Source organism: Schistocerca serialis, chromosome 4 (assembly GCF_023864345.2).
Source record: "Schistocerca serialis cubense isolate TAMUIC-IGC-003099 chromosome 4, iqSchSeri2.2, whole genome shotgun sequence".
NCBI lineage: Eukaryota > Metazoa > Arthropoda > Insecta > Orthoptera > Acrididae > Schistocerca > Schistocerca serialis.
In genome coordinates, this window is record NC_064641.1 from 675082385 (window position 1) to 675370245 (window position 287861).

At 40.1% G+C, this 287861-nt stretch overlaps 2 protein-coding genes across 2 annotated transcripts; one reads left to right on the plus strand and one right to left on the minus strand.

Moving 5' to 3' along the window:
- Positions 1–30799: 30799 nt before the first annotated feature.
- On the minus strand, positions 30800–83042 carry LOC126473154 (uncharacterized). The gene is made up of 3 exons (XM_050100015.1): positions 82700–83042; positions 52365–52554; positions 30800–32968 (listed from the first exon to the last, which is right to left on the minus strand). The coding sequence occupies exons 1-3, from the start codon at positions 82968–82970 to the stop codon at positions 32875–32877; spliced, it is 555 nt and encodes a 184-aa protein (XP_049955972.1). The 5' UTR covers positions 82971–83042; the 3' UTR covers positions 30800–32874.
- Positions 83043–83894: 852 nt separating this feature from the next.
- Positions 83895–242295, plus strand: LOC126473155 (unconventional myosin ID). Its single transcript, XM_050100016.1, has 18 exons — positions 83895–84054; positions 143921–144027; positions 145681–145876; positions 145958–146177; positions 149185–149400; positions 160278–160481; positions 160663–160864; positions 163595–163764; positions 166089–166198; positions 166354–166504; positions 174340–174584; positions 174915–175077; positions 175161–175327; positions 195429–195594; positions 195689–195844; positions 212541–212681; positions 240285–240427; positions 241545–242295. Exons 1-18 carry the CDS (start codon positions 83966–83968, stop codon positions 241747–241749), a joined length of 3051 nt encoding a protein of 1016 aa, XP_049955973.1. The 5' UTR covers positions 83895–83965; the 3' UTR covers positions 241750–242295.
- Positions 242296–287861: the final 45566 nt, after the last annotated feature.

Sequence of the window (287861 nt, forward strand, 5' to 3'; positions counted from 1 at the left end):
ATGGGTTCATTCAGGGTGTAATGCATGTGACACAGCTGAAAACAATATTTGCGACTACTGCCATTAAACAGGGGAGAAATGTGTTCAGAGACAAGTTGACACCATAATCCAATAATTTTGATTTACCAGTAAAAGGATTTTCTGTCTTTAGAAACTTTAATAAGTTGTAAAATTTAAGTTTTTCAATTCTAAATAAATTCTGAATTTCGAATTTCTTAATTTGATTTAATTTTACAGAGTTTTTGTCATTTTATGTGCTATGCTGTATCATAAGATATATTGCGCGGTATTACCCCACCCCTCGGAGTAATACCATGCACCGAGCGAGGTGGCGCAGTGGTTAGACACTGGACTCGCATTCGGGAGGACGACGGTTCAATTTCGCGTCCGGCCATCCTGATTTAGGTTTTCCGTGATTTCCCTAAATCGCTCCAGGCAAATGCCGGGATGGTTCCTTTCAAAGGGCACGGCCGACTTCCTTCCCCATCTTTCCCTAATGTGATGAGACCGATGACCTCGCTGTCTGGTCTCCTTCCCCAAAACAACCAACCAATACCGTGCAACGTAACGTAACACTTTTGTAAAATAGCTGTAGGAACGTAAATCGATTTAATACAGCAAATATGAACCCATAAACGTGTGGGGCATTGGTTTCTTGCCCAAAAAAAGGTGTTCAGCATTTCAATTGAGTTCGAAAAATACGAAATATTTGAAAAATGGCTTACGTGCACGGTATTTCCCCGCTCTCCCCTACACGTCACTACAAACTTCACGTCCTGTATACCTGCAGAAAACACATCAAACATCACTAACTTGCACACATTGTTAATATCATTTGGAAATGGTCATCTTACCAGATCGCTATTCAAATGGGAACTGCCCGATTATTCCATGTAGCACTGTTTAAATAGTTCCAGACCTTTACTACTGGAGGCATTTTTCCTGCATGGTGGTGGTGTATCTAGGTGTGTGCGTCGTAAATAAAGGATACACAACATGCAGCGACATCTGTGAGACGACCTTGTCAACAGAAACTTGTTGAGGTAAGTAAAATTGAGGCTGCATTTACATGTTGTGCCAACAGGTGGCATTACTTCAATACTTGAGCCAAGCTCGTAACAGCATTTTGCAAAATCGGACAAAATTGGGTCTTTTCGGGATGTCGAAACAAGGAGGTCCATAACAGTGATGGTCCCAGTATATTGAGACGGATGGCAATCCTACACGTGCCAGTGGTGCGCAATATTTAATTTTCAGCAATGTAGATGATACTTACTTATGCAACTTTCAGTGACTATAAACAATTTATCAAAGGAACATTCTAAAAATGTGGTTTGTTAAAAATAAACTTGAAAAGAAAAGAAACTTTTGTTATGAGATTAGTATTAAGTTGATATACGTATCGTAAACATACTGAATAATTTGTCGTAAATCATGTTATTCTTTACATCTTCTTGTTAAGCTGTATACAAAATGATATGTAACACATGTTTTCCTTTGTAATACTGACGGAAAATGTGATTAGCGTAGCAGTCAATTGCAAACCCAATGATCCTTTTTGCAGAAGTGTAATTTATGTTTTTCGGTGTATGTAATGTTCCATTGAGCTGATTTGAAAAATAGTGGCACCGAGTTGTTGTGGTATTGGTGTAGCTATGCCATGAAAGGCTTTGTGCACATCTGCATTATCCTTCTCTATTGTTTTCTCTCTCCGTCATTCTCTGTCTCTGTCCTTTTGAGAATAGACTCATGGAATGGGGGGAAAATTAGTACTGAGCTCACTAGGCACATGTGGCTCTATAGTACAGATGTGCTATTTAAAATTTTGCCCATTATTTTTATGATAGATACGATGTACTTGTTTTACTTTGTAAATCTTTAGATACTATGTGTTAATTAGAAATATGATATGTGCTGTAACCCGATTTATTTTCTGTTATGATGTATTTATTCTGAGTTAATGCCATTTGGGAAAGGTGGCAGAGAGTAAACAGTTGTGTAGGAGCACTGTCTTTGGATGTGAATGTGACGTCTAGAATAGTAGAACAGGAGCAGACACAAGCTCAGGGGATTACTGTTGCCCACAGAGTGGGAAACTGCCCCTAAAAGGTGGAGGAATCAGCGATGATCAACTACATGAGAAGGCAGAAGGCAATGGAAACCACTGCATTAAAGACGCACAATGTGTGTCCACAGGACATGTGGCCTGTAATTGATTTGTCATGTTGATCTCTCCACTGGCAAAAGAATCCAGTGTATCCCCCATTCAAATCTGGGAGGGGACTGTGAAGGGGAAGGTGATCATGACAAAAAGATTGAATAACCAAAGAGAAGATAATGTTTACAAGTCAGGGAATGGAATGTCAGAAGTTTGAATGTGGTGGGACAGCTAGGAAATCTGAAAAGGGAAGTGCTATGGCTCAATCTACATGTAGTGGAGGTTTGTGAAGTGAAATAGGAAGACAAGGATTTCTGGTCAAACAAGTATAGGGGGAGTAGGATTCATTACGAGTACAAAGGTAGGGCAGAGTGAGTTACATCAAGAGTTCAGTGACAGTGTTGTTTTCATCAGAAATGACAGCACACCACCACCACCACCACCAACAACAACAACAACAACAACAACAACAATAGTTCAGGTATATATGCCAACATTGCAAGCAGAGAATGAAAGGATAGAGAAAGTATGTGAGGTTATTGAATGGGTAATTCAGTATGTGAAGGGAGATGAAAATCTAATATTCAGGAGGGGGGGATTTGCAATGTGTTTGTAGTGAAGTGAGCAGAAGAAATGGTTATGGGTGATATGGGCTTGGTAGTATGAATGAGATAGGAGAAAGACTAATTGAGTTCTTCAATAAATATCAGCTAGTAATAGTGAATACTCTGTTCAAGAATCACAAGAGGAGGAGCTACACTTGGAAAACGCCAGTAGATTCAGGAAGATCATGGTCAGGCAGAGATTCTCAAATCAGACACTGGATTGTAAAGTGTAGCCAGGAGGATATAAAGACTCAGATCACAATTTAGTAATGATGAATAGTAGGCTGAAGTTTAAGTGGTTAGTCAGAAGGAACCAATATGCAAAGAAGTACTAAGGAATGAAGAGGTGCACTTTAAGTTCTCTGAGGCTGTAGACTGATAGCTTAGTAAACAGTTCAGTTGAAGAGGAATGGGCATCTCTAGTAAGGTCAATCACAGAAGTAAAAAGTTGGTACAAGGAAGGTAACTGCAAAGAAACCATGGGTAGCAGGAGAAATACTTCAGTTGACTGATGAAAGAAAGAAGAAAAATATTCTCAGGGAAATTCAGGAACACAGAAATACAAGTCACTTAGGAATGAAATAAATGGGAAGTGCAGGAAAGCTAATGTGAAACGACTGCATGAAAAATGTGAAGAAGTCAAAAAAGAAATGGTGGTCAGAAGGACTGACTCAGCATGTAGAAAAGAGAAAACAACCTTCAGTGAAACTAAAAGCAATGGCACTAACATTAAGAGTGCAATGGGAATTCCACTGTTAAATGCAGAGGAAAGAGTGGATAGGTGAAAAAGAGCACATTGAAGGTCTCTGTGAGGGGGAAGACTTGTCTGATGATGTGAGAGAAGAAAAAAACAGGAGTCGGTATAGACGAGATAGGGTATCGAGTATTAGAATCAGAATTTAAAAGATTTCTGGAAGATTTAAAATGAAATAAGTCGTAAGGAATAGATAACATCCCGTCTGAATTTCTAAAATCATTGGGGAAAGTGACAACAGAATGACTATTCACATTGGTGTGTAGAATGTTTGAATCTGGCGACATACCATCTGACTTTTGGCAAAACATCATCCACACAATCCCAAAGATCGCAAAAGCCGACAAGTGTGAACATTATTGCACAATCAGCTTAGCAGCTCATGCATCCAAGTTGCTGACAACAATAATACACAGAAAAATGAAAAAGAAAACTGAGGATCTGTTGTATGACAATCATTTTGGCTTTAGGAAAGATAAGGCACCAAGCAGTTCTGATGGTATGCATGATAATGGAAGCGAGACTGAAGAAAAATGGAGATATGTTCATAGGAACTGTCAACTTGGAAAATGTGTTTGACAATGTAAAGTAGTGCAAGGTGTTCAAAATTTGGAAAAATGGCGGTGATGTATAGGGAGACAAGTGTAATATACAAAATGGACAAGAGTCACAAGGGAACAATAAGACTGAAAGATCAAGAACAAAGTGCTCAGATTAAAAAGAATGTAAGGTGGGAACGTAGTTTTTCACCCCTACTGTCCAACTATACGAGGGGCGTTTGAAAAGGCCGTTCAAAGTCCGAGAGATGGCACCACTGGCGCTTATTGAGATCATGTTTAGTTAGCAGCACCTTTGGAAAGAACACACAAGTTTCAGCCATATTGGTCTATTTCTTTGTGTTTGGCATTCGTCTGAATCAAGAAAGTTGAGTGATTGTCAAAAAATGGACGAAAAAGAATTTCGTGTGGTAATTAAACATTACTTTATGAAAGGCAAAACGCCTCAGGAGGCTAAAGAGAAGCTTGAGAAACATTACAGTGATTTTGCACCTTCGATTAGGACAGTTTATAAGTGGTTTCCAAATTTTCGGAATGGCCATATGAGCACAAGTGTTGCTGAACTTTCTGGATGCCCTGTGGAGGTTATGACTCCAGACATCATTGATAAAATCCATGATATGATGATGGATGACAGAGGAGTTAAGGTGCGTGAGATTGCTAGTGCTGTGGGCATCTCAAATGAGTGGGTACATAATATTTTGCATAAACATTCGGACATGAGAAAGCTATCTGCAAGATGGGTTCTGTGATTGCTCATGCTTGACCAAAAACGGAATCGTGTGAAGTGTTGCAAGGATGGTTTGCAGTTGTTCAGAAAGAATCTGCAGGACTTTAAGTGTCGTTTCATCACTGTGGATGAAACATGGGTACATTACTATACCCCTGAGATCAAACAACAATCGAAACAATGGGTTACCAAGGGAGAATCTGCACCATAAAAGGCGAAGACCATTCCTTTGGCCAGAAAGGTTATGGCAACTGTCTTTTGGGATTCGCAAGGGATAATCCCCATCAACTATCTGGAAAAGAGTAAAACTCATACAGGTGCATATTATTCATTGTTATTGGACCATTTGAAAACCGAGCTGCCAGAAAAACGCCAGCAATTGGACCACAAAAAAGTCCTTTTCCATCAAGTCAATGCACCAGCACACACCTCAGCAGTTGTGGTTGCAAAATTATTGGAAATAGGATTCCAACTCGTTTCACATCCCCCTTATTCTCCAGACTTGGCTCCCTCGGACTACTATTTGTTCCCCAATTTGAAGAAATGGCTGGTGGGGCAAAGGTTTTAGTCAAACAGGAGGTGATTGCAGCAACTAGTAGCTATTTTGCAGACTCGGATGATTCCTATTATTCAGAAGGGATCAACAAGTTAGAACAGTGCTGGACGAAGTGTATAAGTCTAAAAGGAGACTATGTCAAAAAACAAAAAAAGTGTGCTCCAAACACATAAGTAGTTTTTATTTTTGCATGGACTTTTCAAATGCCCCCTCATACATTGGAAAAGGAATGACAAAAATAAAAGAAAGGTTCAGGACTGGAATTAAAATTCAAGGTGAAAGGATATTGATGATAAGATTTGCTGATGATACAGCTCTCCTCACTGACAGTGAAGAATTACAGAACTGTTGAATGGAATGAATAATCTAATGAGTACAGAGTATTGTTTGGGGGTAAATCAATGAATGACAAAAGTAATGAGAAATAGCAGAAATGAGAACAGCAAGAAACTTAGCAGCAGAATTGGTGATGAAGTACATGAAGTTAAGGAATTCTGCTGCCTAGCCAGCAGAATAACCCATGATGGACAGACCAAGGAAGACATTAAAAAGCAGACCAGCACCGGGAAAAGGGCATTCTTGGCCAAGAGAAGTCTACTAGTATCAAATGGAGACCATAATTTGAGGAAGAAATTTCTGAGAATGTACATTTGAAGTGCACCATTACATGTTAGAGAAAGATGGGCTATGGGAAAACCTGAACAGAAAAGAAGCATTTGAGATGTAGTGCTAAATAAGAATGTTGAAAAATAGATAGATGGATAAGATAAGAAATGAGGAGGTTCTCCGCATAATCAGAGAGGAAAGGAATATGGAAAAAAAACTGACAAGGAGAAGGGACAAGATGGTAAGACATCCATTAAGACATCAGGAAATAACTTCCACGGAACTCGAGGGAGCTGTAGAGAGTAAAAACTGTGGAGGAAGACAGAGATTGGAATACACCCAGCAAATAATTGTGATGTTGGTTGCAAGTGCGCTACTCTGAGATGAAAGGGTTGGCACAGGAGAGGAATTCATGGTGGATTGCATGAAATCAGCCAGAAGAATGATGATAAACCAACATGGCTTCCGACAAAAAAATACAGGTGCCCAGGTAGGTACCATGTTCTTTGAATTCTGGAGTGCATTTGATGCAGCTCTGCACTGTCACTTTATGAATACAATAAGAATGTATGGAATATCAGACCAACTGTGTGTTTGGATTGAAGAACTTTTAGCAAACAGAACACAGCATGTCAATCTGAACAACTAGAAGTCTTCAGACATAAATGTAACTTCAGGCATGATTAAGGGGAGTGTTATAGGACAATTACTTTTCACAATGTATATGACCTAGCAGGTAATGTCGGAAATGAGGCTTTCTGTGGCTGATGCTGTTGTGTATGCAGAAGTCACGACACTAGAAAATTGTAGCAAAATGCAGGAAGTCGTTTGGAGAATTGATGCTTGATGTAGGGAGTAGCAATTGACCCTCAACATAAACAAATGTAATTCATTGTGGATACACAGATAGAAACACACTTTACTATATAATTACAAAATTGCAGATTATTACTGGAAGCAGTTACTTCCATAAAATATCTAAGAGTATGCCTAGGAAGCGATTTGATGTGGAACGACCACATAAAATTAATCACAAGTGAGGCAGATGCCAGACTGAGAAATGTAATTCAGCAATAAAGGCAGCAGTAGTTTACAAAACTATTATTTGACTAATGCTTAAATATTGCTCACCAGTATGGGGACTCTACCAGATAGGACTGATAGAGGAAATAGAGAAGCTCCAAAGAAGAGCAACATGTTTCATTACAATTTAATTTAGTAAGTGGGAAAGTGCCATTGAGGTGCTCAGACAACTCCTGCAGCAGATACTGCAAGAGAGGCATTCTGCATCACAGTATGGTCTACTGTCAAAGTGCTGAGAGCATATGTTTCTACAAGGATCAACTAATATATTGCTTCCTGCTACATGTGGAAAAACCATCAACATACACTTAGAGAGATTAGAGTTCACCTGTAGGCTTACCAGCAATTATTCTTCCTACAAACCATGTATCTGGAACAGGATAAGGGGAAAGTGACACTGGTACAAAGAACCCTTTGCCCCGCACACCGTAAGGTGGCTTGTGGAGTATAAATGTACATGTAGACATCATTGCAATGACTTAGATGCAAGGCCTACTACCTACTTGGGTCTTGTCAAAGGCATCTCCTATCACGTCAAAGGCAGGGCTTCATGTGAAAACACCTATGTGATTTACAAACTAAGCTGTAACTGCCATGTTGCCTTCTGCACAGGCATGACTACTAACAAGCTGTCTGTCCACTACCAAACTATGGGCAAGAGACAGCTCGATTACCCAGTTGCTGAACATGCTGCTGGACAGGATGTGCTTCACTTCAAGGATTGCTTCATTGTCTGCGTCATCTGCATCTTCCATACCAACACCAGGAACTCTGAACTGCGCAATTGGGAACTCACCATAAACACATCCTTTGTTCCTCTAATCCCCTGGTCTTAACCTTCACTAGTCCATTTCCTTTACCTATCTAATCCCTTCCCTTCTCCCACTCCAGCACTACTAACACCTTCTGTTTCACCAACACGGCTACAAATCTTTCGCCCTTCTCCACGCCTCTCTCTCCCTCTGACTTTCCCTCCCCCTTCCCCCACCCCTCCCCCACTTCCAACACACTCCTGACTCTGCACCTAGCAAGGCTGTCCTGTCCCTATCACATTCCGGCATGCTCCCACAAGCAGCACATCATATTCTCCCCCCATCATACCCTGTTGCAAGTCTTTGTGAAACATTTGCAATTTGTTACAAAGAAAAAACAAATAAACAAAGAATAAGTGGGCAAAAATGCTCAAAATCCGCAACTATAACATGAAGAATTACAAATGAGAATAAGTTAACTTACAATATAAGTAACAGAAAGCCACCCTGCCCCTTCCAGCATCACTGTTTTCCTGACAAACATTGAGGCCCCTTCTCTTCCAATTATACCCTGTGTATATAAACTTCAGTGCCAAATAAATATTTTTCTCCCTTAACAGAGCCGACTTATCCACAGTTTAAACAATTGTTATTAAAAACCTTTTTATATATTTATAATCTTATTTGGGCTAATATAACAATGAAAACAATCAATTTTTGACCAAATAAGGTAATTGGACAGATTGGTGAGATTACCTTATACTCTTTTTTGTATGTACAGTGGGCTTTCCTCCTCCAGGTGGTGTAAAATCCAAGTTCCTGCTTGAGGGTAGATTCACACTTTACAAAATACACAGTCAAAACATTAAAAAAAACTTTTAAAATGATGACACTCACATAGGCTGTCAAATGGAACATAACAGTTCAACATTTTTTGGGAAGTGACTTACACCATAAGTGAACCTTTTCTCACCACACTCTACATCTACATGGATACTCTGCAAATCAGACTTAAGTGACTGGCAGAGGGTTTATCGAACCACCTTCACAATAATTCTCTATTACTCTACTCTTGAACAGAGTGTGTAACAAGCAAACACCTATAGCTTTCCGTGCAAGATCCGATTTCCCTTATTTTACTATGATGATGGCTTCTCCCTACGTAGGTTGACATCAACAAAATATTTTTGCATTTGGAGGAGAAAGTTGGTAACTGAAATTTTGCGAGAAGATTCTGCCGCTGCGAAAAATGCCCTGTTGTCCATCCCAAATCCTGTATCATGACGTGACTCTCTCTCTCTCTCTCTCTCCTATTACAAGATAACACAAAATGTGCTGCTCTTCATTGAACTTTCTCGATGTACTCCATTAATCCTGTCTGGTAAGGATCCCAGACTACGCAGCAGTACTCCATCAAGCGTAGTGTAGGCAGTCTCTTTAGTAGACCTGTTATATTTTGTAAATGTTCTACCAGCAAAACACTCCTTGGTTTGTCTTCCCTACAACATTTTCTATGTATTTTTTCTGGTTTAAATTGTTTGTAACTGTAATTCCTAGGTATTTAGTTGAATTTATGGCCTTTAGATAAGACCGATTTATCATGTAAATGGAGTGCACTCGTGAATTACCCCACACTTTTTATTATTTAGGGTCAATTGCCAATTTTTGCACCATTCAGATATCTCTTCTAAATCATTTTGCAGTTGTGTTTTGATCTTCTGATGAGTTTACTAGACGATAAACAACAGCATCATCAGCAAACAATCTAAGACAGCTGCTCAGATTGTCTCCTAAATCGCTTATACAGTGAAGGAACAGCAGAGGGCCTGTAACACTACCTTGGGGAATGCCAGAAATCCCTTCTGTGGTTGTGTATGATTATTAAGTATGGAACCACTGCATCAGCATTCTCTGAAAGGAACCTAATTGGTACACAGTCTGGACCAGAAGGCTTGATGACTTTCCGTAAATTACTATGAACCGTGACCTCACTCAGAGGAAATCACGAATCCAGTCACATAACTGAGATGATATTCCATATGCAAGCAATTTCACTAGAAGCCACTTGTGTGGTACAGTGTCAAAAGGCTTTTGGAGATCTAGAAATATGGAATTAATCCGTTGTCAATACCAGTCAACACTTTGTTTGTGTAAAGAGCTAGTTGTGTTTCACAAGAATGATGTTTTCTAAGCCCGTGTTGACTGTGTGTCAATAGACCATTCTCTTCGAGGTAATTCATAATGTTTGAACACAATAAATGTTCCAAAATCCTGCTGCATATTGACGTTAGTGATATGGGCCTGTAATTTAGTGGAATCCTACTCCCTTTCTTGAATATTGGTGTGACATGTGCAACTTTCCAGTCTTTTGGGTACGGATCTGTCATCGAGCAAGTGGTTGTGTATGATTATTAAGTATGGAACCACTGCATCAGCATTCTCTGAAAGGAACCTAATTGATACACAGTCTGGACCAGAAGACTTGTTTTTATTAAGAGATTTAAGTTGCTTCACTACTCCTTGTTTTAGTGGTGTTTGAGTCTTTCTATCTTCTTATTCCTTATTTTATTATTTGAAATGAACCGTGGACCTTGCCATTGGTGGGGAGGCTTGCGTACCTCAGCGAGATGTGCCATAAGCGCAACCACAACAGAGGGGTATCTGTTGAGAGGCCAGACAAATGTGTGGTTCCTGAAGAGGGGTAGCACCATTTTCAGTAGTTGCAGAGGCAACAGTCTGGATGACTGATTGATCTGGCCTTGTAACATTTACCACAACAGCCTTGCTGTGCTGCTACTGCGAACGGCTGAAAGCAAGCGGAAACTACAGCCACAATTTTTCCCTAAGGCCTGCAGCTTTATCGTATGGTAAAACGATAATTGTGTTCTCTTGGGTGAAATATTCTGGAGGTAAAAAAGTCCCCTATTTGAATCTCCGGATGGGGACTACTCAGATGGACGTCATCATCAGCAGAAACAAAACTGGCGTTCTATGGATCGGAGCGTGGAATATCAGATTCCTTAATTGGGCATGTAGGTTAGAAAATTTAAGAAGGCAAATGAAGAGGTTAAAGTTAGATATAGTGAGAATTAGTGAAGTTTGGTGGCAGGAGGAACAAGACTTCTGGTCAGGTGAATACAGGATTATAAATACAAAATCAAATAGGGGTAACGCAGGAGTAGGTTCAATAATGAATAAAAAAATTAGGAGTGTGGGTGAGCTACTATGAAGAGCATAGTGAACGCATTATTTTAGCCAACATAGACATGAAGCCCACACCACCCACAGTAGTACAAGTTTATATGCCAACTAGCTCTGCAGGTGACAAATAGATTGAAGAAATGTATGATGAGATAAAAGAAATTATTCAGATAGTGATGGGAGACGAAAATTTAAGTCATGGGTGACTGAAATTCTGGAATTTGATAGTAGGAAAAGGAACAGAAGGAAAAGTAGTAGCTGAATATGGAACGGGGTTAAGGAATGAAAGAGGAAGCCACCTGGTAGAATTTTGCACTGAGCATAACTTAATCATAGCCAACACTTGGTTCAAGAATCATGAAAGAAGGTTGTATACATGGAAGAGGCCTGGAGACACTGAAGGGTTTCAGATAGATTGTATACTGGCATGACAGAGATTTAGGAGCCAGGTTTTAAATTGTAAATGGACTGTGTCTTGAAAGGAGGATATAAGATAAACATTAACAAAAGCAAAATGAGGATAATGGAATGTAGTTGAATTAAATCAGGTGATGCTGAGGGAAATAGAATAGGAAATGAGACACTCAAAGTTGTAGATGAGTTTTGCTATCTGGGCAGCAGAATAACTGATGATGGTCGAAGTAGAGAGGATATAAATTATAGACTGGCAACGGCAAGAAAAGAATTTCTAAAGAAGAGAAATTTGTTAACATCGAGTATAGATTTAAGTGTCAGAAAGTCTTTTCTGAAAGTATTTGTATAGAGTGTAACCATGTATGGAAGTGAAACATGTACGATAAATAGTTTAGACAATAAGAGAATAGAAGCTTTCGAAATGTGGTGCTACAGAAAAATCCTGAAAATTAGATGAGTAGATCATGTAATGAGGAGGTACTGAACAGAATTGGGGAGAATAGGAATTCGTGTCACAACTTGACTAGAAGAAAGGATCGGTTGGTAGGACATGTTTTGAGGCATCAAGGGATCGCCAATTTAGTATTGGAGGGCAGCGTGGAGGGTAAAAATCATAGAGGGAGACCAAGAGATGAATACACTAAGCTGATTCAGAAGGATGTAAGTTGCAGTAGGTACTTGCAGATGAAGAGGCTTGCACAGGATAGAGTAGCATGGAGAGCTGCACCAAACCAGTCCCTGGACTGAAGACCACAACAACACAGCATTATTTGCTTTGTTTCTGTGAAACATTTCAAACATTCTGCAATGACTTGGCCTTAGTGTAATGGACCCAGTCGGGCTGCAGCATCTGGACAATATGAAAGGATGCCACACTAGGTGAAAGACAGGGTGAAGGCTCTGATGCTACCAGATGAAATAAATTCATTAAAATGAACCTGCATTGTGGAGATACTCAATCTCTAATTGAGACACTATAAGGAAGTTCTAAGACTAGAGAAAGTGGAGCAATAAAAATAAATAAATATATACCGTATTTACTCGAATCTAAGCCGCACTTTTTTTCCGGTTTTTGTAATCCAAAAAACCGCCTGCGGCTTAGAATCTAGTGCAAAGCAAGCGGAAGTTCTGAAATATGTTGGTAGTATGCCGTCGAATATATGTAGCGCTACACAGGCATGCTTTGTAGGCACAAAGATAAATACTGGCGCCAAAACCTCTACGTCAGTAAATAAATTTAAAAAAAAGGTGGAAGGCGAGCTTTTTTCTCCGCCCTGAGTTTCGACCACTGCATTTTCATACATTATCCAACGAAGTAAATACAAATTCTGTATTGTTCATCTTCGAATGTAGCAGAATTTCAATGTACTACGAAAATCCGACTGGCAAGACTGTTTGGGATGTTTGTCAATATGGCCAACTCTACGTTCTGAATTTTTTCCTACCTGTGAGAAGAGATGGTTGTTAATAGGAACCTGACGAAATGTGAATCACATGCAGTATTCTCTTCACCATTAGAAAGAATACGAATATAAACATGTTGCCATGTATTCTTTCGTGTTTGCTGCTATCTCATTTAAATCCTGTCTGCCTAATAAACTACGAAACTAGAGTGAGACAACAGCAAACGCGGAAAAATATACATATCGTGTCATGTTTATATTCGTATTATTCTTATGCCTAATAGTGATACAGTCAGAAATGAAGCACGGCAATTGACTAGATTTTTAAATCTAAGATGACTAATTTCTGTGCAGAATTTGATGTACTAAAGAAGTTACCGCAAAGATTTTCAAACGGAGAAAAATTTTCGCCTAACTCTCGTTCAGAACATGTTCTATCATACGCAGTCTATTATTTGGTTCTTGTTGATCATTACAAAGAAAGCAGCAGTGTAAGTAACAACAAATAGCAGTCTCTTGCCATTGTTTCGCTAATGAGACGATTCCTCTTTTTTTAATTGTAAGCGGCAGCGCGCGCAAAAGCAAGCCGCGAGCGGCGACATGCCGTAAACATGCACTATCAGAATGTGACAAACAATGCACAACACAGTACAGTAATGCATTTTCAGCTTAGAGTGACGTAAACACCTATAACAAAGAAAACGGCACTTATCAGATCAAAGCAAAATAAGAAATCGATTCAAACCAGATGATGCACGTGAAAAAGGAAGGGTACCCGTATAAATACGGACGGTGCGCCTGACGCATAGCAATGGCTACCTGGTAAACCTTAACTGCTAAGCTTACGACTCGAACCAAACTACTGTAGCTGTATCGTCATTCATTCGACCTAAATTGTGTCTCGTATTACAATGGACCAACTTTGATTTGGAGGTGCGGCCTAAAACTTTTCTCTCCCCTTGAATTTCGAGTCTCAAATTTCACGTGCGGCTTAGATTCGGGATTTTTTTCCTTTATTTCGAGTCTCATTTTTCAGGTGCGGCTTAGATTCGAGTAAATACGGTGAATAAATAAAAATCATCTGGACTTCTTGTACCATATCATCCATTATTTAGTTGTCTGTGGAGCATAAATGTAGATGAATATGAAGACTTCAATAAAGAAAAAACCTCCCATTAATTTTTTGACACGGTCAGTATCACTAAAGACCCCCAGGAAGACCCTACTGAACAATTTATGAGGTGTGTTCAAAAAGTAAGGTGACTTTATATTTTTATCAAAAAAATATTTATTTATGCATCAATATTCTTGTTGTCCCCTTCAAAGTAATCCCCCTCAGATACCCTACACTTGTGCCAACAATTCTTCCAACCCTCGAAGCACTTCTCAAAAGCACTTTTTGGTACAGCCTTGAGTACTTCCAGGGATGCAGTTTTTATTTCCTCAATCGTTAAAAATCTTTGTGGCTAAGGCATGACTGTTATTTTGTTTTTGGCCAAAAAGTCTCTCACAAGCAATGATGAATGAGCAGGTGCATTGTCGTGACGCAAAAGCCACGAATTATTCTTCCACAATCCTGGACTTTTTTGTGTATTGCTTCCCGCAAGTGGTGCATAAGGTCAATGCAATACTCCTTATTGATCTTACGACCCTGAGGCAAAAAATCGTGATGCACTACGCCATGGTAACTGAAAAAAAGTGAGCAAAACTTCGATCAAATGTAAAACTTGGCGTGTTCTTTTTGATCTTGGCTCTCCTGGATGTTTCCATTGCGATGACTGGGCTTTAGTTTCGGCATCATAACCACAAACCCATGTTTTGTCACCAGTTATGACCCTTTTGAGCAAATCAGGATCATAACTGATGTCATTCAAGAGCTCCTGAGCAATGCTCATGTGACGGTTCTTCTGATCAAAATTGAGAAGTTTTGGAACAAATTTTGCTGACACACGTCTCATGCCCAAAACATCCGAAAAAATTGCATGACATGAGCCAACTGATATGCCAACATCCTCAGTAATTTCTCTTATGGTAATTCAACGATTTTTCAAAGCAATTTTCTTTACAGCTTCGATGTTATCATCTGTTGTTGACGTACTGGGGCGTCCAGAGCGAGGTTTGTCATTGGCATCTTCTTGGACATCTTAGAAGCGCTTACATCACTTGTAAACATTTTTTTTACTTAGAGCAGACTCACCGTTTGCCACTGTCAACATTTCAAGTGTTTTAGAGCACTTGATTCCATTTTTCACACAAAATTTGATAGAAATTCTTTGCTCCATTTTTTATAATAATTGAAAATCACCACGCACACCAAACACATATAATCTTCCTATCTGTCTAAAACAAATGAAGTATGCTGTACACTTGAAACTGCGAACACACTGATAGTTGAATGTATGATACTTACATAATTTGAAAAGCTACCTTACATTTTGAACAGCCCTTGTATATTCCAACTTTTTTCACATGTTTTGTTTTACTTCTGTATAATATTTAAGGGTAATAACAGAGAATAACATTTTATTTCACTAATTTAATGCTATGCATCTTGATATTTGATGCTATGGATTTGATATTTGAACCATTTTCTGAGCAACATTATCAACATTAGTCCAGACACTAAAATTACTGTTGCGACTCACTCTTACATTCATTCCCTCAGCAAGCAAAAATCACTGTTTACAAATAAAAAATCTCTCCACCATAAAACTGAAATAAAAATTTTGTACTACTAACTACTCATGTGTACCATCCCTGGAATTGCTGATACACAGAGCTGACAGTTGCCCACCACTGTGATACTGATTTATTAGATTAAATTAGATTTACTTTCATTCCAATTGATCCGTAGTGAGGAGGTCCTCCTGGATGTGGAACATGTCAGAAAAACAACAATACATGACAAATATTTACAACTAAAACAAATAAACTAATGTACCATTCCACAGGTCCCAAGTGGAATGATCGTCATTTTTAATGAACACTAAGAGTCATTTTACAAATACTAATGCACTGAATTTAAAATAAAAAACGTTTTTTATTTATTTATAAGGTAATAAACATGTAATACAACTACTGTAATACTTATTTACAATGAACACATTACTGCACTGAAATGGTGCAGAAGTTAGATTATACTTACACACACACACACACACACACACACACACACACACACACACAAATTTTCAGTGAACACATTACTGCACTGAAATTGTGCAGAAGTTATGTTGTACTTATATACAAATCAGTTGGTTTTACTAAGAAATTCATCAATGGAGTAGAAGGAGTTGGCCACCAATAAATCCTTTAGGCTTCTCTTAAACTGAATTTCATTGGTTGTTAAGCTTTTTATGGCTGCTGGCAAGTTATTGAAAATGTGTGTTCCTGAATAATGCACACCTTTTTGTACAAGACTAAGTGACTTTAAATTCTTGTGAAGATTATTCTTATTTCTAGTATTGATTCCATGAATTGAGCTGTTGGTTTGAAAAAGTGATATATTTTTAATGACAAATTTCATTAAGGAATAAATATACTGGGAAGCTGTAGTTAGTATCTCTAGTTCCCTAAACAGGCTTCTGCAGGATGTTCTTGAGTTCACACCACATATAATTCTTACTGCACGTTTTTGTGCCCGGAAAACTTTAGCTTGGCTTGATGAATTACCCCAAAAAATAATCCCATATGACATTATGGAATGAAAGTAAGCATAGTATGCCAGCTTTTTCATTTTTATATCCCCTACGTCTGACAAAATTCGCATTGCAAACAGAGATTTGTTAAGACGCTTCAGCAGTTCTGTGGTGTGCTCCTCCCAATTGAATTTATTATCAAGCTGTAATCCCAAGAATTTAACACTGTCCACTTCTTCTATCTTCTTGTCATCATATGTTAGACATATACTCTTGGGACACCCCTTACAAGTTCTGAACTGCATGTAGTGTGTTTTTTCAAAGTTTAGTGACAAAGAATTGGCTAGGAACCAGTGATTAATGTCCACAAATATTTTATTGGCTGATCTTTCTAAGACTACTCTTGATTTGCTATTTATTGCAATGTTTGTATCATCGGCAAACAAAACAAACTTGGCATCTGGTAATGTTACTGATGAAAGGTCATTGATATACACAAGAAAAAGTAAGGGCCCCAAAATGGAACCTTGTGGGACCCCACATGTAACTAGTTCCCAGTTGGATGATGCCTGATAGACATGTATCAAGCTCTTTCCTAATAACACCCTTTGTTTCCTGCCAGAGATATAAGATTTGAACCATTTTGCAGCATTTCCTGTTACACTATAATATTCTAGTTTACTTAAAAGGATATTGTGATTTACACAGTCAAATGCCTTTGATAGATCACAAAATATACCAGTTGCCTGCAATTTTTTGTCTAATGAATTAAGCACATTCTCACTGTAAGTGAAGATAGCCTTCTCAATATCAGAACCTTTTAGAAATCCAAACTGTGACTTTGACAGTATGTTATTTGAGATAAGATGGTTATAAAGACGACAGTACATTACTTTTTCGAAAATTTTTGAGAATGCTGGTAACAGTGAAATTGGACGGAAATTTGATGCTATTTCTTTATCTCCCTTCTTAAACAGTGGCTTAACTTCAGCATATTTCAGCCATTCAGGAAATATTCCACTGATAAACGACTGGTTACACAGATAGCTTAATATGTTACTTAGCTCAGAATCACATTCTTTAATTAACTTTGTTGATATTTCATCATACCCACTAGATGTTTTTGATTTTAAAGATTTTATGATGGACATTATTTCTGTTGGGGTAGTGAGGGTCAAATTCATATTATGGAAATTACTTGAAATGTCTGGTCTAAGGTAATCCATAGCAGCATCTACCGAACCTGACAACCCCATCTTTTCAGTAACAGTTATAAAATGTTTGTTAAAAAGTTCTGCAACACTATACACATCTGTCACCAATGTATCATTTACTCTTAATGCTATTTGTTCCTCTTCATGTCTGGTCCTACCGGTCTCCTCCTTCACTATATCCCATATTGTCTTTATTTTGTTATGTGATATGACTATCTTTTCCTTGTAATATATTTGCTTTGACATCCATATTACAGTCTTTAATATTTTGCAGTATTTCTTATAATGTGCTATAGCATCAACATTGGAAATGTTTCGGATTGACAGATACAGTTTTCTTTTTGTTTTACAAGATACCCTTATTCCTCGAGTAAGCCATGGCTTCTTTGTAGATTTTCCTCTAACCTTGGTAAGTTTTGGGGGAAAGCAGTGTTCAAATAAGGTAAGCACTTTATTAGCAAAAATGTTATATTTTTCATTCATGCCATGAGCACTGTAAACATCAGTCCAGTGAATGTCTCTGAGGAGTGTCCTAAAATAATCAATTTTTGGCTTACTGATTACCCTCTTGAGCTCAGATTTAACAGATTTTATATCCTGTTCAGTATTAACATTTAACAGAAGGAACTGCATGTCATGGTCTGAGAGGCCATTGGCTATTGGTTTTGTAATATAATTTTGTTCATTGGACTTTTCTATAAAGATATTATCAATGGCTGTTTGTGAGCAAGTGGCTATCCTAGTGGGGAACTTTACTGTGGGAATTAAGTTGAATGATAGTGTTACTAACTCAAATAAGTTCTTATTCGGAGAGTCTTTAAGGAAATCTACATTGAAATCACCAGCAACCACTATTTCTTTGTTTTTGGTTATTAAATGGGCCAGTACAGCTTCAAGGTGGTTTACAAACAGATTAAAGTTACCTGCAGGTGCTCGATATACACTTAATATTATGAAAGATTTTTTGTGAAAATCTAATTCTGTTGCACATGCTTCCATATGCTGTTCTAGGCAAAATTTATGAATGTCTATGTTCTTAAATTTATGACAGTTCCTGATGAATGTGGCAACTCCTCCTTTCTCCATTTCTGATCTACAAAAGTGAGATGCTAACCTAAACCCTGTAACACTTAAAAGTTCTATACCAGTGGTCACATGATGTTCAGAGAGGCAGATTATGTCAGCTGGGTTTGAAGACTCTAATTCATCTATGCATATAGTTAATTCATTAATTTTATTTCTCAGTCCTCGAATATTTTGATGCAATAAAGATAGCTGACATTTCACATTGTCTGAGTTAAAATTGGGTGGAGTTAAAATATCTGCTGACAGTTGAAAATTCTTAACCAATGGCTGTTTATGCTGATGTAATAAGCTGGAATTATGTTTTTTGATTTCTTTTTCAAACTGAAGGTTTGTCTCAGTTCTAACCTCTCTTAAAATTTGCTTTCTTTCTGTCCTCGCTACCCTAAAAAAGGGTCTTTTCTGAATCCTATAACCACTGGTATTTTACCACTCATGACAGTGCCTCCCCCCTTTAACTTTCCTGCTATTTCCCCAGCCAATTTACCCTTCCCCTTCCTGTTGAGGTGAAGGCCATGCCTAGTATAATCCCACCTACTGAGAGAATCAACATGAACCACACCAATGTGTGACCCCGCACCCGACATGAGCAGCCGTTCCAGCTCCAAATTAACTCTCTTGACAGAAGAGTTCAAATGAGGTCGGTCATGGCGCCCAAGAACAGATACAAACTCAACACTAGTATGCTTCGATGCTGATGCAATCTTCGCCAGGTCACACTCTATACTGTACCCAGGATTTCTGTCAATACTGTTACCTGCCCCACCCACTATAACCACGGTGTCTTCCTTAGTGAAATCTTTGCAAAGTGATCCTAAATCCTCTGTCACCTGCTCCAGACCAGCACTAGGTTTAAAAAAATTGGTGACCTGGTATTCTGATCCTAGTTCATCCTGCAAGAGTTGGCCAACACCTCTTCCATGGGAACTACCTAACAACAACACTTTCTTTCTCTTTTCTGATTTCCCTACATTCTTACTTTTCAATCTGCTGCTGAAAGTTTGTTGTGCCCTGTCTACACCTGCAACTGCTTATGCTTATGCTTATGTAGACTTTCTTGAAATTGATTACAAATCAGTGCAGCTGCTGTTAAAAAGCAAAATGCATTTGCAACACAGTCCATACGACTACACTTCATAGCAAGATGTAATGACACAATGGACTGCAAATTCTAATTTAAATTTGGAAACTTAACATTGTGACATTTGGTGAGAGAGAATGAGCATACTTGTAATGATTTAATCATTATGAAAACTGTACAGAAACATGGCAAACAAACACAATGTAAAAATATAATTGATGCCATGTCATAGGAACTGTGATCATTTAAAACTCATTTAAGGGGTACGGAATCGGATTTTGGGTTAAAAAATCGAATTTTTTTTATTGGCGTATTATATTCTGCCATGTTTCCTCTTTAAAATGACGTATCATACATAGCTCTACTACAATTATAACTATTTTATTTTTATATATTTGTGAGATCGGGTATTGCGCTTTAGTTATACACGTCTCTCGTGGCTGACCATGAACTTTTTGGCAGTACCTTTAAAGTGACATGAATTCAAATATCCCGGTTTCCAGCGACTATTTATACACTAGTTGCCCGAAAATGTTTCTCTCTGGTTTCCTCAAGTTACTCTTTGACTTTGTGGCGGGACTGTTTTGTAAACAGTGTGATATAAGAAAGTAGTTGTTGTTGAGTTATTTCGTATTTAGTGCTTCATTTTTCGCAGTGAAAATGCCTAGAGCTAAAGCAAAAGTATTTAAAAAGCGTGTGAACTGGCAAAAGAAAAGAAATAATGATTCATTAGCAAAGCAAAGCAGTTCATCATCATCACTGTTGGAAAATGTGAATACACTTATTACTGATTTGCCGAACGAACTTACACCAAATGAAAACAGTGCTTCTCATAAAAAACTAAGAGATTTGGAAGAGAAATATAATTTACTTGATAGAGGGAATGAAGTTTTTGAACTCATTGATACGAATATATTGTGTGAAGCTCTTGAAAACAGTTTGTGCTGCAAAAAATGTCATGGAAACGTTTCTCTGAAAGTAGAATCCCATGTTGGCCTGGCTGCCCAGTTTAATTTAATATGCAGTGTTTGTAAATACAGCTGTAAGTTTCCAAGTTCGGTTTCAGTAACTGTAAATAATGGATACAAGAAAACTGAACTTTATAGTGTAAATATTAGGTTAGTTTATGGATTGCGAGCAATTGGTAAGGGCAAAGCAGCTGGTGATATGCTATGTGGTGTTCTAAATCTTCCAAGTGCACCTTCAAAGTTTGAAGCTTACAATTATGTACTAGGATCTGCAGTTGAAGATGTAGCACAGAAGTCAATGCAGGTTGCTGTGGAAGAAGCAGTGGAAGAAAATGACGGCAGTCGTGACCTCACAGTGGCGTTTGATGGCACGTGGCAGAAAAGGGGCCACACCTCCAACAATGGTGTTGTAACAGCAACTAGTGTTGATACTGGCAAGGTTATTGATGTTGCAATAATGTCTAAATACTGTAGGTGCACAGGCAGGCTGAAAAATGAACACAGTGATGACTGTATTGCTAATTATTATGGTAGTAGTGGTGGCATGGAGGTTGCTGGGGTGAAGAAAATTTTTCATCGCTCTTCACAGTGGTATAATGTTCGCTATGTCAAATATCTGGGAGATGGTGACTCTAAAGCATTCAAAGAAGTTTTGGAAAGCAAACCATATGGGAACAGTGTAAATATAAGCAAACTTGAATGTATAGGACATGTGCAGAAGAGAATGGGTGCCAGGCTGAGAAGGTTAAAATCAGTTATGAAAGGGAAAAAACTAGATGATGGGAAAACCTTGGATGGCAGAGGAAGATTGACTGATTCCATAATAGACCACATTCAGAACTGCTATGGCCTTGCAATCAGGCAAAATACAGGCAATCTTGAAGAAATGAGGAGAGCTATATGGGCTTTATATTTCCACACCGCATCCACGGATGAGCATCCACAACATGGTTTGTGCCCCAAAGGTGAAAACAGCTGGTGTAAATACAATAGGGGACTAACAACAGGAGAGAAATACATTCACCACCACAGTCTACCATCAGCCATCATGGCAGAAATAAAGCCCATTTTCAGAGATCTGGCTGACAGAAGTCTTCTGATGAAATGTCTTCACGGAAAAACGCAGAACCCCAACGAGTGCTTGAATAGTGTGATATGGCATCGTCTCCCAAAAACAGTGTTTGTCAGAATTAATACACTACATTTTGGTGTGTATGATGCTGTGGCAACCTTCAATCTTGGAAATATAACTAAATGCCAGGTCCTTCAAAAGTTGGGTATGTGTGTTGGTTCCCGTACGGTACGTGCTATGTTCTTTTTAGATCAGCACAGACTAAGGCATGCTGATAATATAATCAAGACATTAGTGAAAAAAGCAAGACAGGTGCAGAGGGGTGCCAAAAGAAGACTTGAAGATGATTATGAAGACTGTGAAGGGGGTATTAGGTACGGATCAGGAATGTTTTAATCTTCTTTCTCCGTTTCCCGTAAGTTTACTTTTTACTTCATCTAGGAACATTATCTCAGGTACTGGTCAACCTAGAAGTCTGAAATTTTTATGACGTAGTGACATAGGTCCCTATTACATACTGAAACAACGATTTTTTAATTACTTGATTTACAAAAGACTTAGGGGTGATAGTCTAGTAAAAAGCGATGGAAAAAATTTACTTAAAAATAAATGTACAATATCTCTGTAAGAAAATACTTTGACAATAAACTGTTGTTTCAGTATTGTTGTAACATATGAATGCACATACAGTAAAATTTTTACCTCTCTGTCTCCAGTAGTTTGTGAGAAAATGTTCTCTATAGTAGGCATATATTAACATTGCGGGGATAGGTGATTCCGTATCCCCTTAAATGAACATATGCATACACAAAGTAAAACTGCACTAGATACACATGAATATCAATACATATCCCTGAAATTACTGGTACTGGCATAAAATGGAGATGTTGCACAGAGCAAACAAGGAATGATATCTTGATGTACTTGAAATTAATACTGCCAAATGAAAAGAATCAGACAGAAATCTTAATGAACAGAATGTATTTTCCCCTAATGCTTATTTTAATATTTAAATGATTAATGGAAAATCTCATATAAAGATGTGAAACAAATACTAACAAAGAGATAGAGGGGCTGCCCAGTACTTACCTCAGCTCAGTACAGCCGATAGATACACAAAAAACAGAACCGAAAATGTTCCTGATGAAGGAACATTTGTTCCGAAAGCTAGGAACGTAAATTTTCGGTTCTGTTTTTTGTGTATCTATCGGCTGTACTGAGCTGAGGTAAGTACTGGCCAGCCCCTCTATCTCTTTGTTAGTATTTTAATATTTATGATGACAAGTTCCATCACTTGTACAATGCCTGATATTTTTCTTCATTCTGAAAAGGACTTTTTATGAAAAGAGTAGATTGCTATTCACAATGTAGAGGATGCATTATGTCGCAGACAGGCACAATGAAAAAGAGTACTAAATATTGAAGCTTTATCGGCCAAAAGGTATCCTTCAGAAATTAAAGGATACACACATTCACATAAGCACAACTCACACACATGGCCACTGTATCCGGCTGCTGTGACCTGACAGTGTACTGGTTCTGCACCCGACATGAGCATCAAGGTGGGTAGCAGGGGTATGGTGGCGGTGTGGGGTAAGGAGGGGGCGGAATAGCAGGGCAGAATGGGGGAACTTGTGCTGCCTGTGAGAGTGTGCATGGACGTAGTGGGGAAAAATTATGGCTGCTAAGTGCAGAGACTAAAGGCTGTGGAGGGCGGCGGGATAGGGAGCAGAGAGGGGAGAGGAGAGAAGAGGAAAAGATTAGAGGGTGTGTTGACAATTGGGACTAACAAAGAGGCCTGTGGGGTATGTTGTAGGGTGAGTTCCCACCTTTGCAATTCAAAAAAACCTGGTGTTGGTAGGAAGGGTCCAGATGATACATACTGTGAAGCAATCACTTAAGTGAAGCACATCTTGACTAGAAGCATGTTCAGAAACTGGATGGTCCAGCTGTCTCTTGGCCACAATTTGGCAGTGGCCATTCATGCAGACAAGCGGCTTATTGCCCATGTAGAAAGTAGCACAATATTTACAGCTTAGTTTGTAGATGACATGGCTGCTTTCACATGAAGCTCTGCCTTTGATGGGATACAAGGGGTCTGTGACAGGACTGGAACAACTGGAGGTAGGAGGATGTGTGGGACAGACCTTCCATCTGTGTCTATTGCAGAGATATGGACCCTGAGGCAAAGGGTTTGGAAGAGTAGTGGTGTAGGGACAGACATGGAGGACTGCAACAAATCTAGATGCAAGGCCTGTCCCATGCATCCTCCCACCACCACCTGCTCCATTCCTGTTGCAGGCATCTCATACCCAATCAAATGCTGGGCTTCATGTGAAAGCAGCCATGTGATCTTCAAAGTAATCTGAAACCACTGTGCTGCTTCCTATGTGAGCATGACAACAAAAGAGCTGTCTGTAAGTTCAATTAAAAAAACTAAACTCCTCCCGATCAGGCCATGAAGGCCCAATGGTACCGACCGGCTGCTGTGGCATCCTCAGCCCATAGGTGTCACTGGATGCGGATATGGAGGGGCATGTGGTCAGCTCTCCCAGCCGTATGTCAGTTTCCGAGACTGGAGGCGGTACTCCTCAATCAAGTAGCTCCTCAGTTTGCCTCACAAGGGCTGAGTGCATCCCGCTTGCCAACAGCACTCGGCAAACCGGATGGTCACCCATCCAAGTGCTAGCCCAGCACGACAGTGCTTAACTTCGGTGACCCGACAGGAACCAGTGTTACCACAGCGGCAAGGCCAGTGCCAAATTGTGGCCAAGAGACAGATGGATCATCCAATTGCTGGACATGCTGCCAAACATGATGCACTTCAGTTCAGTGACTGCTTCACAGTCTCTGCCAGGACCCCTTGTAGCAACACCAGCATTTTTCTATTGCACAGGTGGAGACTCTCCCTACAACATATCCTTCGTTCCTGCAACTCCTGGCCTCAACCTTTGTTTGTCTGTCCTCCATCTACCTATCCCATTCCCTGACCTCACTCCAGCACTGTACATGCCTTCGTTCTGCCAATGCACCCACCAGTCTTTTTCCCCGTCTCTACATCTCTCCTCTTCCTTTTCTGTTCCACATTTTCGTTGCCAGCTCCAAACCTCTCCCCTCTTTCTCCCTCTCTCAACAGCATCCTGACTCTGCACCTAATAGGCCTTCCTCTCTCCACCAAGCCATGCATGCTCTCACAGGCAGGACACCTTCCCCCATTCCCCACCCCATGCAACTTGCTACCACCACCATCCACCCCAGATACGTGCTGCTCACATCAGACGCAGGTCCAGTTCAGTCAGGCCACAGCGGCCAGAGACAGTGCCTAAGTGTGTGCGAGTTGTTTGTGCTTGTGTGAATGTAAACGTGCTTGCTATTTCTGATGATCTTTTGGCCAAAATCTTAAATGTTTAGTAGTTTTTACATTGTGCCTGTGTGCAACACACCACTTCATCCGTGTAGTGAGTAGAAATCTATCCTTTTCCTAATATTGTAGTTATTCGGTTCCGGACTTTCAATTTTTTGATCATGGATGAGTTTTATCATTTTGGTTGGTCGTGATGGAAGGTGATCAGTGTAAACTGCAAGTTATGACACACACAACACACTATTGCATCGCTCATCACTCAACTTTCTATGGTAGGTGGCACAGTCTAGTGGCCACTTTAATTTCTCACACTATCGTCACTCTACATCTTCATTGTTTGTTAAAGGTTGTAGTTATTTTTGTAACTGTATTCCTTTTTTCTCCTTTTCTTAACTTAAAGAGCCCTTAGTGTATTTGTATTTATTAACATGAAGGCAAATTATTAAAGTTGTATGAAAACAGATGGGGGTTCAAGCTAATTTTGCGATGACTCTTAAAGTATAGAAACAAGAATGAAAATGTACAATGCATAATATACTGTGGGTCTGTATTTTATTGTGATGTGGGTCATATGTACTGAAATGTATTACATAACATGTATTTTAATAATTAATTTGCATTAATTATTTTTGTTTTATTTTAAAATTCACACACTTGTATTTTACATTGGTTTTATTCCACTGTTGACAAACTGCACTTAGTGGCACCAGGTACGTGTGGGTTCATAATACATTGTTGTTATTTGTGCAACCTTTGATGGCGGTGTTTGTAATTTCTCTTATTGTTGTTGCCTTTTTTCCTGTTCCAACTCAGACTTGAAGATGATTTGCAGCACAGAAGGAAACTGGTAGTTGGGAATAAAAAGTTGTGAGTCAGATGGTGTTTGTTTAATATAATGTAAAAGCACGGTACCTGAATTCAACATTAGTGAAAGGATTGTGTAACAAGATCACAAAACAACACAAAGTGTGCTAGATTATAACTAATCTCAATTCAAATGAGTACTTGGCAGACTTAAGGTGTATTCTGACTGTCCACCTGTTTTGCTGCATCTTCCTTATCGACACATGATTTTTAGACATGCCTCGTTAAGGGGGATGTAATGGATTTTTGTCCAAAAAATCGATTTTTCAAAAGTATTATTTTCCTGATCTACACAGTTTAATCTATGTTATGATAGCAGCTTTAGAAATCCCTTTAAATTTTTAAACTGATTAACTCTGCACTGGTGGCCACTCCCACCTTTACCGACATTTGGGAAACTGCTTGCTTCAGCGGAATTTTTGTCAGTGAGAAGCATGGAGGTAGAATAAGGGGAGATGGCGCTACAGACTTGCGCTGCACATTGTTTTGAAGCCAGTAGGCGGGGCCTGCCGCCATCTTGGATCCCCCAAAACATTAGCAGACGAGTGTTTACAAATGCTTCTTGTTCGTTATTTATGTCGTGTGCACGTGATATTTGTTTTATATAGTAAATGTTACTTGGTTTTAGTGAACAACACAGCATAAGGAACGCAACTTCAAACGTTTTTCTGGTCTTAAATGCGTATTCAATACAGTAATACGTAAAAATATTACACTTCTTGCCTCAGTACTGTAATTCCTTTTTGTTTATACACTTAGAATAACCGAGAAGCGACGTATGTGCTATGAAAAGCGTGCTTTTGTAATTCATTTCTATTCACTTTCATTGTGTTTGTGTCGATAATTGATAAAGCCAGAGCTCCAAAAACAATGATTGATAGTTTAGAGGCACCGATTTGTATTCGTTGCATTTTCAAGTCAAATGCAAATTTTAAATGTTCACGTTTGCAAGAAACTTACCTTATTTCCTTTGGTGTCCCATAGATGTATGCAGGGATGATATAAACAAGCCAGCTGTCATGTCAACAAAGTGAAAAATACGTTAAATTACGAAGGAACAGAACTGAATTTAAGATTGTCAGGCCCATTGCAATTTCCACATCTGCTTTCTTTTTAAATTGTACCTACCAAATGACATTCAGTGTGGCAAAGAACAGAAATTTACTTTGTAATACAACAACACAGTGGTTAATGTAATGATCTAAGCCTGGACTTCGATAGGGGACTTTGCTTTAACAAATATGTAACCATTTAAGTACTTATAATTTAACCACTGTAACAGGTGTTCCACACATTTTACTGAAGATTTAATTAACTACATGTAGTTACATTAGTTTTATATTAAATTATTGCATTTTAAAACATTAGTCCCCATTGCCAGGATATTTCTTGCCAGGACTTTTCAGTTACTTCAGAATAACCACACAGTGAAAACCAAGTATAATGCTCACTTCCAGGCAGCTCTTCGCCTTGGATTGATAGGAAATCTAAAGTTAAATCACCGAAATAAAACCATACTGTAAAACTTTACAGTGCATCAGAATTTCAAGTATATATAAGAAAATAGCGCTTAAATAAGTCCACTTACGAATGAAATGTGATTTGTTTAAACTTTAGACTGCAATCAGAACGATTAGTACACCCGTGAGCGACGCAAGCCGGCATTTTTTTATCAAAACACTTCACGACTACACGGAATCAAACCACCAGAAGCGAATGTTTTGGGGTAGCTAACATGGCGGACCTTCTCTTGGGTCGGCTTCAAGTTTGTGACGTCATGACAACTCGTCTTATTTTTACCTCCATGGTGAGAAGGCTATTTTCTTTTGATATCTTTGGCTAACATCTATATCTCTGGCTGACATCTGTATCTTTGCACTGCCTGAAAACTTTATTGCTTGTGGTTTATTTATGTTTTGACAATACTAACAACATAAGTAGGTGTAAGGTTGAATTCCCAAACCTTTACATGGAAGTCAAGATTTATGCATAATGGGTGGTGGAAAAACTATGTTTAGGAAATGGAGGTTTCATGGAAATCTGTTTACCAACAAAAAAGAGGAAGCAGCTCAAAACAAAGAACATAAGCTCTCAGCTTCAACAGGTGTATGAATGATGTTGATATGGATTCCACTGGATTCAGACTTATTGATCTAGAGCTTCTCTGCCAGGCTATAAAGTTTTCATGTTCATGTGTTAGCTGTAAAAATACAGAATGCATTATTGTTGTTGAAGAAAGAAGAGTGGGAATAGATTATTTTAAATTAATTTGTAATTCATGTGGTTATGAATTTTCATTTTCCTCCTAAAAAAAAAACTGACACTGTTACCTATGAAAGCAATTTTAGGTTAGCATATGCTCCGAGATGCCTTGGACAGGGCAGGGAAGGAGATAATTTATTGTGTGGTTTTCTGAACGTGCCTCCACCTTGTGCGAGGTTTGAAAAAATAAATAAAGAAATCTCTGATGCTGTATGTGATACTGCCAAAGTTTCTGTGAAGAAAGCAGTGGAGGCATTGGTCGGAGAAAAAAAAAGATCCTGGGGTAGATATTCGTGACAGTGAACCTCCTACAAATGTTCCTGACCTGTGTGTGTCTGTAGAAGGGACCTGAATGAAAAGGGGTCACACAGCTCTGCATGGAGCTGCATCTGTTATTGGTATTGACTCAGGTAAAGTTATTGGTATTGGCTCAGGTAAAGTTCTAGATGTAAAAATTATGTCTAAATACTGGCACCAACGTGCAACAAGGAAAATGTCCAACAATGAAGACAGTGAGAAACTGTGGCAAGAAAAGCATGCAGTAGCATGCCCTAAAAATTATAGTGGCTCAAGTGGGGGCATGGAGGCTGCCCAATAGAGGCTTTGTGGTAGGCTTCGTCGCTTGCTGAAAGAGATGAAAGATGAAGTACTTGATGATGACAGGTTTACCCTGAAAGCAATTGATTCTCTTCAGTTATTTTATGGGAGAACTATCAGGAAAACCATACGTAATTTAGAGGTAATGAGGTGTGCTGTTTGGGCAATTTTTTCTCCACTAACTATCCACTGACCAAACACCAATGCACAATCTGTGTCCAAAAGACGATTGGTGTAAGTGCAACAATAGAAATGAGACATATTCACATAAACACTCATTACCAGAACCTGTTATAAATGCAGTTATGCCCAAATTCAGGCTCCTTGCAAACCCTGACTTACTGACAAAGTGTCTTCATGGAAAGACACAAAATGCAAATGATAGCCTCAATAATTTAGTTTAGATTACATGCTCAAAAAGGACATTCTGTGGACTTGAAGTACTCAAAATAGGTGTCTAGGCTGCAGTTTTATGTTGCAGTAATGAAAATGACAGAATTGAAGTACTGAAGAGAGTTGGTATAGATCCTGGTGTGATTACAACAAAAGTATTTTACACCGTCGACGAGAGCAGGGTCAAGAAAGCTAACAAATCAGTGTCTTACCTGCAAATACAGGCCAGGCATATTCGAAGAGGAGAGAAGAGAAACCTGGGGGATGAGGAATATCAGTATGGAGAATTTTAAAATTGAGGTAAGCTTATTACATGTAGAAGCATGAAAGAAAATCTTTGAACCTCATTTTCTCTGTTTTACATTTTTTACATTATCAGAAGCCTTTTCTCAAAAAGTATATGCGCTAATGCTATGAAATTTCCAGGAACTGTTTACAACATGTTGCTGTCTCCCTGGAACTAAAAAATGCGAGATCCTGCAATTATATTCTGATTTTTAGACGACTGACGTAGAAAAAAAAGCTAATTTTGGATGTGCAAAATTGAAAATTCTGTACAATTTGTACCATAAATTAATAACTGTAGTTCAGTGGCCTTATAACCTTCTCAGGACACTACAATAAAATTTTCAGATTAATTGCATGACTAGAATTTGAGTTATGGCTTTTTATAAAAAAGACAACAAAAAGAATTAAAAATTCAGATTTCTGGCAAAATATTAATCCTGTGTGTTTCATTATATTTTTCTGTCAAAACACAGCTCTTTTGCATTACACATGCAAAATTTTAGACTTATACGGCTGTAATGATTTTTTAAATAAATGTTTACATTTTCCGTTACATCCCCCCTTAATAATGTAACTCAAATGATTTCTACTGGCAATACTGCAGTACAATTCTGTAATAGTTCATGACATTCCATGGAGAGACAGAGCATATAAATAAAACTCTTGCTCCATTTTGTAGTAAATTAAATGTGGTTTTATAAAATATAATTATATCAAACGTACACCTCAAAAGTTTGAAAATACATGTTTTTATGTCAATGATTTATTATTTCCTGTGCTTCAAAAATGCTGCCAATCATGCACAGATAATCCTAAACAGTGTAGTTATTTTTATTTCAAAACTGTTAATGGTTAATTTTCCCATAGAAAAATAAGAACAATGTACCAGCGTAGGACCCGTAATGTGCTATATGGATGAAATGCTTCTGGGTACCTGTCTACAGCTTCATGGTAGACTCAGTCCTTACAATATTAGCACTAGTATTTAATTGAATCATATGACCAAAATTTTGACGTTCGGTGATCTTGTGCATAAACTACAAGCACTCAGAATATTTATAAGATTTCAATTAATTTCAACAGCAACCAAAATTCATCAGAAGAAAGATAAGACTTTGTAAGATATGCTTTATTACGTATAAATCATCATATGAAATGTATTTCCATTAAAAACACTCTGTAGAAAATGTAATCTTTCACCATGCACAAAAACAATATTTGTGATTCATTAATGTATAAATCTAAAACAATCAAACAAAAATATTAATTACCACTCAACCACATCAACTGATTATAACACACAATATTATTTTGCAAACACACTGAGATCAATTATTTTTTGATACAAAAAAAGCACCCTCTTTAAATTTAGATAAGTATGTAGCCTGAAAATACTTTTTGAAACTATTTACAATTAAGTCTTGTAGCATCTTAGAATTTCTTTATATTGTTGTCCATTCAGCAACATGCCAAACCAATAACATCACAAACTTATATGATTCATACAATGAGTTGATAAGTTATCCACCAGGTACTGTTTTCTCCATAATGAGCATGAATAATAAATTATACGGCATACAATCACCCATGAAAATTATAAAATAATCAAATGATTATACACTTAATCAACATGCACCAAATATTAAAAGATGTACTAACAACACTTTTAAACAATGGTTATGTCGAATTTATTGCAATTTCACTAGTTACAAGGGAGTTAGAGAGCCAGATCTATCTCTTCACAAAATTTCATAAAAATATGAATATGATGATGATTCAGTGATATATAAAACATCTTAAAGTTACATAACAATGCATAAATATAATCAATTTCATCTTTGGGGCTGCTGATCAAGAGTATCACATTTCAAACAGTACACTAAATGTCTTGTAATTAAATATTTTTGTGTACTTCTTACAGCAAGTTAAGTACCAAAGACAGTTCTTCATCCAGCAACTATCAGTGACATGTCTGGAACATATTTTATGACTAATGTCAATCGTCAGCAGTTGTGCTTTAGGACTGCACATTTTTGTTTGTGTTTATCTGCGGCCTTCTCTTATGTCAATCTATTTATTAGACAATTTTGTCTTAAATTTTGTCTATTTTCATGAATTATTATAACTTTCTATGTACCTTGTAAATTAAGTAAAGCAGAGTCAAATAAAAGACTATTTGTATAACACATGATCTATTTGTATAACACATGATCTTCTAACTTCTTTTCTGACTGCCAGATACATAATTATGACATTATGGTGCCACATATTTATTAGATGATTATGCTGAAAATAAGTTCAGCAACTTAAAAGATTTTTGTTTAGACTTATAAAATATTAGTCATCAGTTCTATGATGATGAACTTTATGGCAGTCCTTTGAAAGCCAAGAACAATAGTTGCGAGTAAGTGTGATCCACAAAACACATGTGCAAGATGATTACTGCAGTCTTTCATTATGTATCGGTAATGATATACAGCTTTCTGAAATACATGTATCACAAAGCGTACAAACAGCCACATAAAATGAAATATAATGCTATTCCTCCTTGAGGAAAGTTAATAAATATGTTCTGAAAATTTTTGGCACAGTTTACACTCCTTCAAGAACTTTTCTTGCATTATTTACTTTTTTCTTTTTTTTTTTTTTAAAAAAAAAGGGGAGTAAGAAAAGAAACAAAACATCGACCCTAAGAAACACCAGAGATTAAAAAAAGATAGCAACTATTCTTATAGAATTTCTATCATCATATAATACACAACACAACAAATACGTTCAAAGAATTGTAAAGCTAATCAAAGGAGAAACATTGAGAAAGATACATCAATTCACAAATGCTTCCTCTAATATTTTATGGCCATTTTGAAAGTGTGGCCACGACACAGCATGTTTTCAATGAAGTTTTAAAATACATGTTCCTTCAGAATACTGAATGCATAAAATACATTAAAATATGTTCCAAAAAAATATGAAATCAATTTGAAAACTAGTGTTAATAGCACTGCTGAATAACAAAACAAAAAATCTTTGTTCTTGAAAACAAACTGTAACAATAAGACAAATTTAAGTTTCAAATTTAATCAAATCACCTTCTTCCAGTTTGTTTAAAGCATGGGTTTTGTATGTTTTATGAAGTAGATTAAGATGTGCCATGAAAAGGAGAGTTCCCTTGCATTACATTGTCTTCCAATTTCAGTTGTCTGATGAGATAAAACAGTTTTTATTGACACTTCACTGGTAAAGCAAAAGCAAAATTGTGAAAAATATGATGCCATTTGCAACAGCAGCAATATAGCAAGAGTGCCAACGCCTTCCTGAAGTTTTCCTGGAATATAAACACGTTACTGAAAAAATGCGTTATCTTAACATTCAATTATCACAATTCTATTTCAATTAAAACACTAATAAGCAAAGATAATAAGGCAAATGAATAAGAACATGTATCAATTATTTTGTATCAATGTCAAACTGTTCAAAATTAACTGGGAATAATTAGTTACCTGCAGGGACCACATTCACTAACATATCAATGCAACAATGTCCAATATTAATTGCAAACAACTAGTTACCTGCAGGGATCACATTCACTATATTATTTTATGATCAAGAAGATTTAAAAGGATTCACAACTAAAATACTAAGGTATCATTAAAGAGAAATGATCTCAATTTCCATTCAGTATTATTTCTACTGCCTGTCAGAACCCCCAATTTCTTGGTAAAACAGTCCAAGATTTTCTACAGCATAAGAATTCATTTCTTTCTGACATGACAAGCACTGGGTGAAGAATTCTGTTGGACATGTAAGGACAGAGCTCCAAGAGATGTTCAAACAGATGGGGTGATCACACACTGGTGTGATTAATGTGTAGTTTCACTCATCAAATGGTTGCATGACTGATTTTCTCAGCGTAAACTTAGCATTGTCTGTTCATGCCAAGGATTTCCAACAATTTTTCATTAAACCTTTTTTGGGATAAATGCTTAATTGAAAAAAGAAAAACCACACAGAATGGCACCTTGGACATTAGAAAAGTTAACAATCAAAATAAATGTCCTTTTCATCAAATAATACAAAGCCTGTTAAACAAGAAAAATGAGCTTCTCATATCACTGCAGGAAACGGAAAAATCTGAAGCTATTTGTAGTGACGTGTTTAGCACAACAGACCAGCATTTGAACAGATGCACCTGTGTGGATGTAAGTATCACATTATTGTGCAAGTAATACATGGAGACTATATTCACAAAAGTGGGGTGAAATATCAAACAACAGACCTAAATGAGTACAACAATGAACAACTCATTGACTGCTGCATTTCAGTAGACTTGGGAACATACAAGATACTAGTTCCGAAAGCGTGCAAGCGCCCAATAAAAAAGGTTTTGCACTTTACCTGACAATTAGAGGGCGAATAAGATGTAGGATTTCTGCCTTCAGTTTGTTCCCCACAGTAAAACAGTCGACAAGAACAGCATGACATAGTGCGACACAAACTGGTAATTTATTTCTGAAATCATCTTCCTTTCATGAAATGATGCAAGTCCCAATATAAATGATTTGTCTTTCTATGACAGAAAAACAATGCATCCCCACGAACCAGGTTTAGCTGAGAATGGAAAACCAGTTTCACAGGATCATAAATGATGACAAAACTTATTCGACTAACAATGGGCAGAAGTTTATCATGAACTTCTAGTAAAAGATACTCAATTCTTTCCTGAAAATCAACAGCATGGATGTGGAAAAGCAATGGGAAACTACGACATCAAAAATCCATTTGGATATCCCATGGCAGTATCTTATAATGTAGAGGAAGCTGTGGCTGCAGAGACAAGGCTTGGCCTTTTGAAAGTAGTAGTATTTACGGGGGAAAAAAATCTAAAGTGAGACCAGGACAATTAACATGAAGCACATTGAAAAATTACAAGCTCTAGAGATGGACTTTAGGAGAAGATCGGCAAGAATCTCCAGGAAAGAAAAGATAAGGAACACCTGGAGGAATATTTTGAGAATATAGTTTAAGAACGTTTATTGTTTGTATTGTAATTTCCAAGTAAATTATTATGTTGGAGATAAGCCTCTGTAATGAGGAAAAGCTCAAAATAATAATAAAATAAAAATCTAAAGTAACAGAAAATGCCTAACCTACCTTAAACCCAATGAAATATTTCTTTCTGTCCACCTTCAGGCGAGTGGACAACTACTGAAGAGCCGAGGTGCATTCACAGTATTTGTGCCGAATCTTGCGTATGTGAAATGTGCTGGTGTCTTTCGGCGCATGCATCAGGTGATGATCTGTTCCACTAAGACTGCATAATTTTAATTACAGGATTCTGATTTTTATCCCGCTGAAAGCCATTGTCACGAATTATACAGTTTTTGTCAAGATGTATTTCCACTGATTCTTTGATTACTGAATCCCAAAAATTGGAAATTGGAGCTACAGTTTTTGTGCTATTGTATTCCACTGAGTGTCCCAAGGAAATACAGTGTTCTGCTACTGCTGATTTTAACGGTGGCAGAATATCAACAGGATCCAGCTACACATCCAAAAATTATTATAGAAGAATCTTGTAATGCATTTCAATCATTTGAACTTAGCAGAGGAAAATTTACCAGAGCATCACTTGGTGCAAAGATCAGCAGAAGGTGGAATTACAGAGTGCCTGTTGGAACAAACAGGCCAAGTCACTGACCACGATATGCTTACCATTTCAATGTCTCATCAGTGGTGTTTGACAGAGCTGTGTATTACATTTCTGAAGATCTTTGAAGAAATAACAAAAGTAAGTTCTGGTCAGCTCTGCATATCCAAAGTTGCATGTTGCGACACTAAATAAGATTTATTCGAGTCCAAAGAATATACAATGTGCCATACATGTGAGCCTTGCTGACAGCTGAATTGGAAAGTCGTTTTAGCTCCTTAAATAAAGACTCAAATTAATAGGGTGTAGCCTTTGTAGACCTGAGCTGAGCTACAGCTCAGGATACTTGAACACAGGATTCTGCAAAAGATCTACGATGCAGTTCACGATAACAATGGTTTCTGGTGATCTAGAACAAATGCTGGGTTGGACCACTTCATGCAAGGAGCTGATATTTTACGATTAGCAAAAAGTAAAAGAATAGCTCAGCTTGGACATTTCCTTAGAATGGATGACTACAAATATTTCTGAAGAAAACAGAGAGGAAGACCACGAAAGTGGTGTATAGACGATGTGGAAGAATATGTGTCCTCTGAGTCTTTCGTAGCGACACGTCTGAATACAATCTTCTTGGTTTTCAAGTCTTGTCAATTCAAATAAAATACTCGAGCTTTCGATGTCTATCTTTGTCATCATCGCCAGCAGTAAAAACCACTGGCCTCTGCGGCTAGTATTGTTTTCTGCTTATATAGGTGCAATTACAACCTCTGATACTATTCAGAGAGCGCTGAATGACGCACGCACGGAATGTGAGTTGAACAAGTCTTAGCAGCTCTGAACTGCTGCGGTACCAAGTGGTGTCAAGTGACACAACGGGCTGGTGCCACATTTGAAACTGTAGCTCCCGCCTCCCTACAAGCATCTAGTATCCATCTTAGCTTTCTTTCGATACCCGGTGTCCACCCTCATGCCCTATTAAGTGTGTACCACTTGTCTCTGTTAAAATTATTGCTTTTTATTTCAATATCAGGTGCCTCCTTTATAACAGAATCCCAATATGTTAGTGCATGAACCAAGACTCTTGTCTTTTCAAACTGTATTTTGTGTTCATTTTCCAGACAATCAGTTATGGCCGATTTGTCAAGCTCCCTCTGATTAATATGTCACTTGTGTTCAGTACAATCCTCTGCAACTTTGCGAACAGTTTGATCTATATAGATACTGCCGTATTCACAAGGAACACCACACACACTGGGCACACGAAGAACAATGTCGCCTTTAACAGAGCGCAGTCTATCTCGTATCTTGGGGATGGGCCGGAACACTGGTCTCAGTCCAATGTCTCTGCACTACACATCCTAACTTGCTGCTCGTTGCCCCACAGTATGGCATGAAAGCAGCTGGATTGGCATCTTCTGCTGATTAACGAGGCATCCTTTGTCAGTGGCACCTGAAAGAGTTCTTAATGTCTTTGTTGCTCCAACCGTTCTCTCTGAATGCATCTCAAATGCTGTAATTCAGACTGTACGTGGTCACCATCAGAAATAATCTTTGCTCTGTGTACAAGTGTGTTCAGAACAAATTTTTTGTGCACCAAAAGGTGAATACTATTAGCATTCACATATTGACCAGTTTTTTTAAAATTTATAATATGTGAAGTTGAGAACTTAAATATCAATCTGCCAAAGCAGAGGTGGCAAATGAAAATAATAATAGTATGACAGTCAAGAAACAAATGCAATCACAAGTGAGAATGACTATTATCTGAAAACAGTTCGAACCAATCGTGATCCTAAAAGAAGTCCATTTTATAAAATGTTAATAATTTATTGAAAATCTGGTATGTGCCAGGTAGTGACCTACTATTTAGTATGCAACTAGATAATAAAATTGGCCTGATTGTGGATAGTTTCCTGATATCAGTTACCTGCACTGGACAGGAGTGGTTAGGTACTCCATTAATTACGCTTTATTGTGTGACACAGCAGTGCACCCTGCTTGCTTTGAGTAGGATCTCTGGGTATATGCAGGTCTGAGAGGGTTCTATTGAGTATGAGTGGATGTTGAAATGGTGAAGTCGACATGCTGTGCCCTATGTTGAATAACAAGTGTACACACTGCTTGGATATTTGCAGGTTTGTAATTGACAATGGCTCCATAGTGCCCACTATCCTACAAAAGTGCCTTTTGACAAGTTTCACTCAGGATTCAGCAACTGATACTTCTTAGATTATTTGTTAGCACTTGCAGTTTTTCCTAAATTATTTGCCATTAATTGGTATTTTTAATCTTTGAATACTTTTATTGTTGACTCTACTAACAAGCAATGGGTGTGCTATCTAATTCCCAAGTGGATGCTATAATAAAACAGAATAAGAAGGGAAGCACAAGCACCTCACAAAAACCCAAGACCATGAGCAAAAGAGCAAAGTTTGGGTCAATTTTTATGTACTATATTATTCCTGGATTGATTCAGTGCTTGAAATGCACACACATGATATCATAAAAGTCATCATTGGGCAATAGGAATTTGGTTAGGCACTTAAGACAAGCATGTATCAATATAGAAGGAGCCCATGTTAAAAACAGATAAAACAGACACGGGTAACATGTATAAATGCTATCTTAGATTTCATTTGCCTCCCCCTTCCCCCTTTCTAATTTTTCTCCTACCTCCCCCATGGTCTCGTTGCATATCATTAGAGACATGCATTTGTCTACAAATAATAATGACAGTAATTATTAATGATTTACTCTTTTTGCAGTTTTGTATCTATGCCACTGTACGTGCATGACTGTATAACGACAGCCAGTGTATAATACGTAGCATAAGACGTGCAGCTATTACAAACTTCATTGAACTAACCCACGAGGCTGTCATCACGGGAGCAACTTTCAGAGTAGTAGATGCCAAAGAACTTGTATCTCACCCTAAAACAGTTGCTTGAGCACTTCCCAACACTGCAGAAACTGCAAGAATGACTGTCCTTCCTTAAATTACTGCAGCAATCAGATAAGGCAGGTGTTCAGCCAGCACAGATACGTCAACAGATGATTTTAGAAAACCACATTACATTACAGTATTAGTTCATTACGTTAGTGAGTTGTGGTCCCTTGTGAACAGAGTAAAGAGTTTCTACACCAGCTCAAGACAGGAGAAGCTATATTACAAGAGCTGCTTCTACAATTTCCCTTTCTGAGAATAGCCAAAGAAGACTTTTTGAAGCTAGTTTGGGGTGACTGACCAGGGGTCTAATATAGCAAGTGCCTTAAAAGAGTACGTAGGTCATATATTGCCCATATACTATGGACAAGTCTGATGCCACACATTTCATGCAGATTATTTGCTGGCAGAAAATTATTATAACTTGATTGAACAAACAACGATTTGCACAAATTTACTGCCATACATGAAATGTGCAGGACTGACATCAAAATTAAATAAGTTGCTGCAGCAGGAATGAAGTATGTTGGAATTAAAAAAGTAACCAGAGTGAGGCAGTCTTGTCTCAATTTGAACAGATTATAAAGACAGTGTAGCAAACCAACAATATTCTAAAAATAGATGGAATGGATAAGGACCTTCTCAGAATTCTTAGAACATTTTCTAAAATCTCTTCATCATGAAATAGACAAATTGCAACAGGAGAAATGTCCAATACCATATTGCCTCCTAAGTTACCCAAGAATAATTAAACACTTGTCTGGCACTCTCAGTGGTATGGAAGAGTATGAAATAATGACAAAACTGGCAATGAGGGCTTTGCAGTACACACATCAGAAAATTAATCTTGAAATTAATCGGAAGATCACTATGTTCCTCATTATTCATTTCAGAAATATGAGCATGCTTTCCTCTCCAGCAAAGATGGAAGAAGTACGATCACCTACTAGAGATCTCTGCAGGAGAACTCACAAAATGCAAATGAAAAGCATCATCTGGATGAGGGAAGGAGCAGAGATTCAAGAGGCTCAGAAATGATTACAAGGCTTGGCATCACGATGTTAATGATGCACAAAGTTATGGTGATGTGTCTCTGTATCAAGTAATTACAGACTTTCAACAAAGACTGACTACTTGACTGGTGGAAATAAAAATCCCCAACATTCTCACAACTATCACAAATAGCAAAATATATTTTTGTTCTTGCTCCTATTAGTGGTGAATATGAGAGGACATTTAGTATGGCAGTTAACACTATTTACAAAAGAATATCAGAAATAAACTGTCAACATGTTGATAATCTTTTGTTCCTTAACAATTATTATAAACATCCAGAGAACTGATTTCATGCTAATGATAAATTTTAATTTAACAAATGCATCAATAGAAAAAAAATATTAAATGCACACTGTTACATCACAGCTTTCTTGGTATTGGTTACACCTATACATATAACAAAAATTGCAAAAATGCAGGGTTGTTTTGATTTAAAAATATGCCCTATGTAAACACATATGAATTTGTTTATCTTTACTCTCTGTACATCATGCTGAAATTTGCTCATATTTGCTTTAGGGTATTTTTATTTATTTGTTCATAATTCATAAATATTACATATGTTTCTAATGTCATTTTAAATGACTTGCAACCTATCTTGTGACTAGAGGGAAATTAGCACAATCACAAAATAATATGGGTCTGAGTCGGGTATCGGGTGTGAAATCGAGCAGATATGGACTGGTATACGCTTTCGGGTACAAACTCAACTATGCTGGCCAAAGACCCAACTGAAATCTCCCAGTACCCCACCATACATACCTGTTGCAAATATCTACAAGATATTCGTTTCATTTTTAGGCTATATTACTTTTTGCCCAACTTCACTTATAAATTTTCTTCTTTCATCAGTTAAATTCAATATCTTGAGCGTTACCCACATATTTCTATTGGGACTTGAATTTTCTATTCACTGCTATCTTAACCAAAAGATGCTCCATAGATGCAGAAAAAAAAAAAAAAAAACAGATTTTCATCTCTCAGAGGTACCCATTCATCTTCTATTGTCTGCTTTCCCCCCCTTTTCAGTCAATTCCTGCCTAATGATACATTCAAAACTCTCAACAATCTCTGGCCCTTTCAATATGTCCAGATCCCACCTCCTTAATTTCCTATCTTTCCGCAATTCCTTCAGTTTTAATCTGCACCTTCACAATCGATAAATTATGGTCAAAGCTCACAACTGGAAATATTTGCATTTTAAAATCTGATATAAAAATCTCTCTCTTACTGTAATACAATCCATCTGAAATCTTGCAGTAAACAGGTCTCTTCAATCTATAGAACCTTCTTTCAGGATTCTCACATCAAGTACTAGTAATGGTTATATTGTGCCCTTTGCAAAATTCTACCAGGCATCTTTCCTTTCACTCTGTTTTCCCAGTCTGTTTTCATGTACTATTTTTCCTTCTATTGATTTCTAATGCACATTGTAATTAAATGTTCATCTACCTTAATAATCTGAATAATTTCTGTTACCTCATCCCTTCACCATCTCCAGAGCTAGAAGGCACACAATCTCGTGCTAAGGCGTTGGCATTGTGCCTACCTTGGCTATGGTAATGCATTCACTACACAGTGCATAGTTGTTGTTGTTGTTGTTGTTGTGGTCTTCGGTCCTGAGACTGGTTTGATGCAGCTCTCCATGCTAATCTATCCTGTGCAAGCTTCTTCATCTCCCGGTACCTACTGCAACCTAAATCCTTCTGAATCTGCTTGGTGTATTCATCTCTTGGTCTCCATCTACGATTTTTACCCTCCACGCTGCCCTCCAATGCTAAATTTGTGATCCCTTGATGCCTCAGAACATGTCCTATCAATCGATCCCTACGTCTAGTCAAGTTGTGCCACAAACTTCTCCTCTCCCCAATCCTATTCAATACCTCCTCATTAGTTACGTGATCTACCCATCTAATCTTCAGCATTCTCCTGTAGCACCACATTTCGAAAACTTCTATTCTCTTCCTTTCCAAACTATTTATCGTCCATGTTTCACCTCCATACATGGTTACGCTTCATACAAATACTTTCAGAAATGACTTCCTCACACTTAAATCTATACTCGATGTTAACAAATTTCTCTTCTTCAGAAACGCTTTCCTTGCCATTGCCAGTCTACATTTTATATCCTCTCTACTTTGACCATCTTCAGTTATTTTGCTCCCCAAATAGCAAAACTCCATTACTACTTTAAGTGTCTCATTTCCTAATCTAATTCCCTCAGCATCACCCGACTTAATTCGACTACATTCCATTATCTTCGTTTTGCTTTTGTTGATGTTCATCTTATATCCTCCTTTCAAGACGCTATCCATTCCGTTCAACTGCTCTTCCAAGTCCTTTGCTGTCTCTGACAGAATTACAATGTCATCAGCAAACCTCAAGGTTTTTATTTCTTCTCCATGGATTTTAATACCTACTCCGAATTTTTCTTTTGTTTCCTTCACTGCTTGCTCAATATACAGATTGAATAACATCAGGGAGAGGCTACAACCCTGTCTCACTCCCTTCCCAACCACTGCTTCCCTTTCATGCCCCTCAACTCTTATAACTGCCATTTGGTTTCTGTACAAATTGTAAATAGCCTTTTGTTCCCTGTATTTTACCCCTGCCACCTTCAGAATCTGAAAGAGAGTATTCCAGTCAACATTGTCAAAAGCTTTCTCTAAGTCTACAAATGCTAGAAACGTAGGTTTGCCTTTTCTTAATTTAGCTTCCAAGATAAGTCGTAGGGTCAGTATTGCCTCACGTCTTCCAATATTTCTACGGAATCCAAACTGATCTTCCCAGAGGTCAGCTTCTACTAGTTTTTCCATTCATCTGTAAAGAATTTGTGTTAGTATTTTGCAGCCGTGACTTGCATAGTAGCTTACTCAATTTCTATTTTCTTATTTATTGTTAGACCTACTCCTGCATTCCACTGTTATCTCACTGAAATGCAGCAACTCTTCTATCTACGATGCTACTTCAGCTAAAGTACTGAAACCTTACGTTAATTTGATATTGTCCTCCTAAATTGCCTTTGCAATAAGTCAAGCTACATTTCATCAATGTCTGAAATATGCAATAGTAATACTCTTTGTCAAGGTGTTGATAAACAAGTGACCTCTAATTATAGCCCTATCTCCCTCTTCCCCAAGTTTACAAAAAATCTGAAGAAGGTAACTTCATCCACATCTGACCCCCCCCCCCCCCCCCCTCCACCAACATCGCAGAGTAAATGAAGCCTTCTAGCAGGGAGGTTCGTAATACTAAAAGTGAGAAGGCTGAAACGTAATAGACATCAATTGGACAACCTTTAATGAAAAAGGAAAGAGCTATAATCAGGTGAGTGTCTCAAGGGGATCTGCAAACGATGAATACCCTCCGCAGCCATATCACAACCATCCTATCTTAAATATGCTACAATCAGAAAAAAAGAGGCTAACCACATCTAAAAGCAATTCAAACAGAGTAAAAGAGGTGTCACCAAGACAGCTGGCAAACAAGGTAGTGTTCTCTAGACTCAGCAAGTGGTAGGAGATGCCTCGACTTCAAACTCCCCCCCTCCCCACCATCCTGAAAGTAGTTTGACATGTTGTATCTGAGAATAAACACTGAGAACTGTGAAAACTGAGAACACGTTCAACTGACTGTGACTCATCCACCAATATTAGAAGCACAGAATCTGGATTACAACAATTAGCATAGAGAGCCAGAAGCATGGAGCATTCCACCAGGATGTAGCTGCCACAACCACAATGGGGGAGGGGTGTGTGTGTTTTGTTAGATGACACAGGATGGTGAATTGCTTCTGAGAGGAACACGAGGAGTAGTGCCGTGAAGCAGTGGTCTCCTTCATAGTGAGGAGTTTATGAGAGGGGCAGTTATTGTTCCATTTTTCCTTTTCTGAGTGAGGAGAGGCCTTATTTGCACTAATCAAAGAAGGGGGGGGGGGGGAGGAGGAATACTGAGAGCATGGTCTAAAGCAGGCTAGGCAGAGGTCCCTTCAGAGGGTCTAAAGGCGCATTCCAACTGTTTATCCCACCCGAAAAACAGTGGGTGAATGCCTCTTGTATGCAAAAAGGAATCCATCAATTGAATGAATGGTAAACTGTCAGATGGTGATTGCATAAGTGATCAAGAGTTGGTACCATCAAAATCGAAGAGGGAAGATGCTTACTCTGGCAAGGTGACTGCCTACAGGATTAGTCTGGAAAATACCAGCGCCCAATCTTACTCTATGATGATGAATTGGGTCCAATAATTTCACAGCTGATGGAGTCACTTAGCCATAACCCTGAAACCATAGCCAAATCAGGACAAGAACAGGGCCTTGTAAACATGGAGGATAGTACATGCCCCAGAAAGTGTGGGCATGGGAGCAGACAGTGTTAGGCTTTCACTTGAAGCTAGTCTTTAGTTGACAAATATGGGGCAACCATGTCAGCTTTTTATCAATGAGGAAACGCAAAAATTGGGACTGCAAAACAATGTCCAAGTGTTGAGTACCCAAGTAGACAAGTAGATTACTGGGTGATGATTGATCGTGGTACAATGATAGAAGAGCATGAACTGGAAGCTATGTGTAAGTGTCCAAGCGAAGGCCCTTGAGAAGTGCAAAAGCTATTGATACACAGTGTGGGGGTGAACAGTGGTTCAAAGGTCACTAGCTCATTGATGGCAATGGGGAAGACGATAACAGTCAACTTCGAGCCCTGCAGGGCAATGTTCTCTTGGGCCCTTGGAAAGCTGAGTGATGTGCCAAATATAACTGGAAACAAGTGATCAAATAAAAACTGACGAATAAAAACAGTATGGAGTTTCAAAAGGGTAAGTCAAATGTGGTGCCATCAAGTGGCATCATATGCCTTACATAAGTAAAAAAAGACTGCAATGTGGTGTTGATATCTACAAAAAGCCTGTAGACTTCTGATTCCAACCTAACCAGATGTTCAACTGTGGATTATTCCTTCAGGAAACCATACTTACAGGGGACAAAAGGCCCTGTGATTCAGGAACCCAGTGCAACTGTAGGGCTACCATCCTTTCAAGCAGTTTGCAGAGCATGTTGGTGAGGCAAATACACCAGCAGCTGTTGATGGATGTGGGGGTTTTGCCTGGTTTAACAATTGCAATGATGTCACTATTTCATCACTGCGAAAGGAAAACACCTTCTAGCCAAATATGAAACAAGACCCTGAGTAGATGGAGTCTCTGAGTAATAGTAAGATGTTATATCATCTGACCCGCATCAGGGCCTGGTCTCGTATCATGTGACAAGACAAGAGCTTGAAGCAGTTTCCAATCAGTGGAAGGTTCATTATATTGCCGCAGAAGAAGTTGAGTAGCACCGTGGTGTAGTGGTTTCGATACTAAATAGCATGGAGGGTCGTGAATCCAAAACTCACCTGGACTGTACAATTTCTATATTTGGTTCGAGTTCATTCTAGAAATATCCACAAATGTCAAGAATCATTCTACTGGAATGTTCTGTAGCCGTATATATACTGTATGTGTTCTGGCCGGAGGCAGTTCGCTCCATGCTCTTGTATGTGCAAGTGCTCAATAAACCTTAATTAAGTGAAGTTCGTGTTCGTCATTCATCTAATTACATCTTCTTCTACATGACATTATTCTGGTGGAGACGCTGGGTACTGGAACTTGTGATAGCGCACATTATCAGCGACACAGTGGCTTCCATCAGGCCACTCCAACAGTTGTTAAAAACTGATGCTAAATTTATCCGGGATGGTGCTCAACCACTTTCTTTCAATGTTCTGTGAAAAGCTCTGACGACTGACCCCATACTTGATCTGTATGATGAGAGAACACCTACAGAACTACACACAGATGCCAGTGGGTATGGGATCGGTGCTGTTCTGGTGCAAATTTCGGATGGAAAGGAGAAGGTTATAGCCTATGCTTCTGTGACACTTACAAAAGCCAAGAGAAACTACTCAACTACAGAAAGAGAATGTCTTGCTTTGATCTGGGCCATGTGCAAATTTCGACAGTATCTCTATGGAAGGTCATTCACAGTTGTTGCACACCATCATTCACTTTGTCGGTTGACAGGTCTTAAGGATCCAAAAATGACAACTTGGCAGATGGGTACTATGTCTTCAAGAGTATGATATGACCATAGTGTGCAAAAGTGGAAGAAAACACCAAGATTCTGACTGTCTCTCAAGAAACCCTGTGCAAGACCATCAAGACTTTGATGAAGATAGTGACTGTCTCACTGCACTCCAGGGTCTCTCTCCTGAGCAGAAGATATCTCAAATTATGCTTGCCTTAAAGCAGTCAGAGGGTGTGAAAGGACAGTTTAGGGTAGTTAATGTATTACTTTGCACGAAAAACTCTGATCCGTTCGGACAGGGGTGGCTGCCAGTGATTCCTAAACACATGTGCTTAGATGTTACACAGAAATTCCATGACACACCTGAGGCTGGACATTTAGGATTTATTAAGACATACGACAGAATCCACATGAGATTTTTTTGGCCAGGTTTATTTAGGAGTGTCGGTCACTATGTGTCGCACTGTCATGAGTGCCAGAGGAGAAAGGCAGTTCCTGAGAAACCACCTGGCCAACTCATACCAATTCTACCAGCCGAAACACCTTTCCAATGTGTTGGGATTGACCTCCTCGGACCATTTCCAATGTCTGCTAGTGGCAATAGATGGATTATTGTTTAAACTGATTATCTGACACACTATGCCATTACAAAAGCCGTGAAAACAGCCGAAGCATCCGAGGTAGCCAAATTCATCGTGGAAGATATTGTATTAAAACACGGTACCCCCAAGGTCGTTAATTAGGGATCGACGGAAAGTTTTTCAATCGCATCCTGTGACAGAGATAAACTGTCAGTGCAACATTACTCATCACATGATGACTGCCTACCATCTGCAAACTAATGGGCTTACTGAATGCATTAATAAGATCTTGGCTGACATGCTATCAATGTTCGTCAATGTTGAGCAGAGCAACTGGGATGAGGTGCTACCTTTCGTGACGTTTGCCTACAGCACTGTCAAACAAGACGCCACAGGATTTACGCCATTTTTCCTGGTGCATGGACGTGAAGCGACTATGACAATGGACACTGTGTTTCTGTTACATGCTGACGACGTGCATGACTACTACATCGGCCAGGTGTTAACCAGAGCAGAGGAAGCTCGGCAGTTAGCTCGACTCCACACGCTGCAGGCTCAAGAAAATGATCGCCGAAGGTATGATGCAAGCCACCACCCTATTGTGTATCAGCCTGGTGACCTCGTCCGGATCTTCAATCCTGATCGCAAGGTTGGTCTCTCTGAGAAGCTCCTCAGGCACTACTTTGGACCTTATAAGGTTGTAAGACAGTTGTCTGATGTTACTTATGAAGTTGAAGATTTCGACTCCGACACAAGATGACGAAAGATCGTGAGGTAGGGTCCACGTCCTTCGAATGAAGCCCTATAAGGACCCTGCAACCCAGGATAAATTTGACGCTCCAATGACAGGCAACAAGTGGAAAGGTGACGAAGAGCATAGCGGCAAAAGAAGTTCTAAGAAGATCACCACCAGGGCGAGAATCAGTCATCGGGAGTCGGAGTATGCAGGACCGATGATGCGTTCCTGGACTAGGAGGATGTAGCACCGAGACGCTGTTCTCTTAAGGAAGGAGCAATGTCACAGAAGAAGTTGAGTAGCACCATGGTGTGGTTATGATACTAAACTATTGCATGGAGGGTCGTGAGTTCAAAACTCACCTGGAATGTACAGTTTCTATATTCAGTTCGAGTACATTCTAGACATATCCACAAATGTCAAGAATCATTCTACTGGAATGTTCTGTAGCTGTATATATACAGTATGTGTTCTGGCCGGAGGCAGTTCGCTCCGCGTTTTTGTATGTGCAAGTGCTAAATAAACATTCGTTAAGTGAAGTTAAGTGTTTGTCATTCATGTAATTACACTTTCTTCTAGATGACAGTATAATTCTAATAGAAATTCCTGGATGGGACAATACATAAAGTAAGAGAAAGGCAACCACTCATCTACAGTGAACTGATGTGTGGAGCACAGAACCATGTAACAGGAAACACTATTCACGCTAGCTTTCAAGCTCTTGCTCTTTTTCTGGTAAAAGTGGCCATGGGAGTGTGTTGGTTGGTTTAAAAGAGGGGGAAAGGGCCCAAACTACGAGGTCATTAGTCCCTTGTTCCGAATAAAACAATGCCACAAGTGTGAATAAAACAAACGAGAGTGACAACTTAAAACGTAATGAAAGGAAAAATCACAAGAATGATGAAGGGCAACAAACAAGTAAATGGACAAAAGGGGACAAGAAAAGCACAGAAATGCAAGAAAGTGAATGAAGAGATTAAAACAAGAAAGCAGATTACCATGGCTGGCTGACCATGAGAATAAAAAAGAAGCCAGCCACTCTTCAACACATTAAAACCTCCACCATAGAACCCACTCTCATGAATAAAACGTAAAACTAAATCAGCCGATGAGGCATTGTCAGATAAAATTAGCGACAATGAGTCCGGTAATCAAGATTTCATCACTGGGCAGTCAGTGTGGGACAGTGCACCATGGTGTAGCCAGGGAGGTGAATGACTTGGGGTCATATTTCTTAGCATTAATGTTAGACTTTGCCCGCTTAGAGACTGCTGGCGGCGGACCACCAGCAAGAGATGATGTACTACGCTTCATGGCGTGTCATCTGCCCTGATGTCACCCACTCCGCTCAGGGGCCCTCCCCATGGGCGCCACCCAGCCACAGCAAAGGCCACCTGGCAGGATGACCGTTGCTGAGAGTCCCGATGCCCCAGGGTGATGGGCATCTACTCCTTGGCATACATGGGGAGGGGAGTTAATAGCACAGGCATCAGCAGAACGATCCCTGTGTTGTCAGGGGGCTACAACCAACAGGGTACATGGCGGCCCCACCACAGTGGACTGGCTACCGTGCTGGATACGGGGTACAAAGAAGTCCATGGTCATTGTCGGCATAGAGGTGATACTGCACAGTTCATGGTGGAAAACGCACCCATAAAGTGTCCTCACTAAAGAGATGGAGAATGGGCGGGATTGCAATGCGATGTCGAGAAAGTGGGCTACAGATCTCAATGCGCGATGGACACGACGCACCATGTAAGGCACCCTTCCCCAATTGGCTCGCTCTTTGGGAAAATTTTGAAAAATGGAGGTCAAACCCTACAGGGGACAATCACATAAAGGCCGAAACGTGAGAGACTCCTCTTAGTCGCTTTTACGACAGGTAGCAATACCTCAGGCCTATTCTTACCCCCAGACCTGCAGGGGGGGACAGGAGTGTGTGTTTGGGTGTCTGTGCGTATGAATGTGTGTACTTTCCCAAAAAAAGGGGCAAGAGCTTGAAAACTAGTGTGAATAGTGTTTACTGTTGTGTGTTTATATGTGAGTTGTTGCCTTATTTCTTCACCTTACTTAACATATCATCATATAATGACATGTTATAATTCGGTGTGACTGGGGGGGAGATTTCTTCAACTTGTCTTGCATCTGAAAGGCAGCATGACATGAGGAGGACTCTGATGCTGTTGCAGTGTGGGTCACAACATGTGCAGCAACAGTCAACGCATTGGGGCAATTACCTCTATGAAGAAAGAGGTCCAGGACAGTTGTTGATCTTTGGTGGCCCAAAAGAGCTTTGCATACACTGGGGCTGAAGAGGCATATGTTCCCAAGGAGGAGACACAGCTCTCAAAGCATTCCTCCTCTTGTATTTAATTAGACAGTGATCCTTAGTGCGTAGTTGCTTGAAAGTGAAGAGGGCAGTCTGTGTAGGATGTCATCTGAGGTATTGCAGGGACCTTTGATGATTCTGAATAGCTGTTGCAACTTGTTTGGTCCATCACAGCACTGGCCAGCAGTGGGTGGCGCCTGCAGAAAGGGGAATAGCATTTCAGTGGTGTGGATGATTGCGTTAGAGAGATCTCCCTCCCACAAGCTCATCTGTGGAATCTTATGGAGAGGGGGAAATGGTGACAGCAGAGTTATATAACTGCCAGGTGGCTCTTCGAAGAGTTCTTGTGCTAACTGGTCCATTGGTCACTGACAATGAAGTGCCAGGATCACTGGGAAATGGTTTCTATCATAAAGCTCACTGTCTAGTGAACATTGTGGCAAGGCCGTGAGAGTGCGGGAAGAGATCGTAGGGTTGACAGCTGAAAAGGTGTCATGGGTGGCACTGAAGTGAATATGAGACACAGATCAAGATCAGAAAGAAGCTGGTCAATCAGCAGGCCCCCAACAGATGAAGTGGTGCTTCCCTATGGGGTGTGTGCTGAAACACCCAATTAGGAGAAAAACGTGAGGGAGTAGTTGCATTATAATCATCATCTCAAGGTAAGGAAATGCCCTCCCTGGAGGCAAATAAATATTACAAATTGTGATCGCAGGGGTTGTTTGCTCTTGCACTGCTACTGTTTCCAACATGGTATGGATGAGAATCCACTCTCTGAGGGCATCTGTGTGAAGCAATGTACAGATTCCTCCACATGCTCTCTCAGGCCTGGTATGATTCAGGCAGAAATCACAGCAACCTCGAAGAGTTGGAGGATGGCCATCAGTAAAGCGTGTTTCTTTGAGAGGAACACAGATTGCAGAACACAAGGAAATTAATTGTTCTAGTTCTGGCAGGTGTCAGTAACATCCATTTTAATGCCATTTGATCACTATGTTGATGGTGGAGATCTGGTACCTCCAAGTTCCCCATGGTAACCTTCTCACAAGATTTCTTGTTCTTTCTCACAGTTGTTAATGGTCAAGATTCTTATGAGGGCTGTGGGTATAGCAATGGAAGAAGAGTGGGCAGCCCTGGGACCCACAGTCTGAGGCTTCTTCAGACACTGGCTAGTGTCGGGCCTCATTTGTGGACTTTAGGTGAGAAGGTTCCCACGTCAAACATGAGAGGGGAGTGCCTATTGCCCCCACAGTCAAGTTTATTTGTGTAACTACCAGATGTTGATGTTGAGGGAGTAAAAACATCAGTACTGCTGATGACCTAGCCACATTAGCGGCAAAAGTCAATATCGGTGACACTGAATACAAATGGTTATATTTTTTACAGGTTTCAAAATATGAGGGACACACTGTGGTTTGTTCCTGGATTTTCTATTCCTTGAGTAGGTTAGTGTGTTCTTGGGATCGGGGTGGGTGGTCGCTCCTGCAACTGTCTCAGACAGGTGGTAACACATGTGATGCATTATTGCAAAGTGGGTGGCCACAGTCTCCATGAACAGGGTCATATGTACACCAGGAAGACATATGCCCAAATCACTTGTGTTTAAAGTAAAACACTGGGGTGGGAAATATGACTTCACTTCACAGTGGCCACATATGATGTTGACCCCCTCTGGAAGCGAACCCCCACTCAAAAGCAAGGATGAATGTGCTAGTGTCTACCTCGTTGTCTGGTGAACCTCAACATACATGACATACAAAGTAGATCCCTCACCTCTCCATGTGTTGATGTAGTTCTTCGTTCATCTGCAACATTTGGTGCTGGTGAAAAATTAATCCTGTATCATGTTCAGTTGCTTTTGGGTGTGAAGGCAACAAACACATCAATTTATTTACAAGATGGTAACAACCAGAACTGCGTAGTATTTTCCGTCTTAACGTAGAACTGCTTCATAACTTGCTAGGGGAACGGAGTTCACCAAATACGTTTTCAATATTCTCCACAAAAATCATGGCTTAGTAAAGAGAATGGATCCTCCATCTGTTTGGACGCAAACTGGGAACTGGGAGGAATAACTGACTGTGAAGTCATTGCCAAGGAGAGAAAGTTGCTATACTCATAATGATTGGCATTGAATTGGAGTCTGGAAGACTGCCAGAAACTCCTGGATACATGCTGATAATTTTGGTCATTTCGTGAAGCTAAATATCTGCCATGATGCTGCCTACTCTGAATGAGGGCAATCTCCATGAGAGCCATCCAAGTTGGAGCAAAGGCAACCAGACATGTGGCTAGTGCCTGGGACCCTGATGCCTCCCAATGGACAGGGACCTAATCCTCAACATGCACAGGAAGGTAACAGCTTGGGCATCAACACTGTGATACCTGCATGGTCAGGTTCAAAATGGTTCAAATGGCTCTGAGCACTATGCGACTTAACTTCTTAGGTCATCAGTCGCCTAGAACTTAGAACTGCTTAAACCTAACTAACCTAAGGACATCACACACATCCATGCCCGAGGCAGGATTCAAACCTGCGACCGGAGCGGTCGCTCGGCTCCAGGCTGTAGCGCCTAGAACTGCACGGCCACTCCGGCCGGCTGCATGGTCAGGGGGCTACCAGCATATGGATACCTGATGAACCCCTACATGGACTGGCCACCTGCTGGGTATTGGGTTATTTTCCCTGCACAATCTGTAAAAATTTTGAATATATGGTAGTATAACCCAGAACTGGAACCGAACATATGTTAACCGAAATAAGGGGAACGAAGTGGGAGAAGCCAAAATCAACGTCCTATGAGTGAACTAGGGCATCAGCGGAGAATCTGTTCTAGGGAATACATGTGAGGAAAAATATAGTCAGACTGTATAATTGCAGCACAGGAAAGGAAGAATTACTGCAATGGCTTGGGGCCCCATGCTTGCCATGTACATACTCAAAAAGCTGAGCCTTGTGTGGGGTACACATCCATTTTTAACACATTGGCTACCATATGCATAATGATGGATATTTCACTACCAGACTAGACCAGGCCATGGCGTCATGTGTGAGCCTCTGCTGTGGCTGCTGGCGCACACAGTCACATCATCTACGTTTATTTTGGTGATAAATGTGTAACATTAAGATGTGCAGTGACAGTGTTTGTTGGAATTTAAATGCAGTTCATGAATAAATGTGTAATACTGGGCACTCAGTGCATAAAATAGTTATACTCTTTCTCTGTCAATTCATGCAATATTTGTATGTTTCTACAGTACTTCAATGAAAACTAGAATAATAACAGCATTATTTACTCTACCTGGAACACATTTTTAATAGCTAAAGCAAACAATGTCACAGAACAAATGTTTATTTCATACTTACGACGCACTGAAGGGACTTGGCGGTTGCACTCCTGGTACTTTGCTGTCATAATAAATTACAACCCACGTTACATATGTAATCAGCAAGCCCGTCAAAAGTGGTATTAGAAACCATTTGAGGTCCACTGCAAGATGCCATACAGCTGACAATAAAGACAACAGCTTAACACTCCATGTATCAAAAGTTTTTCCTGTAAAATGGAGTTAATATAAGTGGTATATCAACATCATCTACAATTGAAAGCAATTACAAACTGCTGAAAAGTAATGCACAGTTGCACAAAATACACATACTTATGAGCAAAAACATTATGACCAACTACTTAATAGTGTGGTTAGCCATGGACCACTTGTGTGTGACAGGGAATCAACAAGTCCTTGGTAGTTTTCCGGAGATATGTGGCACCACTTGGCACAGGTCACACAATTCCAGCAAATTACGGTCTGGAGCTTTGTTGGTGTGGATCTGTAGCCCGATAGCATTTCAGATGTGTTCCATCAGGTGAATTTTGTGGCCATGACGTCAACTTGTGTTCACTATCATTCTCCTCAAACCACTGTAGAATGATTCTGCTGGCCTTGTGACTTGGGTAATTATCATGGTGTATGACGTAACTGCCATTGAGGTAGACATCAAGCATTAAGGGACGCAGGTGATTCACAATAATTTTCACATCATTCACATATTCCAGAGCTGTCATGGTGCCGTTAATTACTACCAAAGGTTCTACGGAAGATGGAAGTCCAGGTGAATGTGTCTCCCGCCCCCACCCCCCAACCACCTCCAGCACAATACTGATCCCAATAGCCTGCAGCCATGGCATGGCATGGTCCTAATTTCAAAATTTCGAACAGCTATTTACCTTGATGTGGCATATCCAGACACATACACTGACCTGTTTAACAAGAAACATGATTCAACTGGCCAGGCAACATGTTGTCATTATCCACAATTCAGTCGTGATTATCCTAAAGCCACTGCAAACTTAACTGACTATGTTGTTGGTGCAACTTGGGAATATTAGATACGGTTCATCTGCTGTGGAACCCTGTTTTCATAAATGTGTACTGAACAGTGTGCTCTGAAACACTTGGCCTGCAACAGCATTGTAGTCTGTTATCAGATTTGCAACTGTAGTCTATTACCAGATTTACAACAAACCACTGCTTATCCCGCTTTCCAGAGCGTGCAAGGCCTCTGACCTCTGTGTTTTGTGATGAAGTGTGCATGTCCGAAACTTTGTTGCCTAAGTAGGCCTCCTTCTACTGCTTACCATACACACTCACAATGGTTGAATGCACACAGCTGCCAGTTTCACCATTTCCTACATGTTTGTTCCCAGATGCCGGGCTGTAAGCATTTGCTTTTTGTCAAAGTCACATATGATGAAGGATTTCCCGATGGGTGGCCTGCATCATTTCTAGAATGATTCCCCATCAGTCTCTGCTTCGCTTCTATGCTTTCCTTACTGTGTCACGTGCCCGCAGTGCCACCTGTTGGCATTCAATCTTGGGTTGAGCACTTGTCATAATGCTTTGCCTCATCAGTATGCATGACAAATATTGGTGATGCAATGGAAAATCCTTTGGATGGAATACAAACAATTAAATAAGTAAAGACAACTGCTTAAAGGAATAAATATACTAAATTTGGCCTTTTAAATATAATTTTCAATACACTTTAGAAATATTTTTCACCAGTAACTTTTTTATATATGTCCACTGATGAGACTTGAAATCTGTAAACATCAAATATAACTAGGTGGCATTTCTTATGATGTGTTGGAGGCTCCTTATAAAAAAATGTATAATGAATGAAGTAGCAAATAACCAGTTTACCCACCATTTGATTAAAGAATATGAAGAACAGGGGTTGTATAAATAGTTCACATCAAAAATTAAAAAGGGAGCAAATATTTATGAGATAATTCACCAAGTCTCACAACATTCAATTTCTGGGAAAAGGAGGGGCCATATTTTCCCAAATGATTTCAGGAATTAGGTCAAGTCTCTGCTCTGTGATGCACAAAAGGTTCAACTGTAACTTAAATTATGGTGGCTGACTTTTGCTTCATGTAACATGTTTGTCAACCCCCTTTCCAAGTAGTTCTGAGTGACAGACAACAAAGGAAAAAAGAATTCACACATACTTTTCTAAAAGTAAATGACTTGGTCATTTGTTTTAAATGTCTTACGGAAATTGGAAATACCTACATTGTGGTAACTGAGCCCAGAACTGAATCTCACTATGCCTGATCTGCCAATTATAACCACCGGCAGAGATATTAGGGTAATGGTTGGTTGGATATTGGAGTTAAAGGCACCAAACTGTGCAGTCCCTTCATCCCCTATGTATTGAAACTGGAATAATCCTCAGAAGGAAGGTACAAAAGGCAAATACTGGAAAGCCCGATTGTAAACAAGATACAATAAGACAGAGATAAAATCAAGGAGAAGCAGGAGGGGAGTGAGAGGGGGCAAGCTGCTAAGCCCAAAATGCAGCTGGAGGTCCCCGAAGTGCGGTATGCGGTGGTAGAAGCACCCTTTCCATCCCAATAGCACCGCCTCACCACCAGTTACCCAAGAAAATGGGCGGCACAGACAAGATGATAAAATTTTGGAAAGATAAAACATGAAAAGTGGCAAACATAAAAGAACAAGGAGAATAAGGCTAGGAACCAGGCCACATCGCCAAACAAGGGCCGCCATGGGACACCTGGGCCAGAGCAGGTGAGAGGTGTAGGGTAATGGTAATGACTGAACTGATATGGGAATTATTCCCCCTCACTCAAAGAATTTCTATGACGGATTTTTTTCTGGGAGTGGGGTGGGGAGGAAGTGGGTTGATTACGTGACAAATAGGGAAGTTAGCACTATTTAAACTGAAGTGCCAATTAATTACTGCGTAGCACAGGAAGAAATATATTCAGTGGAAGACAATTTCACTTGAAAAGACTTTGGATATCCTGAGGAAAAAGCTGGCTTTAGATGCAGATACAGCACAATGGCTCATTTGCACAATGTTAAAATACTATACAGGGGGATGGACAAAATTTATGGAAATACCAAAAAAACATTATGAGGCCAGTATGGTGTAGGAAAACCATCAACATTCAAAACAGCTTCCAAACATCTCCAAATGGATAAATACAGGTCTGTATGGTTTAAGGGAATCTACTATTGTTCAGCCTACAAAATAATGCCAAGATCAGGTAATAACGATGGCAGTAGATAGTGACCATACACACTTTTCTACAAAATGGACCCCAAAGGCCCAATAATATTGAGAAATGGTGACTGTGATGGCATGAGAAAATGTGACAATTCACCCTCTTGCTCACAAAATCAATCCTGGGTGATGTGAGCTGTATGGATAGGGTGGCTGTTGTCTTGGAACACATTATCACTACTGCAGAACAAACAATGTACAATGGGATGGACCTGGTCAGCCAAAATGGTCACATAATCCTTGGCAGCAAAGCGACCTTGCAGGGTACCCAGGGAATACCACCACAATATGGCTGCCCAAATTATCACTAACCACTCCCCCCCCCAGACCACTCCCCTTCCCATGTTTCACTCTTGGGACCTTCTCAGCCAGAATTTGGAAACAGTGTATAACAACATGAATATGATCAAATGACTTTCTTTCATTGCTCCACAGTCCAGGTTTTATGGTTTCCGCACCACGATTTCGTCTTATGAGCATTTGCATCTGTGATGTGTGGTTTTGGAATTCCAGCTATACCTGCAATTCCCTGCTCATGGAGCTCCCTTTTTGTTGTTTTGGTGCTGAGAGTGTTCGTGAGTGTGAAATTCAGTTCTGCAGTGACTTCTGCAGCTGTCATCCTTATTTTTCATAACCATCACAATCACCTGTCACAATCACTTAACAGACACTTGTGTTGTTTTGGTGCTGACATGGTTCTCGAGTGCAACAATCACTTCTACAGTGTCTTTTGCAGCTGTTATTCTTATTTTTTGTTACAATCACAATCATCTTTCACAATCACTCACCACATACTTCTGTCCGCACTGTGACTTAGCAGGTGTGTTTTTCCTACTTTTCCTGAATGGGGTGTAATCTTTGATACAATGTCTCCTGAAACACCTAACACTTTGGCTGTCTTGGTTATGGGAGCACCCACCATATAACCTCAACAATTTGCCCACATCTGGATTCATTTAGCTCTGACATAATGCACTCACAACTACAAAGAACACTGTTCTGACCATGACCGACATTTGCATGATATTAAGGACATCACTCAGGTGCCATTTAGTCAAATACAACAGCGCAACCTGCAGATTTGTTTAGCATCTGCAATTATGTTCAAGCATGCATATGTTTCCATATCTTTCTCCAACCGCTGTAGAATATATAAATTAATGATAGAGCTTCCACAAAAATTCAGAGCGAAGTGAATATTCTGTATCACTAAAAGTATTATTAGCAACCATATACGAAGTTTCCAGATACATCTACATCTACATCTATACTCTGCAGCTCACTATGAACTGCATGGCAGGGGGTATGTCCCATTGTACCAGTTATTATGATTTCTTCCCATTCCATTCACATATGGAGCATGGAAAGAAATTGATTGAATGCCTCTGAGTGTGCAGTAATTATGGTAATCTTATCCTCATGATCCCTACGTATTGCAGTGTATTCCTAGTCATCAATTAAAGCCAGTTCTAGAAACTTTATGACTTTCTTGGGATAGTTTATGTCGATCTTCAAGACTCTTCCAGCTCAGTTTTTCACTCTCTCTGTGACACTCGCCTGCAGATCAAACAAACCTGTGACCATTTGTGCTGCCCTTCTCTGTATATGTTCAATATTGCCTATTACTTATATTTGGTACTGGTCCCATACACTTGAGCAATATTCTAGAACCAGTCACATGAGTAATTTGTAAGCAATCTCCTTTGTAGACTAATTGCACTTCCCCAGTTTTCTACCAGTAAACTGAAGTCTACCATCTGCTTTGCCCATGACTGAGCCTGTGTGATCATTCTACTTCATATCCCTGCGAAGTGTTAGACCCATAAACTGAGAAAAAAAGAATCTGTCAATGGAACACATTTGAACACCATTTGTTTTGCTGATTATTACTGTACTGCTTGTCTCTAGTGCAGAGAAATTTAAAAAAGAAAAGGAAGAATCTGGTAGAGCAAATTTATGAAAATCAGTCATATTTAGAATAAAATAATTTATTACCAACATATTAAAAAGAAAATAGTACAAATTGACAATGAAGTCAAAGATCCAGTTGGGCTTCTGTATGTAATATAATTGGAGATGACAATTCAATGGACAGGAAAAGAAATAAGTAAAAGATTAAAGATAGCTTAGAGTACTTATGTGTAAACAAAATAAGGTTTTCAAAAATAAACTTCTGATGTGTTTTAAAAGGAAATTTCACAATCAATGTATTACCTGGTTTGATTAATGGCCATGAAACATGGCGAATTTCGCATCAAATAATAGAGAGACATAAGTCTGATCTTGAAAGGAGAGAAAGGGAAACAACCAATGAATCAGGGAACAGAATGGAGAGAAGGTGGTGGTGGTGGTTGTTTTATGGTGTTCAATGGCATGGTTATCAGTGTACTTGCTGAATGTGACTGTATGCCTTTTGTGTGACAAGTGAAGTGTTCTGGTGATTATGTCCTGTTTTTCAGAGACTGTCTGTCAATGTCAACACTTGAGAGAGCAATGAAGATAGCTCCTCGGGACCAGACCTGCTGCGGGACTCTGTCCTCCCAATCTACACCAATGCCAACACTGCCTGCCACACTGCTGACTTAGGTTGGAGTATTCCACAACACTGAGAAGCCCACAGCTATGGGACGAATGCCACTTAAGATGATAAATGACAGTTCAGATTATTCCAATATGAAATGTTTTTCACATATCAGTAATTTATTAATACCATCACTGACAGAAGATGAATTATGATGAACAATAAAACAGAGTACAGTAATATGAGAAATGAATAAACTTAAGTCTCTGAAACAGACAAATAAACAAGTTTTCCTCAATACAGTTTTATAAAACTGCATGTCTACAGTTAAAATTATAATAAGCATACATGGGTCATTGCTAACAAAATCTGATAATTATTATTTAATGTCTCTGAGATAGGTATGTTCAACAGTGTGCTCAAATATCCAATAATTAGTAATAAATAAAATTAACAGTAAAAGAGAATATAGTGAAGAGTAAAAGGAAGTAAAACCAAGAAGAGATGAAAGATAAAATAGCACTACAGATTTATGTGAGTGGCTGATCACTTGATAAAAACTGGTAGAACAAATCACTATGTTACACATTATAAATTGGCTCTCTCTACAGAGATGCCCTGGCTCAACACAAAATTTTAATATTTTTACAACATTTGTATTTTCAACATGTGAAATTGATAGCAAATCCTTTTAGTAAATAAAACAAACCTAATTAAAAATGCAGTGTTTAAACAGGGCTAAGCTGCAAGCACTGCATACTGATGACTCTCCTGGTCTAAAAAGATGACTCTACATCATGCGGGCAATCTGGTTATGATGGAGGCAATGTGGTTACGATGACACGCATCACTGTCAAAGGCTAGGCTTTACTGGACACAGTTTATTGTTAATTCATATAGAACAAAGATTATAGTGTTTGGCGCATTCTATTTTTGACAATCTATTTCACTACTCAACAACAGGCAACTCTGTGCGAATGCACTGTATTGAAGTGTTTCATTACATTTATGAACACAGTCAGGCCACTACTTTATATCTTACTTTTATTTTCTTGTGACGGGTTTTATTATATCTGACAACATGGGTCTCGTATCTCCATATAAGTTATTCTAAATGTTTTAAGTGAGCATGTGAGACCTTATTATGCGAGTTTTCATGTGCTTATATGAAGAAAAAGAGAGAGAGAGAGAGAGAGAGAGAGAGAGAGAGAGAGAGAGAGAGAGAGAGAGTGTGAGTGTTATGTTGGCAGTGAAATGTGTTTCATATGTCCTCTTTTTTGGTATACATGATATCTGATGATGGTCTAAGGACTGAAATCAGTTGTAATCAATAAGTAGGCTTATTTATTATCAGCTCTTGGAGTCGAACAATTACTTCTTAAAAATATTTCCAAGCTGTGGGGCACCACCTTCACAAATATATTATTGTTTATTATTTGAAATCACTTTTATTCTTGTACTGCCACCTCCAGCAGTGTGAGATTACTGGGAGTAGGATGGTATTTCTTAAACTCATACTGGTAATTGCCAAGGAGCCTTCAGATCTCCAGAATCTAGACAATATGGTGGCTAACGATCAGTTCAGTAGACTTTCCCACACATCATCTTAAGGTGACAATACAACTGTTGGTAGGATGTGTACCAGCCTTCCCTGGTTTCATGAAGGATATTACTGTTGCTTCCCTTTATGGGTTGGGGTAGTGGTCATTGATCTAATAATTCTGCTGAAAGCAGCAAGGAGGGTTTCTTTTGTTGCAAACTGATTTACTGTACCATGCTCTGCTGAACATCACCAGCCTTAGGTGAGGATAAGAGCCAATGACAGGGCTGGTTCCAATTCCCAGCTTGTGAATAGGCAGTTGTAATCCTATATGTTGTTTGACATATGATCCAGCCTCATTACACAACTGAAATGTGGGACTCCGGCTAGCCATGCAGGTGTTTTGGAAGAAATGTTCTGCCACTGTTTGGGCTATATTTTCTTAAGTGGAAACTAGGATATGGTTATTCAGTAGAGCAGTGAGTCAAGATATTTGTCCTTCCCCAGAAACCCTCCTTATTGGTACCTATATTTTTGTTGAGGAGGTACAATTGTTTTTGTGGCACAGGAAATCATGCAATCAGATCTTTTTCCTGAAACTTCCTGGCAGATTAAAACTGTGTGCCCGACCAAGACTTGAACTCGGGACCTTGCCTTTCGCGGGCAAGTGCTCTACCATCTGAGCTACCGAAGCACGACTCACGCCCGGTCCTCACAGCTCTACTTCTGCCAGTATCTTGTTTCCTACCTTCCAAACTTTACAGAAGCTCTCCTGCGAAGGCAAAGGTTCCGAGTTCGAGTCTTGGTCGGGCACACAGTTTTAATCTGCCAGGAAGTTTCATATCAGCACACACTCCGCAGTAGAGTGAAAATCTCATTCTGGAAACATCCCCCAGGCTGTGGCTAAGCTATGTCTCCGCAATATCCTTTCTTTCAGGAGTGCTAGTTCTGCATGGTTCGCAGGAGAGCTTCTGTAAAGTTTGGAAGGTAGGAGACGAGATACTGGCAGAAGTATAGCTGTGAGGACCGGGCGTGAGTCGTGCTTCGTTAGCTCAGATGGTAGAGCACTTTCCCGCGAAAGGCAAAGGTCCCGAGTTCGAGTCTCGGTCGGGCACACAGTTTTAATCTGCCAGGATGTTTCATATCAGCGCACACTCCGCTGCAGAGTGAAAATCTCATTATAGGTCTTTTTCCTGTCCTTCCAAAACATTACAAGATTTCTTGCAGATCAATTGCTTTTCAGTCTTCACAGTGCTGCGCTCCTATTGCTTAAAGTAAATTGACACCACTGTTCTACCAAGGAACTCTTCTAAAATATGAGGCACGACTTCAGAATGGATGATCATTGTGAATGATCTGTAACATTGACCACATACACCAGCACACTGTCAAAATCTTCTGTCAAAGCTAGCTGGTAGCTCAGAATTCAGACTTGGCAGCTACCATCAATCAGATACTGCTCCCTTTGTTAAGGTCAAGAAAGAAAAATAGTCACTGGAATGTAACATACACCATTTCCATAAGGTAAGGAAAGGAGCACATGTAGTGAGGCCTACTGCAGAGAACATCCCCAATGTGGTGCTGAACTGTACCTTTTAATAAATATGTAGCATACTCAGTTTCATACTATGAGATTCTCTACAACAAGGCTCCACAGGCAAGTAATAGAGAAGCCCCCCAAAGCACATTTCATACATTGGCATATTTAGGACAAAATGGTGGGTAAGAGTTCTAGAATGAGGTCTGTGAGAATCTATTACTAACAAGTTAATGAGAAGAATGAGGTTTTGCACTCTGCAGCGGAGTGTGTGCTGATATGAAACTTCCTGGCAGATTAAAACTGTGTGCCGGACCAAGATTCGAACATGGGACCTTTGCCTTTCGTGGGCAAGTGCTCTACCAATGGAGCTACCCAAGCACAACTCTCACCTCATCCTCAAAGTTTTACTTCTGCCAGTACCTCATCTCCTACCTTCCAAACTTTACAGAAGCTCTCCTGCGAACCTTGCAGAACTAGCACTCCTGAAAGAAAGGATATTGCGGAGACATGGCTTAGCCACAGACTAGAGGACGTTTCCAGAATGAGATTTTTCATTCTGCAGCAGAGTATGCACTGATATGAAACTTCCTGGCAGATTAAAACTGTGTGCCGGACAGAAATTCAAACAGCCTAGGCGAAGGTCCCATGTCCGAGTCTCGGTCCGGCACACAGTTGTAATCGCCCAGGAAGAGTACGCGAAAGAACTTGCCCCCCTTCTAACAGCCGTGTACCGCAAGTCTCTAGAGGAACGGAAGGTTCCAAATGATTGGAAAAGAGCACAGGTAGTCCCAGTCTTCAAGAAGGGTCGTCGAGCAGATGCGCAAAACTATAGACCTATATCTCTGACGTCGATCTGTTGTAGAATTTTAGAACATGTTTTTGCTCGAGTATCATGTCGTTTTTGGAAACCCAGAATCTACTATGTAGGAACAAACATGGATTCCGGAAACAGCGATCGTGAGAGTCCCAACTCGCTTTATTTGTTCATGAGACCCAGAAAATATTAGATACAGGCTCCCAGGTAGATGCTATTTTTCTTGACTTCCAGAAGGCGTTCGGTACAGTTCCGCACTGTCGCCTGATAAACAAAGTAAGAGCCTACGGAATATCAGACCAGCTGTGTGGCTGGATTGAAGAGTTTTTAGCAAACAGAACACAGCATGTTGTTATCAATGGAGAGACGTCTACAGACGTTAAAGTAACCTCTGGCGTGCCACAGGGGAGTGTTATGGGACCATTGCTTTTCACAATGTATATATATATATAAATGACCTAGTAGATAGTGTCGGAAGTTCCATGCGGATTTTCGCGGATGATGCTGTAGTATACAGAGAAGTTGCAGCATTAGAAAATTGTAGCGAAATGCAGGAAGATCTGCAGCGGATAGGCACTTGGTGCAGGGAGTGGCAACTGACCCTTAACATAGACAAATGTAATGTATTGCGAATACATAGAAAGAAGGATCCTTTATTGTATGATTATATGATAGCGGAACAAACACTGGTAGCAGTTACTTCTGTAAAATATCTGGGAGTATGTGTGCGGAACGATTTGAAGTGGAATGATCATATAAAATTAATTGTTGGTAAGGCGTGTACCAGGTTGAAATTCATTGGGAGAGTCCTTAGAAAATGTAGTCCATCAACAAATGAGGTGGCTTACAAAACACTCGTTTGACCTATACTTGAGTATTGCTCATCAGTGTGGGATCCGTACCAGATCGGGTTGACGGAGGAGATAGAGAAGATCCAAAGAAGAGCGGCGCGTTTCGTCACAGGATTATTTGGTAACCGTGATAGCGTTACGGAGATGTTTAACAAACTCAAGTGGCAGACTCTGCAAGAGAGGCGCTCTGCATCACGGTGTAGCTTGCTCGCCAGGTTTCGAGAGGGTGCGTTTCTGGATGAGGTATCGAATATATTGCTTCCCCCTACTTATACCTCCCGAGGAGATCACGAATGTAAAATTAGAGAGATTAGAGCGCACACGGAGGCTTTCAGACAGTCGTTCTTCCCGTGAACCATACGCGACTGGAACAGGAAAGGGAGGTAATGACAGTGGCATGTAAAGTGCCCTCCGCCACACATCGTTGGGTGGCTTGCGGAGTATAAATGTAGATGTAGATGAAGTTTCATATCAGCGCATACTCTGCTGCAGAGTGAAAAATCTCATTCTGGAAACATCCCCTAGGCTGTGGCTAAGCCATGTCTCTGCATTATCATTTCTTTCAGGAGTGCTAGTTCTGCAAGGTTCACAGGAGAGCTTCTGTAAAGTTTGGAAAGTAGGAGACGAAGTACTGGCAGAAGTAAAGCTGTGAGGACGGGGTGTGAGTCGTGCTTGGGTAGCTCGGCTGGTAGAGCACTTACCCGCGATAGCCAAAGGTCTCGTGTTCAAGTCTCGGTCCGGCACAGAGTTTTAATCTGCCAGGAAGTTTCAAGTTAATGAGAAGTTAGATAAGTTTTGCACACTGAAACAACATGGGATATGAACAGATATAATCGTGCCTTGTATCAAGTACTATAGCTCTGATGGGTGGGAACCTGTAAGACTATTACACCTGTCACCCTTTCACCACTGAGGGTGTCATTATTACAATGCTTGTGTGTAGTCCTACACCATTGGCTGCACACCAACCAGCACTGCACCACAAAATGGCATCAAAAAGGTGCTGACTCACATGCCAATGGAAAGAGCAGGCAGTGCCACACCTAGCTAGGAAGACAAGAGTTCAGCATCCCCTGTCAACGCTGACTTAACCATCCACCCATCGGTGGTCAGCCCCAGTTTGGTCACAAACTTCCAAGACATCAGTACTGAGTAATAAAAAGACAATACTTAGCCTGTGTTCTGCGAGTAGTTATAGAGTGTAAAAGTAATTGCATGGAGGCACAGAAAGCACACCAAGCCACCTCATAATGAGAAGTTAACTAATGTACGCGTTTCTTTTTCGAAATAAAGTGCTCCACTAATCTGCAAGTGTTATGTACAGGTCATTTTGGATTCCTGCCACTGGCCATCACAGGAAGAGGAGGAGGAGATTAGTGTTTAACGTCCCGTCGACAACGAGGTCATTAGCGATGGAGCGCAAGCTCGGATTACGGAAGGATGGGGAAGGAAATCGGCCGTGCCCTTTCAAAGGAACCATCCAGGCATTTGCCTGAAGCGGTTTCGGGAAATCAAGGAAAACCTAAATCAGGATGGCCGGAGATGGGAGTGAACCGTCGTCCTCCCGAATGCGAGTCCAGTGTGCTAACCACTGCGCCACCTCGCTCGGTCACTGGCCATCACAACTTCTCTCCTTTCTTGTCTGTGCCAGTGCTGACTTCAACAGCACCAGACACAAAATCTGGCACCGCTGATTGCAGGTTCGCTCTTCATTGCTCCTTCATAGTGTGTCACTAATATTTTTCTCTTTTCTTCCAGAGGAGCATTGCTACAAACTGTGTTCTTTCTTGCAGACAAGCAGCAACGCTTTCACTATTTGTGCATTCATATTGCTTATAATTAATCTGTTGCCGGCCTCCTCTCATTAAAATGGCCTCTAACCTGCCTCCTAAGTCACCTGAGCCTACACCTCAGGTTGCTGCCGACTTTAACCTAATTCAGTTTATTCAGTTTCAGAACCATCAAATGTAGCAGGTGATGATGGCAGTCCTGCAGCTTATTAATGCAAAAGCCGCTGTTGCGTCAACTCCACCACAGCCAGCCACATCCACAGCACCACCCCCATGCATTCAACCTTTCCGAGCTTTCAATGAACAACAAGGGGAATGGAACAAGTGGTATGCTCAGTCAGTCACTCATTGTGCTATACTTCAAGGCACTGTGAAACTTTCTTATTTCTTGTAATCCAACAGAGTCGCTAAGCTATTCCCAATTAGTAGGACAGATTTGCTAGTTTTTGAAGACTTAGTTTCGGCCCTCACTAAGTATTATGAGGATCAGGTACAAGTTGCTGCAGCTCGTTACAAGTTCTTTTGATTACGGAAAAAACCAGAACAGACATTATGTCAGTGGGTCACTGAACTTCAGGGTTTGACACAACAGTGTCATTTTCAATGAAGCTGCAGACAGTACTTTAATGATGCAATGATTCGTGATGCAATTACATACAATACGCCAGACAGTAGTATTCGAGAACAAATTTTCAAACTTTCTGATCCTAATTTGAAATAAGTGTTACAAATCACTGAACATCAGGACTCGTGTGTGAGTGATGTGGAAAACTTTGACGTAGCTCCCACTTGCAGAGTAACACAAAGTGACAAACAGGTACGGCCTTGTGACCAACTACCACATGCAAACCTGGTAACAGTAACAGTAACAGTGTTACTTAATTGACTGAGGAGTTTCCTGATTTATTTCCTGAAGAACTTGGCAGCACAAATAATTTTGTGCTGCACATTACTATGAAGGACAATCTGCAACCTAAGTTCTTTTGGGCGTGTCCTCTCTCTCATGCAGTTAGAGATAAAGTTGCAATTGTGAACTTAAAGAATGGCAAGACAATGGTGTTATTGCTCCTGTCCAGGCTAATCAATCTTACCAAAGCCTTCTGGATGACGTTGTCTTTGTGTTGATTTTAAATCCACTGAGAATCCACAAACAATAGTTCATATTTACCTGTTGCCTTGCCGTAAGGAATTCGTAGACACGCTTGGTGTGGGCCACTATTTTTCAAAAACTGACCTAAGCGATGTATATTTGCAAATTCCACTAGATGTGGAGTTTCAGAAAGTGTTTGTGGTCAGCACACATTTAGGGTTGTTCAAATTTTTGCACTTGCCCTTAGGCAGTGCTTCCACACCTGTCATATTACAACGCTACTTAGAACAGCTTACTGCAGAAGTTTCCAGCTGTTCGAATTCCTGGACAATATTGTGGTGTCAGGACGTACACCAAAGGAACATATCAGTAACCTTTGTACACCTTTTCAAGTACTTTTAGCTGCAGGTTTCAGGTATTGTCTGGACAAATTTGCTTTTTTTCAGACTGAAATTCAGCCATGTTATTAATAGTCAAGGTGTTCACCACCTTAAATCACATTTGCTGGTCATCCAGGACCTTCCTGCCCCATGGAACATGACAGAATTGCAGCCAGTTCTTGGAAAGTTGACATATCATATCCGCTTTATACCCAATGCAGCCCAGATAGTGGCTCTGTTGCAATGTTTGTGCCAGAAGCATGTGCCTTTTGTTTGGACCAAAGACTGTCAGGATGCATTCCAGAAACTTAAAAATGCCTTGTTGAGTGACAAATGCCTTGTTCATTTTGATCCCGCTAAGCCTGTGGTTTTGGCAGTGAACACTCCTTTGTGTGGGATTGGAGCTGTGCTACTATACTCAAATCGAGAAGGAAGTGCTTGCCCTTATCCATGGCATGACAAAGTTTCACCATTATCTGTTTGGTTGGAAGTTTTACCTAGCGTAAGACCATAAGCCACTTCAGTCTTTGTTTCATCCATCCAAACCTGTTCCACCACACATGACTCAGAAGCTATAATGTTGGGCTTTGTCACTGTCACAGTATCAGCACGAAATCTTGTACTGGGCCACGCTGAAGATTGCAAATGTTGATGTGTTTTCTCTCCTTCCTGTTGGTCCTGATTCTGAAGAGCAGGCACTGCCATACCTACAAGGAGAGAGAGTTCAGCATCCTCTGTAAATGTTGACTTCACAAGCTGCCCATTGCAGGTAAGCCCCAGTTCGGTTGCAGAGTTCGAGAGCATCACTACTGAGTAACAGAAAGATGATGCTTAGCCTGCATTTGTGAGTAGTAATAGAGTGTAAAAGTAATTGCATGTAGCAGACACAAGGGAGCATATCAAGCCACCCCATAACAAAAAGTTAACTTACTTTTCTTTCCTTTTTAGAAATAAAGTGTTCTATTAATCTGCAAGTGTTATGTACAGATCATTTTTGATTCCCACCACTGGCCATCGCAACTTCTCTGCTTCCTTGTTTGCGTTGGTGCTGACTCCCACAGCATCCGACACAACAGCTTGAATGCCTCAGCAAATGCAGTCAGAGGACTTCATATATATAGACATATTGTAGACATATATAGACAGGTTCTGCCTGCACTAGGAATTTTAACTCCTCTAAGTCAGTCCTACACTCTTGCAAATTTCACTGAAAGTTGGCACCCATACCCCAGAGAAATTTCTCCTTTCCCTTCCATCCTTGTTATGATGGGGATGTTGAGACAAGTCTCTACGTCCATACTCCATCATACATACTGTTGGAGTTTTGTGATCAGATGACTTCTGCAGTTTTCGTAGACCTTGATCTAACGTTGGGAGTGATCTTAGTTAGTAGATGGAGGATCATATTGTGCCTCAAACAGTTAAGGATCTATACAGCTCATATCTCACTTGCCTGGCTACGACTTAAACAACTGAGGTGAAGCAGATTCCTGAGATTAGCTACCTAAGCAGCCATCCATTCAATCAGCACATAGCACACCTACATATAGAGGGTGTTTTGAAAGAAATTTCTAACTTTCTCACAGTCTAGATGGTTAAGGCAAAACCCCTTTCTCTGTGACATATGAAGTTTATTCATTGCCATTAAATGAAACAACAAGTTTACTGTTACCAGTCACTGGTAACAGTAAACTTGTTGTTTCATTTAATGTCAATAACAGTCACGTTAAAGCTTAACCTAAAATGTTCACATTTAAAATTTATTCATTGCGTTCAACAGCGGTCATTGAAAAATTCCTGGAGGTTATGGTAAAGAGGACTGGTGGCACAGGCCAGTTCCCTGCTCAAGAATCCTGGGATCACCAGGACAAGCAGAGCTTGGACCGGCAGCACAAAGAGAGAAATACTACTGCAAAGGCTTGTGGTCCTTTGCAAATATCACAGTCACACTAGAGTCATGAACCCCCTACAAGTATATAATTTTGACTGTAATGAAAATGAAATGTAGTTGGGTGGGATATGTAGCCAGACAATTGGTTGACTGATGGCCCAACGAAGTTCTCAGTTATGAAGTCTTTTGCGATGGGTGTTTAGGATACAACCTTCTCGGTTGACTTGTCATGTCAAATTTGGATTCTTGTAAATCTGAAGTGGAAAAATAAATGACAGCTTTTTTATACAAAGTAATTCTTGTCTGGATTCTAAGATATAACTAAAGGGCCTAATGTAAGATGGGTAAATGACACAAGAAAATTTGTAGAACAGCATGGATATGTAGTATACAGCTAAAAAGCACAACACACAGCCATGTCTGGTGGCAGCTTTATTCAGCAGTGAATGTCAAGTGGCTTACAGTCAATTTTTGTACGTATTTATATCATTATCAAGATCAAAGCAATAAAAATATGATAACTATTCTATAGTACATAGTGTTCCAATGAAACGCTAAATGGTGAATGCTGAAGGTCCTACGAGGTGCATTCAAGTTCTAAGGCCTCCGATTTTTTTTCTCGGGACTGGAAAGAGATAGAAACATGCGCATTGTTTTAAAATGAGGCCGCGTTCATTGTCAATACGTCCCAGAGATGGCAGCACCCTACGGCAGATGGAATTTTACCGCCAGCAGCAAGAATGAGAACTGTTTTAAATACTTAAAATGGCGACGTTTTCCTTACTTGAACAGCGTGCAATCATTCGTTTTCTGAAATTGCGTGATGTGAAACCAATTGAAATTCATTGACAGTTGAAGGAGACATGTGGTGATGGAGTTCTGGATGTGTCGAAAGTGCGTTTGTGGGTGCGACAGTTTAATGAAGGCAGAACATCGTGTGACAACAAACCGAAACAACCTCGGGCTCGCACAAGCTGCTCTGACGACATGATCGAGAAAGTGGAGAGAATTGTTTTGGGGGATCGCCGAATGACTGTTGAACAGATCGCCTCCAGAGTTGGCATTTCTGTGGGTTCTGTGCACACAATCCTGCATGACGACCTGAATATGCGAAAAGTGTCATCCAGGTGGCTGCCACGAATGCTGACGGACGACCACATGGCTGCCCGTGTGGCATGTTGCCAAGCAACGTTGACGCGCAACGACAGCATGAATGGGACTTTCTTTTCGTCGGTTGTGACAATGGATGAGACGTGGATGCCATTTTTCAATCCAGAAACAAAGCGCCAGTCAGCTCAATGGAAGCACACAGATTCACCGCCACCAAAAAAATTTCGGGTAACCGCCAGTGCTAAAAAAATAATGGTGTTCATGTTCTGGGACAGCGAGGGCGTAATCCTTACCCGTTGCGTTCCAAAGGGCAGTACGGTAACAGGTGCATCCTACGAAAATGTTTTGAAGAACAAATTCCTTCCTGTACTGCAACAAAAACGTCCGGGAAGGGCTGCGCGTGTGCTGTTTCACCAAGACAACGCACCTGCACATCGAGCTAACATTACGCAACAGTTTCTTCGTGAACAACTTTGAAGTGATTCCTCATGCTCCCTAGTCACCTGACCTGGCTCCTAGTGACTTTTGGCTTTTTCCAACAATGAAAGACACTCTCCGTGGCCGCACATTCACCAGCCGTGCTGCTATTGCCTCAGCGATTTTCCAGTGGTCAAAACAGACTCCTAAAGAAGCCTTCGCCGCTGCCATGGAATCATGGTGTCAGCGTTGTGAAAAATGTGTACTTCTGCAGGGCGATTACGTCGAGAAGTAACACCAGTTTCATCGATTTCAGGTGAGTAGTTAATTAGAAGAAAAATCGGAGGCCTTAGAACTTGAATGCACCTCGTATTACGGTGACAGTGATTGGGCACTGGTAACACCAACAATCTCTAGTTTATACAGAATCTTATTAACAGTGGTTGTTCTTTACATGTGTTATTTGTGACTGGTAATGGGGAGTGGGGTGAGGGGAGGTCGTACTGCACAATGTATCCTCCATGATACACGACAATATGGCTTGTGAAGTATATATGTAGATGAACCTTGATTCGACAACCAATACTGATCGAACTTCCTCATATTTGGCCCCATTCAAGAAGATAAATTTACTTTCAGGGATGCTATAATACAATAAACACTGCCCCTTTGATCTCACCACTCTCTGAGACCAGAACATTACAAAAACTGATTTTGTGGAGGTAGAGAATGGCAGAAATTCTATGAAGACAAATATCTGAATAATGATATTGAATGAGCACTGTTCTTTAGCTGTTTTGAGGAGTATCTCTGTTAGCTTACATAGTTCATCCTGTTGTAATGCTAATAATTGTTGTTGTGGTCTTCAGTCCAAAGATAGATTTCACATAGCTTTCCACTTTAGTCTACCCAGTGCAGGCCTCTCCATATCTGCCAAACTACTGCAAACTACATCCATTTGAACCTGTTTCCTGTACTCAAGCCTTGGTCTCCATCTAAAACTTTTACTCTCTTCACTTCTCTCCATTACCAAATTCCTAGTTGGTGTGATGAATGGCTGCTAGCTCAAAATGTAGAAAAATGTAAGTTAATATGGATTAGCAGGAAAAACAAACCAACATCAGTAGTGTACTGCTTGACACAGTTACATTGTTTAAATATCTGTGCATAACATTGCAAAGAGATACGAAATGGAGCAAGCATCTGAGGATTCTAATAGGGAAGGCAAATGGTTGACTTTGGTTTACTGGGAGATTTCTGTAAAGCAAACTGCATAGGACACTAGTGTGGCCTATTCTTGAGTACTGCCCGAATGTTTGGGATCCACACCAAGTCGAATTAAAGGCTGCTAGATTTGTTACTGGTGGCTTTGAACAACACGCAATTATGGGCACACTTCAAGAACTCAAATGGGAATCCCTGGAGGGAAGGCAAAGTTCTTTTCGAGCAACACCAGTGAGAAGATTTAGAGAACTGGAATTTAAGGCTGACTGCAGAAAGATTCTACTACACATAAGGACCACCAAGATAAGATATAAGAAACTATGGCTCACATTGCACTGTTCTGGTCTTCCGTCCAAAGACTGGACTGATGCAGCCCTTCACGTTATACTATCCTGTGCGAGCCTCTTCACCCCTGAATACCTACTGCAACCTACATCTTTTTGAAACTACTTACTGTATTCATCTCTTGGACTTCCTCTATGATTTTAAACCCCACACCTCCCTCCAATACTATGTTGGTGATCCCTGGTGTCGCAGAACTTATCCTATTAACCAATCCCTTCTTTTGGTAAGTTGTCTCCCCAATTCTATTCAGTACCGCCTCAATAGTTAGGTGATAAACCCAACTAACCTTCGGCATTCTTCCGTAGCACCACATTTCAGAATCTTCTATTCTCTTTTTGTCTAAACTGTTTATCATCCATGTGTCACTTCCATATTGTGGCTACACTCCACACAAACAACTTCAGAAAAGACTTCCTAACACTTAAATTATATTCAAAGTTAACAAATTTCTCTTCTTCAGAAATGCTTTTCTTGCCATTGTCAACCTACATTTTATATCCTCTCTACTTCCTTAGTAATTTTGCTGCACAAATCTGTTTCCCTTAGCGTCACCTGATTTAATTCAATGACATTCCACTAGCCTTGTTTTACTTTTGTTGATGTTTTTCTTATACATTCCTTTCAAGACACTGTCCATTCCATTCAACGGCTCCACCAAGTCCTCTGCTGTCTCTGACAGAATTACAATGTCATTGGCAAACCTCAAAGCTTTTGTCTCTTCTCGCTGGACTTTAATTTCTACTCAAAACTTTTCTTTTGTTTTACTTACTGCTTGTTCAATATACAGACTGAATAATTTCAGGGATGGGCTACAACCCTGTCTCACTCCCTCCTCAACCACTGCTTCCCTTCCATGCCCCTCGACTCTTATTACTGCCATCTGGTTTCTGTAAAAACTGTAAATAGCCCTTCGGTCCCTGTATTTTACTCCTGCCACCTTTAGAAATTGAAACAGAGTATTCCAGTCAACACTGTGAAAAGCTTTCTCTAAGTCTACAAATGTTATAAATGTAGGTTTGCCTTTCCTTAACCTATCTTCCACGAAAAGTTGTAGAGTCAATATTGTCTCGCGTGTTTCTACATTTCTCTGGAATCCAAACTGATTCTCCCCAAGAGCAGCTTCTACCAGTTTTTCCAGTCTTCTGTAAAGAATTCATGTTAGTATTTTGGAACCGTGTCTTATTAAACTGATAGTTCAGTATTTTCACACATTACCATCAGCTTTCTTTGGAATTGGAATTATTATATTCTTCCTGAAGTCTGAGGTTATTTCACCTGTTTCATACATCTTGCACACCAGATGGGAGAGTTTTGTCATGGCTGGCTCTTCCCAGGCTAACAGCAGTTCTGATGGAATATCATCATCTCCCGGGGCCTTGTTTCAACTTAGGTCTTTCAGAGCTCTGTCAAATTCATCTTGCACTATCATGCCTCCCATCACACTTTCATCTATGTCCTCTTCCATTTCCATAATATTGCCTTCAAGTTCGTCTCCCTTGTGCAGACACTCTATACACTCCTTCCATCTTTCAGCTTTACCTTCTTTGCTTAGGACTGGTTCTCTTTTCTCTAAAGGTCTCTCTAATTTTCTCTAGTGATATGTGCTTCTAAATCCTTACATTTGTCCTCTAGCCAGTCCTGCTTAATCACTTTGCACTTCCCGTCAATCTAATTTTTTAGACGTTTGTATTTCCTTTTGCCTGCTTCACATAAAGCACTTTTCTATTTTCTACTTTCATCAGTTAAAGTCAATATTCCTTTTGTTACCCAAGGATTTCATCTTTTTACCTACTTGATCCTCTACTGACCTCACTATTTCATCTACTCAACCTCTCAACAACCTCTAGTTCTTTTAACTTATCCAGGTCTCATCTCCCTATTTCTTATCCTTTTCCAGTTACTTCAGTTTTAATCTAAAGTTCAGAACCAATAAATTGGGGTCAGAGCCGACATCTGCCCCTGTAAATGTCTTACAATTCAAAATCTGGTTCTTAAATCTCTGTCTAACCATTACATATTCAGCCTGAAACCTTCCCGTATCTCCTGGTCTCTTCCATGCATACAACCTTCTTTTACGATTCTTAAACCAAGTGTGCTTGGAAAAAATTATGGCTGTAGTTTCCCCTTGCTTACAGCCATTTGCAGCACCAGCACAGCAAGGCCATTCTGATTGATGTTACAAGGCCAGATCAGTCAATTATCCAGACTGTTGCTCCTGCAACTGCTAAAAAGGCTGCTGCCTCTCTTCAGGAACCACATGTCTGTCTGGCCTCTCAACAGATACCCTTGTATTGTGACTGCATCTATGATACGGCTATCTGTATCACTGAGGCATGCAACCCAACCCACTGACAACGAGGTCCATGGTTCATGGGGTAGGGGGCTAGGGATCATTCGAAGGCATAGACACTCATTTATGAGTGGAACAGGAAAGGAAATGGCTATTAGTGGTATGGAGTACTATCCTCCAAGGGCTGTATGGTGGACTGCAGAGTATCTTTGTAGCTGTATATGCAGACAATTCATTCATGCCTCAGGGTGTGTCCTATTAAATGTTCCTTTCTTTCAGTCAAGATGTGGAACAAATTTCTTTTTCTTCATTACTTATTTGATTTAGCCACCAAATCCTCAGCATTCTCCTGCAGTGCCACATTTCAACAGCTTCTATTCTCTTCTAATCTGAATTATTTATCATCCACACTTAATTTCCATACAAGGCTAGTGTGGTTTAACAAACTTCTCTTTTTCAGAAATGCAGAATGCTATCGTCAATCTGTAACCTGTGTTAGTTTGTTGCCCAAAAAACAAAGTTTCAGTGTCTCATTTCCTAATATAATGCTATCAGCATAGCCAGATTTAAGCACATTCCATTACTCTTGTGTTACTTTTGTTGATGTTCATCTTATAACTCATTTTCAATAAATTATCCACTTTCTTCAATTGATCTTTGATACACTCAAATGGAAGGGTACTAGTACAATAAAAACCAGATCACATTATACATTCTTGGCAAAAAGGAGTATTTAGGCATATTTTGATGTTAGGAATATTTATGTTGGATTAAGCACTACTACTGAAATATTTGCTGTCACTTCTCACCATGGATGATAGAGGAAACTATTGTATGATTCTTCTCCACTGAGGAAGGAGGTGGTTATATAGCAGGAGGATGCAACCAAGAGAATATGTGGTGTGTACAAACCTTCTGTAGATAGCTTTATAGAAAGTTTTACATACTGAGAAAAATCTCTCACTTCATTTGTTCCCTTATGTAAGTCACTGTCAACCCCCAACAAAAAAAATAGATACTAAAATCCTGCGAACTCCCTAAGCAATTACATTGGATTCCCCTTGAAACAATATTAAAAATGAGCAGCGATGAGATTTTTGAAGTAAATAAAAGTGTATGTTGAATGAATAGGCTAACAGGATACTGAGTTTGTGCATATAAAGGGTGTTACAAAAAGGTACAGCCAAACTTTCAGGAAACATTCCTCACACACAAATAAAGAAAAGATGTTATGTGGACATGTGTCCGGAAATGCTTAATTTCCATGTTACAGCTCATTTTAGTTTCGTCAGTATGTACTGTACTTCCTCGATTCACCGCCAGTTGGCCCAATTGAGGGAAGGTAATGTTGCCTTCGGTGCGTGTGTTGACATGCGACTCATTGCTCTACAGTACTAGCATCAAGCACATCAGTACGTAGCATCAACAGGTTAGTGTTCATCACGAACGTGGTTTTGCACTCAGTGCAATGTTTACAAATGCGGAGTTGGCAGATCCCATTTGATGTATGGATTAGCACGGGGCAATAGCCGTGGCGCGGTACGTTTGTATCGAGACAGATTTCCAGAATGAAGGTGTCCCGACAGGAAGACGTTCGAAGCAATTGATCGGCGTCTTAGGGAGCACGGAACATTCCAGCCTATGACTCGCGACTGGGGAAGACCTAGAACGACGAGGACACCTGCAATGGACGAGGCAATTCTTCGTGCAGTTGACGATAACCCTAATGTCAGCGTCAGAGAAGTTGGTTGACCAAGTCACTGTATGGAGAGTGCTACGGGAGAACCAGTTGTTTCCATACCATGTACAGAGTGTGCAGGCACTATCAGCAGCTGATTGGCCTCCACAGGTACACTTCTGCGAATGGTTCATCCAACAGTGTGTCAATCCTCATTTCAGTGCAAATGTTCATTCCAACGTGATCAAATTGTAAATTTTCACAATCAACATGTGTGGGCTGACAAGAATCCACACGCAATTGTGCAATCACGTCATCAACACGGATTTTCTGTGAACATTTGGGCAGGCATTGTTGGTGATGTCTTGATTGGGCCCCATGTTCTGCCACCTACGCTCAATGGAGGACGTTATCATGATTTCATACGGGATACTCTACCTGTGATGCTAGAACATGTGCCCTTACAAGTACGACACAACATGTGGTTCATGCATGGCGGAGCTCCTGCACATTTCAGTCGAAGTGTTCGTACGCTTCTCAACAACAGATTCGGTGACCGATGGATTGGTAGAGGTGGACCAATTCCATGGCCTCCACGCTCTCCTGACCTCAACACTCTTGACTTTCATTTATGGGGGCATTTGAAAGCTCTTGTCTACGCAACCCCGGTACCAAATGTAGAGACTCTTCGTGCTCGTATTGTGGACGGCTGTGATACAATACGCCATTCTCCTGGGCTGCATCAGCGCATCAGGGATTCCATGCGACGGAGGGTGGATGCATGTATCCTCGCTAACGGAGGACATTTTGAACACTTCCTGTAACAAAGTGTTTGAAGTCACGCTGGTACGTTCTGTTGCTGTGCGTTTCCATTCCATGATTAATGTGATTTGAAGAGAAGTAATAAAATGAGCTCTAACATGGAAAGTAAGTGTTTCCGGACACATGTCCACATAACATATTTTCTTTCTTTGTGTGTGAGGAATGTTTCCTGAAAGTTTGTCCGTACCTTTTTGTAACACCCTGTACAAGAAACTCAAATTAATACTTAGAATCAAGGATGGGTATAAACTTTTCTAAATATACATACATACTCTGCAGAACACTGTGAAATGCATGGCAGAGAGCACTTTATATCGTACCAAATGTTAAGATTTCTTCCCCTTCCAATCGCACGTGGAGCACAGGAAGAATGGCTGCTAAAATGATCCTATGCTTGCTGTAATTAGTATAATTTTATCTTTACAGTAGCTCTGGGTTCAAGCCACAGTGAGGATGAACAACATCTATGGATTCCTCAATTGCAATAATGGTTCCTGAAATTTTGGAAGCAGGGTTTCACATGATAACTTGTGTATCTCAAAGTAACCGACACTATGTTTTTCAATCTTTCCACTATTCTCTCCAGTGAGTTAAGCAAATCTTTTTTGACCATTCACGCCATCCTTCCATACAGGATGTAACCAAATTCCCCTTACAGACATTGAGGACTTGTAGTGGGGACCAAGACAAGGTTAGCATAAGAACTCATGTGCAGAAACATACTGTCTTCCCGGTACATGCAAAATACTGCAATACACATTTAAAACCCCCGCATTTTCAGTGCCACTGACTAGGGTATTACATATGCCACTCACCCATCACCCAATGTCCCACGCCCACTGCAGGTTTGTTCACATGCCATTCTGTTGAGTTTGTGATCTGCCCACATAGGTTTGTACCTACTGTTGTGCTTGTTGTCTTTGTTTATACTGTACTACTGTACAGTAGTGATCAAACTACAGTACCGAATACAAGCCATGCATACATTTCATTTTTAGTACTTTGTTAATGACCATGGTGAACTACACATCTGCGAAATATGCCGACACGATGTTATTGTACAGCAAAGCTTGATGCAATGGGAGGATTTCATGTCAGTTATATGCAGAGTATTTTCCAAACTGCCAGATACCTTCGCATTCCCTCTTTGTTATGGTATACCAATGGGTCTTGGAAATGGGTACATTCATCACCAGCAAGGACAACTATGGCGCTCCGTGGCAGTAGCTCACATCCGAGTTTGAAGAGGCTGTATTCCATGCGGTAGAAGAGAACATGATAACAAGTACCAGAAACGCTGGTGATTGACGGAGTGTGGATCATTAAATTGTCTGGTGCATTCTACACGAGCAGCAGCTACATCTGTAACAACCCCAGAGGACAAAGGCAATGCAGCTACAGGATTTTGCGCACAAGCGCAATTCTGAAAGTGGTTCTTGTATTGTTGTGTGGAATTCCAATGGCGGATACTTTTCATGGATGAAGCAAAGCTCACCGGGTAAGGAGTTCTCAATTCCCACAACATTCATGTGAGCACTGATGAAAACCTGCATGCTACGAGCCCCCATGGGTTTTGGGAACAATACAATCTCAACATTCGGGTAGGATTTCTGGATGGATGTGTGATTGGGCCATAACTTCTTCCACCTCATTTCTGGGAACTGTGTACTTGTGACTCCTTGATGGCGAACTGCATGGGCTCTTGGAAGATGTTCCAATGCATGTGAGACAAAACATGTGGTTCCAGTACAATGGTACACCAACTCATTTTTCATGTCCAGTTTGAGATCATCTGGATTTGGTCATAGTGGCCTGATACCTTGGCCTGCAGATTCTCCCAACTTGAACTCGCAAGATTACTACATGTGGGGTGACATGAAATCCTGGATTTATGAGAACCCTGGAGGCATCTGAGCAAGACCCACTGATCTGGGTTAAGGATGCCGCAGATGTCAGAGAGCCAAGGATGGTGACTGTGTGCCCCAAAAGATACGGAGGTACTGTATCTGTGTTGATGTCGTTGGTTGTCACAATGCACCCTACTTGTAAGTGAACACAAGACAATATGCAGCAGGAGTCAGAGAGCAATGTGTGATGTATTCTGCACAAGCAGGAAAACAGTATGCTTGCGGAGTTCCCTTGTTAAACTTAACTGTCTTGGTCACCTCTACAAGTCCTCAAAAGTTGTAGTGCCTCAAGAATTTCTATGTAAGTTCTAGAGACACTCGGCTTTCCTCCATCTCAAACACCCGATATTTTAAGTACGAGGGTGAGAGAGTGGAGATGTGTCTACCTCACCACCGGTTTCTGTGTGCAGGATGGATGTGTATTGGGAGAATACTGCAATAGTGACAGTTGATCGGCATGGACAAGTTTTTGCTGCTCGCGCCATAGAAGATGTATGTCCAGTACAAGGAGCAAGCACACTTTATTCCTTGGTGGTGTAACAACTGTATTTCATGTGAACAAATGAATTACATATTGAACTAAAGACAGTTACATTTGATTTTCTGGTGTTGGACTTGCTAGAAGCAAGAACCGTATAGTGGTTATTAAACCAAACATATTATAATTGTATCTGTTAGTATCTAATGGTCCAAGACGCGGATGACTTGTGAAGTTATTTTGTTGTGGAGATGAAAATATAACAGATTTTTTTGTGGGGTTTAAGGGCACAAAACATCTAAGGTCCTAAGTGCCCAGTATAGGGCCATAGAATGCTGGGACCACGAGGGTAAAAAACCGTTGCAAGATCCAATATTAAAAAAATAATAATAAATAAATAAAAAAATAAAAATAAATCTAAAACATCAAGACATTACGGAAGAGTATCTAAAAGACGTCGACAAGACACTGGAGTCATCAGGTAGAAATCAAGTGTCTTTTGTCATATTACTGCGTTTAAAAAAAATTAAAATGTGAGTCACAGCTCGCACATTATCCGCTAAAATGTCTGGCAAAGCAGGCGGCAGCCCGATCCTGAGACGTAAGTGGTTAAAATAGGGGCAGAGGATCAGGAAATGTCTGACTGTTGCTACATAAAAGAACAGCTGGGTGCAGTGTCGCCACTCAACAAGTGGCGGTGACTAAAACGACAGTGCCCTATTCGCAACCGAGGTAACATTACTTCCTCATGGCGAGACGGCCGGGAGGAAGTCGATCAGGCTGTTAGGAGAGGTGACTTCTCTGACTTTGTTCCCATGAAGGGAGCACCAATGGTCATGCCACAGTGACGTGATACGCTGATAGAGAAAAGTATAAATATATTGCGAGGGAACAGTGTAAGAGGCGGGCCGATCGAGATGGTCTGCGGTCTTGGCCGCAGAATCAGCAGCATCACTCCCAGGCACACCAACATGGCCAGAAACCCACATGAACATCACTTGGGCTCCTCCATCTGGGAACAGATGGAGGCAGTCCTGGATCCGTCGAACAATGGGGTAGACTGGATCGGGATCATCTAGACTATGAAGGGCACTGAGGGAGTCAGAGTAGATCACACAGCTTTGAGCTGTTGCCTCTGGACATAGTGAACAGCCCAATAGAGGGCAAAATGCTCTGCTGTAAAAATTGTGCACTGGTCGAGAAGCCGATATTGAAAATTGTCAGCCCTGAGGACAAAAGCACAGACAACACCTTGGGTGGACTTGGAAGCATCAGTGTACAAAAATATGCTATCGGCAAGTTGTGAGCAAAGTTCGAGAAATTTGCAGCGATAGGTCAGCTCGGGAGTCGAATCCTTCAGGGACGAGCTGAGGCCAAAATGAACACAAACCTGTGTCTGAAGCCAAGGTGGTGAAAGGCTCTTCCCCATTCGGAAAGTGGCAGGAAGTGTGAACTGCAGCTGCTGAAGCAGGTGACAAAAGCGGACGCTGGGAGGCAGAAGAGGAGAAACTTACATCTCGTACTGGTGGTCAAGAATGTCATCAGAAAAAGGGTCAAAGGTTGGGTGGCCTAGCATGGAAGAAAGCCGACACGCATATCCACTGAGTAGGATGTCGCGCCGGTATGACAGTGGTAGTTCGCCGGCTTCTGCATAGAGACTATCAACTGGGCTAGTACAGAAGGCACCAGTGGCGAGACGGATCCCCAAATGATGTATTGTATTTAGATGGCATAAGAGAGACAGCAGTGCAGAGGAGTAGACAATGCACCCATAATTCAACTTGGAGCGGACAAGAGATCAATAGAGGCAGAGGAGAACAGTCCGGTCAGCTCCCCAAGAGGTACTGCTCAAAACGTGAAGGACATTTAGGGGCTGGGCGCAGCATGCAGCCAGGTAGGACATGTGGGGAGACTAACTGAGTTTCCAATCGAATGTAAACCCTAAGAACTTCATAGCATCTACGAGCGGGAGAGCATTTTGGCCCAGTCTCAAGGATGGTGGAAGAAACGCCTTGTACCGCAAGAAGTTGATGCAAACGGATTTGGTAGCAGAAAAGCGGAAACCATTTGTGATGCTCCACGAATAGAGACGGTCCAGACAATGCTGAAGACAGCATTGCAAGAGACATGTCCGCTGGGAGCTGCAATAAATAGCAAAGTCGTAAAAGAAAAGAGAACTAGAAACACCAGCTGGAAGGCAGTCCATAATGGGGATGATGGCTATGGCGAAGAGAATGACACTCAGTACGGAGCCCTGAGGCACCCCGTTCCCCTGTGAAAAGGTATGGGATAAGGAGGAACCCACACATACTTTAAAAACTCGGTCTGTTAAAAATTCCCAGATGAAAGTGGGAAGATGACTGAAAAGGCCCCATGTGTGCATAGTATGTAAATGCCTGCCTGGCAACAAGTATCATAGGCTTTCTCCAAATCAAAGAAAATGGCCACCGTGAAAATTATTCATTATGAACGTTGACAGGGTGACAAGATGATCAACTGCCGAGCGGCGCTTTCGGAACCCACACTGAGCATTAGTGAGAAGATGGTGTGACCCCAGACACCACACCAATCGACCATTGATCATGGGTCCATCACCTTACAAATGCTGCCGGTAAGGGAAATTGGACGATAGCTGGAAGGAAGAGATTTATCTTTACGAGGCTTAGGTAGGAGAACAATAATAGCTTCATGCCAAAGCATGGGAAATACACCATCAGGCCAAATACGGTTGTAGGTATCGAGGACAAAGCGTTTTCCCGCAGGAGGAAGATTCTGCAGCATGAGGGCGTGGATTGTATCAGGCACAGGAGCAGAAGACCTGGATGAGGAGAGAGCATGTTCGAGCTCCCTTGTAGTAAAAGGAGTATTGTAGCATTCTTGATTCAAAGAGAGAAAAAGAGACTGTATAAGCCTCCTCCGCCTGTTTCCGAGGAAGGAAGGCAGGATGGTAGTGGGTGGAGCTTGAAACCTCCACAAACTACTGGCCCAAAGCATTGGAAACATCAACACGGTCGACTACGACGTTCCCTGCCACAGTCAGACCAGGGATCGGGGAGTGGGCGGTAGTCCCAGAAAGCCAGCGCAGGCCACCCCAAATGAGAGAGGACAGAGTAAAACTGATGAACGAGCTGGTGAAGGAAACCCAGCATGCTGTCTTACTTTCCTTAATAGTGTGGCAGCACTGCGCACGTAGTTTCTTGTAATGGGTGCAGTTCATTAACGTAGGACGATGGTGAAAGACGCGAAGTGCACGTCATCGGGCACAAATCGCATTGCCGCACTCCACAGTCTACTAGGGGACCGGGACCCGATGGGGAGAAGTAGTAGTACGAGGGATAGAGGATTTGGCAGCCGAGAGAATAATGTCCATGAGGTGCTCGACCTGATCATCACAGCTGGGAAACAGCCATTTGTCAAAGACTGCCAAGGATGAATACAGCCTCCAGTCAACAAGAGAGAATTTCCAATGAGCGGGCCGCTATGGTGGTGTATGACTGTATAGGCAAGTCACACAAGGTAGGTCTAAGTGGGAATAAGTGTGCGTGGAATCAGAGAGAAACGTGGCTTCGCCGGTGTTAAGGCACACAAGATTAAGATGATTAAGAAGATCCGACAAAAGAGAACATCTCGGGCAGGCAACAGGCAAGCTACTGGGGATAATGCAAAGAGTGTTCACAAATCACTTGTGCCATGGATTCTAAAATACTATTCAAACATACTGGGCTCATACAAAACAAGATTAACAGAAGAAATTGAATACAGACACAGAAAGGAAGCACAAACTGTCAGCCCAAGGGAAAGGATTACAGAAATGTTGAAAAACCTGAAATGCAAACATTTGAAGATGGACTCCAACTATCCTAGTTTTAAGACCAGTGTTAAATGAACACTGTAATCTAGCAAGTACTTAAGCCTCCTAAATATCGCTCCTGTAGTGACTATGAAGTGAAGATTAGTCTAAATATAGTTCGCACTAAGGCACTTAAGTGGTCTTTCTTCGTACACTTCATATGCAAATGGAACAGGAATAAATCTTGCCATTTGGTACAACGGTTGTATCTTGTCGTGCACATTGAGAGAATATATATAGAGAATAATTTTCGCTAAGAAAATGTATCTGTCAACTAATTTACACGTTCAACGTAATGCGTTTGCAGTTATGGTGAATGGAAAACCATAACAATAAAAAAAATTTGACTTTATAAAGCAATAATTTAGTTCTTTAGAAAGGTATTAACTTTTATGTTGCAAGCTCTCCTCTAATTAAGTCTATTTCCTTCTACTCCCCGCAACACATGTAATATGCTAACGTTGCTGCATTTTTGCGTCTACATCTTCACCGATTGAGTCCACACCCAATGCTTAGTCTTTATTATAGCATATAGTCAGATAACTTTTTTAAAAAATAAATATACTTACTGTAACCGAAATATATCTTCGAGCAAAGCACTGAGAATGAAAAATACATCATAAATCTTGCTACTTTCAACTCCGTATCACTGTTAGTATTCTGCATAAGTTGCGAGGAATCATGAGACTTAAATATTTTTAGATTATTCTCATTCATTTGCGGTTGTAGGATGCGGGGACCATAAATTTTAAGATCGTCGCCATCGTCGTCGTCGTCCTCTTCCTTCCTGTTGAACCAAGTGTAATCCCGCACAAAAACTTCCTTCCACTTTGCAAACATTTTAGACCGCCTACTCTACCCAAACATAAACAACGCCAAACCTCTGGGGGTACGCTCCACTCGAGGCGCCTTCTATTTACAGAGCGCAGTTATCGATGCAACAATCGACTTAGTGTGGATTTATTTTGCTGTACAAATTAACTATTTACTGAAAATACAGTATTTTAGAGAATGCACCAATATTGAATTTATGTAACAAATATGTCATGAAAAGAATAAAAATATTGAGGTAAATATTTAATTTGCAGAAGTCGGATGCTTGAACAGATTTTCCATTTTTGAAATATGATGATTGGTGATATTTCCCTTTCATAGTGATTGCGTGCGAGTTTAATTTCATCTGTAATCTACATACCACGTAGACAACGATGTTACATCAAGTATAGCCGCGGGTTCCTTCCACTCTACTATTATTCACAGTATGGAAGTAGAATACTACCGCACTGCGAGCGATGCACAGTCTTCTCACCAACCTTTTTCGTAGCATACCAATGAAATAACCGCCAATATGTACTATTTGAACAGCAGTGAATAAAACAGCTTAGTTTATTATTTTAAGGGTGGTAAATATTCATACCATTGAATCAGGAGAAAAAAAATTATATGGTGGTTCTAGTGGTACATACATCTCTCACTGTTATTTAAAGGGTTAGTCGGATTAGACTTTTCTACAAGCATATAGACATTTTTGTACTTAGGTTCGTTGTAATTTTCTGCGATTCTTAGTGCACAATCAGAATTAGGATTTAGGTTCCTGGCTATTCAGTGAAATGATTGCCATTATAAGCTGTTTTTATTTATGTGGGCGTGCGAACGATTGATAAAGCCGTCTCGTCAAAACATCGATTTTGTGTTGCTGACTCCCACTCTGCGATGTGCGTGTGCGTGACATACGAGATGCATTGCCCCTGGGTGTAGGAGTAACCGAAGGAAAGTAAAGCCAGTGCACATCACAGACGTCAGTACAACTGGTGTTCAGTTATCAGTGGGAAGTGATGGCTACGCAAGATGAGGTTGGAATTGGTGATTTCGTCCTTTTGGACGAAATCACCATGGAAACTTTTATGGAAAACCTTAAAAGAAGGTATGGTATTAAACGTCAAATAAATTAACCGAAATATCTGCATCTTTCTTAGTCAGTCAGTTAGTTTGGAAGAGAGGGCGTGGTTTACACCAGTTTCAACAATTTATTGATGATGCGCTATGTTTATATGATTTCGAATTGAAAAAACAAAGGATATCCTCAGACAAAGGAGCAGGTGAATAACGAATAAATCCTTCGGCAAAGATTTTTTCCTATCAAGGTTTCTTTTGTATGAGTCACAGTAAGGCGAGTATTATTCATTCAAATGACATCACCACAGCGGATGAAGAACCGCCTAAAAGGCAATCGTCACAAATTTCTACCCCACGGTTCTTTGCGTTTACAGCCTGACTGACAAAAAACTTCTTACCTATACGCTTACGAGGACAAGCGGTCATCGTGAAATTTCCTTCCATGATAAAAACTAGCGACGATAATAACGTGACTGTGTGCAAAAATTACCTTTTAAATAAGATTTACACCACTATCGTTGTCAGATCATTTTTCTTCTAGAGGGGGGGAAACCAATGTTTTTGTTGCACTTCAACCCAGAGGAAATATTTTGACGCCGGTCATTGCGAGTAAAGAACTGCATATCCTTGTTACCTTAAAATGTGTAATTTGCAAGGCGACAGCATGTAGAACCTGTGCCATTGATGTTATTAGAAAATAAATAAGGGTAAGGTATCTTTTTCTCTGAAAACTATGTAAATCCAACGTCAGATGTTATTTTACTGATCGTATGCCATAGACACTCATTGACTTGTTAACCCTGATTCGAAAAAGGAGCCAAAAGTTTCAAATAACGCATGTTAAACAAATTTACAACTGTATTATTTCAAGTAGGCCTAGTTTGAAGATACATGTTACCTCAGAAATGGTGTCAATTGTTTGCTATGCCACCTGACAAACAGACTATAATTGACAGAATGAGATTTTCACTCTGCAGCGGAGTGTGTGCTGATATGAAACTTCCTGGCAGATTAAAACTGTGTGCCCGACCGAGACTTGAACTCGGGACCTTTACCTTTCTCGGGCAAGTGCTCTACCAACTGAGCTACCGAAGCATGACTCACGCCCGGTACTCACAGCTTTACTTCTGCCAGTATCTCATCTCCCACCTTCCAAACTTTACAGAAGCTCTCCTGCGAACCTAGCAGAACTAGCACTCCCGAAAGTGCAGGTTTCCAAATATAAGTTTACAATTTTCTCTTTGTAAACTCTTTGTATTCCCTGCAGTATACTTCCTTTGATTACAGGGATGTAATTTACTGAAACGAATGAAAGTAGACAGTAGTCTTCATTTGAGTATAGGGTGGTTATAATAAAATTTTCGATACTGGAGCCAATGCAGATGTAAAACTATTTACTGCATGAGTACTCAACATTTTATGAATAATGTTAGGACTGTGTGCTGCAGGATTTGCATCATTAGTAGTGTTGGTGTCATGATACTGGTACGGCAATGTAGGAGGAACTTGGACTCCAAGGAGCAAGGACGTGGTTCGCAGGAGAGCTTCTGTAAAGTTTGGAAGGTGGGAGACGAGATACAGGCAGAAGTAAAGCTGTGAGTACCAGGCGTGAGTCGTGCTTCGGTAGCTCAGTTGGTAGAGCACTTGCCCGCGAAAGGCAAAGGTCCCGAGTTCGAGTCTCGGTCGGGCACACAGTTTTAATCTGCCAGGAAGTTTCAGAATATAATTGACTCTTGCACCGTGATTATGTACACTGCGCAATGTAGTTATCAAATTTCATGTAACTACCAGTATGAAATTTCAACTATAGCATCCTAGATTTGTTGTATGGTTACTGCCAGTTAATAGGAATTATGCCACACCAATTTCAGTTGAGACTGTAAAGATCTTGCATTGAAGCAATTCATTGGGGCTATGTAATAAGCAAATTTCTATGAATGCATAAGGTGTGACACCTTTTTTTTAATTATTATTATTATTTTTAATGATAAAAATAAAATACTAACTTATAGAAAATTCTTTATTTGCAACCAGTTACAATTCACTATGTATATATGGCAAATATTAGTGTTAACAGATTCCCAGACATCTTTAAATGTTTCCATAGTTAGAGAGATGAATTGGAACACAAAAAAATAAAGGGCATTCAGGAAGCGATGCCAAATGAAGTCGGTAAATTTATTGAGGGTTGAGTTCCAATGTAACACAGAAGGAAACTGTGAATTTGTTGCAGAATAACATCAGATCATCACTGCTTCTAAAAAATGGAACAGTTCTGTAATCATTGTAGTCCATGACAAAAAACCCAAAGAAGTTTCAGTCTGTTAGCATAATGTGGAAGTTATTCACTGAAGTTATCACCAACTGCTAGAAAAAAGCTATTACTTTTAATTCAAGTATGGAACAAGCTGCCGTAAAAATAGATATTGCAGTATGAACTTTAAAGCTGTGAACAAAATTAAAGAATGCTGCAACAAGTGTGAATTACTATTAAGTCTTAAATTCATTGATTTTGAGAAGCTTTTGACTCTGTTTCAACAAAATCTTAAAAACGGCCCTCCAGAAACAACACATTGATTAGTGTACTGAATAATGTAAGCCAGTTCTGCAGCTTACATCAAAGTTCATCAGAATATTGGAAAATTTAGAACTGATGGAAGGAGTCATACAGGGATATAAAACTATCGTAACTATTCTTGGCTATCCTAGAGGATGTTTTCAGATCCTTAAATTGCAAAAATGAAGGAAAATTTTGTAATAGATCATATCTGAAGCATCTGTGTTTTGTGGAATGGCATTGTACTATTTGTCTCAAGTGCAGATAAACGTCAACAATGAATGGAAAAACTCAATTGCAAAAGGTCTGAAAGGAGGCCTCGAAGAAGAAGAAGAAGAAAAGATAAAATGTGTAACCAGCCATAGGTACCATTCCAAAAGTGTGTAGTAGACCCTACTAGCCAACACACATTTTCAAGGGGCTTATTCCAGATTTTATGACTGTTAATGGCAAAGTGCAGGTTTTCAAATGTAAGTTTACAATTTTCTCTTTGTAAACTCTTTGTATTCCCTGCAATATACTTCCTTTGATTACAGGGATGTAATTTACTGAAATGAATGAAAGTAGACAGTAGTCTTCATTTGAGTATAGGGTGGTTATAATAAAATTTTCGATACTGGAGCCAATGCAGATGTAAAACTATTTACTGCATGAGTACTCAACATTTTATAAATAATGTTCGGACTGTGTGCTGCAGGATTTGCATCGTTAGTAGTGTTGGTGTCATGATACTGGTACGGCAATGTAGGAGGAACTTGGACTCCAAGGAGCAAGGACATGCAGCATGAATTGCACACATTACTATGATCTGCTTCGCCAACATGTGATGCCTTCTCTTTGTGAAAGACATGCTTTGGACTCAGTTGTTTTGATGCATGATGGAGCTTCGCCTCACACTGCTTGCGAGGTTATCTGGTTACTCAGTAACACTTATGGAGAAAACCAAATCACTGGCCAATCATTCCAAACCACAATGCCACCATAACCACCAGATATGAACCTGTACTCTTTCTGGCTGTAGAGTTGCCTGAAAGACAAAGTTTGCCAATGGGACACAAACACATGTTGGAGGATGAAGATGAGCATAGCAAAAGAGGTAACCAAAATCTCATTCGAGATCTTATGGGCAGCAGTAGAGCAGTCTCTAGGGTGGTTCAAGGTTGTCATTGTTGCAGATGGTCATCACATTTAGCAACACAGTTTGTAACCTGGAATGTAAACAAGATACACAATTGACAAATGGTACCCTCTCATTTGGAAATTCATGTGCATTTCGTAGTGCAAACACAATAATACCGATTTTCTGTTGTTTCACATATTGATAGGAAAATTGACTGTATGCATTTTTACATGTTCTGATCACTCTTATCTTTATCTCATGATCCTTATAAAGATGTACGATAATGTCTGCAAAATTCTCACATAATCTTTCTGAATATTGCTTCTCTAAAATTATGCAACTGAGATCAGTGAGAACATTATCGCCTTCTTTTTGCTGAAGTTCTCTGAGCATCTGTGATCCACTATTGTACTAAAAAATCAAACAATGGAAAATCCAGAATGGAATAACAACAATATTATGAAAAGGAAAGCTTGTTACTCTCCACATGGAGGAGATGTTGAATCATAACAGACAGTCGAAACAAAAAGACTGCTATACATTTAAGTTTCTGTCCAAAAGACCATCTTTTAAAGTAGAAACCAAACACACATTCATGCTAGCAGAACACACACACATTTAACCACTGTCCTTGTGTACTGCGAGCAACTACACATGACTGGAGAAGCATTTAGTGAGTGGTGGGGGTAAGGAGGAGGCTGGGGCATGCAGGGGGAGTGATACCACTGTAGAGGTGGGAGAGGGTGTAGTGCTGCTTGTGGGAGCATGCAGAGGCCTGGTGGGGACAGGATAGGGCAGCTAGGTGTAGTTGTGATGTTTGAGGGGGAAGAGGAGGAGGAGGAGAGTGGAAAAGGAGAGAAGTAGAGGGTTGACAGGTAGGGTTCGCACATACCCCCTGGTACAGGCCAGGCCCAGGGAGGGGTAACTACCTTCCCGAATTGCTGATTGGTCCCTCTGTCAGGTATTTGGGAGGTGTGACCTGAGGTGTGAACATTGACCTAAGACAGGTGTGTACATCTTTCTGAAGCCCCCCCCCCCCCCCCCCTCCTCCCCAGTTGGAAGGAGTGTGCCATCAAAGACACTGCCAGTCATGGGGCATTTTCTCACAATGAGCCAATCATCATCTTTACAGTCAATGTGTATGAAATATAAATAGAATAATAAGGCTAGCAATTCAAAGACCCTCCAAGCTGCACCACATTTCCTTATAGTTTCACATACTGAAGACAGTCATTCCTTTGCTTCTGTAAATCGGTTTATTATTCAGAAAGATGTTGATACAATTCCTAGCCTTGTGAAATCCTGCTCTCGTTTATGCAGTGACACATGATTCTCAAGTACAACTACTACTTGCAGCTTCACTCCTCCATGGTTATCCTGCTCATGTCAAGGCCCATTGAATGCTGAATTCTTCCTGTGGTGTTATTTACACTAGGCTGTTTAATGGACTGACCAAGACAGAAATCCAGTGTACCTCTCTGATCAGGGTTTCACTGCAGTCCATCGGGTGATGGAAAGGTAGATGCCTCTTTAGTGCCCACACGCCCTCTTTTTCTCATTTTTCATGTAGTGATGCTTCCATCAAAGATCAAAACAGATTGTGAAGTTACCACAGTGAGAGTGTACATTCCGAACTTGATGCGCTGCTACCAGCGTCATTGTTATAACCACACTAGAGTTTTGTGTCGATACCCAGCCAAATGTGTAACCTGTGGTAGGGAAACTCACTAGTGCGACTGTCCGCCTCCTTCTCCACACTGTGTCAACTGCAATGGTGACCATACAACCTCCTCCCGAGATTGTCCTGTGTATCTTGATGAGTGGGCTGCCCAGGAGATCCAGATTAAGGAAAATGTGCCTTACCCAGTTGCTCACAAGTTGTTGGATAGTTGAAAACCCTGTGGTCTACCATCCAGTACTTACAGTACTGTTCTTGTTGCTTCTCACTCCATGAAGGACAGGTCATGCAGACGTGTTACCTCAAATTCAGCACCGCGGTTGTAATATCTCCCAGTGTCATGGTAGCAACCCCAATTCCTCCTCCAGCTCTGCAACAATCCACCATACTTTCGCCTCATGGGGTGAAGTCACTTGCTACACAGCCAGCAGGCTGGAAAGGACAGAAGGAATACTTCCACGAAGACTTCCTACATCCCTCCAGCCGCCCAACATCGGAGTATCCCGCTGCCAACTAGAAAGTCTCAAAGAAGTTAAACAAAGGCAAACTGTGTTCTCCTTCACCGACTTGGAGATCCTCTTCAATGGTGTCGCCACGTGATACCCCGCCTGGTCGACGTCCACGTTGCTGGTGCACACCGCCAACCATTTTTCTGGCCTGGACTCCGCAGACTGACAGAAGGAGAATACTGACGCCTCTGTAGATCTCGTGGAGCAGGATCCTCCAGCCTTTGTTCCCTTTAGCAGTGTGTCTTTGAAGGCTGGCACTCAGCAACTGCTGAGGCAACAACACTTCATTTTTTCCCTCCTCCCACTTCCTTGCCATGACTCTCCTCCAATGGAATGTTCACAGCTTTCGCTCCATCAAAGCTGCTCTTAGAATTGCAGCGTCTGCTTGTTCTCTGCCTCCAGGAAACAAAATTGCATCCTCAAAACCATTTTGAGTTCCTGGAATTCTTCCCGGTCTGCTTTGACCTTCCCCCGAGGACAGCATTCCGTCCCAGGGGGTCATGCTGCTCATCCAGAATGATGTTCATACTCAACCCTTCTCCCTGACTACCCAGCTTCAAGCTGTTGTGGTTCACCTTTTCCTTCCTTATTTCCCTTTTTCCCTTTGTACCATTAACATCCCTCAGTCATTCGGTGCCACCAGGTTAGACTTCCCCAAGCTTATTGGGCAACTCCCTTGCCCCTTTCTGCTGCCCGGAGACTAATTTTCACCGTCCCTTTTGGGGCTCTCCCAGAACCTGTCTGAAAGGTGCCCTCTTTGCTGACCTTCTCAATCAATTTTACCTCATCTGACTTAACATGGGATCACCCACGTTCCTTTCAGACTCCACGCACCCTTATTTGCATTTAGACCTCTTCTTCTGCACTGCCCAGCTTGCCCATTGTCTCGAATGGTCCATTCTCTCTGACATGTACTCAAGTGACAATTTCCTATGTGCTATCCATTTGCTGACTCCTACCCCACCTATGTGCACACCCAAATGGCAGCTTTCTAAGACCGATGACTGGCACTTTCGACGATCCAGATTTCCCCAGTTGTGATGACCAGGTAGAATATCTTATGAATGTTATCCTTACGACAGCAAAACATGCCATTCCCTGCACTTCCTCTTTACTGCACCATGTCCTGGCCCTTTGATGGACTGAGGCATGCTGTGGTGCCATTTTTGTGCGGAGACATGCTCTTCGCGTTTTTAACCATTGTCCTGCATTCATTATAAACAGTTGCATGCACAGTGTCGTTGCGTTGTTCTGTGTACTGAAGGAGCTAGCTGGATTTCATTTACTAGTTCTTTTAACAGTTCCACTCCCTCTACCACTGTGTGGGCCAACCTTCGATGGCTCTCTGGGACCGAGGTTCATTCCCCAATTTTCAGCCTGACGGTAGCAGGTGGTGTCATAGTGGACCCTATTGGTATCTCCAACACATAGGGCCACTATTTTGTGGAGATTTCAAGCTCCTTCCACTATCACCCTGCCTTCCTCTATCGGAAATGAGTGGAAGAGGCTCAGGTGATACTCTTCTCTTCTCAGAATTGTGAATGCTACAATGCCGCCTGTACTATGAAGGAGCTAGATCATCCTCTCGCTTCCTCCTGATCCTCTGCCCCAGTGCTGGACGAAGTTCACATTCAGATGTTGCAGAACCTTTCTCTTGTGGGCAAGCACTTTCTCCTTCATACGTAGAATCGTATCTGGGCAGAGGGCACGTTTCCAATACGCTGTCATGAGGCCGCTGTCATACCCATACTTAAGCCTGGTAAGGACAAACATTTTCCTTCTAGTTACCATCCCATTTCTCTCATCAGCTGTGTTTGCAAGGTGATGGAATGTATGACTCGTGCCTGGCTGGTATGGTGGCTCGAGTCTCACAATTTACTGACCACTGCACAGCATGGCTTTCGAGTGCGCCATTCTGTTGACCACGTCATTACCATGTCAACCCATGTCATGAATGGTTTTCTGCAGAAATATCAGACTGTGGCTATGTTTTTCGAAGGTATGTGGGGTTCTGGCTTGTTGGACACCTTTATCCAGGAAAACAGTGTGCCTCAGGGTTCCATCATGAGTGTTGTACTCTTTGTTATCGCTGTTAACCCTATTACGGCCTGTATCCTGCTGGGCATCTCTGCCTCCCTTTTCGTTGATGATTTTGCCATCTATTGCAGTTGTTCACGAATTTGTTTCATTGAACAGCACCTTCAGCAATGTCTCGATCATCTTTACACATGGAGCATTGACAATGGTTTTTACTTTTCCATTGACAAAACCATTTGTATGAATTCCTGCCGGTGCAATTGGTTTCTTCGACCATCTTTACGTCTGGGGCCTGTAGCTCTCTCTTTCATTGAAACTACGAAGTTCCTGGGACTCATACTCAATAGGAAACTTTCTTGGTCCTCCCATGTGTCTTACCTGGCTGCCCACTGTATGCAGTCCCTAAGTGTCCTCAGCGGTACTGCCTGGGGAGTGGATCCGACCACCCTCCTCCATTTGTACTGTCCCTTGTCTGTTCGTAACTAGATTATGGGTGTTTCGTTTATGCAACAGCACATCTGTCTGTCTTACACCATCTCAGTACAATCCTCCATTGTGGCATCTGTTTGGCCACTGGCGCCTTTTACACTAGCTCGGTTGAGAGTCTGTATGCAGACGCTACCAAACTACCTCTGTCATACCACCGTGACTTCCTCCTCAGCAGTTGCGCATGCTGTTTGTCTGCCAAGCCTGGCCACCTATCCTATGATGCCTCCCTCAGTGAGCCCTTTGATCGCCAATATGGGGCGTGTCCCTCTTCTCTGTTACCTCCTGGAGTTTGCTTTTGGCTCTTGCTCCAGCAGTTTAACTTCACACTACCTGGTACTTTCTTGATGGGTATGAACCCTTCACCACCTTGGCATTGTGCGCAGCCCATGTTCATCTTGGCCTTAATTCACTTCCTGAGGACACTACTCCAGCCTTGTTGTATCACCATAAGTTTCACAAACTTTGCATGACCTTCATGATAGTACCTTTGTGTCCACTGGTGGCTCTTGGACTGACCGTGGTGTTGAGTGTGCCTTTGTCAGTGGCACTGACATTTTTTCGTATCGGATTCTGGAACACTGCTCAGTATTTACAGCAGAGCTCTTCTCGTTGTATCAGGCCATGCAGTACATCCAGAGACACAGGCTTTTCAATTGTGTTATATGCTCCAACTCTCTCTGTGCTGTTCAGAGCCTCTGTGTGCTGTACACTGTCCATCCCTTAGTGCAGCAGGTCCAGGAAAGCTGTCACTTGTTCACTCTTGATGGAACCATTGTGATGTTTATGTGGGTTCCTGGTCACATTGGTCTGATGGAAAACGAGGCTTCTGATGCTGCTCCCAAGGTAACTTGGCCCACTAATTCTTCCATTTGCCCCGATGATCTCTGTGTTGCTGTCTGTCAGCAGGTGATGTCACTTTGGCATCACCACTGGTCCTCCCTTCATGGGAACAAGCTCCGGGAAATTAAACCTCTCCCAGCAGCTTGGAAGACACTCCTCTCAGCACTCTTGCTCTGAGGAGATCTTTTTAGCTAGGGTGCGTATTGGCACTGTCTTCTCAGCCATTGCCATATGTTGAGTGGTGCTCCCCCATCACTTTGCACTGATTACTCTCAACCTTTGATGGTTTACCATTTCCTGAGGGAATGTCCTTTTTTTAACCACTGATGTTCCAATTTATGTTTACTGGCTGTTTTAGCAAATGATACATGGACTGTCGACCACGTTTTATTTTTTACCTGTTGTAGCAATATGGTGAAGTATGTTTAATCTTTATTTCTCTGTGGCGTATTTTATGGACCTTTCTCCAAATTATGTTTTTAGCTGTCTTTTCTTTTGTCTATTGGGCTTAACGTGTAGTCACTTTTAACTCCTTTTTTTTGTTCTGGAGTACTGACATAGGCGTGTATGACCCTTGTTGTTTTTGCGACCTAAAACAGAACATGTCAGACCTATCAACCACTATCAATACCTCCACTTCAACAGCAGCCACCCAGTCCATACCAAGAAGTCCCTTCCGTACAACCTAGCAACCTGTGATCATCGCCTCTAGTGATGAGCATACCCCTCTAAATATACCAAGGGTCTCACTGAGACCTTCACAGACTGAATTACCCTCCCAATTTTGTATGGGAACAGATCTCCTGTGCCTTGTCTGTCCAGTCACCTACCACTTCCCGTATTTCTGCCATCTGGGCAAAAAGGAGCACTCCCCTCGTGACTTGGTACCACCAAGGACTGGAGCAACTGAATCAGGTTCTCCGCCAGGGTTTCGACTAACCTTGTCATGTTCTGAAATGGGGAATATCCTACCTACCGTCATTCCCATCCCTCTCACAGTAGTATACTGCTACTCACTGAAGCTATGCAATATTCTCGTCCATCTCTACTCCGCACCTGCTCCCAACCCTTTGCCTCATGGCTCATACCCGTGCAATAGACCTATATGCAATACCTGCCCATACATCCTCCCATCACCACCACCTACTCCACTCTGGTCACAGGCAAAACCTATCACATCAGAGGCAGGGCTACCTGTGAAAGCAGTCATGTGATCTGCAAACTAAGCTGCAACCATTGTGCTGCTTTCTGTGTGGGGATGAAAACCAACAAGCTGTCTGTCCTAATTGTAAGGCATAAACTTTGTCACAATTCATGAAACATTCCAAGCTATTATGCTATGTTCGAATGGATTTCGCATTTAAAGACAACTTTTTGTCCCCATCTGCAGGGGTATTTTCAAGGGGTATCTTAGCTTCTTTGAGTGTCCAATTCACATCCTGGCTCGCTACTGACTGCAGCAAAATTTGCTTTATGCGTGCTTCTATGATGTGGTGTGGTGTCAAATGTTCTGACTACCCAATTGCAGTTGGTTGTTGTCGACTGCTGTTGTCTGCTGTTGCTATCAAACCCTGATGGAAGACTGATACACATCTCATTCAGCACCAGGATCCAAATATCATTCAATTTCACACTCTCCTCCTTCCTATTGAAATTTGTCTGGCGTTCTACAATTTCTGTGGCCTCTCTGCATAACCTTTTGTCATATCCTCTTGTGGCTGCCAGTACTTGAGTCCTTTCAGAATGGGTGTAATGGTCTCCTAGCTGCAAAGCATTTTCTGCAACAGTTGATTAGTCAGTCTCCCCCTTTTACAAATGCCCTCATGCTCCTCTACTAGTCCGGGCGCTAATGACCGTAGCAGTTTTGCGCCCTAAAAAAAAAAATGCTCCTCTAGTTGTTTTTCGACCATTATTGTTGTAGACCCTCTTACAGCTCACCGCAACTACTTGGAATCATGCAAATTCCTGTCTTTTTCAGTCGTTTGTGAGCATTTTTGGCGAGTTTTAGATGATCTTGTATTTTCCAGATAGGTTTGTAGCAAGAGGACGTATTAGTTAGTTTTGATGCAGTATCACTATTTTCTATGGCCCCACTCAGTGAGGTGTTGCAACAGCTGGATCAGATTTTTCCTTCCGATATGGCAGACCTGTTTACATATTGCCTCACAACCACTTATTTCAAGTGGAATGATGAGGTTTTATGAAAAGACAGATGATGTGACTGTAGGGAGACCCTAAATCCCAGTTATAGCAAATTTCTTTATGGAGAAATTCGAGGAGCAGATATTGGAAATTGCCAGCAAGAAACCAGATATTTGGCTCTGGTACATAGGTGATACATTTGTTTTGTAGAGGCATGGCAGAGAGGAACTAGCTTGTTTCCACAAGCTCAATGGGATTAATGCGAAGATTCAGTTTGCCATGGAGGAGGAGGCAGGCGCAAGATTAAATTTTCCTGATGTGCTCGTTATCAAGAAGTAAGGTGTTAGCCTAGTAGGCCACACATTTTACTTAAAGCCCATGCACATAGACAATTACCTACACCATGATTCAAATAACCATGCACATGAAAATGAGGCATCATAAAAACATTGGCGGATAGACCAAGGAATACCTTTGAACCAGAGTTGCTTTATGCAGAATTAAAACATCTCATCAATGCAATGTTCAGAAATGGCTGTTTGTCTGCTGAAGTAAAAAGAGCAATTAAGACCAATGTGCAGAAATCATAGTGACGTGCAAGTGCCTGTGAAATCGAAAGTTTTTCTGCCTTTCATTAAGGACTGCAAAAGAAAGAAAAACCATTGCAGGAATCTACAGATCCACCTGGAATATGCAAGAGCATCTGAAATTGGTCAAGAATGCACGCAAACTGCCGGCAAAGCAGGAATTTATAGAATTCCGAAGTAAAACGCCCCATAGATTTCAGTAGGAAGGAGGAGGAGGGCGTGAAATTTAGTGGCATTTGGAACCCAGTACTGAAGATGATGCCTTCCAGCTTTGGATGATAGCAACAGTGGGCAGTTGATAACAGCCAATAGCACTCGGATATTCAAACCATATGACATCACGCCTCTGTGTGAAAGCACATGTAAACAGAATTTTGCTGCAATCGGTAGTGAGCCAGGGTGTGAATCACACACTGAAAGAAGTTACGATCCCCCTTGAAAATGTCCTCTGCAGATGGGGATGAAACATTGCGTTTAAATGTGAAATCAATTTGATTGGCGTAATAGCTTGGAACATTTTATTAATTGTGAAGCTGTCTGTCTGCATGAATGGCCACTGACAAACTATGACCAAGAGGCAGCTGGACCACCCAATTGCTGAACATGTGCCCAACATGTGCTTCACTTCAATGACTGTTTCACAAGTTGTACAATCTGGATCCTTCCTACCAATACCAGCTTTTCCGAAATTTCCAGGTGGGAACTCTCCCATCAATATATCTATTATTCCTGTAACCCTCTGGTTTCATTTTTAGATTAAAGTTCAGTCTTGATCACGTTATGTCTGTTTTAATGAGTAACCGGTTTCGGTTTTTTCTATAAAACCATCATCAGACCCATTGGTCCCTTGGGTTGGTAGGTGGAGCTCTCCTTGCTGCTGTGCAGTCAACTCAACTCTGGTTTCAACCTTCACTAGCAGTCCCTTGACCCCACCATATCCCTGCGTGCTCCCACAAACAGCACTACAACCTAACACACCCCTACCTTGTTCTCTCTTCCCTCCCAACCCCAGCCTCCTCCTTACCCCCACCACCCATGGATTATTTCGCCCATCAGGCCCAGATGCTCGCAGTCTGGCCTCAGTGGTTAAGTGTGCACGAGTTGTGTTTGCATGAATGTGTGTGTGTTTTCTGCTTTAGAAGAAAGCCTTTTGGCTGAAAGCTTAAATGTGTAGATGAATGGGTTATGCTAACCTATTACATCTCTAAATTCATTATGCTAACCTATTACATATCTAAATTTATTCAATGTTTGCTGTAGTGCCTACTTAATAACACCTCCAAACTTGGGGGCAGTGTAGTAGAATTGGTCAAGCAGGTGTCCTACATGCCATTTCTTTTACAGGTGCATAGAACTTTTTCAGAACTCTTTTATTAAACTGAAATCTGCTATAACCATGTATGTACCCCTTGGATATGTGCCACTATACCAGGTCACCATATCATGACACAATGATTATTCCACCAATGGCAACTGCGCAGGCCAGTCACCAGAGACCACCTGTGGCGGGCCATATGACTTGTGCCCATGGTACAGCAGATGCCGTGCTGTCTGCTGAAGCACTCCTCTTTATCAGCCCAGTGCAGCAGGCACTCACTCTCATATTGTGTTCCTACTTATTGTCAGCAACTGCTTATATCAGTACCAGGATTGTTTCTATGTTTGTATCTACATTCTCAACTGTGGTTCGCATGTATAATAAAATTTGGTTCATTATGATTGTGCTGTTGTTCGTGTCTTAGAGTACAGTACAATTACTGATGAGTGTGGTGGTTACTTCCGCGTGCTCAGTCTATTTGGCTGGTCCTGTGGTTCCTCTGTCTATGGAGTTGGCTGGCTGGTCTCCTCAAACAGCAACAGGCTCTTACAGTTGCTATTATGAACTTGTCAGCCACATTGACTGTGGAGGCTTCCTTGCATACCTGCCACCCTTTTCCCCAAATGATGATGAAGCCATGAAAGGCTGGGAGGCTTATGAGATGTGGCTTCGGCAACACTGCCACACTTTGTCACTGATAAGACATGCATAAGGCTTTGTTCTTTTCTTGGATTTCTCCTTGGGTCTACCAGTTATTGTGCTAGTTAGCCCCACTCCAGCAACCTGTGAGACTTTTGTTTGACAAAAAGTGTAAGTTGTTGTCAGATTATCACTGCAAATCCATGGATGTCATTGCAGAGTGTGTAGAGTTGTGTAATTATCCTACTGGGCTTGGGTGGCTGGACTCCACACCCATCAGTCAGTCAGTCAGTTTGTTACAGATACTACTCATGATTTCTGTGCTGATTCTATGGCCCATGATGCTGTCATTCAGTTGGCTCATGACAAAGAGGTGCATCATTGTGCATTACAGTGTGAGGCTCTAATCTTTGGCTGAAGCGTTAAATATTGGTAAGTCTTTCGAGGTATCTCTGCTTGTGACCAAGTTGAGGCTTGGTCCCCTCAGGGCCTCAGCATTCGTTTGCTGTGTATGGGCTTGGTGACACCAGGAATCCTTATCTGGGGATTGGTAAGTGCCACCAGTCCTCTGTCACCGTAAGCTCCGGGCGTGCTTCAGCAACCACTGTTCAGCATGGTAGTGGGACATTGTGTGTCACAGGGAACAGGGATCTTGGCTTGACCACCCACATCACGAGGATGGTGCAAACTTCTACCAAGAAAACCCTCTATTTCAAGGTGTGCTGCACATTAATGAGGTGCATGGTTATTGAGTTGGACTGTCGTTAGCGGGCAACCTCTGGGAAACCTGCCACACCTCAGATGTATATGGCTTACCTAGGCACTTGGGACTCTGTCTATGTGGGCTTTTATTTCCCTAGCTGCTCATGGGACCAGCATGGATCCTTTGAAATCTTCTCTTCCTCCTACCAACGGAAAGGGTGGCCCACTGATAGCTACCAAAACCCTATCAAACTAAAGGGCTCGTGTAGACAGTCCTCCAGACTTGGGCTTTACACAGTGTCTGTCAGTATTAACATAACACATGCTGGTGGCCAGAATGTGTTTCTTAGAATTAAATGAAAAGAAGGGAGCTTTGAGAAAGTTTCACCATTTTACACGCAAAAAGGATTAGAGGGAATTGCTGGAAACTTAAAATCTGTCAAGCACTTGTGATCGGGACCCCTTTGTTGGAAACATCCAATTTCCAAAAAGTGAAGAACGTCCAAAAAGGCTCAGTGCCTCGGGGAGTATACAGTAGAAAGTGAACAGCACAACACTATAGCAAAGGTGTTGTGGCTTGCAGGGATCTGTTTGACATTCCCCAAGAAGAACTGAAAGCTTTGTAGTCCCAGGAAGGCATTGTTGATGTACAGAACATAATGAAATGGATGGATAGTGATTTCGTTAAATCAGGCTCATTTATACTGACTTTCAGCAGAATGAAACTTCCAGAGCATGTTAAGGCAGGTTTCCTCTGCCTCAGCATATAGCCTTATCTTCCTGAACCGAAGCACTGTTTTACATGCACTTTAAGCACACCACCTCAAGTTGTAAGGGAGCAAAAACTTGTGCCAAATGTGATAAGACCGCCCATGAAGGTGTTGGCTGTGCATCTCCTCCAAAGTGTGTAAACTAATCTGGCGATCAACCTGTCTGGAGTAAGGACTGCAGTGTCTTTCCTGAAGAAAGGAAGATACAGCAAATAAAAATGACTAAATGTATTTCATATGGAGAGTCCAAAACACTCTATAAGGCCATGAAGCCCCTGAAGCTTGCTACCTCCTTTGTGTCTGATCTTAAACATCTATTTCAAAAGGCTGATACTGCTACCCAAACAGAGGTTGCTAGTGTCTGCACTAGCACCTGTGTTTGCCAGTGCACTTGTGTCTCTGCTATTCCTTCAAAGCTTACCACCAAAACGTCAGGCAAGTCTGTTGTCGCTAATGTTGCAGAGCTCCCTGCACCTCCAAAGCTTCAGTCTGGTCTACCGTCCAGCAGTGCCACTACCATTGCGATTGTTTTGGCTCCGAAGCATACTCAGGGCAAAAAATCAAAGGTCAAGCATCCACCATTGACAGGATCAAGAAGTAAACAGTCCAGTGATGTTGACAGCGTATCATCTAACATTTCTCTTGAATCTTCAGTAGAAGTAATGGAGCATGATGTCAGACTGGGGCAATCATCTCGCCCAGAGACTGAGTCCCTGCCCATTACGGGCTCCCGTACCTGGCTTAATGACAGGGTGAAAGTGCAACCCCATGATAGATAGCGCTCATATTACAGTCGAACATTAATGGATTCAGGACACATGTGGAGGAACTGAAACTGCTAGGACAGGAACGCCCTCTGTGCACCAGTGTTTACAAGAAACACATTTTAAAGCCACTGACACCTCTGCTCTGTACCCTTCACTGAAAGGATGACCTGACTAGGAACAGAGCCAAGGGAGGTGTTGCTGTGTTTGTCAATAACATGCATGCTCCTCTGCTCTCCCTCTGGCTACAGACCTGCAAGCAGTTGCTGTTGAAATTCATGGGTGTTGGAGGATCACAGTTTGCTCACTGTATCTCCCTCCACAAGATGTGGTCAACTCTTGAGACTCTCATAGATCTTGTGGACCAACTCCCACAGCCTTTTCTCATACTGGGAGACTTCAATGGCCTTCATGTTTTGTGCGGCTCGACCTCTACTTGCCCTCAAGGTCGAGTTTTAGAGAGCCTCATGACCTCTCACGAGCTGTGCATCCTCAACACAGGTACTCACATTCACTTCTGTGCTGCTATTGAGTCATTCTCAGCCATTGACCTATCTTTCAATTCTCCAGCCCTCACAGGCTCTTTCAATGAGAGGTCATTGATGACCTCCAGTCCTGTGACCATTTCCCACTCCACATTCACCTATTGGATGGGGCACTACCTGAAGAGAAGCCACCATCATGAATGGTCAGCTAGGCTAACTGGATGCTGTTTAGCCAGTTGCCTGTGTTTGAACATTGCAACCAGAATGGGAGGACCATATCACACAAGTGATCATCCATCATGCCACTGACTTATCCATCCCAAAATCCTCAGGTCATCTTAGGAAGCAACCTGTATCTTGTTGGACCAATGAGTGCCGTTCAGCCATATGGAACAGGTGTGTGGCTCTTCGACGATTTAAAAGCCGCCCTATAGCAGACAACTTCATAGCCTTTCGAGTCGTGAGACCAAAAGCCCGTCTGTTTAAGGAGAGCAAGAAAAGGTCATGGCAAGCATTTCTGGACACTATCAATCGTTCCACTTGTTCTACGAAAGTATGGAAAGCCATCAGGAGGATTTCTGGTTAACAGAGTCACTCACTAATAGCACCAGTGCAGACACAGGGATGCCTCCAAACAGTGCTGCCCAGAGATATCGCTCAGACCTGGACACTATCAATCACTCCACTTGTTCTACGAAAGTATGGGAAGCCATCAGGAGGATTTCTGGTTAACACAGTCGTTCGCCAATAGCAGCAGTGCTGACACAGGGATGCCTCCAGACAACACCTAGAGATATCGCTCAGACCTGATGGAGAATTTTGCACAAACTACTGCAAATGCCAGCTGGGATCCAGTGTTTCGTCACTAACGTGTGACTGTAGAGAGGGGAAAATTGGACTTTAGAGTCAACGAATCTGAGACTTACAACTACCCTTTCTTGTTGGGGGAGCCAGAATCAGCCTTGTCTGAAACTCATGATAGTGCACCCAGTCACAACCATATCCATTACTGAATGCTTAGACATTTGCCAGCAGTGTCGAAAGAAAGCCTCCTTGACTGTTTTAATCTTATATAGCAGACAGGGAACATCCCCAACTTGTGGAGAGAGGCAATTTTGATACCTCTTCCCAAACCAGGAAAGGACCGCACGTGTCAGTAGTTATCGGAATATCACCTTAACGAGATGTGTAGGAAAGGCCCTAGAGCAAATGGTTAACTGTTGTCTGGTCTGGTTGTTAAGAGACCAAGCAACTCCTTAGCCACTCTGAGGGTGGATTCTGAAAATTTCGGTCCACTGTTGACAAGCTGACCCTGCTAGAGGTGGCTATTCAGCAGGCTTTCCTACATAGTCATCACTGTATTGGTATATTTTTCACTACCAGTAAGGTGTACGATACTACTAGGAGACACTGCAGTCTCGCACAAATGCGTCAGTTGGGGTTTCGTGGCCACCTCCCCATCTTCACATGATCTTTACTGTCTCAGTAGTATTTTAAGACCAGAGTTGGTGACTCAGTGTCAGATTGTTTTGAGCAGGGGAATAGTGTCCTTCAGGGCAGTGTTTTAGGTGCCATCCTCTTTGCTGTAGCCATAAACAGTATCATGTCTATGGTAAGGAGTCCTGTACAGTGCTCCTTATTTGTGGACGATTTTACTGTTCGCTGTCCTTTTCCAGTGTTGCAAAAGTGAGCTATCAGTTGCAACTTAACAGTGCGGAGGATAGAGGAATGGGCTGCAAAGATGGGGTTTCAGTTTTCTGCAGATGAGTATGTATGTGTGCATTTGAATCATTCTCACTGTGTTTTCAATTTACCTGCCTTGCACATGAGGACACCATCCTAAATTTTAGTGATTCATTGAGGTTTCCGGGCCTCATTTTTTACTCCAAATTGCCATGGTTGCCACACCTGAGAGGCCTGAAAGCAAGAACCCTGAAGGCACTGAATATCTTAAAGTACCTCAGCCACGGGTACCTCAACCTCCTCCAGTTTTATAGGGCTTTCATGTATTTATGGCTGGGCTATAGGTGCACAGTTTATGGGTTGGTGAGCCTTTCTTATTTGAAGATCATTGACACTGTCCACCATGAGGGGCTTTGGCTGGCCATGGGTGCTTACAGGACCAGTCCCATACCCGGTCTCTGTGCTGAAGCTGGGGAACTGCCACTTACCATCCAGCAGCAGCTCCTCATGGGGCATCAGATGTGTAAGTTCCTCACAGCTCCAACTTCACCCGCACATCATATTGTTGCTCGTCCACCTCTGGAACGCCTTTTTTCCAACCGTCCACGAGCCACAATGCTATTTGGGATCCACATGCAACATGTGCTGGAGTCGTTCAGTGTGGAGCATGTACAACCTTAAATCCAGTGTTTTAACTGTCAGCTGCCCTGGTTACTGGAGAGCCCCAGAGTGATTTTAGATTTGGTCCGGTACAAAAGAGATTGAACTCCTGCTTCCGATTTTAAGGCAATGTTTCCTGACGTTTTATCTGAGCACCAAAACTCTGTAGCTGTTTTTACAGATGGTCTTTCCTGCCTTTGATGCAGGATTATATGAAATCTTGTTGGCACTGGAGCAGATGAGACGTTTTTCCAGTGCTAAATTTCTAGTCTGTTCTGATTCTCTAGGTGCCCTTCATTCGCTGAAACATTTGCACCCAGGAGATAAAGTAGTCCAGATCATCCAGGACACCCTCCTCCAACCACAACAACTGGGGAAGGAGGTGTCTTTCTGCTGGGTACCAGGACACATGGGAATTGCGGGGAATGAAAGGGCAGGTCTAGCAGCCAAGGAGGTATGTCTTGATCCTCAGGTATTTCAGTGTGCCATCCCCCTGCGTGCTACCACCTTGCAGTTGAGCTCAAGAGTCTTGCGTCAGTGGGAGGATGAGTCGCTGGAAGTGACCAAGAATAAGCTCAGTGTAAATCGGCCCATAACTTGGTCATGACATACCTCCTTCCAGCCACATTGACGGGATGAGGTCCTCCTCACTTGTCTTCACATAGGCCACAGACCTGTGATGCATTGCTTCTTTCTCTGGCAAGAGGACCCTCCAATGTGTGGTGCTTATGGTGTACAGATCACCGTGAGCCACATTTTATGGACTGTGTTTTTTTTCTGACCAGTGGGCAACAGCTGATCTTCCAGTGGATCTGCGTTCTATTTTAGGCACTGATCAAATGAACATGGTTAGAGTTTTAAAGTTTTGTGAATTGTCCAATGTTTTTACCAAGATTTTAGGGAGCAGGTTTTAATTTGTTCACAGAGTGACTGGTTGGCCCACTTTTTACATAAGTGTCAAGGCAGTGAGATTTTCGTGTGCCTTCCTTTTAGCTCCTTTCTCATTTTACTTGTGTTTTTCTTTCCGGTATAGCATCTTTAATTCTTTCGCATTGTCTTGACATGTATGCTCACATTTTACTGATTTTATCCTAATTTGTTTCTTTTAATGTATGTATGGGAACTGATAACCTCGCTGTTGAGTGCTCATGAGCACGAAACACACACACACACGTATTGAGGCTTGATGTGACATCAGCGCGGTGGTTTCTATTTCTATATGGGCGTCAGTCGGTTCTTGGGGAAGGTCAACGAGGCAGCCATACAAATACGCCATCCACAGTGTACTGGACAGCAGCATGCCCATCAACAACCACAACCACCTCAGCAATGGCAGTCCTACCCACCCTCATCTTGCTCATGTTGTTCCATGCAACATGACAGGGCTGAGTGCCGTAAGCACGTGGTGACTTGCAACAACTGTAAGAAAAAAGGACACACAGCATCTGTGTGTCATTCCCAGCCTCCTCTTGGGGATATGGACATGTATGTTAATTGTGTCTCCAGTGCATGTAAATCATAAAAAACTGTTTATCAAAGTGTGAGTGATGGACAAAGTGCTCAGACTACAAGTGGACACACTTGCAGCTGCGAATTTGCTAAACTTACAAACTTGTGTGGATTTGGGCTCTCCGGCATTGTCTCCAGTTACCCAATGTTTGGTGAGTTACAGTAAGTAACATATTCCAAGTTTGGGGCAGTTTAACACTCCTGTTATGTAAAAATCTGTGGTTCATTCCTTGACTTTTCTCATAGTGGGTGATTGTGGCACCATTAATTTGTTCAGTGTGAATGATTTCAATGCTTCTGGTTTTTCCATTTTGGATACAGTACACCTCATTTCTGACCAAGTCCCTCACTGACAGGTAGATTCTGTGTGTTTTGAGTTCACATTTCTGTTCTGGTTTGGATTAGGTTGTGCCACTAATTTTGCAGCCCAGATTACCCTGAAACTTACAGCTTGGCCTCACTTTTTCCGTGCATGACTTATTCCAGTGGCTTTGCGTGATGAGGTCAGATCAGAATAGGGCAGGCTGATGTCTTTGAGGGTCATCCAACCTATTACATTGAGTGAGTGGTCTACTGCCCTCTTGATTGTTAAAAAACTGTCTGGTCAGCTTCGCCCCTTCGGCAACTTTAAAGTTTCACATTTTTTTAGATTGGGCAACTCTATGTCCAATCCATTTAACAATAGCTCTAGGAAACCCAGAAGTATCAGTGTAAGATTGAAAGAAATGCCTCCCGTAGGTGAGAGTATTAAAATCCTAAGGGTAAACTGCTGAAGCGACCACAATGAAGAGCCATAATTTGAAGTGCATGACAAACGGTGAAGTTCACATAGTACTAGTTACAGAAAGCTGGCTGGAAGCTGAAATTGATAGCAGTGATGTATTTTAGGAAAATTTAAGTGTATATTGAAAGGACAGGCATTTGGGAATGGAGATGGTGTATTTGTTGCTGTGAACAAGACACCTAAAGCCACCAAGATAGGAACTGAAGCTGCATGTGAGATTGTCTGGGCAAGACTCAGTATCAGGGGTGGGCGTAAAATGATAATTAGATCCTTCTATCATCCACCAGACTCATCTCCTGATGTGACCGAAAACTTTAGTGAAAACCTCAGTTAACTTGCATATAAGTTCCCAAATCATACTGTAACCATTGGTGGAGACTTTAATCATCCAACAGTTAACTGCAAAAATCACAGTTTTGTTAGTGGTGGGCATGATAAGACATCCTATAAAACATTATTAAATGCTTTCTCTGAAAACTACATAGAATGGCTATTTAGGGGCCTCTAGATGTAAAACAAAGCATTTGGCTGTCAAGAGAGCAATACGTGATGCCTTCAGTGACTACCATAGCAGATTCTCAAATGATATTTCACAAAACCCGAAGGAATTTTGATCCTATGTAAAAGCCGTTAGTGGCACCAAAGTTTGTGTCCAGTCCCTAGTGAATGAGACTGGAACTGAAATTGTGGGTAGCAAAGCAAATGCTAAAATGCTTAACTCCATTTTCAATTGTTCCTTTACAAAGGAAAACCCAGGAGAACGGACCCAGTTTTATCCTCATACCACTGAAAAGAAAAATGAAATAAGTATTAGTGTCAGTGGTGTTGAGAAATGGCTGAAATTTGTAGAACTGAACAAAGCTCCAGGGCCTGTTGGAATCCCTGTCAGATTCTATACTGAATTTGCAGCTGAGTTAGCCTCTCGTCTTAACTATACTCTGTTTGTATATCTGTAGAACTAAAAACTATGCCCAGTTCTTGGAAAAATGCACAGGTCACGCCTCTCTACAAGAGGGGTAGTAGAAGTGATCCTCAAAACTACTGGCCATCATCCTTGACATCAATTTGTTGTAGATATAATGATGGTATGTTGAATAGAATGACCACCTCAATGCCAACCAGCTTGGATCCCGAAAACATCGATCATGTGAAACCCAACTCGCTTTTTTCTCACGTGACATACTGAAAGCTTTGGTTCAAGGCAGTCACATAGCTACAGTATTTCTTGATTACTGAAAAGCATTTGACTCAGTTCCATACCTACAGTTATGATCATATCGGGTATCAAGTGAAATTTGTGAATGGGTTGACGATGTTTTGGTAGGGAGAATGCAGCATGTTATCCTGAATGGAGAGTCATCGTTAGATGTAGAAGTAACTTCAGGCATGCCCCAGGGAAGTTTGCTGGAACCCCATCCGTTTATGTTATGTATTAATGACCTTGCAGACAATATTAATAGTAACCTCAAAATTTTTGCATATGATGCAAAGAAGCTGCATATATATTCAGTGATAACTTGATAAGATTTCAAAGTGGTGCAAAGATTGGCAACTTTCTTTATGTGTTCAGCAATGCAAAACTGTGCACTTCACAAAACAAGAAAAGTATAGCAACCTATGCCTATAATATGAATGAGTCACAGTTGGAGTCAGCCAACTCTTACAAATACCTAGGTGTGACACTTTGTAGAGAAATAAAATGGAATGATCACATAGGCTAAATCACGGTAAAGCAGGTTGTAGACTTCGGTTGATTGGTAGAATACTAGGGAAGTTCAATCAGTCTACGAAAGAGATTGCTTACAAATCAGTCATCCAACTGGTTCTAGAATATTGCCCAAGTGTGTGGGACCCATACCGAATAGGTATAATAACATATGGAATTATTTTGTGGGGGAACTCTAGCTGTGTACATGACATATTAATACTGCAAAAAAAAAAAAAAAAAAAGCTATTAGGATAATTACTGGTTCTGCATATAAGGCACACTGTAAACCATTGTTCTGTGAACAGAAAATCATGACTGTTATAAATTTGTACATATACTATGCTCTAATTTATACGAAGAAGAAATTACCAGAAACAAAAACCAGAGAAAATGTACATAGCCACAATACAAGATGGAATAGGTGCCTCTATATTCCTTAACACAGATTGTCAAAGTCACTCAACAGCTACGAAATCATGGGGTACAAATTATTTAATAATCTTCCTCTATCTGTTCAAGAATTACCTGAACAATTATTCAAACAAACAATTCATGACTGGCTAGTCCTCCACCCATTCTATGATATAAGAGAATTTATCAACTGTAATATAATACCATAATGTTAACAACAAACCTGTTGTTTCTTTCAAACTATTAATTTATTTTAGTATGTATATGACGTTGTCTATTGCTGTAATGGCCGAATGACAATAAAATTATTATTATTATTATTATTATTATTATTATTATTATTAGGACTAATGGAGGATATTGAATGTGTACAGAGAAGGGCAGCACAAACGGTCACAGATTTCTTTGATCCGTGGGAGAGTGTCACAGAGGAATTGAAGGAAATGAACTGGAAGACTGTTGAAGATAGATGTAAACTATCCTGAGAAGGTCTATTAACAAAGTTTCAAGAACCAGCTTTAAATGGTGACTCTAGGAATATACTACAATGCCCCATGTATCCCTCACATAGGGATCATGAGGATAAGAATAGAATAATTACTGGGTGCGCAGAGGCATTCAATCAATCATTCTTGAAACAACTGAATATGTATTTTCCGGGGGCTTCAACTATCTCATTGACATCGTCATGGTGGGTGCATCCATGGGGAGCATTTATGAAACTTATACACCTTGTTCATGGGTTTGCATACTGCAGTGCTGAAATGCAAGTTGGCCAAGCCACATTTCTTTCAGCCATACATTGTGCATTTAGGGTTTGAAGTTTCTTGGGATGGTGTTAAGCCTTTACGTCGTCATGTTGCCGTCGTCACAGCTCTGCCTCGCACTCCAAATATCAAAGAACTCCAAGGATTTTTACGTAAAATTGCTTATTATCACAAATTTATTTTGGTTGCAGCTGCATTGGCCCCTCTCCTCGTGTGTTGTTCCTCAAGACTGTTCCTTTTCAGTGGACGCCAGCCTGTGAGTGCACATTCATTATTTTGAAATCTAAATTGCATTCTGCGCCTTGTTTGACTACTTTCCATGCCGGACACCTCTTTGTTTTGGCTACGGATACTTCTCAGTGTGGATGTGGAGCTGTTCTCACACAACAATGTGAAGATGGTTCTGAACATCCAGTAACTTACACATTAAAAACACTCAACTCCACTCAGCAGCCCTCCTCCCAAGTTGGAAAGAGGAAGCATTTGGTACCGTCTATGCTCCAAAAATGTTCCATGTGTTCTTGTGAGCACAAGCCCTAGGTTTCATTGTTTAATCCTCCTGCTTCATTGCCCAACAAAGAAGCACATCACCTTCAGCATTGGACTTTGTTTCTTTTTCGCTACAATGATGAAATACATTTTCGGCATACTGCACAACATGCCAGTGCTGATGCGCATACCATGCAATGCGCTGTCATGGCTTCCAATGGGACCAGATCCTACTTTTGATCAGGATGACCTCCTTTGTTTTCATGTAGGTGTTGAGACACAACATGTGATGGATGTGTGTCCTATTACGGGCTTCCAGATCACAGCTACTGTTGCTGCCGATCCAGTTTTGTGTCAAGTTGTTCACCTCATTCAGCATGGCTGCCAAAGCAGGCCTCTGGGCAGGGCTTCTGATATTTTGTGTAACTATTTTGCCTTCTGTCATCCTCTTCCGGTATTTGATGGTAGTGTTCTCTTAGCTACAGATGGGCTGTCACCCATTGTATGATTCCAGATTCCCTATGGCGGGAAGTGCTTCAGCTTCTACTTCAGGGACATTGGGGGATCTCATGTACGAAGTTGCTGGCCCATCAGTATATGTTTTGACCTGGCATCCATGGTGACATTGTGCATATTGTTGTGACCTGCTCTCAGTGTGGTACCCAACAGGTGGTGCCATTGGCGATGCTCTCTCTGTGGCCAGCACTGCAACATCTGTGGGAACATGACTATGTTGATTTCTTGAGACATTTCCTAAATTCTTACTGCTTGTTGGTTGTCAATGCTTTCTCTAAATTTCCATATGCTATCCACTGTCCTTCAGTGTCAGCTGCAGCTGTGATTCAAGCCCCCTTCAAGTTTTTTTCTATTGAAGAATTGCCTTATATGCTTGTCACGGATAACAGTCAACAGTTTGTGTCTCAGATCTTCCACGATTGCTGCTGTGCCCTTCAAGACATTCAACACGTGACTGCTTCTCCTTTTCACCCCAAATATCATGACAAGGATGCTCCACAGCCACCTGCCACACATGCTCCTGCATCTGCTCATGCCTCCTCAGTGTGGTTTGCACGTGGCTCCATGGAGGTTCGACCACTGATATTAGTGGATTCCAGCTGTGGTCCACAGCTCTCTCCAATGTTGTGAGTGTCGCTGCCTCCTGCTTCTCTCTCAGCACCCCTGCTGCCATGCCTTCCCATGATTATTCATTGGCACTAACGATTCTGCCATTGGCTGGGCCAGTGCCTTCGAGTCTTAAAACACCAGCATCCCCAGCGCCTCCAACAAAGTGACCAGCACCTTCTCTGTCAGCTGAGTTCCAGATCATTGAGGAACTAGCTGTCGAGACGCAACCAGTCTCCTTATCACCGGTTCTCTCTTGTGGTACTTTGCGAGGCAGTGGCCACTGCGCATGTCCATGGCTGTGTCACTTCTGCCCCTACTCACCTGTTCTGGCCCAAAATCTCCTTTTGCCGCCACTGTGATTGCCTGCAGCATCTGCCATGGATGTTTAAACAGTTGCCTTGACACCCGCAACGGCAGAGTGCCCTTTCTCCAAGGATGCTAAAACCCTGTATACAGGGTGTCCATAAAGTCCCTTTACAACTTCAAAATTTTATTACAACGACAATTGTTGAAATATTTTAACATTTCTTTTATTGTGATCAGTGTTTATAAATGTTTGTAGACAGTCTTTAATAGACCTCTATATGGGCGCCTTTAGTTGCACAAAGCACATCAAGACGGTACTCGACTTCTTGCCATGTTCGCTGTAGCATAGTGTCGTCAATGGTGGTAATGGCATTATGAATCCTTTGATTCAAGTCAGCAATGTCCCATAATTGTGTCTGATACATGATATCTTTTACATACCCCCATAAAAAAGTCCAAGGGAGTGATATCTGGTGAACGCGGTGTCCAATCCATCTGCCTGGAAATGTTTCATTGGGGAACCAATGAATGTGTAGTCCCCAATGTGGTGGTGCACCATCTTGCTGGAAAATGATAGTTGGTTGTAAGTCAATCAGTTGTGGTGCTACATATTCAGTCAGAAGGTTGAAGTAAATACATGTAGTAATTGTTGACTTGTTGAAGAAAAATGGACCAATTATTCGGTTGCACGTGATTCCACACCACACATTGACTTTTGGACTAGTCCGGTGAAGCTCCCTAGTCACATGGGTGTTCAGATCCCCGGATTCTCACATTGTGTCTGTTTAATGTCTCAGAAACATGAAAAGTTGCCCCATCACTGAAACAAACTTTCTTGTGGAATGCTTCATCCTCTGAAAGGCGTTTCAGCATGTTGAGTGCAAACTCTGTCCGTTTTGGCTTGTCATTTGACTCAAGTGTCTGTAACAGTCGCACTTTGTAAGTGTACAACTGTAAGTTCTTGTGGAGGACCTTGTGCACAGCTGAACGTGGTAGTTGCAACTGTCTGGCATTACTGCGGATGGACTTCGTAGGTGAATGAGTGAAGACACTTAAAACACAATCGATGTTTTCCTCAGATGTTCTTGGTCACCCGCTCCTCCCTTTATCCAACTCTGTCCCTGTCTCCATAATTTTTTTTTGCCATGCGCGGATTGATGGCACAATGGTGGATCTCTTCCATACTTTGTTGTGAAGTTTTGTTGAGACTGAACATCCGATTTTGTCTCAATAAACCAGGACACACATTGTGCCTTCTATTGAGGAGTTGCCATTTTATACATGTTTAGTTCCTTCCATCAGAGTATCTGAAACACAAAATTTTAGCATATATAAAAACTTTAGTAAACAGTGATTACAATAAAAGAAATTTTGTTAAAATATTTTTAACAACTGCCGTTGTAATAAAATTTTGAAGTTGTAAAGGGATTTTATGGACACCCTGTATAATACTTGGGTACCCACTGCAGCACCAGGCCATCAGCACACTATGCTTCAAACATCCCACTACCGGCATCACAGACTGCCCACTAGAGGCCACCTACAGGGAGCTACCTGACATGTGCCCACAGCACGGCACCCGCTGTGCTATCTGCTGAAGCCCTTCTCTTTATAACCACAGTGCAGCATGCACTCGCTCTCATACTGTGTTCTTGTATCAGTACATGGATTGTTTCTATGTTTGTGTCTACATTCTCAACTGTTGTTCGCTTGTATGTGGAAGAAGAATAAACTTTGGTTCATTGTGGCCGTGCTGTTGTTTGTATCTTGCGGTACAGTACAAAGTTCTGTATTCACGTTTCCTACTACATATTTGACATAATACAGCTTCTTAGTATTACCCCCGAAATATTTAAATGATGTGTTACCTCCAGATTTCACCATTAATCTTAATATTGGCTGCTGTTGGGATCTTTTTCTTTGTAATGAGCATTATCTTGTGTTTATCATCTTTTAATAGAGCAGTTGCATTTGTACTGTTATGGCACAATTGTCTTTGAAGCAGTTCTGCTCCAAAGTGACTACTACACAAGACACTTCTAAAAGAAAGTCATTGTCTGTGATGAAGGTAGATCCTTGGAACAAGGCAACTGCATAGTTTTAATGGCTACATTGTGTAAATGAAGTGAGGCCTGCTCTCCCAACATTATTTCTCTTCTCTTGGCATGTACACTCTGGGCCGACCTCGTACCCTAGGCTTGCTGCATCTGTTAATGCCACAGACAAAATTTATGGATTTATTTTTTGCTGGCTTGATTGTATTGTTGTAAATGTAACTCAGTAGTATAATCAAAAAATCACAAAAATACAGTCTGTAAATTTTAAGTTGTGCAGTGTAATTGTAATGCAAGTGAGACAAACCTACATCTGCAGCATTTGTAGATTTAGAGAAAGCATTGACAGTGTTGACCGGAATACTCTCTTTGAAATTAAGAAGGTAGCAGGGATAAAATACAGGAATCAAAAGGCTGTCTACAACTTTTACTGAAACCGAACTGCAGATTTAGAGTTGAAGAACATGAAAAGGAAGCAGTTGTTGAGAAAGATGTGAGAGAGCATTGTAGCCTGTTCCCAGCATTATTCAATCTATACATTGAGCAAGCAGGAGAGAATACTCAGAATAAAATTGGAAAGAAGGGAGAAGATATAAAAACTTTGAGGTTTGCTGAAAATATTGCAATTCCATCAGAGACAAAAGGAAGACTTTGAAGACCAGTTGGACGAGATGTCTAGCGTCTTGAAATGAAACGTAGTCAAATTAAATCATAGATTAGGAAATGAGACACTAGAAGTGGTAGATGAGTTTTGCTGTATGTGCTGCACAATAACTGACAGTGGCTGAAGTAGGGAGGGTACAAAATGCACACTGGCAATAGCAAGAAAAGTGCTTCTGAAAGAGGAATTTATTAATGTCTAATACAGGGTTCTCTAAAATCCCCCTTACACACTTCTGTGACTTGTAGAGGTTACTGAGCAGATAATATTTTGAATTGGAACCCATGTCCGGAAATGTTCTATTTCTGTGCTCATATTGCACAGTTCCATTCGTTAATGTCTGCCCCGATAGCTGAGTGGTCAGTGCGGTAGTCTGTCATGCCGAGGGGCCCGGGTTTGATTCCCGGCTGGGTCGGAGATTTTCTCCGCTCAGGGACTGGGTGTTGTGTTGTCCTCACTATCAGTTTATCATCACCAGTGGAAGGCAATGGGAAACCACCACTGGAATCATTTCCCTAAACGCTCATGCGGTGGACCTCTCTGACGAGGCTTCCCCCTTGACAAGTCCTGCCGTAAGGCAGAACACAAAGATTTTTTTCATTCATTAATAACCAAAGAAACAAAAAGGAAACTTAATGAGTTTTCTTAAGCATTTTTGTGTAGAGTTAAACTTAAACCATGTTTGCCATTTTCAAAGGAGTGTTAGCTTTTTGATCCACCACAAGTAAGGTTCAATGTGGTGACCATCAAGTTTGGTGCACACATTGTATATAGGAATGATGTGGTACATACACCCTCGCACCAGGTGTCTCTGCAATATGTCCTGCAGTGACCAGAACTAATGCCACCAGATTGTTTTCTGTCCCTACACGAGTCTCATAAAGCAAACTTTTCACTCGACCCCAGAGGAAAAAATCCAATGGAGTCAAATCCAATGATTGTGGAGCCCATGCGATTGGACCACCCCAGCCTAACCCTGTGTGTCTGAATCATTGGTCCAGATGTTCCCACAAATGATGTGTATAGCGAATGGATGTGCCATCGTGCTGAAACCAGTTGTCTTGGTGGACGTTCGGTGGCACAGCATCCAAGAAATGCCCAGTAGTTGTTGTAGAGAGGTGAGGTATATGGAGCCTGTGAGCTCGGGTGGAAGCTTGTATGGTCCAATCACATGGCCATCCAGAATACCTGCCTACACATTGATACCAAATCTGTGGGGGAATCCCTGGACATCTGTGGCATGTGGATTATCATCTGTCCAGACATGACTATTTTGAGAATTGAGAACACAGCCCTTGTAAATTTACGTTCTTCGTGCAAGAGAATGTGTCATGGTAATACTAGGGGCTCATTGGTGCAGAAGTTTAGGAACTGCATACAGAACTCCATGCATGGTGCAAAATCGGCTGGCATTCATAGCAGCATGCTTTGAAGGTGGTATGGATGTTGTTGTTGGTTATGCAGAACATACCAGACAGAGCTGGGAGCAACATCCATTTCACACACATCCATTCCACTTGTTAATGGGTTCTCTTAAGTGTGATATAGTACAGCTTCTTCCATTTTGGATATGTGTTATCTCCTTGGGCACCACAGTCATGCCTGCTAATGGTAAGGCACCCCTTTCTCGAAGCAGATGCATAATTGTGAAAAGAGTAAGTGACAGAGTCGGACATTGTGAATGATGGTGAATGGCAGGTCTTCCAGCGTATTCTGGAAATGTACTCAACCATGTTGCTCTAACAAACACAGGCACGTGAATGAGGCTCAAAACAGGTCAGAGAGGTAGGACAGACGTCAAATGACATGAGCCGATCTACTGTAAGCACCTCCCAACATGACTATCCTGTTGTATACTTAACCAGAAAACATGTTTTCAAATGGCTGTAGCCTGGAAACAGTATGTTTCTGGTCATGGATTTCAATCCAAAATATCGCCTTTGCAGTCCCTTGTACAAATCCTAGAAGTTTTTAACGGGAATTGTAGTGTACCCCGTGTAAATTTAAATGTTAATGAAGTTTTTTATGAAGGTATTTGACTTTATGTAGCTGTAAGGTTATGTTTTTATGATTAATTGTACAAGAATACCAACATAGCCTTGTGTGAAAGTGAAATGCAATGATAAACAGTTCAGATAACAGGAGAAAAGTGGCTTGTGAAATGTGATGCTTCAGAAGAATGATGAAGATTGGATGAGTACATCACATAAGTAATGAGGTGGTACTGAATAAGATTGAGAGAAAATAAATTTATGGCTTGACTAAATGAAGAGATTGGCTGATAAGACACAGCTTGAGTTGTCAAAGAATAGTTAATTTTATAAGGAATGGGGGAGAGGCCATAAAATTGTAAATGGAGATGAAGATATAACTACTGTCAGTAGGTTCAATTGTATGTAGTTACACAGGGATGAATGGGTTTATGTAATATGGTCTACCACAGTGTGCTGCATGATTAAAGACCTCGGATTAAAGACCACAACATGTACAAGTGTAACTCATTAAAATGATTTGCAAAGTATGAAACAATGCTTACATAAAAAGGATGCAGGTTTGTTTGTCTCATGCAGGTAGCATGATTTGATTTGCCCAAATCATTTCAGACAAATATCAGGGCATATCCTACTAACAGTTTCAGACAAAAAGCTTCCCCTTAGCTTGCCCATTATTAAACGTCATATGTATACTGATGTTTGTTGTTATTGTTTTTTGCTGTACTGGAATTACACAGTATAAATTTAATATTATGACTTTCTTTTCTATTAAAACACGCATGTATGTTTTATAAGACAGTCCACGACCTTCTGCTATTGATGTAGATGCCAAGATGAATAAAGTGTTAATAAAATCAATTAAAATGACCTCTTCCACTGTCAAGAAAACTTCTGACAGTAGCTCTTCCTTAAAAAAAAAAAGGTTTATGATTCATTTATTTGTCATGCCACTTAATTCTGTGCCACCATTACAAAATATCATATTTTATTCAGTGATAATACAACTTGCGGCAAGTTTTAGAGAGGGTCGTAGGAACTGTTGAAGAATGAGTGGAAACATGACGTGGATCTCTTAGTGTGTGCTACAAAAATATCAATTTTTCCCTTGCTAAGATAATAGATGATATGACTCAAAAGTAAAGGAGTTTGCTTGTTAAAAGCTTTCTGTGTTGACTGTATGAGGTTCAACAGTGTGTAAAGAAATGGAATCATTTTTAACAGTGAAAGTGTTCAATTCTATTCGAGCCTTTCCAAAGTAATCTAGCAGAGATTACCCAAAATTGTAAATCATTTTAGGCAAATTCTGGGCTGGTTCTTATAAAATTTTCTTGGTAGATACCTTTATTCTTCTTCCTCTAATTGAGTTAGTGCTAATGATATCAGCTTTGATACAACATTAAAGTATAGCTCTTCTTTCTCTCTGAGAACACCTTCTTATTCATATTCTGTTACATTTTTAGTGCTGCCTGCTAAGTGATACACATAATCACACACAAGCTCTCAGACTGCACTTAAGTATCTAATGGTGTGGAGTGTGAGGTCCTGATAAGCTACAAGTGGTAAAGAGCTGCTTCTTTACATTTTCTGAGGAGATAACTGAAATGGAAACATGGCTATTGTGCGTGTCATTGTAAATTTTTTCCTCTTTCAAGTTCTCTTTGGACAGATGATCATGTTTTTATTTATCTGTGTATTGAAGTGCTCTACTTAATGGTGCCTATATGTTCAGAATACTTAGCTTCTAGTCCCCAGTTTGCAAGTGATCCGCAAGGAGTTTGAAAATTGGAATGAAATAATTAATTTGCCTTTTTATGCTTATAATGAGTGAGCTAATGCAGTGGTAAGACGCTGGACTCACATTTGGGAGGGTGGCTACTCAGATTATTTTCTGGCCATCCAGATAAGGGTTTTTCTAAGATTTCCCTATGTCACATTAGGCAAAAGTTAGAGCAGTTTAGATTGCAAGTGCCCTCCAGGCAGTACCCAATGGCAAGCACCATACAAGGCATGTTAAGCAATGGACGCCTTTAGATTATGTGAATGGAGGGGCCATGTCCTCAGCCTCATGGTATGCAGGACACTGATGCGATGGTTACCTCTTGAGGCAAGAAATTTATTGGTGAATAATTTCTGCAGTTCCTGCTGCATCCCGACATCTTATGCATGCTCAGGTACATAGAGTTAACTGCCGTTTGGCCACCATGATACCCAGTGATAAACATTTTAACACTCCAAACTATTTGAGCAGGCTACCAGCAATCAAGAGAGCTTGAGAGAGGAATCTCAGTGATAAACTCTCAAACAAAATAAGTACCGAATGTAGGAGCAGAGTGTTGTTCTCGAAATTAATGTGTTGGTATGAGCATGTAGCTATTCATGGCAGCATTGTTGAATAAATACTTCACATAGTTCTTGCTACATCAGATTTGTTAGCCATGAGCTTTCGATGACTTCCCATGTTACTGTCATCAGAAGATTTAGATTTCAATAGACTGGTAGGTACTTTAATTTGCTTGATGATGATGATGATGATGATGATGGGGGAAATTGTTAAATGCTTGAGACTAACAAATCTGATATGGCAAGGACTCCATGAAGAATTCATTTAACTTGTTATTGTGAGGAGACTTTCTTTGGTTTATGTCAGAGAGGGTTAGAAGAGTTAGCTGCTACCCTGAGTCTGTAAAAAATTATGTAATGATACTTCTATGATTGAAACTGCTGCTGTCAGCAAACAACAAAATTAAACTGGATTAGAGATTATCCTGTTTGTTAACCCCACAACATGCTCGTCTTTTGTGAAAGTGTTATGGCTTGCCATGTCAGTACAGATGTGGAAGTGACTGTGTACTTGGGAGAAGGTTTGATTCAACATTGAACACACCTGCATTGTTGTAAATGCTGCATAAATAGGCTTTAATTTACCCATTTATTCAAAGTCCACTTGAGATTTGTCGGATTGTATTTGTATTTTACCAGTGTAATTTGTTTTGAGGCACCATATTGTCATAGCCTGCCAGGTTTGACCAAAGTATCAAGCTTCAATGAGTCTTTATTTGTCACTTAATGCCATGTTTTGTACACGTTTACCATTTTATAGAAGAGTTTTAACAGTACTCACAATATACATTTAAATCAGTCTCATTAGGTCTACATAAAATCACAGATTGACTTCTGTCTGTGTATAAAGTACAATCAGTTAAAATAAATTGCTCAAATGAAGTTTTGCATTATTTGAACATGTGTGTTCTTAGACTCACAAGGGGAAGGCCTCAGACCCGGCTAACTGATTCGGCTCAAATTTGGCAGGTCGCTTGTGTACAACCTAAAACGAAGGAATCTATGATATTTTGGGTCAACACCCCCGCATTTCTGAGAAAATCACCCCAAAAGTTATGACGAGCAATCGACTCAAAATTGGCGGGATCTATAGATAATTGTAAATAGAGCATTTTTTATCATCAGGTATGGGGTCCGCAAACGCAAATTTTTTCAGAAATCGAGGAAAGAAACTTTTACAACTGCCCCTTCTGTATCCACATGGTAAAGCGTTTCGCCGACAGCGCCGATAGGGCAACGGCCAAGGTAACTGGCTGGGAATCAGAGAACCCGGGTTCGAATCTCGAAGAAACCTAGCGGATGTTATTCTTATCGTTTGTATTTTTCCATATCTCAATCGATAGGGATAGAAGGGTTAATAAGGTAAGTAAATAAAAAAGGAATGATGATAATAAGGTAGGCAAACCAATTTCTCAAACACCGTGAGTTAGTAAATTATTAAACTTTTAAGCTTTGTCACATGAAAACAACTCCGAGTAAGAGCGCTGCGAATTCCTCACGAGGGATCACAGATTTTAAACAACGCGACGCTTGTTTACAGCCAGGCACGGGACATAATGACCGCGGGGGGGAGTTATGTTGTCTCGGTTGCCTCTTCTTCATATCATAGTTGTGAACCTGAAAGAGTGAAGGTGTCCAGCACGAGCCTTACAGTCAATCGGAAAGAGTTGTTTTCCATCATTAGGCTGCCACGAACCTCGCGCATACATGTAGTGATTTTTCCATCGTTAATGCGCCGAATGAAATACGTTTTGTGAATAAATACAGTGTTCTTCCGTGAGTAACTTATGACGAGTACTGTATGTAGTTTGTAGTAATTAGCTCGTCTGTTTATGCCGTAGTAACTAGTTATTGTTTGTTGTGTCGTATCTTTCAGGTGCATAATCTGAATAATGGAGGATGTACACCCTTCTACTAGCGCTGTAATATATAGTTGGGAGCCTGTCACAGACGATGGCAAGCGGGAAGTTGCCGACGCTCTGTTTTAAGTGTTGCAAGACAGTTGCATTATCAATGCACTACCGGAAGCTGGCAGTTCTGTTTCTCAGCGTTCCAGATTGATATGAACGGCTATCGTCGAGCGATTTTTGGAGCTGACGAACGATGTACTGTACCATGAAGACGAAGCGGAAGGTGATTCAGTGGAAGATATCCCGACTAGTGAATCGCAAAATGGTCATAATACGTTGAAAATCTCCACGTCACTGGGAATATGTGCTTCATCTGTTCCCGATGAGTATTACGAACCGGTTACTAAACGCTTGAACTACAGCGCTGTACCCCTTGAAGTAAAAGTAAAGGCGGTAGCGTTAGCCAGGAATAATCCAAATTGGAACTTACAAACACTGCAAAAGAATGGAGCAACAACAGCCCTGTAAAGGAAGAAGGACTTGAAATTGTGGGGAAGTGATATCGTTAAAGGAGGGACAGCATACGAAAAATACCAGGCGATAAATAAGTGGACATACGACCGATTTGTCGAATCTCGTTGTCGTAACGAGAATGTAACAACGAGACTACTTCAGGAGTGGGTTGCAGGTGTATACGGCCAACAAGGATTTCACGTTTGCTGCATCATTATCTTGGGCAAGGATTTTCAAATCGGAGTATAAAATTCGTCAACGGCACGTCTCTCATAAATACAGAAGATATACAGAAAGTGGCGGCTCTTTCCAGCACGCAAATGGCGTCACTTACGACCGGTTTTAATCGTGATTCCGTGATCAACACCGATCGAACAGGATGCGAGTATTGGGTGACCATTCGACGCACGTTATCGCATAAGGGAGAAAAACGAACCCTTGTCGCAGTAGTAAAAACAAACTTAACACATTTGTACACGGCACAATCTGCCATCACAGCCTGTGGAAAAGTGTTGCCTAAGGTTTTCCTGTGTTTACAAGAAACGAATGTTACATTTGGTCCTCGGGTTATAGAAGAGGTCAATCGTTTAACCGACTTGTTGAAAAATTTTTACATTACCTGCTCCAAATTCGGGAAACTGACGAATGCGATTTACATAACATTTCTTGAGAATGTTTTAAAACCATACGTTTCTGATAACAAGTTTTGTCTAGTATTGGATTCCTGGAGTGGACAAGTTAATACTACAATATATGACACAATGTTTATAGATCGCGAGGGTCAGCCGACGTGCACAGTAAAAGTTAATACCGCCAAACTGCACACCTGTGTGCCAGCCGTGTGATGTTTATATCTATCGCCAGGTTAAAAATTTTATTTCAAAGCTTCAGAATTGCAGTGTGCTTCTGGAAACCCAGCGGGAATTGCACAACCGCACGGATGCAATAACTACTCACAGCATAATTAATAACCAACTTTCAGCACCGATTTTTCAGGCAATGATATCGCATGCGTCGTACGCACAAAATTAATTCCCGAAAAAAAAAAAAACATATTTTTAAATGTAAACCAAGTTTGTTTTCCGCCGAGTCTTCGAAAGGAATAGTGTAGCTGTCGAAAGATTGCATACATTAGCTGTTCTTGGTGCTGTGAGTATATTAGTTTCAGATGTTTATATGACAAGTACCATCCATCTAGTTGTTCGGAGAAAAGTGAGGACACGTAACAGTGATTGGAAGAGCCATTGTAAAGTGACCTGTAGTAACATTTTAGTGGTTTACTATCGCAAGAGGTTTGAGAAATTTATTTGCCTACTTTATTATTATTATTATTATTATTATTATCATCGTTTCTTATTGATTTGCGTACGTTATTAACCCTCCTATCCCTATCAATTGAGATATGAAAAAATACAAACGAAAAGAATAACATCCGCTAGGTTTCTTCGAGATTCGAACCCGGGTTCTCCGATTCTCAGCCAGTTACCTTGACCGTTGCGCTATTCTTTTTTTTTTCCAATTTATTTATTCATAACATTCCACAGTAGTACATAATTTTCAACTAACATTTAAAAGTAATAAAAGAAACTAAAATTAATGCTGTCGGCAAAAAGTGTTTACCACGTGGGTACAGAAGTGGCAGTTGTAAAAGTTTCTTACCTCGATTTCTGGAGAAGTATGCGTTTTCGGACCTCGTACCTGATGGTGAAAAATGCTCTATTTACAATTACCTATAGATCCCGCCAATTTTGAGTCCCTTGCTCGTCATAACCTTTAGGGGTGATTTTCTCAGAAATGCGGGGGTGTTGACCCAAAATATTTTAGATTCCTTCGTTTTAGGTTGTACACAAGCGACCTGCCAAATTTGAGCTGAATCGGTTGGCCGTGTCTGAGGCCTTCCCCTTGTCAGTGGGAGCAAGAAATGGAAGTCTAAGCCTTATGAAACTGGAAAAATAACTTAACTGTGAAATTAAAAAAGTGACCAAAATATAGGAATTTAGTTAAAAAAAGAACTGCAAATTTGTGAAATCAAAAACTGATGCTGGGTAACCTCCATTACTGTGTTGTTCTACATTTCTCAGCATGCTGTCCAAAAGGTGGTCATGATGCCTTAAGAGTGGCCCTCCTGAAGTCATCCAGTGTGTGAGGATGGTTCCTGCAGTGACCACTGCACACTTCTTTTGGTCCCAAGCATGAAGTCATCCAGTGTGTGAGAATGGTTCCTGCAGTGACCACTGCAAACTTCTTTGGGTCCCAAGCATGTGCAGTTGGGTACACACATTAGCAGACATTTATGGCCATTGTCTTCGGTTGTTTTATGCAAATTTGTGAAATCAAAAAAAGGAACGCATTTATGAGTTTGATGCAATACGCTCATGCCTTATTAACTACAAAAACAAAACTTATACTAAAATGTTGATTTTAGGGCTAGATAATCCATTCGAGGATCTTGCCCAACACAGCACTGCACATCCATCAGTAGTAATGAGAGATGCCAGATATTTGTACACAATACTGGGTGGAAATATGACCAACCTACCTTTCTGATGAACCAGTGGTGCTGCGTACCCGAGATATGCATTGGTACTTGGCCACCTCAACACTCTTCTGTGGCAATCATTAGCCACCAGTCAGTTACCGGTAATGCACTTACAAGTGAAGAGAACCGAATGCCATTGATCCAGGTTCGAATCCAGATGTTCTCTTCCCACCTTTTTTATACAGCATGATGCTGGGAGGTTTGTATTATTGTTCCTAATGGATGACTGCAGGCCAGTTTTGGACACAGCACTCTCTCAATTACCTCTGTATAAACAGCACAAAGTTTTGTTGCGTTCTCCTCTCGGTACCTGTGAGCTATAGTTTGTAGGTAGTGGTGATGAGCTGGTATTATTGATCACAGGTGAAGATTATGACACTTGTTTTGAATGTTTTGCGTCTCACAATAGTGGTACAGTGTTCGATTAATGTCACTGTGGTATACACCAATTTGATTGGAAGTTTCTTATGCTAACAACTCTTCTTACTGTAATGTGACAGTGTGCACTCAGTCTAAGTCAGGCCTGGCCAAGTTTTGCATTCCTGGAGTGAGTCTAATCAGCACTTCAGCTTCCCCCACCACTCCACTATTCTGTGCTGGTGTGCGAGTGGGATGGCTGTAAGCCAAAAGCTCCACATGCAGGAAACTTAAGAAGATATGTTTGCAACGCAATGTGACTACTTCTAAAAGGCAAATGTAGCAGCATACTTTTATAAGCAGGACTTTATCACTATACTCCATTCATTATAAGAATAAACCTGATGTAAACAAACACAAACGCAATGATTGGTCAGAAGCCGTAGCACACACACACTGGTGGTGTTGCGCTCTTGGAAGTAGGTCGGAGTTATGTATTAGATACATTATTGCTAAGTTACATTGAATGAAACTTTAAGCTATTCAAATGTATTAGCAGCCATCAATGTTTTTCTTCATCACACTTTGATTATGTATTTTTTATTTAAAAAATCATGTATATTCACAGTCTCTGCACTGTTGTGCTCTGATTGTTGCGCTGTTAATATGCAGTCTGAAAATGGCTGAGGCTGCTTCCTGTTGCGTAGTGAAACACATGTCTGGAACACAGTTAAAAAGTGCTGAGAAATAGGTTGTTCTTAATGTTTGTCATAAATTTACATAGATAATTGGCTCTGAAGTTTACTGAGGGACCGTATTAGATACGGTTGAGACATATGTGCACGTTAGTGTATAGTGGAATCGGTAGCGTAGTAGCTTTATAATTCATCATAGTACATTGTGCTCTGGTACAAGCCTCGCCAAAGTCAATGTCTTTTCACATTCAGTTTGAATTACCTACATCTCATAATTATAAAATCCATCATCATTTTTTATGAATAACGCATGTCGTCTTGTTTTTAATTACATATTGAATGTGAAATTCCTGTTTGCATTTCAAATATGAAGTCTCAGTTATCGATTTTATGAAAGACTGTTAATAAGGTTTTTTAAATCAAGAAAACATAACAGTTTAATTTTTTAAGTCAAAAATGAAAACAAAATACTCTGTATTTGGACTATGTCCATTGTTTTATACCACAGATGTAGATATGTGTCGTAGAAACATGAAAAACAATCATTTTCACAGGATTGAGCACACCATTTGGAAATTTGTGGTAAGATCCTATGGGACCAAACTGCTGAGGCCATCGGTCCCTAAGTTTACACACTACTTAATCTACCTTACACTAAGGACAACACATATACTCATGCCTGAGGGAGGACTTGAACCTCTGAGGCGAGGAGCCACGTGAACCTTGACAAGGTGCCTCAGACCGCATGGCTACTCCGCACGGCACGAGCACACTGTACAAATGTTGCATTTGTAAATTTGCCACTGTACCATTACTATATGAACCCAACACAACTGATGGAGCCAAGTTAAGGGATTTGGCCTGAGAAATAACAAGCCTGTTAAGCTACCAGACATACTGGAACTAATGCATGCACACCTTTCTCACATGTCACTGCTGAACGTTGGTGGGATATAGAACGCCACATCGTAAAAGAAGAGGAGAAAATGCGGCACCTGGGTGGCTTTGTGGACTCTGTTGTTGATCGACTCCTTATCAATGTTGCAGATGACGGTTCCAATTTTGAAAAGTATTTCTCTGATTCAGATAAGGAAGGAGCTCTGAGATTACCAGATGACTGACTGTAATTAATACCGCCAGTGGCTTCAGTATTCAACTGTATGATGAAATCCCTGCAGTATGTTTTTGCATCTCTCATAGCTCGCTCAAAAACATTACCCTGTGTTTAAGTTAGGAATTTTCGTCAATTTTGTTTGTAATTAGAATAATGTGTCAGGTGAGAATGATAGCATTTTAAGCTTTCAGCCTGTTCACATAAAAAGTGTGCTGGAGTTTTGATAAATATTATTTCATTCTCTTTAAAAATTAAATGGTGTTTGAGGCTATATTGTTTCTTTGCCCATTCCTTTTAAGTCTCAACTGCAGCTGCTCACATCATTGCAGGCTAATTGGACCGCTGGTTGGCCAGTGCTGTCCAAGTTTAATGCACCGGTAAAGCTGTTGTCCCACACATTATCACTCTGTCTATGTGCATTAACACAGCATAAAACATATCCTTAAGATCGTACTTGACTGTACTGGTCACAGCTTAGCTACGTGAAATGAAATCCAATGAGATACAAGCAAATGCGGAAGAATACAGGTCAGGCCCAGGGAGGGGTGATTGCCTGAGCTGTAACCTTCCCAAATTGCCACTTGGTCCCTCTGTCAGGTGTTCGGGAAGTGTGACCTGAGGTGTGAACAATCACCTAAGGCGGGTGCACCGTCTAGTGAAGGGGGCCCCCAGTTGGAAGGAGAACCCCATCGGAGAAGCTGGCAATCATGGGGGATTTCCCTACGATGAGTCAGTCATCTTCCCACTCAATGTCTACAAAACTTAAATGTAGTGAGGCTAATGATTCAAAGACCCTTCCCACTGCACCACAGTTCCTCATGGCCTCACGTACTGAAAATGATCAGTCCGTCACCACGGTAAGTCCGTTTGTTATTCAGAAAGGTGTAGATGCAATTGCTTGCCCTATGAAATCCTGCTCTCGTTTATAGAATTGCACTTTGCTTTTGGAGACCACTTCTGATTCTCAAGCACAACAACTGCTTGCTGCCTCGCTTCTCCACGGTTACCCTGTTCGTGTCGAAGCCCACAGAACTTTGAATTCTTCCCGTGGTGTAATTTACACCAGGCTGCTCGATGGTCTAACCAAGGCCAAAATCCAGTTTACCTCTCTGATCAGGATGTCATTGCTGTCCATTGTGTAATGAAAAAGGTAGATTCCTCCTTAGTGCCAACCTGCACTCTCTTTCTCACCTTTGATAGAGTGGTGCTTCCATCCAAGCTCAAAGCAGGCTATGAAATTATCACTATCCAGCCGTACATTCCGAACCCAATGCGCTGCTACCATTGTCATCGTTTCAACCACACTAGAACGTCTTGTCGACACCCAGCCAAATGTGTCATGTGTGGTAGGGATGCGCACCTCCTTCTCCCCGCTGTATCAACTGCAGTGGCAGCCATGCCACCGCCTCTCGGGATTGTCCGGTGTATCTTGATGAGCGGGCTGTACGAGAGATCCGGGTGAAGGAAAAGGTGCCTTATCCCTCGCAAGTTACTGGCTAGTCGCAAACCCTACGTTCTCCCGTCTGGTACCTATAGTTCTGTTCTTCTTACCCCTCACTTGATGAAGGACATGACCATGCAGACATGCAATCTTCAATTCAGCTCTGAGGCTGTGAAGTTTCCCAGTGTCAATGTAGCATCCCCATCCCCCCACCCCACCCCACCCCGTCCAGCTGTGCAACAAGCCGTCAAACTCTCGCCTCAAGGGGCAAAGCCACCAGCTACACAACTGGTAGGCCAGAAAGGACAGGAGTAGTACTCCAGTGAAGACGTCCTCCACCCCTCCAGCCAAACAACACCAGAGTCTTCATCTAACTGGAAAGGTTCAAAGAGGTCCACCAGAGGCAAACGGTCTTTTCCTTCACCACCTCAAAGATCCTCTTCATGGTGTTGCCACGTGATACTGTAGCCCACCCAGCCTCCGTGTTGCCAGTGCACACCAACAACCGTTTTTCAGTGTTGGACTCCACAGACCACCCGCACAAGCAAGCTGATGCTTCTGTGGACCCCATGGAGCAGGATCCTCCTGCTGCTGTGCCCAGTAGTAGTGCCTCTTCCCTAGCTGTAACTCGGCAGCCGGTGAGGTGACACCCCTACATCTCTTCCTCACCATGGCTTTCACCCAATGAAACATTTGCAGCCTTCGGTCCCACAAAGAGGATGTACGGTTGCTTTTAGCATCGCATCATCCCCTTGTACTCTGCCTTCAGGGAACGAAATTGCACCCTCACGACCACTTTGAGCTTTCACATTTCTTACCGATTCGCTTTGACCTTCCCGCTGAAGCCAGCAATCCATCTCATGGGGACGTAATGCTGCTCATACAGGATGACATTCATAGTCAAGCCATCTCCTTAACTACCAATCTTCAAGCTGTTGCAGTTCGCCTTTTCCTTCCCCACCTGACTTTTTCCCTCTGTGCCATATATGTCCCTCTGTCAATCTCTGTCACCAGGGCAGACTTCCTTCAATTTATTGGGCAGCCACCTCCCCCATTTTTGCTACTCGGTGACTTTAATGCACATCATCCCCTTTGGGGTTCTCCCAGGACCTGTCAGAGAGGTGCCCAATTTAACCTCTTCTGCTGTAACACTGGAGCACCCACTTTCCTTTCCGACTCCTCGCACACCTATTCCCATTTGGACCTCTCCTTTTGCTTTGTCCAGTTTGTCTCTCGTCGTCCGTTCTTTCTGACACCTACTTGAGCGACCATTTCCTGTGTTATCCGTTTACTGATTCCTACCCTATCCGCATGCACGCCTAAGTGGCAGTTTACTAAGGCTGATTGGCAGCTTTACTCCTCCCAGGCGACCATCAGAGAACAAGATTTCCCCAGTTGTGATGATCAGGTAGAATACCTCACAAACATGATCCTTACTGCTGTCAAACGTTCAATCCCCCACATTTCCTCTTTACCATGTGGTGTCCCAGTCCCTTGGTGAACTGAGGCATGCCGTGATGCAATTAGCGCATGGAGACGTGCTGTCCGCATTTTTAACCACCACCCTACACTAGCAAACTGCATTCATTATAAACAGATGCGTGAAAAGTGTCGTTGCGTTCTTCAGGATAACAAAAGAGCTAGCTGGATTTCATTCACCAGTTCTTTTAACAGTTCCACACCTTCCTCTGTCGTGTGGGCCAACCACTGACAGCTTTCTGGAACTAAGATACATTTCTCAATTTCTCTCCTGACAGTAGCTGACGATGTCATCGTAGACCCTATTGCTATCTCAAACACCTTGGGCTGCCATTTTGTGGAAGTTTTGAGTTCTTCCCACTGTCACCCTGCCTTCCTCCATTGGAAACAAGTGGAGGAATCTCGGGGTGATACCCTTCTCTTCTCCTAATTGTGAGTACTACAATGCCGCCTTTTCTATGAGGGAGCTAGATCATGGTCTCGGTTCATCTCGATCCTCCGCCCCAGGGCTAGATGCCATCCACATTCAGATGTTGCAGCACCTTTCTCTTGCGGGCAAGCCCTTTCTGCTTAACATGTACAACTGCATCTGGGCAGAGGGCACATTTCGTGGACGCTGGTGTGAAGCCACAGTTATACCCATACCTGAGCCCGGTAAGGACAAAATTTTCCTTCTAGCTACCGCCCCATCTCTCTTATCAACTGTGTTTGCAAGGTGATTGAATGCATGATTCATGCCTGTCTGGCGTGGTGGCTTGAGTCTCACCATTTACTAACGAATGCACATGGTGGATTTCGAGCACGATGTTCTGCAGTTGACCATCTCCTTACTTTGTCCATCCATATCATGAATAGTTTCCTGCGAACATCCCGTACTCTGGCCGTGTTTTTCGATTTGGAGAAGGCCTAAGACACCTGCTGGAGAACTGGTATTCTCTGTCCTCTTTACGCGTGGGGCTTCTGTGGGCGCCTGCCCTGTTTAATTTGGGCATTTTTACAAGACTGAGTTTTCAAGGTACATGTGGGTTCTGCCTTGTCGGACACCTTTATCCAGAAAAATGGTGGGCCTCAGGGTTCTATCCTGAGCATCGTCCTCTTTGCTGTCTCCATTAACCCTATAATGGCCTGTCTCCCGCCGGGCATCTCCAGCTCCTTTTTTGTTGATGATTTTGCCGTCTATTGCAGTTCTCCATGGACCTGTCTCACTTAACGGCATCTTCAGTGAAGTCTTGATCGTCTTTACTCCTGCAGCACCGACAATGGCTTTCGCTTTTCCACTGAAAAAATCGCATCTATGAATTTCTGGCAGTGCAAATGGTTTCTCCCATCATTTGCACATCTTGGGCCTGTTGCCCTTCTGTTAATTGGAACTACAAAATTCTTCGGGCTCATGCTTGATAGGAAATTCTCTTAGTCCTCCCATATGTCTTACCTGGCAGCCTACGTGTCCTCAGTGGTACTTCCTGGGGTGCTGATCGGACCACCCTCCTCCATTTTTACCGCTCCCTTGTATGTTCAAAACTTGACTATGGGTGCTTTGTTCAGGTGTCTGCACACCCATCCCTCTTATGCTGTCTCAACACTATCCACCATTGTGGCATCCATTTGGCCACTGGCACCTTTTACACCAGCCCAGTTGAGAGTTTGTATGCTAAAGCTGCTGAATTACAACTCTTCTACAGCTGTGATTTTCTCCTCAGTAGGTATGCATGCCGTTTGTCTGCCAAGCGTGGCCACCCCTCCTATGCCTCTTTCTTTGACGATTCCTTTGATCGTCGGTATGGGGCTCATTCCTCTTCTGTTACCTCCTGGAGCCCGCTTGCTATGGCAGCTTAACTTCACACTGCCTGCAACTTTTCCAGTGGGTGCGAACCCTTAACCACCTTGGCTTCATGAAGTTGCCCATGTTAACCTTGGCCTTCATTTGCTTCCTAAAGGCACTACTCCAGCCTCGGTCTATCGCCTTCAGTTTCATGACCTTCGCATGGTACTTCGCGATAGTACCTTTTTATACACCAATGGCTCTCGGACTGACCTTGGGGTCTGGTGTGCCTTCGCCATTGTCACCCGTGTCTTTCAATATCGGCTTCCGGCACATCCCACAGTATTTACAGCCAAGCTCTTCGCCTTGTATCAGGCCGCAGAGCACATCTGGCAACACAGCCTTTTCAATTGTGCCCTCTTCTCAAACTCATTTAGTGCCCTTCAAAGTTTATTTGCACTGTACACTGCCCATCCCGTAGTGCAGCGGATCCAGGAAAACTGTAACTTGCTCACTCCTGATGGAGCCAGTATCATGTTTCTGTGGGTTCCTGGTCATGTTGGTCTGCCAGAAAATGAGGCTGCTGACACTGCTGCCAATGCTGCAGTCCTCGTACCTCAGCCTGCGAGTACCTATATTCCCTCTGATGATCTCTGCATTGCCGTCTGTCAGGAGGTGGTGTCCCTTTGGCATTGCCTCATGGTCCCCCCTTCACTGGAATAAGCTTTGGCTTATGAAGCCTCTCCCACCCAGGGGGCTCACTGTTCTTTCGTGAGTTTGTGCATGGCGCACACGTGGCCCTGAGCTATAGTGGCCCATTCTTCATTCCCTGACTGTATTTCCTTCCCACTGCCCCCTCCCTCCCTAACCCCACTCCTTCCCCGGTGCCACCTCCTTCCCCTCTCTCTGTGTTCTGACTTACGTTGACCTGGCTATCCACCTGGTTTCCAGTATTGGTTGCAGTTTTGTTCCTTTTGCCTGTTCTTTCACCCTTTTGGTGTTTCAGTTCCCACTTGAGGTTTGACCTCCATTTCAAAACTTCCACTTTTTAGTGTGAGCCATATGGGGAAGAACTTCCTTCCTAGCATCTACGGTGTGGATTCCTCTCCCCCCTCCCTTCCCCTCACCCTTCCCCACTGTAGCCCCCTTCCACCCTGCTAGGTCATCAGCACGTGTAGCCAGTCCGTGTGGTGGGGCTGTAATGTACCCATATGGCTGAGCCCCCTGACAACTCAGGAATCACACTACTGATACCTGAGCTGTTCCCTCTCCATGTATCCCAAGGAGTGGTTGCTCATCTTCTTGGAGCATTGGAACTCCCGGTAATGGCCACCGCACCAGACGGCCCTTGCTGTGGCTGGGTGGCGCCTCTGGTTGGAGTGGGTGCTATCAGGGTGGACGCTTGGCGCATGAAGCGTATCAAGCTGCAAAAATCTGGCCATTCTCAGACAGCCGTCTCTTCGAATGAAGGATCCTTGAATGCTGCCTCGTATGACCTGACAACCTTCCCTTCCTTGGCTGCTCCATGGGAGGAGGGCCAGGCTCGCCGTCTTGGGTTGAAATCCTTTCCCCTTTACCTCTTCTGTATTAGGACAGATGGGGACACATTCACCGCCACAAAGCCATTGTTTTTCGTGGAAAATATCGAGGACAAGTTTGGTGAAGTGGAGTCTATTAGTAAGATGTATTTGGGCTCCCTTTTGATCAAAGCTTCTTTTGCTACCCAGTCTGCAGATCTTTGTGCTTGTGATCGTCTTAGTAATCTCCCAGTGTCTATCATTCCTCACCAATCTCTGAATATTGCCCAGTGAGTAATTTTTCATAGGGACCTCATCCTGCAAACTGATGAGGAACTCCGAGCTAATCTGGAGCGTTGTGGGGTTCATTTTTTTCGACGTGTGCAGAAGGGTTGCAAAGAGCACTGCACCGATATTGGTGCCTTCATTCTGGCTTTTGGAGTGGATACCCTCCCAGAGAAGGTCAAAGTTATATGCTACAGATGTGACATGAAGCCATACATCCCTCCCCCTATGCGGTGCTTTCGGTGCTTGCGTTTTGGGCATATGTCTTCCTGCTGTACGGCATACCCTTTGTGTGGTGACTATGCCCAGCCAGTCCATGAGTGAAGGCCCCCCCCCCCGTGTTAGCCACCTGTTTGTGTCAACTCCCCCTCCCTCTCCCTCTTTCTTACTCTAGCCCCATCATACTCTTCCCTCCACCCTGCCATTCCCATGACCTCCCATCAGTGAGCCGCACCCTCTCCCCGGCCGAAGAAGTGCCCCCTTCTTCGGCATCAGCCGGTCATTGGGCTCCCTCCCAGGACCCCTCTCCCCGGCGTCTCTCAGGCCAGAAGACTCTCACCACCCGTACAATCTGTGTGCCCCGAGGTCGCGCCAGCCGCTATGACAAGCGGTTCTAGGCACTTCAATCTGGAACCACGCTGCTGCTGTGGTCACAGGTTCGAATCCTGCCTCGGGCATGAATGTGTGTGATGTCTTTAGGGTAGTTAGGTTTAAGTAGTTCTAAGTCTAGGGGACTGATGACCTCAGATGTTAAGTCCCATAGTGCTTAGAGCCATTTGAACCATTTTGAACCCGAGGTCGCCCGCTCTCTTTCGGTTCCCGGTCTTGCAGAAGCCTGTACTCTGCCTGTGCCCTGCCCTCCTCCATCTCAGAAAGAGAAGAAGAAGAAGAAGAAGAAACATAAATCCCATGACAAGGTGCTCCTGGTGCCCCTGAAGGTGCTATCTCCCCCCTCACAACCTGAGTCTGACATCTTATTTATGGTTGTCACCGCAACCTTGTCAGTGACAACTACTGACCAAGTGACCTGACCTCCTCCTCGGGTTCTCCATGTCTACCTTGAAATCGTGCCACACGATCATCCAGTGGAACTGCAATGAATACTATCGTCACCTACAGGAAATGCAACATCTTGTCTCCTCTTATTCTGCATTCTGTCTCATTCTTCAAGAAACGCATTTCCGTGATGACCACTCTCCAACTATACGTAGTTATCGGGCGTTCTGTCGGGAAACCATGCTGACCCCGGGATAGCATCTGGTGAGGTCTGCACTTTGGTCCACTCTGATGTCATTAGTGACTGGATCCCCCTACATACCACCTTGGAAGTGATAGCGTTTAGAGTGCAAATGACTCTGGCAATCACCATTTGCAATGTCTACCTCCCTGCAGGTAGGCCACTTGCTTATGTTGCACTATCTACCTTAATTCAGCAAGTCCTGCCCCCATTCTCCTCCTTGGCGACTTCAGTGCCCACCATCCACTGTGGGAGAGTGTCACTTCAATGGGTAGGGGTATCCTATTCGACCAAATTATCATGGACCTCGATTAGTGCTCCTCAACAATGGTTCTCCTACCCACTTCAGTGCCGCTCATGGCACCTTCTCTGCTATCGATCTCATGATCTCCTCCCCTGTGCTCATGGGTTCCATTCATTGGTCATCCCACAATGACCTTTGTGCCAGTGACGACTTTCTAGTGATACTATCGTTTCCCTGCTGCCACCAGGGGCATTCTGCAGGGCCAATTGGCCTTTATACATGTCTGCTGTCCACTTTGACACCTTCCTCTTGAATTCCATTGATGTGGTCATGCAAGGCATCTCTGCTGCTCTTCTTCATGCTGCTGGCACTGCTGTCCCTCTATCCACAGGGCCCCCTCACCTTCGGCTGGAGCCGTGGTGGACCTAGGACATCACAGTCGCTGCCCAGGACCGCCGACGAGCGCTGCGGTGATTTAAGCGACACCCTTCCCAGACCAACCTCCGTGCTAAGGCTTGTTACTTTATTAAGCGGAGTGAAAACGAATGCTGGGAGCTCTATGTTTCCTCCCTGGGGATGTATGCCTCTTCATCACAGGTTTGGTCAAAGCTCCGTAGCGTTCTGGACTGCCAGCAACAGTCAACTGTCCAGGGTCTGAACCTCCAAGGTGCTCTGTGCACTGATCTATTGGTCCTTGGAGAAAACCTTGTGACACACTTTGTGATGGCATCATCGTCCACTTCCTATCCTCCTACCTTTCTCCAGCAGAAACGCAGAGTTGAACAGACCCCCTCTCCCCTCCATTTCATCCCACACCATGTTGAGCCCTATAATGCACCTCTCACTGAATGGGAATTGGTGCAGGCTCTTAGCTCTTCATGAGACATAGCCACAGGCCCGGATTCCATTCACAATCAGATGATCCAACACTTGGACGTTCCCCTGAAGCAACAGCTCCTCAGGGTCTTCAACCACATCTGGCTCACAGGTGCTTTTCTGTCACAATGGCAAGACAGTATAGTTATCCCCATCCTTGAACCTGGGAAAAACCCAACGTCTCTTGACAGCTGCCGCCCCATTAGCCTTACGAATGTACTTTGTATGTAAACTACTCGAAAGGATGGTCAGCTTCAGATTATGTTGGGTACTCGAATCTCAGGGCCTTTTGTCACCGTATCAGTGTGGCTTCCGGGCAGGGTGATCTCCAACTGACCATTTATTCTGATTGGAATCAGCCATCTGACAGGCTTTTACTCACTGCCAGCACTGTGTCGCAGTTTTCTTTGATCTACATAAGGAGTATGACATGGCTTGGTGCCATCACATTTTAGTTACCCTCCATGTGTGGGGCTTCCGTGGTCCCCTTCCGATTTTTATCCATGAGTTTTTATCTTACCAGCTCTGCCGGGTTCAAGTTCGCACTTCCCTCAGTGCCCCTCAGATTCAGGAGAATGGTATCCCACTGGATTCTGTGCTAAGTGTCACACTCTTCCTCATTGCCATCAATGGGCTTGTGACTTCTGTTGGGCCTCTGGTTACCCTGGTGTTGTATGTTGATGATTTTTGCATCTGGTGCAGTTCCCACTGTGTAGCATCTGCTGAGCGCCAGCTCCAAGGCGCCATCCAACGGGCCTCTGCGAGGGCCACCACCCATGGCTTCCAGTTTTTTCCCTCCAAAACGCGGGTTATGCATTTTTGCTGTCGACCCATGATCCAAAATTTTATTAAGGCAACCAGCTCCTTGATGTAGCAAATCCCATTTCTTTGGCCTTATTTTTGGTAACAAGCTGACATGGCTGTCCAACATGTGCCACCTAAAGACTACATGCATGTGGAAGCTTAATGCTCTCCACCTCCTGGCCCACACATCGTGGGGTGCAGACCGCTCCACTCTTCTACATCTTTACCATGCTGTGGTCTTGTCCAGACTGGGTTATAGTAGTCAGGTTTATGGCTCAGCAGTTCCTCTCACTTTGAAACTTGTTGACCCTGTCCATCATTGTGGGGTGCATCTGGCTACTGGTGCCTTTCGCACTAGTCCTGTTGATAGTCTCCTCACGTGAGCAGGGTTCCCCCTCTACACATCCGACAGAGCCAACTCCTTGTCTTGTACGCAATTGCCATACGCCAATTCCCTGACCATTCTATGTATCTATGTACCCTGTGCTCTTCGCCAATGAGTAATGTCTCCCTCCTAACACCCGCCCATGGGTAGGATTGCCGGTTGACATATATCTCACTACCCTCTGTTGGGATCTCCATCTGCACTCACTAGACTGCACCCCATGTCTTTCCTCCCATAACCCCCCCCCCCCCCCCCCCCCCCCTCTTGGATGGTGCCTAGACCAAGGATTAGGACTGATCTATTCCGGGGTCCTAAGGTCTCTTTTGCTCCTATGGTTTACCAGTGTCTTGTATGTGCCATCCTTGCAGGGTGCCACCATCTTTTACACTGATGGTTCTGTGACTACTGATATGGTGGGATATGCTTTCACATCTCCTACTGGCTTTGAGCACCATTCGTTGCCAGGATCATGTAGTGTGTTCACAGAAGAGCTTCTAGCCATTCACAGGGCCCTCCTTTTTTTCTCAGGCCTCCTTTCACGGTGTTTTAATTTTTTCCAACTCCATGAGCAGACTGTTGATCAATGCTACTCTCGTCACTATTTGGTCTCTGCTATCCATGACCTTCTCTCTGCCCATGAGCGTGCCGCCTGTCCAGTCGTCTTTCTCCGGGTCCCAAGTCATGTGGGCATCCCAAGGAATGAATTGGCTGACCATTTGGCTAGAGAAGCAGATACTTGACCTCCATTTTCTTTCATGATTCCATCTGTGGGTATGCAGATCTATGTTAAATCTCTCTTTGCCCAACAGTGGAATGCCATCTGGAGTGCTACTGCTCATAATAATAAACTCTGCACAATCAAGGAGTCAACTGCAGTTTGGCGCCCTTCTTTCCACTCCTCTCATATGGAGTCCACTGTTTTATGCCATTTACGCATTGGTCATACCTGGCTCACCCACTGTTTCCTCCTACATTACGACCCACCCCCACAATGTGGTTGTGGTGCCAGACTGACGATATCTCACATATTGGTGGCATGTCCCCTTCTTTTGGTCCTTCATGTTAAGTATAGTCTTCCTGCTCCCTTAAATTTAATATTAGCAGACGATCCACGGATGGTTGGCCTGGTCCTCGGTTTCCTCCGTGAAAGTGGTTTTTATTTCCAAATACAAAGTTCTCCTGTAGTTTTGGAGCAGGGGCGGGTTGGTTGTGGTTGGGACTTCTTTTGGAGTCTTCGCAGTCTGTGCCCCATGACCCCCCCCCCCCCCCTTTTTTTTTCCAGTTTTTAGATTTGGTCTCAGCTTTTATGCTTGTACTGTGTGTGTTTCATGTTCATTATGTTATAATTTGTCTCCCCTGACCGAATCCATCCACTTTTAGCAGACCCTCTTTCTTCTGTAACTCACTTTGGAATTGCGGTACTGATGACCTCGCCGTTTGGTCCCATACCCCTCTCAATCAATCAATCAGTCAATTATTAAGCCTCTCCCAGTGCCTTGGATGACCACCTCTTGGCTCTCCCACTGGGAGGAGATTATTTTAACTTGGCTGCATATTGGGCACTGTCTTTTTACCCATCGTCATTTGCTATGTGGCCCTATCCACCACTTCGTACACATTGCGCCCACATTTTAACTCTCCGTCACTTCCTGATGGAATGCCCTTCTTTTAACCATTTGCTCCAAATTGGGTTTGCTGTCTGATTTATCAGCTGGTTTAGTAAATGACATGTGGGCTATCGACTGGATTTTACTTTTTATGTGCTGCAGCAATATGGCGAAGGCCATTTAATTTTTAGCTTTGGACCTCCATTTCTGTATGGTGTCTTTTTTAGCACTTTTTTCACACGCCTGTTTTTAGCTGTCTTCTGTTCTGTCAGTTTGGGCTGACGAATAGTCGTTTAACTCCTCTTTTTGTTGGTGTTCTATAGTTTTGACTTGGGCGTGTATGACCCCAGTTGTTTTTTGCACCCTAAAGCAAAACAAAGCAAACTAAATACTTCCCTCCAGTACTGGTGAGCCCTTGATGTCTCAAAATCCATGACTTATTAAACTGATAGTTCAGTATTTTCACATGTCACCACCTTCTTTCTTTGGAAATGGAATTATTATATTCTTCTTGAAGTCTGAGGGTATTTCATCTGCCTCATACATCTTGCACACCAGATGGAAGAGTTATATCATAGCTGGCTCTTTCAAGGCTATCAGTAGTTCTGATGGAATATCATCTTCTCTTGGGGCCTCCTTTCGACTTAGATCTTTCAGTGCTCTGTCAAACTCTTCACACAGTACCATGTCTCCCAACTAGTCTGCATGTATGTCCTCTTCCATTTCCATTATATTGCCCTCAAGTACATCTCCCTTCTCCAGACCCTCTATATACTTCTTCCATATCTCTGCTTTCCCTTCTTTGCTTGGAACTGCTTTTCCATCTGAGCTCATGATATTCATACAGGTGTTTTTTTTTTTTTTTTTTTTTTTTTTTTTTTTTTTTTTTTTTTTTTTTTTTTTTTTTTAAAGGTATCTTTAATTGTTGTGTAGGTGGTATCTGTCTTTCCCCTAATGATATGTGCTTCTCTTACATTTGTTCCTCTAGCCATTCTTGCTTAATCAATTAGCACTTCTTGTCAATCTCATTTTTTAGACATTTGTATTACCTTTTGCCTACTTTGTGTTCTGCATTTTTCTATTTTTTCCTTTCATCAATTAAAATCAATATCTCTTGTGTTGCGCAAGAATTTCTACTAGCCCTCATCTTTTTACCCACTTGATCCTCTGCTGGCGTCACTATTTCATCTACTTATCTGCTGCTGTATTCCTTTCCCCTGTTCTAGTCAACTGTAGCCTAATGCTCCCTCTGAACCTCTCAACAACCTTTAGTTCTTTCAGCTTATCCAGTTCTCATCTCCTTATTTCCTGGTCTTTTTCAGTATCTTCAGTTTTAATCCAAAGTTCATAACCAGTAAATTGTCGTCAGAGCGCACATCTGCCCCTGTAAATGTCTTACAATTTAAATTCTGGTTCTCAAATCTCCATCTTACTATTATGTAATCAATCTGAAACGTTCCAGTGTCTCCAAGTCTCTGTCACACCTGTTGAAACATACATTGGAAATAACTTTAGTGACTTGTCTGTGCAATTGAGGATATTGCTCTTGGTGTGAATTTTAGAAGAGTCTTGTAAATTCCACGATTGGACAGACAAGTCATGGAGCTGGGTACTGCTCTGTATGTCTATCAGCTCAAGTTGATGGTAAATGAGGCAGTACATCAGCAACAAAAAGCAAGAACTGTCTGACAAATAAATCAAAATCAGTCTTCAGTTTCCAAAGTCTTGGAATCTTTCAGAGAATTCGTGATGAGATGCTTCAATTATTGAAACGTAATCAGTCATGTCCACAAATGACTGCCTTTAGTTCCCTGAAATTTTCCAGGTTGTGAACTTGAAGCTCATTTTTCCATAGCATTAACTTCTGTTTGACAATATTAATCTTGTTTGCCATGGCTGTCACCAAATAATTCTATCCTTGCATTAAAAGACTTGGTGAAATTAAATAACGGGTGAGGGTGACCATAAAAGATATTGTCGCTGCTCTGTTTACGATTAACTCAAGTTTTTTCGCCATACCGTCTTTGTGGCTGTTGTTATAGTGATGTTGTAGTGAATGTTTTCCCAGCTCATAATAGTGTGATGGAATGTGAAGCACTTCATGTGATGTCTGAACTATAGAAAAAGCAAAGCAATTCCCATTTAACATTGAATGATGTGGCCTCTCCACTTTTTTTTGGACAAGTGCATAGTCCTGTGGTATTCTTAATGCAGAACATAAATATTGTTTAGCAGTTGGTATTGTTAGCAAATCTTGGCAAGCCAACCAGCTCGCACTAGCGATGTTCGGCAGCAGACTTCATTTTCCTGTTCCTCCTCACCCCTCAGCCCCACATGCACCCAGAGTGCTAGGCAGAAGCACTCATGGAACACTGTTTGGCCAGGCCTTGTCTAAGCTTTTAATGACCTTCACAGACATGTCAACAGACGAACAGTCCACACAAGCCTTCACTTCAAGCTTAACTGAAGTGCACCAAGAGTTCTGGTTTATATTTACCTCCTTTTCCCCTGGTCAGAAGGATACCTACAAATAGGTTTCCTGGGGATAAAACAACACTACATGTGCCAGTTATGGAGCGTTGCAATTATTTTGGATCAATTTATTTTCATTGAAAGTGTACCTTACCAACTTTACCCACTTGTGGGACTCCCCTCTAGAGCAGTAAACCGTGCTTTAATGGAGTCTGATACATAGACATTTAATGACAAGACTTCCTTTTTCATTTTGGCAATGGAAAGAGAGAGACAGACTTCAGAATTATTCTCATTACTGGGGTACAGTTCATTTACACCACATCATTCTGTCACAGATCATCTCACAAAGTAAGAAACCATAACTCTGAGTGCATAGTGACAATTTCGTACTGGAAAACCATATCCCAGTTGAGTTTGACTGCACCATACGTAAAAATTTAATTTAATTAGGTTCATGGAGACTGTATTCTGCTAAGCAACTATCTTATTTCTCAATTAATTAACATGCTCACAGAAGTTGTGCTTTTCACGTAGGAAAGCACTTAAAAAATTAATGACATGCTAATAGAAGATCACAAAGTGTAAGTCCACAATATAACTGTTACTGTTGACACTTGAAAGAAACGAATAACTACTTGATTTGTGCGTGTGTGTGAGATATATATATATATATATATATATATATATATATATATATATATATATATATATATATATATATATATATATATATATATATATATAATGGAAGGAAACATTCCACGTGGGAAAAATTATATATAAAAACAAAGATGAGGTGACTTACCGAACAAAAGCGCTGGCAGGTCGATAGACACACAAACAAACACAAACATACACACAAAATTCAAGCTTTCGCAACAAACTGTTGCCTCATCAGGAAAGAGGGAAGGAGAGGGGAAGACGAAAGGAAGTGGGTTTTAAGGGAGAGGGTAAGGAGTCATTCCAATCCCGGGAGCAGACATATTTAAATATGTCTGCTTGTGTCTGTATGTGTGGATGGATATGTGCGTGTGTGCTAGTGTATACCTGTCCTTTTTTCCCCCTAAGGTAAGTCTTTCCGCTCCCGGGATTGGAATGACTCCTTACCCTCTCCCTTAAAACCCACTTCCTTTCGTCTTCCCCTCTCCTTCCCTCTTTCCTGATGAGGCAACAGTTTGTTGCGAAAGCTTGAATTTTGTGTGTATGTTTGTGTTTGTTTGTGTGTCTATCGACCTGCCAGCGCTTTTGTTCGGTAAGTCACCTCATCTTTGTTTTATATATATATATATATATATATATATATATATATATATATATATATATATATATATATATACACACACACACACACACACACACTTGAATATCCCCGCCTGCACAAAGTATTCCAATTGCAATGCCCAGGAATATAAAACACAGAATCTGAATCTGGCATGCAATCCACAGTACTTTTCTTTTGCAGATTCATAACCCTTGGTGGAGCGTATGCTGGGATGGTTCCTTGGGAAGGACAAGGCCAATTTCCTTCCCACTGTGCTTTTGATCAGTCTCCAACCTTAATCTATTTTTCCTCCCTTCCTTCTGAATAAAATTTGGATCCATCATTGCATTCTTGTATCCAAGGAACAACCAAAGCCATCAACAAATATTTGAGATAGTTCACCGAAGAGAGTGGACTGAAAGATAATGACTGCTGGTTTTTGGAATTCTCATGAATTAATCATATCTGTGTAAATACAAAAACAAAATTATGCCACATTGTATCATATTTAATGGGAGTTTATTGGGGGGGAGGGGGGGGGGGGGGAAGAAAACAAGATTAGCATCCAAGCATATTGTTTTCACCTGGAAAGTACACTATGTCACATATCAGCATTTGCAATGGCAAAGATTCATCACTTGGGACCTGAAATTGTGTTCCAACTTATACTTGATAGCAGATTTATTCTCTTCCCTAACTTGAATATTTGAACTGATTGAAAGAAGACTTTATCAAACAAGAAGAGATATGCCATTATAATGCAGAAATCTCAGTTGCTTGTAATCCTTTTCTCGATGGCGTTGAAAATTTTGGAATCTCACCAGGTGATGTTTATAAACTGAAAGCAGATCACCTCATTTCAGCTAACACGTTTCATCCCTGCTTCCAGGTTTGATTTTTATTATTTCAAAATTTTACTGTAGCATGGGAAGTGTAGGGAATGTCCCTTAACCAGGTACATGTGGCGTCCACTGTCGAATTCTACCTTATGCGTCTCTTGTGAGAGTGGATCACATTGGGGCGGGGGGGGGGGGGGGGGGGGGAGAAAGAAAAACACTATGTCGGAACAGGCCATTATGTTCCAATAGTGCCGACTGGCTGCCGTGTCATCCGCAGCCCAAGGGCATCGCAGCATGCGGATATGGAGGGGCACTGGTCAGCTGGTCTGCATACTGCTCTCCCGGCCGTTTTGTCAGTTTACAAGACCAGAGCTGCTCCTTCTCAATCAAGTAGCTCCTCAGTTTGGCTCACAAGGGCTGAGTGCACCCCGCTTGCCAACAGCGCTCGGCAGACCGGATGGTCACCCATCCAAGTTCTAGCCCTGACTGACAGTGCTTAATCTTTGGTGATCTGACGGGAACTGATGTTACCACCACGGCAGAGCTGTTGGCATTAGGTGCATGTAACATAATACAATAGCCAATCCATTGTGGTGGGGCTGAGGAAGGGAAAGGGGGGGTTGGTTCTTATCAAGTTCCTGCATTATTACAGGCCTCTTAACAATGCAGGGAACACACTGTTGGTGCCAGAGCTGGTAACTCCTCATGCGTGCCAAGGCATGTTTGACTGTTGAGTCTGCAGCATGAGACCTCCCAGTTGGAGTAGGAGGCACTACGGCAGGTGATTTGAAGTGAAGCGAGTCAGACTTCCTCAATCTGGTGGTGGCAAAATCTCTGCAGTCTCACTGAAGAGAGTAGACTGTTTCATCACTGAAAGGTATGACACTAAGTTTTTCTCTTTTTGGCTACACAATGGGAGGAAAGTAGATTCAAAAGAAATAGTGAGAAGAACTACCCTCAGAAACTACTTTGTACCTAAACTAATGGCAAGTCCTTTTTGACCTAAAACTGTCAATATTTGTCGAGCATATTGAGGTTAAATTTGGAGATTTAATATCAATCAGTATAATGCAAACCAACTGTTGCCTCGTTAAAAGCAATCTCAAGTCAGTCATTCCTCTCCTGTGAATATTTATGTCACCATCACTCCTTACAAAAGCTTCAACAATCCCTGTTTCCTTCACGACATCATATTGCAGATGAACTGCACACAAAGCTGGAATAATGTCATATACAATGTAGCTGAGAGATAACAGAATGATTACTGCTGCTTTTGTTTTGACTTTCAAAGAGAATGTATTACCTGAAAAAGTAAAACTAATTATCTATCGCTGCAGTGGGAAGCCAATTGTGAAGTAGTACATGACGTATTCAGCCATCAGTGTCTCGATCTGTGGCTCTAGCCTCCTCCCTTTTTACTTCAACAAGCATGTATTAAGACATCTGGGAGAGTGATCTTTTCGTGATTGTCATTTCCCTTCAGCACCGACACCCGACTGACCACCTACCCTAATGGGGTCTCAAGAAAGCTTAGTGGCATGTTTCATTGTTGGCGCATCATCAGGTGCTACCCCACAAGGCAATATTGATGACGTGCTGCAAGATACAACTACCCAATATAAAAGCAGTGGCAGTAATGATCCCCCTTTCTTCTGTAACATATCATCTGAAATCAGTCACATGGTGGACACAAGAAATCATCAAGACCATCAGATAACACAGCTGTGTGCCCCAACAACGTAAGCGTCACCTATCAGTAGGAAACGTTATTGCTTCTAAAGGGCTGAGCTCAGCCACATTAGCTCATAAAATACCAGGAATATTCTTATATCACTACTATAGGGACGTATACCTCTTCTTTACAGATTTGTGTCAAGTTGCATTGTATCTACATCCACCAATTAGCAACCAGTGTTCATGCTAACATCTTAGATGAAAATTTCTGTAGTGACTATACTGTTATTGCAGAATGCCTTATGGTACACTTCACTCGAGTATTTGCGTCTACCAGTTATCCTTTCCCTTTCCATATACACAAAAGCCAGGCGGAGAATTACAACCTGTCTTCACTACATGACATCTAGAACCATATAATCCCTCTTTCAGTGAATGAGAACTCCTCAGGACTTTGGCCCTTGGGCACAATACTGCATCAGGAACTGATAGAATCTACTACCAAATACTACTACATCTAACTGTGGATTGCCCACACCACATTTTTGCGGTCTTTAATTGTGTCTGGATTGAGGATGAGATCCCAAATCAGCTGAGAGAAAGTGTAATTGTTCCCGACTTGAAACAGAGTAAAAACTCATATAAGATGGACACCTGTAGACCAATCAGTCTCAGGAACTAGCAGATGAGGGACAGCCTCCAGCAACTCTGTTGGTCTCTTGAGATGAGCCTTTCGTGCAACTCCAATTGTGGCTTTCAAAAGGGAAAGTTCACAACTGACCGCTTATTTCTTCTGGAGTTGGCTAAGGATGATTTTTGTTCTTCTCCAACACCTCATTACTGTCTTCTTTGACAAAAGGAAGTCCTGTGACACCCGCTGACATTACCATATCCACACTGTACTGTATAAGCGGAGTTTGAGGCACTCATCGTGATCCTTACTGGAATTTTTTCTGGCTGGACTGAGATCAAAACAAGCAGTAAACCTGCTATTCGAAGTGAAAAAAGGAGAAGTTGAACAATAACCTTGCAAGGGCTATGGCACCTATGGTCTTGCTGTCATTATGTGCAGATGATATTTACATGTACTGCAGATTTTTAGCCATGAGTGTTGCTGAACACCTCCTTTGGGGTGCCATAAAGAATGCACAGTCCTGAGCTCTGACCCATGGCTTCCAATTTTCCACCACCAAAATGTGTATATGTATTTCTGCTGATGTACAACTGTGCAGCCATGTCCAGAACTTTCCCTTCATAATGAACTGCTCAACAGGGCAGATTCATCCCACTATGTGGAACTTTTATTTGAAACCTAGATGATGCCACTGCTATATATTTGCCAGCTTAAAAATAAGTGTCATTTGAAAATCAGCACTCTCCGCAGCTTTGTTAACGCTTCCTGTGGTGTGGAGCCCTCAACCTCATGCATGTTTAGAAAGTTCTTGTCCTCTCTCAACTGTATTACAGGAGTCTGACTTATGGATTAGTGGCCACATTGTCATGGATTTGGTTCTGCAAAATGATTTCATTTTCAATTAGATTGAGTGTTGTTACATATATGTGAATGAAACTGTACGTAGTAAATTACTGGCAGCGTAAAAAGGTGTACAGAATTTTTAGAGTAAACTTGTGATAGATTATAAAGAGAACACTATGAACAAGTTTTTCAGATTATCCAGGTGAGAGAAACATTAACAGGTACTTTCTGAATTATTCTTAAAAATATGTCTAATCTAGTTATGTTAATATACTTAGTTTTAACTGGGATCCACACAAATCATTTTCTAATTTTTTTCCTTCATTTTTTCCCAGATTTCAAGGTGGAAAGATATACAGCTATATAGGAGAAGTGTGCATTTCTGTCAATCCATACCGAACTATGAATATTTATGGGCAAGAATATATCACTCAGTATAAAGGTTTGTTTCATTATGGTTTAGAAGTAGCATTGTTCAAATGCTTCATTCCACAGTTTTTAATGGAGTGAGAGCAATTTAACTATAGGATTCACAAATGGAGGTGGATGAAAAGCTCTGTACATCAGGTATGACACACAACTCTGACTGTGCTCTGAGCACTAACAAAGGAATTATTAATCATTCCTCATAAATTTATTGCAAATTGTTGTGGCTTCTGTTGTTCGTAAGTGACAAATACTACACAATTAGGTGTGAGACATAATTTACAGAATACATGTTTACTTCAAGTATGAGGCAGATAACACCATTCTAATTACAGATGTTACTATCTCTCAGGAGCACACTGTAGAAGCTCCACACACTTGCCAAAAGAGTCATTAAAAATTTACAGTGGTGCATTTAGTAACCCTGCACCTCTCTGCACAGCTTGCCTTCATTTGTGACTCATAATATAGTGTAAAGTTGTAATCAATTGTTAATTGTTCTGCTTGCTAACATAGTCAGTATTTTCACAGTACTATTTTTGGGTTAAGTTTTTTAGGGCAGCCACAAGTTGTAATCAGTATGTTTTTGGGTTAATTGGTGAGTGATGGTTTGACAGTTTATTAATGTTTTGTAGGGTCAAATGGCACAACAGACAATGAAGTTATTTTTTTCAAACTATTTCTGTTTAATTTGTTATATTTACTTTTTTTAGGAAAACATTAGTCTGATTTTTCATGGTATGAGTGCTTTAGCTTTCAGATCTTTTAGATGCAGCATTGAAGTAGGTGGTGATAAAAACTGACAAAGCCAATAATACTGACTGCCTATATTTGTACCAAAGTCTTCCACTTCTTTTCTTGACTGCAGTTCAACTATCAAGTAATTTGCTTTATAATAAAGTCCCTAAGGAAAATAAAATAAGCCATATAGTAAAGAGGAGGCTTAGGAAAGAGAAAAGGATGGGAGTGCGTTAGTTTATTGAAGTCCACCTAAGGTACTGGTAGTATGACAATACCAGAATTATTAGGATTCGATCTTGATTGATAAACTAAATACTGCTAAAGTGAGACACAAAAATCTGCCTGAAGAAAATGTTTAAATATGGCTGCCTGTAAAGAAAGACACATTGTCTACATCAAATTTATGTCATTTGGATTATGGTTTTGAGCACTGTTAAAAGTCCTCTTCAGATCCTAAACCTGAATCTTCACTCTGCTTACAAGCTGTACTTCATAGTAATTGGATGCTGGGTATGAGGATGACCTGTAACAGAGATCAGAATTGGTAATCCAAATAAACATAAAAAAGATCTAGACAGTATCTGTTTTTCTTCATCGTATTAAAAGTGGCAATGTTGCCCTCAGACATAAAATCTTTTATTGTGTTGTCCTTATGTTATTTCTTTACAGAGGACAACATTACTGGTGTGAAAAACATGAGAGTACCTGTAGTAGACTAATAGTAACCAGTAGTAGCATAAGTGAGAACTATTTTAATTAGTAATTCACAACTAATTAAAACCATGCAAAAAATGAAGTGAAATATGAGTGCAGTGACATATGCTTTACTAGGTCTTTTGGAATTACCAGTTCTACTTAAGATAATAAAGAATGTCTGTAATACATAATCTATGTTGTTTTTAATGAGTGTTTGTGATTTTTATTGTAGGAAGAGAATTCTTTGAAAATCCACCCCATATATTTGCAATAGCAGATGCAGCTCATAAAGAAATGAAGCAACAGGGACGTGATACGTGTATAGTTATTAGTGGTGAGTCAGGAAGTGGAAAGACAGAAGCCTCAAAAATAATAATGAAGTATATAGCTGCAGTGACCAATTTAGGTGGTCGGCAGGAAGTTGAGAGGTATACTATATTGGTATATTGTATCTGGTCAATAACTAGAAATGTCAGTGAACAGTATATTATATCCTGTTTTGTTTACAGAGTGAAAAATGTTCTTCTCCAGTCAAATGCAATTCTTGAAGCATTTGGAAATGCAAAAACGAATAGGAATGACAATTCCTCCAGGTTTGGAAAGTACATGGACATAAACTTCGATTTCAAAGGAGATCCAGTGGGAGGCCACATTAATAATTACTTATTAGAAAAGTCAAGAGTAATTTTACAACAGAAAGGAGAAAGAAATTTTCATAGTTTTTACCAGGTAATTCAAGGTGATCGTAACTGTATGTTAATATATTAACACTGTTGATATGATAATGCAGATGGTCTACTGTTTAATGGCAGCAATATTATATATTGCTACCACAGAGTCATTGTGATATATACAGAGTGTTTAAGTGAAACTTCAGCTGAAATCAGTATGGCAGTATCACATTAATGCATAGGATGCCAGATTGTCCGTGTTATCTAATCACCTACTTAAAAATGTCGGAAAGCTGTTAAAGATAGAGATGTCCATTGACATATTTCTGAGATAAAACAAATGGGTGTATTGAGAAGTCCAACTATCTCTGACTGTAATCATGTCACACTTGATGTGACACTTGCATTTATGGGTGTTGGCCACTTGCTTTTATGGGTGTTGGCAGGCACTATAAGAGATTGTGTGCTTAGTGTTCTCGGTCTTAACTATCCCCCCCCCCCTCTGGTATTCCCCCCCCCCCCCCTCTACAAATAATAATGTTTCATTTCTCAAGAATAGCTTTTCCATGCACTCTATACCCCAAAAATTGGCCTTTAACCTATAGCAGAAGATATAAGACACTACCATGCATTCACTCCTATCCTACCAAAAAAATTATATAATTTCCAATACTCAAGAAAAATTAGAAGTATGATTAGCATTAGGGTACACTTGTAGTAGCATGTGTTATTTATACCTCGATCAAAGTAACAAATTGACACTCGAGCATGGAAGGGCAGCGTGCATAATATGGCTGCAGCAGCAGCAGTCAGTTCTGTTGCAATTTCGCAACTAGTTTCAGACATTCTGTCTCATAAAATAAACATGCCACACAGAGAAACAATGCAACAACAGAAACAGATCACATTACTATGTCACTGGCCTAAAGTGTTGTCTGCAGCTGTCTATGATAAGTAGCACTTGATTCAACAGAACAATACGACAAGTTGAAGAGAACAATAGGCATGATCAAGCTCATGCCCCACTTGGTTGTAGCTGTCATTTAAACAAATAGCTGTGAATCATTTTGTTTTCCTAATCAAGTATAGTCATGAAAAGTGAAGATGTGGCATTTGACATACTTTTCCCAGTATATGATAATTTTTTAGGAACACTCTTTGTTGGTTTATAACATGTGGAAACATTCTGTAATGGTATCTTTCTGTTCAAATTATAAAAATCATGACTGGCAAAATGTACAGATAAATGCAACATCCCAAGTGAATATTGTGTCACTGTTGTAGAGCTCAAAATGATTAACTGTATGGAGGTTACTGTATACTGTAGAGCTTATTACTGCAAAAGGAATAGTCTGATGAGAGGATCATATAATTGAAACACACAATGAAAACAGTGAGCTGAAGAAAGTGATTGCCCCCCTCCTAACTTTTGATTCATCATCTGTGCTGATGATGCAAGCCTTGTCATGTGTTCCTGATTTCATGCTGTATTTTAAATGCCATTGTTTCATTCTATAATGAGCAGGCAGTACACTGCAAATGCAATAAGATAGATCAACTGTCAAATGCCCACTTCCACAAATTTGTGTGTGTTTTTTGAGCACTGTAAAGCATGGAGTTGCAAATTGACTGTGTTCTGAGACACATATAGAAAGTTTCAAGGTTGAAGAGTAGGCACATCTGCTGAGGGGAATAAAGTTTAGAAATTATTACTTTTGCGGTAGCCTAAAGTTTGCTAGGTAGTTTTGTACCTCTGTAAATATATTGAACAATTTGTGTAGGAAAGTACACATGGGGCACAGTGGAGTTCCAACGAAGTCTGTGTCTTGAACTTTATTTGAAAGTATAAGAATGCCAAAGTAGTTGTAAGCTAGTGTAGGCTGGCCAGGGTGGCCGAGCGGTTCTAGGCGCTACAGTCTGGAACCGCGCGACTGCTACGATCGCAGGTTCGAATCCTGCCTCGGGCATGGATGTGTGTGATGTCCTTAGGTTAGTTAGGTTTAAGTAGTTCTAAGTTCTAGGGGACTGATGACCTCAGATGTTAAGTCCCATAGTGCTCAGAGCCATTTGAACCAAGCTAGTGTAATCAATCCAGTAATATCCAGTGCAAAATCCAAATACACAAGCAGTGTCGTTTTCAGAAGACAGTTGTGGTATGAAGTTTTAAGCTTCATATAAGGCAACAATCTGACTGGTATGGTAAATAGGTATTTAACTAGACTGTCTCCACCCATTTTGTGCACTTGTTGTGATTCTAGTAGGCATAATGGGTTCTCTCCTAATGGATCATCATGTGTAGAGTACCTTTGCTCCCCACAGAATTCATATCGGTATTACTGTCAGACAGTGCCCCCTTTAACCAGCAATAAAACTGATAATGTTGGTGGGTATGGCCTGGCCCATGCAGTAGAGGGAGGAGAGGTGCTAATATCTCTGCCAAGAGATCATGGATAGAGAGCAGCTCAATAGGCCAGAGGATATTGGGCCTATTGCTCTGTGTATTGGTTCTCCCAAGGATCTCAGTAATTGTGTACTCCAGGTCGCTTGTTTTGACTTAGAATTTTCAGTGCTCTGTCAAGTTATTCTCACAATATCACAGAGCTCCCATGTCATCTTCATCATCTTATACAGCTGCTTCCCCTTTCTTCAGGGTTTCTTTAATTTTCCTGCGGATGGAATCTATATTTCCTGTAGTCATGCATGATTCTGCAGTTTTCTGTTTTACTTCTGGTTGCTTTATTTTCTGCATTGTTATATTTTCTTCTTCCGCCAGTTAAATTTGCTCTCTCAACAAGTGACAGAAAGATCCCAGCATCAATTGAAGATTGAACCCCTTTACATTTAGATAGATAATCGGTTACTTACCTAATGAATCACTGAGAACTGTGTAACATTCTGAAGCAATGACATACCAATTTATTATCTGTTTGCATCTAATTGAATTATTGTATGAAAATCTGTCATATTAATTTTGATTAATAACTGCATACACTAGGATCTCTGAAAGTGAGCTGTCATTTTGCCTGCATTATTTAATCTCAGTATGGTTGTTCTTTTTTTCACAGTTGCTTGGAGGTGCAAGTGAACCAGAGCTTAAGGAATTCCAGCTCAGTCGTGACCCCGGAAACTATTTTTACACTCGACAAGGAAATGCTTCAAAAGTAGAGGCAATCAGTGATAGGTCAGATTACAAAGCAACTGTTGGAGCATTCAAAACATTGGGGTTTTCCAGTGCTGAAACAGATACAGTCTGGAAAATTGTGGCAGCAATTCTTCACTTGGTAAGAAAGTGGCATTTGTCTTCGTTTACAGAGCTTTTTGCTGTTTGTTGATGCTTAGTGTTGAGCCAATAATTGCATATATTTTTTTATTTGTATAGTGTTGTAATTATTTGCATCATACGTTTGACTTTTTATTGTTTATGGAAGGGAGAAGATGGTCCAAGAGGTATCTTTGTGCTGATATAAGCATTTCATTGTCTGTGTGTAATTTAGTTAATGATTAGTTCACATTCTGTTCTGTCATCATAAAAGGATTCCCATGGAAAAATGTCTCCAGGACAACAGTCCTCTGTGCTGAATAATGAAAACTTTATGCAAATTTTTTTTTAAGTCAGCATGTGTGAGCTTACACTATCACAGAGTAATCCATTCAATGTCTGCATCTCAAGGATACCTGGGAATGATCTGACCATTGGCTTATGGATCCAAAGTGCTGAGTAATGCTGCTGCTATTTTTCCATTGCAACAAACATCGACGTTCTAGACGGTATGACAAAAAAATGATAGCTTTTATGGTTCTTGGGCATTGTGTCATATATGTTGTGAAAACTGCTCATTTTCATGAGACAGCTGCTTGTCATCTTCAGGTGCTTACTGGCTTATTGCTGTTGTGGCTCACTAGAAAAGTGCAGGTGCCAAGGATCAGGACTGTAATGTAATCGTAAATGAATCGTAGAGGATGTCCACATTCCTAGCCACATGGCACAGAAACAAGTTGTGGTCTTCGCATGTCGGTGAGGGAAAACAGGTGCAAGTTGCAGACCCAGTGGATGTAAGGATCTTTGATTCTCCATAGTTCATGATGAGCCACAACAGCAATCCATTGGTAAGCAGCTGCCTCATGGAAATACTGTGCTGTTGTAACTACATTTTATGATGCGATGCCCATGCAGTTGTTATGCCGGTAAAGCCTCAAGCTTAGCATCCTATCATGAAATCTGTAAAAGAGCAAAGAGCAGCCATTCACATTGGTCTAGGAATGGTGGAACAAAATTGTTAGAACATAGTGCTTGTAGGAGTGGAGGGTTTACACTTACTAACACATTTTATTCCATATACACTGGATAGACAAATGGTGAACAAGAAGTACAGAATCACACAGTCCAAGGGTAATCCATGTCTGAGGTGGTTGCTGTTGTCACAGGGCAGGTAGTGTAATATGTGGATCATATGGAACACCAACGAGAACTGCTCTTCCCGGCGGAGCACACGCTTGTATCAGGCGGGTCGGCCACTGGCTTCTACGAAGTGGTGCAGCTATTGTTTTGATGGCATGGCTTCATTCCGGCATTTGTCTTGTGGTGGTCTCCCGCAGCTTGCAGCCCAGTCAGCGGTGCAGGCAGCAAGTATGGATCAGTTTCAGACAGTTGTCTGACAGTAGAGCATCAAATTTAGGAAGGGAGATTGTACCAGCATATGTTACAGGGGTAATGGGTTCCCTGAATGAGACAGTATGTTGTGGTGATTTGTTGTTGTTGCACTACTACTACTACTTCTAATTCTACTTCTTCTTCTTCTTGGTGCCGAAATATTATAGTAATTACACAGTAACTTTGGCAACGGCCTTGCCACAGTGGATACACCGGTTCCTGTGAGATCACTGAAGTTAAGCACTGTCGGGCGTGGTCGGCACTTCGATGGGTGACCGTCCAGGCCACCATGCTCCGCTGCCATTTTTCGGGGTGCACTCAGCCTCGTGATGCCAATTGAGGAGCTACTCGACTGAATAGTAGCGGCTTCGGTCAAGAATACCATCATAACGACCGGGAGAGCGGTGTGCTGACCCCACGCCCCTCCTATCCGCATCCTCCACTCAGGATGACACAGTGGTCGGATGGTCCCGGTAGGCCACTAGTGACCTGAAGGAGTGGAAAGAAAAAACAAAAAAAAAAAACAATAACTTTAGAACAAACCAAGAAATACATATGCATGGTCTTCCAGACTATAGATAAATTGTAGTGTTGTGAAATTAAAACTTATGGAACAGAGAAATTCTTACATTGCTTTGGAAAATTTCATTGATCTAAAAAGTCGTGTGGCCTGAACGAGCAATTACCAGACACAGGGTGTATATGACCCAGAACAACCAGGAGATCTGGGGAAAACCTGGGAATTTGTTCATCTGGGAGAAAACCGGGAAAATTCCGCGGATTTTTTAGAATTCTGGGAATTTTTCAGTGTTTTAGTTTTCTGTTAAATTTTTGTAATTTTGACTGGTAAGAACTGATGCTCTAACAAAGGATATTACTGTATCCCGCTACTGCAGAATAACACTTCAACAATAAAACATAAACGAGGGAAAAACACGAAAATAATTTGCGAAGGAAATGTGCCATATACAACAGTACAACAACGACACACAGTGCTCATGCAAGCGTGTGCCAACAGCAGAATGTGTCAAAGGCTTTAGGAGGACTATGCAATGCTTCATAACAACAAATTGCCTCCAATGAGAATGTAGTCACAACTGTTTACATTAGATTCGTTTTAGCAGTTACGAGTGGGCTCCTGCGCGTGCGCAGTTGAGTCGCATTTGAGCAGTAGATTCTCCTGCTTCTGACAACAGGAATGTGGCTGTTGGCTGTGCAAGCAGTCACAGCAAGCAGCTAGATGCTACCAGAAAGAAGCTTGTTTCACAAAGCGCTTGGCATCCAGTGCAGAATAGTCTATCGATTATTCATATGATTTTGAAATGCATCCCTGTTGGTTTTTGAACATTTTTGAACACATTTTGAGTTGATTTCTGAATGAATCATAAGTTGATTTTTGAATGCGTGCATAGTGTATGTGATGTCTCTGTCAGGAGAATCCTTGTCGCATCTAGAAATAAACTTTTTGCTGACACAATAGGACGGGCGTATATGAGCTGAGCGGAGTAAAGCCGAACGGATGAATACCAAACGCCATGTGATGTGGTTGATTGGGTTTGCAAATGGTCAGCATTGTTATAATTACTAGTGAAATCCATAGATTCAGACTACCAGAATGGAAATAAACAACTAACAGGAATAAAAGGTGAGAAACATCACGTTTATCTTCTCGGTGTATCCAAGAAAATGAAATTTGACCGAAAATTTTTGGCCAGATCGCTACACTAGTAAGGGCCAGTTGTACTCTATTCTGGAAGTACAGTTGTACAGTCCCTTGTACACTTAAGCTCTATTCTGGAAGTAATGTGGAAAACGTGTTGTACGAACACGTAACAACACCTAACAGGAGAATAATCGCGTCGTATCTAAACTGGTGGTTCTGGCAGGGTTAGTGAAGTTAATCGGCAAACAACTTTTGACAATGGCAGGAATAGCTACAGAATTGGTCATGACAAGATTGTTTGTTGGAATGAGGAAGAAGAAGAAACGGGGACATCACACAAGTTATGGAAGAATAAGACGATTCCAAATTCATATAAAAATTTCACAATACTACTGTTCGATCTCGTGCTTGAGAAACCGGTGTGTATGAATGAAATGTGAAACTATTCCCTAACATAAAGCTTTTTGCTTGTAGTAGGCCTAATAGGCATTTGATATTGGTACTTACTGAATTATACACTCCTGGAAATGGAAAAAAGAACACATTGACACCGGTGTGTCAGACCCACCATACTTGCTCCGGACACTGCGAGAGGGCTGTACAAGCAATGATCACACGCACGGCACAGCGGACACACCAGGAACCGCGGTGTTGGCCGTCGAATGGCGCTAGCTGCGCAGCATTTGTGCACCGCCGCCGTCAGTGTCAGCCAGTTTGCCGTGGCATACGGAGCTCCATCGCAGTCTTTAACACTGGTAGCATGCCGCGACAGCGTGGACGTGAACCATATGTGCAGTTGACGGACTTTGAGCGAGGGCGTATAGTGGGCATGCGGGAGGCCGGGTGGACGTACCGCCGAATTGCTCAACACGTGGGGCGTGAGGTCTCCACAGTACATCAATGTTGTCGCCAGTGGTCGGCGGAAGGTGCACGTGCCCGTCGACCTGGGACCGTACCGCAGCGACGCACGGATGCACGCCAAGACCGTAGGATCCTACGCAGTGCCGTAGGGGACCGCACCGCCACTGCCAACCAAATTAGGGACACTGTTGCTCCTGGGGTATCGGCGAGGACCATTCGCAACCGTCTCCATGAAGCTGGGCTACGGTCCCGCACACCGTTAGGCCGTCTTCCGCTCACGCCCCAACATCGTGCAGCCCGCCTCCAGTGGTGTCGCGACAGGCGTGAATGGAGGGACGAATGGAGACGTGTCGTCTTCAGCGATGAGAGTCGCTTCTGCCTTGGTGCCAATGATGGTCGTATGCGTGTTTGGCGCCGTGCAGGTGAGCGCCACAATCAGGACTGCATACGACCGAGGCACACAAGGTCAACACCCGGCATCATGGTGTGGGGAGCGATCTCCTACACTGGCCGTACACCACTGGTGATCGTCGAGGGGACACTGAACAGTGCACGGTACATCCAAACCGTCATCGAACCCATCGTTCTACCATTCCTAGACCGGCAAGGGAAGTTGCTGTTCCAACAGGACAATGCACGTCCGCATGTATCCCGTGCCACCCAATGTGCTCTAGAAGGTGTAAGTCAACTACCCTGGCCAGCAAGATCTCCGGATCTGTCCCCCATTGAGCATGTTTGGGACTGGATGAAGCGTCGTCTCATGCGGTCTGCACGTCCAGCACGAACGCTGGTCCTACTGAGGCGCCAGGTGGAAATGGCATGGCAAGCCGTTCCACAGGACTACATCCAGCATCTCTACGATCGTCTCCATGGGAGAATAGCAGCCTGCATTGCTGCGAAAGGTGGATATACACTGTACTAGTGCCGACATTGTGCATGCTCTGTTGCCTGTGTCTATGTGCCTGTGGTTCTGTCAGTGTGATCATGTGATGTATCTGACCCCAGGAATGTGTCAATAAAGTTTCCCCTTCCTGGGACAATGAATTCACGGTGTTCTTATTTCAATTTCCAGGAGTGTATTTGGTCGTGTTATAAAAATGACCATTTGTGCCAAAGCAGTCTTGTTAATTTCATGTGTGTTACAAAATTGCTGCAATATTAGAAAGGCCTATTTTGTTTTATCTAGCAGACAGTGACAAAATAGACGTAAGCAGATTGAGAAACCACACCAGTCTTTGGTATTATTATTAGGTAACGACATTTCGATTTTTCATGTAGCAAAATGTTTGACGAACTTTGATGAGGTAATCGATCCTTTTGCAGAAAGGAAAACACGCCATGTAAAACTGTAGCAAGATTAGAGAGAAAAAAAAATGCTAGGAGCTAAGGATTGAAGAAATGTGTACTTTCTTGCTTGTCTATTGTCTTTATTGGTTTTATGTATCCTATATTTAATTTTATGCCACAGAAAACAGCAAGTTGTTAGCTAATAGGCAATAAAGAGTGCAAATTTTCTGAAGAGTTCTTGTTGTTCTCCCGATTACAAATAATCCCATTCCCTTTTAATTCAGAGTTTTTTGAAAAAAGAGGGGCAGGCTTTCAAACCGGCGGACTGGAAGCAGGAAAGGCACCACAGGACATTTCAGTTTAGATTGTCCTGAATATAGCTTGATGGCATCCATTACAAAATATACACGTTTCAATATCACAGAGCGAGATACAGTGACGTGCGATAGAAGACTGCTGTCTGAAGGGGCATGGCACTGCACTTTGGCACACTTAAGACTAAACAATATGTCTTACATTTCCTCGAACACACGTTTTATGTTTCAGACTTTTCAGGAAGATGTGCGCTACAAGATGAACATATTTTTGAAAATACAATTTCTTTTAGTATTGATCCAGTTAGCAAATATCGTAGATCCGGGGCTGATGCACAGAGCAGTCTGTTATAGAGGGTAGTCTCCACGTGACCCGTGTTTACATTTAATGATTTTGCTGTGTCTCCTTCGTTTACTCTCACATCAAATGAAAACAATATGGATATCTGTGGCTGGGCGCTATCAAGTGAATTAAAATACATTCACGTAATTATGGAAGGCTAAAATATGTTATTAGCTTCAGATATTATATTATTTACAGCTTTCTGACAGTCAAGAAAATTAATTACCATGGAGGAACTATCCAAATGGGACAGAAATTGGTAGATATGATACACATGTACAGAGAAACAAATGATTATAGTTACAGAAAAACTGGGTGATTTATTCAAGAGAAAGAGCTACACAGATTGAGCAAGTTAGTAACATGTTGGCCCACCTCTGCAAGCAATTATTTGGCTTAGCATTGATTGATAGAGTTGTTGAATGTGCTCCTGAAGCATATCATGCCAAATTCTGTCCAGTTGGTGCATTATATTGTCAAAATCCTGAGATAGTTGGAGGGCCCCACCCATAATTCTCCAAACATTCACAACCTGAGAGGGATACGGTGACCTTGGTGGCCAAGGTAGGGTTTGACAAGCTTAAAGACAAGCAGTAGAAACTACTGGGTGTAGGCCGGCTTTATCTTGCTGAAGTGTAAGCCCAGGGTGACTTGCCATGAAGGGCAACAAATTGGGGCATAAAATATTGTCAGCATACCACTGTGCTGTAAGGGTGCCACTTATGGCAACTAAAGGGGTTCTACTGTGAAAACAAATGGCATGCCAGAACATCATTTCTCTTTGTCAGGCTGTATGGCAGATGGCAGTCAGGTTGCTATCCCACTACTGTCCGGGGCACCTCCAGACAAGTCTTCAGTCAGGATTCTCATTGAGTGGAGTAGAACTGTCTTCAGTGATGAGTCCCACTTCAGACTGAGCCACAATGACCAGCAAAGATGTGTGTGGAGACACCCTGTATAGAAGTGGGATACCAACCTTATTGTCACTTGCTACATAGCCCATCAACTGTGAGTGATGGTCTGAGATGCCATGAAAAGCAGGACCCTTTTGGTTGTTACGGATGACACCCTTACAGCACACGTTGACATACTTCATGCCCCTTTTTGTTGCCTTTCATGGCAGGGGCCTAGTCTTACATTTCAGCAAGATAATGCCCACCTGCACACAGCAAGAATTTCTCCTGTTTGTCTTCATGCTTGGCAAACCCTACTTTGGCCAGGTCACTGGATATCTCCCCAGTTGAGAATTTTTGGACAGTTGTGGGTGGGGGCCCTCCAACCAGCTCAGGATTCTGATCCTCTAAAGTGTCACTTGGACAAAATTCAACACGATATCCCTCAGGAGGACATCAAAAAACTCTATCAATCAGTGCCAAGCCAATTAACTGCTTGCAGAGGTGGACCAACATGTTATTGACTTGCTCAATTTGTGTAGCTCTTTCTCTTGAGTCATCCAATTTTTCTGAAATTGTAATAATTTTTTTGTGTGAACGGGCACATCACATCTGCCAATTTCCGTCCAATTCAGATGGTTCCTTCATGTTTCTTTTTTTGTGTTGGAGTGTATGTTGTGCACAAGAATGAGTAGTTTTATCATGATTGACTCACTGAAGGATCTCCACAATTTTGAGGGAATGCCATCTATTCCAAGGACCTAATATTGGTGATCTAGGTCTTTGATTGCTCTATCATTTTTTTTCACAGTATCATATCTATCATCTCATCTTCATCTACTTCTTCTTGATATTCATACAGATGATTCTCTTTTCTCCACAGGTCTCTCTAATTCTTCTGTAGATGGTATCTATCTTTCCCCTAGTCATGCACACTTCTACAGCCTTGCTTTTCTCCTCTAGTCATTCATACTTAGCTATTTTGAATTTTTGTAAGTCTCATTTTAGAGATGTCTGTATACCCTTTTGCCTGTTTCACTTTTACAGTTTCTCCTTTTGTCAATGAAATTCAATATCACTTGCATTATCTGAGAATTTCTACCAGATTTTGTATTTTTGATCCTCTGTTGCCTTGATTATTTCATCTCTCAAAGTTACTAATTTGTCTTCTGTTGTATACCTTTCCCTTGTTTCAGTCAAGCATTGCCTAATGGTCCATCTGAAATGCTCAACCACCTCTGGTTCTCTCCATGCATGCAGTTCCCATTATCTTAATTCTCCACCTTTTTGCAATTTATTCAGTTTTAATGTGCAATTCATAACTAGGGGTCCACATCTGCCTCTGCAAATGTCTTACAGCTTAAAATCTGTAACCAGTCTGAACACTTCCAGTGTCTGCAGCTCTTTTCCACATATACAACGTACATACATAATTATGTATGCACTATGGTGGTGAATTTGTGAATGTGTGGCATATCACTCAAAATGCTGAAGTACCGTAGAGAATGAATATGGATAATTCTTGAATGTAACAATTACATCAATTTAAAAGTCAGTTCATCTAATTGATATCTAAGAACTAAAATGCAACAAACTGTATTCTTTCTCCTCTTGCTCATTGTTTAGTTAATATACAGGGTGTCCATAAAGTCCATTTACAACTTCAGAATTTTATTACGACGACAGCTGTTGAAATATTTTAACAACATTTCTTTTATTGTAATCAGTGTTGATAAAAGTTTTTTTGACAGTGTTTGATAGACCTCTGTATGGGTGCCTTTAGTTGCACGAAGCACATCAAGACGGTACTCAACCTCTTGCCATGTTCACTGTAGCATACTGTCATCAATGGTGGCAATGGCATTACGAATCCTTTGCTTCAAGTCAGCAATGTCCCATATCTGTATTTGATACACAATATCTTTTACATACCCCCATAAAAAAAGTCCAAGGGAGTGATATCTGGTGAACGCAGTGGCCAAGGAATTGGCCCATCCCTCCCGATCCATCTGCCTGGAAATGTTTCATTGAGGAACCGATGAATGTGCAGTCCCCAATGTGGTGGTGCGCCGTCTTACTGGAAAATGATAGTTGGTTGTAAGTCAATCAGTTGTGGTGCTACATATTCGGTCAGAAGGTCGAAGCAAATATCTGCAATAATTGTTGACTTGTTGAAGAAAATGGACCAATTATTCGGTTGCACATGATTCCACACCACACATTGACTTTTGGACTAGTCCGGTGAAGCTCCCTAGTCACATGGGTGTTCAGATCCCCAGATTCTCACATTGTGTCTGTTTAATGTCTCAGAAACATGAAAAGTTGCCTCATCACTGAAACAAACTTGCTTGAGGAATGCTTCATCCTCTGAAAGGCGTTCCAGCATGTTAAGTGCAAACTCTGTCCATTTTGGCTTGTTATTTGGCTCAAGTGTCTGTAACAGTCGCACTTTGTAAGTGTACAACTGTAAGTTCTTGTGGAGGACCTTATGCACAGTTGAATGTGGTGGTTGCAACTGTCTGAGAGCAGTGCGGATGGACTTCGTAGGTGAATGAGTGAAGATGTTTAAAACGCGATTGATGTTTTCTTCGGATGTTCTTGGTCACACACTCCTCCCTTTATCCAACACTGCCCCTATCTCCATAAATGTTTTGTGCCATGTATGGGTTGGAGGGTGCAATGGTGGATCTCTTCCACACTTTCTTCTGAAGTTTTGTTGAGTCTGAAAATCTGTTTTTGTCTCAATAAACCAGGACACACATTGTGCCTTGTGTTGAGGAGTTGCCATTTCATAGATGTTTAGTTCCTTCCATCAACAGAGTATCTGAAACACAAAATTTTAGTATATATAAAAACTTTAGTAAACAGTGATTACAATAAAAGAAATTTTGTTAAAATATTTCAACAACTGCCATTTTAATAAAATTTTGAAGTTGTAAAGGAACTTATGGACACCCTGTATTTCTTTTCTTGTTCATGAGGGCTTTTGTACGCAGTCATACCGAAATGTACTGCATCACTGGAGGTGCAATAAGACCACAGCCAAGTGCAGCTTAGTGCTGAACAAGTTATTTGTAAACATATTAACTCAAAGCTTCTCCTTGGAGTAAGTTTTTACATTGACAGTAAGTGTTTAAGTCAGAATTGCAATTGAAAGGCACAATATAGTTCGTTGAATTATCACAGTTGATTGCTGATTTCACTTTGGAATAAAAAAGTTAATAACACAGAGTACTATGACAGCCAAGTCCAAAGTGCACACATGTCCCTGGTGCAGAGCTCATGTCTTGGTGAAGCCTGCTGATGGCACTGGCTGTTCCACACAGAGGATGTTGCTGGTTGGTTTATGATGTCAAAGATCCTGCTGGTTTCTTAGCAAGACTTTGATTCGTGAACTGCTACTGTGCTCGGCTCCTGGCCCGGAGAGCTCGGTAGGAATGAATAACACAGCACAGCCTGGGTGCTGACCTAAATACAGTGAAGGTATGAGGATACAGCCAGGTCTATTTGAAGCCATGTGGCTCCTTGGAGTCAAGTAGGTCTGCGTGGCCAATGACCTCTCGGGGATATTATGCTGCTACCTGTGCGAGACCTTCTGGCTGTCATCTGTTGGAGTGGCCACTGTGGCTTTGCTGTGTAAGCCACTTTCTTGATGCTGATGTCTGACTGGTTGCTATGTTTGTCAATTTCTGCAGGTGATTATGGGACTGATTTCTTCCATAATACTGAGAACCTGAAAATTTCCTCCACACCTGAAGGGATCATGACCATACCAACACGAAACCTAACCATCATATTTAAAATACAGTTCTGTTATTATTTTAAGATCAATATTTCTGTATTCTCAGCCAACTTTGTGTTATTTTAAATGTTAAGAAAGCTTTGCTAGCCGTCTTCTTCAGAAATGTATGTCTTAGTTGCTGACTGGATCCCAACTAAATGAATGTGAATCCAGACAGAGAACAACAGGGTTCTGTGCTTCAAGACATGAAGAAGACAGCTAAATAAACTGTGAAAATATTGTGTAAAAGTGACAACACTGATAACACTGATTTTACTGCAAACTTGAACACCTGAATACTGAAATATAATTTACAATATATTATCACTTCTCAAATGTAGTGATGCATATTGGATGTTATTCAGGGTAATGTGGAGTTTACTTCACAAGATGATATTGCTCGGCCAGTAGACCAAGGAGCAGTAAGCCGTGTAGCATCTATGCTTAGTGTGGTACCAGCTGAGCTGACTAAGGCACTAAGTGAAAGGGTTATAGCAGCTCGTGGGGAAGTCATGCAGAAGACCCACAACCAGTCAGAAGCCGAATATGGCAGAGATGCGTTAGCCAAGGTGAGAAAATTAATTTTTAATAATATGTCTGTCTTTTAAGTAACTCTTAAGTAATGTAACCTGAAACATTCCAGTATATTTTAAACATACCTTCCTCTGTCCAACTCCTCCTCTCCTATCTGTTTTCTCAAATTTTGATTTTGAAAATGTAATAGATGTATCTCATTTTTGCTTTTTTTAGGCTGTGTATGATAGATTATTCACATGGATTGTGGGAAAGATAAATGAGACACTTGGTAGTGGTGATCTTCAGATGAAGAAATCATACATGGGTACAGTGATCGGTGTGCTAGACATTTATGGATTTGAAATATTTGATACAAACAGTTTTGAACAGTTTTGTATTAATTATTGTAATGAGAAGTTACAGCAACTCTTTATTGGTAGGTATATATCCTTTCATTATTTTTCATTAGCCATGAATACAATTTTCATTAAATGTTAATTTTAATGTTGACAGTGAGTTCGCTTGAAACACAGAAAATTGGCGTAGTTGTTTTTCTGTAGTAAATGCTACACTGTTCCACAGACCTTTAGGCAGTCAGGTTCTTAAAAAAACTTGTCGTTTGACTAAGATAATTTATTTCTAGTGTGTTGCACAAAAGCCGTCCATGTCTGCCTGTAAGTTTTGCAGCTGTTCCAAACTGAAAAGTATTTGAAAATATTAACAAACCCTAACCAAATATTTTTAATTTTTGTGTGTTAGAAATAACTGAAGTATTTAATATTACTAAGGGTTCTTGTAATCGCTACTTGATTTTGATTTTGCTAGGTGAGTAATGATGATTTTGTTTAATTCCTTATGAGATGTTGAATATTACTTTCTAATATTGATGGTAGTTAACAGTTTTAACCAAAGGATAGTTACTGAGACATAGTTGACACCAAATTACTTCAAACTGTCAATTTCAGTGTACATCCTCTCTCCTCTCTGTCCTATGCCCCCCCCCCCCCCCCCCCCCCCTCCCAAGCTGTGGTGACTTCAGTATAATTATTATCTTTGAATAAAAGTGCTGTTTCTATTCACCTCACTGAGTGTTTTTTGAGTTACCTTCTGTACTATACTGTAGCAGTTCTTTGTATGTATGTTCCAAGTTTCATCAAGCTTTGTTATTGGCAGCGACATAGCATGCGAAAGTTATTTTTGTCCTTTGTTGTTTTACATCAGTGTATGAAACTTCAGTCTATGTATATAAAATCATATCTGTATGAGACCAGTAAAGTCTCTGAAACTGTGTCATTTGTGTAAGCACCTGCTTACATTTGATGCTGAGGTGCTATTCCAGAACATGGACGGCCTCGTCAATCCTGTTTATGTGGAAGGGGGAATTCAAAGTAGACTGGGGCGGCAGTGAGAATTTGGATCGAGGAGGGAGGCGTGCCAAGGTAATTCATGCAGTTGTGTGAACCACTGTGCCATGGTGGCTTACTGGCTAACACACCTGCCAAGTAAGCAGGAGACCCAGGTTCGATTCCCAGCCTTGGTACAAATTTTCACTCGTTGCTTCAGTCTATATACATAACACCCAACACATGTTTCATGGGGTTTACGTTGCTAACATAGGCAGGGTGGTCCAGTCACTGAATATGCTCTGTTTCCAAGAGCTCCTCCACTTATGTAGTTTCAATGCGGTTGTTCACTCTCATCCATAAGAAACAAAGTCAGGGCTGAATGCACCCCTGAAAAACTCACATGGTGGAGAAGTGCTGTGTCACTGTAATATAAACAGGTGAGTGTACCATATTCAAAGATTTTGAGGGCAGAACCCTTGTGCAACGTTGTCTCCTCACACCATAATACCTTTAACGTCAAGACGATCATGTTTTACAGTGTTCCTGGGTGCGTTATCTACCCTCACACTCACTGTTTAGTGTTGTTTTGACAGGATACTGTTTCCCCACACACCTTTTCTGGTGTGTATTCGACACTGATTTCATTTTTATGGATGAAAATGCACAACTGAATCGGATTGCTTGGGTGGAGGAGCCCTTGGGAAGAGAGGATTTTCAGAGAATGGACTGCCCTACCATTTCCTGCACCTTATATTCCATTGAGCACATGGGGTGTGTGATGCAAAGGGAAGATCTACTACAGCATGACCACCATCCAGCAGTTGTTAAACATGCTGATGGAGGGATGGAATACCCTGGCACAAGAACTTGTTAGCTACCTAGTGGCAGCATGAGGGTATGCATTGCCATCCATGGTGATCACATACCCTATTAAGAATCTTTTTTAGTGTTTACGGGAACATCATAAATCGTGGAGATTTCAGTGTAATTATTGTCTTTGAATGAAAGTACCATTTCTGTTCGTCTCATTGCATGTTTCTATCAGTTACCTGATGTACTGTATTGTAGCAGTTCCTTTATGTGTGGTCCAAGTTTCAGCCCATCTTACTTGACAGTGATAGATCGTGTAAAAGTTACTTTCATCCTTAACTTTTGTACACCTGTTTATTTCCATAATGTTCTCAAGTGGCAAGAAAGTGCACTCTGTTGTTTTGACCAAATGTGTAAAACAATTGATACACCACCATTCCTATAACGCCTACAATACAAGTCATAAACAACGAACACCAGTATGGCCTATTTTTGAAACCTGCAAATCTTTGCAAGATCAAACTCGAATCATTTTTTGGTCTCGTGTACCATTATTTGAAGACTTCATTCCTCAGCCAACTAATAAGCAAATTCAGGCTCTTCATTGTCACATAGCTTTAGGTCTGGCAGTATTTGAAATCTATCCACAAAGTATGTGTAGCCTTAATCTTCCACTTCCACATCTCCTTTTCCCACTTTTATTTTTCATTTACTTGATTGTCTGCATTTTAAATAATAGTTCAGTGTTCGTGCGGCTACCCGCATCGGAGGTTCAATTCCTCCCTCGGGCATGGGTGTGTGTGTTGTACTTAGTGTAAATTAGTTTAAGTTACATTGGTAAGTAGTGTGTAAGCTTATGGACCGATGACATCAGCAGTTTACCACAAATTTCCAAATTTTACTAATTCTGTGATTTTATTTCTTTATTGCTAACAGTAAAAGTTAACCTACTTAAGTTTTTCATCAATGAAATTCATCCTCATATCTTGTTTGATTTCATTTCTTTGCAGAACTTGTTCTTAAGCAGGAACAAGAAGAGTACTGTCGTGAAGGAATTGAGTGGAAGAACATAGAGTACTTTAATAACCAAATCATCTGTGACCTAGTGGAGCAACCACACAAAGGTGTTTTAGCAATATTAGATGAGGCTTGCCTGACTGTTGGAAAGATTACAGATGAGGTCTGCTTTATTACTGACTTCTGTGTTGATTATCACTGTTTATTTGTGAGAATGTGTTTGAAAAATTTCCTAGAATATATGCTTTTTGCATATTTGTTAAATATATTATATGTTTTGTTTATGTGTAATATTTTTAAGTTATATAACGAAATACTGAAAGCAAACTATTACTAGGCATCTCCCAGTGGGGGGAGTGGGGAGCAAGCACTAGGGCTGCTGAGGGGAGAGGCAGGGTGAGGAGGGGAACAAGCTCCTCCTCCATGTGCTGCAAGCACACAGTGCAGGCAACACAAACGTGTTCCTTAAACTTCTAGAAAAGCAGCTATGTGTAGGACAGAGTTAACCGTCAGTTAAATTCTTGGTGATATTGAAATTGAGATCACTGTTTGTACTGACATATTAAATAAAGTCATTAACATGCTAATTATCAGTTACTGTATCAAAATAAATGCAGAATTAGAAGTAGACAAAAGATCAATTTACGATACTAGGAATGGAAGCTAACTTCCTGTTTATTTTTTAAATTTATTGGATGCCACACATTTTAGCAAAGCTATAATCACATTCAACACAGATGTATAATAAAACAAGAATGAAACAGGTAAATTTTTCTGAAGCTTCTGATAATTCCGATGCACTAACAGTTTCATTTTCACACGTAATCATTTTCTCTAACTTGTCACTGGTATCTGAAGTGCCGACCTCGACAATGAGGTTGTCAGTGGCTATTTCCATCACACGGTCATGCCTCCAGTACTCCTGCTCAAGCTGTTGTATCTTTTTGCAGTAATCTTTCCAGTGTTCCTCAGTAACAGCCTGAAAACAAGGTTGCAAGAGTCAACAGATTTTGAGACAATATGTCACCTGTAATGTTGCGTTCCTGAAAGAGTCTTTTTATTTTTGCCCATGCTAGCTCAGTGGCATTCAAATCGCGGCTGTATGGTGGCAGGTGAATTACTTTGTGCCCCCTTCTTGTTGCCAGTATGTCAACTGCATATGACTTCGCTGCCACCCTATTCTCCCTAATCCAGGAGTACAGAGCTTCCGTTTTTAGAACCCACACTTCCAACTATTTGTCTTCTGGAGATGTTCCATCAGGAAAAACTACTAAATATTATTCAGCTACTGGACTAAGTTAATTAGTTATGTGTTACATTGATCAATCTCACAGTAACCATTATGATGTGAAACTAAATGTGTAAGAAATGCATGCATGAGTCAAGATTCTTTTCTTCTTCTTTTTTTTAAGCTTAAAATTTTTATCACTTACCCCATTCCTTTAAATGGCACAAAATGCATATATTATACCTACAGATTTATTTATTCTTTTTCAAGAATTCATCTATGGTATAGAAGGAGTTGTCAAGTTCAATTTATTTTTGAAACTATTACTACTGTCTGTCGGACATTTCATTTCATCTGGTAATTTATCAGAAAGTTTTACAGCATGATATTTTCCCCCTTTCTGTGCTAAATATAGGTTAAGTAGAGGATAGTGTAAGTCTTTCTTTCTTCTGGTATTATAATTGTAAATCCTTCATAAAATGAAAAACACTTGTGGCCACTGTGTGTGTGTGTGTGTGTGTGTGTGTGTGTGTGTGTTGTTTTGTTGTGCCTGTGTCTGATGAAGGACTTAGTCTGACAGCTGAATAATGTCTAGCAGTCTTTTTACAGTTTACCTGCTTGTTACTTAATGCTTCCTCTATGATGTGAGCAGCAATATATCCTTTTCATGTTGTTATTTAATCCCAGATTGTCCTTTGTGTTACCATTCTTTCTTATAGCATACATCTCTTAAGATTGCATTTTTAATTCTGGATGATATTGTTTCCATGAGGAATGAATGCACATTACTTTATGAATCCTTTGTGAAATATAATTGTACTCCTCTTTCCTTGAGCTTCTATGCTGTCTTTAAATTTTAATCTTTGCTCAAGAGTATTTTCTTTTGTGCTCTATGGCTCAACATTTCTACAAAAAAATCATTTTAACCATCAAATGAATTATGTTCCTAATCTTTATCATCTACTTTTGGTATTGCTGTCAGTTTATTTCTATATTTGCCTTTAATTTTTGATTTTGTAGCCTCATTGCCATTATGGCTGAATGTTTGTTTCCTAATGCATGTGCGTATTGTCTATTTAGCAGCATCCCATTTACTATTAGACATATCTGTCAGATTTAACTTGGAATGATAAGCAGTTCAAGCACATTAACTTCAAACAATGCTATCCATAATTTATGTATTGATTGTGTGTTCATATCTGCTGTTACCAATACAATAACATGTTATTGATATATTTTGAAGGTTATTTATTTTACAGATGCTGCTGGAAGCTATGGATGAAAAACTGTCTAACCATGAACATTTCACAAGTCGCCAGCTAAATCCAATGGACAAGGAACTAAAGCATAAAGTAGAGTTTCGCATTAGGTCAGTTTTGCTGTATTTTTCATATTTTAACAGTTCATAGACTAATTGTATGTAAATTAATGAGACTTCATCTTGTTGCTTGGAAGGTGACAGATAGAATTTGAGACAGTAACCTCAGATGTTTTCCAATTGCAATGGTCTTTTTTTTTTTTTAGGCATTACGCAGGAGATGTGGTGTATAACATCATTGGTTTTCTTGACAAGAACAAAGATACCTTGTTTCAAGATTTCAAGCGACTTCTTTTCAACTCATCTAATAAGTTAATTAGCAGCATGTGGCCTGAAGGTGCAATGGATATAACAAAGGTTTGTATATAACATATGCTTTAGTAATATATAAGAGTTGTTCATTGAAGTAAAGATACAGTGGCCAGTTCTAATCGGAAATAGTTCTGGTGGTCGAGAAATGTATTTACTTTGTTTTCATGCCATGGGAGGAGAAACACAACTGTTTTTCTTTTTGTTAAATTTTTGAGATCAGGCCTGCACTCACTTTGCTTAAGGCCAAGTGGAATGATTGTTAGAAGTTTGTATATTTTAAGACCACTGATATGCACACATTGGACCTTCAGTTCTTCACAGGGTTTATCCCAAGTTCACAGAGGGCTTAACACATTAAGGACCGTAGTGCACATTGATTCTACCTCCCGCGAATATATGACACCATTTCCAACATTTTGTTCATTCATAATGCTACCATTAGTAGACTGTTTCCTTCACATAATGTAGGCTTTCTTGTCAATTATTTATATCCTTAATGGTTTTGGAAATATGCCTTAGACCATGGCCTGATGGGCATAGTATGGAAATCATGCATCAGTTTCCTTGTGAATACTCTCTGTCCATTCACAGTTTTCATAAATAATTGCATACAAATCCATGGTTCACATTTAGAGGTCATCTTTAGCACAGCAAAGCGAGGGAATAGGAGGGGGAAAGATCAACTCCAGTGTTATAAAAATTTGTACACCAGAATTTTTTTTTCCCATTTATTTTCAATATCTTTTTACTGACAACTCTTTGAATTCTTGCATAAACTGTCCTGCAATCAAATCTTCTCTTGATGTTTATGTGGCTAAGTTATTGTTTCAGATACAAAATTTAAGTCGTGCGTTGTTATATTCTTATCCCCCAGATTTGGCAGACACATCAAATATATAATAGGCTTGACAATTCGATATGGTGGTATGCGTTTTGAGCAAAGACTCCAACAACAGCGAACGTGCTGCCAACATGGGCGGAAAGACTTTTTCACAGTAACATTGAATGGTCTGCCTGCAGGATCCAGTAACAAGTTTTGAATGTGCAGCACACAACTCAAAAACTGCTAGTGAACTGATACTATGGTACAGTGCATTTTCAGGTCCAGACAAGTTTATGTTTGACTCTGAAAGCAAATTCCTATTGATGAAGTTCAGCTAACAAGTAATTTTTATCAGACTGTAACTGTTAAATTTTGTGTAGACCTTGTGCCAGTTATTAAATGCTCCAAGCAGTTGTTCTTCATTATTTTATTGCAGTGGGCTGAAGGGACACATTGGTTAAGAAATTGAATATCTTATCGGTAGTAGGTGGGAAAAAAATCAGCTATATATTCAAGATTTGTATTATTTCCCTAAATAACAGTGATTTTAACATCAATAAAACATAGGTAGTGCCTCTCCACTCCTTGAAGCCATTGCAAGGAGAGCACTGCATCAGCAAGGCGGAATTGTGTGAGCAGCACGCGCTACCCATTACTTTCTTTGTACGAATTGTGAAACCATACACTTGGCAGTGTTGTCAATTGAGTATCAAGTGGTGTGCAGTCGCTGAGTGCCGGGCTGCAGGTGCATGCCCCTGCCACATGGCTAAGGCAACATAGATTCTATACAGCTTCATCAAAACATAGTGGCACTAATGAGCCCAACAAGTGTTGGAATGCATTTAGAATTAGAATTTCTTTGTACTGTTGATTTCCCATGTTTTCTATGGAGAAAGTGTATGTTGTACACCTGAGATTCACCAAATAACACCGCATTGACTGAGTATGGTCATGCACAATGGAAATTAAAGTGGTAATCAATTATTGAATATTGATTTAGCTGTGGAGCTGTAAATTTGCATGAAAGAATAGCTGATGAAATAATGTTTGCATTCAGTCTGCTGCTAGAATCACACTGACATTTTGAACAGAAAAAAATGAAAAAGATTTATGTTGAGGAGTGTGGCAACAGATTAAAATTGTCGAACTCATTTATAATCAACAAAAAAAACTTCGGTTAAGTTACACTGTGGGTTCTCATTAGTAAATTGGTCAAATGAATGAATAGGACTCATTGTAATACATACAATTAATTGCTACGAACGGAAAGAGGAAGGAAGTGCGAGGTGCAGTGGCGAGCAGAGATGGGCATTTATTATTCGAATAAGTAGATCATTTAAACAAATTTATTTGTAACTTAAAAAACGAAAATGTACATGTTGAAAAGTGTGAAGAGAGGATTGGAAGACTTTTTCACTTGTCTACAACAGCTGTAGTTATTTCAGTAATGTCTTACCCATGATTTAAAAACAAATAGTTTACCGATATTGCTTTACACGACTAAGGGAGGCTTACAAAAAACTATTGCTGTATAATAGCCAAAGAAATGAAGAAATTGGCTCGCAAGTTTCAAATGATTATATGACTTAAAAAGAAAATTTTATTTTGAAAGTGATTTAGAAAGTGAAGCTAATGTAGAATCACAATTAATTATTTGCGAGAAATTATGGCAGAATTGATGACTTCTCAGTTTTTGCTGAAGAAGAATGTGAGTTGAAAGTCGTATATAGTTATTGTGAAATAAAGATCATTGTGGAAGATATAACACACCAATGTCCTCTTTGAATGTGTAGAATATATTTTCTTTACTGTCACAATGGCAAATCTTCAAAAAATCAACTGAAGCTTCTGATAAGATTTTTGAATAAAAGATTCCTTGTGAAAACTGATTTAAAGGCAACAAAAAGTACACATGTTTAATAAATGACAAGGAATTGGAGTAATCAATACTATTTGAGCTCAAATTTTTCTGTTATTTGTAAAATTTTATTCACAGATGACAAATAAATGTTTTTATTCATCCAAGTGAATAATGTTTCAAATAATATTTCCCATTCATGAATAATGAGTAATTTTTGTGTGTATTCATTATTCCCCATTGGAATGTATTTTATCCATCTCTGTTTTAAAGCAAAGTGCATTGCACATATGCATACTGCAGATTCATAGCCTATGTGCTAAAGAATTAAAGTGTGTGACATCTGCATGCCTGTGAACAATCATTTAGTTGGCTGTGCCATCTACATGATCATGTGTAAGTTCTCATGTGGCCATCATTAAGTGAGGCAGTATTGGTAATCTTCAACAACTTCTGCTGAGGTATGCAAAGTGTACTTGCACACTATCTTGCACACCGTAGCTGCGTTAATGCCACATGGATCAGCCATGCACTTGCCATGCTCTGGTGGCAAGTCAAGTGCTGTTGCATCCCATACTATACCTATGTGGAAGCCAGTTATAGAAGAGCACTTGAGTAAGAGGCACGTGCTCTGCTGTCAAGAGTACTAACGACCCAGCATTGATATGACATGCAGAATCGTATAGAAATGGGGAACATATAAACTAATGAGAGGCTCTTGAGTATATCAAGAATACTGTGAAGATGCTGTCTATCAATTAGTTCAAGAAAAGGAGGGGAAGGACAGATTTGGTCTTGAGAGATTACAAGCCGCTGCCTTTTGATTATATGATCTGAGATAGTGTATCAGTTGTGTCCAGTTGGAGTAAAGGTTTCCTACAAAATTTCATTAACATTTAGTTTATATATAAATAAAAATAGGTTAAAGTTAGATATAGTGGGAATTAGTGAAGTTCTGTGGCAGGAGGAACAAGACTTTTGGTCAGGCGAATACAGGGTTATAAATGCAAAATCAAATAGGGGTAATGCAGGAGTAGGTTTAATAATGAATAAAAAAATAGGAGTGCGGGTTAGCTACTACAAACAGCATAGTGAACGCATTATTGTCGCCAAGATAGACACAAAGCCCATGCCTACTACAGTAGTACAAGTTTATATGCCAACTAGCTCTGCAGATGATGAAGAAATAGATGAAATGTATGACAAGATAAAAGAAATTATTCAGGTAGTGAAGGGAGACGAAAATTTAATAGTCATGGGTGACTGGAATTCGTCAGTAGGAAAAGGGAGAGATGGAAACATAGTAGGTGAATATGGATTGGGGGGAAGGAATGAAAGAGGAAGCCGCCTTGTAGAATTTTGCACAGAGCATAACTTAATCATAGCTAACACTTGGTTCAAGAATCATAAAAGAAGGTTGTGTCCCTGGAAGAATCCTGGAGATACTAAAAGGTATCAGATAGATTATATAATGGTAAGACAGAGATTTAGGAACCAGGTTTTAAATTGTAAGACATTTCCAGGGGCAGATGTGGATTCTGACCACACTCTATTGGTCATGAACTGCAGATTGAAACTGAAGAAACTGCAAAAAGATGGGAATTTAAGGAGATGGGACCTGGATAAACTGAAAGAACCAGAGGTTGTAGAGAGTTTCAGGGAGAGCATAAGGGAACATTTGACAGGAATGGGGGAAGGAAATACAGTAGAAGAAGAATGGGTAGCTCTGAGGGATGAAGTAGTGAAGGCAGCAGACGATCAAATAGGTAAAAAGACGAGGGCTAATAAAAATCGTTGGGTAGCAGAAGAAATATTGAATTTAATTGATGAAAGGAGAAAATATAAAAATGCAGTAAATGAAGCAGGCAAAAAGGAATACAAACGTCTCAAAAATGATATCGACAGGAAGTGCAAAATGGCTAAGTAGGGATGGCTAGAGGACAAATGTAAGGATGTAGAGGCTTGTCTCACTAGGGGTAAGATAGATACTGCCTACAGGAAAATTAAAGAGACCTTTGGAGAGAAGAGAACCACTTGTATGACTATCAAGAGCTCAGATGGCAACCCAGTTCTAAGCAAAGAAGGGAAGGCAGAAAGGTGGAAGGAGTATATAGAGGGTTTATACAAGGGCAATGTACTTGAGGACAATATTATGGAAATGGAAGAGGATGTAGATGAATACGAAATGGGAGATAAGATACTGCGTGAAGAGTTTGACAGAGCACTGAAAGACCTGAGTCGAAACAAGGCCCCGGAAGTAGACAACATTCCATTAGAACTACTGATGGCCTCTGGAGAGCCAGTCATGACAAAACTCTACCATCTGGTGAGCACGATGTATGAGACAGGCGAAATACCCTCAGACTTCAAGAAGAATATAATAATTCCAATCCCAAAGAAAGAAGGTGTTGACAGATGTGAAAATTACCGAACTATCAGTTTAATAAGTCACAGCTGCAAAATACTAACGCGAATTCTTTACAGACGAATGGAAAAACTGGTAGAAGCCTACCTTGGGGAAGATCAGTTTGGATTCCGTAGAAATGTTGGCACACGTGAGGCAATACTGACCTTACGACTTATCTTAGAAGGAAGATTAAGAAAAGGCAAACCTACGTTTCTAACATTTGTAGACTTAGAGAAAGCTTTTGACAATGTTAACTGGAATACTCTCTTTCAAATTCTGAAGGCGGCAGGGGTAAAATACAGGAGGCGAAAGGCTGTTTACAATTTGTACAGAAACCAGATGGCAGTTATAAGAGTCGAGGGGCATGAAAGGGAAGCAGTGGTTGGGAAAGGAGTGAGACAGGGTTGTAGCCTCTCCCCGATGTTATTCAATCTGTATATTGAGCAAGCAGTAAAGGAAACAAAAGAAAAATTCGGAGTAGGTATTAAAATTCATGGAGAAGAAGTAAAAACTTTGAGGTTCGCCGATGACATTGTAATTCTGTCAGAGACAGCAAAGGACTTGGAAGAGCAGTTGAATGTAATGGACAGTGTCTTGAAAGGAGGATATAAGATGAACATCAACAAAAGCAAAACGAGGGTAATGGAATGTAGTCAGATTAAGTCGGGTGATGCTGAGGGAATTAGATTAGGAAATGAGACACTTAAAGTAGTAAAGGAGTTTTGCTATTTAGGGAGTAAAATATCCGATGATGGTCGTAGTAGAGAGGATATAAAATGTAGACTGGCAATGGCAAGGAAAGCGTTTCTCAAGAAGAGAAATTTGTTAACATCGAGTATAGATTTAAGTGTCAGGAAGTCGTTTCTGAAAGTATTTGTATGGAGTGTAGCCATGTATGGAAGTGAAACATGGACGATAACTAGTTTGGACAAGAAGAGAATAGAAGCTTTTGAACTGTGGGCTACAGAAGAATGCTGAAGATAAGGTGGGTAGATCACATAACTAATGAGGAGGTATTGAATAGGATTGGGGAGAAGAGGAGTTTGTGGCACAACTTGACTAGAAGAAGGGATCGGTTTGTAGGGCATATTCTGAGGCATCAAGGGATCACAAATTTAGCATTGGAGGGCAGCGTGGAGGGTAAAAATCGTAGAGGGAGACCAAGAGATGAATACACTAAGCAGATTCAGAAGGATGTAGGTTGCAGTAGGTACTGGGAGATGAAGAAGCTTGCACAGGATAGAGTAGCATGGAGAGCTGCATCAAACCAGTCTCAGGACTGAAGACCACAACAACAACATAAATACATTATTTTTTCTAGTATGTACTTACATGTTAGTAATTTAAATGTAAGTCATTATTTAAAATCCTTTTTATTGTGTATTCTGCAGTAGTTCTACACTTTATTTTCCTCAAATCTCTCTCTCTCTCTCTCTCTCTCTCTCTCTCTCTCTCTCTCTCTCTCTCATCCCATTTTATGATTCTGCTCAGCTGTTACTGCGCTTCCATAAATTATGTTCCCATCACCATATTCTTTTAACAAATTTTTGCAGGGACTTTCATAATTTCATATATTGCCCTTTCACTTTCTGTTTGCATAACATCTCTTTTTGTTGTAGTGAGGTATGTAATTGAACTATATATGTTAGTAGATTGTGATGCAGAACATATGTGTGTAAAAACAGAAATTTGCTTGCCAACATTTTTGGAAATTCATCTTACGGTTGCCAAATTCCATGCTGATTTTTGTAACAAATATAGTTAATTTTATTCATTCATTCATTAAGTTCCATAGATCCCATTAAGAAAGAAAACCTTCAAGGATGTGAATTGAATCAAGAGAAACAATTATCAGGTACATTATCTGTACATTGTATTAAGAATAAAATGTCACTATCCATGGTCCAGAGTCTTACATTAAACTGGAAGTTCCCCTGTAACTGTCTAGATCACCCATTTCAAAGGTTGGAGGAAGGCAAGGGTATATAACCTCCAGCATAACAATACATCATTCAGCTTTGCTTTAATTATATACTGGTTAGTGCTATTTGTGATTAGTCCAGCTAATTGTATCACAGTAAATTAGAAGTAAAGCCTCTAGCACCTACTCTTCGGGAGTGGGAGGAGACTGGTACTTCCTCATTTGTATTGAACAGCTGCTGTTTATGTTTGCTATGGGTAACTTGATATTTACTGGATTATGTTTATGTTTTTCAAAGTAAATGTTTACTTACATTTGTAACAGAGACTTTTGTATAGTACACTACTAGTAGTCATGCAGTTTTATTATGTGAACACTGCTACTTGACTTGTAATGATTTTTCAATTCTTGAATCTAAGTAATCAGATGTATGTTTTTAATTTTCTTTTGAATTGTTAAAGATTTGTAATTTCTAGTTTCATTAGGGAAGAGCTTGTTGAATACCTTTGCAACAAAGTACACTTCTCTTGAACTAGCCTCAAGACTGGTGAAATTTGCTAGGCCATTGCAGGATTACATTAATCATAAATCATGTCCATCTTCTTCTTTCTTCATATACATCTACTCACCTTCTGTTTTCTTCGTGGTCCTTGAGAATCTTATTTAATGTGACTGTATCCACCTAAGGCCAGATTGTCTTCAACATATTGTAACAAGTTGTGGAGTGGAAATTGCGATAGCAGACTGAGTAGTCATTATTTTTCTATCTGAGGTGCTGTGACCAAAACTTCTTTCATGTTGTAAATAACGTTTTGCTCCAAATTTTGGATTATCTCTAAATTGTGTGTTTTAAACATTTACTTCTCCACAGACAACCAAAAGGCCACTGACAGCAGGGACCTTGTTCAAAAACTCCATGATTGCTTTAGTGAAGACTCTGAAGAGCAAGGAACCATTCTATGTCCGGTGCATTAAGCCAAACGATGTGAAATCTGCTAGTGTATTTGACTCTGAGCGAGTGGAACACCAAGTGCGATACCTCGGACTCTTGGAAAATTGCAGAGTGCGCAGAGCAGGATTCGCGCATCGCCAGAGCTACACAAAATTTCTTAAACGGTAATATCTCACTTTGAATTTCTTAAAGAAGAAGATAAAGGACTCTTCATTTCTTTTTAAGCAATTTGCCAGCCAGAATTTAGTTGTCTGATGGCCCAGAAACATTTCAGTTCCAAAGCAGATTTTACACTCTATGTTTTCAGTAATGCATAAATAAGCTCTTGAATGTATAGTGTAGTAAGTTGACTTCACCTGAATGAGGTAAAACTAACACATCACTAGAATAAATGGACAGTCTGTCCTCTAAGCTGTGTCACTTTATCATTATTTTAAAAAATATATAGTGTTTAAAAGACAACATTCTTCACTTTTGTAATCAATTTTGAACAGGTATAAGATGATATCACATTATACATGGCCTAACTTCAGAGCTGGCACTGACAAAGAGGGGACACGAATGCTCATTGATGAAAAGGGATTTTCACATGATGTCAAATATGGGCACACAAAAATATTTATTCGTTCACCCAGAACACTTTTTGCTTTGGAACAGGTATGCTCAAAAGATATGTTGTTGAAGTAGTGAAGTTTTTATATCACATCCATTCTATAATGATGTGTCTCTTCTCTCTTCAGGCAAGAAATCAGCTAATTCCAGGCATTGTGATCCTGCTTCAGAAACTGTGGCGTGGCACAATATGTAGGATTCGTTACAGGAAGATGAAAGCAGCACTATGCATATTTAGGCACTACCGAAAGTACAAGATCAGGAGCTACATGATCCAGTTGCAGACTGCCTTCATGTATGTATATTGTTGAATTGCAAAATATGAAAATTTAGGAAGGGAAATAAGCCTTTTGGTAACATTTTGGGGCTAATGAATGTACTAGGTGTAATTCACTATACTTTTAAATTTTAATGCTAAGGATGTACATATATCATGTGTTTTGTAATGTAATACACAGGTGGGAGGAGTTCACTAGGCTTATTGTGTGTAAAATGGCATGTGTCACAAAAGATTGAGTGGATGATGGCTTACCATACACAAATCTGAAAGTAAAAATTGAGAGTAGTTCAGACAGGAAGCCATGAATTGAAGCTACAAGTTGTCAGCAGCGTAGGGACAAAATCTGAAAAGCAAAGTGAGAGAAATGATCTAAATAAAACATGCCACTGTGTGCAAATAGCAATGGCAGAGCCCAGAAAGCTGTGGATACATCAACACAAGTGGCCAAGGAATAAGTGTGCACTTTTCTCATTGCCTGCTGTGCCAGGGGATCTTGCCAAGGGACAGCATGTCCAAGTTGCCTGTGGTGCAGCCGTGAAACCACACGACTCTGGATGGCCATTGCTGGTTCATTTGTCTCAATATTGATGTCCATATATAGCAACAGTACTAAATCCCTCCACTTTTAATAGTTCTGCAGGATTGGAAATGACCATAGTTGAATTTCACCCACTGGGCAATGGTGGGCATTGCATGAGTAGACCAATGGCATCTCGATTTGTGGGATTTATATCTCTGTAGCATCTTGTTAGCATGCTGCCTGGACCACTGGAGACTTTGGTTGCTGCTGAGGCATTGAAACAGTCAGTGTTTGCATTAGTGAAGGAAGTGGCTTAACCTCTGTGGGTGCCAGTCCTGCAGTTCCATCTTCAGCTGCTGCTGTTGCTAGTATTGATGGTGTGGGTGCATGTTGTAATGGCACTGTGCCAATGCCCAGAGTGTGAACCTGGGAGCTCTGGCAGGTGGTGGGGATGACTTGAAAGCGTGGTTGCCAAAAAAGGTAGGGTTGGATGTCTCCTGCATTGACTCGATGAGTGGGGGTGACTCCTGCATATGTCACAGCCACACCTGAGTCAGTTGATGGATCAGATACTCTGGCTTGGCCATGGTGGGTCAAATTTGGCGCCTTTTGTGCTTTAGAATGATTCTTAGTGCCATACCCAGCTTCCGGCCGAATGCGCAAGCCCACACAGTGGGACCCTGCTGGTAATGAAAACTTGGGTTCGAGGTTCATGGGTCAAAATGCAGCAGATCCAAAAGCATGCATGCCCTATGTCTATGCAGTATCTCAGGTGGGCTTCATCTATTGATTGGGATGTGGCAGGAAACACTGTTAAGACCCCTACAATGGTCATCAATGCTGTTCTTTCCTTGTTCATGTCTTGAAGTTTCTGATCATCTGCTTCACTTAGGAGTTCAGTGCCTGGTAGAAAGTTGCTGGTGCGGTATTGCATTACAATGGCAGAAATCTTCAAATTCGGTCAAAACAAATGGAGATCCATTGTCAGATACTATGGTTTAGTGAGCTTCCTGTACAACAAAGCACTCTGGTCACTAGGTGTGTGCAGTCATAGAAAAGACTTGCATCACATAAGGAAAATTAGGGAGCACTTCCACCACCAACAGCCACACTGCATCATGAAAAGTCCTGGCAAAGTTAATGTGCACCCGTTTCCGAGAGTCCTCAGGCTGGGGCCACAGAGAAAAACTTTTTGCTAGAGTGGCTTGATTGTGAGTGCAAGCCTGACACATAAGCACATCATGCTTAATTATGCCATCTTTCCCTGGCCAATAAATATAACACTGGGTCAAAGCTATCATTCTCGACATTCCCTAGTGGGATTTATGTAACAACTGAAGGATGCAACCACAAAGTGGAGATAGAAAGATGGTATACATTCAGCATCCTCTGTAGACAACACTACTGTGGAACTTCGCTCAGTGAGCACCTCCCATGACATGCAATTTGCTTAATGAGCAAAACAAATTAAAAAAAACCACTCACTTAAATGAGTAATGCTTCGCATAACCATTCATGTGCAGGGGGAAGGGGGGGGGGGGGGGGGGGAGGAGACGTTCAACAGTATGAAAACCTTGCATTGTCAGCAGTGGTATATGAACAATGTCTTTAGTACGAATTGCGGTCTGGGTTTAGTGCTCTTTCTGCTACCATCTTAGTGCAGCTTTTCTAAGCTTGTGTTCACACTGTGTTTTTTTGGTGTAAATTTTAATAAACTTTGTAGAAATGTCCCTGAAGATAAAGTTGCAAGAAGATGACCATAAGAGAAAGAAAATGGCCTTAGAAATGAAATGTAACATCATTGAAAGATGTAAACGTGGTGTGACCATTGTTGATTTAGCGCGCACATACAATCGGTGTACATCAACTTTTTGCACTTTCCTCAAGAACAAGGATAATATTAAGGAACCAGATGCTTCAAAGGGAATGACAAGAGTATCTAAACAATGGTTTTGTATTGTGGAGAATATTGAAAGGTTGCTCGTTACATGGATAAATGAAAAGCAATTGCAAGGTGACACTATTAACGAGAACATCATTTGTGAGAAAATGAGAACAATTTTCGCTGACCTCGTTAAGAAGACGCCAGGATCCTCAACAGCCAAAGAAGTGTTTAAGGAAACTCATGGACGGTTCAAGAAGTTTAAGAAAAGAACCGGCATCCACAATGTTGTGAGGCATGGCGAAGCAGCAGTCTCCTACACAAAGGCAGCAGAGAACTTCATCAGCAACTTCAAGATGTTCATAGATTCTGAGGGTTATCTGCTGCAACAGGTTTTTAATTGGGACGAGATGGGTTATTCTAGAAAAAGATGCTGAAGCGTACCTTTATAACAGCAGAGAAGAATGCATCGCCTTGTCACGAGCCAATGAAAGACCATCTCATACTGCTATTCTGTGCCAATGCAAATGGCAATTTGTAAAGTAAAGCTCTACTTGTTTACCATTCAGAAACTCCATGAGCCTTCAAGAAATGTAAAGTCCAGAAGAGTGGAGGTCCAACAACAAGGCTTGGATGACACATGATCTTTTTTGTGATTGGATCAATGAAGTGTTAGGTTCTTTGGTGAAAAAAATATTTGCTTGAGATGAATCTACCACTCCATGTCTTGCTTGGTATGGACAATGCTCCTGCCCATTCTCCATGTCTACAAGACCACCTCCTTGAAGAATTTCAATTCATCAACATCCAATTTCTGCCTCCCAACACCATTCAGTTACTCCAGCCTATGGATCAGCAGATTATTTGTCACTTTAAGAAGCCCTACACTAAAGCACTCTTTGAGCGTTGCTTTGAGTTGACTGAAGCTACCAATCTCACTCTCAGAGAGTTTTGGAAATATCACTTTAACATCGTTGCCTGCGTCAAGATTATTGAAAAGGCATGGAAAGGGGTTACCAAGAGAACTCTCACTCCTGCTTGGAAGAAGGTTTGGGTGGAGTGCATTGTTGAATGTGACTCTGAGGCAGTCAAGTCAGTACCCGTGAAACGGGTAGTCAATGAGATTGTGTCTTTGGCCAAGAACTTGGGACTAGAAGTGGACAACTAAGATATCGATGAGCTTGTGGAAGATCACAGCCAAGAAATGATCACTGAAGAGCTTATGGAGTTGTAGTGTGCCTCACAGCAGGAAGTTGTGGAGAGGAGTTCTACAGAGGAGGAGTAGTAGGATGTGGCAACAGTAAAGCAGTAATCTTCTGGTGCAATAAGAGAAATGTTGAAAGCATGGGAATTGGTGGCATCATACAGTCAACACCCAAATAAAGCAGTGGCTATGCGCGCTACAAATTTATTTGACAACAATTCTGTGTTGCGTTTTCACCAAGTGTTGAAGTGTCAACAGAAGCAAGTTACTATAGACAGCTTCTAGTAAAAAAGAATTAGTTATGTATTGTGAATAACAAAGTACATAATAATGTATGATTTTTTTTTAATAAATGGCATGAATAAGATTGCACTTTTTCTGCATGGAACACATCATTGTATTGTACATTAATTTATACGGGATAAATTGTTTGGCTTAGTGAGTGTTTTGCACTATGAGTAAGATTCTGGAACGAATTATGCTCACTATGCAAAATTCCACTGTACTCCCTGAACAACATTATCCCTGTTTTCATAGCAAAAGAATTTTGAAAAAAATTAGTTCTTGTCCTTTTGGAGACTCTATAGAAACCACATTGCAATGCTGACCCAACACTATACAGAGGTGGTCCCAGCTAGTAGCCAGTGCTATTTTGTGAGTGGTGATTGGAAAATCTTGCTAGATGTGTCACACAGTCTCATGTAGGACAAAACACACTGCTTCCATACGGTCAAACTCAACGTTGGGGCCATTGGGGAGCCGTGATAATGCCTAGACATTTTAATTCTGTGCATTGGGTAAAAAAATTGATGTCATAATGATAATTGCACAAGCTCAGAGCCCAGTGTTGCAAACACTGTGTCATTCTGTCTGGAAGTTTAGAACATGAAACAAAAAGAGAAATGAGGGTTTTGTAGTCTGCAAGTAACTGAAACTTACTCCCATACAGGAAATGGTGGAATTTTTTAACACCATACACCAATGCCACCTCCTCAATTTGTGAATAATTTTGCTGTGCCTACAAAAGTGTTTCAGAAATAAAAGCTATCACTTGCTCTATACCATAGGCTTTCTTTTGCAAGAGGATAGCCCCAATCCCGTATTGTCAATTGCAAGGTTCAGGAACTTAACCTGGTGTGAACATTGCTAAGCACGGAGCTGATCTCAGGTGTGTTTTCAACTGCAAGTATGCTTTGTGATACTTAGGACACTAACAAACAGAACGCCTTTGTTGCTGAAATGGCTCAGTGAATGTGTGAGGTGAGCTTCCTTTGGAATAAATTTTGTGTAGTAGTTGACTTCCCCCAGAAAAGATTGCAATCCTTGTGGTTTTTTCGACAGCTTTTCAGTTGCATCAATGTGCTCTGTTGCGTAATTCCTTTGCACTTAATATTTGCCGCAAATACTGCATGATTGTTGCAAAGAACTTTCATTTCTCCAGGTTGCAACAGAGCCCATTCTCCAGCAGCAGGTGAAATAGTGATCGTAAGTTTTGCTTGTGTTGTTTCTTGGTAACACCCAGCACCCAAATGTCATCCAGACAGTTTACGCACTACAGAATACCGTGAGTTAGTTTATTGCTCTATGTATCTTTGGAAAATTTATGGAGCTGATGTGGTTTCTAAAGGCAACCCCTTGTATTGATACATTCCAAAATGTGTATTTATTACCAGGATTTTCTGCGTGTCTGTGTCTGGAAGTAACTGCAAGTATGCATAACTTAAAATCAATCTCTAAAAAATACTGCCCCCCCCCCCCCCCCCCCTGCCTTCCCCACCAAATCTAACTTTGCTAAAGGGACTGGATATATGTCAGTCTCACTTTGTGCAATAATTGTGCCCTGAGGGGCCCATTTACGTCTTAATGATGACCCCTTTTGCTTCTAAACAACAACCATGGTAAGCACCTGCTGACTAGCTGTGATCATTGCAATTACCCCCAATTCCTGTAACCTCTCAAACGTGCCCTTTACTTTGCCATGCAGTGCAAACAGAACTGGCCGTGCATGACACAGTTTAGGCATGGTGGACTGCTAGAGAAATATTCATTTCAAACTCTTGGCCCTACTCAGCATTGATTGGAATAAGTGCCTATAATTCTCTAATAATGTTTCTAAATCCTATAACGGTACTGAACTGGATCCCAGGTTCAGCTCATCTGATACTTGGAAACCAAATGTGGCGAACACATTTAAACCAAAAATATTTACAGCTGACTATGAATTTAAGACCAACAAGGCTCCGCTTTCTTCTGTTTTGCGCGTACAGTAATTTGCCCTCACAAAGGTATCTTTTGCCGGCTATATGAAATCACCTGCTGCTGCAGTGGCTGAGGTGGGGGAGCCTAGAGACTGATAGGTGTCCTGTTTAATCAGAGAAACTACTGCCCCAATGTTCACCTGAAATTGTGTGTAATACCATTGATCGCTAACTAAATCAGGAGTATTAGGCATTTGGCTGGGTTCTGTTGAGACTGAAGTTAAAGTGAACACCCGCACTTGGTCAAGTTCTGCTGCCCACGGTGTAGTGGAGAACGTAGCACGTCAGCCTGCAATGCTATTTCCTGTCCTAGCAGACTGCTTCCAAGTGCCTTGTTTGTGACGGGTGTAGCATATGTTGAAAAAATTTGGACATTGGTGATGTTTGTGGCACATACAGCAGTCTGGACAGAAAATGAGCATCAGTGAGGATGAATTTGACACTGAGGGGGATCATTTCTTGAAGTCTAAGGAGCAGGGTCTATGCCGAGAAGCCTGGCAAGGTTGCATCTGTTTTCTAAGTTCGTTGAAATCTACTTGGGAGCAAGAAAAGTTTCCTTATGCAGGATTCACACCCTGAATGTCAGCTAGGGGCTAATTTGTTGATAAGGGATGGAGAGCTAAGCTATTTTCCAGCTGTAGGAAAACACTTTTTGAGCGGGTGCCAGCACCTCAAACATTTTGGCAATATTTGCAATTGTACTTAACTGGAAGTAGGATGATTCCAAACCTCTAAAGTGTACCTTCTTGTCTGGTGCTAATCTGACAGCTGTATCTATATGACTCACCACTATGCCCCACAGGTCCTCAACTCACAGGCTGCATCCACATGTTTTGAATCAGCAGTGCATTCTGCTTAATCAACTCTTGCAGCCACATCTATTTCTACTGTTTTTGCTGCAGTGGTTTTTGATACTACCAAAGCTCCAAAAACTGTTGCTCCATCAACATAAACTTATTCGCATGCAAGAGTCAGCCTCGTCACCACTTTTGTAATGCACATATTGGGTGACGGAGTATCGTTAGATTTATCCTCTCAAAAATGGTTAAGTGGGCAAAAAGACCTAGTGGACGGCAGCTAACAATATACAAATCTAAAAGGACAAACAGAGAGGGATTCACACATGAGGCCAAAAGAATTGTCAACAGCAAACGAACAATACCTAAACAGCAAACAGAGTGAAATAACCTAGAACAAGCCATGTCGCTGTGTGCAAATAGTAACATTGGAAACCGGAAAGCTTTAGATACATCAACACAACTGGCTGAGGAAAACATGTGCACTCTCGTCATTGCTAATGCTGCCAAACAGTCTTGCCAATAGACACTGTATTCATGCCACCCATGTTGTGGCCAGGCAACATTACAACTCTGGACGGATAACGATGGTGCATTCATCTGATTCAGTGTCTGAATCAGGTCACAGTGCTAAAATCAGTTCTTCACTTCCAACTTATTTAGTCACCACTAAATTTGTGTTTTACATTAACAAGTTCCAGGAGTCATTATTTTGTGTATCATAAATATGCTGCTCATGGTTTGAGGGCATAACAAATTACTTTTTATTTGGGATTATGAGGTGTGTGAGAAAAGTAATGGGACTGATCTGTTATCTACCAAAGTTTTTATTTATTTATTTTTTTCAAACAACAATATTGTCCCCTTCAAAGTTCCCTTCGGCAGCTGTACACCAGCTGAGTCATTGTTCTCAGTCTTGGTAGCAGCGCTGAGAGACTTCAACTGGTAGCGTCTTTAACATGTCACTCACATTCTTTTGAACTTTCTCCAGAGTCCCAAAATGATGAGATTTATGACATTTTTCAATTTTGGAAAAAGAAAAAAGTCGCAAGGACTCAGACCAGGTGTGTTGGGGGGGCTGTGGAACAACAGGAATGCCTTTTAAGGAAAAAAAATTCCATGATGGAAGAGGCCATGTGACATAGGGGGCATTTTCATGATGCAGCATCCACATGTCTGCAAAGTCCAGTCTCACTCAATTCACCATTTTCGTGAGCCTTTCCAGGACATCTTTGTAAAATGCTTGGTCGACATTTTGTCTTGGAGGAACAAATTATCTATGCACAATACCCCTACTATCAAAAAAGTGAATCAGTATTTTTTTATCTTCGATTTGCTCGTTCCATTTTCCTCTGGTTGAGTGGTTGTCTCAGTGTGCCATTCCTCACTTTGCCTCTTTGTGTCAGGAATGTACTCAAAAGTTCAGAATTTATCACCTATGGTCACATGACTGAACCATTCATGGTCATGGACAATCCTCTCAAGATGATCAACACAAGCATTTCTTTGATTGTCAGTCTGCTTAGTTGTGAGGTTTTTCAGCAGCATTTTGGCCCAAACCTTATGCTTGTGGAAAACTTTGGTCAAAATTTGATGTATAGTGAAAGTGTTTAATGTAACCTCTCATCATCCTTATTTCGAAGGCCACACTCGCAGATTCCCCAAGTTTAACCCAAAACTTGAGGCATAACATTGCTGTATAAATGCCACTGTTCTGTTTTTCTAACACACAACAAAAACAAAACTTCAGTGATGGTAGTCTCAAAAATAATGTGATGGCTGTACGGAGCAAATTCTTGGATTGAGCATCTGGAAGGTATCAACACACTGGTGTACTCAAGTAGAACAACACAGTGTTGCCAGATTGGTCACAGTGTTGTCAGTCTCATTACTCTTCTCGCTCACCTCGTATTGTTGAAGGTTTTTTCCATTTTTCCATTTTGCCATTCTGTGTTACTGTACCAGTCATTCCTCTGTTCATTTATGTGTAAAAATATGTAAATGTGTAATTCAGGTAACAGAGCTAATAGACATCACTTGCCGAATGTAATAATTGAACCCATTAGTAATGATTTGGAACTAGATGATCTTGTGGACAGAAACAACAAATTTTCAGAAGACTGTGATTATTTCCATGATCTTGAAGAGTGAATACTGTGCTGCAAGTAGAAAAACTTGTACAGATTACAAAGAACCTAATGAATGAATTGCAATTCCACACATGAAACAATCTGCTCTTTTCAAAGGACAATTGGATTCTCTGTATATATGAAAAACAAACTGGAAAAGAATGGGATCAAGCTGTGTTTGTCAAACAGACTACAAGTGTAATGCTGAAATTTGTACTGGAGGAAAATGAAATGTTTCAGCTCTGTTTGGACCCTAATGCGAACATTATGTTCCTAGTACTCTAGAAAGGGGCACACGCTGTATGTGGAATAATTCTATAAAATACTACTGTCCTGTGGGAATTGTGGGAGAGAAGTATATAAGCAGTTGGAACAATGATGATGAACAGGACAGATTTACCTAGAGACATTGTAAATAAAAAATTAACGTAATGACAAGGGTCATTTTATCACGAAATATCTTTTCTGTGTGGAATGAAAGATAATCTTTATGTACACAAATTGTCAACACAGCATGAGATGGTGGCTTTGCCTGCCAACACAGCATTAGATAATCCCTTTGCCTGCTAGTGTAAAATCTAGGAGCATATGTGTCGTAGTAGTAGATTCAGACATACTACACTTCATTATTTATTTATGTAAAACAAATGTTGACAGAGAAGCTGCTGGTGACCTATTTTCCAAGCCAGTAAAAAGCTTTGAAGCGATTGAAACAGATTTTCTTCCATATATTTATGAGGGCAGTGTAAATGTCAACATCATTCATAGTATCTAAAGGTTTATTCTCTCTCTCTCTCTCTCTCTCTCTCTCTCTCTCTCTCTCTCTCTCAATCTTTTAATCTTTTGTTTGGTTTAATGTGGACTGCCACAATTTTCTTGTGCCAATCTCTTCATTCCAAGTAGCACTTCTCCTGATTTATTTGTTCTATTGTATTGCAGTCTCTGTCTCCCCCTGCAGTTAATGCCCTCTATGACACCCTTAGCACAATGGAATTCATTCCAAGAAGTTTTAACATGGGTCATATCATCATTATGTTCCTTCTTCTTGTTAGTGTTTCCCATATATTCATTTGCTCACCAGTTTGGTGGAGAACCTGCTCATTTTTTATAAGTCCACTTAATTTTCAACATGCTTTTCTAACATCAAGTTGCAAACTCTAAAGTTCTCTTCTTTTCTGTTTTTCCCACAGTCTAAGATTCATTTTCATGCATAATGTGATGTGTTAGTGACGTACAGTCCCAGATTTTTTTTTCTCAGATTAAGGTCTATATTTAATACTAATAGACTTTTTTTTGGCAAGGAATGCCATTTTTATCTGTGCTGGTATGTTTTTTCCTTCTTGCTTCACCTATTATTTCCTAGTTGGCTTCCAAGGTCACTTCATCTGTTTCATATGTTTCTCAATTTTAATGTTAAATTTGACACTAATCTCATTTCCGCTGCTCCTAAATACCTTGGTTTTTCTTAGGTTTACTCTAAAACCATATTCAGCGTTCAGTTGCTCAGTAAAATGTTCATTCCATTCAAGGGACCCTACACTGGACTTTTATTTCGGAGGATGATGGTTCAAATCCCTGTTCAGCCATCCAGATTTAAGTTTTTCATAATTTCCCTAAATCACTCCAAGCAAATGCTGGGATGGTTCCTTCTTAATCTTCCTTCCTTTTTTCAACAGGCCCTATAATTCCTTTGCTCTTTCACAGAGACTAACAGTGCCTGTCACCAGCAAATCTAATGATTGATATCTTTTACCCTGAATTTTAATCCCACTTCAGAATATTCCGTACCTCCCCCCACCCCTCTCCCTCCCTTCCATATCAACAATTATTCCTTGTTTTATTACATTAGCTGATGGTTCCTCCACCTCACAAAGGTCCTCAATTTATTATTTCCATCAATCTGTTCTCTCGTCTACATTTACCAGTGGAATCATGTTCACACTCGTAGTGTTGATTCCTTTGCTTTATTTTCTTTGAAATCTGTTTTACTTTGCTGCATTTACTGAATCTGTTCTTTCAACTTTTTTTCTTTTCCTTTACATTTTTTTAAAAATCATCTTCCTTTAACTCCCTTCCATCCGTATTGATTTCATTTCTAAGTGATTAAACTATTGTATTCCTTTCTATTCCCCAACTGTTTTGCGTTTCCTTCTTTGGTTGGTCTGTTACAGTACTTCTTCTTTTACACTCCCATTGCTTCACAGTTACTTTTCTTATATCTTTGCCAGGAAAGCAAATTGCTTATAAAAGACATGTTGGAAGTTCTTGAATTATAGCTAATTTGCATAGGATTCTGGTTTTGGCTAGTGTGTCAGTTCCAAGATAAGGGGAAAAAAACATTACTGCCTTTCACACACATCTCACAAGATGATTTTTGAGAAATTTGTTTTTGTACAGGGCATATTTCCAGTCCTCCTCCCCACGTGCTGTCTACAAATTGAGTAGTAAAAGAGAAAACAAAACAGTGCAAGTGCACAATGTACTACCCATCACACCACATGGTGACTTGATTGTAGACACACAGGACTGAGAAAACTCCTGTGGTACAGAAGAAACTGCAAAGAAAAATAAGAGAAGATTCAACCATATCAAATTAATAAGTAGAAGAATTACTTCCAGTAAATCCCAAGAAGAAACTTAGTTGGTGGAATGAAGAATGCAGCCAGGCATAGAGAGAAGAAACCAAGCTTGGATAAACCACCAAGTCTAAAAGTCGGAAGAATCAAATTTAGAACTAAGAAAACAAAAGAATTCAAGCCATAAAAATCCTCAGACAAAATGTTAAACATCTTGAAAACACCCTAGAAATCTTGGAATAAAATTTCAAGAAAAAGATATTATGAGATTATTACAAAACTTTTGGCAGCTGTCTTAAAATTTATGAATGCCCAACATTAAGTTTGAGAGAGAAATCGGGAAAGTTAGCGTACAGTAACCAATAAAGTACAGAGATCATTGCAGAAACATGCAACTAATTTTTAAATTGCATTGGCTAACTGGGAATGTTTCAAATAAATATCGATACATTCATTTTAATTGCCCTTGTCTAATAGATCCTCCAACCATCAACAAGGTAAACTTACAATTCAAGAACTAAAAAATTGCAAGGGATGTGGCATAGACATAATATGTACAGTAACCTGAAAAAATACAGTAAAAGATGCAATCATAAATCATCACCATCATCTAGTCTAAATGTGGACCACAGAAAAAATTTCAGAGCACGTGACTAATCCATACATTATTTTAAAAAGGAGCTAACTCAGATAATTACAGAGGAATAACCATTCTTCACTGCACATACAAAAATTTCTCACATGTCATTCACGACAAGATCGAAAACATTCTGAAACCACAACTTGAAGAAGACCAAGGATGTTTTTGTACATACTGCTCAGACCAGATTTTAAACTTGAAACTAATAATGGAATATTGTGAGTCCAGAAGTAAACATCTCTATTTTAGTTACAGATTTCAGAGAAGCATAGTGTACACAGTTTCACATTTCTAAAAATTGTCAGATCATATGGTCTTCATCCCAAATTAATAAAAATCATTGAACTAACTTTAACCAACACAGATTCCAAGGTAATGTTCTGGGAAGAAATTTCAAAAGCTTTCATGATGAAAACTGGTCTGAAACAAGATGTTAGATGATCCCCACCTCTTTCTAATGTTGCCTTCTGAAGTTTGACAAAAAGAAAACCCACCCATAATTGTAACTGGAACAAAACCCTCAACAAGAACAAACTGCCTGTGGTTTTCAGATGATTTAGCCCTGTTAGCTCTTGAAATGGAAAAAGTTCATGCCCAAATCACCAGTTTCCAAACAATCACCTTAAAAATCACAAGTTTCCTTTGAGAAAAATGAGATCATGCCCATGAAACCCTTGCGTATTAGTAAAGTCTCCATAAACAGTCAAAAGGTTAAAATAGTATGCTGTTTAAGTATCTTGGTGATAAAGAAATATATTTAAATAGAACTAACAAAATGAAAAGAGCTCCATTTCTAACCTCGTCAATCTGTAATAAGAAATGCTTGTCAGTAGACACTGTGATCCAGTTCTATAAAGTAATAAATCTCTTGGAAACCACTTTTACTTGCAAAACTCTGTTCCAAATTAAAAATGAAAGAGGAACTGATTGGCTCCTTAAAGGCGAAACAAGAATCATGAGACCTTGTGTAAATAAAAAATACCTGGTTGAAGGAGTCTGGAGAATCTTCCCCAATGAAACTGTCTATTGAGGGATAGACCCTATCACCAGCATAATGAAGAAGAAAAGAATGTCATACTTCTTTCACATCTTGCAAATACAAAGAAATAGGATTTTATGATAACTTGAGATGAGAAGTCTTAGAAAAAAGACTGGAAGATGATGAATCTGGTAAACTTTGCAAGATCTTCTAGCAGCTGGACTCCAAATAACAGATGCAGAGAGCAAAGATAAAATTAATACTCTTCTTACGTACTACAAATTTTCATGGGAAATGACACATAGAAGGGATGTAGAGATATCGTATAGATTGAGAAAATTATTATTGGAAAGAATGAAACAGTATTAGGTGGATTGCAAGAACTGAATAGTACAACCTTCAAAGAAGAATTGAATGTGGACTGACTCAAGTTGTCCAATATGGCCAAAAAATTAAATAAATAAAAAATAAAAAAAGGGCCGGCAAACTGACACTGTTTGATGGTTGTAGTATTCTTTTCAGGACTGTACTTTCACTCTGCGGTAAAGTGTACACTGTTTGGAAACTATCTGGCGAATTAAAAACATGTGCTGGGTTGCGATTCAATCGCAGAACCTTTACTTCCATGGGCAAACCTCTTACTGACTGAGCCATGGAAACACAACTCATGATCTGTCCTAGTACTTTAATTTTGCCAGGCCCTCTCTCCTACTTTGCAAACTTCACAAAAGTACCTCTGTACCTACATGTATTACTAAATTAAAATCACCCACCACATTTTTCTGTTTGTATGTGAAGGCTAATCTCAAGAATTACTGTAGGGATTTTGATACAGTTTTCTGTATTAGACAGACTAATTCATGAGGAAGATTTGTGTATACAGGGTGTTACAAAAAGGTACGGCCAAACTTTCAGGAAACATTCCTCACACACAAAGAAAGAAAATATGTTATGTGGACATGTGTCCGGAAATGCTTACCTTCCATGTTAGAGCTCATTTTATTACTTCTCTTCAAATCACATTGATCATGGAATGGAAACACACAGCAACAGAACGTACCAGTGTGACTTCAAACACTTTGTCACAGGAAATGTTCAAAATGTCCTCCGTTAGCGAGGATACATGCATCCACCCTCCGTCGCATGGAATCCCTGATGCGCTGATGCAGCCCAGGAGAATGGCGTATTGTATCACAGCCGTCCACAATACGAGCACGAAGAGTCTCTACATTGGGTACCGGGGTTGCGTAGACAAGAGCTTTCAAATGCTCCCATAAATGAAAGTCAAGAGGGTTGAGGTCAGGAAAGCGTGGAGGCCATGGAATTGGTCCACCTCTACCAATCCATCGGTCACCGAATCTGTTGTTGAGATGCGTACGAACACTTCTACTGAAATGTGCAGGAGCTCCATCGTGCATGAACCACATGTTGTGTTGTACTTGTAAAGGCACATGTTCTAGCAGCACAGGTAGAGTATCCCGTATGAAATCATGATAACGTCCTCCATTGAGCGTAGGTGGAAGAACATGGGGCCCAATCAAGACATCACCAACAATGCCTGCCCAAACGTTCGCAGAAAATCTGTGTTGATGACGTGATTGCACAATTGTGTGCGGATTGTCATCAGTCCACACATGTTGATTGTGAAAATTTACAATTTGATCACGTTGGAATGAAGCCTCATCCGTAAAGAGAACATTTGCACTGAAATGAAGATTGACACATTGTTGGATGAACCGTTCGCAGAAGTGTACCCATGGAGGCCAATCAGCTGCTGATAGTGCTTGCACACACTGTACATGGTACGGAAACAACTGGTTCTCCCGTAGCACTCTCCATACAGTGACATGGTCAATGTTACCTTGTACAGCAGCAACTTCTCTGACGCTGACATTAGAGTTATCGTCAACTGCACGAAGAATTGCCTCGTCCATTGCAGGTGCCCTCGTCGTTCTAGGTCTTCTCCAGTTGCTACTCATAGGCTGGAATGTTCCGTGCTCCCTAAGACGCCTATCAATTGCTTCGAATGTCTTCCTGTCGGGACACCTTCATTCTGGAAATCTGTCTCGATACAAATGTACCGCGCCACGGCTATTGCCCCGTGCTAATCCATACATCAAATGGGTATCTGCCAACTCCGTATTTGTAAACATTGCACTGACTGCAAAACCACGTTCATGATGAACACAAACCTGTTGATGCTATGTACTGATGTGCTTGATGCTAGTACTGTAGAGCAATGAGTCGCATGTCAACACAAGCACCGAAGTCAACATTACCTTCCTTCAATTGGGCCAACTGGCGGTGAATCGAGGAAGTACAGTACATACTGACGAAACTGAAATGAGCTCTAACATGGAAATTAAGCATTTCCGGACACCTGTCTACATAACATCTTTTCTTTATTTGTGTGTGAGGAATGTTTCCTGAAAGTTTGGCCGTACCTTTTTGTAACACCCTGTATAACCTATTACCCTTATACAAGGCAAGTTGTCTGGCCATAGATACTCAATCACTATGTGTGCGAAGCCAGGGCAGGTTGTTAGTACATTACTAAATAATGTTCTTTTTGTGTTCTCCAGCCTAATATACAGTTTTAACCTGTGTGCAGTTTCAAGGTTTATTTTCCATGCCTTTTTTATTTCCCTGAAGTATTTCACATGCATTACATGTATTTTAATAGATTATTGTCATGTTGTAACCACACTAAAGTCCAAATCCAAAAGCAGGGTCATCGATGACACGTAGCATTGAAAGCAATTCATAACGAGCACCATGTATAGCCAGAACAGAATTGAGCTCTGGACAGAGAGCGCAGCTATTTATACAAACATTGAATATATCAGAATGCTGGTATTAATACAAACATTGAATATTCCAGAATATGCGAATATTACACATACAACATATTTCAAGAACCTTCCAGAAATGGCAATTACTAAATAACAAATAATGCCTGGTGGTCAAAGCAGGTGACCCATGGCATGCCTAACAGACACGCTAACCGCTACACCACAGTGTATGCACCACATCTTGTGATATTTCTGGAGAATCAGTGACCCACTATTTCACAAGTTCTCATTGGAATCAACTACAGCATTATGGATGTAGATCTTGTCAATGGTCCTGTGGCAGTTTGCTGGAAGTCATGTATTAAGTTCACAATTACAGTCCTTCAGCAAGAAGACAAGACACAGAGAAGTCGTCCATGCCATCCATATGAAACTGTACTACAATTCAGAGGCAGATCGAGAAAGGGAGCTTCAAGGAAACTAAAGACCCGCTTGACAATGGGAGAGGCTACCTTTGACAGTCATCACCAACTGCAAATGATTGAAGTCAATCTGTGAGACAAAGGCCATCACCATACCCTGGATGAGGTTGCTTACCAACACATTGTAGCCATTCTGCAGCACCATACCTAGATATGACCGCTCGCCTGGATGCCAACTTCAGGAAAACTGTCTATGGAGGTGTGACTGCCGCAGATGCTGATCCTCGATAGATGAATGTAACAACACAACCAGAAAGCAAGGATCCACAAGTGTGGGCATGCAGCTGAACATAACATGCTCGATTTCAATGCTGCTTCACAACCCGAGCCACCTGTATCCTCCCTTCCACCACCAGGTTCTCTGAATTGCACTGATGGGAGTTATCCTTACAACATAATTCCTATTCCTGAAATTATCCTGGTCTCAACCTATGATAACATACTGTCCTCACACCCTCCACTCAAGTTTTCACGTGCTCTGTCCTATCACTTCCTCCCTATCCTCATCTCCCACCCTTTTTCGTGTGCTGCCCCCTGCCAAAGCACCAGCCCTTCGTGTGTGTGTGTGTTTTTCCTTTTCTGACAAAGGCTGTATCAGAAACCTAATGTGTAAGTGCCTTTTAGTTGTGCCTTCTGTAACTTAACATGCTATCCTTACGGCAAGTAGTGATCAATATTTTTCATACATTGTTGACACTAAAGAGCAGTACACCTCTTCCCTTACCTCCTCACTGCTGTCTCTCACTTACAGGGTATGACAGCTCTATTTGCCGTAAAATGCTGTCTCTCGTCTTTCACAAGCTGGCGTATGAGAGTGCCAAGGACACAGTGATCTTCCACAACTGTCATAGGGACCACATTTCTTCTGTCCAATTCTTTCATGTTACATTTCCTCAATTTACTGGCACTACTTGATGAATCCCTCAGTTATTGTGACATCCTTTACCAAAAGAGCTTGGTACATGCCTCCAACAACTCCTTTCATTGAATGCAAGATTTTGTCAGCTTATGTCATATTTGGATTCAAAATGTGGCATAGAGCCCAAACATCCCTTGAGTAGGACTGTGTTTCCCAATTACATTGGACTCTATTGTGTAATTTTTCTTCCATCAAGCGGACTTGCTGCTTTTGTTGCCAAACATTCTCTTCAATTTGGCCTGGAATTTATCCCAGTTTTTGAGCTTCTTTTCTGTTTTCTCAAACCTTTGCTTGGCTTTGCCATCCAAGTAAAAAGTACGCATTCGCCAAACACATTATATCATATGCTCTGTTGTATTTAGCAATTGATCAAGTCCTTTCAGTCATTTTATTGGGTTCTGACCAGCATCTCTGGAGATCACTGATGGATGCCTGATGTGCAGCTGACTTACTGCTGGCTTTTTGAAGCTGTCAGTCTCCTGAGTATATGGACCACGGGAAAAAAGTAATGCTTGTATTCCATTTCCTGTCCCTGTCCCTGTAGGGGATGGCATTTTCATTGCATAATAAGTGACACAATGATGTAGGTAATTTGAAATACCTGATATCTTCACCAGATGATGTCACGATGTAACAACACTGAAGTTTAAATTTGAAAGCAGGGTCATCAATGAAATCAACACTTAGCACTAAAAGCAGATTTATTACAAACCAACATACAGTCAGAACAGAACAGAACAGAACTGAACTCCTGGATGGAGAGTGCGGCTATTTATACAAACATTGAATATTCCAAAGTGATGGTACTTAAAAAAACATAAAATATTCCAGAATGTACACACATTACAGACATACGATATTTCAAGAATCTTCTAGAAATGATAAATACTAAGTAATGAATAACTATGTAGTGGTTGGATTTGAAATAGTGACCCACAACTCATGCCAATATTGAATTAGTTTATTATAAACCTATCTTTCAGTACACTAACACAAAGTACACCTTTATGAAACAACTACTGCTGCAAAAGTATTTGTGTGTGTGTGTGTGTGTGTGTGTGTGTGTGTGTGTGTTTGATAATGTTGGCATCCTCCCAGCATGTTTCCCTCTTTCATAAAAATCTGTCTCATGGCCAGGGTGAGCTATGCCTCCTTACTGTCACTATGTTATTGGGGTGCATTCGTAAGGAGTGTGCTCATATAGTTTGTTTGTTATGGAAATAAACAAGAGAAAGTAGACCAACATCATGTGGTGAAGTATATGCCAAACTTAAAAAAAAAGTGGGGGCTGGTGTATGTTTATTGGTTTTACCTTTCATTACAAGGTCAAGTTTTACAACCATTTTTAGAAGACCATGAAAATATTAAGAATAAATAACAATTAGGAAGACCAACCACTTACTAATAATAAGAAGTAAAATAACCACTTACTAATAATAAGAAGTAAGATAACAATATAGAAACAGCGGAGAAAGACCAAAGCTCTCCTTTATGTCCCCTATGTTGACCAATGAGTGTCTTTCATAAGCATTAGTGGCAAATGAATATTGAAAAGTTTATTTTCTTTGATCACAAATTGCAGAAATTTATCATATATTATAATGTGGAATGAAAAAAAATTAACATTTCCTGAATCAGTAATCAAGGATTAAAATACATATTATCAACTAAATTGAACTTTCACTCCTTGCAGGAAAAGTTAAATTATGATTTGAATTTGTGAAAAGATGATTCAAAAAGTCTTATATTGAAACAAAAAGAACATGGGAAGACTGTGTATTGTGTTATTCTGGAGGTAATTGAAGAGGACAGTGATTTACAAAAGAGATAGTGCCAAACAATGAAAAGTCCAGATTGGATAGTGTATTAGAGAGAAGACAGCAATCATGGTCTTCTCTAAGATGCAAAAGCATTTGTGTTCACTCTTTTCCAATAAAGTCAGGCAGACAGATGATCAGTGTATTCACTGAATGTGGCCTCCCTCTGACATTGTCCTATTTCCATATCTAAAGAAGTTTTTGGCTGGCTGTTGATATTTTACAGATATTCCAGAACCTCTCATAATGATAAAATCTGTGTACTGAAAAATGTAGGACATTCTACATAGACGTAAAATGAGACACTGTCAAAAAATAAGTCATTTTTTTCTGTACCTTAAACAGTCTTTTATTGACAAGCCAAAAAATTTTCTCTTTATTTGAGTATGTTTCTTGTAGCTTGAGTGCATATGTAGTAACATTATACCTGCTACTGTTAATTTAGTTCCTTCAGATATTTGGATAAACTGAAAAAGAAGCATATTTTGGTCCCAGACAATGTGATTATGTGATGAGATTTATCAGCTGATGACTGATAAGTGGAAACACACTATTGATGTATTCTTGTTGTGTTAAGTGACAAAACGCCACCATACTGTATAATCTGTACACAGCCAGGTGAATGCATTGCCGAAGAAATAGCTGTGCAAACCATAATAGCATATGTTCAGTGTGTCTTCATCTATTAAGTTATCATGGTACTTAGTTGATGTAGCTCATTGTATTTATCATATTGTCCTGGATTAAGAGTGAATGCAGCATACATTATCTAATATTAAAATGAGAGGAAGCTGTTAATACTTTATCAGTTATTTCAAATCGTCAAGAGCATCTGTGATAAAATATAGTTTGTAATGTTACCTGCCATCTCCCACTTCTCTATAAGGAGTTATAATGTTAGACACAAGTCATGTGAAAGATTTATTTATTTGAGAGTCTTTTTGTTGTGCCTGTTTGGGATTCAGCATCTCTGCTATATAATGAGTGGCAACTTTCCTTTTCATAATATTTTTTCTGTTATTAATTTTATATAAAACATTAATGAAGACACCATTTTGTTGTTGTCTTGGGTTTTTCAATTATCGTTTCGTACACTTGTATGGAATAATGTTTTGTTACAGGCATGTGAAATCACTGCGGGATTATGGAAAAACTATTATATGGCCATCACCACCAGTGGCTGTACGCCCTCTAGTGCCCCTTCTGAAAAATATTTACAGTCGTTGGAGAGCATGGATGATCCTAAGGCCAATTCCAAGAGATGAATGGCCACAGCTGAAGCTCAAGGTATATAATTACTACAGACTACCAGCAAAAATTTATTGTGTTGCTACTTAATGACATGGGTACATTTCTCATTGTGCATATATAATGCTTTTAGATTATAGCTGCATCAGCACTGCGAGGGAAGCGTGCACACTGGGGGCAAACACGCAAGTGGGAAGGCAATTATCTTGCCCAGAGTAGTGAAAACCAGAATGCCAATCTTTTCATGACAAGTGTTAATAGCCTTCGTTCGTCAGACAGATTCCAGAAGGTGAGTAAAGATTCTTTAAAGTTAGTAAGCATTTAAAATTTTATATACCAGTGGTTTCCAAACTTTTTGGGTCCACCACTCCCTTGACCTGAGACATAAACACTGATGGCTCAATTAGCACACGACATCCAACACTGGTATGTAAACTGAAGTTTTTTAGAAAACTGAATAAGAGTAGTTGTTTCTTTATTAATTGTTGACATATCACATTTTAATCAACTATTAATGTTGTTATATCTTATTCTTGCAATGAAATCTAGGGCGAGAATACGCTTGCTTCTTCATCATAAATTCTTCAGATCTTGGCACAAGACTGGAAATGGCAATTCACATCTCTTTGCCCCATTCATGATATATACTTAGTGTTGATCAATGCCAAAGCTGAAAAATTTACTTTAGTAGGACATTGCAAAAGGTGTCAAAACTTGTAGGGTGTTGTTATCTACTTGCGGATACTCTGTTTCACCACATTCCAAAACTCCAGCAGCGATGAGGACATGAACCTTGATTTATATGTGGAGTCTGGAGAAATATTAATGAATTTCTCTTGTTCTTCACTGGTAAATGGTCATGGAGGCTCTGAACGGAAAGGATCTGTGATCCAGTTGTGCTGATCAACTTCTTCTTGAAAGTACTTCAAAATGTAATCACTGAATTCAGTCAAATGATTGACAAACACAAACTTCAGTTCTTTAATAAGCCGAAAGTCATTATCTTCTAACACTTGTGGAGAAGAGTGGAAATGAATATCTTTATCATCCAACTTTTTCTTCCACGTTAGTGGTTTGTGAGGTTTCTTGCTCTTTGCTACATGGCAGGTAACTTGTAAGATGAAAGATGAGCATTTGTAGGAACGAAGCAGGCTAAATGGAAGATAGTTTTTCCTGTATTTTTTAACCCATGGGAAAAGTATTATTCTGGTTTGTTTACCAAAATACTGTGATTTGACTCCAGATGTTGTTTCATTTTACTACGAAGCTTGCTTTCAGTAGCTAGGACACATGACATTAGTACACATAAAATTGAAATTCAAGTAACTGTCATCATACTTTCTGCATTGTCATCTATTCAAAGTCTTTAGAGCTGCATGATAATCTGAAGTATTATGTTTTGTACTTAAATTTAAACATTTATCCTTGCTAACAAAGAAAGACATATTAAAAAAGACAAACAACAATTATAAATGATAAACTAACCTTCCAACTGATTGTTACTGAATAAACATAAATGAGTCAGGTAGTACAATTCAACTGCCATCTATCATGCTGACACAGAAACACACTTACATGCTGGCTTGCTAGATATCACTACTAGTGCACATGTTGTTCCTTTAATCAGAGAGCATACTGCATCAAATCATTCTTATGAAACCACAGCGACGCCCCTACTGTAAGGTTGTGATGCCCATAGGAGCTACGGCCCACAGTTTGAAAACCACTGGTATGTACTGATCTTTTCTTTCATGCAGTCATTAATGCTTACATTAGCTGTGTTTGTTTTGGGGATAGTATAACGATGGTAGTTGTAAGGGGCGCACATTTTATTATGACAACATCCACAATGCATATTCCTGCTCCAGTTTCCTAAATAGAACTCCTTGCTGTCTCACTAATGTCATCTGCTAGGAAACAACCTGTTAATGACTGCAGTTAAATGATAATTTGATTTCATTGTTTAATGATAAAAGTATGATATTCTTCCAATATGTATTCCCTTTAAACAAAAAAGATATGGCCAATTTCCTCCCCCATCCTGGGCCACTCCTAGCATGTACTCTGTCTAAAATACTCCAGTTATTGACAAAATGTGAAACGCTAACTTCTTCCTTCTACTTAAACTGATTGGTGTAGCTCTTTAAATTGTTAATCGAGTTTTAATTTGTAGTTGCCTTTGAAGATAACAAAAGTTGTAATACAGTGAAACCCCGCTTTTACACTTTTCAATTGACTTCAAAAAAATGGTGTAAAATGTGCGAAATAACATTTTAAACTGTAAAAGTTACATATAAGATTCCCTCATGCATTTTCACATTTTATGTATGATATATGTACGTAACAGGCATCAAAAGACTTGTCATGGACTTTCTTATTACCTAATGAAAGTTTATTATCTAATAAAAACCGTTGATGTAACTGGAATTGATAACTGCCTGGGAAGTAGAAACATTTGACTTAATTTCAAATATCATAATTGATGTTTTTGGAAAGCCTGCAATGTCATTCATTATTTAAATAATGAAATACTGCACTAGTTACATATTTTTTCTTACTTAACGTGTTTCGAAAATTTTTAATTTCAAAGGTCATAATCGATGTTTTTGGGAAGCCTGCAGCTGTAATTCATTATAATGAAATGCTGCAGCAGTTATGTATTTTTTCATGCTTAATGACGCGTTTCGAGAATTTTTTCTCATTGTCAAGTGTAAATATGTACATAAGTATTTTGTGTGGTGTTTGAATATGTGTTATTCTGCCTCTCATGCGCTGTAGTTGTGTTTTTGATGTTATCAGGTACTGTGCCTCCTCAGTTATGTAGAAAATGACACACATGCAAACTATCACTCATACTGTTTGTGTAACATCACAAAAAACAATACGAAAATACTTCACTTGACAACGAGAATAAATTCTCAAAACACTTTTTGTTCAACACGAAAAAAATCATAACCGGCATTTGTTTAAACTAAAAACATTTGAGCAATGCAAAGTGAATAGCGGCGTCAACTAGCGCTACAAGATGCCACACGCCGAAACACACTAAATATGGTTCGACAAAAATGTCACGATGATCACAACAATCATGAAATTGCATTTGCGTGATAGAGAATTTGGAAATGATTGTGAATATTCATGATATCTTTATTCGAATGAACCTAGTTACTTTCATCAGCCATTACGCCAAGTAGTGCTTGGCAGCAGGGGGGAGGGGGGGGGGGGGTGCTATGGCATGAATTGTTCCAACTTTTACACGTTAACTGGTTCAAGTCCTCTGAGTAGAGTGCCATGGTATCAAGAAACTTAGCGGTGTAATATTTTTAAACACTGCTGGACGGCCAACATGCCAGCATCATTTTGTTTCTCGACGAATATTTTTTCGTAATGCTTAAATTATAAATATAATAGAGGGAAACATTCCACGAGGGAAAAATATATTTAAAAACAAAGATGATGTCACTTACCATACGAAAGTGCTGGCAGGTCGATAGAAACACAAACAGACACATACATACACACAAAATTCAAGCTTTCGCAACAAACTGTTGCCTCATCAGGAAAGAGGGAAGGAGAGGGAAAGACGAAAGAAAGTGGGTTTTACGGGAGAGGGTAAGGAGTCATTCCAATCCCGGGAGCGGAAAGACTTACCTTAGGGGGAAAAAAGGACGGGTATACACTCGCGCACACACACACATATCCATCCACACATATACAGACACAAGCAGACCTATTTAAAGACAAAGAGTTTGGGCAGAGATGTCAGTCGAGGCGGAAGTGCAGAGGCAAAGATGATGATGAATGACAGGTGAGGTATGAGTGGTGGCAACTTGAAATTAGCGGAGATTGAGGCCTGGTGGGTAACGGGAAGAGAGGATATATTGAAGAGCAAGTTCCCATCTCCGGAGTTCGGATAGGTTGGTGTTGGTGGGAAGTATCCAGATAACCCGGACGGTGTAACACTGTGCCAAGATGTGCTGGCCGTGCACCAAGGCATGTTTAGCCACAGGGTGATCCTCATTAGCAACAAACACTGTCTGCCTGTGTCCATTCATGCGAATGGACAGTTTGTTGCTGGTCATTCCCACATAGAATGCATCACAGTGTAGGCAGGTCAGTTGGTAATCACGTGGGTGCTTTCACATGTGGCTCTGCCTTTGATCGTGTACACCTTCCGGGTTACAGGACTGGAGTAGGTGGTGGTGGGAGGGTGCATGGGACAGGTTTTACACTGGGGGCAGTTACAAGGATAGGAGCCAGAGGGTAGGGAAGGTGGTTTGGGGATTTCATAGGGATGAACTAACAGGTTACAAAGGTTAGGTGGACGGCGGAAATACACTCTTGGTGGAGTGGGGAGGTTTTCATGAAGGATGGATCTCATTTCAGGGCAGGATTTGAGGAAGTCGTATCCCTGCTGGAGAGCCACATTCAGAGTCTGGTCCAGTCCCGGAAGGTATCCTGTCACAAGTGGGGCACTTTTGTGGTTCTTCTGTGGGGGATTCTGGGTTTGAGGGGATGAGGAAGCGGCTCTGGTTATTTGCTTCTGTACCAAGTCGGGAGGGTAGTTGGGGGATGCGAAAGCTGTTGTCAGGTTGTTGGTGTAATGGTTCAGGGATTCCAGACTGGAGCAGATTCGTTTGCCACGAAGACCTAGGCTGTAGGGAAGGGACCGTTTGATGTGGAATGGGTTGCAGCTGTCATAATGGAGGTACTGTTGCTTGTTGGTGGGTTTGATGTGGATGGACGTGTGAAGCTGGCCATTGGACAGGTGGAGGTCAACGTCAAGGAAAGTGGCATGGGATTTGGAGTAGGACCAGGTGAATCTGATGGAACCAAAGGAGTTTAGGTTGGAGAGGAAATTCTGGAGTTCTTCTTCACTGTGAGTCCAGATCATGAAGATGTCATCAATAAATCTGTACCATACTTTGGGTTGGCAGGCCTGGGTAACCAAGAAGGCTTCCTCTAAGCGACCCATGAATAGGTTGGCGTACGAGGGGGCCATCCTGGTACCCATGACTGTTCCCTTTAGTTGTTGGTATGTCTGGCCTTCAAAAGTGAAGAAGTTGTGGGTCAGGATGAAGCCGGCTAAGGTGATGAGGAAAGAGGTTTTAGGTAGGGTGGCAGGTGATCGGCGTGAAAGGAAATGCTCCATCGCAGCGAGGCCCTGGACGTGCGGAATATTTGTGTATAAGGAAGTGGCATCAATGGTTACAAGGATGGTTTCCGGGGGTAACACATTGGGTAAGGATTCCAGGCGTTCGAGAAAGTGGTTGGTGTCTTTGATGAAGGATGGGAGACTGCATGTAATGGGTTGAAGGTGTTGATATACGTAGGCAGAGGTATGTTCTGTGGGGGCTTGGTAACCAGCTACAATGGGGCGGCCGGGATGATTGGGTTTGTGGATTTTAGGAAGAAGGTAGAAGGTAGGGGTGCGGGGTGTCGGTGGGGTCAGGAGGTTGATGGAGTCAGGTGAAAGGTTTTGCAGGGGGCCTAAGGTTCTGAGGATTCCTTGAAGCTACACCTGGACATCGGGAATGGGGTTACCTTGGCAAACTTTGTATGTGCTGTTGTCTGAAAGCGTCAGACGCTTTCAGACAACAGCACATACAAAGTTTGCCAAGGTAACCCCATTCCCGATGTCCAGGTGTAGCTTCAAGGAATCCTCAGAACCTTAGGCCCCCTGCAAAACCTTTCACCTGACTCCATCAACCTCCTGACCCCACCGACACCCCGCACCCCTACCTTCTACCTTCTTCCTAAAATCCACAAACCCAATCATCCCGGCCGCCCCATTGTAGCTGGTTACCAAGCCCCCACAGAACATACCTCTGCCTACGTATATCAACACCTTCAACCCATTACATGCAGTCTCCCATCCTTCATCAAAGACACCAACCACTTTCTCGAACGCCTGGAATCCTTACCCAATGTGTTACCCCCGGAAACCATCCTTGCAACCATTGATGCCACTTCCTTATACACAAATATTCCGCACGTCCAGGGCCTCGCTGCGATGGAGCATTTCCTTTCACGCCGATCACCTGCCACCCTACCTAAAACCTCTTTCCTCATCACCTTAGCCGGCTTCATCCTGACCCACAACTTCTTCACTTTTGAAGGCCAGACATACCAACAACTAAAGGGAACAGTCATGGGTACCAGGATGGCCCCCTCGTACGCCAACCTATTCATGGGTCGCTTAGAGGAAGCCTTCTTGGTTACCCAGGCCTGCCAACCCAAAGTATGGTACATATTTATTGATGACATCTTCATGATCTGGACTCACAGTGAAGAAGAACTCCAGAATTTCCTCTCCAACCTAAACTCCTTTGGTTCCATCAGATTCACCTGGTCCTACTCCAAATCCCATGCCATTTTCCTTGACGTCGACCTCCACCTGTCCAATGGCCAGCTTCACACGTCCATCCACATCAAACCCACCAACAAGCAACAGCACCTCTATTATGACAGCTGCCACCCATTCCACATCAAACGGTCCCTTCCCTACAGCCTAGGTCTTCGTGGCAAACGAATCTGCTCCAGTCTGGAATCCCTGAACCATTACACCAACAACCTGACAACAGCTTTCGCATCCCCCAACTACCCTCCCGACTTGGTACAGAAGCAAATAACCAGAGCCGCTTCCTCATCCCCTCAAACCCAGAATCCCCCACAGAAGAACCACAAAAGTGCCCAACTTGTGACAGGATACTTTCCGGGACTGGACCAGACTCTGAATGTGGCTCTCCAGCAGGGATACGACTTCCTCAAATCCTGCCCTGAAATGAGATCCATCCTTCATGAAATCCTCCCCACTCCACCAAGAGTGTATTTCCGCCGTCCACCTAACCTTCGTAACCTGTTAGTTCATCCCTATGAAATCCCCAAACCACCTTCCCTACCCTCTGGCTCCTATCCTTGTAACTGCCCCCAGTGTAAAACCTGTCCCATGCACCCTCCCACCACCACCTACTCCAGTCCTGTAACCCGGAAGGTGTACACGATCAAAGGCAGAGCCACATGTGAAAGGACCCACGTGATTACCAACTGACCTGCCTACACTGTGATGCATTCTATGTGGGAATGACCAGCAACAAACTGTCCATTCGCATGAATGGACACAGGCAGACAGTGTTTGTTGCTAATGAGGATCACCCTGTGGCTAAACATGCCTTGGTGCACGGCCAGCACATCTTGGCACAGTGTTACACCGTCCGGGTTATGTGGATACTTCCCACCAACACCAACCTATCCGAACTCCGGAGATGGGAACTTGCTCTTCAATATATCCTCTCTTCCCGTTACCCACCAGGCCTCAATCTCCGCTAATTTCAAGTTGCTGCCACTCATACCTCACCTGTCATTCATCATCATCTTTGCCTCTGCACTTCCGCCTCGACTGACATCTCTGCCCAAACTCTTTGTCTTTAAATATGTCTGCTTGTGTCTGTATATGTGTGGATGGATATGTGTGTGTGTGCGAGTGTATACCCGTCCTTTTTTCCCCCTAAGGTAAGTCTTTCCGCTCCCGGGATTGGAATGACTCCTTACCCTCTCCCTTAAAACCCACTTTCTTTCGTCTTTCCCTCTCCTTCCCTCTTTCCTGATGAGGCAACAGTTTGTTGCGAAAGCTTGAATTTTGTGTGTATGTATGTGTCTGTTTGTGTTTCTATCGACCTGCCAGCACTTTCGTATGGTAAGTCACATCATCTTTGTTTTTAAATATATGAAATTATAAATATGTTGATGCAAAATCGGGTGCAAACTAACAATGTAGGCATAGGAAATTTGACAGGAATGATCAAAAATTTTGTAAATGGTGGGAAAACGTTAATTCCAAGAACATAAAAGTGGGATTATACTGTAATTAACAGTAACCTCAAATTACCTCATACCATGCACATAAGTGACTTATATTTGGCTGGACTAGCCACATTAGCTACTCTTGACAAATGGGTTCACTATAATCTTTATAGCCAAATTTAGCAAGTTCATAGTTGCTCAAATCCAACAACATGGCCGATATAAACTAATAGCAAAACGTTTGGCTGACCTTTGTTATCTGTCGCTACTTTACAATCTCTGGTACAGTTGAATTTTTGTGTGCCCTAGCCATAAAACCAACAGTCTGCTTAAGTATGCTGCTGGTTCATAATTAGCTGCTTGGGGTCAACTGAGCACTGAGCCTCTTTGCCCTTTAACACCCTAAAGCTAGTTTTACAGTCAATAATGTTGTAACTAATGATCTACTCACCCATACATTTTCAACAGGCTAGTTTTATATCTTCAACCCTTGATAGAATTTTTTTAAGAATGGAAATAGCAGTTACATGAGTAAATATCTTATGTAGTAATTGCTGCAAAATTGAAAAATGTTAATTTTTACATTTTGGTGAGGTTAGCAGGAAAGCAAAGTTTAACAGCAGGTGGCTGCAGTGGCACTACACAGTGCCATGCCGTGCTGAACATTAAATTTGTACATAACTTTCAATTTGAAATTTTTGTAAATGTTTGTTGAAGAACGCTTTAGAAATAGTATCTGCATCTACATCTATGCTCTCAAAACCCCTTTGAAATGCATGTCAGGGGTACCTTCCATTGTACCAGTTATTAGGGCTTTTACCCATTTCATTCATAAATGGGTTGTGGGAAGAATGATAACTTAAATGCCTCTATCTTTGCTGTGATTAGTCTAACATTGTGTTTGCAGTCTCTATGGGATCAATATGTTAGGGACAGTAGTATGTTCCTAGATTCCTCAGTTAATCTGGCTCTATAAACTTTGTGAGAAGGCTTTCGCAGAATAGTTTTGAGTCATCAGTCTTCTGGCTGGTCTGATGCAGAGAATTCCTCTCCTGTGCCAATCTCTTCCTCTCAAAATAACACTTCCAACCTACATCCTCAATTATTTGCTGGATGTATTCAAATCTCTGTCTTCCTCTACAATTTTTACCCTCTATAGCTCCCTCTAGTACCACAGAAGTTCATCTCTTATGTCTTAACAGATGTCCTATCAACCCATCCCTTCTCCTTACCAGCATTTTCTATGTATTGCTTTCCTCTCCAATTCTGTGCAGAATCTCCTCGATCCTTACCTTATCACTCCACTTAATATTCAGTGTTTGTCTGTAGCACCACATCTCAAATGCTTCAATTCTCTTCTGTTCCAGTTTTCCCACAGTCCATGTTTCACTATTATACAATGCTGTGCTCCAGACATACATTCTCAGAAATTTCTTCCTCAAATTAAGGCCTGTGTTTGATACTAGTAGACATCTCTTGGTGAGAAATGCCCTTTTTGCCAGTGCTAGTCTACTTTTGATGTCCTGCTTGCTCCGTCCATCATTGGTTACATTGCTTCCTAGGGAGCAGACTTCCTTAACTTCATCTACTTCATGACCATCAATCCTGGTGTTAAGTTCCCCACTGTTCTTTTTTCTGCTGCTTCTCATTACTTTTGTCTTTTTCAGATTTACTCTCAATCCACATTCTGTACTCATTAAACTGTTCATTCCGTTCAGCAGATCATGTAATTCTTTTACAGTTTCACTAAGGACAGCAATGTCATCCACAAGTCATATAGTTGATATCCTTTCACCTTGAATTTTAATCCCACTCCTAAACATTTCTTTTATTTCCATCATTGCTTGTTCTGTGTACGGATTGAACAGTAGGGGCAGAAGACTACATCCCTGTCTTTCTCCCTTTTTAATCCAAGAACTTTGTTGTTGGTCATCCAAATACACACACACTAGTCTCAGTTACATGCATGTTTTCCCCTCTGCATACCTGAAAAACTGAGTCAAGATCTCCTTCTAAAGATTGGACAGGTGTGAAATTTTAGCATTATGCACTGCAGATATTGGATGAACAAAATATACATTGTAAAGGTGTGCGAGGTCTGTTAGAAAGATTCTGGAGTATTAATAATTTCACAGCAATGGTGTGTTGGAGCGAAATGCAGTTGGCATCTTTGCACACACCTGAGTTTATTATGCAATTGCCAGAAGTTTCATTTTGGTATGTCTGTTAGTGTTCAGTACTGTATTGAGTATAACATTGCATGGCACAGTTTGTGACTTTCGAGATTGCACAGTTAAAGGAGCAATGAATCTGCATTATATTTTGTGTGAAACTCAAGAAAATATTTACCGAGAGACACCAAATGATGCAGGAAGCTTATGGTGATGAGTGCTTACGCCATACTCAGTGTTATGAATTATTCACGTGGTTTAAAAATGGCTGGACAGAAGATAAAGATGACCCTTGTTCAGGACACCCTGTGGCGTCTACTGATGATGATCATGTCAGGAAAGTCAGCGAAATTGTGCATGCCAATTGAATACTGACTGTCTGAGAAATTACAGAAGAATGTAATATTTCAGTTGGATAATGTCATGAAATCCTGACACAGCATCTTGGAGTGCATCGTGTTGCTGCCAGGTTTGTACCATGGTTCATGAGTCGAGACCAGAAAGATCTGTGCCTCGCAATCTGTGAGGAGCTTTTGGATTGCCCAAATGAGAATGGATGTTCCTTAAGAGGATCATAACTGGTGATGAGATGTTGGTCTATGGTTATGATGATGATGATGAGACCAATGTTCACGCAGCACAGTGGGTCGGGAAAAGTTCTCCAAGACAAAAAAGAAAATCATTAGGTCAGGTCAAATATCAAAGCCATGCTGATAGTTTTCTTTGACTTTGAAGGATTAGTTCATCATGAATTCATACCCAAAGACAAACTATTAATCAGTGGTACTATTGGAATGTGTTACTATGCCTGTGAGAAAATGTGGGAAGGAAACAGCCTGAAATTTAATGAGACAGTTCTTGGCTCTTGCATCATGATAATGCACCTGCACATTCATCCCTGTTGGTGCGTGACTGTTGCACAAAAAATGAGATCACTGTGGTGACTCATCCTCTGTGCTCCCCACCTGACCCCTGCGTACTTTTTTTTTTTATTTCCAAAGCAGAAAATCTCATTGAAAGGATGAAGATTTGCAACAAGAGACGAGATAAAAGAAAATTTGCAGATAGCACTTTTTGCAATCCAGCAAGAGGCATTTGAAGGCTGTTTCTAAAAGTGGAAATGTCAGTGTGAGTGGTGTATCAATTGTGGAGGAGAGTATTCCAAGGGAGACCATGCCCAATAAATAAAAGCTAAGTATAGAAAAATTTTGTGGACAAAGTTCCAGAATTTTTTGAACGGACCTCATAATGTGACAGTGATGTTGTAATTGTCACTTTTTTTTATTAACACCTACTCCTAGTTGTGTAACTGATCTATAATTATGTAGTATACATTATTGTAGAGGTATATTTTGACTGCCTTTTTAATTTAATGTATTTTAGTAGTATTTCATCTTGTTGTACAAGTTGTAGAAGAACTTTAATTCCTGAAAGAAAATGCTGTTTGATCTTCTCATTTGTTTTCTGTTGGTAACTCTAAGACCAAACTGTCTCTTGTTCCATGATTGTATATAGAACTATTTGTGGCATACTCTATCTGATCGGAAAGATACGTTAACCTTTTAGTGGATGTTAATATGAATTGTGTCCACCCTTCACCATTATGACAGCTTCAACTCTGCTGAGGACACTTTCAATGAAGTTGCTGAATATCTGTGGAGGAACTGCAGCCCATTCTCACTCAGGAACTGAAACCAGAGAAGTTAGTGATGTTGAACACTGTGGCCTGGAGTGAAGCTGACATTCTAACTCATTCCAGAGGTGTCCCATTGGGTCCAGGTTGGGACTCTGGTCAAGTCATCTCATTTCAGGGATGTTGTTGTTCACAAACCATTGCCTCACAGAAGATGCTTTATCTCGGGATGCCTTGTCATGCTTATACAATCATCATCTCTAGACTGTTCTCTTACTGTACACAGTAAATGTTGCTGTAAAATTTGTTCATCTGCTTCTGCATATAATGTTTTCTTAAGTGCAATAAGGGGGACCACACCCTAACCATGAAAAACATCCCCATACTGTAAGACCACCTCCTCTGGACTTCAGTGTTGACTCTACACATGATGGCAGGTAATGTCCTCTAGACATTTGTTAAACCCAACCCCTTCCATAAGATTATCATGTGGTATAGCATGATTCATCTTTCTAAAACACTCATTATCAGTCATCCACTGCCTAGTGGTGTGGCCTTTGCACCACCTCAATCATCACTCAGCTTGTGTGAATTTTGAGGAGCTGCTCGACCATTGTTGTCCATTATTTTTAACTCCATATGCATGGTCACTATGCTAGCGAGACTGCTGGTAATGCTGATTTTAAATGACTTTGTACCACCACCTCCGCAGTTCTCAACCATGCCTGTCCATCAGTACATGAGGTGTCTGTCCTTGGCTTAGCTGTGGTTGTTCCATTGCATTCCCACTTCACAATCACATCACCAACAATTGACTTGGGCAGCTTTAAAAGGGTGGAAATGACCTTGACAGGTTTTTTACTCAGGCACCATGCAATGACTAATCCCTGTTTGAAGTCATTGAATTTTTCTGACTGACCCATTCTGTTGTTACTGCTTCGCTGCTGATAACACTTATTCCCCGCCTTCTTTTACACTTCTGGGTTTTCCTCTATTGACGTGCAGTGGTCAGCTCTGCATTACATATAGGTGTCCATACAGTTTGATCAGAGAGTGTATTTACAATTTTTTTGTTGTTGTGGTAATAGGTAGGTAGATAAACTTCATTGACTCAGTAATGATACCCATTTTTTAAAAATATTTCCTTATAGTGTACTGAATTACTACTATTACTATTTGTGTAGTTTGAAAATTGTGTCTGTCTGACCCACAGAAAAGAATCCATAGGTAAGAATTGAGAGTACCCAGGAAAAGTATGTCACTAAAAGACAGTGGCAGTTATACATGGTGATATGATCTTAGGGACATAACATGCTGATGGTATTCTCTATGCCATTGTCTCTGTGTTCATTCCATGTGTGTCGAAAATTAGTTGCCATCCTAAACCTACACTATTTAAAAAATTATTATTTTTGTTATTTTCCCTCATTGAGCTGAAGTTGGTACTATATGTTTTCTTCATGTTCAGTGTTAATGTCATGCATGTTAGTCAATTTTAAATGTTGTTGTAGGTCTCATTTGCTTTCTCAGCAGCGAGTTCTATTGTGGCATTAGTTACTACACTGTTGCTGTCATCAGCAAAAATAGATTTTCTTCTCTTTGTCTTATATTGACTCGAAAATCATGGATAGAACTTAAGAACAGAATTGGTCATAATATATCACCATGAGGAACCTGATAACTGTTGCACAAAAACTTAATGTCATATAAGGTGATAGCTATCTCTACCTTTTGCACCCAATTTTTCATGCACCTCTAGCTTAGCGGTTCCTCTTATGTTTAATGCTTGTAGTTTGTTTAGTGGTACTTTATGGTCAACAGTGTCAAAGGTATTGGACAGATCTAAAAATATGTGTGTAATATTTGTCAACTGTGTTGCAGGTGTTGCAAGACTACTTGATAGTCTTGCAAACAGAATGTTATAAACATTCATAAACTTGGCCAAGCACACACACAAAATATCAATTTTGGAGTACTATAATCAAAACATTTATTTAGAACAAACCCCAGAAAACCACATACAGTCTCACTAAATAGTCATGTCGAGCTGCAATCTGAACATGAATTGAATGATGGCAGACACAGTGGCTACAGAAATAAACTGTATCATCCAAGTTTGTATAGTAACACACTGAAGTTCTGTATTTGGAATCAACAGTCACAGAGCATTGCACTGTACCAGAGGGAGAATAATTACAGTGCTCTTGGCGGCCAGTACGTGAATGCATTTGACAGCTATGACAAATGAATCAGTTGTCGACTTGCTGATGGTGTGTGCTGATATATTCCATTACATGGCCAATGTTGTATTACTGCTGCCTCAGAATTGTTACTGTGCTATATTAAGAAAGTTAAACTGTCAAAAGTTTTCTCCAAATCTACAACTGCTATAAATACAGGTTTGTTTCTTTCAACCTATCTTCCAAGGTATGTCATGGGGACAGAACTTACCTGCTTGTTCCTGCATTCTATGGAACCCTACTTATCTTATCTGAGGTCAGCTTCTACCAATTTTTCCACTCTTCTGTAAATAATTCAAGTCAGTATTTTGCAGTTATGACGTGCTGAATTGATGGTTTTCTAATATTAACACCTGTCAGCAAATGCCTTCTTTGGAAATGAATTATGGCCTTCTTCTTGAAGTCTGAGGGTATTTCACCTCACACCATGTGTAGTAGTTTTGTTGTAGCTGGTTCACCCAAGGATCTCAATAATTCTGAGGGAATGTTGTCTACTCCAGGGTCCTTGTTTGCACTTTGATTCCTACTTCCTCTTCCCTTTTACAGTGTGATTATAAGTGAAGTTCCAGTTTCAAAACACTGTAAAAAAAAGAACCTTGCTCAGAACAACTTCAAATGTGAATAGAACATTTTCGACCAAGGGAGAAACATTTTGAAAACAAAAAATTTAACAAAAATTTTTCCGCTAGATGGTGCTGCAAGCATCATAACATAAATGTGTTCAGCTACAAAGGACAGAGGAATCACAATATGAAGGCTATGGTGTGAATTTCACATTAAACCAACTGTACTGTGCAGTGTGCATGACTGCACAAGTTCGGTATTCAACAGTTGTGGCACTGTTATGTACATAAGCCCATTCACCTTGGCTAGGTCATACCATATTGGATGGGAAAAATTGATTTTAATTGTCCAAAGGTAAAAAACCATGTAAAAAGTAACAATGAAATCAGTTTTTAATTGTCCAGAGGACTACTTTAACTTCCAGAATATTGTATCTAAGAGGATGCCATCATCATTTAACCATGCACTAAAATAATGGCTGTGCTTTCCTCTTTTTTCCTGCCATTTGCACTACCCATACAGCAAGGCCATGTTGACTAACATTACAAGACCAGTCAATTACCCAGACTCTTGCCCATGCAATTACTTAAAAGGCTGCTGCCCTTCTTCAGGAACCATGGGTTAGTCTGACTCCTCTGCTCCATTGTGGTTGCACCTACAATACAGTATCAGAGAGGCACGCAAGCCACTCCACCTCAGCAAGGTCAGAAGCAATACAGGTCTGCAGTTCTGTCTCATATTGTAATTTCTTAATTGAATTTTTCTTTCAAACATTGTCTAATACTGATGTTGGTCTTTGGTTACTGTTATAACAGTACTTACCATTTGTGGCATGCCAAAAGTGTTCAAAATTTTTGCTACTTAGTTCATCCTTAGCACTTGTGTGTACTCACATCTCCAAATAAGATATATCCACGATCTCAGTATCACTCAAGTCAAAAGAATGAATTGCGTTATCACAGCTAGTTGTTTGTTGTTACTTAGGGTCAAGAGAGAAACTATGTTTACTAAATATGTTGGTAGAAACAAAATATTACTAAAAGTAACAAATAAGTCATTGTAATTTAACAGTGCCTCTGATGAGGACTTTCGGCATAGTCTGTGTGTATTTAATGATATTTTTGTCATTGATATCCTGATGTCATTGGGCAGAGATTTCTGCTAGTGTGTCCCATTCAGACGTTACTAATATTATGATTGTTTTTTTCTCTTTCAAGCTTGAATAGTTGGGCAATAATATAATAGCATCTGCCAGCATTAGAAGCTGTCTTGCAGTTTTAGATAGATACATTCATACAATGATCATAAAGCTGAAACCAGTAGAACATCAATAAAGTTGAGCTGAAATTTACTTCCACTTTTACACGCTACATTATTTGATTATCTCTCCCAAATGTTTTGGATATAGATCTTAGCTAAAGGACCTCACTGGAGCCATGCTAATGTAGCACATCATCTACATTTAATATTATCATATAACAGCTGACTGTGAAGTTGCAAGTTGAGTTCTGGATGCATCTTTCTGCTGATATGAGTGAGAAGGTCATGTGATGTGTGGAGGTGGGCATACAAGAATAGGGGAAAAAGGCTATACTGCAATGTAAGCTCACGATCTCCTGAAATCACTTTTCACAACAGGAGAAAAGGTATATGATAAATTGTTCAAAACATTATATCCTTGTTTTCTAGAAAAATAATCAATACAATATGGTGGTCATAATTAAAAACAGTGCATAATTATCAAAACTGGGTGTAACTGATATTCAGAGAGCTAACAATGATACAAAACCTCATTATAGACTAAATTTTATGTCCATGTGTGCAAAGTTTTTATTAATCATGTAGCAAGATATTCTCTATATAAAGCCATCTACCATTGATTGACTGCAGTGCCACTTTTAATATATATTTACTATAATTTAGTCCAAAATATGGATAAACTTCATTTCACTTTTTTATCACTGAATCCAATAAATATTTTTTTGTATCTACTGTGTGAGCCACTGTTGTGCTAGCTTACAAGCTGGGCTCTTCATCATTGTTGACTCACATATTTGAATCTTAATTTTAGCCACTTTTTAAGTATGTGCGTCTGGGACAATACATATTGGCTTTGATGTTGTTTAGATTTTTCATATAGATAATATTATCAATAAAACAGTGTGTTCTGTTACAACTGCCTAGCAGTGATGATCCGAAGACACAGACTTTTAGGAAATGTTTAAAAAATTTCATCTTTTTCATTGATTGACTGCACTTTTAATATATGTGTACTATAATTTAGTGCTAAATGTGGATAAACTTCATCACAATGATAAACTAAAATACCTCAGAACATGACAGCTATTTGATACTTCCAATGTACAATCTGTTTCATGTCAGAAATGTTGCTCAGTGTTTTTGTGTAGTTTGATAAGTGGGAAAAGATAATGAAATGTGGTGCCTTACTCATTTTATAACTTTTTGTTTGGTTTTGTTTTACTAAAAATACATACTTTTAGTGATTGCTAATATACAACAAAAATGTAAATGTTTCCTGTTTCTCTTCCCTGATACAGTCTTTTGTTCTTTCAGGTCCTATTCTCATCATTCATTCGCAAGACAAACAGGTTTAGCAAATGTGCTGACAGAGCTTTGCTCGTAACTGAGAATATGCTGTACAAACTGGAAACAAATAAGTTCAAACCAATGCGAAAGGGCTCTTCAATTTCAGAGGTAGGAAATATAGTAATTTATTTTTTGTAATACCAATACAAAATAGGAGTGATAATAATAAAAAATAATAACTACTACTTTTTGTCCTTGTTCAGGGCTTGATATCTCATGTTTGGAGCCTTCTGTGCTACAAAACGTAAGCGCTGGTATCTCGATATTGTTAAGTTGTGTGTGCACTGAAACTTTCTTTTACTCACAGGAAGGAGAACGCCATTGTTTTAGGTTTCCTGCATGCCTTCTGTGAAGTTGAAGTTTTGCATGTGGGTTATGTATATTCTTGAGTTCATCATCATGTAGCTGTAACATAATACATTATTCCAGAATGAGATTTTTACTCTGCAGTGGAGTGTGTGCTGATATGAAACTTCTTGGCAGATTAATGATTCATATCAGCGCACAGTCTGCTGCAGAGCGAAAATCTCATTCTGGAAACATCCTCCAAGCTGTGGCTGAGCCTTGTCTCCGCAATATCCTTTCTTCCAGCAGTGCTAGTTCTGCAAGGTTCGCAGCAGAGCTTCTGTGAAGTTAAGAAGGTAGGAGACGAGGTACTGGCAGAAGTAAAGCTGTGAGGACTGGGCATGAGTCGTGCTTGGGTAGCTCAGACAGCAGAGCACTTGCCAACAAAAGGCAAAGGTCCTGAGTCAGAGTCTCGGTCTGACACACAGTTTTAATCTGCCGGGAGGTTTCATAATACATGATTATTGAACATTTATTTCAATCAGTTCTTTGTTCTAGAGATATTTGCAATGTTATTAGAAGCAGTACTTCTGATTTTTCTTTGTTTTCAGTTGTAGTACTGTTGTAGAATTGAATGTGAAATCCTCCATGTGTCCCATTAGATCCCTTGTGCACGGTGAGCTCACTGTCTGCGCCAGTAAGTGCATGGGGCTTAAACTGTATGAAGACTGATGGCCTTATTCTCATTGAAATATCTCCATTGTAGTGTGCATGTGGCATCCATCCAATTTTACTTCTTATCACAGAGAAATGTTGTCGGTACCATGCTTATCTTGAAAATATTATAATTACTACATGTAGTCCTTATTGCAAGTAGAGAAAGAAGTGACTGTGCTACCAAAAATAAATGATTCAGTTACGTAATCTTGAGTTTGACAGATTTGTGCAATATCAGAAATTAAGTAAATTATTTTGCATTATTGAAAAGCATTTTGATAAGTAATACTATTAAGCAGTTTCAGGACGAGGAGTCGATGTGGTTTTGACCATACAGACATTGTAAGTTGTTAGCTAGCATAAGAGTAATGGAGACATGTTGTAGATTTTTTGACTGACATTAACTTCAACATCAGAAAAAGTAGGAACAGTATTAAATCTGTTTTATCTTAGTAATAAGGAAATTTGACGGGAAAATTATGACACTTATAACACTGTTACGAACTTACGGACTTTCATAACTTCAGGCTCTTACTGCCGTCTGGTACACACCTGGAAAGAGCAAACTGCATGTTTAGTTTCCTCTGTGTTTTTGTAGTAGTATATATCATAAATTTTGTGTGTGATTTTTCTGTACTTAAGAGGTTTAATTGTTGTACTTTTGTAACTGTAAAGCATTGTCAGGCAGTCTGTAGCACAGTTTTCATTTATGATGAACAGCCAGCTTCACAGCCCATAAGGCATCACCCTCCATTGGTGACTTGTCAGGAGGTTAGCAAGTTGTATATCTAGGTTTTTGTGTGTGTGCATTTATAGTTGATTCTTAAGTTAGTAATACTGGGATGGGTAGGATGTGGTGCATGCTGTGAGCAGACACAGAAGGAGCTGGCCACAGTTCGTGGACAACTGAGTGTGCTTTTGGCTACAGTCAGTCATCTTCAGGCTGCTGTCTAGGGTGTAGCAGTGGCAGAGTATCTGGCATATTGCATGAGGCACTTCAGGTGTCACTTATTTCGCCCATGTGCTCTTCTACTGAGGCACCTCCCAGTGTACCCAATATTTCCCTCGCAGGAGGATGTGTGCCAGGTGGTAATGTATTCGCATCCCTTGAGGCGGAGGGCAAGTGTGAAGCTTAGCCATGTGGATGGAAGGCGACAATCTTTTTCGAGGAGCATTATTGAGAAAATTTAAAGGCTGACAGCAGAAAAATTCTGATGCCATCAATGTAAATTTCGTGTAAGGACTGTGAAGATAACATCAGACAGATTAGGGCTCATGTGGAGGTGTATAGACAGTCATTTTTCCCTCTCTCTGTTTATGAGTGGAACAGGAAAGAAAATGACTAGTAGTGGTACAGTGTATCCTCTGCTATGTACCATATGGTGGCTTGTAGAATATGTATGTAGATGTTGATGTATAACCTAGAGGAACCATTCAATACTTTGAACAGGAAGTGTGTATTTGGAATCCTGATAGCTTTATGAGAATGATTATGGGATAATAGCAGCTTATTAATTTATAATAGCTATATAAATCAAGTGAAAATAATGAATTTGGAAATCCATGAGTGATGAAGCAAATCAAAGAGTGATGAAGCTCAAGAAAGAGCCTTATTTGGTTCTGGAATGTATGTGGAAGGTGCTAGTCTATCTGCTACTTTTTTTTTTTTTTTTTTTTTTTTTTTAGGCAAATGCCAGACATATTCAGTATTATTGAAGTCTAGAAGGTACACTGGCAATTGTCCACGAGATGTGTTCTATGAGTAAAGGTATTGTCAACTAAAAAAAGAGAGAACTGACACTGAAGCTGGCTTGTAGTAACACAAAAGACCATTGTCTTTATGAAAGATGTCTCGCTTGAAGCTGGTTCTTGAAAATTTTTAAGTAGGCTTTCATTGTGTAGTTTATGTCTATCTTTCGGCATCTGGTTCAATTTTGTCAGTATCTGTGTGATATTCCACCCTGGGTCAAACAAACCTGTGACATTTGTGCTGCCCTTTTTTGTTTACATCTGATACCCTTTGTTAGTCCTGTTCATATATGTTTGAGCATATTCTAGGATGGGTCACAGAAGTATTTTGTACCTGATGTACCTATTGCTGGTCCTATATGATCTTCCCATCTCATATCCCTACAGACTACTCCACTGGTGTATTGATATTGTAGTTGTAGGATACTACGTTTTTTTATTTGTATATTGTTAATGTTGTCTGCAAGATCATCAGTATAGAATATGAACTAAATGCACCCCGACACGTCTCTAGGGTTACCTTAGTTAATTCTACATCTGTCAATGACTCTCCATCCAAGGTAACATGCTGTGTCGTTCCTACCAAGAAATCGTCAGTTTCACTTGACACCCCATACAATCGTTATTTTGATAATAAATGTAACTGTGATACTGAATCAAATGAATTAACTGGGGTAGTACTTTTGTATCTTCCTTTGTGAAGGACTGTTTGAATATGGAGTTCAGCAGCTCTGCTTTTGCTTTGCTACACTCAATTTCAGTTCCTGTCTCATCCCCAAGTGTCTGGATACTAACTTTGGTGTCTCTAATAGAATTTCTGTGAGGATTTGTGAGAAATTTTTCAGTGAGATTCTTCTATGATTGTCACTGAAGGTTTCACACATTGCCCCTTTGGCTGTCAAATGAATTCCTTTCAGTAGCTGATGTCTGTAGCCCTATACTTTGTTTTATACGTATTATGCAGTAGTTGCTGTTTCTTTAGAAGTGACTTTATAGCGACTGTAAACCATTGAGAGTTCCTCCCAAAATCAACATTTCTACTACGTACACATCTGTCCAATGCATGGTCAACTGTTTTTCAGCTAAGCATTTTTCCTTTGGATACATTCATGTAGTAGGAACAAACATGTTATTATTATATAGTATTCTGCCTAGTGGCAGGTCTGTGTCTTCGTATGGAGAATTTCTAATGCTAATGTTCCCTGTCTTCAGCTTCTTCCTTCAGTCTGCTGTATCTGTACCCATCTTTTATGTCATCCAAAAGTTGAATTCCTCTTCTTCCTCATCCTACCATTCCTTTAATTTTCCCTTCAGTGACTTTGTGTATGGGCCATCCGTGTCTAAGTATGTGTCCGATCCAGTTGGCCTTCCTCTGAAGAATTCTATTCGGAATGTCTCTCTTCTGTCCTACTCTTCTCAGCACATTGTTATTCATCACCCGATCAGTCCACTTGATCTTCTCCATTCTCCTCCAGCACCACATTTCAAAACTTTCAAAGTATTTTTTTTCCCTTCTTTCTCATGGTCCACATCTCTGCTCTGTACAGTGCAATGTTTCAGATGTAGCACTTCACCAGTTTCTTCCATAATTCCAAGCTTAACTTGCTGGTCAGCAGCTTTTTCTTTTTATTGAATGCAGTTTTGGCCATAGCAATTCTTGCTTGAATTTTACTGTGGCATTGGGCATCCTTTGTCACCAAATTTCCCAAGTTCTTGAACTGTTTCACATCTTCTAGTTTTCTTTGTCGATGGTTATCCACAAAAGATTCTCCCATTATGATATCGGCATCACTTTTTATTTTTCGATGTTGATTTCCAAGCTGTACTTCCTTCCAGTTTTTACCAACTAGTTCATCATATTTTGCAGCTGTCTTTGATTTGTAGCAAGCACTACCAGGTCATCTGCATACTTGATGGTATTAATGAGGCGTCCTCCTAACCTGAAGTTTCCATATCCTTTCAAAACTGCTCTCGCCAGCATTGCTCATACAGGTTGAAGAGACTCGACGATAGACAACATCCTTGTCTGACGCCTCTTCCTATTTCCACACTGCTTGTTTCTCCATAGTTCAGCCACACCTTTACTCCTTTCCAAGGTACAAGTTGAGAATTAGTCTCTGGTCTCTCCAGTTTATTCCTATCTCCTTAAGGATGTTCATCAGTTTTATCGAGTTGACTCTGTCAAAGGCCTTCTACCAGTCAATAAAACAAATACAGACTTCTTCGTTAACAGCCAAAACTCTCTCCGACAATATCCTCACCATGCCAGTGGCATCTCTGGTTCCTTTTCCCTACCTAAATCCAAACTGGTTCTCTCCTGTTACTACTTCAAGTTTGTGTCCCAGCCATCTGTTGATTATTCTTGCAATAATCTTTGCTACGTGTGAGATTAAACTGATTGGCGTGCTGTTTCTTCTCAAGAGCAACCATTGTGAATCAAAAAAGTCCTTAGACCATTCCCCAGTTTCATAGATTTTGTTTATGAGATGTGTGAATGTCTTCAAACCCTCTCTTCCGATTTCTTTCAGCAAATCCATCGGTATGTCTTCATCTCCTGTGGCTTTCCTCCTCTTCATATCCTTAACCACCTTCTCTACTTCAGTTGTCAGTATGCTAGGTCCTTTTTTGTCTTTGTCGATCTCTTCCTCTGTCTCTATTTCATTGCCTTGTGGGCGATGTTCCTTATCGTAGAGTTTCTTTATATATTCTTCCCATACTTTCAGCACCTCCATTTGTTCAATAACCATTTGTCCTCTAGAGTCTTCTGTCCCAAAAGTCCTTACTCCTTTGTTTTCTCTACCTCCCAGCTCCTTTGTTTTCTGATACATAAGGTCATACCTTCCTCTTCTTTATAGGTCCTCTATTTTGTCGCACTTTTCTTTCTCTTTGTCGGTTTTTCTCTTCTGAGTGTGTTGTAAGTCTTCTATATTCTTCTTTATTGACATTTTTTCACTTCCTCCTTTCCTCCATCTTTTCTAGCATCTCATTGGTGATCCATGGTTTCCTCGCTCTCTTTGCCTCCCTCCCAGCTTTGCTCTTCAACATATTCCATAAAAGCTGTTTAACATCTCACCATTGGTCATCCACATTTTCACTTGAATTTGCATCTCTAATTTCCCTAAATTGTTGTTCCAAGGATTCTCTTACTGCCTCATTGTTCTCTCTTAGCTTGTCCAGGTCTGATCTATGCTTTTCTCCTCCCATGCTGTTGTATCCTCTTCAATCTTGTGCTGATGTCTGCAACCAAAGGTCGTGATAAGGATCGACATCAGCAGCTGGCAGAATCTTAGCATCTTCCACACTACCCCTAAACCAGTGTTTGATGAGTATGTAGTCTATCTTGTATCTGTTAATGTTTCCTGGGCTCTTCCATGTGTACAATTTACTTTACTCTTATGGAACCAGGTGTTCATTACCACCAAGTTTCCCTGATAGAATTCCACTAACATCCCTACTCTGTCGTTTCTTCTTCCTAATCCATATTGACCCACGATGTTTGCCTTTCTGTCTTTTCCAATCACACTATTAAAGTCTCCAGTGATTATGATGTTTACTCTTCCTCTGCCATCAGAATGTAATTCTATTTGATCATAAATTTTCTCCACGTCTTCGCCATCATGGTCTGCTGTTGGCAAGTACACTTGTACTATCAGAATGTCCACTGGTTGTGAACTTATTTTCACAAACATTAAACAATCACTATGGCATACTACTTTAGTCACACTTTGAACTATTTGATTTCACACCACTATTGCCACAGCACGTTCAAAACTCTTTCCACCAGTATAAAACATTGTGTAATTACCTAATGTTACTTCACCTCTATCCGCCCACCTCACTTCACTTAAACCCATTATGTTCACTTCACATATGTCCATTTCTCTCTTTAGATTTTCCAGTTTTCCTGATGTCTGAAGCATTCTTACATTCCATGTCCTGATCTTGAACTTAAAATGATCATCTCTTTCAATGACTCCCCCTGAAATACTCCGCACTCAGAGATCTGAATGGGGCAGTAGTTTACCTCCAGAATATTTTACTCCAGGAAGTGCCATCATGATTCCCCATCTTCCGACGTTCAGGAAATATGTCGTAGTCGTTCCAATTCCTTTCCACATTTCAGTATCATGACTGATGAACCAAACTATGATTGGCTTTGCCCATGAGTCTTCAATCTTGATCCATCTAAAGTATCATTTGCTGTGTCCATCAAGTCGAATTGGTGTCCACTGCTGCCCGGTGCCAGCCTACTGAGTTCGCTACACCCACTACCTTGATGTATACATTGGCTTGCAGGGTTGCCTCTTCTGCCAGTTCCTCCGTACCAATGATATTCATCTTCGCCTTCCCTGCCATTGAGATCTTCACCGTTAACCTAGCAAGGGGCCCTCACAAGGTACTATCACCTGGGCTAGGTGAACTAAGGTTTTTGAACAAGGTGTTTCCCCTCCCCCGTATGAAAAGGAAGCAGTGGTTGGGAAGGGAGTGAGACAGGGTTGTAGCCTATCCCTGATGTTATTCAATCTGTATATTGAGCAAGCAATAAAGGAAACAAAAGAAGAGTTCGGAGTAAGTATTAAAATCCATGGAGAAGAAATAAAAACTTTGAGTTTCGCTGATGACATTGTAATTCTGTCAGAGACGGCAAAGGACTTGGAAGAGCAGCTGAACGGAATGGACTGTGTCTTGAAGGGAGAGTATAAGATGAACATCAACAAAAGCAAAACGGGGATAGTGGAATGTAGTTGAGTTGAATCGGGTGATGCTGAAGGAATTAGATTAGGAAATGAGACACTTAAAGTAGTAAAGGAGTTTTGCTATTCGGGGAGCAAAATAACTGATGATGGTCGAAGTAGAGAGGATATAAAATGTAGACTGGCAATGGCAAGGAAAGCGTTACTGAAGAAGAAAAATTGTTAACATCGAGTATAGATTTAAATGTCAGGAAGTTGTTTCTGAAAGTATTTGTATGGAGTGTAGCCATGTATGGAAGTGAAACGTGGACGATAAATAGTTTAGACAAGAAGAGAATAGAAGCTTTGGAAATGTGGTGCTGCAGAAGAATGCTGAAGATTAGATGGGTAGATCATATAACTAATGAGGATGTATTGAATAGGATTGGGGAGAAGAGAAGTTTGTGGCACAACTTGACTAGCAGAAGGGATCGGTTGGTAGGACATGTTCTGAGGCATCAAGGGATCACCAATTTAGTATTGGAGGGCAGCGTGGAGGGTAAAAATCGAAGAGGGAGACCAAGAGATGAATACACTAAGCAGATTCAGAAGGATGTAGGCTGCAGTAGGTACTGGTAGATGAAGCTTGCACAGGATAGAGTAGCATGGAGAGCTGCATCAAATCAGTTTCAGGACTGAAGACCACAACAACAACAACAACAACAACAACAACATACCCCTCCCCCTCCTTTCTCAACAGGATTTGGGACTGGCTATGACAGAGCTGAGTACAAACATAGAACAAACAAGTCTCTGAATACAGCACTGTCCATCAAAACTCCTTTCCGACATATGTAATGATGAGGTAGATTCATTATTCTTTTGAATGTGCAGAGCTTTTTTTTTTTAATTTAATTATCAATGTATGGCTTCAGTTTGTATTCACATATCGAACTAACATTAATTCTTACAGTGAAGTATAACAGCAACCACACCCTGTCAGTAATGCTATTTATGGGGAACTAATAGTGCTGCTGCCAGTTTTGAACTGACAGCTTCATCCTCAGATAGCTGTTCATATTTATAATGTAATTATGATGTACTGGGCTGTTTACTGACTGGACGAAGTTTGAGACCAGTAACTGCACTATTTATTGGTAATAAATGGCATTATTATTAGTTATCAGTTGCTGTTTTTATTTTATTGTAAGAATTGACCCGTAAAGAACAAGTTGCCTTTCTTTACTAGGCTTATGTCCAGTAGCATGTGCTTTGCTCTGAGCGGCTAATGTTCATTTGAGCGTACTCTTAGAGTATGGTACAGTTTCATCAGCTCTTTGTATCTCTTCTGGGAGAAAATTGTTTTATTTGATGTAGCTGGAGAACTCGTGACACAAAGCATCAATTGCGTCTTACCATTAACAGCAATTTTTTGACTCCCAAAGGGGTGTTTAAATTGAGTCAGCCATCCTGATGAAGCATTAAATTATCCTCCAACCTTTTATGAAACTCTGCTGCTTTTGCTATCAATGTCGAACCTGGTATGGGAAAATTTCTGCTCTCTTCTGCAGGAACCAATAATGCAATGCTTCATCTGGCTTCACATAAGTTGAAGTTCTCAGCCACTTATGGTTTGACGGTCCAACTTGGCTGTCAACATTATTTTTTTGACTGCAGATTATCCCTTTTGTAATGTATACCTTCTAATTTATTTTCTATCGTTAGAGCAACACATTTAGGTTTATCTGTCACATGTAAATCTCTGTACTGTGCAGCACATGTAATTCTCTGTACTGTCAAAAACAAGAAATAATGCGATATAGACTAATAACACCCACTGTCAGTTATCCATTTCGGAAACTGTTGTTGATTATTGACTATTTCTAATCTCTGTCTACAGCTGGAAAAGTAGTCAACAACACATTCCTCTTGACGATGTCGAACATTATACTTTCATTTCATATCAACACAAAGAAAGAATGCTGAATTTCAGTTCCTAGGTAAAGGGCTTGGCAAATCACCAACATATATGTTACAAGGAAGATTCCCTGCATTTATCTAATGATAAAATGGAAAGGATGACAGCCAATGTGTAAAATTACAGATCAATATCCTCAACATTGGTTTGCTGCAGAATTCTTGAACATACTGTGAATTCGAATTCATACATTTCCTTGAGACAGAAAAGCTTCTGTCCACAAATCAGCATGGATTTAAAAGGCATAACTAGAGCAAAATTCATCTTGCTCTGTCCTCCTATGATATCCCATGAACTATGAATGAAGAGCAACAGGCAGATTCCATATTCCTAGATTTCCAGAAGGAGTTGGACATGGTGCCCCACTGCGTATTGTTAATGAAGGTCCACCATAGGGCTTAGGTTCCCAGATATGTGAATGGCTCAACGATTTATACAGTGGTAGAACCCAGTGCATTGTCCTCAAAAGCAAATGGATACTGTCAGGAGTGCCCCATGGACATATGATAGGACCACTCATGTTTTCTATATACATAAGTTATGTGACAGACGGGATGAACAACAGTCTGTGGATGTTCGCTGATGACACTGTGGTGAATGGGAGGGTGTCATCATCGAGTGAGTGTAATAGTATACAAGAGGACTTGCACAAAATTTCTAGTTGGTGTGATGAAGGGCAGCTTGCTCTAAATGTAGAAAAAATAAATTAATGCAACTGAGTAGGAAAAACAATTCCGTAATTTTTGAATACAGCATTAGTAGTGTGCTGCTTGACACAGTCATGTCGATTAAATATCTAGGTGTAAAGGTGCAATGCGATATGAAATGGAATGAGCACTCAAGGACAATAGTGGAGAAGGTGAATGTTGACTTTGGTTTGTTGGGAGAGTTTTAGGAAAGTGTAGCTCATCTGTGAAGAAGACTGCATATAGAACAAAAGTGCGACCCATTCTTGAGTACTGCTTGATTGTTTGGGATCCCTACCAGGTCGGATTAAAGGAAGATATCGAAACAGTTCAAAGGCAGGTGGCTAGAGTTGTTACTGGTAGGTTCGATCACCACACAAGTATTATAGAGATGCTTCATGAACTCAAATGAGAATCTCTGGTGGGAAGACAATAGTCTTTTTGTGAAACACTGTTGAAAAAATATAGCGAACAGACATTTGAAGCTGCCTGCAGAAAGATTCTACTGCCACCAATGTACATTTCACATAAGAACCAGGAAGATAAGAGAAATTATGGTTCATACAAAGGCAATAGACCATCATTTTTCCCTTGCTCTGCTCGTGAGTGTAACAGGAACTCTGTCATGCATCATACAGTGGGTTGTGGAGTATATATGTAGACGTAGACTATGCGATTAGGCTTTGCATCAGCTTCCAGTGGTAAAATGTGAGACACATGTACATTGTGTATTGTAAATGAAAATATTCATTCTGATTATAACAAGTCTTTCCCTCCCCTTTTGAAAACATCGCAGGATACTCCGTACTTTGACAATTTGGAACTTTCTGTATTACATTTATGTGATTAATTTGTGTATTTTATTCATTTAACTTTTGTTTAATTGTTATATTATTACCTTAACTCAGATGATCCATACTGTGCTGTAACTTAGATGTACTGGATACACTTACTATGTTTCAAACTTTAAACCCTAAGGAAGTTTGTCATATGTTCTTTGATTTCATCTTTCATAGCTACTTTTTGAATGTGTCATTTGCATTTTTATGTTGCCTGAATGGTCACTTGGCTTTTTGAAAATGCACTGTTCATGACTAAGTGAAGCATAAAAGCTTTATTCAGTGTTTTATTTTGTTGCTTGTGTCACAGTCTCATGAACTGTATCAATATTACATGGATTGTTTGCATGCTAATATTGTTGAAGGCTGTTTTGTTTAGTGTCAGCTATCCTATTTCTACAAATATCTTCTGCATTCATACATGTGAAAAACAATGTATAGATAATTAAAGTCAGTTGATATAGCTCATTGAAAGTGCTTGTGAAACTTGGAAGCTGAAGGACTCTTGAATAATAGCTCAGAACTAGGTAATCATTTTGGAACTAAAATGGTGAATTTTCATAACACAAGTTATTCAAGTAAGCTGCAGAAAAGACAAAGATGTTGTGAAGAACCTAATGCATATGTTTGAGTCAACAACATTTGTCATTAAAGAGATAGCTGCAAAGAATGAGAAAAGAGACAAGTTATTGTTGGAGGCCAAGTAAATACTGAGTACTTTGACAAATTTTGTGTCCGTATGGTATTTATATTTTTTTTTAAATTTCTCTGTAAGACACATTATCCATGTATGGAGTGTTCGGTAATGTCTGACTGGTCTTCTCCATTCAGTGGTCCACCACCCTTCCTTATGAGCTATTAAAATGTGATGTGATTTGAGAAAATTAAAATCTATGGAAAAAATGTTCTTAGAAATAAGTTAAAAATTCTTATATAAATGATTTTTGATACAAACAACTCCCGACTATACCAAAGTTTTGATTCTCGGCTAAAGGACAATGGTCATACTGAAGAAAAGTAAATAAAAAACCAAAAAATTGGATGATTGTTTACCCAAAGTGAACTAATAGTAATTGATACAAAATATAGTGTGTTTTAAGTGGGAATTTGTAAATGGGTTACCAATGTCCAGCAAGAAGCACACAAATAAATGCAGTGTGTTTTAAAATGTGACTTGTACCGTGTCTTTCAAATAGAGTGAATAGCAATTTCCACTAAAAACTTGTACTTTTGGTATCCGTGTTTTCAGCGATTAGTGCCTTCTACAATCTGCATTAACTCAGATAATCGGGAGCTCTCTGTACATGTTCTTAAAGGTGAAAAATGGAAATAAAAGCTAATACAGTGTGTTAAAAAACTATTTAAAAAAAGTAAATAATAGCAAATTTGCTGCATGGCTTGACTAGAGCCAAATTAACAAACCTTTGTTCTCCAGTGTATTAATAGGCTAAATACACTGATGTCAGAAAAGTCATGGAATACTGATACTGTGTGTGACCACCTGTTGCCTGGTGTAGAGCAGCAACTTGATGTGGTATCGACTCGTGAACTGACCACTCAATTATGTCCCATAAATGTTCGATGCGATTCATGTCAGGTGATCTGGGTGGCCAAATCATTTGCTCAAATTTTCCAGAAGTGCTTCAAACCAATCATGAACATTTGTGGTCCAATGACATGACATTGTTGTTTGGGACTATGAAGTCCATGAAAGGTGCAAATGGTCTCAAAGTATCTGATCATAACCATTTCCAATCAATGATCAGTTCAATTGGACCAGAGTACCCAATCGATTCCAAGTAAGCAAAGCGCACACCATTACGGAGCTGCCACCAGCTTGCACCGTGGCTGGTTGATAACTTGGGTCCGTGGCTTCATGGGGTCTGTGCCACACTCGAACCCTGCCATCAACTTTTAGCAATTGAAATTGGGACTTGTCTGACCAGGTGACGGTTTTTCAGTCATTTAGGGTCCAGTTGGTATGGTTATGAACCCAGGAGAGGCACTGCAGGGGATGATGTACCAGTAACAAGGGCACTTGTGTTGGCTGTCTGCTGCCATAGCTGAATACATCTACACCTATATCTACATCTACACTATGTGATCAGAAGTATGCAGCACCCCCCATCAGTAATGCTGGAATTCAGTATGGTGTTGGCTCAGTCTTAGCCTTGATGACAGCTTCCACTCTCACAGGCGTACATTCAGTCAGGTGCTGGAATGTTTCTTGGGGAATCACAGCCCATTCGTCACGGACTACTGCACTGAGGGGAGGTATTGATGTTGGTCGGGGAGGCCTGGCATGAAGTCCAGCGTTCCAAAACATCTCTATAGGACTTAGGTCAGGACTCTGTGCAGGCCAGTTCATTACAGGGATGTTATTCTCATGTAACCACTCTGCCACAGGCTGTGTATTATGAACAAGTGCTCGATCGTGTTGAAAGATGCAATCGCCATCCCGAATTGCTCTTCAACAGTGGGAAGCAAGAAGGGGCTTCAAACATCAATGTAGGCTGTGCTGTGATACAACAGGGGGTTCAAGTCCCCTCCATGAAAAACATGATCACACCATAATACCACCACCTCCGAATTTTGCTGTTGGCACTACACACACTGGCAAATGACGTTCACCAGGCATTTGCCCTACCCACACCCTGTCATCGAATCGCCACACTGTGTTCCATGATTTGTCACTCCACACCATGTTTTTCCACTGTTCAGTTGTCCAATGTTTACGCTCCTTACACCAAGCGAGGCGTCATTTAGCATTTACCGGCGTGATGTGTGGCTTATGCGCTGCCACTTGACCATGAAATCCAAGTTTTCTCACTTCCCACCTACCTGTTATAGTACTTGCAGTGGATCCTGATGCAGTTTGGAATTCCTGTGTGATGATCTGGATAGATGTCTGCCTATTACACATTACGACCCTCTTCAACTGTTGGCGGTCTCTGTCAGTCAACAGACGAGGTCGACCTGTACGCTTTTGTGCTGTAACTGTGCCTTGACATTTCCACTTCACTATCACATTGGAAACAGTGGACCTAGGAATGTTTAGGAGTGTGGAAATCTCGCGTGCAGACATATGACACAAGTGACACCCAATCACCTGACCACTTTCAAAGTCCGTGAGTTCTGCAGAGCACCACTTTCTGCTCTCTCACGATGTCTAATGACAACTGAGGTCGCTTGTATGGAGTACCTGGCAGTAGATGGCGGCACAATGCACCTAATATGAAAAGTGTATTTTTTGGGGGTGTCCAGATACTTTTGATCACATAGTGTACATCTACATAAATACTTCGCAAGCCACCATACCATACGGTGCTTGGCGGAGGGTACCCTGTACCACTACTTGTCATTTCCTTTTCTGTTCCACTCGCAAATAGAATGACGAAGAATAACTGTCCACAAACTTCTGTATAAGCCCTAATTTCTCATATCTGATCTTCGTGTTCTTTACCCGCAAGGTATGTTGGCGGCAGTAGAATTGTTTCGCAGTCAGCTTCAAATGCTGGTTCTGTAAATTTTCTCAATAGTGTTTCTCAAAAAGAAAAAGAAAAAGGAAAAGGAAAAGGAAAAAAAAAGAAACCTTCCCTCCAGGGATTCCCATTTGAGTTCCCAAAGCATCTCTGTAATACTTAAGTGTGGTTCGAACCTACCAGTAACAAATCTAACAGCCCGCCTCCAAATCGCTTCGATTTCTTCCTTCACTCTGACCTGGTACGGATTCCAAACACTCGAGCAGTATCCAAGAATTGGTCGCACCAGCCTTATTTTGCTGCACTGTCATAACAGATATGTTCATCATACGTCCCACATTGATTTCTGCAGTTATATCACACAGTGCTACTTGGCTTTTAGCACTGACAACGCTTCACAAACACCGCTGTTCTCGGTTATTAAGTGAAAGCCATTGGGCACTGTGTTGTCTGTGGTGAGAGGCAAAGCCTGAAGTTTGGTTGTTATTGGCACACTCTTGACACTATGGAACTCAGAATATTGAATTCCCTAATGATTTTCAAAATGAGATGTGCCATGCATTTAGCTCCAACTACCATTCCACATTCAAAGTCTGTTAATTCCCATCGTTTGGCTGTAATCACATGAACAACCTGAGTACAAATGACAGTTCCGGCAAGCACTGTCCTTTTATACGTTGTGTGCTTTATACTGCATGCAAATTTCCATCCCATGGCTGTTGTCACCTCACTGTACATGTTATAGATCACCTTATTGAGCTGAAACTGGAGAAAAAGAAAAAAATGGATAAAAAGTTGTAATTTGACTGGTTACAATGAAATAATTTTGTTTGAATAAAATCACTGTGTTTGAATAGTCATTGTGTCCAAAATTATTTAAATCCATAGATTTTAAATATGATTATGGTGAAGGATATTACAAATAAAGTGGACAGGTCAAATATATGATGAGGGGATGTCAGTTTATGAGTATAAGAACCTGGGAGCATGTGGGCACTGGGGATGGATGTAGCTATAAATTACATGTAGGTTGGTGGTGCTTGTTTTCAGCAGTCAATCTTAGTTATTTCATCTGTAAATTGAATGGCAGCATGAAAGCTCTCAGTGGTTGAGGAGTACTGTTAGTGAAGGTCTTAGTTTATTAAACGATAAAGCATTGGTGCACATGTAGAAGAAGCGGAAATCTGTGCCTGTAGTTTCCTAATCCCCCCCTCGCCCCCCCCCCCCCCCAAAAAAAAAATCTTGCGTTGAGCCTGTCAGTTTGTGAGCATCGTCTGTAGCCTCATTAAAAAGTGATTACCTTTGTTTATTTGTTTTAAGATATTCTTCTATTAAGGGGAGCCCCATATTGGTTTACACTTTATTTTTTTCCCATCATCCATGATGCACCATCTGGTGCATCATCACAGTTGCAGATGTGTAGTACTGTTGTCTAACAATTACTAGATATGTAATCCCTATGTAGTACAGTCCATTCTCCCAACTACTGTCATTATGTGAATGGAACACATGGAGTGTGATCATCAAGGACAGTGTTGAACGATGTGGTTTCTGTGGAAGGTGGAAGTAAAAACACCTCTCAACATTTCAAGAGTGAAAAAGCATATTCAGGAGAATAAGTACATCATATTTATGGAAATGGAGGCAGCCACAGAACTTGTTAGAAGCAGTATGCAGTGCCTAGTGCACTGACATGTTAAGCTTGGGAAGGTGTCTGCCAGGTTGGTTCCCAAATCACTGTATGTAGCACAAACACAACAGTGCGAGGGATGTGCAGTGATCTCATTCAACACCTCATTCAGGATCCAGAATGTTTCTTGTCCAAACTCATGACTGGTGACGAGACTTGGCTCCAGTACCATGAGGCGGCGACCAAAGCCCAATCGATGCAGCAGCATCATATAGGCAGCACCCTATTGAAGAAAATCTATACATCATCTTCAGTAGAAAACACATGGTCACAGTCTTTTCAGACAAGGATGCAATCCTCCAGGGACCGCCATTTAACAGTAAGGCATATGTGGAGACTCTTTGGAGATTGCACCATGCAGTTCAAAAGAAATGTTGAGGAAAATGGGTGGAAGGACTGCTCTTGCAACATGATAGCATTCATCCCCGTATGAGTCAGACAAACATGGCTGCCATTGCTGACATGGTATTGCAGGGAGTGCCACACCACCCATATTTTTTCTGATGTGTCCCTTTCTGATTACCACATATTTTGGGCTACTAAGAAATCTCTGCGATCATTTCACAGATCTCCATGAACTGCAAGCAGCTGTCCTGTGGTGAGTGCAACACACACCTAAAAGGTAATCCGGGGGGTGCTGATAGAAGTTAGAAGTAACTACATCAGCGGTGCAAGTGGGTGCAGCTTAGTGAAGACTATGTGGAGACACTGTATGTATGTACTGAAGGTGAGGTGTAGAGTTTCTTAGTGAGTGGGAGGGGCGGGTGGGAGGGTCACACACACAATAAGGTTTAACTTATGCAAGCTTCCGTCAGAAGAGTTGAAGGGGAGGGAAGAGGGGTGAAGTAAAAGGATTGGAGAGATTTATGAAAATAGAGGCAGTTCAAAAAATCAAAAAAGTCACCCACAACCCCAGGTCAAGGGAGACTTACTGGATGGGATGAAAAGGAAAAACAATTTTATTGTCAATGGAACGCCCCTCGTAGCTAATGAGATTATTTGGCTTTGATTGCCTGCAAGAATAGTATCGTACAGTTTCACTCCGTTTGTTTTATACATTAGGCATTAACCCTACTTTCATCTAATAAGATGGAAAATAAGATCAGATTTAAATTATGAGAAGGAACAAGAGATACTGTTGATTGTTGAGAGTGATACTGGAATGGGGTTGGGAGACATGTGAGAAACCTTGTTTGTTATATTAACTGGAAAAAGTTTTTGATCATTTCAGTTGAACCAGATTCCAGGAAATACTAAAGTAAATTTGAGTAGGCTGGTAAGATCAAATTCTTAATTTATACTACGTATCGGAAAGCAAAATTAATTCTCAAGATTGGACACACCAAGAGTGTTAAAAGTGTTGGAGAAGCAAGACTAGGTTGTGGCATGCATCCTAAAGTAACATATGGAAAGTACCTTCTGAGAGGCATCGGCAAAATTTGGATTTTGTAACGTGTGGGGGTGAATAGTTAATAATGTGAAACATGCATGTAGTAGATATAGCCAAAATTGGGTTGTGGGGAGGGGGGGGGGGGTTGGGAATCTACACAATAAATGATAAAGTGTAACTGGTGTTCGAATCATTATGACATTAGAAATTAACGTTGGAAAGAAAAAGTGCTAGAGAATATCTTGCAATAACAATTCCCTTTCATAAGAGAGAACAGTTGACCAAACTGGAAAAAGTTATTGCATCAGTGAAACCTGTTTTCCAGTTGCCATGACCACTGAGACATTCACAAAAAGATGATCTCTGCAATCTGAATTCTAGACTTAAGAGAAATTAATAAAAACTATTCAGAGAACTTGTTGTAAAATAATAGAAAACATGAGATTGATAGGCAAAATAACACACAAACTAGTTCTGCAGTGAGTTAGGAGGAAATCTACTTTCGCAAATATCATTAATAGAAAATCTAATGAGATATTCCATATTTTGAGATGCAATTGTCTTCTGTGTGATTCTATAGATGGTGAGACAAAACGGATATGGAAGTAGGAACCAGAAGAGCTCAATTGATTGATACCTTAGAGACCAGTAGAAAAGACAGGGTGTTTCAAAACGAATATATGGGTTTTAAGGCTTTGTAGCATATGATACATTCAGCTTACAGTTATAGCGCATCTAATGAAAGAGAAACTCAAACAGGTTTTTTTCTTTTTTCCTTTTTTTTTTTAAACAGGGTGTTCAATGTGACCACCGCACATTGAGCCAATAGAGATTTCTTCCCAAACCTTGATCATTGTGGGTGGAGTAATTGTTGCAACAATGCTGTTTCTAAAGTTGGGTAGATCAGATGTAGTGGGGACACATGCAGGTGATCCTTTATGAACCTCCAAAGATAAAAATCACATTGTGTCAGATTGTGTGTTAATGTAGAGGTCATGCAAAACAAACTCTGTCATCTGGTCCCTTGTAGCCAATCCAGTGATCTAGTATAACATTGTTTAATCAATCACATGTTGAGTTATGCCAGTCAGGCAGTGGTTTAGCTTCTTACAGTTGAGGAAAGAGCTCTAATTCTAGGACATGAAGATAAGAAATGACGTTTACAGTTGCTTCACCAAAAAATAAGGCTCATAAACTTTCCTCCGGGATATAGCACAAAAAAACATTCAATTTCGAGGGAACGCCATTGCAACTGTGCCATCTCATGGGGATTTGCTGACCCCCTAGGTGCACGCAATATGTGTGTTCACATTTTCACTTAGGTGAAATGTTGATTCATCACGGAAAACAACTCAATCCACAAAATCTTTGTTGTCATGTAGCAACGTTCTGTTTGCAAAGTTGGCATGTAAATTGTAGTCTTTAGAGTATGTAACAACTGCAAATGATACGGATGTAGTTATAAGCATCTCCTTAAAAATCTCCACACAGATATCACTGGAATTGCTAATTCACGACTTGCCTTCTGAATTGATTCGTTGGGGCTATACATGAAAGACTCTCACAGATTCAATACATTCTTCAGCCACTTTTGGTTGTTCCATGTCCTCTCCTTTGCCCACAGGTATATAATCAAAAGTATTTCAGTTGCTCTTTCATTTGTTGCTCTTATATTTGTGAGTTGAATGTAATATAGCTACATAGTCGTAAAACCTGTATATTCATTTTGAAAAATCCTGTATTGGCAATTAAGGAAGAAACAGAAGATTGAGATAAATGAAAACTATGCACCATACCATAATAGTCTGAGGAAGAATGGATGAACTTTGCTGACATTAAGTGGACCAACCAGTAGGGAGAATATGATGATGATATTGCTGTGTAGTCTCTTCACAGAATGGGTCCCTAGTTGTCATGCCAAAAACAGCAAAGTCATTGCATCTAAGAATTATTATTTGTACAGTGTCATTATTAAGTTGTAACATATTTGTTGTAATTATGAGTGAGGATATTTTTATCTAATAAGCCAGTTTTTATATGCTGAAATTTATCCAATAATCTGGCAGCTGACCAAAATATTAATGTGTTTTCCATATATGTTTGCCATGTGCTTCTCTGATTTCCTCAGTATTGTGGAAATTTCTCATAATTAATTATGTAATCTTCTTTTACATTCTAAGTTAACGATTGATTGTGTAAAACTATGTCTACCTATTCCATGAAAATAATATTTTTGTGTGAAGGTTAGATATGTGGAATCAAAACACAAATGCAATATTATGATGCAAATGTATACTTTCTTGTTCAACTTATTTTATGTACATTATCCCAGTAGTCTAGGTAGCATAAAAATTAAGTTCTGTTGTATGCAACAAGGTTTCTGTTGATAATTTGCTACTGCTTGTGAAATGCTTTTCTACCCTCGGTGTCTGTTCTGTATATTTTAGAGGCGTAATGATGATGGAAGACAAGTAACTACAAAAGATACATGGGAATAAAGATATAATGTAATTGGCTTATAGACGCCATCAAATATTTAAATTTAGTTTCAGTCTTCCAAAACTGCTCATTCGTTAATTAAGAGAAAAAAGGTGTCGGAAAGTGTTTTCCATTGCTCTTGTGTCTCCAATATTTGTCACCCAGTAGATATGTAGTTATTGTTCAGGTTGAAAATATACAGCTCATTTTCCTTTATTTCATGTAGCTGTTGAAATCCAGCAAAGATTGAACTTGCTCTACCTACCATCCATTTTCACAGCTACGCATCCTGCCTATTTCCATTTCGGTTGCATTACAATCTTAATTGCATCTTCACTCCTGACTGTTCTTTTACCCATTTGTTTGTTTTCCTACCTCTGTGTTCCTTAATGTGCATCTCTTAGTTCACTGAGGAACCATCAGTTTTTGAATGATTTTTGCATCTATCACAGCCCTATGTCAAAATTGATAAAACACACTGGTTGTAAATTTTGCTTTTGAGAAACGTTGTAAGCCTTGTCTTGAAAACTTTAGTTAGTTTACCGAAAGCATTTGTTTATTCCTTTTGCTGTCCATCCAGTTTTAGTCTTCAACTGCCCTAACTGCGCAAACTTATAAAATGGGGTTGGACTTTATTGTTAACTAGCTGAGTACTCGGTGTTGTCTGGTTATGTATTTATTCGAGTCTTCTACTAGTCCAACTCATCCACATATCTCCCCCCCCCCCCCCCCTGTCAATTCCCTCCTCTCTTCATCTGCTCCTTCCCCCTCTATCTCCTCCCCCCCCTTTAATTCCATTCCCTCCCCCCCCCCATTTCCATGTTTATCTCCTCCCCTTTCCTTTCTGTGTCCATCTCCTCCTCTATCCTATCTCTGTCTATTTCCTCCTCCCGTCTGTCTGCTCTCCTCCTCCTCCTCAATCACTCTGCCTACTTCTTCCCCTCCCCCCTGTCTCTGCCCATCTCCTCCTCCTCCAACCCCTCCTCCTCCTCCTCCTCCTCCTCCTCCTGCTCGTGCCTATCTCCTCCTTCCCCCTTACTGTCTATCCATCTCTTCGTTCTTCCTTCTCTCTCCACGTTATCACACTCACCCCAATATGAGGCTGGTGATTCTTACCTGTGCAGTATTTGTTTTCAGACTGTAATTTATGAATATGACCAAACTTGATTGAAATCATTCCAGGGGTTTAGGAGGAGCTTTTTACCTTTGCTCGCGTATGCACGTTTCAAATATATTTCACACATATTTCACCTATGTGTCTAGTGAATTTTTCCACGCACTTTCATTTTCACACAGCTCAATGTTTGTGACATTGTATTTCCTGAATTATCTACTGTAAAATGATGTAATTGTGCAGGTACATTCAGTGACGTATGTGGATACTGTCTGCAAAATGTATTGTGAATAGAGTTAGTAGTAAAGAAATAATAAATTAAAATGTCATGCACGATGTGCAGGTTTTCATGCATCTCAGTGTTTAAGTCGTACTCCTGAACTAAATGTAGTACAATATTGTAATTTTTATGGTATATTCAGTGTTATATGTGAGTACTGTGCCCGGCTTCTGTGGCTGAGTGGTTCTAGGTGCTTCAGTCCGGAACCGTGCTGCTGCTACGGTCGCAGGTTCGACTCCTGCCTCAGGCGTGGATGTGTGTGATGTCCTTAGGTTGGTTAGGTTTAAGTAGTTCTAAGTCTAGGGGACTGATGACCTCAGATGTTAAGTTCCGTAGTGCTTTGAGCCATTTTGGGAATACTGTCCGCAAAATGTGACGCGAATACTGTTAGTGGTAAAAAGTAATATATTAAAAATGTCATGCTTCATGTTGCAGTTTTACTGCATGAAGAGAAAAAAGTGTAGCAAGTAATAAACTTTTTTTCTTTCATTATTTTGTGGGGGCCATCAGTGAGAAAAGTTTTGTAAACGTTTGAATTTATGTGCAAAGTTTGTTGAAAGTCCCTAAGTGCTCTCATTCTCAAATACTAGATGACTAAATTACGGATGTTCTCACATCGTGGACTACACTGCTTTCTCATCCCCACCACCACACCTTTGATAGGTGGGTGGTTCTTACTCCCACAGTGATTCTTTCCTGACAGTAAATGGTATGTGTATTAAGTTTGGTTGAAATCAGTGCATCAATTCAAGGGGTGATGTGGAACAAGCATGCATGCATGCATGCATACATACATACATCATACTTACATCCATACATTTTTATAATTTGTATGGATTTGTACAATTCTATTTTTGATTATTGATTATACATTATTTTAGTCTTATTATAATTGAATTTCAGGCCTATTTTCAAACATGGCCAATTAGATGAAATAATCAGCACTAAAAGCCAACAGCACATCATCATCATCAAAAATGCAGGTGATTTAGGTTGTTGTTGTGGTCTTCAGCCCGAAAACTGGTTTGATGCAGCTCTCCGTGCTATTCTATCCTGTGCAAGCCTCTTCATCTGTGAGTAACTGCTGGAACTTACATCCTTCTGAATCTGCTTGCTGTATTTATCTGTTGATTTCCCTCTATGATTTTTACTCCCCACACTTCCCCCCTCCCCCCCCCCCCCCCCCCCAGTACTAAATTGGTGATCCCTTGATTGCACCACAAATTTCTCTTCGCCCCAGTTCTATTCAGTACCTCCTCATTAGTTACGTGATCAATCCATCTAATCTTCAGCATTCTTCTGTTGTACCACCTTTCAGATGCTTCTATTCTCTTCTTGCCTAAACTGTTTATTGTCCATGTTTCACTTCCATGCATGGCTTCACTCCATACAAGTATTTTCAGAAAGGACTTCCCAACGATACGTAAATCTATACTCGATGTTAACAAATTTCTCTTCTTCAGAAACGCATTTCTTGCCGTAGCCAGTCTATGTTTTACATCCTCTCTACTTCGACCATCATCAGTTATTTTGCTTTCCAATTAGCAAAACTCCTCTACTATTTGAAATGTCCCATTCCCTAATCTAATTCCCTCAGCGTCACCTGATTTAATTCAACTACATTCCATTGTCCTTGTTTTGCTTTTGTTGATGTTTATCTTGTATCCTCCTTTCAAGACACTGTCCATCAGTTCAGCTGCTCTTCCAAGTCCTTTGCAGTCTCTGACAGAATTGCATCATCGTCGGGAAATCTTAAAGTTTTTATTTCTTCTTCCCGAAATTTAATTCCTCCTCCAAATTTTTCTTTTGTTTCCTTTTTCCTGCTTGTTCAGCATACAGATTGAATAACGTCGGTTATAGGCTACAACCCTGTCTCACTCCCTTCTCCCTGTTTCGCGAATGTCCCATTAAAAGTAATTTGCCTTTGCCCCTCTTTGGGAATCTGAAAGCTTCATCTAGGACCCCTGTGAATAGTTAGGGTAATACAGAATTTTTTGCGTAACTTCTCTTCCAGTTCTAATTTTTGCACTTTCTCTGAAGTATAATGGATGCTGTAACATTTATATGTATGTGTTGCTTAGTATGCTAATGGTTGAAACAGAGCTTCGTTTCTGAAGTGATGTTGTTGCAGGTTTTCTTGATTGTTTAGCTATAGACATGTTATTCTCCAAAGTTACAAAGTTGCTGCTGGTATTGCACCCCTGTGTGCTAGATTGCCCTTGCTCTCACTCACTCTGGTGCTGGTCATTGTGCTTGGTGGTGGTGCTGGTTGGTGTGTTGTGTCGTGGGGGAGGGGGGGGGGGGGGGGGCGGGCTGCACACATCTGTACATACATTTTGTGTGCATGCTCTGGTTACTGTACAGCAGGCTGTTCCAATGCTACCCCATGGGACAAGGGCACTTGTACCCATCCCCCATCATACTCTCGGGCAGGCACTCGGCCACGAAACATGATCATGTATGTTGTGGACTGGCTGTAAGACTGCCCACACCTCAGCAATTTGCTCACCCCTGCCCATGTCTTCTAGTTTTTGGCCTGATGAATAGCATCTCAAATGACAGTTTAATGAAAAGTTCGAGAAGAAGTCTATTGTATGTCTTTGTGGCACAAAGAGGAATACAATAATTGCATCTTGGAAGATTGGAGGCAGAAGTAGTTGTGATTTAGCACTACACAGAGAGTAAAATGATGCTAAAATTGCTTATATTGATTGTTATTTGCATGTTACGTGTACACCAAAAATATATTAGTGGGCCATCTGCACGAGGTGAATATAGTGCAACATACAAGTGTGACTGGCAAAAAACTGTGTGTGCACTTTAGCTGAACCTTCCTCTGACATTTTAAGTAATGATCTGGCATCTTTTTTCTGTTTATAAAATGGATGTTGCTGTAAATTTAAGCATCCATGCAAATTGGTTCACACCCAAGGTTTGATCTGTTAATGCTCAAAACAAAACAAGAAATCACCTGACAAAGTGAAATGTTTCTCATTAAAGTTGAAGTTCTGCTTGTAAGAAATTTTTTCATAAATTTTGTGCAGGCATCATATGTGTATGAAGAAATGATTCAGTGAGTGACTGAATATTCTCAGATTTTAAAGGAGAGGGTAGGCCCTTGTAGAAATTAGTTCTTTTGAAATTACATTATTGTAACTTTAACTTTTAAATAAAGTGAATGTTTGTGAAACAAATTACTTGAATTTTTGTTCCCCTACAGAGTCACAGTGAGGGGGCTGTGGTACATAATACTAGCAAGTTTGTATGCATCTGACGTCTGATAATAATTGAATGTAGTAATGTGTTGATCTTCCCAGAAAACCGCATTTTTCGTGCTTTTATTATATTTAATTTTTCTGTAACTTCTTACAGTTGATCCCACAGGTTAAAAAGTACTAAAGTATTCTTGTTATTCATTCTTTTATAGTTCCCAAATAGGTAAATACGTGTAGATGCCACAGGGTGAAACATTCTTTTTGTCCATTTCTCAACAGTAAGTGCATCGCATGAAGTTCCACCCCATTCTTAGTGTTGGGCTGTGCACGAGTCAAATTATGTGATGTACTGCTCTGCTGACTTGATCAGAAAATTTTATTGACCAGCCTGGATCAATTCACTGCACTTTACACTTACTGTACATTAATATTCTAAAAAAGAGTTGCTGGTGCTGCTTTGGTCCACAAAACAGTTTTAAAATAGTCACTAGTCCCATACCTGCAACAATAAAACTGAGTTCAAAAGTCTCTCAGATCTCATCACTAGGTTGGAAAACAAGCACTGGAAACAGTAAGTAAATTGAAACGTCCTGGCAGATTAAAACTGTGTTCCATACTGGGACTCAAACCTGGGACCTTTGCCTTCCATAAGAAAGTGCTCAATCAGCTGTGAGCACTGGTTGTAAGTCGTGATTCGGTAGCTCAGTCCGTGAAAGGCAAAGGTCCTGGGCTTGGGTCTTGGTCTAGCAAACGGTTTTAATCTACCAGGAAGTTCCATAACAATTCATTCTGATCATTACATTGGTTCCAAAAGGTTTCTAGTGTCTCCCACTGGTAATCTCATCCATCAACAAAAAAGGATAACAGTCCAAAGTCAGAAGGTGAAGGACACACACAAAAACACATCAAGTTCACTCTTCAGCAAACAAGATTTACTGTCTCATAGTAAACCTTGTGAATTCTGTGTTGTTCATTGAACACTAGCTCCAGCTAGCTAATAGCTCCATGCTCTACTATGCAGCCTTTTTTGTACTGAGTATGAGTAAGACAACTGAGCTGCAACATTCATCTAGAAAACAGGCAGATGACAAAGCTGGTTTCCATCCACATAATTATTTTCAGTCTGGCCTTTCGCCATTCAGCCACAGGGCCAAATCCAGACATTTTCATTGGCCATTACCATATTACATTAATAGCATTCAGCAAACAGTTGCTTCCTGTCAACGGTTATCTAAGTTTATATCCAACAGGTGCCAAAATATTGGTCATTTTGAGGAAATCACTCACCCTAGAAAATGCCAGTCAGCTCAACCCATTTAGCAGGATTAAGGGAAGACCAGCTCTTTTTCCCCAGGAAGGGCAAAAGTCTCATTCTGCTGGATCCCAGAAACCAGTCTTGTCACACACAGTAGCCGCATGATGAGCTTACAGTGAAGGCTGGCCAGAAAATGAAATAGTACAAGAGGTATTGCTGATATTTTCACAAACTTGGAGCAGTAGTAGTAGTAGTAGTAGTAGTAGAAGGGTGAGGGTGGCAGTGGTGGTGGTGGTGTAAAACTAGTGTGCAACCAGCAAAGAATAGTTCAACTAATGTAAAGATGTATTGCATTTTCTATGTGTGGGTATCATGCATGAAAAAAGACTTAGCTGCTTTAAACATAAGATTATACCACTTTGTCTCATCATTAAAATCATTTTTGATCCCTGTGGTGGTGTTGTAGAGCATACTTAAAATAATAAAATGACAGATGTTTTAGATATGGTGTAGTGCCCTTCCTCAGTACATAGACACATTGAGGCTCGCCACTGAATAACATCTGAAATGTCGGTTATTTTATTGTCTCAGTCTTGTGTTTTATATGAATATGAGGCATTATGCTCAGAAGGCCATGGATTTCTATTATTTTTAGTGTTTTGTCTACTCTGCTCTGTGTGTGTGTGTGTGTGTGTGTGTGTGTGTGTGTGTGTGTGTGTGCATACATGTATACACGTACATATCAAGTCTAATACTACTGACATAGAAATTATTTTTAAACTGTTTTCTTTTTCTTAACTCGTGCTGTTCCAAATTTCTTTCTCTTCATATTTGTAGCAATGGCCTCACCAACTTGCATTACAGCTCCTAATTTTTAGCCTGTCTTCCTCTAAAACCAAGTCAGTTCTGTGGCAATGTTTGTTTGCAGTCTTCCCAAGCTAAGTCTCTTAATTATTCTCTGTTACAACTGAGACAACTTTAGTTCATTTCATGAAAACATATGTAATAAAGCATCATGTGATTGTCTCATATTCGGCTTTCATTGTACATTATCAAAGACATGTCCACACTTCACAATTTTTCTGCTATCTTTCATGCTGTCTCACCCATTTGATTCATGACGTGATGTCACACTTCCCTTCGTGTTTCTGTTTTCACTTAATTTCTTTGTAAGCAGTCTACTGTAGTATTTCTCTCCAATACCCCCTTCCTATATTTGGTTCATTACAGAGCACCCCACTAGCTGCTGCTGTTTGCTTTCTTTCCTTCAGATAATATTTTTGGTATTCTGATTTGGACGTAACATACATTGTGTGTTAAGTTTCCTTTCACAAAAGTGTTTATGTTGCAGATTTTCGTGATACTGCTTTCTTTCTGCTTTTCATTGTGTTACAAAATTAGGATAGTAAAAACAACTACTTGCTGGAGATGAGACTTAAAAATGCTAACAGGATTTCCAGAAACTCTATATTCCTAAATTAGGTAACCTTTCATCTGGTATGTCACTGAAAAATATTGAAGGACATTTGTGTCATTTTATTATTTTTTAAGTTGTAGTTCGTCTGTTCTCCTTTCTAACTCATGTGAACATAGTGTGTGGTTTGTTTCAGGCTTTCTAGGCAGCTTACATTGTGCTGCATTGCCCATCTTGTTTTGTGTGTTTTGTGCGTGGAGACAGACAGAGAGAGAGAGAGAGAGAGAGAGAGAGAGACTGGTTGACGAACATGTGCTTCATGATGTTGCCTCAATATAGTGTCTATTTCTTTGCCGTCATTTGCTCGCAGTTGTCAAATGGCAGTACATAGTGCCAGCACTGTTGAAATGTATGTTTCATCCTATAGGTAGTACAGATGTAATAGGCAAGTGTTTTATTGTTACAGGTAACTGGCCTGAGTGTTAGTCCTGGACGGGACCAGCTAATAGTAATACACTCCAACAAAGGCAATGACCTTGTGGTGTCTTTACAGGCAAATGAAGATCGAATTGGAGAACTGGTTGCCATTCTATGTTCTCGTTACCATGAGTAAGCACTTATTACAATTCTATTTTTTAGTTACTTTATTTAGTGGAACAATAATTTTGCATATTGACTAATATTATTTCGTGATATTCTTTGTTACAAAAGTCGATGAACTAACTTGAAGTGCTGCAATCAAACCTGCATTCATTAGTGTTAAATGATTTCAGCAAGCAACTGATAAGTTTTCAGAAAGACTCTGAAATTAGCTTAAAGTAAATGAAAATTTGAAGGAGTCAAGGCTACATTCCAGATTTTGAGATTAATTCAAAACTGAGGACATGTGTTGATTGTAAATATTAGATTACTTTTGAATTTCATCTGCTGTCTTTCATTGGCTTAAAATTTTGTTTTGACCTGCATTAAATATTGCTTTCACATCATTTTCACCATCCCTGTAAATAAATAGCACAAAAGATTTGATTTACAAGGTCTGCATTTCTGAATTATCATTATTATTATTATTATTATTATTATTATTATTATTACCTGTGACATAATAGTATATTAATATGCCCAACTACATGAATTAGTGTTTAAATGACGTACTCTCATTAACACTTTCTGAGGGTAACTTGTCATGCTTTAACTTTGTTTTCTTCTTTTTTCTTTATTCCGGTTTAGGAATGTAAAGACTGCTTAACACTCTTCAATTTTTAAATTTTACACAAACATTATTTAGGGAACACTGTTTACAGTCATTTTCCTAACAAAAAGGAGAAACTTTTGTCCCTCACACCTGACAAAGATTTTACAATTATTACTTGTTGCATATTGTTTCTCCTAATATTTTTCTTTTTTTTACAATTTAATTAAACTGTGACAAATTTTTCAGCATATATTATTGTTGATACAGAATTGGCATTAAATGGATGTCTGTGTACTTAATTAATGCATGAGAGATGTTACATTCTGTATTGCTTGCACCAAATGAAAAATTAACTTTATCTGTTCATTTTGTCTTTCAGTAGATATTACTGCAGAACATCACATTTAGAGTATTGTAGTGGTCCATCCTCTCAATCATTGTTCATAGCATAATTTGTTAGGTGCAATGTAGATGCCATAGTCTTTTGTCTTTTATGTACACAAAACATGAGTGTTGGTTGCCTACTGTACACAGGTTACGTGGCAGTGATCTGCCAGTTACAGTCAGCAGTAGCTTCCAGTGTATGCTGGGCAACAAGAGCCTTCCTGTAAGGGTTGAAGTATCTGCAGATTCTCAAGCAGCAGACTTCAGACGTGATGGCAGTGCTATTGTTTACACTTTACCATCCAGTTATGCATCAATCATGGAAAACGGACAACAACAGAAGATTGCAGCATGATAATGACAGATGAAATTGGAGCATGGAGGGTTAACTTGTAACGACAGTTTTGATGCTTGTCACTCCACAGCATCGATGTACCTTCAAGCTACAAATAAATTATTTATTGTGCAACTGGTGTTTGAAACTAGGCATCATCAGCAATCTTACACTGACACTAATCACATCCGAGCATATACTTGATAGCAACTATCAGTTTTTCTTTTCTGGAGAAACACTAAAAGTAGTTACCTAATACATGTTATGCCAACATAGATGTGATTAGTGCCAGTTTAGGTTCCTGAAGATAAGTTGGTCCCAAACACTGGACAAGCAATAAATAATTTGTATACAGTTTAAGTTTTGTTAAAAAAGGCTTTTATGAAGATAAATTGTATAAAAAATACTTTTTATATAAGATGATTCTTATGTATTGGCTGCAGTTAGTATTCTCAGCTGGAGAAATTTTCTTACTGCAAAGTTTGTTTCCCCTTTGCAGAACAAAGATGTTGAACAGCATGGTTTATTATTTAAAAGTGTTGTAGTAAAGTTGGGTGTTTTACAGTAGCTACCAGTTATCTTAAATTAATCCTGTTAAAAAGTTACACAATCAGTAGCTACCAGCTGACAATCTTAAATTAATCCTGTTAAAAAGTTACACAATACATTTTGGGTGAGAAATTTGAGCCTTTCCTTTCATATTTATGTCATAAAATTATTTCTGTGGCTTGTTACATTGTTCATCCTTCACATGTGTGTGTGTGTGTGTGTGTGTGTGTGTGTGTGTGTGTGTGTGTACCTACATGTTCTTTTTCCTTCTTCACTTTAAGTATCGCTGGGGACTGAAGCAAAGTGCAATAATGTAGTTAAATTTTTGTAGGACTTTGATTTCAAAAGAAAGTTGTGGGATGAAGGGCAGCCTGGTTGATTACTGATCAATGAAAACCAAATTTAATGTACAGTATTTTACAAAGTCACTTTTTTGTATGTGCTAATTTACATTTTGAACTGTATTTCATGACTTGATGTAGTACCATTAATAAGCAAGCTGATATATTTGTAGACTTTTCGGTCATTGCTATAGAACTGAATGAGCTTCTATGAGATGTATTTATTCATAATGATAATGTGCCATGGCATTTTTTTTATTTTCGAAGATCAGTAACTATTGAACTGACGAACTGCAGTTTGTAATAAATATTTCATAACCTAGCCCTTCCTCCCCATAGAGAGCTGTGTCATCATTTAACAGTTCAATAATTGATATAATATTTATCCCAGGGAGTTGTTTAATTGTGCAAATATTTAACGATTCTATCACCCCCCCCCCCCCCCCCAGCCCCCGCCCTCCTCAAGGATTCTCTCTCTCTCTCTCTCTCTCTCTCTCTCTCTCTCTCTCTCCATCTCCATCTTTTCTGACATCCCTTTTTTAACTGTACTCACAAGCTATTCTCAGCTGCTATAAAAGGAAAGTTGTACAGTTATATAGTTGCATTTTAGATTATTTTAATTTTTTTATATCACTTCTGTGTATTGAGTAATTGAGCTTTTGCATACTTCTTGCAGTAATACAATAAAAGTTATTTCAAATTGATGAAAATATTTTAAGAGCATATATTTTTATTGTAAAATTTAGAAAATGTTTTGTATTAAATGCTGTTATAGAAATGGTATGTTTAACATTTTTGAAATTGCTGTTACACTAAAAGTGAAACGTGTGACACATTATATTATAACAGCTCAATTTTTATGAGGCTGACATTATATTTTTTATTTTATTTATCAGTAATGTGTATTCTTAATAGTAAGAGCAGAAATAGGAACAGAACATTGTGAAATGGTGCTAAACAGGAAAGACTAATGTAAGTAAATTTTTAAAAAAAGTACAAATTGCACATAATTTCACTTGAAGTGCCTTAGAAATGCTTTCCTATGATGTGATATTTTTAATTTTTCTTGTATAAAATATAGCATTAAACAGTGTTATTCAAACTGTAAATATGTAATTCATAGTGTTAAATTTGTTCCTCTGTGATGTTGCCACACTGATTTTTCTTATCCACAGTAGAATGACACAAGAAATCAGTTTCTGAAATTATCACATATGAATGTCTCACCTCTTCTCTGTTTTAAGTATCTGAGCATAAAATTTTAACAGATGGTTGGTGATTTTTCCTGTGAATATATTCAAACAGTGCGGTTTTACTACAGTATTCTGATGCCCTAATTGAACTGGAGTTCTTAAAAAAATTATGTTGTAAATTATATTGCTCATCATGAATTTTTCTGTACATTCTCACATAACAGAATAACAATTGCTTTGTTCCCTACAATGCATCCAGTTCTGTAGTTTGTTTCCATTTTTTGTGCCTGTTTTATTTATGAAGAAACTGTAATCCGTTTTATATTTACCTGTGCTGTTAATATATTCTTGAATCCTTAGTTCCACACTTTGCAATGGTTATCAACATTTGAACACTGGCTGGAATAAAATTCTGAAGTTGGTGGAACAGTTAATTCATTTGAATGTTTAATTAGTGACTGAGTTTCTTACAGATTGTAGTCTGACATTTAATTTTGTATGAATGTTTCACATAAAAAAATAATGTCTCATGGTATCCCATATGCCTTCATGATGAATGCTTAATTTCCTGTAACTACTGATGTTCTCTGACCTGTGTGACCTGAAAGTGACCACATTGTAGCTTAACTGTTGGTGTGCACATATAATTTGCAGTTACAATGTTGAAAGACATTTTCTACAACCTATTTTGGAACGTAAATAAAAAAAATATAGTTATTTTGGTCTTTTAAAGTAATGTAATTGGGCTTCTTGCTGAAAATTTTGCATAATCTGATATTTAATGCATTTACAGTGTCCATATTTGATTAATTTTTCAATACTTTTTGGTTGTAATTTTGTGCAGCCAAGAAATGTACTTAATGTATGATATGTTAAATGAGCTAATGTTGTTACCAATGTATTATTGTAGTCGTCGTAAGTTTCAGTGATTGTGTTCAGTTGTGCCATTATGAAAGTAAAGATTTCAATTCTGGATGAGTGCTTTATGTTTTCAATTACTCTGTTTTGATTAACAGTTGACTCTGTAATATGTGAGACTGGGGAAAATAATTCCCATTTTATGACATTTTTTTGATGGTGGAGGTCATTTTCCATACGGGAATACAGTATTAACAGTTATATAGCACACCCTTGTGTGATAGTTGTGCCATAACATCACAAAAATTGCTAGAAAATGGTATGAAATACATATTCATGTTTCAAGACTATGAAATTAATTAATGTAAGAATTGAATGTTTTGTAGAATGATCCAGAATGATAATGCGACCAAATAAAATAGAAAAAAATATATTCTTTATTAGTGGTGACAGACTGAAAGAAAAATCAATTTTTGGTAATAATACCTATGGAGCTCTGCTTCCTTCATGTCATTTATTTTTTGTTGGGCAGAAGAACGGATAGTTCCAAATGTTAATATATCTGACAGACTATATTTTGTGAGTGGATCTGCTGATATATGATGAGTATACATTATTCTATTTATATTTGCTCATAGTATTTGTTTAGAGATGTAGAATTCACAGTCAGTATTTTTAAAACTGTCAGTATTTATTAACAGTGTGTTTCATCAAAGAGTGACGTTCTGGAAGATCCTCAATAAATGTGCCCTTAAAGAAGAAAATGTGAACTTTGTAAGTTTAAAGAAATATTACAACAAGAAACAAATTTTATGTACATCAGTATTTATATTGTATTCAAAAGTAATGGGTGTTAAAATTCAAAATTTGTTTATGGTTGTGGCTCTTGTGATTCATTCTGTAGCTGCACTGTGTGCACCACATTTTAATGAAAGATATGTGCTACTGGTGCTCTTTGCACAGAAAAGTATAAGAACAGAGTAAACTGTAACAAGAGATAATTGGAAATAAAAATTATGAAGCTGAGGCAGTCATTATTGTTTGTATTGTGCCACTGATTCTCTCTCTCTCTCTCTCTCTCTCTCTCTCTCTCTCTCTCTCGCTCTCTCGTGTGTGTGTGTGTGTGTGTGTGTGTGTGTGTGTGTGTGTGTGTGGGCGCGCGTGCTGTTTTTCATGCTTTTTGAAATGGCATCTTTAAACTCAGTTGTTTGTCTGTTCTGGACGTTGTATCGCAAAACAAAGATTTTCAGTTCCATCATTTTCCATTTCATTATTAAATGGTTCCACTTGCATTTCTTATGATGTATAGTGAATCTCATAGTTTTCAACCTACCATAAGTATCATGCACAGGCACTAATTTTTGCAATCCCTCTATAGTGAACTGATAACCAAGCAAGCAGTGATTGATTGATCATGAAATATTTCCATTGAAATAGAATTGTTAGGTAATTAACTCAAATAGGTCTTAACACATTTCTGTTCCTTTGTTTTGACTTTTTGAAGATCGATATTTTTACACACATTTTTGTTAAGTAACAAAGTCATCCTACCAGCTTCCACATTCTAAAATTACTGAGATATCTTTTGTGGAAGTTAATTTATTAGTTCAAGTCAAATGACCCCCCCCCCCCCCAAACCCCGCCCCCTCCTTTTTCGAAAGAAGATACATCCTTCTTTTCCATGGACAGATTTACTGTTTTGCCGCTTTAGACCATGCTCCAGCTGAGATTGATAGTATGGAATATGCTTCTCACTCTATCCAGAATAATTTTCTGCTTTACATGAAATGGGGTGGTGGGAGGTTAGCATGTAATTAGCAACAAGTGTTGTTAATGTCCTGATAGTGTAATGTACTGTAGAAGGGAGTCATAATTTCATAATAGGAAACCCAAACTATGTGGCCGAAAGTCTCCAGATAAAGCACTGATCACATTTTGTCAGATGTTAGGCTCCACTGCCAAATCTATGCATATACAAAAGTGTAGTGTGTTCATACATGGCATTGGTTTAGTGACCAACTACTGCAAATATTCTGTTAGAGATTTCATAGAGTTATGCATGCACAGATCAACAGGTAATGATGCTATTGTGAAATGGAAACGTTAAGAAAGCACTGAATCCATTGAATGCTTTGATAGGTCTCACAAGTTAAGTAATAGAGATTGCTGACGTGTGTGTCAGGCTATGTGAACCAGTGTGATACTGTTTTCAGTTATTGCTGACATCCATTGCAGAAAAGGCTCTGAAGTAAATGACAGTACAGTTTGTACAGACACAACTGATCACAAGAACTATTAAGTGCTTTGGCTTGGTTGTTAAAATGATGCCACTACTGGTCTCTGGAGTCATGGCAGAATGTTTTGTAGTGTGATGAGTCATGGTACATAAAGCACAAGAATCGTCCAGAAAGTAAGTTCTGATTTTGTCAAAAGATGGTGTGAATTGTCATAGCAGAATGTCCATGCATGTGTAGAGAAAGTATGTGGCAACAATATGGTGCAGTTATAGTTTTGTGACAATGACTACTTCTCAGTGCTAGGAGAAATGGTGGCATTAATAATGCAACTACGGGCTTAATGCATTTATCAGATTTCTGTCCCCTTAGAAGTGAATTCTAGCAGACATCATGTGCCGATTGTGTCATGCCTATGGACTCAACATTGTGATCAAACAATCGTGCAGGCTACTCACTAAAGGCCGAACCAATATGCACAATGAAGACAATAATGGCTAATGTCAGAAATAATGGAAAGTGTATGTGTCAAGCAGTTTCACAGAACTGATGCTTCACAGTTTCAGAATTCTGGTCAGTTCTTCCAGATATCTCTCTCTTTCTACTAAACATAATTGTCATGCAGTGGTTCAGTTTTCACAAAATGTATCCTAGATGAGTGCCATGTCACCTGACACAAAACTACATGTTTAGCTGTAGCACTGTCTTCTGTCCAATGATAAGAGGAAAGGGTGAAGGTCCTCATTTGTGATATTACTGGGAATGAAAGTTTGTTGTCACTTGACTTGCCAGAAACAAAATAACGACCCAGACACTGGCAGTGTAATTGCTTCAAGCAGACAATGTGAAGGAAAAAGATCTACATCTACATCCATACTCTAAAAACCACCATGAGATGCATGGCAGAGTGATGTTCCATTCTACCAGTTATTAGGGTTTCTTCCTGTTCCATTCATGTATGGATCATGAGAAGAATGATTGAATGCCTCTGTGTGTGTGCAGTAATTATTCTGATCTTATCCTCACGATCCCTGCGTGAGCGATACATAGCGGGTTGTAGTATATCCCTAGAGTAATTATTTAGATGTGGTTCTTGAAACTTTGTTAATAGACTTTCTCGGGATAGTTCACATGTGTTTTCAAGAGTCTGCCATTTCAGTCCCTTCAGTATCTCTGTGATAATCTTCCATGGATTAACAAACCTGTGACCATTTGTGCTGCCCTTCTCTGTATACGTTATATCCCCCGTTAGTCCTGTCTGCTACGGGCCCCACACAATTGAGCAATGTTCTAGGATGGGTCACACAAGTGGTTTGTAAGCAATCTCTTTAGTAAGCTGATTGCACTTCCCCTGTATTCTACCAATAAGCCGAAGTCTACCACCTGCTTTACCCATGACTGAACCTATGTGATCATTCTGTTTCACACCCTGCAAAGTGTTAGACCAGGTATTTCCATGAGTCAGCCACTTCCAACAGTGACTCATTGATATTATAGTCATAGGATACTACGTTTTTTTCATTTTGTGATGTGCACAATTTTACATTTCTTAATATTTAGAGCAAGTTGCCAATCTCTGCACCATGTCGAAATCTTATCAAATTGATGTCAAGGATACTGGACGGTAGTTTTGTGGATTAATTTTACTATCCTCCTTGTAGACGAATGTGACCTGTGCCTTTTTCCGAGAACTGGACGTGGTTTTTTGTTTGTGGGATCTATGATAGATTTTAGTGAGAAGAGGGGCTAACTCAGCTGCAAATTCAGTATAGAATGTGACAGGGATTCTATTGGGGCCTGGAAGTTTGTTCAATTTTAATGTCAGCTGCTTCTCAACACCACTGACACTAATACTTATTTCATTCAAATTTCCAGTGGAATGAGGATTAAATTGGGGCAATTCTCCTGTGTTTTCCTTTGTAAAGGGACATTTGAAAACAGAGTTCAGTATTTCAGCTTTTACTTTCCTACCATCAATTTCAGTTCCTTTCTCATTCACTACGGATTGGACACTAACTATGGTGCCATCAGCAATGTTTACTTTGACCAGAATTTCTTTGGATTTTGTGAAATGTCATTTGACAACATTCTTCTACAGCGGACATTGAAGGCATCACACATTGCTCTCTTGACAGCCGAATGCATTTCATTCAGCATATCTCTGTCTATAGCCATATGCTTTGTTTTAGACTTAATCTGCCGTAATCTCTGTTTCTTTAGGGGTTTCTTTATAATGGCTGTATACCATGGAGGTTCTCTCCCATTATGAACTGTTATACTGGGTACATGTCTATCCAGTGCATGGGTCAACTATTCTTTTAGACTTGAGTCAGAGTTCCTCTACATGATCCTGACCTGTGCTAAAAATTTCAAGTTTCTCATTGAGATAAGACAAACATTGTTGCCACAACCATGTCATGGTCACTGATACCAGTTTCGAAGTGGACATCCTCAGAGAGGTCAGATTTATTTGTTGCTATTAGATCCAATATATTTCCATCATGAGAGGGTTCCTAACTATCTGTTCCGGAAAGTTTTCAGAGAAGGCATCTAGTAAAATGTGACACGATGTCTTGCTATGCCCACCATTAAAAAAAATTGTAATTTTCTCATTTAATTGTTGGATGATTAAAGTCTCCACCGATGATTACAGTATGATTGGGGAACTTAAACATAAGTGAACTGAGATTTCATCTGAAGTTTTTGGTTACATCAGGAGATGAGTCTGGTGGGTGATAGAAGGATCCAATTATCATTTTATGCCCACCCCTGATACTGAGTATTGCTCTAATAATCTCACATGCAGCTTCAGTTTCTATCTCAGTGGATTTGAGTTGTTTGTCTACTGCAATAAATAAGCCACTTCCATTTCCATTGCCTATCCTTTCAATATACACTTAAATTTTCCCCAAAAATCTTACTGCTATCAATTTCAGGTTTCAACCAGCTTTCTGTATATAGTATTGTGCAATCTTCACTGCTTTTTATGAGTGCTTCAAATTCTGGCACTTCGTTATGAATGCTTCGACAGTTTACCATTAGGATTTTAATACTCTCACATGTGGGAGGCATTTCTTTCAATCTTACCCTGGTACTTCTAGGTTTCCTACAGCCATTGTTATCTGGATTAGATGGAGAGTCACCCAATCTAAAAAAAACCTTGTTAGCTCCTCATACAGTCAGCTACCCGAGTTCTCATGTGTAGTGCACACTTGATCTATTTAGGGGAACATTACAGCTCTCAACCCTATGATGCAAGTCCAGAAAGTCACAGCCTAACTGGTCACAGAATTTTCAAAGTCTCTGGCTCAGTCCTTCCACTCAACTCAGAACCAAAGGGCCATTATCAGTTGTGGGGAGAATGCTGCAAATTGTGAGCTTTGTTGAAAATCTGTGTGCAAGGCTGGTCTTCTCAATCTTCTCTGCCAGCTGCTGGAATGTAAGAATGACTTTGGAGCCCAAATGACAGGCATCATTTGTTCAATTGTGCACCACAATCTGCAGTTGGTTGCACCACGTTCTCTTAGTGGTTGTTGGAATAGCCTCTTCAACATGTTGAATGATGCCCCCAGGCATACACACTGAGTGCACCTGGTATCCTTTCCTAGGCCTTGCTGCCATTTCCCCTAAGCATTACCATCATTCACCATACGTTCGAACAGCCAATGATTAATGACCCCTACCCTTTTGCGTTTGCCGCCTCCTGACACCGGAGAAAACAGGTTTCCCCAAACAGCCGAGTTTCAATGAATGACAGTACCTCAAACTTGCCAGTAAAGGGGATGGGTACAAACCTCAAGTCCTCCCTGGTCCCGGTCCACTCTGTACAGGATGCCTAGATCTACCATTCACACCCCACTCAGTCAGGTGGACCAGTAAAGACAGATACTGTACTTTCTACAAGGGAGACAGGATACACAGGAGAGGATAGTACTTAAGGTATCACAAGTACAGGACTCTCGGGAGCTTCCCAACCCACTGATTCACAGCAGCTGTCAATTGTTTGACAGTAGTCTGGGCAATTTCCAGCTGCTTGCAAACATCAACCAACTCGTCCTGTGTTTGAGGACAGCTTTCACAGTGCAATGTATGTAACAAAAGAAGTTATGATGAAGAGACTTCCTTTCATGATTTTCAACCAGGCTGATGTCAGCTCTGTCACAGGATAGGTGAGAAACTGACTTCCATCGATACTGGAACCAAGACCAAATATAGTATTGACTTTACAGTATGACCACATTACCTCACACCTCAGGGAAGAGTTACCACACATGTCTCTCCCACACTGACCCAGTAGTGGCTAGGACAGCTTTCCCTGGACTGAAAATCACAAATTGATAATCCTGTGCCTCACCTTAAAGTGGAAATCACTCAGATTAATCAATGGAAATGACAAGGAAATATCAAGTGAATTTAGCAGGATTTTTCTGTGCCATCCAGGAAGTAGCTCAACAGCCAGGCACTTGCCAAACATAGTTTACTTTGGTCCATCATATTTCGGGCTTGCAGCCGGATCACGTTGACATCTTGGCACAATATTTCGGCTAACAAACATGCAGCCATCTTCAGGTGGGTACGAGACTGAAGATTACTGGTGCGCGTCGTTCTATATATAGCGAAAATTGGCGCGGCAGCGCCTGTGCAGTGGAGAAGGCTAATACCGCGCCCCCTATCTAATTTGGTGCGCTCTGCAGGAGAAGCGGGCTGCGCATGCGTAGTGGTGTACCTACATTTGCACTATCTGTCGTAAAGCGTCTTCGCGCAGCTGAGGCGCGGAAGTCGAAAGTATAAAATCAATTTTCGTCAGCCGTCGCACTACATGCAGACCAATGTCTCTGTGAAGCGATTAAAGAAATTACAGGATCCCATGCTTTATCCATCTGAAAGCCGCCGTCTCGATTAATAAGATCTTCTGCCAATCGTATCTCCACGGACTCCTTGATAATAGATTCCCAAAAAGATCTAGTTGTTGCTAAAATTTTTGTTCCACAATAATCCATGGAGTGTCCCGTCGAAATACAGTGTTCTGCTATGGCCGATTTGTTGGGCTGTAGTAGATGTGTGTGGCGCTCATGCTCCACGCATCTTTCCCGTACTGTGCAAGTAGCTTGGCCAATGTAGGATTTGCCACATTGACAAGGGATCTTATAAATACCCGCCTTCCTCAGACCCAGATCATCCCTCACAGAGCCAAGCAGAGCCGATATTTTCGTAGGTGGTCGGAAGATCAATTTAACACAATGCTTCTTTAAAATCCTTCCTATTTTAGAGGAGAGGTTACCCACCTACAGAAGGAACGCCCTGGACCTGACCACCTCTTTGTCTTCTTCTTCTTCTTCTTCTTCTTGTTTCTCTTTACATTTCTTCCTTGTTACGGCTGTGCGGATTTGGCGTGTAGAATATCCATTCTCCCTGAAGACGGATTGCAAATGTTCTAATTCTTTAGGAAGGCTGTCCTTATCAGATACCACATGTGCCCGGTGCACCAGAGTACGCAGCAAACCCATGGTTTGTGCGGGGTGGTGGCAGCTTGTCGCCTGCAAATACAGATCTGTGTGTGTGGGCTTCTGGTAGACAGAGTGCCCCAAAGCTCCATCGATTCTACGATTGACAAGGACATCCAGAAACGGCAGACATCTATCTTTTTCGACCTCCATGGTAAACTGAATATTCTTGTGAATGGAATTCAGATGTTTTAAGAATCCTGCCAGTTTTTCTTCTCCATGGGGCCAAACTACAAATGTGTGATCCACGTAACACCAGAAGACTTTCGGTTTAAATTCAGCCTACTCGAGTGCCTTCTCCTCAAAGTCCTCCATAAAAAGGTTTGCTACTAGAGGGGACAAAGGACTGCCCATGGCAACACCGTCAACTTGTTCAAAATATTCATTATTGAATAAGAAATAAGTTGAGGACAGGCAATGATGAAATAATACTGTTATGTCGGCTTTGAACCTTCTGCTAATGAGTGCCAGTGAATCCATCAGTGGAACCTTAGTAAATAAAGAGACGACATCAAAACTCACTAATAAGTCAGAATTGTGGAGTTGGAGCGACTTCAGTCTACTAATAAAATTGGCGGAATTACGAGTTGCTCAATAATGGACACATTTGTTCTTCATTCAGTCCATTTTATGCACATCATCCTGTGCCAACACCAATGTTAAATGCATTGATGGGTTGTTTGGTTTTGGCTTTAAGGGTCCACATGTCGTATCCATAAATGAAAATGGGAAAAAAACAAGTGCTTCGACAAGCCGGACCTTTGTAGTGTTCATTATTGCTGTGCTAACAGATCTTGGTGAGGTTCTTCATAGCCACTTGCCCTAGCATGATCTGTCATTTTATCTCATCTGTGAAGATGAGACCTTCCCATGTCACAGGTGGTTGACCCAAGATAGATGAAAGACTGCATGACTTTAGTTCCTTTAATCAACCTGTGAGTTGACTCTGCACCCCTCAATCAATTGTCATGAGTTTGAACTTGCTGAAAATGAGGTCCAATGCATATGACAGACTAATGTCCTTTACTTTTTTTAATAGCTCACCAAGTTCATCTTCACTGCTGGGTAACAGAACAGTGTGGTCAGCAAATCAGAGGTTGTTGATAGTTCTGTCAGCAATTGAGATGCCTTTAGTCCACCCATCAGGAGTATTTTTAATGACATGTTCTGCAAACATATTGTACAGTTGCAAGAATAGTACACACCTTTTGATACACTGAAAAAGTCAGATGTGCCAGCACTTGTCTTCAGAGCTGCAAGGTTGTTATATAGACTTCTGATCTGTTTTGTCAAGTGTGGTGGGACATTGAACTCTGCAAGCACCTCCCACAATTTTTCCCATACAGCACAGTCAAAGGCTTCCATATAGTCAAGGAAGGAGGTGAAGACAGAAATACAGAACTCTTGCAATTTCTTGGATATTTGTCATTTGTTGAGAATCTATTCACAAGTTTCTTTGCCTTCAACAAAATGTGCTTGCTGTGTGGATGAGGCTGATTGCATGGCTTCAAACATCAGTTCAGGGTGTAAGCAAAATTTTGATTGCGTGGGATATGAGAGCAATGGTTCAGTAATTGCAGCACTTCCTGACTGACCTTTTTTTCTGTAGTGGGATGAAGAGAGACTTCGACCAGTCTTCTGGGCATTTTCCAGTTTCCCATATCCTTGTACACATTAAGTGCAGCACATAACACCTTCCTACCCCATTTCCTTGATTATCTCACCAGATATGCTATCTAGAACGGGGGATTTATAGTTCTTCAGATGATTAATTGTATTGTCTATTTCACTGCATAAGATAGTAGGTTCCAGTGTAAGTTTGCCACTTGCTTCACTTTCGATGCTGTTGCTAATCCCAGAAGACAGCTTTTCACATTACTGTTTCCACCCTGCAACAGCTTCTTTCTTGTCTCGAATAGGTTTGCCATTATCATCATCTACCATCCATGTACGAGGATTAAATTCACTGGTGATGCTTTTGAGTTTCTTGCAGAGATCACTTACTTGATTGTGATTATGATGTTGTTCAACTCGTCATAGATACTGTTAATGAAGTGTGATCCATCCTTTCTGCAATTCCGTGGTATTTCTCTGCACAGATTCTTATATCTGTCGTGATCCTGGGTGATGTGGATACCAGATTGCTTCTCTCTTCAATTAGTCGTAGTGGGGACTGTGATATCTAAGGGTGTTTTGCACTTTGTGGTCATTCTGAAGTCACTTGGTCCCATGTTTATGATGCTGTTGTATCTTTAACAAGACTGAGGCTGTGGAGTTTTGATCTTACAAGCTCACCAAATTCCAGAAGAGCTTCATTGTTTGTGAGTTTTAGTTGTCTTTCTCTGCTCTTTTTGGTAGATTTGAGCTTAATCCACATTTTCCTGGACAGCAAATTGTGATCACTTCCATAATCAGCTCCAGGAAAGGTTTTACAGTCCATGACTGAAGTCTTCCAATATCTTTGCACTAGGATGAAGTCAGTTTGGTTTCTAAATCTATCACCAGGTGATATCCATGTGTACATCATCTTGGGTTATGGTGGAACATAGTGTTACAGACTAAGTCATTCCTCACATAGAAATTTGGTAAGCACCTGGCTCAACCACTTCTCTCATCTGCACCATAAGGTCTGACTGCAGATTGTAAGTGGGTGTCTTGGGTAGTGTTTCCAATTTTAGCACTGAAGTCTCCTTGAATTATTGCCTGTTCTTAATTATGAATCTTGCTAATGACTTGTTCTAGTTCTTCATAGAACTCCTCTATCTTCTCATCCGATGCTGTACCTGTAGGGGCATAAGTACGGTTAATGTTGAGTTTACACAAAAAATCATTCAATTTGATGGAGATGATCTTGTCATTAATGGGTTCATAACTGAGAACACAGTTGTTTAGATTTATAGGAGCCACTATTGCAACACCATTTCTGCTTTGGTCATTACTCCTTGAAAAATCTGGAGAACTATGTGTCAAGTAAGTGGATTAAGAATGGAAAAGACCCGCCATGGTTTAACAACAAGATTTGGAAAATGCTGAGGAAGCAGAGGCTGTTGCACTCTCAGTTCAAAAGAGAATGATCAAATGATGACAAACAAAGATTAGTAGAGATTCATGCGTCTGTGAAAAGATCTATGCGCGAAGCATACAACTACAATCACCGTCATGCCTTAGCAAAAGATCTGGCAGAGGAGCTGAGAAGATTCGGGTCCTATATAAAATTACTAAAGGGTCTAAGGCTTTCACTCAGTCACTTGTTGATCAATCTAGTGTGGCAGTTGAAGATAGCAAAACAAAAGCCTAAGTTTTAAATTTCACATTCAAGAAATCGTTCACACAGGAGATCAATCACCGTCATGCCTTAGCAAAAGATCTGGCAGAGGAGCTGAGAAGATTCGGGTCCTATATAAAATCACTAAAGGGTCTAAGGCTTTCACTCAGTCACTTGTTGATCAATCTAGTGTGGCAGTTGAAGATAGCAAAACAAAAGCCTAAGTTTTAAATTTCACATTCAAGAAATCGTTCACACAGGAGAATTGTACAAACATACCATTGTTTGACCACGGAACAGACTCCCATATGGACGACATAGTAATAAGCATCCCTGGCATAGAGAAACAATTGAAGGAGTTGGGAACAAATGCAGTGGAACTTTGATTTTATGTTCTTCGATTTTACAGTTTTCACAATTCTACACCATAAATTCATAAATTTCCTTCTAGGAAATTACCTTGATTCTAAGTTCTTACTTGACATCTCACTTGACTTCACCCCATTTTCTTCCTTCTGACATTTGATATTACTGAAAAAGGTACAAGTGGCACAAAAGACAGATGGTTTGCAACACAGGTGGTGACAAGAGTTAAGGGAATATTTTAGGCCGTCGTGGAGAGGGGAGACGTGAGAAAGAAACACTATGTAATCCATGATTGGTGTTACCAACACAACTTGCAACATTCAGCTTCACCATGCAATTATCCTACAACTACTGCTAGGTTGCAGCGGTAATGGAAAAACGAGACTGTTGATGCAAAGTGTTCGTATCAAGCCAATAAGTGACAAAAAGGCCCAACCACCACCTTTTCTTGTGCCACTTATAATTCAGTCTCATCTTTGAGCATATATTTCAAATGTACTGTAATCAGTGATGATATCAATTGTCATCATTATCATCAGGATTTCCTTCCAGTGAGCTGGGTAGGGACTTGGTGATGGATATGCCTCCATTGGTTTCTGTCCTGCTATAGCTTTTCCCTCAACACTACATCCCATATTACTCCTCTCCTCTTGAGATCTTCCTTAACCTAGTCTGTCCATCTTTTTCTAGGCTGCCTAGTTGGCCTTCTTCCTGGTCCCTCCATCTCCAAATTACTGGCATGGAGTTCGAGTTGGGTGCATTCACTTCACATGACCGAACCACTTCAATCTCAAAGCTCTCATTCTCTCCTCTGTAGTCAATGTCACCTGCAGGTCTCTCCTTACATAATCATTCCTGACTCTGTCTCTCCTAGTTTTTTGTAGAGCTGACCTAAGGAACTTCATTTCACATGCTTGTATTTGACTCTCTTTTGTCTTATTTATGACACAGGCCTCTAGACTATACGTCATGATTGGCAGGAGATAAGTTTTATACATGATCTGTCTGGCTCTTTGAGTGACTTCCTTGTCCCAGATTAGATTTTGTACTTGGTGGAAGAAGCTAGATTCTTTTGCGATTCTGTTTAAGACTTCCAGTTTGGAACTTCCATCCCGTGATATGATGATGTTACCCAGATAATTGAAGCTTTTCACACATTCAGCCTTCTCCCCCTCCAGTATGATGTGACAAGGTGTGGGTGTCCTGCTCATCTTCATTGCCACTGTCTTGTTCCTACTCACAGTTAACTTGAATTTTTAAAATTTTGTGTTCCAGTAATCTAGTCTCCTCTGAACCTCCATTTCCGTCTCTCCCTAAATGGCGATGTCATCATCGAAAACATGATTGTGTCCATAAGTGTAATGAAGAGTAAAGGGGAGAGTGTGAAAAGCTCTCTTTGTCTTAAACCATTTTGATCTTCCACCTCCTACTTGTACACTGCTCTCACAACCATCGTACAACAGCTGGACTTTTTTGTTAATGAATCAGGAACATTATGTTTTCTCATTTTATCCCTTGAGACACTGTCATATGCTTTTCCCAAATCCATGAATACTACTATCAAATCCTTTCCTTTTTCCCAATATTTCTCCATTAACTGATGGAGGGAGAAAATGAGATCTATTGTTCTCCTATTACTACTGAACCCATGCTGTTGTTCCTCTAATTGGTGTTCTAGAATTTTCCACAATCTTTTTTCTATGACCTTTTCCATTATCTTAAGGCAGTGTGATAACAGTATGATTCCTCGGTAGTTGGTGCATTTCTTTCTACTACCTTTCTTGAACAATGGTATTATAATTCCTTTTTTCCATTCATCCGGCACTTTGTTTTCTTTCCATATCACCCCCAGCACCTGGTGTAAACATTGTATTCTATGGATTCCTTCAGCTTTAATCATATCCGCTGTCAGCTCATCTACTCCAGCCGCCTTCCCACTTTTCATCTGTTTCAGGAATTCTCAGTTTCTAACCAAGAGATTGGATCCTGCTCTTCCTCTAATTCAATGACTTTGCTGTCACTTTCTTGTGCACCTTCCCCATTCAGTAAGATTTCAAAATAATTCTTCATCTCTTCTCTGATACCTTCCATGTCCCTGATAATATCCCCATCCTCTGTTTCAATCACGTTTATGTCTCCTCTATCAGATCTTTTACTTTTCAATAACACATATAGCAGTTTTTGGATCCCTGTCCTATCCTACTCTAGTTTCTGGGTGAATATTTCCCAACTCTTCTTCTTTCACAATTCTCTTTGCTTGGAGTTTCTTTTGTCAGTATTCCTTCTCCAGTATTGTCACCTTGTGTTCATCTTTTCGTATCAGCCCCAGGTCCTGATTTCTTTTTTCAAACTCCATGTTTTTCTTTGCCATATTAAATGCTTCAATTGCATCTTTCACTCTGTCGTTACACAACTGGTTTCTTTGTCTTTCACATTACCCATTGTTTTGCCGCATATCTGCACATCACTGTTAACTATTGATGTTTTAAATAGGTTCCACTCTTCCTCTACACTACCCCTTTCAGTTTTTGGCAATTTTTGTGCTACTAAATTTTGGAAACTTTTCTTATTTTCTCTTCTTTCAACTCCCACTCCTTAATTTTTGGCATTATTTGTACAGCATTCAAACTTTTCATCTTATCAATTGTCAACCTTTTAAATTCAGACACAGAGTCTCAAAGAATACACTTGGTCATAATAGAGGAAATGTTACCCATTTCCAGCCAGTGAACTCCTATTGGCTGGCGACTTGTAAGTCACCCAACAGCCAGCGCAATCACCACACCACACTAGCACACGTAAAATGAGCTCGCCTACTAGATGTGAAGGGGGGGAGGGGGGGGGGGGGGGGAAGGTGGGTGGTCCTTCAATGATGGGAGTGCAAGTAGTGGTGAAAGCACTTTGTGAGGTGCTGAAAATATACTTTTCATGCAGATGACGTGCTATGACAGAGGTGTCACACAGAAATAGAACAAGGGTTTTGTGATAGCACATTTTAAAGACTTTCATGTTCAAATCTGATACAGTACAGTTACAACAACTACATACACTACTAACATATATACTTTGTACCACACACTGTAGATCGTAAAGATTGGCAGCAGTGATAGTGGGGCATGAAACAAAACTGTAGCATCTGAGTTGTCTTTCAAATTTACATTTTACACAGTGTACGGAAATTCAATGAGCCAATTTCTAATATGCTTGTAACATAAATTGGGAAGTAATCTCATTTTTACATGTCTCTGTTTCTCTCTTCAAGCCTAAGATAACACTTTAATGGTGGTGAGCATATGTAGTGTGGCTTGTAAGAAAAGCATTATACAATAACAACAATGGTGACAAAATTTGTCATTAAGCAGATGTCTGCATTTATGCTTTTGGTTTAACCACTTAGCTTCTGTGATGTTTTTGGTTTAATTCAACATGTCCATCAATTTTTGCTTTTTATGGGTGAGCTCAAAGGATGATCTCTCAAAAATGTGTGTTTTGAACATATGTGGTGCTACAGAAGAATGCTGAAGAGTAGATGGGTAGATCACATAACTAATGAGGAAGCATTGAATAGGATTGGGGAGAAGAGAAGTTTGTGGCACAACTTGACCAGAAGAAGGGATCGGTTGGTAGGACATGTTCTGAGGCATCAAGGGATCACCAATTTAGTATTGGAGGGCAGTGTGGAGGGTAAAAATCGTAGAGGGAGACCAAGAGATGAATACACTAAGCAGATTCAGAAGGATGTAGGATGCAGTAGGTACTGGGAGATGAAGAAGCTTGCACAGGATAGAGTAGCATGGAGAGCTGCATCAAACCAGTCTCAGGACTGAAGACCACAACAACAACAACAATTAGTGGTCATAGCATGTTGGAAAATAGCTCAATTACCTTGTACCTGGATACCAATTTCAATTTTTTTGATGAGTTTTTAGGTACTGATCAAATCCACTGCCAAAAATTATCGTATAAACATTGTTTTGTACATTTAATTTTCTTCACTTAAACAGATTTTGTACAAAGTATTGTATTGCAATTTATAATCATATATGCCAAATACTTATGTTTTGGCTTGTATTTTGGGGGGTTTTAACATTCAAATACATGTGTTTTTGGTTGTAATTTGAGGAAGGGGAACATTTTCCTCGATTGTGCATGGTCCTTAGTTTAGCGTTTTTTAATGTTGGATCACATGAAAATGTAAAAATGTGGTTTCACTGTAAATTACCAGGTCTTTATGGAATCCCCATTTGGTTTTTCAAAGCATACTCTGTGGCATTTGCCCCCTGCTTAGCTTGCATTTATCATGAATCTCTAGCCCAGTGCTAAGTCCCAAATGATTGGAAAAAAAGTTCAGGTGACTCGTGTATGAAAAGGGCAAAAGAATGGACCCACATAATTATGGACCAGTGTCCAACTCTGACATCAGTTTGCTGCAAGATCCTTGAACATATTCTCAGCTATAAATTTTCTTGAGACCGAGAAGCTTATGTCCATGATTCAGCATGGTTTTAGAGAGCATCACTCATGCTAAACTCAGCTTGCCCTTTTGTCACATGATATAGTGTGAACTATGGATGAAGGGCAACAGCCAGATTCCATATTTCTAAATTTCCAGAAGGCTTCTGACACAGTGCCCCATTGCAGGCTGTTGAAGAAGGTACGAGAACATGTAATAGCTTCACATATGTGTGAGTGGCATGAAGACTTCTTAAGTTACAAAACCCAGTATGTTGCCCTCAATAATGTGTGCTCATCAGAGACAAGAGTATCGTAAGGAATGTCCCAGGAAAGTGTGACAGGACAGCCATTGTTCTCTATATACATAAACAATCGAGCTGACAGGGAAGATTCACAACTCATTCTTTCATAACATGGGGTTATCTCTTGCAAAGTACACACAGATAGTTTCATGTGATTTAAATGGCTCCTCATCAGACCAAACAACGACATCAGTCAATTGTTCATTATTGCAGACCCATTCACAAACTTCAAGGCATCTATCCATATAATACTCATTAATCGCATGAAGCAGCTCAGGAATGTAGGGTTTTCGCAATGCTTGCTTTAAAATGCCGTAATCACTTGATTTTCTTACACCTGATGCCTGTGTAACTTGCTGCATAAACTCCTTTGGGCATGTTGTGAAAGCTTGTATCACTGCGCCCACCCTTCTTTCATCTACTGCTGATTTCTTCCTGCCACACTGCCCGTTCTTCAGAATGTGCACACATCCTACCCTCCCAAATTTGTCACATAATTTTGTTACTGTTACACATGACAATGGCACAGTATCAAACTCTTCCTACTGTCATTTATGCGCTTCTTTCATGTTTTTCACATTTCCAGTCAGACTTTAAAATTCACTTTCTTTGCTCCAACACAAGTTTCCAACCACCTTGTGATTTACATGTAGTCACAGATGATTGGCTACACACACTAGTGATGAGACCATCACATAATCACAATTGGATCAGGTTATCATTAAAACATCCTCAGTTATTAAAGTTCAAATAGTGTAAACCACTTTTGTGGGATGCGTTCTACATTAAAAGTCAAATGTTTTTCCTCCTCATCTATTGTAATTCAAAATGTTCACAATGAAATTAATTAACAGAAACCATAGCAACCCATGATTTTTTACTGTAGTGCTGTGCAGATAAAAAAAGTGACTTTATAATCAGATGACAGATGGAATTTTAAAACATAATTAATTATTACCATATTACTATTCACTAGTTCATAGGTGCTTTTCTGTCACTTACATTCACTATTTTTTTTACCTCGTGGAGCAGGAAGAATGCAAGTAACCCTAGTGTTTACAGAGAGGGAGGGAGGGAGAGAGAGAGAGAGAGAGAGAGAGAGAGAGAGAGAGAATTGCTCTGCAAATCAAGATTTTAAATTCACTTCCACAGCATTTACTTGCTGCAGTTTTGTCTTGGAAATGACAGGATGGTCGCCTATTGAAATATCAGCAGTTGTCAATGACATCACCCGTCGCATTTCTGTGCCGACTGTGAAGTGTTGCTTAGAAAATTAGCACCACACTCATCTTGGTGAACTTATCTTTATTTTGTGTTTTCTCTGTCTTAATCCCACTGCAAGTTGAAGAGCTCTTCAACACGGGTACTCTTCACTTTTATTGACAAAATATCAGCAGCAGTTATATTTTAATCATTATGAGCAGATGATACTTGCCATTCTTTCAGTTTTTGCAGATTGAATGACAGTTTTAGTTAAGAATGACTTATTCTAGACATTACTGTCCATGTTTTGTTTTCCTTGTTTCATGTTCTGATGACAAAACTGATTTTCCATCCAAGTTAGCAGAAGTTGGAATCTTAACTAGCACTCCATAAATTCACTCATGTCATTTTAACAAGTGCTTTTAGAGCTAGCTCTTCCACTCATGCTTGTCTTGATTTGAAACTTTGTTATTCACAGTTTACAAAGTCTCTCCATGGATGTTCATATTTTGCAATCAGTATTGTGTTGTCTTTTCATTTATGTTTCTCTATTTTCAGGGTAGTTCCAACAACAACATCCTTAAGGAAAACATTGTCGAAGTCCATAAAGATCAAAAGATCTGTTGCCTACCCCTCATAATGTTTAGAGTGTAACGACTGGATATGCTCAAAACATGTGAACTGTATCTGGTGAATTAGTTTTTCAGTTTTCAGTATACTTAAGAGAGAAAAACAGAACTAATTAAGAAGGTTATTGATCTATGATGTTCAGCTTACTGTCAGTGCATCTGAGTGTTATTGGTCACTATGCTTTAGTCTCTAAATCTAATTACAAAAATGGGAATAAAACTCATTGACATATACTTTTGGTAGTCCGGCCATAAGTGACTGCATTTTTCCTCACAAGCTGTAGCTACTGCTGCGCCCACTCTAGGAACACACCAGATGTTTGAACCAGTTCTTCCTGCTAGTGGTATAACTGAAACCTGACAACAATACATAACATGATTGACACGTATTTGACCATTGAGTTGCTTCCTGGATGGCACAGAAATATCCTGCTAAATTCACTTGATATTTCCTTCTCACTTCCATTGAGTAGTCTGAATGATTTTCACTTATGGTGTGATACCTGGTTATCAATGTGTGATCTTCAGTCAAGGGAAGTTGTTCCACACAGACACTGTAAATAACCTCATTCTTTACATTGCATTTTATATGTCCTAGCCAATACTGTGTTAGTAAAACAGTCTGGAAAATAATGTATAAAGACTGTGGGAAACAGCAATCACATGAACACACCAGCATAACATTAAAAATGAAAATATAACAAATGACCCAAAAAAGTGTGTGAGAAATTCATACAGATGTTTATTACAATTGGCACAAATGAGACACATTACTGGGCACCCAATTTAAATGTTGCAAAAACTAGCCAATCTTTTTTCACCCATGGCATTACTCCTGCCAATCATTTCAAATCCTCAAGATAAAATGTCTTGTGGCTGGGATGACATTTCACTTAGCTGCTAAAGGAATCCAGAGGAGAATTAGTGAAGCCTCTGACACATCTGATAAACATCTCCCTCTGCCAGGGAGAATTCCATGATCTTTTGAAAATCATTGAAATCTTACCAGTGTATAAGAAGGGAATAAAAACTGATATGAAAAACTATAGGCCAATGTCATTAACTTCAGAGCTTGGTAAATTTTAGAGATTGTAATATTACATCAATTTGAGGCATATTTCATCAAACATAATCTATGGAACAATCTACAACATGGTTTTAGAAAAGGAAGATCAACTGTAACAGCAGTAGCAATTTTTATACATGAAATATTAAACAAGCTAGATGACGGAGAGAAGGTAAGTAGACACCTTCCTGCATATGAGTAAAGCTTTTGATACTGTAAATCATACAATTCTATTGCATGAATTAGAAGCATATGGGATGAGAGGGGTAGCCTTACAACTGCGTACCTCCTATTTGAAAGACAGGAAACAATGTGTAAAGCTAACTTATAAAAGGAATGAACAGTTGGTAATAATCAAATCAACCCAAAAGATACTTCAGAGTTATGTATCCCAAGGAAGTATATTGGGGCCTTCTCTGTTTCTTGTTTACAGTAACAACTTAACTGAATCCCAAAATTGCAAGCCAGTAAGCTATGCTGATGACATGCCTTTTGTCAGCTGAGGCCGTGATATGCAAACTACTACAAACAGTAGTGAAATGAATTAAAATTTTCTATCAAGCTATCTTACTGCAAATATACTACTCATAAATAAAGAGAAGACAGTAGCAATGCAATTTATGATTAGTTATAGTCAGAACATAAACAGAACTCTATTTACCCTCCATTGACCCTTAGCTACACAAACAAACACAAATTTTTGGGTATAATTGTTGACAAACACCTATCACAGAAAGAACATATAGATCATATTTGTAAGAAAATCAGTGTGAATGTGTATCTACTGAACAGAGTATCAGCCTTCCTGGTCCATGGTAGCTTGAGACAAATAAGGTTCGGAGTGATACATCCACATGTTCAGTATGGTATTGAGATATACAGTGGGGCCCCAGTTGTCTATACAGACAGGCTCTTGAGACTACAAAAAAAAAGGGCAATAAAAGTGGTAGCTAAGATAAACGGGAGAGAGCCTTGTAGAGAAATCTTCAGAAAATATAAAATACTAAACATCTACTCTATGTACATTCTGCAGGCAATAATGTTTGTGAAAAAGAAAAAGACTGTAGTCCACATACAACAGGAATCATCTTCCATAACAGACTTCCATCTGATCTCAAGACAGCTAATTTAACCACTTTGAAGGATAAACCTAGGCATTCATTAATAGAGAAAAACTGTTATTCAGTAGAAGATTTCAAGCTGTAGCATCCCTCTGTAAAACAGTACGTATAGCATAAGTTTGTTTTTGCAACACAAAAATGATAATTTCTGATCTTCACACACTATATCAATGTATGCATTTATATTTCAAGTTGTAAAGTTTCCCTGTAGAACAGTGTATAAAGCACAAGTTTGTTTTTGCATCAAAAAATGATGATTTCTGACCTTCACTATTTATATCAGTGTGTGCACTTATGTATGTTTACGAAACCTTTGTTTATGTGAACTAAAAACTGTGACAATTCTCAAAAACTGATTGTTATATGGACAGCAAACATACAAATAAATATGGGAGAGACAAATGTGGCAACTCTTCCTCGGGTCAGCCATCATGTGATTGCACCATAAAAATAATAAATGTAGTGTGACTAGGGCCTGCCATGGGGTAGACCATTCGCCGTGTGCAAGTCTTTTGATTTGACACCACGTCGGCGACTTGCGCATCGATGGGGATGAAATGATGATGATTAGGACAACACACCACCCAGTCCCTCAGCGGAGAAAATCTCCGACCCAGTCGGGAATCGAACCCGGGCCCTTAGGATTGACATTCTGTCGCGCTGACCACTCAGCTACCGGGAGCAGACTGCACCATAAAGTAAATACTGCATTTGGTCTCAGTTCCAGTCTTGATGCAAGCCATTTTTTTACCTATTCTGTGACAGAGCTGATATCAGCCAGGTCAAAAATCAAGAAGAGTCTTAAGAAAACTTCTCCATACTAACTTCTCTTGCTACTTCCAGTAACATACAGTGTAAGGGAAAAAACTTATGGTACTCCGTACTTGATAAAGACTTTTTCTGTTTTTGCTGACATAATTTTTATTTACTATGAATCCACAATTTGTTTATAAAATTGAGACACTGAATAATTTTTCAGCTGTGTTTCTTACTCATCTACTGGAATTGCTTACAAACACAGACCATATCAAAATCCAAAGCGCATAATATCTTACTAATTCATCCTGGTTTAGGCATGCCCATGTTATGGATAATTTATGTTTTATTAAACTAGATTTGCATCATGAGGTTATTGCGGTAAGTTGTAATTCATTTGTAGTAGTACACTGCATATTTTAATAAGATTTTTCAGTAATTTATTGAACACAACAGTAAACAAAAGACAGAAATTAATTTTCAACTCTATATTCTCTAATATTATTGAAAGATTCTGACAGTGTTCAGGTACTTTACCTATCCTATTCCATACCTGTAGATACCTGCTCACGCACAGTTAAAAATATTGCCAATTCAGGTTTGAAGTGTATGTTCATCCAGAAAGGAAGCTTCTTGATGTTTGTTTGACAAGAACTGCAACAGGTATATGTATGAGGGTGTAAGGTCAGATGAATAAATGTATGAGGGATGAATTCCCAAATAAATACCTGGTTAGTTTTGTTCGTGAAATCAGTAGAATAAGTTATCACATAACAGTAGTGACACTTGTCACAGTTTTGTGCATGGTTTTTCTTAAGTGACAAAATGGTGTCTCGGTTGTTTGCAAAATGCCAGCTGCACTGCAAACACCCCTGTGTAGGAGTCTGTAGTGCACAACACCCTTTTTGTGTCACTAGATGCAAAATATTATCTGTTCACACTGCCCCTTGCTCAAGAAGATGTCTTTTGTTAGTGCTCAGCCATTAATTTCCTCTAAGAAGTTAATATAAAAGGCATCATAACTCATCACCAGTAAGAATATTGCATAAGAATGCTCAACAAATAAACTGATGACATTCAGGCAAAACTGTAGTATTAGTCACTCTTTTGATTTCTGTTACTTTGAATTAGAGCTTGCAGAACTGCTACATCCAACCTGTGAATCTAGCCTATGAAAATCATATGTCATTTATCAAGACTTCCTGAATATGATAATCTTTCATGCTAGAACGATCTTTCTAGGAATAAGGAAATCATTGTCTGATGTGATTTGCCCAATAGCACTCATCCCACACACATGGTATAAATGTTTTGAGCTACTTCTGCTGCCTGCAACACTCCATTAAAACTGAATGAATAATATGTTGCAAATATTAGACAGTTTTCCTCTTGTGTCTCTATATTGTAATGCTTAAACAACTTTCATAAGACTGAAGTACAAAAAATATAATACATAACTGCATGACAAATACTATAACTTCAAATAAGAAAATGATGCTTGATAAATACACTCATGGCAATATACACATCTTGTGGAAGTGCACAGTGCTCACTCAGTTTATCAAAGTTATTTTTCAGGGAAAAATCTAACTACAGTTATAAACAATTTTATACTAACAATATGAGGTCAGAAACATGCTGAAGTGCACCATATCACAGTCACCATGTCAGATGTTGGCTGACGTGAAGGCACCCTGTGGTGGGTGGCCGAAGCCTCTTTCGGGCAGGGAAACTATAAAGCACAAACTTTTTTTTACTTTAATGCAGCCATGAGCTCTTTTGTGGAAGCATTTCTGGAAAGTTCTACTATTTCTGGTGGGTTAGAAAGTGGCACAAATTATCTTTGAGTTTCGAGCTGTGTGATATCTTTAGCAGACGGGTGAATACAATTTAAAATATAAAGCAAAGAATCGTTTTGAACTCATGGCTCTGTGTCTGCAATGCCCAATGTTTACTGCCAGACTATTAGCAGACATTCTACAGCTCAAGTGGAGAATAACACTTCCTACTCTACACTGTTGTTAGATTGTGCAGATGGCTGGACTTAGTATTCTAAAGGGCAGTCAGTTTTACTGGCTCCTTAAGTAGATGACTCACACTTAGTCTCTGCAGCCACTGATGCATTACATATATCACGTTTCAGAATTCTGTTTGAAATTGCATCAACACCATATGAGCTTTATTGTTTTAGAATTTTACAATTCTGTGAATTTTAGTGGAGGATGTTGATGCTACTACTAGTTTCTTAATGTTTCGTAAAATGACATTTTTAATATATTCCCTTGCTGCTTCAGCTGAACTATTGAATCCTACTTCTTCTGCTACATTCAGAAACCTATTGTTAAAAATATTTGCTTGTGAGTTATCAACCAAAACATTGTCAATTAGTTTAATTATTGCTATGGTATCTTGCAGACAGATTAGTTAACCTGTCTCATGTTTCACAATATCCTATATAGCGTTAATCTTATTATAGGCATTATTAATTTCTGTCAGTATGTGCATACTTCTGTGCATTTTAATGACTTTCCTTAAAAATATTACTTTTTTCCTGAGAGGATCTTGAATTTGTCTGGCTGCTATATACATTGCCCTTTTCTTCTCACATGCTATTTTAATCCCATTTGTTGTCTGTGACTTACTTGTTTCTTTTTTTTATTTTTTTATGGAATTTCTTTACTATTTACTATGGAATTTATTGAATTTCACATTAGCATTTCTTTCTGTGTACACTGAGGAGACTAAAGGCATGGGAAACCTCCTAATATCATGCTGGACCTTCTTTTGCCTGGTGTAGTGCAGCAACTTGACAACGCACAGACTCAACTGATTGTGGAAGTCCCTTGCAGAAATATTGAGTCATTCTGCCTCTATAGCCATCCATAATTGAAAGTATTGCCAGTGCAGGATTTTGTGCATGAACTGACCTCTCGATTATGTCCCATAAACGTTTGATAGGATTCATGTTGGGTAATCTGGGTGGCCAAATCATTCACTTAAATTGTCCAGAATGTTCTTCAAATCAATTGCAAACAATTCTGGCCCGGTGACATGACATCATTGTTTGGGAATATGAAGTCCTTGAATTGCTGCAAATGGTCTCCAAATAGCCAATCATAACCATTTCCAGTCAATGATCGGTTTAGTTGGACCAGAGGATCCAGTCCAATCTATGTAAACACAGCTTATACCATTATTGAGCCACCACCTGCTTGCACCTTGCCTTCTTGACAACTTTTGTCCATGTCTTTGAGAGGTTTGCACCACACTTGAACCGTACTATCAACTTTTACCAAGAGCAATCAGGATTCATCTGACCAGGCCATGGTTTTGCAGTCATCTAGTGTCAAACAGATTTGGTCACAAGCCCAAGATAGGTGCTGCATGTGATGTGCTGTTAACAAAGGCACTGATGTTGGTCATCTGCTGTGATAGCCCATTAATGCCAAATTTCACAATCCTGTTCTAATGGATACATTCATCATACATTCTGCCTGAATTTCCACAGTTATTTCATGCAGTATTTATTGTCTTGTAACACTGGCAGCCCTATGCAAAGACCACTGCTCTTGAATGTTAAGTGAAGGCTGTCAGCCACTGTATTGTCCGTCGTGAGAGGTAATGCCTGAAATTTGGTATTCTCAGCACACTCTTGACACTTTGGATCTCAGAATGCTGAATTCCTGAATGATTTCCGAAACTGAATGTCCTACGCATCTAGTTCTAACTACCATCCTGCATTCGAAGTCTGTTAATTCCCATTGTGTGGCCATGATCATGTCAGAAACATTTTCACATGAATCACCTGAGTACAAATGACAGCTGTGCCAATGTACTGCCCTTTTATACCTTGTATACACAATACTGCTGCCATCTGTATACGTGCATATCACTATCCCATCACTTTTGTCACCTCAGTGTATATTTCATCCCACACCACCTCTTTTAACTTTTCCTTAAAATATTGTACCTTGTTCTCATTAATGACCTTCACTGCTTTGTACAAACATGCCTTAATGGTGTAAGTTAAATTGTTTATTTTCATTAATTGTACATCATAATGAGATATTTCATTAACAATTTGGTACATATTAATAGTTTCAGCCTGAGAACTGTCTATTAAAATTTTATCAGTCAGGGTCAGGCTATCTTGCTGCATGCGAGTTTGAAAATTCACTACTGAAATCGTGTTGAGACAACCAAATAATGATTCCAGTTAATTTTTTATATTGAAATCTTTTAAGAAATCTACATTCAAATCTCCACAGACTACTGACTGTTCCTTTTTGCCTAGCAGGTAGCTCAATAATGCAACTAGGTTTCACAAACATGGTTGAAAGTTACCTATAGGGGATAAGCAGAATCTCTGACAGAATTGGAGTGTCATCAACATACCTCCAAGTTTTATTTCTTCTTCCTGAACTTTAATTTCTCTCCCAAATTTCTCCTTGCTTTCCTTCACAGCTTGCTCAGTGTACAGACTGAACAGTATCTGGGCTGTCTGACTCTCTACTCAGCTACAGCTGCCCTTCCATGTCCTTTGACTCTTATAACTTCTGGATTCTGCATAAGTTGTGAGTGATTTTTTGCTCCAGTATTTCTTCTGTTCAATTGCAAGGAGAGTAGTCTAGTCAACAGTGCCAAATGTTTTCTCTAAACCAACAAACACTACAAACATAGGTTTGTCCTTCTTCATCCTATTCTCTAAGATAAGTTTTACATTTAGTACTTCCTCTTATGATTCTACATTTCTCTGTAAACCAATCCAATATTTCCCATGGTTAACTTCCACAACTTTTTCCATTCTTCTGCAAGTAATATGGGTCAGTATTTCACAACCAAACCTTATTAAACTGATGGTTCAGTAAAATTGACACCTACTAGCATTTGACTTTTTTGAGTTATTGGCTTTTGGGATTTGCCTATACAGCCATCTCAATAGTGGAATGTCAAGTATGACAATACAGATGTAAGGACCAGATAACATCCAGTTCCCAACTGGAGAATACCTGACATCCTTGGTATTATTGCATTATCCTTGAAGTCTGAGGGCACTTTGCCTGTCTCATACATCTTGCACACCGGGGAAATAGTTTTTTCATGGCTGCCTCTCCCAAGGACCTCAACAATTATGAAGGAATGTCATCTACTCCACAGGCCTCCTTTACACTAGGTCTTTCAGTGCTCTATCAAATTCCTCTTGCAGTATCGTAACTTCTACCTCATCTTCATTTACTCCCTCTTACTTTTCCATAATATTATCTTCAACAAGTCTTCGACCTGTTTCTCTGTGGAAAAGAGTTAATTCTGCCATGTCTGTAAAGACAAAATCACAAAGTTAAAGGAACATGTGTTGAACTTACAATTTATAATCAGTGCTCCAAAAGTGGATATCTCGAATTTTCAGCTTGGAAAAAGTGAGACAAATACTCAACCAGTTCTGCAAAGCATCACACCTGCTAGTAGAAGGTGGACTAAAGTCACTTACAAAAACAGCACACAAGAACTGCAAAATCATGTAAATGTTAAATGTACCAATCTTTGTGCACAAAAACCCTTTTGAAGTGCTTTCAACTGTAAACTGTGATATCTCAACAAGCTACATTGAATCACATGGGAAGAAAAAGGAGATCAGAAACAAAGAATGACAGAGAATCAACCATGAAATGCCAGGTCAGTAAAACATACATCAGCAGGAAAAAAGTGATGTGTGTGTGTGTGTGTTTTTTTTTTTTTTTTTTTTTTTTTTTTTGGGGGGGGGGGGGGACAATAAAACCTTCCACCAGTGCAACACTGGATGCAAATGTATGTGTTTCATATATGCCTCAAACAGACTTCAGTTCACACAAGAATATTTTATCACTTTTGCATTATAATGTACAGGGTTTAGGAAACGAAATAGGTGCTTTTGAATCATTTATCACAGGGCTATCTCCACATCAAAAAAGTTTTGCATCATCTCAGTTCTGAGAGTCACGGAACGTGTACAGAAAATTGGAATAGAGATCATCATAAACATCATTACTGACCTTTTTACTGCTCATGAAAAACCAGACACTGCATGTTGCACCAACATACAGTGAGACCTTCAGAGTTGGTGGTCCAGATTGCTGTACACATCGGTCCCTCTAATACCCAGTAGCATGACCTCTTGCATTGATGTATACCTATATTCATCATAGCATACTATCCACAAGTTCATCAAGGCACTATTGGTGCAGATTGTCCCACTCCTCAATGGCAATTCAGCGTAGATCCCTCAGAGTAGTTGGTGGGTCATGTCACCCATAAACAGCCCTTTTCAATCTATCCCAGGCATGTTTGATAGGGTTCATGTCTGGAGAACGTGCTGGTCATTCTAGTCAAGCAATGTTGCTATCCTGAAAGAAGTCATTCACAAGATGTGCACAATGTGGGTGCAAACTGTTGCTCATGAAGGTGAATGCCTTGCCAATATGCTACTGATATGGTTGCACTTTCAGTCGGAGGGTGGCATTCACATATTGTACACCCATTACGACACCTTCCATGACGACCAGTTGTGTATGTCAGCCCCACACAATGCCACCCCAAAGCTTCACCTTGCTGCACTCACTGGACAGTGTGTCTAAGGCATTCAGCCTGACCGGGTTGCCTCCAAACATGTCTCTGATGATTGTCTGGTTGAAGGCATATGTGACACTCATCAGTGAAGAGAATGTGATGTCAATCCTGAGCAGTCCGTCTGGCATGTTGTTGGGCCCATCTGTACTGCAGTGCATGGTATTGTGGTTGCAAAGATGGACCTCACCATGAACTTTGAGAGTAAAGTAGTGTATCATGTAGCCTACTGAGCACAGTTTGAGTCATAACACGACGTCCTGTGGCTGCATGAAAAGCATAACATGGTGGCATTGTTGTCAGGATTCCTCCGAGCCATGATGTGTAGGTAGTGGTCATCCATTGCAGTAGTAGCCCTTGGGCGGCCTGAATGAGGCACATCGACAGTTCCAGTCTCTTTCCATGTTCGAACAACACTGCTTTGGTTCACTCCGAGCCGCCTGGACACTTCCCTTGTTGAGAGCCCTTGCTAGCACAAAGTAACAATGCAGACATGATTGAGCCATGGTATTGATCGTCTAGGCGTAGTTGAACTACAGACAACATGAGCTGTGTACCTCCTTCCTGGTGGAATGACGGGAACTGACTGGCTGTTGGACCTCCTCCGTCTAATAGGTGCTGCTCATGCATGGTTGTTTACATCTTTGAGCAGGTTTAGTGACATCTCTGAACAGTCAAAGGGACTGTGTCTGTGATAAAATATCTGCAGTCAACATCTATCTTCAGTTCTGGGAACCGGGGTGATGCAAAACTTTTTTGATGCACATAGTAATAGTTGCAGAACACCAGAAAACAGTGGGCAACATTCATCATTGCAAATTAGAGGGCTACAACCTAACTGCATCCTATTGTAGAACACATAATAAAGGTGGTGGTGTTGCCATCTACTCAAGAAAATATAAGTTGATAACCACCACAAAAAAAGGGAATAATTTCTGTGTTGACAAAGATTTTGAAATTGCACTTCTTAAACTCACATTTTGCACTGTTAATTTCTATCTCGTAAGTGTATATAGATCCCCCTGTGGAAATTTTGATGCTTTTCTGAAATCACTTGATGGAGTATTAAGTAAATTAATGTCAGGTTGTAGTAGTGTAAATCTTGTCATACTGGGAGATCTGAACATCAACACTTTACATGATGGTCAGGAAAGCAAACATTTTACAGATTGTATCCTGTCTTATGAGGCTAAAGATCTTCTTGGACTAGTACCTACTAGAATAGCTAACACACATATTAATTCAATTGATCATGTTATCACAAATTATGACCACATCGGCTCAACATATGTCATAACTGGTCACCTCTCAAATCATTTAGGCCAAACATTTGTGCTAAAAGGTAATACCAAATTCAAACCAAGAAAAATGTATGAGCATAGGCAAATACTATCTGCAAACAACATTGCTACACTAAGACATAGTTTAAGCCAGGAATCATGGGAATCAGATATGACTACCATTGGGGTCAACAATAGATGGAACATGTTCACAGAAATTCTGACGGAGCACTTAGATAGAGCCATGTCATTGAAAAAAGTGAGTATCCGAAAAATCAACCTTTAAAATAAAAAACCTGTGCCATTAGATTTTAAAACAAAAGATCTGCAAGAAAAAATGGAAAACATATGTAGTTTACAGAGACTGACTAACTCAGAGTTACATAAAGAAACTCCAAGCAGTACAAATTTTAAGTACCGCAAAGAAGTCAGGAGATTAAAATCAGAGAGAATCAGCCAACAGATATGAGGTTCAGATGAAGTTTCAAAGAGTTGCTGGTCAATTGTAATTAAAATAAGAAACAATGAAACAGAAACTAAAATTATTAATGTACAATTAACTTTGAATAATGTTGATATCTCTGATCCCTTAGAAGCAGCAATATTTTTAATAATTACTTCATAGATGCTGTTGAAACAGGATATGCAGCACCCATTTGAACCCAGTAACAAACAGAACTGCAGTACACTGCCTGCAGCAAGCACATATGACATTCTGCGGCTTATTGATAGCTTCAGAAACAAAAAATCAGGAGGATTACATAAAATTTCTCCATATCTATTGAAGAAATGTGAACATGAACTAACGAAACCACTAATTTGTCTAATAAACTGTGTAATTGAAGATGGTGTGTTCCCTGACAAGTTGAAACTGGCTGTAATTAAACCAATTCGCAAAAAGTGGAAAATAAAGCATGTACAGAACTACAGACCCATTGCTCTAATCCCAACTTTCAGCAAACAGATTCAGAAAATAATATTAAAAAAATTCTGGAACATTACAACAATGCTGACATATTAAGTGATTTCCAGCATGGTTTCAGAAGAGATCAGAGTACAACATTAGCAGCAGTACAATTTGTCATCATGTACTTGAAAAAATAAATGAAAAATCACAAGCAGCAGGGGTTTTCCTTGACCTCTCAAGGGCTTTTGATTGTGTACATCATTACATGCTCTTATCAAAAATTGTGAAGAGTGGTGTCACAGGAAAACTCATGCAATTGCTAGAAACATATTTAAAGGGCAGACAACAGTTCATGAAGATTATATACTCTAATGGAGAAATACTGGAGAGGAGATGGTCAAGTATAAGAAATATACAGTTTGGTGTTCCTCAGGACTCTATTTTAGGTCCAATCCTATTCATATGCTATGTAAATGATTTTCTAAATTCTCTTGACAATAAGTAATTGATCATTATGTATTTAGATGATGCATCTGGTGTCTGCTCTGCAGATAGCGAGCCCAGCCTAATTGAAGAGATACATAACTTTACTGAAAAGGCAAGAACTCACTTTGAAAGAGACAACCTAAAAGTAAACACAGAAAAAAATAATATTATTCATTTTAAACCAAGCAGTCTAAACAGACAAAATACTGAGATTGATGAAATACTATTAAAAATCTGTACAGATTGTAAATTCTTGGGTTTATGCATAGATGATCGACTTGCATGGAAGCAGGAAGCTGATTATGTCTGTGAAAAAATAACACCAAGTCTCTATGTATTAAGAAGATTATCACCCTATCTTAATTCTGAAACTCTAAGAACTGTATTTTATGGATTAGAGTACCCTTTCTTGTCTTATGGAATAGTACTGTGGGGTGGGACCTGCCAAACTAATAGGAAAAGGGTTTTCATACTGAGGAAGCGAGCCTTGAGGATCATAGCAAAAATAAAATCAGGAACTTCTTGTAAACCCCTATTCATTAGAGACAATATTCTCACAGTTTATGCCATCTATATACTAGAAACTATAATGCTAGTGAAAAAGATACTAAGATATCAAAATGAAACATGGATATTCACAACTACGAAACAAGGCATAGAAAGACTTTCATATGGTTAACAGTAGATTAACTTTAACAACGAAAAGCCCTTATGTCAAAGGAGCTGTTTTTAATGACTTGTTACCATTTGAAGTTAAGATATTGACAGGGAATACTTTTAAAAAGCAAGTCAAGCAGGGGCTTATCCAAAAATGCCCTTATAACTTGAATTTATCACGTATTATTATGTAATAAGAAATAATGTAAACTAAAAGAGAAATTGTAATAGTAAAAACTTTATACTTAGTTGAAAATGCACATGCATGTAAAATTACATATTACAAGCAATAAATTGAAAAGTCCATTTCCCTCTGTAGACCCACATATTCTATTCATCTTTTAGCTTTCTCTTTTTTGATTAGTACTGTCTGCACATCTGAGCTCTTGATGTTCATACAACTGCTTCACTTTTCTCCAAAGGTAACTTTAATTTTTCTATCAGTAACATAACTTTTACCATAGTTACGCATACTTCTACAACTTTGAATTTATCCTCTAGCCATTTTAAACTTTCTGTCAATCTCATACTTTTAAACATCTATATTTCTTGCACCATTAACTGCATTTTTATATTTTCTGCTTCCATCAGATAACTTCAGTATTTCTCGTGTTGTCTGTGGGTTTCTACTGGGCCTCATTTTCTTGCTTATTTGATCAGCTGGCTTCACCATCTCATCTCTCAAAGCTACCCATTCATATCCTATTGTATTTCTCTGCTCTGTTTCAGTCAATTGTTGCTTAATGCTCCCTTTAAAACTCTCAGTAACATCCAGCTGTTTCAATTTATGCAAGTTCCATCTGCATAGTTTCAGTTTAAATCTACTGTTCAAAACCAATAGATTTTGCCCAGAATTTGTATGTGCCTCTGCAAGTGTTTTGCAGTTTAGACACTGGTTTTGGAGTCTACATCTTACCATTATATAATCTATCTGAAACCTATCACTGTCTCCAGGTCTTGTCTGTGTATACAACATTCTCTCACAGTTCTTAAACCAAGCATTTGCTCTGTGCAAAATTCTACTAGGCAGCTTCCGCTTTTATTCCTTTGCTCCAATCCATCTTCTCTTACTAATCTTTCTTCTCTTTCTTTAGCTACTGTTGACTTTCAATCTCCTATCACAATTGAGTTTTTATTTCCCATAACTATATGCATAATTTCTTTATCTCATCATAGACTCCTTCAGTCTTTTCATCAAACTAATGTGGTGGGTGTTGGCTTCATATCTGACTTGGCTCTGACAATCTTTCATTATGGTGTTCATAGCAGCTAACGTGCATTGCTAATTACTTACTCATTATTAAACCTTCTCCTGCATTACCCCTATTTGATTTTATATTTCTACCCCTGTAATCATCTGATCAGAAATCCCTTTCTGCTGCCACAACATTTAATTAATGGCACTATATCTAAATTCCACATACCCATTTTGCATTTTAAATGCTCTAACTACCAAATTATGGGATGTAAAATTCTATGTTATTATCTACAGAATGGCAATTTTATTTTGCCTGTTGACAACATCCTCCTGAGCAGCCCCCCCTCTCACCCCCCCCCCCCCCCCCCCCCCCACACACACACATCCAAATGGGAGGCTCTCAGGAATACTTTATCCAAGAAGATGCCATAATCATAAAGTCATACAACAGAGCTGTACACCCTCAGAAAACGTAATGGCTGTAGTTTCCCTTTCGTTTCAGCTGTTTGCAGTACCAATACAATGAGACCTTGTTGGCTTATATTGCAAGACCAGATAAATCAGTCATCCAAACTGTTGCTCCTGCAACTGCTGAAAAGATTACTGCTATTCTTCAGAACCCACAGTTTGGCTGGCCTCTCAATAGGTACCATTCTGTTATGGTTGCACCTATGTTGCTTTTATTGCTGAGGCTTACAAGTCAGCCCAGCTAGGAAAGATCTATAGTTCAAGGGAGGACATACACCATCTGATCAAAAGTATCTGTGGACTTTAATATGGGGTGTGTCCAACCTTCACCTTGTTGAAGGCTTGAATTCTGCTGGGGACACTTTCACTGAGGTGTCTCAATGTGTGTGGAGGAATGACAGCCCATTCTTCCTCAAGAGCGTAAACCAGAGAAGGTAATGATGTTGGATGCCAAAGTTTGGGGTGAAGTTTATGTTCTAACTCATCCCAGATTGGGACTCTGGGCAGAGCAGTATATTTCAGGAGCGTTATTGTCCGCAAACCACAGACTAACAATGCTACTTTATGACAGGTTGCATTATTATGCTGATACAATCATCATCACCAAACTATTTCTCTACTGCACACAATATAGAAAACTGTAATATGTGTTCATATTCTTTTACATTTAATGCTTTCTTAAACACCATAAGAGGGCCACACACTGACCCCAAAAAAAACCTCTACATACCATAACACCACCTCATCTGTAATTCACTTTTGGCACTGCAGGCATCGACCAAACCCAAACCATTCCATCAGAATGCCACAGGATATAGCATGGCTTGTCACTTATTTCCATTTGCCCAGGGTCCAGTGTTGTTGCTCTTTACAATTGTCACTCAGCATTGACTACAGAAATGTGTGGTTTATGGGAAGCTGCTCAGCCATTGTATTCCATCCCTTTTAACTCCCTATGCACATTCATTGTACTAGCTGGACAGCTGGTAGCACTTTTTTTTGTTTTTTGGAACTGTTGTGTGACTCCTTCAGCTGATTTCATGTGGTTTTTTACAACCACCCTCTGCAGTCCCTATCTGTCTGTACATGAGGTCTGCCTGGTCTTTTTTTAGCTGTGGTTGTTTCTTGGTGTTTCCACTTCACAGTTGCCTTATCAGCTTTAGAAGGGTTGAAATGTTCGTGATAGATCTGTTACTTGGGTGGCATCCAATGGCTGAGCTCTCTTGGTTGATTGATTTTACTGTTACAGCTTCTCTACTGACAACAGAATCCTCCCCGCCTCCTTTTATACATGCAAACCTGCTTTTTGTGATGTCTATTGGTCAACTCTACTTCACATAGGTGTGTATGGTTACTTTTGTCCATAATTATCTGTATGAGTAGGTAAGTATTAGTCATAAGTTATTGTTAGCATTTTTAACAGAAGTTTCTTATTGTTAATGTATAACTTTCTTGTTCAGTGTCCCTGAAGACTGTCCTTCATTGTGGGGTTGTATAGAAGAAGATGTATAAATGAATGAAAGAAGTATTAAGTCAGGGTTTAAGAGAACAGTGCGGAGAAAAATCATACCCCATCATGAGTGGATTTCTGACATCTTTCTGGAGTGTTGCTGATGGTATTTTAAGGAATAAAAAGTGATTATGATTAGTTTTTACCTTCTATGGGTGGCACTGTATGAGTACAGCATGGAAAATATACATGGTGAAATTTCAAAATATTTCAGTTTCATAACAGACATGAGGTCTATAATTGAGATGATGAGAACAACAAACAAATTCATAAGACATTTTGGATCTGACAAAACAGTGGAGAGCCATTTCATACTACAAACAAAGAAACTAAAAGATTCTGTGCCAACGTTTGCTTGCAAAAGAGTATTTCCAACATAAAAAAATTAGAAAAGAATTGTGAGAGCTAAATATTCCAGATAATATAGAACTATTGTAAAGCCTATGATTTGGTTCAGTCATTACAACAAAAATAAAACAGTATGGTGTGATGATAAATATGACAAAGAATCAGCTGATGAAATTAAGCAAAAGATGTTACTGAAGTATTTGTACTCAATATGGCAGCCTCTGCCATAACTTAATGATAACTTCTGGTATTAGTTTGTGCTGACATTGCCATTCAAGTTAGTAATATCTTTTTACATGCTGTGAAACTGACCCCCATTTATTGGTTTTTGTTCTGTCTAAGTAAAACAATGCAGAGTGTTATAGTAAGGTATCAAGGGAGTGTATAAAATGAAACAGCATCTACAGAGTCAGGAATAACCATTACAGATGTACCAACTGTTCTTGTTATATATAAAATCTTGGGTCATATGTCCAAGGTATTGTAATAACTCTGCTGAAAATGCAAGTAGTACAAGGTGTTCTGGATAAAGCCAAAATGTCTCAGGCCCAAGATTCAAGTGACAATGAACTAACTAAAAAAGAATAGACAATAACAATGTTAAAAAACATGGTGTTTAACTGCTTATAAGAGATGTTGGAAATGGCAGCCATGGGCACCCAGGCATTGCTGTCTTCATATGATGATGTTACCAACAACATGCTGTAATTCTGCAGGCATCATGTTAACTTCTCTGGTAATATTCCAATTAAGATTGCTGACTTCATGCGATGATCTGACTGGCAACATGCAGTAATTCTGCAGAGGTGTGATGTTGTTAATTTCTGTAGTAATAATCCATTTAACATCATCTATCGTGTGAGGATTGTCAGCATACACCTTGATTTTTAGTGTGGCCCATAAATAAAAATCACACAAAGTTAAGTCTGGGGACCTTGTGGGCCAGAGGCTTCTACTGATAATCCTGTCTTCAGAGAAAATGTTGGTGATGTGGGCCATACTTTGGTTGGATATGCTTCTGTGTATCTGTGAACTGTGCATAGAAGGAGTCAGATATCTCTAGATCCCTGGCACTGTTTAAGCTTTAATTGAAAAATATGGGACCAATAATGCACTTGCCGGACAATGCACACAAAACACCTGTCTTATCTGAGCAGAATATGTGGTTTGTCCTGTAACCAGTATCTGCTACTCCGGGGGTTTACGTAACCTAACAAATGAAACCAGACCTCATCGGAAATGAAGTAAAGTAAGGGTCCAAATAACTGTTATCAGTTGGTTTTAACAGCCAGTTACAATAATGTACTCTTTTTTCCTCATCCTCAAATTTCAGCTCTTGCATCACACTCACATGACAGGTTTTTAATTTCATATCTTTTAGTGCATGATGACATGATGTAAGAGATACACCAACCTGTTGCAATAACCTCCTTGCTGACTTGCCCAGACTTCTCATAATGTCCATGCAAATTCTGTCTATAGTTTCAGGGGTCCTCAATGTTGGTCACCTATCCCTCTGCACAGTCTTAACAGATCCTGCAGCTCTCCATTTCTTGTACAGATCTTGAATAGTGCTGGTTGTAGAGAGTTTCCTACCAGGATACTTTGCTTGAAACATGGCTTTACGTTTCTTGTTGGAGACTGTCTTTATGTAATACTCCACAGTATCAATTAACTGCTCTAATAGAAACTGCCCCCTTTTTGTAACAGTTCAACAATATGAGCTTCTAACAACAACTGCTGTATGAACACACAGCTGCACTCAACTTTCCAATAAAATACAGTGTAGCCAACTTTTGAGATAGTGTAGCCACTTCACAAGCAATTTGACTAGAGATGATTAACTGGTATGTGAGGTATACTAGTTTCATGTGGGACACCCTTTTATAATCAATCCTACTGGAGAAAATTCAACACTAGAAAATACACTGGATAAAACACAACATATATAAATCTGTATAACACAAGGCCTGTATGACACAAGGCCCTGTAATAATACCTGAGAGAAAATCGATAAATTAAACAGAATATTCTAAATTCTTGAATTTTTATATTGAGCTGGAAGTTTCATGCTTCTCTTACAGATTATAGCTGACTATGGAAATGAAAATGATAGAAAGTTGACTTACTTCTTTCATTTTGCTTATTAATGTCTTATGACATTATATTCTCGAGTAAATCTTCATTGACGAAGAACATGTTTGCTGCAGGGAACTGTGTAATAAAAAAAGGAAAGAAGATTAATGTTTAACATTGCATCGACAGCTAGGTAAATTAAGACAGGGTGCAAACTCATGTCGCAGATAAATGAGGAGGGAATCATCATGTGATTTTCAAAGGAATGATCTATGCATTTGTTGTAAGTGATGTAGGATAAGCATCAGAAACCTAAGCATTGCTGGTCATATAGGACTTGCCATTGTCCCAAATGCAAAACCAGTGTCATACTGTTCACCCACCTCATTTAGGGCATGTAGTATGGTAATCGTTGTATCTACTCTAGAACATCTTTCAGCTGGCCTTGTAAACAGTTGGGCATACTGATGAGAACCTAACACTCGCTTACAAAATTTTTTTGCCATCAAGTGAATGGAGTTCGTAAGCACACTAACCTTCAAAAATATAAAACCAAAAGGAAAGTGACTTAATAACTAACAACAAAAGGAAGGAGGCATTATGCTCCCATAAGATACTTGTACAATACTACCCTCAAGCTAAGAAAACCCCATTCCAGTGATGTGAAGAAAGTACACATCTGCCTACAAAAGGGCAGCAGAAGTGATCCACATAACTATCTTCCAATGCCACTGATATCCATCTGCTGTAGAATCTTAGAACATAATCTGTGTTAAAACGTATTGAGCTGTTTGAAACAGAACAACTTGCTCCATGCCATCCAGCATGGATTCTGGAAATATTAGCCAGGAGAAACTCAACTTTCTCTTTTTTTCACATGAGATCCTGAAAGCCATGGATCAGGGGAATCTGCCATTTATTGATCTCTGGAAGCCTATGGATTCAGTAACACACCAACGCTTATTAACAAAACCGTAATCATAAGGACTACCAAAGAAAATTTCTGACTGAACTGAGTATATTTAGGGAGGAGACAGTATATTATCTAGGATGGAGAGTCATCAACAAATGTAGAAGTGACTTCAGCTATAATCCAGGGAAATGTGTTGGGACACTTACCATTCATATTGTATATTAACTTCCTAGCAGACTAATTTATAGTAACCTGAAATATTTTGCAGACAATGAAGTATTTTCTGAAGAAGCTACACAGATATTCAGCTAGATCTTAACAAGGTTTTAAAGAGGTGCAAGACAGGAAGCTTTCTTTAAATATTCAGAAATGTAAAATTGTACATTTAACAAAATGAAAAAGAACATAGTATTCAAGGACTACAAGATGATCAAGTCACAATAGGAATCAATCTTACAAATACCTGTGTGTAACACTTTGCCAAGATGTGGCACACAATGATCAATGGCCTACAGGCTCAGCTGTAGGTAAAGCAGTTGTCAGACATCAGTTCACTGGTAGCACACTTGGAAAATACAATCAGCTTACAAAGAAGATTGCTTACAATTCATTTATCTAACCTATCCTACATAAAAAATTATCCAAGTTTTTCAACTCCTTCAAATACAACAAACAGGGGATACTGAACATATATAAAGAAGAGCAGCACAAATGTGCACTGGTTTGTTTCAGTCATGGATATTCAGCTAGATCTTAACAAGGTTTTAAAGAGGTGCAAGACAGGAAGCTTTCTTTAAATATTCAGAAATGTAAAATTGTACACTTAACAAAATGAAAAAGAACATAGTATTCAAGGACTACAAGATGATGACTAAACACTTGAAGACAGATGTCAACCAACTCATGAAAGCCCACCTTCAGATCTCAAGAACCAAACAATGGAAACTCCATGCAGGAATATCAACAGTGTAGGAAGAAATAGATTGCTACTTACCATAAAGAACACACGTGAAGTTACAGTCAGACAGATTCTGGCTTGAGCTGCATGAGGTGTGCTTACTTGTGAGTATGAATGGCACATGTTTCTCTGCTTCTCTTTTGCTGATGGAGACTGTGGCTGAAAGCTTTGTGTAAGTGTCTTTTTAATTATACCTGTCTGCAACTTGCCATGTCTTCTTTATGGTAAGTAGCAATCTAGCTTTTCCTAAATTGTTGATAAATGTCAAAAACCACTATTCAATGAGAAATCTAGAAACATACTACATACTTCAATGCATCCTCGCCGTAAGGACCATGATGACCAGATTAGAATAATTATAGTGTACACACACACATTTAAGCAGTACTGTTGAGCATACAGTAAACTGATTGTAAATTGCAAGTTATGAACTGATCTGGCATACAGTTTTAACTTGTCACACACAGTTGAGACCCATTTACCTGAATTAAGTAAAGATTTTATGTTTAATTTCTTAATCTTACTTAGATTGTAGATTTTTAAAAAGTGTTCGGTATCTAATAGTAGAATCATATTGCACTTCCAGATAGCTGTAGGTTCTGGCAAGGAAAAGGGAGAAAGAAAGAATTCAGTTTTGTTTCGATCGTGAAACTAAATTAATTTTAAAAGGTCATTATTAACATCACAATTTCGTAAGACTATAATACCGATTACATAAGTTACAAATAATTACATATTCTTTTCAAATACTAGTATTAATGTGTAACAGAATGTGGTGGAAGTTAGAGGTTGTGAAACAGATGTATGAACAACTTCGTACCCTAAATGCACCAACGACACATATACTTTCTGCAGTGCACCGTGCACCTATGATAGTAAAATTGAGACACACATATCACATTTATTTAAATGTCTCATGAATGTGTCTTCTGCAAATTTTAGATAGTTCCTGCAGTAGACCAGAAATAGCTTCATTCACTTCACTACAAAGTAATGAATAAACAGACAGTACAACACCATAGGAACTATGTAATGGATGCTCACTGCTGTAGGGACAATGAACTGTTATTAGTATCATTGGCAGTGGGACTAGCTTGAATTCCTGCATGTGTTCAATAGAGATGGGGGATGCGCTCTTGAACTAATTCATAGAGTTGAATCTTTCAAAGGAGTGAACAATCAGTGATTCAGAAAAAAAGAACGGTAGCTCCAAACGTTTCTCACAGCAGAGAGAGAGAGAGAGAGAGAGAGAGAGAGAGAGAGAGAGACGGAGCATATCAGCGGGGCCTTTGCTGGTCAGAGCACACTGGACGCCACACAACACAGTCAGCGCTGGCCTCTGCCCTGCTTCTACCTTGGCTGCCTGCATTGTGCAGTGCCCCATTGGATTTTGTGTTTCACATATGCCGTGCCGTCCATGTGCGTCGTCTGCCGCGCGCAGTGTCTGGCGCAGCTTAACTTCGCATCGCACTCTGTTGGCGATCGTTTCAGTCGCACGTCCTGCCCTCTGGGCAGTTGATGCGAGCAACAGGACAGAGAGCCACCTAGCGGATAACATAGGAACTACTTGCAACAACCTGCTCGCAAGGGAACGGACGATTTGTTTCGGAGCGGGTGAGTTCACCGCTCCCCCCACCCTCGGAACTCGCCCGCTCAACGCTCACCCCACCGTCTCAACTCTAGCCAGAGTGTTGAGCAAAGCGACTCAGGTGTCACTCTGGTCTCTGCGGTCTTAGCTCACGCAGTAATACAGCTCGCGGCTCGACCCGCTCGACTCAGCGCCTCTGCATCGGAGTTCGTCCCTACTGGATATTGTTCTTCGTAGTAATACCGCTATGTATATTACATTATTATGTTATGTATACATCAATTGTTTTTATTTTATTTTTATTTGTTTAAACTGATTAGATTAGGTTCCTGATGACTCCTCTTACTATAGGATTTTTATTATGGACACTCGAATTTCCGCTTTAATTACGAGCGAACCGATAAACGTATCGCAAAATGTGATACACCAATATTTTCCTTGTTTTATTCTGCGTAACGCTATATGCAGCAGTTTCGTTTTACAGTCAAATTTATATTTTTTTTTTCTTATTCTGGTACGGATTTTGCGATTTTAGGGGTCTTCGGAAGGAAACGTTCACTTTAAAAATATATGGCTTGCGATGAATTTGTATGAGGTTAATAAAATTTTAATACATTATAGCCAAATATATTGTTAATGTAAATCTCAAGTTACAACATTTTCCGATCGCCCAAAAAACCACGATAGTGCAAAATAAATCAATAATCAAAAACTTTGTCATATCGTGGAAATTTCAATAAACAATACAAAATTCTTACTCATTATCTGTGTTACTTAAAAATAGGATCAAATAAGATCAAAATACAGGTGTAGTACTGGAATAAACCAAGTTTAAAGGACAATGTGCCTTCCATTTATTTTCTATTGTAAATGAGTGGTGAGTCATGAAAAAGAGCTAATTCATTTCAGGGAGTGAACAGTTCTGATCCAATCTCTGAAAAGAACAGTTTTGCCCATCTCTAGTTTACAGGGCCAGAGGCCGTAAATGAGTATGCTCCCGTGACACCCCATGCCACCCATGCAAATATACAGAGTGGTCCATTGATAGTGCCCGGGCCAAATATCTCACAAAATAAGCATCAAACGAAAAAACTACGAAGAACGAAATTTGTCTAGCTTGAAGGGGGAAACCAGATGGCGCTATGGTTGGCCCGCTAGATGGCGCTGCCATAGGTCAAACGGATATCAACTGCGTTTTTTAAAAATAGGAACCCCCATTTTTATTACATATTCGTGTGGTACGTAAAGAAATATGAATATTTTAGTTGGACCACTTTTTTCGCTTTGTGATGTATGGAGCTGTAATAGTCACAAACGTATAAGTACGTGGTATCTCGTAACATTCCGCCAGTGCGGACGGTATTTGCTTCGTGATACATTACCAGTGTTAAAATGGACCATTTACCAATTGCGGAAAAGGTCGATATCGTGTTGATGTATGGCTATTGTGATCAAAATGCACAACGGGCGTGAGCTATGTAAGCTGCTCGGTATCCTGGATGACATCATCCAAGTGTCCGGACCGTTCGCCGGATAGTTACGTTATTTAAGGAAACAGGAAGTGTTCAGCCACATGTGAAACGTCAACCACGACTTGCAACAAATGAAGATGTCCAAGTAGGTGTTTTAGCTGCTGTCGCGGCTAATCCGCACATCAATAGCAGACAGATTGCGCGATAATCGGGAATCGCAAAAACGTCGGTGTTGAGAATGCTACATCAACATCGATTGCACCCATACCATATTTCTATGCACCAGGAATTGCATGGCGACGACTTTGAACGTCATGAACAGTTCTACCACTTGGCATATTTTACTTTGCTCATTTATTTAATGTAAACTGGTATACAGCCACTGCTTTGATTATAAAGTTAATGTTAAAATGCAGTACCACCACACTCTCAAACTGTAGGTTCCCTCAAACACCTCAATTTTCCTGCATTTATTAATTTCTGTTTATCGTATTGATATAGCTTAAGTTCTTCGTGTATTCTGTATTTACATTGACAACTGTCTCTTCTTTTTTAATTGGTTGTGTATCACTCTCCATGTTTCATACCTCTTGATGCAGCCTTGCCTAGTACTAAGTTTATCTTATTTCAATAGTTTTGTTTATCAATAGATACTGTTATGTAGGCATGTTATTCTTATATTGTGCTAAATGTTTTCCTGTCAACTCCATTGTTATTTATGTACTGTTCAGTTTTTACTATTTCATTGCAAAGATGTTACTCACTGTATGTTTCTACTTCACTCTAGATGTTTTACTTCTCTTCCAGTGTTGTCTGCTAACATTTAACTTCTTTGGTGATAATACTCAGTAAATGCCTGAAGATGGCCTTGTAAGCCGAAAACCGGTTAGCAATAAAAATAATATTGTAGAACAAAAGCAAACTGGTGCTTTTCATTTATTATTATAATGTTGTTCTACCAAGAACCGACGGAAGATTCTGTTAATATGGAAAATTTATTGTTTTGCGTCACCAGATGTTTCAACTGACATCTATTCTGCATCGATCGTATAGAGCTCTTCGATGAACAATGTCACTTAAGATCAATTCTTATGTCACTTGCCTTCATTCCGTCTTGTGTAATTTCCATGTTGGCATTACTGACAAATAAGTCTGTTACAAACATTATTGCTGTGTAAAGTTCACTTTTGTTTCACATGTTTTAAGTCTATGTGTCGTCTAGATGTATAGTATTAACATCTGATATGATGAACAATGTTGTTGTGGGCAGTTGCGTTTTCTATCAGTAGCCTCAAGCAATTTCTGTCATGTATTATTTCTTCTGTAACACTTATTTTGTTGGCCTATTTCTTTACAGCTTCTGTCCACCCTACAGTTTTCTTCAGTATATTAACATAATTAATTTTTTTGTAATTCGTGTTTCTTTGATTCTTTTTAAATGTCAATACAATTTTAGCTGCCTCTTCCCCATAGTATCTGAGATTTTTTTCTGTACTTTTATATAAATCTTAATTTCTCCCTTTAATCTATATATTTTCATTGTTTTTCTCAGGACCTAGAATTTTTCTTAGTATTTTCCTCTCTCTTTTCGGCTTCCTAGTTCAGTGTTAGGCACTGTGATCCATACATTGGTTTTATCCTAATAATTGAATTATTATGTCTAATCTTTGCTTGAATGGATAGTGATTTCTTATTGTCATAGTTTTGTGTGTCTTTTAACTTTTCCATACTTTGTTTTCATAAATTTGTCACTATTGTGTTTTTGTTCCGTATACTCGGTTTTTTCATAGCATATTTTTAGCCCAGTCTTTTCAGCAACCTCGTGTAATA

Coding starts and splice junctions, on each gene's coding strand:
- LOC126473154 (XM_050100015.1), bottom strand. CDS start 82,970: ATGTTTGCAAAGTGGAAGGAAGTTTTTGTGCGGGATTACACTTGGTTC. Junction 52,555..82,699: donor GAAGATATATTTCGGTTACA/GTAAGTATATTT, acceptor TCCATTTTACAG/GAAAAACTTTTGATACATGG. Junction 32,969..52,364: donor CCAAGTCCCTTCAGTGCGTC/GTAAGTATGAAA, acceptor TTTATATTCCAG/GAAAACTTCAGGAAGGCGTT.
- LOC126473155 (XM_050100016.1), top strand. CDS start 83,966: ATGGCTACGCAAGATGAGGTTGGAATTGGTGATTTCGTCCTTTTGGAC. Junction 195,845..212,540: donor CGTCAGACAGATTCCAGAAG/GTGAGTAAAGAT, acceptor TTGTTCTTTCAG/GTCCTATTCTCATCATTCAT. Junction 240,428..241,544: donor CTATGTTCTCGTTACCATGA/GTAAGCACTTAT, acceptor TACTGTACACAG/GTTACGTGGCAGTGATCTGC.